At 39.1% G+C, this 235,933-nt stretch overlaps 1 protein-coding gene, 1 long non-coding RNA gene and 1 pseudogene across 4 annotated transcripts; 1 reads left to right on the top strand and 2 right to left on the bottom strand.

Moving 5' to 3' along the window:
* Positions 1-658: 658 nt before the first annotated feature.
* Positions 659-1,637, top strand: LOC117031507 (annexin A1-like; annotated as a pseudogene).
* A 23,146-nt stretch (positions 1,638-24,783) lies between these two features.
* LOC117032240 (uncharacterized) lies at positions 24,784-41,374 on the bottom strand. Its single transcript, XR_004424706.1, has 4 exons — positions 41,302-41,374; positions 32,931-32,983; positions 31,750-31,859; positions 24,784-24,926 (listed from the first exon to the last, which is right to left on the bottom strand). It is a non-coding gene; the product is annotated as an uncharacterized LOC117032240 (long non-coding RNA).
* A 60,990-nt stretch (positions 41,375-102,364) lies between these two features.
* Positions 102,365-235,310, bottom strand: TTC39B (tetratricopeptide repeat domain 39B). 3 transcript variants are annotated; one of them, XM_033123043.1, is made up of 20 exons: positions 235,162-235,310; positions 206,364-206,398; positions 178,454-178,549; positions 162,122-162,232; positions 159,736-159,867; positions 158,668-158,744; positions 153,398-153,465; positions 150,397-150,461; positions 142,349-142,454; positions 140,912-140,977; positions 138,408-138,516; positions 137,758-137,825; positions 137,608-137,667; positions 136,015-136,176; positions 135,295-135,386; positions 131,345-131,471; positions 128,259-128,367; positions 117,281-117,398; positions 114,880-114,996; positions 102,365-102,418 (listed from the first exon to the last, which is right to left on the bottom strand). In XM_033123043.1, the coding sequence occupies exons 1-20, from the start codon at positions 235,201-235,203 to the stop codon at positions 102,415-102,417; spliced, it is 1,764 nt and encodes a 587-aa protein (XP_032978934.1). In that variant the 5' UTR covers positions 235,204-235,310; the 3' UTR covers positions 102,365-102,414. The 3 variants fall into 3 exon arrangements, with proteins under 3 accessions (XP_032978934.1, XP_032978936.1, XP_032978935.1); XM_033123045.1 differs by lacking the exons at positions 102,365-102,418; positions 206,364-206,398; positions 235,162-235,310 and adding exons at positions 105,055-111,943; positions 190,649-190,763; XM_033123044.1 differs by lacking the exons at positions 102,365-102,418; positions 206,364-206,398; positions 235,162-235,310 and adding exons at positions 105,055-111,943; positions 190,468-190,641.
* Between the last annotated feature and the right edge of the window lie 623 nt (positions 235,311-235,933).

The following is a 235,933-nucleotide window of genomic DNA, read 5'->3' as shown; positions in this document are numbered from 1 at the left end:
TTTCAGCACAGAGAAGAAGGTAGAAGTAATGCAACTGGTCTGCTACCTTGGAGAACTGAACAATGGCAAAGTCTCAGGAGGTGAGCTATGAATTAGTTTTTCTGTTAAGCAGTGGTTCTAAACCCTGACAGCAGATTAACATCACTGGAGAAACATTTAAGGCAAGTGGATGTCTGTGCCCCATTTTTGGAAAATAAAATCAGAATCTCACGGATAGGATGCTGGTATCTTATTTAGAATCACAAGTGTAGCCAACGAACAAGAGGGACCTTCTTGGATGCTTTCAGACTTTCTTTCAAGGATAAGAGAAAGAGGTCAGCTCTGTATTTTAATTTATTTTAATAAATTAATTTAGTTTAATTAATCCATCCGTACATACAAAGAAATTATATTACCATCATCTTCATCATCATCACCACTACCATCATCATCACCTTCATCATAGAGCCTATTCAGTGAATACCCTACTGTGCCCCAAATTCTAATGCCAGGTACTTTATACTCTCTCCATATCCTAAGCTTCACAGCAACTATTCAGGGTAGGTATTATTATTTTTATTTAAAATATATATCCCAGAGTGTGAAATGATCAGAGAAGAATCTCTCTCTGTTTAGCTCTTTGGAAGAAGGTAGAAAAAAAAAAGAAAATTGTTTAAAAATGGCAATAGTAACAGAATTCCTTAGGCAGGCCTGGTTTATTGAAAATGAAGAATAGGAATACTTAAAACTGTTAAAGGAGTCAAAGGTGGTCCTGGGTCAACAGGGAGCCCCTATCCTAGTTCCAACCCTCCTCGGATGTTGCTGCCTTGCATAAAGCAATACTAGTTAAAAGTGTGGATGAAGCAACCAAAGTGTGGGAGAAACAACGCATAGCGTCAACAGATCAAAACAGCATGTCTCCAGGAAAAAGGCAAGCTCCTGGATGAAGCTCTGAAGAAATCCCTTACAGGACACCTCAAGGAAGTAGCTTTGGCTCTATTAAAAACTCCTGCCCAACTGGATGCTGACGAACTTCATGCTGCCACGAAGGGCCTTGGAACTGAAGAAAACACTCTGAATGAAATTTTGGCATCAAGAACTAACAAAGAAATTAGAGTCTATAGAGAAGAACTGAAGTGATATCTGGCTAAAGACATCACCTCAGACACATCTGGAGATTACCAGAAGGCTTTGCTCTCTCATGTTAAGGGTGATCTATCTGAGGATCTTGGCATAGATAAAGACTTGGCTGACCCAGATGACAGGGAAAAAGAGAAAAGGGACAGACGTGAATGTGTTCGATACCATTCTTACCACCAGAAGCTATCTCCATCTTCACAAAGTGTTTCAGAAGTACGCCAAGTAGAGTCAGCATGACATGAACAAAGTTTGGAGCTGGATATGAAAGGTGATGTCAATTTTCACAATGTTCGTGAAGTGTGCCACAAATAAACCAATGTTCTTTGCTGAGAAGCTTCATCGGGTCATGAAGGTGATGGAATGTGTCATAAGACATTGATCAGAATTATGGTTTCCTGTTCTGAAATCAACGGAATGATAACAAAGCAGGCTTTCAGAAGTTGTATGGTATCTCCATCTGCCAAGCCATCCTTCATGGAACAAAGGAGATTATGAAAAATCCTTGTGGTTCTCTGTAGAGGATGGTAAACATTCCTTTGATGATCTCAAGCTCTTTGATCAGAAGATTTTTTTAATCATATCTTTTCAGTCCATATTATACACTTAAATAGGAAAGTTTCTTCAGCAGAATTAGTCTAGCTAACTGCTTTCTGAAAACTATAGCCTATGAACCATTTTTATATCACAACTCTGTATTATAGAGATAAGTTTTTAAAAAATATATTTACCCCAACTATAAAAACCCATAAACAGGTTGGTCTGGTAACATTACGTGAGAAAGATGTTTATGTAACAGAAAATAAAATGATTTTACAGGGAAAAAAGATATACTCAAGTCTGGTCTTGGCATATTTTCCATCCCACTCAATTTTGTGATTGTACTACATTTTTCACATTTATCAACATCACCAATTACACTTACTCTATAATACAGCATTTCCACTCCTAGATATACACCCAAGAGAATTGAATGCCTGTGCCTAAAAAAAGATTTGTACAAGAATATTCACAGTAACCATGGCAACTCTATTCATAACAGCCCAAAGTAGAAACAACACAAATGTCCATTAGCAGAAGAAAGGATAAACAAATTTGGCATAACCACACAGAGCAATACTACAGAGCAATTAAAAAGAACAAACTTCCAAACTGATACACACAACAATATGGATGAATTTCAAAACATTTCATTGAACAAAAGAAAGACATAAAAGAGCAATGCTGTATGATTCCATTTATATGAATTTTGAAAGACAAAATTAATCAATACTGCTAAATCAGAATAGTGGTTATACTTAGCAGGGAGGGGCATAAATATGGTCATGTATGTGTATACATATGTAATAATTTATTGATTTATACATTTGAAATGTGTGCAATTTACTGTATGTAAAAGAGACCTCCATCAAGCACAGTAATGTTAAAACAAATAAAAAGAAGCTTACCCAAGGCCACAAAGCTAGTGGTTGAGCCAAAAACAGAACTTCGGCTGGTTTGAGACAAAGCCTATAAATAGGGCATATTTTCCTCTTAAATATGTATTACTTGTCCCCATTCAAGTATCAGTTACTCAACATAACTGAAAACAGCCCAAATGCTTAACCTTAGGAGCATGATTAAGTAAAGTACGATAGCCCACATACTTAAATATAATTCAGCCACTAAATGATGATTATGAGGATATTAAGGCAATAAAAACAAATGCTTATAATATAGTGTACGTGAAATAAACCAGAATATTGAAATGTACCTATATAAATAATTATGTAAGAATCAGAAATGCAAATATGTAAGGATTAGATGGGAGCATTAAAAACTCCAAACTTGTTACAACTGAGAGACTGTGGGTGATTTTTTTTAATTAAATTTCCATATTGTTACAATACTGTCTTGACAATGAATTATAGGACACAATAAATATGAAATCTTTAAAATCACTATATGTTATATGCCCAATGAAATGAACCTAACAGTGTCCACCTAGAATAGATACCACCCTATTATACCATCCAGAACTATGCTTGAGGATGAACACAACTGTTAAATGTCTCTTGATACTTCAGTGACTGAAGTTTCTTGGATGGGACCAATTTTAGAGTCAACTACCTCTAATATGAGAGCTAACGATGACATAATATGTAATTATATGAAATTAAAAAGTAAAAACTAGGAAATAAGAAACAAATATTTTAAAGGGGCCATTCAAAAAACCATTAAATATATGAATAACTTTTTTAATAAACAATACCAATACGCATCATTATTTATTGCTTGTAATTGTGGACTGTTAGAAAACAAGGTCAATTCTAATTTGTTTTGTATACACTCAATTGTTTTGTTTTAGTCAAAAGAAGTACGATATATCTGTATTATTGATTTAAAACAATGATGTACACTTTTGGTTAAATTATGGCAGATTGAACACATATACAGAGGGTAACAGAAAATGTATACAATTTTAAGAAAGGAAAAAAACTATTAAAATTGTAATACTCAATATATACTGATAAAAAAAGATGAATGCAAGTTATGTGTATACATATTTTTGGTACCCCCAGTATTTTTCTCTGCTTCTTTCCCAAATCATACAAAAATGTCAATAAAAGAATAAAATGATACAGTTCCACTCAGTCAAACAAAATACCTATAGCAAGATAACAGCAAATACCTAGGAATAAACTTAACAAAGGATGTGAAGGACCTATACACTGAAAACTATAAGACATTTTTAAAAGAAATTGAAAACATACGGAAATGAAAAGATATTCCGTGTTCATGGACTGGAAGAATCAACATTGTTAAAATGGCCGTATTACCCAAAGCAATATACAGACTTAATGCAATCCCCATCAAAATCCCAATGGCATTTTTTTTAAAGAAATAGAAAAAAAAAATCATCAGATTTGTATGGAATCACAAAAGACCCTGAATAGCCAAAGCAATCCTAAGAAAAAAGAACAAAGCTGGAGGTATCACACTCGCTGATTTCAATCTGTATTACAAAGCAACAATAATCAAAACAGCACGGTATCGGCAGAAAAACAGACACACAGACTAATGGAACAGAATTGAAAACCCAGAAATAAATCCACATAAATATGCACAGATAATTTTCAACAAAGGAGCCAAAAACATGCAGTGGAGAAAATAAAGCCTCTTCAATAAATAGTGCTGGGAAAATTGGAAAGCCACATGCAAAAAAATGAAACTAGACTGCTACCTGTCACCATATACCAAAATTAACTCACAACAGATCAAAGACTTAAACATAAGACCTAAAACAATGAGCTGCATAGAAGAAAGCATAGGTACTAAACTTATGGACCTTGGGTTCAAAGAGGATTTTATGAATTTGACCTCAAAGGCAAGGGAAGCAAAAGCTAAAATAAATGAATGGGACTATATGAAACTAAAAGTCTTCCGCACAGCAAAAGAAATGATCAACAAAATGAAGAGGCAACCAACCAAATGGGAGAAAATATTTGCAAACAATGCCTCCGATAAGGGGCTAATATCCAAAATATATAAGGAACTGATACAACTCAACAACAAAAAGACAAACAATCCAATTAAAAAATGGGCAGAAGACAAACAGAAATTTCTCCCAACAATATATACAAATGGCCAACAGATGTATGAAAAAATGCTCAGCCTTGCTAGCTATTAGGGAAATGCAAATCAAAACCACAATGAGATATCACCTCACACATGTTAGAATGGCTATCATCAAGACAAATAATAACAAGTGTTGGAGAGGCTGTGGAGAAAAAGGAACCCTCATACACAGTTGGTGGGAATGCAGATTGGGGCAGCCACTATGGAAGGCAGTGTGGGGGATTCCTCAAAAAATTAAGAGAATTACCATATGACCCAGCAATCCCTCTCCTGGGTATCTACCCAAAAAATCTGAAAACGTTTATCCGTAAAGATATATGTGCTCTGATGTTCATTGCAGCTTTATTTACGGTGATCAAAACATGGAAACAACCAAAGTGTCCTTCGATAGATGATCATATAAAGAAGATGTGTTATATACACAATGGAATACCACTCTTCCAGTAATTAAGAAAAAATGAAATACTGCCATTTGCAACAACATAGATGGATATTGAAATTATTATGCTAAGTGAAAAAAGTCACTTAGAATGGTAGAAGAAAGTAAAAGGGGTCAAATATATGGTGATGGAAGGAAAACTGACTGGGTGATGACCATACAATGTAATATATAGATGATGTATTACAGAATTGTACACTTGAAACCTATGTAATTTTACCAACCATTGTCATCCCAATAAATTTAATTTTTAAAAAATGTATAAAGGCAGATGAGTCTATCAACTGACGAGTGGATAAACAAAATGTGGCATACCTATATTAATATAATAATAGATTAATATAATTAATGTAATAATATATATTAATATATTGTTATATTAATATATAATGATATATAATAATATAATTAATATAATAATAGAATATTATTCAGCCATTAAAATAAATGAATAGAGGTATTATAGACGGGATAGTAGCGCAGCCTCCAAAACTGCTCAATAAACGAAGAGATCACTAGCTTACTGATCATCGTAACAATTATTTTTCACTTACAGAGTTAGCCCTAGCAAGCTTTATCTATATGTTTAATGATTTTTACTAGAACACATGCTAAAATAAAAGTAGGACCGAGTACAGATCTTTCCTGCTTTACAAGTTAAATTATCTTTCTTGTAGTTAAGTTAGTAACAATTGCCTATTTCAACAAAGAAAAAGGAGCAAAAATAATCCGCTCAATTAAAGCCAGTTCTATACACAAGCAAATTGAAAGAATCACTAGTGGAATTTATGAAATACATAGTCCTTGAGTCACAGACTTTAAAATTTCTTTCTAATGGAGACAGCAACAAAAACTCTATTACGCATGTAGCCAAGGATTGTAACTTGACCTCTATATACCATAAGTTCGAGTCAGTATGTATTTACACAGAAGGGAACTACAGACAGTGTCAAAGACCTTTTAGCCATGATGATGGATATGATCTTGGCTCACACTCTTTTTCATGACATACAGGGTTTCATAGCTTCTAAGAGCTTGTACTCTTCTAATTGTTTTGTCATTCAGTGACAAAAAGTATCATCTATTAAAAAAAACAACAACAACTAAGGTTCAACAACTAAACACCTGAATGAGATATCCAAACTCTTTCCCATCCCACACAGTTTCATATCCTAATCGGAATTTGGGGGTACTCAGAACTTTGATGGACTCTGGATGGATACGTTTCATTCCAAACCAAAGCCTGTGAACAAACTGAGTTAGAAACCATATGGAAAATAAAATGTAGACTTGCCAGAAACCCCCACTTCTTCACTCACTATATATTTATGTATGTATATATGCATGTCCACGTTCTTCCAGAAAGAACTTAATGTACCCTGACATTTCTCCATCAGTACAAAGCAAGGAGTTCTAAGTTCTTTTCACAACATGCAAATATTTACTTGTATCCCCAACCAAGGGAAACGTGATAATAATATCTCAATCTTGTAGACGTTTACTACCTTGGAAAAAACATGTTTTGTCTTTCTGAATACTAAAGGAAAGCAAAGAATGGAAAATTTGGAGAAGTGGGGAGTGTTGGAGATGCTGGTTATTATAGTGAGAAGAGACATCTGGGAAGAAACTGGGAAATTAATAAGAACCATTGTTAGATGGATACAAGACCCCTACAAGTTTAATGTGTAGTATCCATCTCCAAATAAAATATACTGTAGATTCTATACATGTAGATTCTATACATGATTCTATTCTATACATAACTGTATTATGCAGGAGGAGGAGGAGGAGTAAGAGGAGGAGGAGGAGAAAGAGAAGGAGAAGGTTTAAAGAAAACAGTCCCTGGGAATTAGTAAAAATTCCTCGGAGATCTTCAGACCTCCAAAGGCTGTGGAAGCGGTGCTGTCCAAGTTTGTATCTTTAAGGAGTAAAGGAGAGCCAGCAAATTCTGGTTATAGGTAGAATATAGAAAAAACGACACTAAGGTGTGTACATATTTATGATATACTGAGGAAAACAGGAAGAATCGGGGGGGGGGGGGGGGGCGTGGAGAGATCTAGAGGCCGTGAGCTGGTGGTGAGACATGCTACGCTGGATGGTGAGAGAGGGGGCGTGTGTTCACAGTCCTATTTTTGTCCCCTCATCTGCATGCTGGAGGACCTTGGTGACTGTTGCACAACCCTGTGATGGGGACCTGGAACCTTACATTGGAGCATGCATTCCCTGTGCCCCGTTTCCTGAGATAGCAGTGCGCGTCTGATGATGGCGACTGTTGGCTGGTTTCTTCTGCCTTTTAGTGAGTCCTGGCAATTTGGAATGGAAAGGATAACTATAATTATCTGGGCTCCTCCAATTCTTTGTCCCATGGTTTCTTCTAGTCCCAGGAGGGAAATAAGAACCAACAGGTTTGATAAAGTTCGCCTGAGCTCCCTGCCTATTAAAACCTCATGAACTTCGCCAGAATTTAAAACATCTTCTTCAGATAGATTACAAAGCAAACCATGTGTCCTATTTCATATTCAATCACAACTCATATGGGCCTTTCACAGTTGCTAAATCATAGTATTTTGGAAACTTCCTACTGGAAACAGTTATTTGGACAAGTTGCCTGGGGTCAGGATAGTGTGCTCACCCCCTGTATCATCTAGCTACTTGCTCCAGTTTCTTTTAAATGTCTCAGGGTATGTGATATTTCTTTTTAATCCTCCACTTTAAGATGTATCGTGCCATCTATTAGAACACATTGCCAGGGGATTCTCTGTAATGCTGCCGACTCCTCTTAATATTCTAATATTTCTCATTATGAGGATCTCTACCACTCTCAGAAATGATGGTTCCCTACCAGAAAAGAAGAAGAAAATTGTAAATAATGCAGTGGGAGATTTTGCAAAGAACAGAAACTGGGAGCCAAAATATGCTTGCGAATAAATGTGTTGGGTTTCATCTTTGTTCTCCAGACACCTGACATTGATCCCCTCCTGATTCAGCACTTCTCACCTTCCCGTTCTATATTAAATTGTTCTGTTTATTCCTATGTCTCCCATGCAAATAGGAGTACTCAGGATATATGGTATATATTACATGTGTATTGATGTGCCTGGTGAAGAGAAACTTAAATTTCTGTACTATGGCAAGGAAATGACAGTTTGGGTTTTACTGGGTGATGTTTGGCTTCTAGAGATGGAAAGGATAACTCCTGTTGGAATAAAAATCTTTTTATCGGGACCAGGCACCAGGATGGTCCATTAGTTACCCAAACATTAAACAAAGAGCTGCGCATTGTTCTGGCTGGGAAGATGTAAGCAGCTATTTGGACTGTCCCAGACCTTGAGCTCTGACTCTTCAGACAGATGGACCAGGATCCTCTCCTCAAATTACTGATACTCCAGCCTTGACCTTGTGCTTCAGTGGGACAACAGAAGCCAACACACAAGGCTTCCAACATCCTTTCACCACCAAATCCCCAGCCTGTCTGTGGCTGTGACTACCCTTTGTCAGTTCCTTCCTGTTAGTTATCAAAGATCACTTTGCACTGTGGGACGGGATCCCATCCCTTCTCTCCCTCTCAGGAACTTCATTGTACTGCTCCCCATCCGTAGAATCCTGCTCTTTCCTTTCTACAGGATCGTTCCCACCAATATCCTACAGGCTCCAGTATCACCCAATTCAAGACACGTACAAAACAAAGCCCCCTTGACTTCACAGTCCCCTAAGCATGTGATCTCATCAGCTCATCTCCTCAGCCGAGACTCTCAGCAAGGTTGCCTGCAAACCTTTACTGCACTTCACCTCCAGTGCATTCCTCAGCCCTCTCCAAATCACCAAAAAGTCACCAAAATCATCCATTCTATCAAATCCAATGAACAATTTTCTTCTTTAAAAGAAAAATAACCACTCTCTTCTTCCTGAAATACTCCTTCACTCTGTTGCCATCTTCTGTTTTTCTTCCTACCTCTCTGATTCATCCTCACTTTCTGCTGGCCCTGCCTCCTCCACCCGAACTCTAATTATTAGAGTGGCTCAGGCTCATTCCTATGCACCCTGCTCTTCTTATACTATACCCTGTGCATAGGTGATTCCATCCAGTCTTGTGGCTTTAAAGAAATATGTTGATGACTCTTAAATTTCTATCTTCAATCTGGATCCTCTGGGTTTCAGAATCCTTTGTACCTGTCCATTTAACATTTCCACCAGTATCTCTGAGACATCTGCAACTTCAGATCTACAAAGCAGAACTCTTAATTCTCCAATTCTTCTCAACACTCACCCAACCAAGTCATTCCCCAGGCTTTTCTGAGTGAATGCTCCCCAACCTTCCCAGTTTCTGAAGCCTGAAACCTGAGTCATCCTTGACACCTTTCTTTCCTAACTCCCCATATCTAACTCAACACTACAGTATGTTGACTTGATATCCAAAATGTATTTAAAAATCTGTCAAATTTTATATAGCCTGTAAATGGTCTCCCTGCATGCATTCTGTCTCCACCAATCCATTTTCCAAACATCAGCCAAATTAATCTCCTTTTAAAAATATGACTATGCTAATCCCTGCTTCCCATTGTATTCTATATGGAATATGAATTCTTTAACACAGCCAAAAGACCTTCATGGTGTGGTCCTATCTAGCTCTCCACCTTCCCCATCACTCCCTGCACTCCAGCCCCACTGAGTAAGTTGGAATCCTGTGGACTGACTGCCCTTGCCATCTGGTATGCCTCCATGCCCTGCATTGCAGGAAAGCTAAGAACTACATTTCCCAGGTACCCCTTGCAGCTACCAGCACGTGATTTAATTGTGCCAATCACAAGTGCTTGTGGGAGACCTCACTTTGGGCCTCAGTTAAGTAGGAGAGAGGCAGAGGATGAGGCATCCATTTTGCTGGTGCAGACTGGGCCAGACTCAGTGTGGTTCTGCAGTCATTGGCTCCCAGATTTTGTGGTTTCCTGCAGCAGCAGCAGCAGTTGCCCTCATCAAGAAGAAACAATGTGGTTCGGAGGGTTGTCTCTGGAAGCTCTGCCTACACCTCTAAGCCTGAGAAGTTCCTTTCCAGCTCCTTCAGTGATTTTGTAAACCACTAAGTACCTGATAAATCTCTTCTTCCTTAAACTAGCTCAGATGGTATCTGTCGTCTGCAACTGAACCCTAACAGCGGACTCACCAAGTTTGGGTTATTTAGCTGAATTAAGACTATAATTTGGAATGTTTTTTTTATCAGCCTGCCTGAATTTGAACCCCTATTCCAGCACTTACGTATTATGTGACCTTGGATAAGTTACTTAATCTCTCTCGTCTCAGTGTTCTCTCATTTGTAGAATAAGAATAAAAATAGCATCTACCCAAGAGGGTGTTTGAGGATAAAATGACATAATAGTGGTAAAGCAATTGGTATAGTAGTCTGCACACAAGAGTCCACTAAATCTTCACTTTTATAATTACTATAATGAAGTATTATTATTATTCCCTTACTCTGGGCCTTACAATTTGCTCTTTCCTATGCCTAGAATGTTCTTCTGCCTGCTCTGCACCCAATTAACTCCTACTCAGCCTTCAAGTTTTCAGCATATAAATCACTTACTCAAAAGTTACTTCCTGGCCCAATTTAATTATGCCCACCCTCTTGGTTTTCTCTCATAATGGCATTTTTCCCTCGTAGAGCACTCATCAAAAGTTTCAATTTAAAATGTATGTGTGTGTGTGTGTGTGTGCATATATATATAATTTATATATTTAATCCTAATTTCCCCCATAGAGCTATGAGTTCAATAAAGGCAGAAGTGGTGACTGTATATACCCATCCTATAACGAGCACCCAGCATTTTGCTGGACACACAAATGAGCTCAGTAGATGTTTCTCAAATAAATGACCCAGTGATCTGGTGGCAAATGTAACAAAAATTGCTGAACATGTGAAGAGCTATGTCACCAACAAGTTCTACTATAAATAACCCATGTCTGCTTTGCCATAAAACAGTCCAAACTGAGTTTGGAAAATTATCTGTAAGTTTTCTTTATAATATTAAGTTACATACTGACAGCACTCTACCATGTTCCAAGCAAGCCCTTTTAGATATATTAATTCTTTCATTCCTTACAATAATTCAACAATCTTTTTATCCCATCTTCAGAACAAATCTGCCACATGCCCATCACACAGACAGGAAGCTGCACATTTCATGAGTCACTGACTGGTAAACATGAGTTCCAACCCTGGCTTTGCCATTTTTTGGTGGTGTGGGTAAGTTACTCAGTCTCTCTGAGATGGTTTCCTCACCTCTGACAAGGTAATTGTACATGTGTTGTAGGGAAGATGACATGTGTATCTGAAATGTGCCCTGGGTAAATAGCAGATCATTCAGATATTATCACCATCACCATCATCATCATCTCACTCAGGTTCACTTAGCAAGATGGTGAATCTGGCTACCCTATAAGCCTTCTGGATTCTCGACCACAGATGCCTTAGAAGTGCATATGTTAATCAAAGCCGCACCATGAATTCCATCCTCCATTTTATTAAGAGTGAAATGTAACATCCCACATATCAGGCACGGATACACGAATTTAGCTTCCGTGTCAGCTTGCTCCATCATCTCCGCAACCAGATTGTAACTCTGTCGCCATCCAGCAGCCTGTTTGTTCCCTTGTACTTGCCTCCAAAGAAAGGAGAGTCTGTAAGACGAAACCTTTCAGGGACTTTGCTAAACCTTTGTGTTTGCACCTTATGCCTCCCTGTTTGGTCCCAGAAAGATGACTGGACAGTCAATGACGAGTAAGATTCCTCACGGAAGGAACAACTCAAGCCAGGCGCAGTCGCGTGGGGACAAACAGGGGAACCCTGGGGTTCATAGAGGTGGGCACAGTCCCCCACCTTCCTCAGTCTAAGGAAAGCCTCTGCCTCTGTGGCTGCATTCCTTCCCAAAACCTATAATGGAAGTGATTCACTGATGTGCTCTCCATCTATTCATATGAATATAGGTTTTGTCCCTGGGGGAAGTTGAGACTTATGGTCCAGCTGCCTGCAAGGCAAAGGTGACTGGCTTGAATCAGTTTCCTATTATGGTGTATGGGATTCACAGATCTTGAGATTGACAAGCTTTATCTCCTTTGCTTCCCCATCTAACTAATAAAAGCTATGCTAGGCCTGATTAGGCACCACAGCCACAGCCCAGACTTTGAGGCTACTGGTCCCTTGGCCCCACTTGCACTCTATTCATGGCTACTGTCTTTTCCTAACTCTGCACCACCAGCCTTGCTCCCCACAACCCTCGTGGTGCTGGATGCGACATAACTCCTGATTGCAGAGACGAGAGCCTCCTTTTTCTAGAGTGCTTTGGGCATAGGTTTTATTTATCAATGGCTTAGTAACAAGTGAAAAGAAAAAGCTAGGGGCGGGAAGTACAAAGGGCTTCAAGAAACCGGCCAATTTCAGAAAAAAATTCTGTAAGACAGATAATTCAAATCAGAGCCAAAGACTCCTGGCTCCATACTTAGAACTTTTTTAAACCGTAGGCCAGAAAAACCAAACAGTTCTGCGTCCTGTTTCTGGAAGGAAATCAATTCTCTATCGAGTAGACTGTTCGGCAGAATGCCACAAACAACAGTCATGGGTTTCTGCTGTTGTTCAGGCTGACCTAGTTAGGCCATCGTGGAGCAGGTACGAACCCTGTCACAAGGAACTCAGTGAGGTGAGGAGGACAGATGGCAATAATTAAGAGGCCGGGTGACAGGGGTGAGTCCTGAGGTTTATGTTTTCAGCATCCCCTAGATGCTATCTGGTATAACCACAAGTAAATTGCATATCACCAAATGCTTTTCAAAAGGGATTATAAGGGTTCCCAGTTCCTTCCTCAGGGTTATGACTTCAACATCTTGAATATCCATATTAATAAGGATCCCTGGTTTTAATCCTATGAGACTGACCAATCATTTCCTGTTTGCAGCTCATCTGTGCACAATGGCTGGGATTCAGAACTCTGGCTCTCCCACAATTGCAAGTTCCATGTCATGACAGACCCTCTCATTGAGGTCCCCGGCTATTGTGTTTCCACACTGACAAGTGAAAATTTCTTCCTCATAGTAGAAGGGCTGCTCAGATATGGTGGAAGCACTAAAAAGCGAATCTGTGGCCAAACTGTAAGTGACAAGAAATGAAGCTTATTACTAAATCAATCTCTGCAGTATTGCTTCAGAACTTCATGTCTTAGTCATAAAAATAACAGCTGCTATGCTGGGAAAACAGCTAATATGCCTTGAAATAAGACAGCCAATATTTAACACTTCCCTTTTGCCAAGCACAGTGCTATATTTTGGAGAAATTAACTCCTTAATCTTTATCACAGCCCGGTGAAGTAGGTATTATAATTATCCCCATTTCACAGGTGGAAAAGAGAGGCCTTTTCTGAGGTCACACAGCTAGCAACAGAAGCGATACTAAAACTCAGATCAACCCCATCTGAAATCTATCCTTAATGTAGCTCTATACACAATCCTTTCACTCCCAGAGGCCAACTATCACAAAAGACAGCTCTAAAGGGATTACAGTCCTCTCGCCCTTTCATCCTTCAGGTACCAACTCAGAAGTCCCCTCCCCCAGAAGCCTCCTGGATCCCGCACTTGCTTTAGCCTCCCTCGTGTATGCCTACAGCACTCAGTATTTCATCACAGCACTCCTTGCATCATCTGATCTCTCCCATTAGACCAGGAGCTCGCAGAGGGTAGGGGCCCGGTCTGCTTTGTGCAGTTAGAATACCAGTGGGTAACAGTGTCTTGAGTCACAAACAGGCACCCAAGAGATATTTGTGGGATGCATGGATTCATGAGCAAAGGTGGCACTCCGTGATGGCTCTTTTTATAATGTGAAAATAGAGGATCTCCCTGCTTGTCCCCAGAACTTCCTTTGTCCCGGGAATCAGAGAAGCAGGCGAAACCAAAGGCATGCTTTTTGAAAAGGCTATAAATCCCCTAATAATGCCGATCCTTTGGTTTTAAAGGAGCTCATATTTCTCTGTGGTATGTGAAAGCCAGCTATGTCTTAAACATACCATGGTGTTTTCGCTCTCTTGTCGTGGCAACAGAGGGAAAGGAAGTTTGGTGTCCTGACGTATATTCACAAAGGTAAGTTTTTCGGATATTAAATGTCATGTTATTGTCAGCAACGATAACTAGGGAAAAGCACAGTCTCGCCTCTGTACAGTGAGGCAGGACCCAGTGAAAAATGAAAGTGTGGGTTCCCCCTTTTCAAAAATTCTTAAGAATTTCAAGACAGTGACAGCAGAGCATTATAGCATGTGTGGGGCCCTTCTAAGTAAAGGTCCCCGTGCAGATGCTCAAGTCGTGCACCCATGACGTCGGCCCCGCAACTGACACTGCAGAGTTCTTAGTAGGTTCTTCACTTATGATTTACATTATTTCATTGAATCCTCATGACAGCTGCACGAGGTAAATACACGTACTCATACAGACTAGACATTTTGGCATCAAGGCTTTTGTTCTGAATGCTGAAAGGGGCAGATAGAAGGTCTGAAGAGGAAAAGAGAAAAGGTGAGGACAAGGAGCCAGAAGTACCTGTGTGGCCACGCTGACTAATCCCAAATTAAAACTCGGCTCAACTTTTTTTCCCCGTTTTCCTTTCCTTTCCTTTTTTTTTTTTTTTTTTTTTTTTTTTAACCTTTGCTAGGGGAAAAGGGATTGAGCAGAGTTAAAGGTTTCAGATAGTTTAACCCAAAGAAATATTACTGGCGCAGCACAGAGGATAATAAGTATTATTCATCCATCCCCTCTGTTTCTCAAGAAGCAGGACCACCAAAAGGCACACGCTCCCCAGTGGTTGCACCAGCCTCTTCTGACCAGCCTTTCGTGATTGTGGAGTGAACATTAATACCTAACAGTGCTCTGCAGCCACCATGGCATTAGGTGTGGGTGCTGAGGGTTGGATGGATAGAAAATGAAGGAAACACAAACCATGTGTCCCTGACTACCACTGCACTCTTCTTACAGCTGCATAACACCTCTCTTCTCCAACCAGAGGGTAAACAGTGGGTCTGAGCATGGCGGGGAGACCATTCATGCTTTCCAGGGCACTGAATTTTTAATTAAAAGCCCTAGGTTTTGCAGGAAAAGCCTTTAAGCACTGGAAAAAACAAGAGACATTTCAAAACAAGTCTCAGTCTCATTTATGATGAGGTTCATAGAGACCCATAAGGTTTAACTGAAGAGCAGTCAATAAAACGCGCCCAGTATCACTGAATGTCTCTAAATGGGGCATTGGCCTGAACTAGAATATCCTGTATTAATAAGCCCAAGCAGGATCAACCATCAACTAAAGTGTTGCTCTCTCACCTACAGGATATTTCTAGTAAAAGACTATTAGGCTACTTTTTAATTGCAAAGTGTCACTGCTAAGTTTTAGGTTGAAAAGTGATTAGAAATGAAAGAGTCCCACTAAGATTAAAATCCTGGCTTCACTGCTTTCTTGCTTTATGATTTGGGGCAAGTTCCTTCACCTCTCAGTTTCCTCAACTGTAAAAATGAAATAATAATTAAAATAGTATAATAATGCCCAAAAGTGTCATGAGGATCCAATAAGCTAATTACGTGAAACACACAGAATGGTAGCTGCTACATAAAAAGCACTGATCAATAGTTATCTATTGTTCTGATTACCATGACACTAAGGTTTCAACTTACACTTTCAAAGTTGGTTAATGGTCCCAAAGGCAACATATCACTCTGTGTTACCTAAATCTTGTAGCCTTGGACCCAGAAGTGTCTGTCAACAATAGACATTTAATAAATATTTGTAGCATAATAGATTCACTGAAAATCAATGTCTGTTTATAAAACTAGATTTCAAGCTTTATTGCGATTAGGACCAAGAATTACATATCCATCCACTTTTTCAAAACATATTTGTTGGATTTCTGTTGTATTCTTGGTACTATGCTTTTGTAGTGTCTATTACAGATAAAGTAGGGGCTCGACAAAATTTTGTTTAAAAGAAGAGCTATTGATCCTGGCCCAAAAACTCAACTGCAACACAGTGTTAGTCCAGTGGAACTTTCAAAAGCCCGATTGGGCTCTTTTATATGCAGCCCATGGTTTCCTGAAATCCTTTACTCTAAAGAAGTCAAAAGTCTATAAAGAAGCCTATGAAACAATTAGTTTTCCCAAGGAGGATGGCCCGAGTTAGGCACTTCCATGTCAAAAGTAAATGGAGGCACCTTGAGGGCAGGAACGTTTTGTTATGGTTTTTAGTTTTGTGTGTCTCATAGAAAAAGAAATGAAAATGTGCACACACACACAAGCATACTCACACGCACGCACACACAATCAAAAGCTTTGAGTAACTACCCTGTTTCCCCGAAAATAAGACCTAGCCGGACAATCAGTTCTAATGCGTCTTTTGGAGCAAAAATTAATATAAGACTGGGTCTTATTTTACTATAATATAAGACCAGGTATAATATAATAATGTAATATAATGTAATATAATGTAATATAATGTAATATAATATAATATAATATGATATGATATGATATGATATGATATGATATGATATGATATGATATGATATAATATAATATAACATAACACTGGGTCTTATATTAATTTTTGCTCCAAAAGACACATTAGAGCTGATTGTCTGGCTCGATCTTTTCAGGGAAACATGGTAGGATCCCTTTAGTTTATAACCACAATCTCAAAACCTCTCTGAACTCTAGAAAGTCTAAGAAAAGAACTCGTCCTCTACAGAGCAAAGAGAATTTTCAATAGTCACTGCTCTCAGCCACATGCGTAGACGGAATCAGGTATGTATCTTCATACCCCAAGCACTAGTGACCCATTGAACAAAACCCAACGGCTCAATTCTACTTCTGCCCTCCCTCCACCCCCCCACTCTGCCTCCAGTGACCTTCCACAAAATGCCACTGCATCAAGTATCAGGACCAGAAACTTGGCTCAGAGGAAGCTCCCAATCCCTCAAAATACTTTCTGGAACAGAGGAGATATAAATTAATTTTGCAGTGAGTAAACTTCTTGAGGATAGGGTAAACAGCCTGCCATAGAATCTAGCACACAGTAAATACCTGATACATATTTATTAATTGAATGACTGAACTCTCTTAATGGAGATTTTTTTTCTGGTCTTCTGGGCAATAGTACAATCCTTAGTAGCTATTGAAAAAGCCTGCCCTCTCCTTCTTCACTTCTTTTTCTTTCTTTCTCTTTTTAAACAAACTACAGTATTTTGCAGTAATCACTTATACATCCTGGCAATCTGAATTAGAAAGTTTAGAATTAGAATGTCCAATATATGCCTGACTTACCCAGGCTTAGCTCTGTACTGGACATAACTGCGCTGTCTGAGCAATTGCTGTCTGTGAGGCACTGGCAGGCTTTGGCTTGTCAGACTCTTGGAGCTGCCTCATGAAAAATCTCACAGATAAGGTAAGTCCCTCCAACTAACTCCAAGTGGGGACAAGGCCACATTAACAGTTTTTCCAGATTCTTTCAACAAAAGATTTTTAAAAATAAACACACTAGCTCTTTTGTATATTGGATTTACAAAACTATTATTTTCAAGAATTCCAGAAAGTAACGTGCCACTGGAAAAATGTAATAGACTATAAAATGTGGATATATTGCATCCTCTGGTTTTCTTTAAGGTCTAAGTAAAACACCATCAAAATGAATCCAGGGTGCGGCATTGCCCTGTTTACTTTGCTGACTTGATTTTGTTCATTCTCTAGGCCACATGGGTGCAAAATGGAAAGGCAAAACACCAAGTGGATAGTTTCCTTCTCACTTTCAACCAGCAACTTATGCCTCTCTTTGGAAAAATAAAAAATATTTTTAAAGACCTGCATAAAGAGACCAGCTTTTCTGCACATAGAGAACACATAGTGAGAACCATACAAAGAAGAAGAGTTCTAGATGCTGCATCTTTCATGTCTAAGTGGAATTCTTTTAATTGCTTCCAGGAGTGGCCTAACAAATGGTTTCATGACCTCTGAACAGCTAATAGTGTTCAGGAGATGGAGACAGACAGACAGACGGACACACACACACACACACACACACACACACCAAAGGAAAAAAAGAAGAGAGGAAAGTTCCACAAAAGGCAGTATAGTATGGTGTAGGCAAACAGAGACCTCAGAAACAAAACTCTGGATTCAAATCCATACTCTGACCCTTTCTGGCTATGTGGCCTTCAGCACAACTCACATGCTCTTGGAATGCCCATTTCTGCTATAAAAAACAAAATGCCCTACTTAGAATGTAGGGCAGTGTTTTTCAAAATGAAAGTTGCTACACATTAACATCAGGTCATGACATCAGTTTGGGCTACAACCACCATTTTAACAAAATGAAGTGGTATAGCATATAAAATATCAAGGGTGCATTATACATCATAAGGGCATTGTTTCGTGAAATTTTTGCTTTAATGTTACATGCATGTAATTATATAGTATATGTATATTCTGCATATATACATAATGAAAGTGTATTTCCTGCTAAAAGTCACAGGCAAAAGTTTAAAAATAACTCACATGGATTAGAAAGGTATTTCATATGGATTAGAAAGAGGGTGTACATATGAAAATATCTAGCATGTAGTAGGTATTGTTACTAGTGGTTTCCCATCCAAAGAGAAACTACCGTATTGGGACACATTTGTTATGAAATCATGATTTGTTATGGACCAAATGTTTCTGTACCCCCAGAATTCATATGTTGAGAACCCCCAATGTGATTGTGTTAGGAGGTGGGGTTTTGGGGAGGTAGCCAGGCTATGAGGACTCTGTCCTCATGAATGGGATTAGTACCCTCGTAAGAGGGACCCCAGGGAGCTCTCTGCCTCTGTCTCTCTCTCTCTCTCTGTCATGTGAAGATACAAGATGAGAGTCTGTAACCCAGAAGAGTGCTTTCACCTGAACTCAACCATTGTGGCACCCTGATCTATGACTTTCAGCCTCCAGAGCTGTGAGAAATAAAATACTGTGGTTTATAAGCCACCCATGCTGTGGCACTTCGTTGTAGTAGCTCGAAATAAGACAGGATTTATATGTACATGCCCAGAGTTTCTCATTTTCTTCCCTTCTAGCACAAGCTGAAACTTAGTATGTTGCTAAAACTCTCTTCTATGAGATGTGCTATATGAAAGTTTTAGAGAGACCACTTTAAGATTAATTAGGAGGTGAGTTTATAGAATGAAGCTCCCTGCTTTAAGAAAATGGGTGCCTGCTTTTTGCTGTGGAGGATTGTTCAGAGAAAATCAGCTCTTGTGAGTTTGTCTTGCCTAATTTTCTGGATGTTAGTTTTTCTTCTTTGAAAGAAAAGCAACAGCCACGTATAAAGAGGGTTCATTGAACCCCTAGTATGGACTAGGCTCTATAAAGAGCCCCTTTCTACAACCCTGTGAGGTAGGTACTATTTTTGCCTTTGTACTCATGAAGAAACTGAAGCTCAGAGGTGAGTGACTTGCTCAAAGTCATTTAGCAAGTGTGTAATGGCCAGAGACCATGGCTTTCTTACCCACCAAGTAATTGCCATGCCCCCACATTTCACAAAGCGAGTCATTATGCCTGTTCACACCAAATGGAAGATGGCTTTTATTCACGGGAGTGAAGCAGGAATTCCACTGGAGGCAGACTTCTATCTGCAGTTTCACTTGCACCAGTCGTGGAATCATGTGCTCTCTGTCAGGAAAAACAAGCCATCACTAACTCCATGAAGAGCTGTTGGGACTTCATGTACTCTTAAACACATGAAGATTCTTTACTTGCCCAGCCCTCTTATCCTTCTTGTGGATGAACCAGGAAATTCCCATCTTTACTTCCCAATGAAAATATTCAACTGAGATTTAAAGAACAGAGAAATAAAAGACCACACACACACACACACACACACACACACCCGCATGCCTCTCGTATGAGATCTTCTCAAAGTGCTACCCCCAGGGGCATAAAGAAAATTCTCCATCATTATCACACATTTGGCAAGGGCTTGAGTGGACTATCTTTTCTAGACAAAACCCAGACCAGGCAGTGTACAGACTGGAAACGTCTGTCAAAACCAGTGTCAGGAAAATCAAGTGTTCTTATCACTGAAATGTTAGAGGAGGAAAAAAAATCCTGACTTAGTTCAAAATACCAGAAAGAAAATACATTAGAATTATGAAACAGCTTAGCACAGAGTGCGGTCATAAATAAATAAATAAATAGATAGATAGATAAACAAATAAATAAATAAATAAAGTTGGTTCCATGCTATGTCTAGATCTAAGGGGTGAAAGAAGAATTTACCAGTAGGCCAGGTTCATTCGATATCTTCAACAAGAAGGAAGTGAAGTTTATCTCTCCCTCACCTCTCATTTTCACTTTTCTTGGTCATAGATACTTTTAACCTCAAGATTACTTTTCTCCTCTTTCTATCAAAACCAACTCTCAAAGAAAAGATATTTGTTCATTTGTTTCCATTAAGTAAAAATTCATAACATGGCTCGATATGCTATCTAGTGGGGGCTTCTGCCCCATAACCAGAGACAAATACAGTAGTTATATTGTCTCCTGATTTTGTTCCTTTATGGAGAAGCTGGTTTTTCTTCCTGTTCCCCTTTCACCATAAAGCTAAATAAGCCATCACTAAATAAGCCACAAGGCTGGGAAGGAGGAAATGACAGAGGCGACGTTCCAGATAGTCAGAGAGGAGAGGCACAAAAACATTTGCCCTTTCTAGATCAAAAGTTAGTTATAATATGGAGGAATACTGAGATAAAATTGAGAAATTTAGGTTCCAGCTGCCTTTTCCTCTTCTGCAAGCTGCCTCAAAGATGAGGAGACTTCAGAAACATCCAGAACACTGGGGTTGGTGGCCCATCTTACTCAAGCATTATATTGGGGAGACCATGGGTCCAGAAATGAACCTTGAACTATGCATGGCATTCAACATAATGTAGGAAAAAGGAGAGGTTTGTTTGAGGTGTCAGTGGGAGCTTATAGACCCAAACATAAAAAGATTATTCAAATTATTAAACCAGGCTGAATTTACTATTGGGTTGACTATAAGAAAGTACCGATATTCACACTTTTTGACCTGCAAAATAGCAAGCAACTGTTTTGCATGTTGTTTGCATGTTGCAACTGTTTATATGGTTCTACCTGAAAGTATGAAGTGGGGGTTCATAATAAAGATGAGATCACTTAAACTGCATTTTATTTCTTTGTACATTTCTTTGTACATTAACCTTACTACATAAAGGAAACTTACAGAGGATGCCTTTGGTCCACTTCTCCCAATCCACTTTCCCTTTTTCTCTCCCTGCTCTATGGCCTGAAAAGCTGAGTGTATAGGCTATATCAAGAGGCTCCTGCCCTCCAACTTCCTGTTGGAAATACGGGCAGGAAATGGGAAGAGAATGGAGTGATAGTATTTATTTCTTTTTCTACAAAGTCATTTGGCTATGTCCCCCCACTATAGGGCACTGGTCCTCTCAAGGTCACATTTTCTATAAGACTGTCTCCTGTTTAACCTCTGGGATAACCTGTTCTTATCCCTTCAGGCTTGGTATAAGCTCTTCCTCCACGGTTATCAGTCCCGGAGTACTGCACTGCCTGTAGGTGTATTATATTCTGCCCAACTTTGTAAGTTATCCTAATTTCACTGGGTCATCAGTTTCTTGCTGGGACCTAAAGTGATACAAAAGGGAACTAAAATATTTTAAGACATGACTCTGTATTAAGCATTGAGCTAGACATTTTACAGACATCATCTCATTTCATCTTCATAACAGACCAGTGAGGCAGGTATTATTATCCCCGTTTTATATATGAGAAAACTGATGCTCAAAGAGCTTAACTTGCCCAAGGATACTAGTGAATGAATCCAACTGGTTGTATAGCCCATGCATGCCCTTGCCTCTATGTCTAAATAAACTTCCAAGGCAGAGGATGGAAAAAGTGATGTTTGAGCTGAATTTTAAAGGATGGAACTTTGCTGGGTAGACAAGTGTAGAAAAGGAAGAACATGCTAATATGAAGGAACCCCATGTGTAAAGACATGAGAAAGTACCCTGAGTTGTACCCCAGAAAATTACCTATGACTCGGAGTCCTTTGTATCCTTGCAAAATAGTCAAATCTGCAAACAATCAGCAAATGCCAAGGTTCTGCTGCAATTTGATGTAAGTGGGCTGTAGGATATGCCTGGCAGTGTGATGAGATGAGCATGGGCTGGATCAGATCAGGAAGGGCCTTATGTGCCAAGGAGGTAAGGAGGGTGAACATCATCAACTAGGGTTGTGGTTGCAAGCAACAGAAACCAGCTTGGCTAATACAAGCAGAAAAGAAACTTATTAGAAGTCTATGGGGTAGCTCCAAGAGTGAGACAGGGACTTATCTGTCTTGTTTAACACAAAATCCCCGAGACCTCAAATAATATATAACAAACATTGAATGAATGGGAGGCAGAATAAATCAAGCTTCAGGAAGATAAATTTTCAATTTCCCATGAGAGACCAATATATTGGCCTTTCTTATATCACATGCTCCCTCTTTGGCTAATAGAGAATCAGTGCTTTAACTGACAGTCCCACAAGAGGTATATGCTAAGAAAGAGATAATTCTCCAAGGCAAAGTCAGGAACCTGTTACCAGAAGAACAGGAAATGGATACTGAATTACAATTGCAGAGACAGTGCTTATACCCATCCCAACTGCAACCAGTTTACTGAGGAACGTCCACCCTCTAGCAGTATACATAGGAAAGATTAATTTCAGTAGATATTCCCCGATTGTGTTGAGCCCCCTTTCCCACTGAGTGGTAGATCCCTTAGTGACTTCTAGGACAGATTCTATACCTTCCGAGTCACTTTCACTTATTAGAATACCCTTTTCAGTGTTTAAGGCTTACTCCTATTCACTGTACTGCAATTCCTAATATCAAACTTACACCGGTTTGGATTTCATTTAAAAAATTTTTATATGTGGCTACCATTGTGATGAATGCTGAGGACTCAGTCATAATTATCATCCTCATGGTAATTCGGGGTAGCACTGAAGAAGACAAGGAAACAGAAGGGAAAATTCAGGCACAGAAGCTATGTTCAAGACGCAGAGCTTGGGTAGGGAAGGTGGAATGACTAGCTCCTTAGAAAAGGGGTGGGGGGAACAGAGGGGACTGCTCTACAAGTAGTAACATCTGAGCTGAATGAGTAGCGGTTAACCAGGCACTCACATAGAGAAAGACATTCCAGGCGGAGTTGGTCAGGAGAACACAACCACTCTGAGCGTTAAGTTCAAATAACTCTTGACATGGATCCTCAGAACAGCTCAGAAAAACAAAAGGAGCAATGTCTCAAAAGCCATTTTGAGAGAATACAGGAATAGTCCTCGTGGGATTATTTCTTTCATCGACTCCCTCAAAAGCCCAGAGAAGTGAAGCTCAAAGAAAGTACTTCAGGAAACTAGGTGAAGAAAAATTAAGTGCACTGTTTTCAGGGAACGGCACCCAATTTAAGCAATGACGTTGGGGAGTCTCCCAGCCCTCGCCTCTGTCTCTCTTTCTCACTGGTCACTCATCTTAATTTTGCTTTCAGAAGAAGAACCACAATCAAATTACAATAAATAAAACTCCAGGGAGTGCCAGAAAGGCATTTGTTCAAGCTTGTTTCAAAATATAAAGAACATTAGGGCCATGTGGCTTCATGACCTAAGCCAAGGGCAAAGATAGTTTCTTCTGTTCTTTTTCAAACCCATTTCCATTTATCTGGGGGCTGAGATGCTCAGAGTGATAGGTGAATAATGTCTGCCTAATGTGTCACGTGGCTAAATGCTTAAACAGATTTTAAAAAATGCTTTCCAATCTGACTAGTTGATCACAACGAGGATTATTTATGAGATAGAAGTAATTTTCCAGTTATATATTTCCTTGGTCATATACAATCTTCATTAGTTAATATTCTTGGACAATTCTCACATCACCTGCTAGATATAATAACTAAGGTCTTTATTGGCCCCTAAGACTAATAATGTCTTATTGAGTTTTATGTGACAATAAGAATATCATTTTTTCAGACATAGAATCTTTCCTTTATTGTGGCACTCACGTGCATTTCAGCTGTTTAATGTCTGCCTTCTCCTATTAGACTGTGGTCTAGGGGATCAGGGGTCCTGTCTCCTGTCACTCTATCTCCAATACTTAGAACAATGCCTGGCCCATAGAAGAAGCTTAAGAAACACCTATAGTTCAGCTCAAGAACAGCTGTGGTAGAAATATAAGAGGTTGGGCTATGGAGTCAGAAACCTGATTGAAATCCTAGTTTCACCACTAACTAGTATAAACTTGGGTGAGCAAGTAATATCTGGAAGCCTCAGTTTGTTCATCTTTACTGTGGGATAAAATACTTACTACACTGGATAATTTATTGTTGTGTGAAATAATGTGCAGGAAAAGCCTGTAGAAGATCAATAAATACTAGTGGAACTGAAATATGAAACAGTGCTAAAATTATTATTATCTAAATATAGCCTCAGGTTGTCATAACCTAACAATTTAATATGGATAAAATGTTAGTACTAAGTTATTAGAACAGTACCTCTCAAACTTTGGTGTGCTCAGCCATCTTATTAAAATGCAGAACTCTGGGCTCTCCCCATGAAGATGTGGATTCATTAGGACAGTCGTGGAACCTGGGACTCTGCATTTCTAACAAGCGCTGCGGTCATTCTGATGCAGGTGCTCTATGGACCACACCTGGACAAAAACGGAACTAAGGTCAGCAACATAATTTAAGATGCAAAAAATTAGATTAAGAGGTGGGTAGCTCTATAGTCAACTTCCACCCTGAAATATGGAGAGTCAGAGGGTGAGAGACAGATGGAAAGCAAGCAGGAAAGTTTCCACCAGCCTTCTAACTCACAGAGTCGTAGGATTTTGGTTGGATGGGAAGGTTGTTCCAGGAATGAGGTCATCTGTGCTGGGGTTATGACTGACCCAAAAATATTTCTAAGTGTTTTGATGTTAGAAAAGCCCCAAATGTGTTTTTGTCTCCCTCTCCCTAAGCTACCACTACCACAGACCAGTCTTAAAGCCATGTTTACTTCAAAATAAATCTAATCCATATGTTTGTCTTCTTTAGACTTGAGTCAAAAATGTTTTTAGTGTTAAATTGTAAGCAAGAGAAACCCTTTACCATGAGAGCAAAGAGCACTTAATCTGCCTTTGGTAAGTATATTGTAACAATAAATACTCAGAATTGAAGAATGGGAGCTAAAAATGGGGGGAAATAGAAAGAAGAAGGTAGCAATTCAAAACAAGTAAGAAGGATTTTTCTATTGCTGCTTAATATTCAAAGCAAACATTCTCCACTGCTTTGAACTCTTAATTTACTAATCTCTTGAATCCATCCTTTCATATGGATATATAAAAAAGGGCATATTCTGACCAAGAGTAAATTAGTTTTGATACCTCATCATACTAGTTGTTATTGCATTAAGCTGGTTTTTTTTTTTAAATAAACGTTTTCATGAGAGTGACTTGCCTTTAATCACAAACAAGCCACAATGCTATTTACGTTTATTTTTTGAGGATAAGCCAAATACATTAGGGAAGGAGGACAGCTGTAGGTCTAAATTTAGTCACTGCTGTTATAGAGTTCTTTTCACAATCAAAGATGACATCATATAAGAGCTTTATAGACCAAAGACAACCAAAGTAATTTTTGCCACCATGGAGAGAATGCATACTTGCCTCAAGTAGTACTCTAACCTCCATGAGATTTTGGAAGCTGAAGAGAGAGCAGCACTAATCTGCCAAATCCTAGAATAGAAGAAAACTCTGCATCTTGATATATCCAGGCTGCCTTGGGGAGGCAGTGAAGTGAGGACCGCACAGGTTTGCACACCTGAGGTGCTGGGGTGTAATGTTTACTCCTATGTAAAAACGTCCTTGACATTATCCAGAGTAAGATGTTTACTGATATATATCCTCGGGCAAGGGAAGTAAGAGAAAAAATAAACATGTGGGATTACATCAAACTAAAAATTTTTTCACAGCAAAGGAAACCATCAATAAAACAACAGGGGATCCCACTGAATGAGAGAAGATATTTGCCAATGATATATCCGATAAGGAGTTAATATCCCAAATTTACAAAAAAACTCACTCAACTCCAAAAAAAACAAACAACCCAATTAAAAAATGGGCAGAGGACATGAAGAGACATTTTTCTAAAAAGAACATACAGGTGGCAAACAGACATATGAAAAAATGCTCAACCTCACCAATCATTAGAGAAATGCAAATAAAAACCACAATGAGATACCACCTAACCCCAGTCAAAATGGCTATCATCAATAAATCAACAAACAACAAGTGCTGGCGAGGATGTGGAGAAAAGGGAACACTTGTGCACTGGTGGTGGGACTGCAGATTGTTGCAGCTACTATGGAAAACAGTATGGAGGTACCTCAAAAATCTGAAAATGGAACTACCTTATGATCCAGCAATTCCACTCCTAGGTATCTATCCAGAGAAATCCAAAACTCTAATCCAAAAAAATTTATGCACCCCTATGTTTATTGCAGCACTATACACAATAGCCAAGACATGGAAACCACCAAAATGCCCATCGGTAGACGACTGGATTAAGAAACTGTGGTACATTTATACAATGGAGTATTACGCAGCCATAAAGAACAAAGAAATCTTACCGTTTGCAACAACATGGATGGACCTAGAGAACATTATGCTACGTGAAATAAGTCAGACGGAGAAAGACAAATACCATATGATCTCACTTATATGTGAAATCTAAAGAAAAGAATAAATGAATGAACTAATCAGAAACAGTCTCAGAGACATAGAGAAAAAACTGAGGGTTGCTAGATGGGAGGGGGGATGGGGATAAGGGGGAAGGTGAGGGGATTAGAAAGATTGCCACAAGATTGCCACAGGGTTACAAAAGGCAATTTGGGGAATGTAATCAATAATGTTGTAAAGATTTTGTAGGGTATCCAATGAACACTTGTCCCATTTGGGAGACCACCTCAGGGATGATGTAGATGCCTGATCACTGCACTGTACACCTGACGCTGAAGCTGAACAATAATGTCAACTACAATTTTATATATATATACACATATACATATATATATATATGTATATATATATATATGTATGTGTGTATATATACATATATATATATTTACAAGAAGTGGAGTACAGCATTAGTAATAGAGACAGTGGAAATGTAATGGCTGTGTGCAATGTCAGAGTGATAGTGGATTAGGGGAGGGGGCTGTCACTGTGTGAGGGATATAAATGATAAATGTCTAACTATTACATTGTTTTGTGCACCTGAAACTAATAAAAAAATATATTTAAAAAAAAGAAAAAAGAAAAAAACATTTTTCACATTAGCAGCCAAAAATATGTCAAATAACTGGCTTTTATTATAGCCTGAAACACAAGACATGTTTTCAAAGAAAATAATAAACCCTTAGAGAACAAGTCATATGCAAAAAAATGAAAATAAATAAATAAATAAAGACGTCCTTCAGTGAAATTCTAATCTCTTCAACGTTCATCTATAATATGGGGGTGGTAACGTCTTGTAGGATTATTCTAAGTCATACAACAGTGATAGACCAAGGGGAGTGCTGACAGGGGGTGTGCACCCAAGAGGAGATGAAAAGGGGGCACATTATCTATAGGGAATTTTAAAACAATAAAACTGGTTAAAACTTAACCTGTTGTTTCTTACTATAATTCACAAACAATTCTAAAGAAAATCAGTGATTAAATCCTTCTTAAGCCTGAGCATGATTTTTCAGGATGTTCATAATATAAGCCCTGCCCCCAAAATAAGCCCCAGTTAAGATCGTCAGCCAGATGGATGCATTTAGTATGTCCGTTGCAACACATGATAGACGTACTGAATTATAAAATAATAATATTAATGTATAATTAAATATAAATAAATAATGTTATTGACATTAATACTTAAATGATAATATAAATTATAATTAAGTATTTGTAAATAACCCTAGCGAGCACCTTTGGAGAAGAGGTAAATGCCTATGTAAACAGATGAACTCGAGACTTACTGCTGAATGACCAATTGGAGTACAGACACAATGCACGAATAACATGGGCACTTGATAACGAATAGATACGGTTGTGTCTAATATGAATCTTCATAATGCAATACGTTGTGTGTTGTAACGGACGTACTTAATGCACTCGTGTGAAATAAAGAAACGTTTTCTGAATTTTGGTGCCTGCAATTTTTCGTCACTTTTGTGTGGACCATCATTCTTATTTGTCATCATTTTTGTTGCCACTCCTGTCTTGTAAGTCTTAAATGAACAATTGATTTAATGGTAGATTTAAAGGGAATAATATTTTGACCCCTAGACAAGATGAGTGCAAAAAGAAAGAGCTATTCCGTCGAGTACAAGAAAGGAATCGTGGAGGACTCCTGGGGCAAGAATCTCATGACTTTCCACAAAGAGAAGAAGTTGGATCTCTGAATGGTCTGAAAATGGCGAGCAGATTATGATAATCTCAGTCAACAGGTGGATGAGGGAAATGTTAAGAAGCGCAAGTGTGGGTCAGGTCGGCAACCATTATTTCCTGAGCTGGAAGACATCATCTGTGAATGGATTGCTGACAGGAGAGCAAAGGCTTTGGTTGTGCTCAGGGCTGATATTCAAGCATTTGCCCTTACAATGGCACCACAGTTAGAAATATCCCCAGAAGAATTCAAAACAATACAACACTAGTTGGATGATTTTCTTCAGCAATATGAACTGTCTCTAAGATCGACAACACTGTTCAAGCTGGAGGATATTGAGGTTATTAAATGTGCACTTGCATTCAAATCCAATGTTGACGGCATCAACTTTTCTAAATACCAGTTCTCCAACATCATTGCTATGGATGACACTGCAGTGTTTATGGGCCAAGAATCTCAAATGAAAATTGATCAGAGGGGTGCCTCGTCAATCTATATTCCCTCCACTGGTTACGAAAGTGCATGTTACCTGCACTTTGGTAATTTGTCTGGATGGAAAAAAAGCCCCACCTCTAATCATCACTAAGGGCAAGAAAGATAAGGTTGAACGTGTTTCAGGCATTTATGTTCTTGAAACCGAAAAAGCCTGATGCACACAAGCAGTTATAAGGAAGTGGGTCGATTTAATGCTGCCACTTGTTTTGTGAGGTGGCCAAAGAGGTCTGCTAGTCTGGGATTCAGCCAGCACTCACTGCGCTAAAGACATGAAGAACTTCCTTGCAGAGAGAAGAGTAGATCAAATAATGATTCCCACAGGAATGACTGCCTATCTCCAGATTCTTGATGTTGCAATAAACAAGCCATTCAAGGACCATTTGCGCATGGAAATCAATGACTACATTGAAAACAGAATGGAGAGAAATCAGCATTGAAACTTTGTGAAGCCTAGCCTGCAAGAGGTTGTGACTTGGGTGAAGAATTCATAGGATAAAATCATGGACAGCTGTGTTGCCCATGCACTACCAGCAGGATACATGGACAAAAAGTGCTCATTTGGAGAGCTCTATTGCTGGACATGAGAGATTGGGGCCAATGGTTCTACAGAAATGGAGTCGCAAGAAATTCAAGCCAGAATTCGGGGTTTGGAGAGTTATAATGATGTTCCAGAAGAAGAAGACATGACTGTATTTGAATAAATGTAGATTGTTGTACATGAAAAAATAAGACATCCCTTGAAAATAAGCCCTAATGCATCTTTGGGACAAAAATTAATATAAGACCCGGACTTATTTGGGGGGAAATACAGTAGGTGAAAATGGGGCAATTCTGTGTGAAAAATAGATCAAACATAAGAAAAGAGCCTTGATACATGAATCCTACTACAGCTTGACTAAGACCCAGTTAAGGACAGTGACAAATGTCATTTAAATAATATTACAAAAGTGATTTCTGTAAGCCAAGTGTTGACTGCCTTTACGTGTTGTCTCTATTTTCACCCTACATTTATCTCCTCCAGCCAAAGGCATCAGTAAGAAATACCCATATTTTTATTTCTTGGGGAAAATGGAGATAGTTTATATCACACACAAAGTATTTATCTCCAAAAATCCCTATTATCCTCGCACATCTCCATTTCTCCAAAATCTCTCCTCAGCCACCTTCCAAAGTGTCACCTCTCTTTATACCCTTCCCCATGCAGCCTTCAGATCTCCTCAAGCTGCAACACTGGCTCACTGATCTTTCCTCTGGGCCTCTCTGTGTCTCTCTCTTTTAACCGAAGCAATTCAGGTCCATACAGATCCTTCATACTATCTTTATGTATGTATGAAAAAGACCGGCAAATATAGACCCTTCCGTCACCATGTGTTAAACTAATTGAATAGTATATAACAGTAACAACAAAAATAACAACAAAACCTTATTTTTTTTCTGTTCACATGTGAAATTTTTTGCATTCTGCCTTTGTGATCATTGACACCCAGAACTAACCTACCCGACAGAAAGAAAGTCACACCATTAACTTTATAATAAATCATCCAGTTGGGTTTAATTAATAAAAGTAATTCAAAACATCAAGTTAAAATAGCCTCGTGGCTATTAAGTATCTATCATACTGGTATTGATTCAATTCCCTGCTCTTCGCACTCATCTTCTCAAAAGACAACCTGTAGAAAAACTAAAAACGTAAGCCTAATAAATCATTGCTTTTATTTTTTAACGAAAAAAAAAACCCAACCTCATGAAACACACACATTGACGACACAGAAGCAACATAGTAATTGAGTGGGGGAAAGATGAGGTAAGCGTGGAGAGGTCATTTAGTAGAACGCTCTCATTTTACAAAGTCAGGGTTCATGGTTGCAAACAGTAGAAACTATTTCCGCAGAAAAATTATTTGTAAGAAAACCATTGGATAGCCCATAGAATCACCGTAATATTGAAAAACAAAGGTGAACAATAAGCAGGAACCAAGAGAAGTCGCCAGAGGAGACGCAGCCAAAATCATTCCACAGGAACCGTTTTGGATTTCGCGACTGAGGGCGCGGACGCTGTGCGCTCCTGGCCAACCTCACCGACTCTTACTCCCAGGACCACGGAAATCATCACTGGCAGTGCCTGCATTTCTGTGCCGTGCCTTCAAGAGTCGAAGTCTTAGGCAGGAGTGCCCAACTGGACCAATCCTAGGTTACATTTCCGTAAGGCAAGAACTCCCTCACCCTCACAATTTCCGCACGCGGATGCATGAATGCCAAGGGGGTTCCTGCAGGGGTCTCAGACTGTAGTGTCAGAGAATTTCCAGGGTGGGGAGCAAGAGGCACGTGACACAGGCCCAGGGTGAGTTGCTAGCAGGTTGTAGCTGCATGAAGCTGGTCCAAGCCCGCATAACTATAGTCATTTTATTCTAACAGTGGTCCGAGAAGATTAATGTATAAACAAGAAGGCCCTGTATTTTTTAGGACTTTGTTTCCCACCCTTTGACACACAAGTGTCTCCTTCCTGGCACACAGTGTCTTACCAAAGCATCAAGGATACCCACTACTTCCTCTCCTCGGGTCTTACCAGTGTGATGTCTTCCGTGTAGTGGACCAGTCTAATGTCCTGCTGAAAACGGCCAACGTCCCAATGACACTCACTATAAAGTGGCATAAAGTCACGATGTTGGGTATCACCTGAGGAATTTAGAAAAGTTTATTGCTATGCCTTCCAGGTTAATGCAAATGTTTCCTGATGTTTTCTACTAATGGAATGTTGGGGAGAAGTGCCAGTTCAATTGTTAAATCCAGGGGCCAAGACAGAACCAATTTGTTCCAGGTAAGGAAACTATATTTAGCACAACAGCTGCAGTTGAAGTCACCTCCCAATTAAGTTATACAAATGTCCTTGTGAGTTATATCAATGTCTAACCACTATACTGCACACCTGGAACTAATATAATGTTGAATGTCAACTGTAATTGAAATTTTTTTTAAAATTTTAACATTAAGAAAATACTCGGTTAGTCTCTAAAATCCTTCTGTCTATAACATTGTCCAAACAGGAGATTTAAAAGGGGGATGTGGTAAGACAGGCCCATTTTCACATCCTGTGGTGCTTCTAATACCTGTGGTTTCCCAAGGGATGTAGTATTTCTTTTGATTTATTTTTTTAGGGAAGTGAAACACCACATGCTTTCTCTTTTTGGTCTTTTAGACCATAATAGCCTCTACTGAAACTGTCTGGGAGTCAAAATGAGGATTCTGCTATTTGCTAAGGAGAGCTGTTTAAACTACTACAGAGAAACTAGAAAATTAACCATAAGATATAATCAGGAGTCCAGTGAGAGATAGGCTGGTTAAAAATCCATTTATCTCCTATGTTTGGGTCCCACAGACTCCCACTACACTGGCATTGTGTGTCCCAGGTACCAGTACTGTTTCAAAGTGAGTGTTCAATAATTCCTAGAAGTTTGAGGTAGTATTTGCCTCTTCTCAGTGTGCAGCGACCATGGAAAATCCCTGCAAGTCCCTTTTGGGAAGGTTAAGAGAAGTAATCCCCACATGTATTTGTAATGTTATTCAAAGTTTCGTCCTTGAATGTACCTACCTCCTTTTCAAAGAGCTCTTGTTCTATGAAATGACTCATTCTAAAGATGAAAGGAACGGTCACAAATTTTTACATCATTGGCTCAATTCAGGCAATGTCCTAAAGTAAATCAGACCCCAATTTTTTTAATTATACCAAGCAGACCTTGGTGAACTAACCTTCAATTTAAATCTTTAGGACTCCATGATGAAATAGCCACATTAAAAGACCCCTGTGAAAACACAACAAAATAAGAAAGATCATGATATTTCATCCCTAAATACTTCCCCAAGCCATCCTAAAAACAAAGGACATTATCTTACAATACCATCCATTACCACATCTAACAAAACTAACAATAATTCCTTAATATCACCTAATACCTAGTTCATCTTAAAGTTTCCTTACAACGAAAATATCTTTTTAGAGTTGGTTTATTATATTATTTTGTATTTGCATTAAAATATAATACATGTTATATTAAAATATATAGACTTCTGGTTTTAGCTTAGAGATGTAGAGAGCTGGAAAAATCCTCACTCACACCCTTATCACAAGAAAAAAGCTGAACTGCAAATTATCAACTTTTCTTGAACCCATCGGACAACTGAGATTACAAGGCAAACAAGTAATGTGAAATCTGGGAGTGACAGGCACCAGGAGGGAGAAATAGGCTTCTAGCACTTGCTTATATGAAGCAGCTGTCACTGGAAGTCATGTAAGTCAGTAAGAAGATTCAGCTAGAAACCCAAAGAATAAAAGAAATATCTGTGAGCCCCATAGTGATACAAATGATTGATTAACTAAATAAATAAATGTGAAGGGACAGCTCTTCCTTACAGACGAATTCCAAGTATTAAATGGAGGAGTGATGGATAGAGTAAATCATCTTAGAACACCACAGTAGTAATTGTTACAGGCGAGACTCACTAATGAAACATTATAAGGCAAGCCCTATCGGTAAACAGAATATTTACGTAGCCTCACAGTATCTTGCCCAAAATACAGTGGGTGCCAAAACAATGTCTACACATTTTAAGAAAGGAAGAAACTGTGTTAAAATTGTAATACTCAATATATACCGATAACAAAAAATGAATACAAGTCGCATTTGACTTCTGCAATTACAAGAGGTGCTCAAAGTGGTTACCATCAGCATCCAGACACTTCTGATTATGGTGAACTACTTATTGGTTGAGGAACATTGACCAAAGTGTCCACTTGTATACGTTTTTTTGGCACCCCCAGTATTTGTTAATTACTGCAGTGGTTTTAACATACATCCACAAATTCTTTGAGAAACTGCCCTCCAGGGCAGATTGCTAAGTGCCTCTTGAGAACAGGCTGCACTCCATGACTTACTTCTAAAGAACAGAGAATGGACAGGATAATATAATAATTTTACAGTGGAGAAACCTAGAAGACACCACCTTAACCAAATGATCAAAGTTAACATCAACTGTAAAAAAATCATGTTGATATCGGACCCTCTGACATAACGCAATGAGAAAAGTATTTAATTCTGCAATATATTTTCAAAAATTCTTAACTCCGGTCTAATCTTGAGAAAACATCAAACAAACCCAAACTGAGGAACATTCTACAAAATACCTGATCAGTACTATTCAAAATGTCAATGTCACAAAGAAAAGAAACTCTCCTAGATTGGAGGAGATTAAGACATGATAACTAAACGCGATGTAGTATTCTGGAAGAGAAAAGGGGTATTAGTTGTGGAATGACTGGTGACATCCAAATAAAGTCTGTAATTTAGCTAGTAGCATTGTATACCAAAGTTAATTTCCTAGTTTTTGTAACTATACCATGATTATGTTAGGTGTTCAAATTAGGGGTTGCGTCTAAGATTATGATGGTCAAACAGTTTCCATTGCCTTTAAGTGCTTCAGGACCTCAAAAGAGCTATGCCAATGAGTAGAAGCACCAGGAACTGTTTCAGAGGCCATATAATATACGAGGTTGGACAATTAAGTTCGTGACTTTCCACTACGTAACCACGTATCTTCAAAGTTTGTATCTTCAAAGCACAAATATGTCCATACAATAAAAAAAAGATCAGGACTTTATTACCTCTCCAATTCTAAATGTTGGTTTTCTTCATATATCCCAATGTTAACTTCAATGATACTGAGTTTTTCAGAACATGGCAAATCAAAGTAGGCCCTACTGGGTTTTGTTGGTCCTTTCAACAGTTAAAAACCATCTCTCTAAGCAATTGATGCCTCCGTTTTACAGGTATTAACAATGGAAAGATTAGAAAATGGATATGAACAAAAGGAAGAAAATTAAAATTACCACTGGTAAAAATCTTTTCACATCAATAAAAGTCATTCTACAACATCATTTTTCTGACTTCATTTAAGCTACTGAAGTTTGGCTAAATATGATTCACAGGCAGGCAGAACATAATGTTTAATGGTCCGTGGATCGATAGCTACATTTTAAGCCATTGATTATAGTAACAGCCAAAGTAATACTTGTAAGAGCAAAAATAAAATTCTGCTCGTCTAACAAATAAAATTCATAGAAAAAAAATGTACTGCTAACTACCTAATTAAACAGAGTTAAGTGATCTCTCAGGGCCTTCTCAAAGGCCACCCTTGCATAATTTCCCTTCTTCACGTTAACGTCACCCTAACCCAGAAAATCCTATACCAGAAAAATGTCACTAAGGAATTATTATTTTTTTTTAATTTATGGTAAATAGCTACATGCTCAGTTACCATACCCAATCAGATAATTAAATCTCAGCTGCTTGCACAACCTAAATCCCAAACAAACATTTGTTGACTGATAAGTAAATGGCCAAGGAAGTTAAGAAAGAACACCATGACCTGCTTTTGGCTGTACAGCTTGAAAATTTTAAGGGAAAGGAGAAAGAAGAATAACCTTTCAGTATTTCTCTATCAGACTATGGTGGAAAGTAAATACATGGGAGACTATGTGTATGGACTCTGCTTTGACCTTCAAAATAAAGATTGACCTTTCTTAATTGCAAGATAAAATAACAATATCAATAATAGTGAATCTAATAAAAATTGAAGCACAAGACAAGGCATATCTATAAGGGAAGCTTATGGAAATGGGGGTGTCTCTTATTGAGGTCCATCCTTGGAAGCACTTGCTCTACTGGGCAAATTGTGACAAATTGTTCATGCTATCAAGAACAATTTAGGGTAGAGTACATGGAGGGTGATGATACTCTACCCAGGTGTACATAAACTGGGATATATAATCCCCAGATAACATAAACTCATAAACCTTATGTTCGATGTAGTCTTAGAACTCAATCATTCCAGTGACCTAATTGAGGAATCCACTTAATATGACTCCTAGAAGATGATACTCACAGAAGTCTCTGGAAGAAAGAAAATGTATATAAGGTTTAGCAGGGTCGAAAGATCTGAAGAGAGAAAGTAGAGCTCTTTTCCTATTTTCCCTGAGGAAACCAGCAGAGAATGGTTATAGGAATGAGATTCACAGTGAAAGATTTTTAAAGAAAATTGGAACACCACTCATTCTTCGGAGAAAACAATGACAGTGAACTTCAATATACCCTCCAGGATATGATCAGTTTCCCAAATACCTATGCAGAAGGCCACAAAAGGAAAAAATTTAGCTTATAAGCCATTTCATTCTCTTTTTCATTCTACTTAAATTATAAAGCAGAGAAATGTCCTAAAAGGGAAAAGGCGAAATAGGCTACTGAGGGAATGTGGCTCAATTCACGCACTCTGGAGATGTTTGAAAACTGAACTGATTTAAGTGTAGCCTGAAGGCAAGAATGGCTGGATGACCTCTGCAAAACCCCAGTAGTCTGGTATCAAGTACACGGCATCCGTGCTCTCACAGTGTCTTTCATGTGCCTAGGGAAAGATTCAGGAAGTTAAGTGACTTTAGAGGTCAAAGTTAAGGAGTCCAAGAATTCTACAGCATCGCCAAGAATCTCCGAGTTTATTAATAGTTTTTAAGGATGGATGAGCAACTTCATGAAAGACAGAGAAGAAAATGATTTAGTGCATACTCAAGTTCTCTCAAAACATTTGTGTAAACTTTTACATTCCTGTCTTGTTAGGTCTGAGATTTGATTTCAACTTATTTACCAACTAATTGATTAGCCTGTTATTGTTTCATGGATGCTGGCAGAAGACACGAGATCTCTGGGAGAGAGACAAAGGACTTCACACATAGCACAACGAGCAGTATGAGCAATAGCATATTTGCATCTCTTCCACTTGCCCTCCAAATCCCACAAAAGTAATATGGAGGGCGCAGATGGATGCTTGCACACAGTGGGTGGCACTACAGGATAGCAACACTGAGCCTGGGGAACTCACCACTTTAAGGAAGCAAGAAGCAAGCCTGTTCTTTGTCCCAGAGGGATACATACTTCATCCCTCAGGATTGTTCACCGCAAACACAACCCTGAGAAATGGCCTCAGCATAAAGTGATGCTGGCCATGTATTCTTGGCATACGCAGCAGGACGTATAGGATGACAGAATATCTATGGAAAACTGCCTCTCCCATTATTTCCTCTCACTCTCCTGTTCTCTTATCTCACCCTCCTTTCTCTCCTGAAAGTGTGGGGGAAATCTCCAGCGAACGAATTCAGAACCTTTGCACAGCCTAGCTCACATCACTTCTTTGAGGTCTGTGGCCTAAGAAGAAACCCCCAAACCCAGAGAGTCTTTTCCCACTTCAGATTCTGAGAAAGACGTGTCATCAGCTCACAGGATATCTTCTATGACCACCACGGCAGAAAGGTAGCTGCTCTTCCTTCTCTTGGCATCCTTAAAGACTAGCTGCCCACAGCAGCTCCTAACTTTCCTCTCTCTCCTTGTCACACAGCACTAGAACCATTTGTACTACACCCTATATAGATCCCCACAAAGATCCATTTTCTTGGTTCTGTAACTCATCGAGGCACGCTATCCACAGGCATTCCTGAGAAAGATGAATTTCAGCAAAAAAACCACTGACTTGTTAAAGCATTATGGTCCCACCTCAGGATCAGCAGTGACCCAACGCATCCTATATTCTGCCTGTCATACCTTTATAACGCTGTTTCCAACAGCCATGACCCATGATGTCCACATCAGGGGGCAGGGAAAATTCCCACTGACCAGCAATCCTGCCACCCTCTTTTTCTTCACCCAGGACAGCATAATGAAAGTAAGTAGAAGTGATGTCATTGTAGAGAAAAAATTAGAACTCATTCTCATCCATTTGGTTAGAAAGTAAATCACCTGCAAGGTTGACCACCTTCACTACTAATGATGTTATTATTACATTGTTGGCAACCCCGCTCACAGCTGATGGCAGGCAGCACAACAGTGAACGCTGACCTGCAATTAAGAGCTATTGAAAGTGCAGCCAATATAAATTTCATTTAAAAACATTACCTGCTTGGATCAGTTTTGGTCTCAGCATTTTTAGGTTAATTTGGAGAAAGTACTAGGAAACTGTAATTGAGATTTTTTTTAAGTTTTGGGTTCCTTTCAAGCATTAGTAAGAGAAGGGTTTGATTCTATTAGCTTTAAACACACACACACACACACACACACACACACACACTGTCTTGTGTAACCCTTACAGTTGAAAGAGAGATAGTTTATCACATTTGCTTGACTTCTTCACCAACCAGATACTTGTGCAACGTCTGTGCAAGGCCGAGGAGGAACCCCAGGGAAAGGCCCCTGTATACAATGTTTTTGGAAAAAAGTTAATTCAGCAAATAATAGGAACACTCTTTCTCCTTGCTGTATATCGGGAAGCTTCCAAGTTTAGTCACTTAGCCACCAAAGAGGGTCTCTGTGCCCAGAGGCACAATGTACATAGACCAATTGGTTATCTGTACTTCTCTCGCTTTCTCAATATCTAATGCTCTTTGATCTCTCTGATTGTAATAGTCCCAGATCACACTCCTTTCTTATGGGTCATGTAAAGGAAGGAGGGAGAATAGGTAGCATTCCCATGAAAAGAATGTCCTAAAGCGGAAGATCCAGGGATTTATGCTGCCATTTATCAGGATCTCACCACATGTGGGCACTACGCCAAGTGTTCTATTAGCTTGGATTCCTTTAACTATTCTTTAACTATTCCTTTAACATCAGTCCTCCGAATGTTTCCTGAGAGATGAAGAATCAGATGCTGAGAGGGGGTTAAATGCTTTGCCCACGGACCTGAGTGTCAACCTCCAGAGCCCATGCTCTGTGCCTGGACTATGCAGTAAAATGTCCACAGGGGGCCTGAGAGCCATCTTCTAGAACTTGAACCTCAAGGAGATCATTGTCCATCTGTTCCTTCTGCTAAGGCTAAAACAAAAAATATGAGCTTAAATTATGTGGAATGAAAGTTTGGTAAACAAGTTGATAATGATCCATTGAAACAGGGAGTTGGGAAAAGGGTAGATGCTCCAGCCTTCAGAGCACGATACGGGCAACAGCAACTGCCCATCTTGGATTATTTAGGGAAAACATAGGAATTTTGTTTTCTTTCAACTGATGTAGAAGGAAAAATTGAATCAAGGAAATACTAATCAGAGTGTCAAACATATATATATGGTCACGGGATGCAAAGCACAGCATAGGGAATATAGTCAACGGTATTGTAACAGCTTTAGATGATGTCAGAGGGGTAGTAGACTTGGGGGGGCAGACTGTCACTTTGTGAGGGGTGTAAATGTCTAATCATCATGGTGTTTTGTACATCTGAAACTAATATAATCTTTTTAAAAAGGGAATACTAATTGCTAGGATTTAATGTAGTGGGTTTTGTGTGCCAGACTTTACTCAAGTGCTTTATATTAGGTAAGAAAACTAAAATCAGAAAAAGTGGAGCACAATTTTTTCCTTAGAAAAATAAACATTCTCCTCAAACTATTTTTAAAATTACAAACAATAAAACTCTATTTCACAACTACCATCAAAATACTACTTCAGTTCCATGGACATTTTTAAAAAATGGTGGAGTTGGAGGGGAAAAGACAGAAAATAATGAGAGAGAGGCAAAAGGGGCTGTAAAGACAATATGGGGAAAAAAGAGAAACATTTAATGAGGGGGGAGGAAAACAAGAGAATGAATCAGGAGAGAACAAGAGAAAAAACTGAGAAGCAAACAAATAAAAAGAAGGTAAAGGAAAGAAAACCCTACTACGATTATTTTTATGTCACACTCTGCTATTAAGTTAGGCTGTAAATGAATTTATGCCACAATATCAATGAATTATTTCCTTTAACAGTGCCTAGTTAACTGTTTAACCACTGTTCACAGGTCTCCAATGTCTCTTACTAAGTTTTCAGAGTCTTGGCTCCAAATGAGGTAACTATAGTACCTATTTGGCAAAATTATTCTTTGGGCCACCCTGCAGGTAGCCAGGGGCTATCACTTTCACACTGAACAAAATCTAAATGAAAAACAAATTGACCCTCAACTCAGAAACAACTTTAATACTACCTAAGGAAGCAGACTGGACTACATGGTTTACTTCCATGGTTCAGTTCCATGTCAAAAATAAAATTAAATAAAATCTATCTAGAAGCATCCTCAATTGAAAAAATATATCCTTGGCTGGACTCTAGATTTCTTCCCTCTCTGGAGCATTCCTTTGCTATATCTGTTTCTCCAGCTAGTCATAGTCTATTTATCTTCCTTCTAATCGGTATGTTCTGTTGGCCAGTCTCATCACCTCCTTAAAGAAATTCTCTGAGGTGTCCACTACATCATAACAATACGTGAAGGAGCTCTCCTAGCCTCATTCATCTTGGCTTTCCATCATTACCATTTTCCACCCTAGCTCCTCCACCTATCCTAGGGATTGAGGAATAGTAGCACATTTTTCAAGTGAAACTGAAAATTTTCCAGTTCCCTAGGTCTCTGCAGGCAAATTACAGATTTGTAGAGCACAAAATGGAATTTTGAAAGCAGAGTGAAGCTGTTTTAGAATAGTCAGAAAGTCACCAGATGTTGCTGTTACAGAGAATATAAAATGCTTTCTTCTAAATGTGCATGTGATTATATCTTGGGGAACTACTCTATCATTATAGTAATGGAGACTTTTTTCTTACAAAGTTGCATTTTTCCTACTCAAAGTCTCTTTGACTAAATGAATTTCATATGTGTAATCAAAGCATTATAAATGTCATTGTACTTGGAGTTAATTTGAGCAATTTTTGTTAAAATTTACCCACATGGTAAAACACTCTTTGAAAAAAATTTCATGAAAGGGACGTTTAAAGTTATTATTTTAAACATAACCATGCATCTTTACTTTAGCTGCATTATTTTTTTTCTCTTAGACTAAATGGGTATCCTTAGATGTAACATGTTTTCACATCAGTGTAGGAATTACATTTTGGTCCTTAAGCAATCACTAGAAGGTTATATATTACTGCACAGGAAAATTCTAAAACTTTAAACCTCCTAGAACTAAAGGAATTTTTCAAAAATAAGACTAATAGTGAAAAATTGAAAATAACTTCCATAATATTCATTCATTTATTCATTCAACAAATATTTATTGAGCACCTACCCTGTGCTAGCCTTGTTCTAGCACAAGAAAACCATGGTAGTTGGAACAGTCCCCATCTCGTGAAGCTCACATCCTAGAGAAACAGAAAATTAGTTATATGAATGATGATGTATTCAAAGAGGGGAATACTATATGGTCCTATAAATGATGTGATACAAGTATATTTATCAACTGAAAATGATGTTCACGGTATAATAAGTGAAAAAGACAAGTTACACAGAGGATTACAGTGTGATAATTTTTATTTAATACATATATAGTAATATAAAAGCTATCACTTACCAGATTTTACTATTGGTAGGCACTGTCCTAAGTACTTCACATACGTGCAGAGTTGAGGTTAATATTATTCTTAACCCCATTTTAAAGATGAGGAATGGGGATTGAGGCACAGAGAAATTAATTAGTTTGCCTGAAGTCATACAGCCTGTTACTGACACACCTGGGATTTAAACCCAGGTAGTTTGGCTCTGGGAATGTGCACTTTGATCAACGTGCTGTTTGACTCATGTGTGCTTAGGTTCACACTGTGTGGGTTCAAATCCAGGCTAAGCTACTTGTCAGTCATGTGATCTCCAGCAAGTTATTTAACCTCCCTAAGCTTCAGTGTCTTTCATTCAGAAATGGAGGAAACAATTGTTGACCTATCACATAGGGTTTACATTTGGATTAAGTGAGAAAACCCATGTAAAGTGTTTAGCACAATGCCTGGTATACAGTGAGTATTCAATAAATGTTCATCATCATTATTATTATTACCATCTTCAAATTCTGGAAAAAATATAAGCCCAAAACAGTAGTAATCTCTAAGAAGTATAATTACAAAAGACTTTTCTTTTCTTCTTTTTATTTAACGGTATTTTCCAATTTCTTCTGTAATACTCATATATATGCATTGTGTGATATTAGATATAAAGATTAGATATAAAATAAAATTCACATTTCTCAATTGTTGCATGCTACAAATATAATAATTTCTATAGAGAGAGGACTACTAATGCTGAACTTTTATCAAGCACATTCTATGTGTCAGGCACCATTTTGGGTGAAGAAAACATGAAAATGAATAAGACATGGAGCAAGCTCTTGACAGAAATTGCAGTATAGTGAACAAAAAAAAAAAAGAAGAAGAAAAGTGAGCTGCAGAAACAGGGAAGATTTTAAAAGAGACATGTACACAATATTACATAAGGCCAGTAAAGACTGGAAACCTGCCCAGGAAGCAGGAGAATGCTTCACACTGAAGGACATGGAAGTCTGAATCCCCAGGGATCAGGAAACATGTCCTCGAACTTCCCAGAGGAGGAATTAAATTATAACTAGACAGCAGGTTGTCAAGTAATGTTGTTTCAGTATAACATTGATGAAATGCTGTAGGAACGTAACTCTTGTTTATACCCGTTAGCCTATGGTAAAAATTGTCTCATTTTGCTTAAAGTCACAGAACATATCGAAGACATTAATTAAGGACTTACTATACTATGATAGAAATGTCAGAAGTAATGAAATCAGCTGGATAAATTGTGAGCTATAAGTCACGCTTCTTTTTATATGGGACTTAAAACTTACAAGCATCATGTCTAAAGACTCTGTGTGCTGCCTTGGCAATGAAATCACTTGTCACTGTGCTTACAGGTGACCCTTTAGCTTAAGTCATAAGAATGAATAGGAACTTCCTTCTGATCTGAGTTGGAGTGCTTGAGCTAAATCTAAGGAGGAAGTTGGATAAACAGTGAGAAAGTCAATTTTGAATGCTTGGAAGATGCTGCTCATGTATTGTTATTCTTCCAATTCTTGGAGAGAGGATGTCAATTTTTAAGAAAAAAAAGAAAACCGTTCCTATTCTCTTAATAAATTAAACCAAAAAGTCTCCAAAGCTGTCAACTGAGAGAGTAGCTCTCAAAAAGTTAGGAGCTGGAACTACATTAAAGACCTGATACAAATTACTAAGATAAATGGGAACACCTCCAAAAGTAAAATGTGTGGAGGTCTTGAACAGGTCTTGTCCACACAAAAAAAGTACAAATGGATAATAAACATAAACAGATTGCAATTCTCCTCAGTAATAGAAGAAATGCAAATTAAAACAATGAAATACCATTGTTTTCTATCAAATTGAAAAATACTTTTAATAAATGTACTTATTTATTAAAAGTAATAAATAAATTGATTGCTATTCAAAATTTGGAAAAATTTAGTAATGAAAATAGCATCACTATGAGACAATATAGGCTCACAAAAATGAATCAGGACAGATTAACATCTTTGACTTTCGTCAAGGTCCCCAAGATTCATAGAACAAGAAAATATCAGAGACACACTAAGTCTAGATCTCATCAAAGTATTTTATGTCTCTTTTTTTTTTAATTTATTGGGGTGACAATTGTTAGTAAAATTACATAGATTTCAGGTGTGCAATTCTGTATCACATCATCTATAAATTACATTGTGTGTTCACCACCCAGAGTCAGTTCTCCTTCCATCACCATATATTTGATCCCCCTTACCCTCATCTCCCTCTTATGTCTTTTCTGATATCTGTGACCGGTAGCAATTTTTTCCCTTGATTTACTAAAGCATTTATCATAGTGTATTAAACGTGTTTGTATAGATGGAGCACCCACACTCATCTTTTTATTACTTCCACAATGCCAGAATATTGTTGGTACTAATTAAGTGTTTGCTAAAGTGATGAATAAATAATGCTACGTTTTTATTCTCTTTGAAGATTCTAGTAAACTTTTCAATGGAAGGTTAGTTTTTAGAAAGAAAAAAAAGAAAGGTCCTAAAGATAAATGTGAACAAAGGGCTCTAATTTCCTTTGGCAGTAGAAGGGCAAACAGATTTTTCTTCTCAAGTTCCTAGATGAGAACAAATCATATTTCACTAGGTCAGGCAAGGGGAATCCATCTGTTGTTGCTTATAAAACAAACACTTGGGGTTCCATTACAATCAATCAGTCCACAATTACCACTCCCTATACCCCCTAGTCCCAATCTAAAATCTGATTGGTGTTGACCCAGCTCACTTTCCCTAATGTATCTAGAAGTCAATTTTTCAGGATAATAAAATTTAGCATGATCTGAACTATAACGAAGTACTAAGGAAGCTGACTATTGAGAAGGGAGGCATGTGATAAGCTGGGATCTCACAAACCTAAGAAATGTCTTGCCCTTGTTTGGATAACCTCATTTGTTTTATGCTTTTTCTGGGGTGAAATTAAGTATATGTTCACATTCTGAAATGCTGCCATTTCAACAATTCCAACTCTGTACCAGAAAACAGAAGTCTTGACTTTCCAACCACCTTCATACGGCTTAAAAAATTTGGAGGAGTTGAAGTGGAAGGACAGGAAAGGAAGAAAAAAAGAAAGAATGAATGAATGACTTCAGGTCTTTAAATGAAAGGAAACAGCTAATCTTCTTAAATATTTAAGTGAAAACATAAATTACAGGTAACTCCCACCATAAACACAGCTGCGCTATCTCATCTGATGACATTAAAGACAAACATTCTTCTGTCAGGGTCTCAGGAAAAGCAGAAGTCTGCCTTTGAATGGAGCAAATTAAAACAGTCCTGTGGCATCCCCAAAATGTACTGCATTTGAAGATGAGGGCAAACAAACTCCTTCCCCCAATCTACTTTGTCTGGCTGTGAGATAAGTAGGAACAGTTCCTTTAAACAGCTTCTACATGAAAGGCAAGGCTTTCCAGCTGGAATGGAAGCCTGTGTGTCAATGACAAACACATGCACTGAATGTCAACAACACAACAGTTTGAAACATTGCAGGAAGTGCCTCAAATGACTCTGTTCATTGTAGGCCTGACTGGCCGTGCTGTTGAAACAAAATTATAAAGGGCCCACAGGCACAGCTCCGGAGTTGGGCCCCGTATCAGGAGAGACTAGACTGAACTAGTATAAGGAGGCAACAAAGGAATTCATTTTTGAATGACTCAGATAATCTCAGTGTCACTGAGATAGTTTCAAATCACCTAAGGGCAAATAAAATAAAAATGAAGAGAAAATATTTTCTATTTATTTTTAATAAGACTATGGTTTTGACATCTATAAATGCAACAGCTGAAAATAGAAGGAGGGAGGGGGAACAGAGGAAAAAGAGAAGAGAGGAGAAAGGTAAAGAAGAGGAGGTAATTCTCCTACCAAATCTTGGGTTAGAATCACAGAATTTCAGATCTGGATGAAACATTAATGATGTAACCCAGTGGTTCCCAAGCCTAGTTGCACCTTAAAATGACCTGGGGAGCTTAAGAAAAGTGAGCTAGATAGATAGATAGATAGATAGATAGATAGATAGATAGATAGATAGATAGATAGATAGATAGATGAACAGACTCCACTCCCCAATTCCCTACCCCAAGATTCTGATGAACTTGAGCTAGGGTAGGACTAGGCATGGGAATATTTTAAGCTCTTGAGCAGAAGATTCTCTAATAATTCCAGGGTTGATAAACACCATTATACACACACTCAAAGCATGTTCACAGCTAGGGGACCAGAGGGTTAGGGTGTTATGACATAACAGACAAGGAATCTCTAACCCAGTTTGACAGACTAGAGGGGAGTTGTGACACACTGCTTAAATTGAACCTTACACAAGTTGTCGAAGAAAAGAGAGGCAGAAATAAATCTGTACAGGTAGGCAAGGCATATACAGCATGTAAAGAGTTTGGCAATTATCCAAAGACCTTTGGAAACCATTGTAGGACTTTAAATGGAATGTCATGTACATATGTTGTGTTTGCCTGCCCAAGCTCCCTTCTCCTCTTCAACTGATAACGAAACTCATTCATAAGGTATGGATAGGGTTGATTTTGTCCCCCAAGCCATAGGGAATGGAGGTATAACCAGGTGTGCCAAATAGAGGCTCTAGGACTCAAGCATCAGCGATTGATTCACAGGTAGACCTGTGACCCTCCTTGGGACCACTCTGCCAAAAATCATGTGGGAAGATGCTCTGTGTTTGCTGGTTTGTGCAGCTGGTAGAGTCTGAGTCCTGCTGCCAGTGACCAACACACCCAGCAATGGGTATATTTGAAACCTTTTATCAAGCTGGTCCATTAGTCAGACCCATCTCTTGGATTTCCCAGTGAGATAGGCCAATAAATTTCCAGATTTGTTTACTATAGTTTGAGGTAGTTTTCCTTCACTTGCAAACAAAAAAACCTAATACAGGAGCACTATTGTATTTTAGAAAAACCATGCCAACTGCAAGGTGGAGAATGGCATATACATCAGAGACTACTACAGCAATCCGGGTGAGAAATAATGAAGACCTGACCTAAGCAGTGGGAATGGTAAAGAGCTGAGAGAGGGATCAAACTGCCTCACCATGATCTTTAGGGGGTGACTAATGGTGAAAGAAAAAAAGAAGTGATGAGTGTATGCAAATGTTCATTTAGTGTTTATTGCATATGAAACATGTGTAATCTCTCATGAGGAAGTTGTGAAGATTCAATGAGTCAATACATATAAAGAACATGTTTCCACAGTCACTGGTACCCAGGCTTAATATAAAAGGTAACTTGAATTATAGTAGATATGTTTTGGCATCTTGGTTCTACAGGAAGTTTTTCCGTCATTTTCTACACCAGTATTGCTTGATGCGTTTTGAAGTATCCTGCAAAAATGCTAGTGAAATGGAAATTAAGCTAATGAATTTTTCAGCAAGAAACATTTTTTCCAAATGTCATCAAGATCATCTTATTATATACTGTCAGTAAGATATTAACAGTGACTTCAAAATTAATTTTAAAAGATTTATATTGATGATGACTTTTAAAAAAAAAAAGTAACTTAAGCTACTGTAAAGTAATACCCAAAGATAAAGAATCAAATTCAGTAAAAATAAACTCTGTGTTTCTAGCGATGCTGGTAGATCTCATTTCAAAAACACGAAGGGAAAGAACATTCATGCCTGTCCTAAGATGAATTTACTAACAGAAAATTAATGGAAAGCAGTGTTGGAAATGTATAAAAATAAAAAGACCAAATGAATATGGGAATAGGCTATTTAAATAATTGAGGTGCTCAGATAAGTCTATTTCAGTGAAATACAAGCCGTTATGCATGATTGACACAATCAGAAAGCCTAATTCAAGGACTCAGGAGAGACCCAAAGAGATCTAAGATCCTGCACCAGGGAGACAATATTAGTATTGGGGCCCAGAAAACCGAATCTCCAGTTTTAAACAAGTTCCTACATACAAGCTTAATGGTCTCGCTGTTGTTCCAGGTAAGTGAAGTCACCCTGAGGCTGACAGAAATAATGAAACACTGCAACATGGTACAGACTGGCAGGGAATGTTTCTTCAACGTAAGCCAAATCATCTCCATCGTGGGGCTTGATCAGCACTGTAGAGCGTTCAATGTGATTCATGTAGGAAGACCCAAGAGAAGTTCCTTTTCTCATCTATTTCGCCCCCACGCATTCTCTGTTATTCAGTAAGATATTGTCAGCCACCTTCTGGATGTGAATAGCAATCCCTCATAAACTGGGAATTTGTTCACAATATATTGATATATTACAAAACACAAAGAAACAAAACTTTTTCGTTTCACCTGGATACATCAGGTTTGTGTCATGCAGGTAGATATTTCCAGCTGGGGAAATTAGGTATTTCTTGATTAGTTTTATTTTATTTATTGGCCGTTTTTTCATTATTGAATGGCATTCTAAATGCTGTAGTCCTTCTATTGATTTCAGTTTCCACATGCAGTGATCATGAATCAGAATCCTTCACCAGGTTCATAGAAACCCTGACCCAGACAATTGTGAGACGCTACATTCAACCTTCCTCCTAGGTGAGGAATCCCACTCCCATCTCTATCACGTGATTTCTCTGCCTCGGTTTAAACACTGTCAAAGATAGGAAACTCTCCCACCTGTGGTATATTCTGATGCTTACTATGACATTTTCCCTTTTGTGGAGCAAGCTAAAGAGGTGCTCTTCAAATCTCCCCTAGCACGAGGTCAGTGTGCTCTTGTCACAGTCCTAATTTACAATGTGTAGTCCAATTGCTGAAGCAGATCCCTCCGAGTCCCCACTTCCCAAATGAACCAGAGTTCTTTACAGTTTTCTCTAGAAATTCCCCCGGAAGTGCTAGAAAAACTGCCTATTTCTGTAGCTTCTCCCACTTCCCCTAGATTGAAATTTCTTTCCTACCCATTTGGCCCCACATTCTAGAAGCCAGAGTCAGTAAAAATGCCTCTTCACTACAGATTCTACACAGAAATATTGACGCTCAATATTCTTCATCTTATTCTCGTAATATTAATGGAGGCATCAGTTTTTATTATAGCTAGAGGCAGGGGTGACTTGATAGTCCCCTAAAGCTTTGGTTCTTAAACTTCTGTGGAGCCCTTTGAGAACCTGTTGAGTCACGGACCCTCTTGCCAGAAAAATGCATACACCTTATATGTAATTTTAGAGACAAAGAAGAGTCCCTTGTGGGGGATCCATGGGTAAGAATTGCTGATCCAGGCCAAGCATTACACTTGAAAAGATAAGAACAATAAGGAACAGAAAAGACAAATTACTTGTCCAAGATCTTAGAGCTTAATAGTGGCAAAGCTTGCATTAGACCCTGGGTTTCACGATTCCTGGTCTGGTGTTCATTCTACCATATCATGTTACTGCTTTGTGTGTTGGGGGCTAAATTATTATTAAAAATTCAGTCGCAACAAAGGTCTCAGCCAACCCAAATGAAGGCTGGGACCACCATTCATAGTTGTCCTGAGTTGAGGACGGGCTGATGGGTGAGACGGGAAGCCTGGAACCATATACTGTCATATTAGCCAGGCAATTGATGTGGAATGCTCAGAACACATGTGACCCAGAACCATGAAGATCTTTTCAGGACCTCAGCTGAGAGTTAACAGCCATCAAGACTCCCATCATGATAGCAGAATGAATACCTCTGTCCTAGAGAGAGGGGATTCTGGGCAGAGCTCCACAGCATCCACTACAGTTCTAGTTACTGTAGTTTATCTTCCTATTCCTTCTCAAATAGCCCTCAAAAATTTAAGGTAACATTTTTTTTTACTCCCCTGCCCTCTTTTCGAAGAATGAAAATCAGCCCATACATCATCAAGAGTAGAAAAAATGCAGCTACGATGATCCAAACATCTGAGTTAGACTGAGAACTCCTCTAAAATTGTAATGACAATTGACCTTGACAAAATCAGGCAAGTCCACTCTTGATAATAATCTCTGGGGCATCCCAAAAGTAATGGGATAAAATTGATTGAGCAATGCATTGTTTCGCTTTATAGCCTTTCCATTTGTCATACAAATTATAATGAATACATATTTCTTGATTTACATTTCAGGCTTCACACAATTTGCAGCTCCTGCCATGTTTACATGCACCATCTGGAAGAACTAATGAGCCAAGGAACACCAGAAATTATAACTTGCTTTGACTAAACCTAGAAGATTTTTACTGGCAATAAAATGACTTTTTTTTCTTTCTGGTTTTGCAAGGAGGTTAAAACATGAGTCGCACTGAGTATAGGCAGAAATATGCAAAGCTGGTTTTAATAGAATGAACCTGAAGGCATCTGGCATTCCTAATCAATTCAGAATAATTTAGCAATAGTCTCATGATAGAAAGTCTCTTCTGACATTGGAATTCTTAAAAATGATTACCTAGCCTGTACACAAATGTTGCAGTGGGTCTCCATGGGCGTAAGAGGGAACACACAGGAATGCTGAATAGCACAAAGTCTAAGAACTTGGGCTCTGACTTCCCATGGGCCTATGCCCAGATCTGGGATTATTACTGACATAACTCTGGACAAGTTATTTAGCTTCTTTAGATATCAGGTGCTTGCATATAAAACATGGATAATAACAGTAACTACATGATAGGGTTATTGTGATAATTAAATGAGATACTGCAAGTAACTTATATTGAACTATTAGGGCATGAAACTAAAGAAGCACTCAGCAGTTATTATTTCTTGCCATTAGAGTGTTTACCAAAAAAAATACAAATTCTTCTTTCAAAGACAATTTAGTCTCTCTTAGGTCAAAGCTGCACTGGTGGAGGGTAACTAAGGATAACATGGATAAATGAAATAGATAATTCAGTCCAGGCGCTCGTTGTCCCAACGCAGAATGTGAAGATCTGGTTAGCCCTGATCTAGCAAGCTAAGTCGAATAGGCTCCAGGAAATGTAAATGGGTATACAGATGGGGCCAACTACTTGGAAGAAATTTACACTCTAGCCTTCTTAGACGTTAAATTCAGAAAAGGAAATAAGAGACTGTTCTAATCCTTTCTGTTGCCATAGCAAACATCTCCCCCACTGACAGAGTGAAGGAAGGAGACAAATATTTAGGAATACCCACGAAACCCAAAAAGGTGTTGTTAGAGTCCTTGAAAGGCTCTTTTAAAAATAATATACTCAACTTAGCATGTTAGCATTAATGGAATTTCTATAGTTTTTATAAAATAGTATTTGTTACTTCTGACTATAACACAAAAAATGCATATTGTAGAAAATACATTAAACTTTTAGGAAGATAACAAAATCACCCAAATCCTACAATTTAAGAGATTAAATACCGTGTTTCCCCCCAAAATAAGACCTAGCTGGACCATCTGCTCTAATGCGTCTTTTGGAGTAAAAATCAATATAAGACCCAGCATTATATTATATTGTATTACATTATATTATATTATATTATACCCGGTCTTATATAAGACCCAGTCTTATATTATATTAAATAAAACCAAGCCTTATATTAACTTTTGCTCCAAAAGACGCATTAGAGCTGATGGTCTGGCTAGGTCTTATTTGGGGGGAAACATGGTACTAGGTTAGGAACATCTGGAAGGCAGCAAAGGGTTTTATGTACCTCCCACACCACCTAGCACAGTGTCTGTATGCACCTCATGCTCAACAATTATTTGTGGAATGGAACTGAATGTACTGTGTAGACTTTATGATGATTTCAGTCCATATTGTGAAAGAGGGAGATACAGATTACAAAACCCAGAAATGCCTACTGTCCCATCACCAGAGTCTTATCTGGATCAGAGGAAAATAAACACAAACCACAGAAAAATAGCTCTACAGTGACAACCAGCTCATCTGATGCTGGAACAATAGCTTTCAAACTTGTTTTGACCATGACCCACAATAAGAAAAACATTTACGTCACAACTCAGCACACACATATGTATCTAGAGGTATATAATTAAAATAAATATTACATTTTTACTACCTGTGATGCACTCTGCTGTTGCCTATTTGATTTCAATGTTTAAAGAATGTTCATCACAATTTATCAAATGATTTCGCCATACGTGGTTTGGAAAGCAATTCAGTAGAGCAAGACCAGAACTGGCCACCAGTTGCATGGCAGCCTCAGAGGCCATCAGCTTCCCCTGATGCTTTTCAGGGGTTAGGGAGACCTTCCTTGATCTTCCACTTTCCTTTCCCACAAGATCAAGTCTGAATGCTGTCTCCACCCTATGTGGTCTCCCTGGTGTGCCGTTGTTTCCTTAGACCACAGATCCAGGCAACAGTTAGTATCCTGTACTAGTGCTACAGTCTGGCAGTTGATTCAAGGCAGTCCATGAGAATAAATCTTTGTTAAATGCAAAACTTGTAATGAGAACGGATGGCAACTGAAACGTTGAAAACTCTTAGGAAAGAGGTATAGATTTCACGTCCAGGCCTCAGATTCAACTAATGAGTTTGCTCTAGAAATCAGAACAACTCAGAAGTATGAGACCGGCTTTATCAGTTTCCATTGCAAGCTGATGAAGGTCACAAAACCCTTCATAGGTTCAGAAACTACCCCTTCCTTCTTAAAAGCTCTAGCAACCACTTTCCGATTCTGAGATTCATAAGCAGTCAACCCCTCTTCTCATTTTCAGAAACTGGAATTCCAAGTTATGGCATTCCTGATGAAGGCTACAAATTGGGCAATTCTTTTTTTTTTTTTTTAAGATTTTATTGGAGAAGGGGAACAGGACTTTATTAGGGAACAGTATATACTTTTTTCCAAGTCAAGTTGTTGTCCTTTCAATCTTAGTTGTGGAGGGTGCCATTCAGCTTCAAGTTGTTGTCCTTTCAGTCTTAGTTGTGGAGGGCGCTGCTCAGCTCCAGGTCCAGTTGCCGTTGCTGGTTGCAGGGGGTGCAGCCCACCATCCCTTGTGGGAGTCGAACCAGCAACCTTGTGGTTGAGAGAACACGCTCCAACCAACTGAGCCATCTGGGAACTCAGCGGCAGTTCAGCTCAAGGTGCCGTGTTCAATCTTAGTTGCAGGGGGCGCTGCCAACCAACCCTTGCGGGACTCGAGGAATTGAACTGGCAACCTTGTGGTTGAGAGTCCACTGGGCCATGTGGGAATTGAAATGGCAGCCTTCGGAGTTAGGAGCATGGAACTCTAACCGCCTGAGCCACCAGGCCGGCCCACAAATGGGGCAATTCTTGATGGGATAAAATGGGACATGGCGAAGTCACATAAGGATGCAAGCTTTCCAACATCCTTCACAAACACCTCAAGTCTAACTCTTCATGTCACCAAGTGAGGCTCTAAGTTGATGCAAAAGATGAAGACATCACTTTGTCATTGTGATACAGTAAGTCTCTCCTGGGGATAAAGCTTTAAAATAAATATACAAGCCAAAAGAAAAAAGTGAAAACTGCCCAACAAAAGGCAAGAATCCAAGTAAACCTACATGTTTTCTTTTATTCACAGTTAGTTGAAGAGTTGTGTCTCAGACACCATATTAAAAGCTTTATAAGCATTATCAAAATCTCATAATTTTATGACATCAATCTCATTTTCCAGATAAAGGAAATGAGACACAGACTATGTAAATAATTCCTCTGTGAGAGAGGACAGTTGTGTCCTAACATCTATTATCTTTTTGTTTCAGGAATAAGCATTTGAGTTTAGCTGGGCACATAGCCACATGACTAAAGACAACATTTCCCAACTTCTTCGTATGGCCATTGTTTTAGTCAGCTCAGGTTGCTGTAACAAAATACCATAGACCGGGTAGCTTAAACAACAGAAATTTACTTCTCATGGTTTTGGACACTGAGAAGTTCAACAACAAGGTGCTTACAAATATAGTTCCTGGTGAGAAGCCTCTTCCTGGCTTACAGATGGCTGTCTTCTTATTGTATCCTCACACAGTGGACACGGAGAGCAAGCTGTCTGGTTTCTTCTTATAAGGGCACTAATTCCATCATGAGGGTACCATATTTGTGACCTCATCGAAACCTAATTAACTCCCAAAGGTCACACCTCCTAATACTATCACATTGGGAGTTAGGGCACAACATATGAATTTTGGGGGGATACAAGCATTTAGTCTGTAACAACCATCCAATTAAGTCCTGGGCAATGGACTGTGAGTTAAAGTGACATATGTGACTTCTAGGTTGTTCCCTTAAAGGGACACACCCATACCCACATACACACACTTCTCTTCTATTACCATTTGTGATAGAGATTTGGCAGTGGGAGTTAGAATAACCATGTTGGACCATGAAAGAAAAGCTGTATGTTGCAGATGGTAGAACAATAAGAAATTAGATACCATGAAGGTGACATATCAACCCTAAAGCATGTACTCTGCTATATGAGAGAGATATGAGCTTCTATTCTATGGAAGCCACTTCACTTTGTCCTTTGCTACAACAGCTGAATTTGTATCGTGACTAATTCATTATCTAGGTCACATCACCAATACGTAACAGTGTATTTGAACACAAATCTTGTGAATCTAAGCCCAGTTTCTTACTGACGATACAGCACTGCCTACAAAAACCAAAAGGAGAAAGTATACCAGAAGGAGGTCAAGCTGGCATCCAGAGAAGGTGCTAAATGCAAACTAATTTGAGCTCTTCAATGCCTGAAACAAACCTGCGCCACCTCTCATTGGAAGCTCAGGGCCCCCCATCTGGAATGAGAATGCCAATAAACAGCTAGAAGGACAAAAGGGCGTTCCACAAACCTCAACTATGCAAGCACAATACCGATAGTTGCCGATAAGGACTGGATTCAGCTCTGCTGTGAGAAGCAACCATTGTACACAACCTATGGAGACCATACCGTGTCAGTGACACTTCCCAGCTGAAGTCCCATGTAGCAGCGCCAAGGTTCTTTGGTCGTGGTCACCTCTCACCCCACTCACCAAAGACATTTCTAAACCTCAGGTCCCGGTAGCACCCTGGGGACTGATACTGAAAAGTAGTCAGTCTAAAATCTACACTTTGAAAAATGTCAGGTGTGGCCCACTTTCAGGACCTAAGCAAGCAACACTCCTCCTTAAGCAGGAAACCCTCACTTTCCAGCACAAGCTGATTGGGGAACATTCATTTGAAATAGAGGAAATGAACAAACAAACAGAAACTGAATAATCTGCTTTAGACCCCAAAGACTTTCAAATCCAGCAGCCAGGCACTCTTCCCATGTTTGTATGTCTATGCCTCTCCCCACACCTTCACCCTGCACCCCACCACCACCTTGCGACACTCAAACACTAACACTACGAGGAAGCGCTTTAATACGATGATTCTGAAGAAACTGTATGGATTGCTTTTGTTTCTGGGGACCCGAAGGAATCACTAGAATCAGTTCTGACCCAAATGTCAGAATGCGGGGCCACATGTCACAGCCAAGAAACAAGGCTTCCAAACTAAATCAGCTCAGCTGTTTGCCCCTGTGGAAGAATGTAGGCTGAGAATGGTTTCCAGTCTGCCTGCAGGCAGAAACAGAAATCAAACACCCCAGAAAAAGTCCCAATTCCCTGTAAACAAAGAAAGGAAGAACTGTTTATTACAGCCGCTAAAGTCTTTTAATATCAGGCTCCAAGTATGTCAAGAACACCAAACAAATTTAGCTTTACCACCTGTTCCAGAAAAGAAATGCCCATGCCAAAATCTTTCCAAAAGCACATAGATATTCTCAGTGTGGATTAACTGGGAGTTTTTTCAAATATGTTCTATATTAAAGTTTGTAAACTGGGCACTTGATGTACACCACATGCCTGCCATGGAAAACATATGAAGTGTTTCTCCTGTGCCTTAAAAAATCACATGCTTTTGCTCCACAGTTTTTTAGACAAAATGGTAAGAAGTCAAAAAAAAAAAAAAAGAACCTTATCTTCCCTGGGTATAACTAGTTAGTATCGTGGGGAACAAAAAAATGAGCCTGTAGTCCTACTGGAGGGAAAAAGACACATTATCCAAGAGATGTGCAGAGAGAGTGTGGTTAATTTCCAAAGGAGTGAGCTAGATGGTAATTGACAAATCACAGCTGTGTGTGACCTCAGGCTGAGGACTGGAGAGCCAGCTGCCATTGTCCCTATGGGGAGCCTGCCTCATGTGGAGCCATTTTTTTCTATGCTGAACCTTCCCCCAAAGGGCCAAATCTGAGACTGCACTGGTCTGGTAAAATCTGTGCCTGCACACCACCTTGGTGGTGCCCTGGGTTCCCACCCTGCCTAACTAGTGCTGCATCGCCGAGGGCACTCTGGGCTCCTGGGTGGTCAGACCCACCCCACAGCTGTGGAAGCCTTTTACAGCAACAGAAGGCCGCTCTGGTCTGGGGAACTGCTGGTGGCAGGCAGCCAGCCATAACTTGTGCTGCAGCCTCTCTTGGGGGGCGCTCAGGGATCTGCGGGCCCTAGGTAAGAAGTGGCTGACCGTAGTGTTCTCAGGGCATTTTGCAAAATGGTCACAGACCTGGCAATGATGCAAGAACTGAATCTGCATTAACTTTGTGAAAACTAATAGCCACACCTCATGGCTCCCTGGGACCCTGCCCCACCCAGCTAGTGCTGCGTCGCACTGACGCATTCTCAACACCAGCTCAACCAGCTTGACCACACACCAAAGGAGGCGCCTTCAATGGCTTTGCCTTATAGGCAGCTGGTAGGTAGCAACAGTCTCAGGTGAGCCCTGAGCCATTTATTAAGCTTCCCCATGCCCAGTACTGGTGGCAGCAGGCCTCAGTTCACAGCAAGGCCACCCTCACATGCCTCCAGGTCCAGCACAGGCAGCAACCAACCACACAGAGCTTTGTAGCTCCTTCCAGATAGCTCTAGGCCGGTCACAGGCAAGGCTGAAATTGACCTGCATGGGAGCTCCTCCCAAGAGACACCAGAAACAACACATCCAGAATCCAGCTTCAGACCACATCAGAGCATTACTGTTAGCCCCACAAGTGGCACACCCAAAGGGTGGTCTCAACAGGCATAAGAGCCCGCTAGAGTCAATCCCCCTCTGAGGGGTCAGCCCCCACACAGCAGCTCAACATTGTGGATGTAGCCAGTCCTCACAGCCAGTCAGCCTGGGAGTCAATCCCACTGACTGATAGACCAAAAGCAATCAAGACTCAACTACAACTGAAGAATACACACAACATACATGAGACACTACTAGAATACATGCACAGGTAATCAGAGAGAATGTGCCACTGGACCATAGAGGAAACCTATTACCTAAGGCCACCTAAGGCCAAGATTGAGAGATACAGGAGATCTACCTAATACATAGAAGCAAGTACAGAGAGGCAGCCAGAATGAGGAAACAAAAAAACATGTCCCAAGTGAAAGAAAAGGAGTAAACTCCAGAAAAAGAACTACACAAAATGCAGGCAACCAACCTATCAGAGACAGAGTGCAAACTGGTTATAAGGATGCTCCAGTAACTTGGTGAGAACTTCAACAAAAAGATAGTAAGCATAAAGAAGGACATAGAAACCATTAAAAAGAACCAGTCAGAAGAAAAGAATACAATAACTGAAATGCATAATGCACTAGAAGGAATGGACAGCAGATTAGATGAAGCAGAGGACTGAATCAAAGATTTATAAGACAGGGTAGTAGAAAACACCCAATTGGAACAACAGAAAGAAAAAGGAATTTAAAAAAAAAAGTAGTTTAAGGGACCTCTAGGACAACATCAAGCATAATGACATTCGCTTCATAGGAGTATCAGAAGGAAAAGGCAGGGGATCAAGAACCTATTTGAAGAAATAATGACTGAAAGCTTCCCTAACCTGGTGAAAGAAATAGAGATACAAGCTCAAGAAGGGCAGAGTCTCAAACAAGATGAACCCAAACAGGCCCACACCAAGACACACTATAATTAAAATGGCAAAGTTTAAAGATAAAGAGAGAATCCTAAAAGCAGCAAGTGAAAGGCATTAGTTACTTACAAGGGAGCTCCCATAAGACTATCAGCTGATTTCTCAACACAAACTTTGCAGGCCAGAAGAGAGTGGCAGGAAATATTCAGTGATTAAAAACAAGGGCCTACAACCAAAAACTACTCCACTTTGCAAGGCTATCATTTAAAATTGAAGGAGAAATAAACAGCTTCCCAGACAAAAAAAAAAAAAAAAACCTAAAGAAATTCATTTTGACCAAGCCAGTATTACAAGAAATGTTAAAAGGACTTTAAGAAAAAGAGGGGGGAAGCAAACAAACAAAACAAGATGAAAATTATGAATAATAAAATGGCAATAACTATGTATCTATCAATAATCAGCTTAAATGTAAATGAATTAAATGCCCCAATCAAAAGACACAGGATAGCTGAATAGATAAGAAAACAAGACCCATGCATATGCTACCTACAAGAGACCCATCTCAGATCAAAAGACACACATAGACTGAAAATGAAGGGATCGAAAGAAATATTTCACACAAATGGAAATGAAAAAAAGCTGGGTAGCAATACTTATATGAGGCAAAATAGACATTGAAATGAAAACTATAATAAGAAACAAAAAGGATATGCAATGATAAAGGGATCAATCCAACAGAAAGACATAAACCTAATAAACATCTACGCACCCAACATAGGAGCACCTAAATATATAAAACATATATTGACTAACATAAAGGCAGAGATCAACAGTAATACAATCACAGTAGAGGACTTTAACACCCCACTGACACCAATGGACAGATATTTCACCAGAAAATTAACAAGAAAACAGCAGCCATAAATGACACACTAGACCAGATAGATCTAAGTGAACTTTTTAGAGCATTTCATCCCCATAACAGCAGATTGTACATTCTTTTCAAGTGCACTTGGATCATTTTCCAAGATAGACCACATGTTAGGTCACAAAACAAGTCTCAATAAATTTAAGATTGAAATCATATTGAGTATCTTATCTGACAACAATGGTGAACAATGAAAATGGACAACAATGAAACTGGAAATCGACTACAAGAAAAAAACTGAAAAAAACACAAACACATAGAGACTAAATAACATGCTACTAAATAATGAATGGGTCAACAATGAAATCAAGGAAAAAAATCAAAAGATACCTTGAAACAGACAAAAATGAATACACAATAACACCAAATCTATGGGACACAATGAATGCAGTCCTAAAAGGGAAATTCAGACCAAAGAAATAAAATTTCTACCTAAGGAAATAAATTTTTTTTTAAAAGTCTCAAATAAACAGTCTAACTTGACACCAAAGGGAACTGAAAATAAAACAGCAAACAAAACCCAAAGTGAGTACAAAAAAAGGAAATAATAAAGATCACAGCAGAAATAAATGAAATAGAGGCAAAATAAATAAATAAATAAAAATATCAATGAAACCAACAGCCGGTGTTTTGAAAAGATAAACAAAATTGATAATACTTTAATCAGACTCATCAATAAAAAAAGAAAGGACCCTAACAAAAACAGAAATGAAAGTGGAGAAGTGACAACAGACACCACAGAAATACAAAAAAAATCTAAGAATACACTGTGAACAACTATTCATCAACAAATGGGACAATCTGGAAGAAATGGATAAATTCCTAGAAGCATATAGTCTTCCAAGGCTGAATAAAGATGAAACAGAAAATCTGAACTGACCAATTACTACTAATGAAATTGAATCAGTAATCAACAAGATCCCAGCAAACAAAAGTCTTGAACCAGATGGCTTCACAAGTAAATTTTACCAAACATTCAAAAAAACAGAACTAACACCTATTCTTCTTAAACTATTCCGAAAACTTCAAGAGGAGGGAAGGCTCCCAAGCTCATTTTATGAGGCCACCATTACCCTGATTCGAAAAACAGACAAAGACATCACAAAAAGAGAAAAGTATCAGCTGATATCCCTAATGAACATAGAAGCAAAAATCCTTAACAAAATATTAGCAAACAAAATTCAGCAATACATTAAAAAGATATACCACAATTAAGTAGGATTCATTCCTGGTATGCAAGATTGGTTCAATATTCGCATATCAATTAATGTGATACACCACATAAACAAAAAGAAAAATGAAAATCATATGGTCATATAAATAGATGCAGAAATAGCATTTCACGAAATCCAGCATCCATTTATGATAAAACTCTCAGCAAAGTGGGAAAAGAGAGAACATATCTCAACATAAAAAAGGCATCCAAACAGGAAATGAAGAAGTAAAACTGTCATTATTTGCAGATGGCATGATACTATATATAGAGAACCCCAAAGATTCCACCAAAAAACTATTAGAGAAATTAAGAAAACAATCCCATTTGCAATTGCATCAAAAAATAAAATACCTAGGAATAAATTTAACCTAGGAAGTAAAAGACTTGTACTCAGAAAATTATAAGATATTGAAGAAGATACAAATAAATGAAAACATATACCATGATCATAGAAGAATTAATAGTTAAATAAGATAGAAGAATTAATATAATTAAAATGTCCATACTATCCTAGGCAATATATAGATTAAATGCAATCCCTATCAAAATACCAATGACATTTTTCCCTGAACTAGAACAAGTCATCCTAAAATTTATATGGAACCATAAAAGACCCTGAATAGCCACAACAATCCTGAGAAATAAGAACAAAGCTAGAGGTATCAAGCTACCTGACATCAAATCATACTACAAAGCTGTAGTAATCAAAACAGCATGGTACTGGCATAAACAAAAATATATAGATCAATGGAACAGAATAGAGAGCCCAGAAATTAATCCATTCCTATATGGTCATTTAATTTATGACAAAAAAAGCAACAGTACACATTGGGGTAAAGAGAGTCTATTTAATAAATGGTGCTGAGAAAACTGGACAGATAATGCAAAAAAAAAAAAATGAAACTGGACCACCTTCTCATGCTATATACAAGAATAAACTCAAAATGAATTAAAAATTTCAATGTAAGACCCGAAACGATAAAACTCCTAGAAAAAAATATAGGAAGTAAACTCGCAGACATTACCCTTAGTAATATTTTTACTGATATGTCTCCTAGAGCAAGGGAAACAAAAGAAAAAATAAACAAATGGGACTACATGTAACTAAAACGTTTTTGCACAGCAAAGGAAACCATCAACAAAATAAAAAGACATCCTACTGAATGGGAGAAGATTTATCAATGATACATGTGATAAGGGGTTAATATCCAAAATTTACATTAAAAAAAACTCATACAACTAAACACACACACAAAATCCAATTAAAAAATGGGCAGAGGACATGAATAGACATTTCTCCAAAGAGGACATACAGATGACCAATAGACATATGAAAAGATGTTCAACGTCACTATCATCAGAGAAATGCAAATAAAAACTACAACGAAATACCACCTCACTCCTGTCAGAATGGCCATCATCAATAAATCAACAAACAACAAGTGCTGGTGAGAATGTGGAGAAAAGGGAACCTTCATGCACTGTTGGTGGAATTGCAGATTGGTGCAGCCACTATGAAAAAGAATATGACAGTTCTTCAAAAAATAAAAATAGAACTACCTGTAGACCCAGCAATTCTACTCCTGGGTATTTAGACAAAGAAATCCAAAACACTAATTCAAAAAAATATATGCACCCCTATGTTTACTGCAGCACTAATGCACAATAGTAAAGATATGGAAACAACTGAAATGCTCATTGATAAACGATTTGATAAAGAAACTGTGGTACATTTATACAATGGAGTATTACTCTGTCATAAAAAAGAATGCAAGCTTACCATTTACAACAATATGGATGTCCCTAGAGGATATTATGCTAAGTGAAATAAGTCAGGCTGAGAAAAATAAATATCATATGATCTCACTTATATGTGGAACCTAAGGAACAGAATAAACAAACAAACAAAACAGAAATAGACTGATAGATATAGAGAACTGATGGTTGCTAGAAGGGAGGGGGGTTGGGGGATGAAAAAGAATGGTGAAGGTATTAGAAGTACAGATTGGTAGTTACAAAATAGTCACAGGGAGGTGAAATACAATATGGGGACTACAGTCAATAATATTGTAAAAACTATGTATAGTGTCAGATGGGCACTGACTTATCGGGGGAATCACTTCATAAATTATACAAATGTCTAACCACAGTACTATATAGTTGAAAGTAATATAAATGAATGTTGAATGTCAACTATAATCCACAGAGAGAGTCACAGGATGTAAAGCAGAGCATAGGGAATAGTCAGTGGTGTTGTAATAGCTATGTACGGTGTCAGATGGGCAGTAGACTTGTTGGGGTTATCACTTTGTGAGGTGTGTAAATGTCTAATCACCATGTTGTTTTTGTACACCTCAAACTAAAAATAAAAAAAAAAATTTTTTTAAAGGGATACATGTCTTATTAAAAAAAAAAAAAACACACAGATGTGGAAGTATGTCAGCACCAAGAGGTATAAAATGCCATATGATAGGTAGGTTCACAGACAAAGTCATGCTTCAGTTAAGCCATTAAAAAAACAGTCCAAAAAATAAAGTTAGGGCAAACACCGAAATATAGCTCCACCCAGCATTTACTTGCAGAGCCCTTCTAATCTATGGATTCTGACAGTTTAAAGTGAACAATGTCTGTAAAGGGCTTAGGAGAATGCCAGGCACCTATGAAACCTCCAACACATGCTTGTTACTGTGGCTGGTGTTGAGATGAAACTGTGCTCTGGAGTATGTTATACCACCCACAAACCTGCTCCATTTCTATCCTACCTTTAAGACCCAACTCAAAACACCTCTTAGAAGCCTTCCTTGGCCACCATTTCCCTCCCCAGGCAGTGTTAGGAGATACTCTGCCAATGCTCCCAATGCATGGTCTTATACACACAAATCTCATGAATTCAGGAGTAATTTCTAATTACAGCCCATAGACTATTCATCTACTGTGTTTCCCCGAAAATAAGACCAGGTCTTATACCATAGTTCCCCGAAAGTAAGACCAGTACTCATATAATTTTTGCTCCAGAAGACGCATTAGGGCATATTTTCAGGAGATGTCCTATTTTTTCATGTACAACAATCAACATTTATTCAAATACAGTCATGTCATCTTCTTCTGGAACATCGTCATAAGGCACTAAATGCGTCCGTCTGGCTGACAATCTTAACTGGAGCTTATTTTCAGGGTAGGTTTTATTTTCGGGGAAACATGGTATGCATCTAACATCTAATTTGAAGCATGCTTCATGAATGAATGAGCCCCAAGTGCTAGAAGAAGGCAGGGAAGCAAGCCAGTGGAAAAATCTGAATGTGCCGCAACCTCACGAGCTTATGGATACATAGGAGGTCTCACCAACATTCAGACCTCAGGCAACAGCCTATCCATACTGCTGAGGCAGGAATCCAGTCCCTTGCAACGTTCCTCCATTTGCTTCTGTAGTTCTCCAGAGAGCGTCTTATGTGTGCCCACAAGTCAGTTCTGACTACCACTTCTCTTCCTCCGTGCTAAATCTAAGCCGACTCCTTCCCTTGTGACAGCTCTGCCTCAGCAGCTATACCACTGAATTGGGGCAGCCCTTTGCCCAAGCACAGATCTGGCACCGAAATACCTGGGCATCCCTTGAGAAGAGAGAAGAGAAAGGCATGTTCCCTCTCCACCACAAGCAACTCTAGGGAGTGGATGTGGCTGATGGTGGGAGCAAGCTAAAGGGTCGGATAAGTGAAATGGATTTTTCAGGTAACACACACAGCAGCCATTTCTCCCCCGTTCTCCAAGGGGTGCCCATAGGAAATCAGAGGAGCAGAGTTGGAATGGGGACAAGTTTCTTCCCCTCAAGCCCTCGTGCAGAGTCTGAATTGGGAAGGCAATCCCCTCCTTCCTCCACAGGAAACTCTCTCAGGGGCCCTCCCTCCAGGGTACATTTTGTTCGTAAGGCACTTGAGACACAGTGCCCATGGCTTTCCAGGTGTTCAGTCAATAGCCTGTGAAAATGTTGAGACTTAACATAGACCAAAAAAAAAATAAAAAAAAAAAAATATATATATATATATATATATATATATGTTCCAAAGTACCTGCAAAATTAAAGTGAATAAATATTCAAGTAAGATGTTTACCAAATGTATTACATCGACTTAAATGATGTTTCCATTTATTAGAATGATATGGGATAGATTCTCCCAAAGTCAGAGCTCTGAGAGCCCCTGAAGGTCAATCCAGTCCACCTGAAGGTGAAATAGGCTATTCCTCCCTGCAATCTGGTTCCTCTGACTACCTCTAGCCTCCTCAGTCTGCCAGACTTGTTTGAAAAGACTGAAACTCAATGGCAGGTACACTTCAATCCTTCAAACAATAACTTTTTTATAGAAATATTTGAATATACACAAAAGAATACAGCAAGCAGAAAAAGCTTCCTCACTAGGATGGAATAATTGATGGTCTTTTTTTTTTTTTTTTTAAGTGTGTTTTTCCAGGACCCATCAGCTCCAAGTTCAAGTAGTTGTTTCAATCTAGTTGTGGAGGGCGCAGCTCACAGTGGCCCATGTGGGGATCAAACCGGCAAGCTTGCTGTTAAGAGCACCGTGCTCTAACCAACTGAGCTAACCAGCCGCCCTTGATGGTGGCCTATGATGACACCAGCACCGTTACTGGGACTTCATCACCCTAAGATAATAAGCTTTATAAACCTCCTCTTGAAGACAAAGTAAATTTTTTAAACGGATTTCATTTCAAGGTGGACCAGCAATTCAGCAGACACAGACAGGCGAAAATGTTACAGAGTCAACAGCAATTTTTTATTTTAATCCATGTTATACAACACAAATTAATCTGAAGTTTTTAAAAAATTTTGTTTCCTGCACATCTTTGTCATTGAGAAAGTAAAACATTGTTCTCCTATTTTCTGCTGCGAAAGAACAGTAAGCATTGTGGAATCAAAAGAACTCTGCAACACTGTGAAATGTATCCATAGTTAAACAATTTCATCATGCCTTGTTCTTTGTTTATGGTCATAGCTGGAAGATTTTTCCTCTCTTTTAGACAAAGTTCAGTCTCTTCAGCCTTAAACCCAATTAATACCCACCTTACCTAGCTGACCTCAATCCTTAATACTCCCCAAGAAATATTCTACCATGGATCACATCTATTACTATTCCTCATCCTCATTCAACCCATTCCCACAACTCTAGTTTTGTCCCACCCTTCTCCTCACCTAATATGCCCCTCCCTCTCGCTTGGGCATAGTTGAACTTCCAGTTCCCTCTCACAGGTTCAGTTGGACTAAACTATAACAACCTTCCCTTCTCCAAAATCCCTTAACTAGAGCTTTACCCCACAAATTCATCCTTAAATTTAGGCTCTTTCCCATTATCTAAAAATTTTTTGTATTTATGTCTTGTTTCACTAATCAGATTCTCCGCTTCCCTGAAGGAAAGATTTGTGACTCATGCATCTTTTCCATACAGCAAAGTGCTAAGCACTTGGCAATCATTCAATGCCTGTTATCTTAATTTGCTTTGAAATTTGAGATCTAATATGGAAACTGTCATTTCAGCTACTTGTATGCTCAACAAATGGGATTTTGTAACTTCATAAATCTCTCTGTAGAGATTTAGGTGGGTGATGTTGTAACAGTACAGTATAGCAGCATCTTTCCAGCATGGTCAATGTGGCATACGTCCATGGAAATAAACTACCATTGCCATTTTGACCAATTCATTGACTGGAACCACAGAAGGCTATACCAATGAATGGGCTCACATACAAGTGTATTGCAGTGTTTTCTAATGAGCAAACACTGAGTTTTCCTTTTTGTTCTCCATGTCAGTATCAACTAACATACTCTTAGCATTTTATTCAACATGTTCCAAAAAGCAAAAAGAGAGAAGAGGCATTTTGTAATTTATAATTAGTGAAATTAAAGACAACAAAGTAGAAAAATCTATATTATTTTACCAGTTTCATCATACCTTCCTAGGAATGGGATATTCTCTAGGAAATACTTTGATGAGCAGTTGGAGTATTAATTGAAACCTTGAGGAGCTCTCAGAGAAGAGCTTGAAACTGCTCATAGGGAAACAACAAACGGAATTTCTTTGTTGTTTTAGAATGAATGGGGGAAGGGAGGACAGAAAGATGAGCAAAGCAAAGAGAATACCTTGTGAATCAGCCTTTTCTTCCCTTTCCATGTAGAAAAGCCCTTTCCAAAACCCAAAAGATGACCCTAAAAGGATCCTGGAAAATTTAATATGGACTTTCTTAGTTTGTTTACTATGTGAAATGTGACTCGTATTCCATATGTCACCCAAATCATCTATCAAACTATTCAATTCATTCTCTGCAAAACTTGATCCTTATAAAACTCAATCTCTGTACAACTCAATCTCTTCTCAAGTTGACCTGCACTCAGCTCAATCTCTACTGAAATCAAATTCTTCTCAACTCAACCTCTACTAAGTTAAAACAGTTCTCAATTCAAAATGTGATTCAGCTCAAACTCAATCTAATTCAAATTCAACTCAAGTAATTCTATTCAACTGAGTTCCCTAAACTAAATTTAAGTCTGCTTACAAATGCTTTGTGAGAGTGTAATTTTTTTTGTGTGGGGGTTGGGGGAAATCTAAAGAAGTCTGTCTTTCACATCTAGTCTGTAGCAGGGTAAGCCGGGAAAAAAAACAAAAAGAAAACCAAACATGAATGCAGTTGTCAAAGAAGACAATTAAAATGTGAGTTCCCTGTGAAATTGCAGAAATTCCACAGAGTATGGAGTTCTACAGGTTGTGATTTCAAGGCATACAAGTAAACATACAGACATTAGAGGAATGAGGGCTCCCAGTTGGTGTAAGAGTTACACACAATGTTTACAACTTAGAATAGCCATACGTAGACTACATGAAAATCAGAAAAATCCTTTAGAACTGCTCAAGTTCAACATGATGTGTAATGTATTTCTGGGGAAATCATTCCTCTCTCAGAAGTACAGTAAGTCCCCCCCTTATCCGTGGGGGATTCCAAGACCCCCAGTGGATGCGTGAAACCGTGGATAGTACTGAACCCTACATACAGCGTTTTTCCTATACCTACATACCTCTGACAAAGTGTAATTTATAAATTGGGTACAGTAAGAGATTAACAACAATCACTAATAATAAAACAGAACACTTATAACAATATACTGTAATAAATTATGTGAATATGGTCTCTCTCAAAATATCTTATTATACTATATTTGCCCTTCTGATGATGATGACGTGAAATGATACAATGCCTTCATGATGAGATGAAGTGAGGCACTCAGAATGGCATGCAATTTAAAACTTATGAATTGTTCATTTCTGGAATTTTCCACTTAATAATTTTGGACTCTGGTTGACCTCAAATAACTGAAACCACAGAAAGTTAAACTGTGGATAATGGGGGCTACTGTAACTCTTTACACCAAAAGAAATAAAATCACCCATGCAATATGTATTATTATCACACAATACCATTGGTGTAACATCTGGAAAACAAAAAATGCAAAACCCAGAGGCAGGGAGGGCCCTGAAGGTACCCAGTCAGAATGCACAGGATGGAGAGCAGGACTGTGCTCTCAAGTAGAAAAAAAATCATTCTCAGATAACTGAGAGGTAGTTATCAGGTAGTCAGTGACAGGCCTTTCACAAAGCATACTATGCATAGCAAACCTCCTTAGGAATCTCAATCATGAAATATTTTTTTATTTAAAAGTCTTTAAAAGGGTACATCTGGCATATCGGGATGGAATGAGAAACTGCAATTTTCTACCACCGTTGAAGTGCCATTAAAAGAAATTAAAGGAATTAAAAGTGCAAAAACACACAAAGATTAAAAAAAGGGCGGGTGGTGGGGAGGAGACAACTGCCAATGAGTGAAGTTAACAAATTTTCAAAGATGGAAAGCAGACAGGGGAGTATTAACAACTCTAACAAAGAGAAGGAAGCCAGTATCTAAGAGAGAGGAAAATTATTTTTAAAAAACACAGAGCCAAATCACCTGCAGCACCATGGAAACCCTCAGGAGTAGATGCACCAAGACCCAGAAAATGGGATGAGACCTAGGAAAGAAAATGTGTATACAAAGTAGGGAGTGATCAAATGCTAAGGACCTTTTCCTTTTCCTCAATTCCTTGTAGCCAGGCCACTGGCCTTCTCCATATTGCTTAGAGGCCGGAAATATAGTATCTGGAAAAAAATGGACCAGAGAGACGCAAAAGTACCCAGTAGTGGAGGGTTGGGCTGAAGCGTGGCGCTCAAAATAGGGGATTAAGGAATACCTTCATAGTAAATCCTGGGTCTACATTCCCTTATGCTGCTGCTGGGAAACATATGCCCTCAAGGAAAGATGTTAACATATTCTTGTCTAAGGAAATCAAACAACATGGGAGGGGAAAATACTCCACAGGTATTGATATTAAGGGATCTGTCAATGAAAAAGTCAGATCACAGCCCAAAGCCTACATACACTGCCACTAGCTTCCAATTTTCTTTTAAGTGATTATTCTTTTAATGAGAAAATAGACCAGGATCCCCAAACACTTGAGTCAAGTTGGTAGCCGTACAGTACCTGATTTCACCTTTAATAAGCTATAGGAGTGTTTGCATAGGATAACATATAGAACAATGAAACAGATTCATATACATATGGTCAGTTGACAAGCAGACAAGGTTATTCATTGAGGAAAGAACAGTCTTATCAACAAACAGTGCTGGAACAACAGGATATCCATATGGACAAAAGTTAACCTCATAATATTGCCAAAATTAACTCACAAAAGCTAAAAAGCATAAAACTTCTAGAAGAAAACAGAAAAAATTTCCACCACTTTGGAGTAGGCAAAGATATTTTCTTACACAAAACATAAAAAAAAAAAAACCTTAAAAGAAACTGATGACATGTTTTAAGTTGAAAATTTTTTAATTTATTTATTTTTGAAAGACATATTAAAAATATAAAAAGGTCAGCACAATTGGGGAGAAAATATACAAAGGACTTATATCCAGAAAAGAACTCTTACTCCTCAATAAGACAAACAATCAATTTTTTAAAGTAGCAAAATATTTTAATAGGGAATTCACAAAGGAAGATATACAAATGACAAATAAATCCACGAAAATATTTTGAATATCATTAGTTACCAGGGAATTGTAAATTAAAATCTCAATGAGATACTACTACCTACTCCCAAGAGTGGTTAAAATTTTAAAAAGTCACAATAGCAAGTATTGACAAAGATGGAGAGCAACTAGAACTCTCCAACATTGCTGGTGGGGTTGTATTAATAATATGACAACCACGTGCCAGTTAACTATACATTTTTTCTGTTGTTATTTCCTAACCATCTTCTCTGCTATCACTTTTAAGCAACTACATGTGCAGAAACTATTATCATACCTCCTCGCAATCAAATGGCAAAGCAGATATCAGAATACTATTCCCCAGATGAGAAAATATATTCAGAGGGATTAAGTCACTTGTCCAGATTCACATTGTTAGTTGGTAGAAGGCAGCCTGACTCCCCCAAATGCAGGCTTTTGGCCTCAGTAGGCCACTTCTTGCCTGCATAATTGAGAACCACACACTTTTTAAAGTTAACCACACACCTACCATAGAACCCGGCAACTGCTCTAAGTATTTCCTCAAGATAAATAAAAATATATATCTAGCAAAAACTTAAATAAAACTTAAATAAAAAACTTAAATAAAAATATATATCACAAGCAAAAACTTGTTTGTGAATTACAGCTTTGTTTTTAATAGCCAGTCTGATATGTCCCAATTATCCAAATTTCCATGGATAAATGGGCAAGCATCAGTTGTATATCCAGGTACTGCTACTTAGCAAAGAAAAGGAAGAGGGATAAATATAGTAACATGGATGAATCACGAAAACTTGATGCTGAACAAAAGAAGCTAAACACAGACTATACATCGTATGATTCCATTTATATGAAATTCTAGAATAGGCAAAACTAATCCATAGTGACAAAGAAAATCAGTAGTTTACTGGCATAAGGGACAGAATGACTGCAAAGGAACATCAAGGAATTTGGGGAGAGAGGGAACTGTTATAAACTGGATGTGTGTGTGTGTGTGTGTGTGTGTGTGTGTGTGTGGTGGTGGTTACACAGGTATATACATTTGTCAAAACTCATCAAACTGCGTTTTACAATAAGTACATTTGATTGTATAGAAATTATACCTTAATAAAGTTGATTTGTTTGTTTGTTTGTTTTTGATCTCGACACTACCTCTTCCTCCAACTATGGCTCCATTCTCTTCTCCTTCACAGCTCCACTCTCAGGAAGGGTTACCTATCATTGTTAACTGTTTCTTATCCTTCCATTCTTAGCAACCCATTTCAAGCCAGGCTTAGGACTACGTCATGCCACCGAAACTGTTATTGTTAGATCACCAATGACCTCAAATTCCTAACGTGAGTATCAATTTCATACAGTTTCTCACTTCTTCCTTCTTGATATACTTAGAGACACCTTTCCTTCTTGGTTCTCCTCTTTTCTTATGACTAGAGGGAGGCTCGGTGACAAAAGTAGGCAGGGATTTATTGGCTAACGATGACGAAAGTGAGATGTGAGGCTGCTGGCTCTGAGGAAAGGGCCACAAGCCAAAGGCGGCAAGGAATGCAGTTCTAGAAGCTGGAAAAGTCATGGAAATTGATTCTCCCTGAGAGCCTCTGGAGGGAGTATATGCCATTCTGCCCACACCTTGATTTCATCCCAATAAATGTGGTTTCAGACTTCCGACCTCCAGAACTGTCAGAGAATACATTGCTGTTGTTTTAAGCCATGCAGCATGTGGTAATGTGTTCCAGCAGCAACAGGAAACTAATAGAATGTCCTACAGCGAACGCCCAGACTCTCTCCTCTGAACCCCACATCATTCTCATTCTTAGGAAATGGCTCAGGCCAAATAGATCTTGGATAATACATTCCATGAGAGCAGGGACAATGTATTCTGCATTACTGTATCTCTAAGCATAAAATAATGTCAGGCACATAGTAGGTATTCAAAAACCATTTGTTGAATAAATAATTGAAAAAATGCAGAAACAAATTGCAAAAGCAATATAAAACTATCCTTAATATTCTAAGGTTAAAGGTAGATACTGCATCCATGAAACACAAATGAAAATTACAGCATTAAAAATCAAAAATCACAAACAGACATATGAAGAAACGCTCAACCTCACTAACCATCAGAGAAATGCAAATAAAAACCACAATGAGATACCACCTCACCCCAGTCAAAATGGCCATCACCAATAAATCAACAAACAACAAGTGCTGGCGCGGATGTGGAGACAAGGAAACGCTTGTTCACTGTTGGTGGGATTGCAGATTGGTGCAGCCACTATGGAAAACAGTATGGAGGTATCTCAAAAATCTGAAAATGGAACTACCCTATGATCCAGTAATTCCATTCCTAGGTAACTATCCGGATAAATCCAAAACTCCAATTCAAAAATCTTTATGCACTCCTATGTTTATTGCAGCACTATACACAATAGCCAAGACATGGAAACAACCAAAATGCCCATCGTAAGATGACTGGATTAAGAAAATGTGGTACATTTATACAATGGAGTATTATGCAGCCATAAAGAAGAAAGAAATCTTACCATTTGCAACAGCATGGATGGACCTAGAGAACATTAAGTGAAATAAGTCAGACAGAGAAAGATAAGTACCATGTGATCTCACTTATATGCGGAATCTAAAGAAAAGAATAAGTGAATGAACTAATCAGAAACAGTTTTGGAGACAAAGAGGAAAAACTGAGGGTTGCTAGATGGGAGGGGGGGTGGGGGTAAGGGGGAAGGTGAGGGGATTAGAAAACAATCAGTAACCACAAGATGGCCACCGGGTTTTGAAAATTAATCTGGAGAACGTAATCAATAATGTTGTAAAGATTTTGTAGGGTACCCGATAGACATGTGTCCCATTTTGGAGACCATCTCAGGGAAGATGTAGATGCCTGATCACTGCACTGTACACCTGAAGCTGAACAATAATGAATGCCAACTATAATATTATATATATATGTGTACATATATATATGTGTATATATAGGTATGTATACACTTACAAGAGGCGGAGTACAGCATTGGGAGTGGAGATAGTGGAAATGGGATGGCTCGGTGCGATGTCAGAGAGATAGTGGATGGGGGCGGGGGGTCCACAGTGTGAGGGATATAAATGATAAACGTCTAAGAAAAACAAAAACCTTATAAACAAGACAGACAATAGTTTAATGGTTACCAGAGGGTAAGTGGGGTGGGGGGTGGGAGATGTGGGTAAGGGGGATCAAATATATGGTGATGGAAGAAGAACTGACTCTGGGTGGTGAACACACAATGTAATTTATAGATGATGTGATACAGAATTGTACACCTGAAATCTATGTAATTTTACTAACAATTGTCACCCCAATAAATTTAAAAAAAAAATCAAAAATCAAAATTGAGAATTGTACATCTAAAATCTATGTAACTTTACCAACAATGTCACCTCAATAAACTTTAATTTAAAAGGAATCAAAACTGAAATTTTGTAATCACAAAAGAGAGGCTTTGAAATTAAAAATACCTTGGCTGAAATTTTTTAAAATTCAATATAAAAGTTGGAAGAATAGAATGAAAAAGCTGAGAGGATGGTAGAATAGAAGAGAATTAGGATTGACTTCTGATTCTAATCCAAAATTAAAATTGAGAACCATGATCTAATTAACAGACGTTCCAGACAGAGAGAGCAGAGAAAATGGAAGGAAGGAAATTGCTAAAGAAATAAAGAATTTTCCAAGATTGAAGGACATGGGTCTTCATGTTGAAAAAACACTCATGTGAAAATAAAAAGGAATTATGAAAGACACACTTAAAGACACATTAGCATGAAATTATAGAGTACTAGACATGAAATTCTAAGGGATTGCAACGATTCAGCGGCAACAATAATAACCTATTTACAAATAAAATGGGAATTGGAATGTTATCTGATTTCTTAACAACAAAACTAGATTAGCTTGCTGAAAGAGTAGAACTTTTCTCATCAAAATAAAAAAAAAGGTAAATAGGTGAGATGATGGATGTATTAATTAACTCTATGGGGAGAATCCATGCACAATGTATACAAATATCAAATTATTACATTGTACATTTTAACTATCTTACAATGTTGTCAGTTATACCTCAATAAAGCTGGGAGGACTGGGAACCTCCATTATCAATGACAGTGAACAAGGCCTTCAAAACATGGTGGACGGGGGCAGAATCCTGTATCAAGACACACTATTAATTAATCAAGGTCTGGTGTGGAATAAAGGCGTTTTCAGACTGCCCAAGAACTCAAAAAACATGGATCTCAGATAAGGCTGTGCTTCAGAAAATCAAGGGATGAGAAAGACAGGAATCCAGGAAGCAGGGGATGCAAAATCAGACATGTCCCACAATGATTCCTGTGCTGCAGACCCACAGAGCAAAGTCTCCAGGGGATGGGGGAGGGAGGGAGGAAGAGGGGATGGAACCCATAGGGTTTTTTTTGTAAACTTGGTCTGAGAGTTTTAAAAACATTGTTGACAAATGTTTGACAAATCTGTTGAAAACTTAGAAAACTTAGCAAATAAAAAACATAGAAAACTTAGCAAATAAAAAAATAAGGCAATTATTAACATCAAAATTAAAAAGTTATATAAGAAAGTAAATGTAATTGTCAAACATTACTTGATTCTGCAGTGAGCCACTTACATGCGTATAATAATGCAAATGCTGAACACCAATTTAATCAAAACTTTGGACCTGACTAGATCATGAGGAAGGGGCCAGGAACAGAGCAAGCAGTGGGGACAAGAGGGGAAAGGGAGAGAGCCAATTTTAGACATTATTCTTTTATTGCAGAGCCTCATCTGCAATAAAAGAATAATGTCTAAAATTGGGGGGGAAATATATTAGAAATATAATAAATACTCAAAGAAACAGCTAAAAAAGAGTTTAATGTGATCTCTTTCAGAGAGAGCTGGGACAGGGGACTGCTATTTTTCTTTATAAGTTTTTAGTCCTATTTCATTCTGTTTATATATACACAAGTATCACTTTGATACAGTAATTAATGCTAAAGTAAAAACTAATAAAACTGAAGAAAGGGCTCAAGCAAGTATAGATATAAAGAAAGAGAATTTCCCTCCAATAGTAATAAGAGCTGTGACACAAGAGAGTGACATCTCTTGATCACGTAGAGCCATGTGGAACCAGCAGAAAAGAACAGCCAGAGAAAAAGGAACATAGGCTTGAGAGGAGAGGGGCCATTTTCTAGACACACCTGGCTCAGAGTTTTTATCAGTCCCTTGGTAAATATAATAAAATGGATGAAAAAGAAAATGAGAATGTAACTGAACTTAGAAAGTAATAAAACTTAGTAATAAAATAAGTAATAGACATATATATGGTTTTTAGTTTTTTGCACATCAAGTTTTTACCACGTGGAAACGTGTCTGTGGTTCTCTTCCACAGAGGAGGTGCAATCATTCTTAGCAGGTCCTGAAGTTAAGCCGCCTTCAGGTATGTCCTGGATAGACATCTATACTTGCCAGAACCAAGAGGCAAGTTCAAGAAAGAGTTCCTCTGACAGAATGCGAATATGAATTGACTCTGTTTTAACTATTCAAACCGCCCCCCCCCACTGTGTGTTCTGGTGGTGGCCGTGGTGGCGGTGTGGGGGGAGGGGAGTGCATTTTTTTTTTTTTACCATTGTCTTCTGGCTTCATTTCCTCAGCATTTACTGTTTGTTCCTCTCTCCTTCCTTTCTTTATCTGGTTGTTACACAACTTTTTAATTGAACATCCACTTTCATCTTCACTAGAACAATAAAATGTAAATTGTTCTGTGTGAGCTGAGCAAAAGGCACACAATACTCTCGTCCATAACCTGACTTGGAACAATAAATTATGATAATGCCACAACTGACAACAAAGGCGAGGAACCATATTGGAAAACTGCTCTAATTTAAAAAGATCTTGCTGCCTTGGAGACTTCTTGCTGCTAAGGCTGCATATGTTCTTGCTATTAAGCGACATCTTCATAGATGTATTTTCATTGTTGAAACAGCCCCACCAGGTTTGAGGGTCTGCCATCGAATAGTCCATAAAATAAACTTTGACTTTAAAAAAGAAACACTTTGTTTCAAAATAATTCAGTTACTTTTTAAAAAATCAAATTAGGTTCCAAAAGTTGCTTGTGTGATCCAGAAGCAGTGGGGAATTAAAGAATTAAGTATGAATTTACACTAAGTCTCCAGTGATAAAATAAGTGATAAGCTTGTAGACACAGATGGAGATAAATAAAAGTGGGAACTTCTGAACTTTTTTTTAACCTAACACCAAGGAGGCTTCTAAAACCCTTCCTTCCATAGCTACAAAGAAAGACCTTTTGCAATAGGCATTGCCAAGACCTGTTCACCATGAAAAAGAGTCCAGAAACTTTGTTAGTGCTGTGGCCATGAGAAGTCATTCCAGTCTTTTCCAGCCTGTAGCCTGGGCAGATGTATTGGTGGAAAACCCCAGGGCGACCCTAAGGAAGCCTGTAGCTCATATGCGGCTGCTCCGTGGATACACACATGCATATGGACGCATGGATGTGAACTGCTTACCCTGTATCTGGTTAAGTGTTGTGGAGTGAGGTCGCTATTATGTGTTGCTTACACCATAGAAGTTCAACTATTTAGGGTCAGTATGGCATTGTATTTCACGTCCTGGCACTCAGTCAACCTGCAGCCAAATCCCAGCTTAGCCATGTACTTGACCACTCTGTGCTTCTGTTTTCTCACGTATGAGAGTGAGGATGATACCATGTTTCCCAGAAAATAAGACCTAGCCGGACAATCAGCTCTAATGCGTCTTTCAGAGCAAAAATTAATATAAGACCCAGTCTTATTTTACATAAGACTGGGTATAATGTAGTGATATAATATAATATAATATAATAAATATACTATAATACCAGGTCTTATATTAATTTTTGCTCAAAAGATACATCCCATCTTTCATGGGATTTTGTGAAGATCAAATGAGTACATAAATATATGGCACTAAGAATAGTGCCTGGCATAGCAGAAGTGCTACGTAAAAAATGGCTATAGCTACTGTTCTCGGTTTACATTTTTGTTATCATAAAGACTAAGCTAAAGAAGGGCAGGATTATTAATGAAAGGAAAATGAATGTGGTGGGGGTAACCAAACATTGAGGTCAAAACAGTATATTCCCATTGGCATGGCCAGAGAGTCTGCATCTCTGGGTTCAAATTCCAACTCCCCCATCTTTGAAATTGGAATAGAAATTACTCTAGTTATGCCAACCTAAAAAATTATTGTGAGAATTAAATAAACGCCCATCAGTGAAATTAGCTGACACATAGCAGGTGTTTCTAGACAGTACTTAACTTTTGATTCCTTTACAAAGTGGAAACTTACTAGACAATAAGGTCTCCTGGGATGAAGTCAGACTGTCTTGTTTCCTGTTGTTTGCACCAGTGCAGTAACTAAATGGGTGCCCTAAGTTTGTCCCCTATCAATGGTGGTTGTATGAATGACTATATGAATGAATGAATCTGCTGACCAGTTACTAATTAATAAGTGAGTGAATATATTTGCAAAGGATATACCTCCTTGAGGTTATGCCTTTTCTTACTCATCGATGTTCCAACAACTGATTTGATTTAATTGAATTGATCTGCCTTAGGCAAAAGGCATAGATGAAGTTTAATATAAGAGGTGTTCGGAGTGACTAAAATAACCAAAACAGTTTTGGGATATGAGAAATTATTTAAAAATTGGTCTTAGCCTAAAAAATATGACAAATGACATTTGAGTCAAAACACTAATAAAATGTGACAGGCCATTGTAAATGCTACAGTTAAGAATTGGGAAGAGATTACAGGGATGACAAGATATATTCTTATGTAAATTAGAAAATATGTTGCCAGTCCTGACAATGTCTGACCTCAGAGATGGGTGAGTCTAACCGAAATTGAGAAACCATCCACTCACCCACAAGTGGTGTAGAGATTACTGGAATTACTCATTTTTCAGGTCACACCAACACTTCAAGAAATAAAGTCTTCTATACAGAAGGTGCAAATGAGAGAATAATAGAGACCTCCTGAAGATTAGAGAAGGGGCTATCAGTGCATTTGTTACTCCTAGGGCAATACAAAACTCATGAGATAAATAGCATCTGAACAGCATGAGAATGCAAAAGGCCTGTGCAGAACTAAGGCCCGAGGAGCCATGGCATGACCTCAGAACAGTCCTTGTTCCATTACAACAGCCTCTGAAAGAAGACCAAAAGAGGAGTTTTAATCACTAATCATCAGAGAAATGCAAATAAAAACCACAATGAGATATCACCTCACCCCAGTCAGAATGGCTGTCATCAACAAGACAAATAGTAACAAGTGCTGGAGAGGCTGTGGAGAAAAAAGGAACCCTCATACACTGTTGGTGGGAATGCAAACTGGTGCAGCCACTATGGAAGGCAGTGTGGAGGTTCCTCAAAAAATTACAAATAGAATTACCATATGACCCAGCAATCCCTCTCCTGGGTATCTACCAAAAAATCTGAAAACATTTACCCATTAAGACACGTGTGCTCCAATGTTCATTGCAGCTTTGTTTACGGTGACCAAGACATGGAAACAACCAAAATGTCCTTCAATAGATGAATGGAGAAAGAAGTTGTGGTATATATACACAATGGAATACTATTCTGCGGTAAGTAAAGATCATATAGGAACATTTGTGACAACATGGCTGGATCTTGAGAGTATAATGGTAAGCGAAATAAGTCAGACAGAAAGAGCAGAGAACCACATGATTTCACTGATATGTGGTATATAAACCAAAACAACAAAAGAACAAGACAAACAAATGAGAAACAAAAACTCATAGACACAGACAATAGTTTAGTGGTTACCAGAGGGTAAGGGGGGTGGGGGGTGGGAGATGAGGGTAAGGGGGATCAAATATATGGTGATGAAAGGAGAACTGACTCTGGGTGGTGAACACACAATGGGATTTATAGATGATGTGATACAGAATTGTACCCCTGAAATCTATGTAATTTTACTAACAATTGTCACCCCAATAAATTTTTTAAAAAAAGAGGAGTTTTAAAATATTTTACATCACCAAATCATCATGAAAGACATGGCTCTCCTTCATAGTTCCTATGAAGAACACAATGTATGTTTAGAAGTTCACATTTAGATTTGTTTACTCAAATTCCATCTAATTTCCTTATACTACATTTGTTTTGCACACATAAGACAGTTTAAAGGAGAAGTGACATTAGAGGTTATTAGATGATCCAAAGAAAACTTCCCACAGGAAGTAAAATTTACGCTGGTGAGCCAAAGTTCTGGAGGGACACTGCATGAAAAGGGAATGCATTTGTTTTCCATGTAAGATGCCTTAGTAAGTGATAACAGATAGTCAAGGCATGCACTCAGAGAAAGAGTGGTCTTAAGTACAATGCCTGTATCATTATTCCAGAAAAGTCCAGGTACCAAATGTACCAGTGTTATGTACCAACTTCTCCATTTTGTAAAGGAACCAACTCTCACATACCATGTTTCCCCGAAAATAAGACCTCGCTGGACAATCAGCTCTAATGCGTCTTTTGGAGCAAAAATTAATATAAGACCTGATCTTATTTTACTATAATACCGGGTCTTATATTAATTTTTGCTCCAAAAGATGCATTAGAGCTGACTGTCCGGCTAGGTGTTATTTTAGGGCAAACATGGTATTCTTGTGAAAGAGAGACTGAATTCTGAACAATATGCCCAGTTTTGTAATCTTTATTTTCAGTTAGCAATCTACCATGTGTTTTTAAAAACATTCTCTCACTCTTGTTGTTTTTAATGATAAAGGTTCCTATTCAAAATTGTAACATTACCATCATCATCTTGCAAAAAGAAAAATTCCATACCAACATTGAAAACAGAATCACGATTTCTCCCTCATTCTTTGGGAAAAAAAATAATAAAGAAGAGCTTTGTTTTGATATCTTCTGATCTTGTAAGCATGTGAGGGCTGAAAAATGGAATCACTTAAATAACAACTCAGATTGTTTCCCCTCACAAAACAGAATAATAGTGGGAACATTTTTTGACTCCAATGAAGCAAATGTTTCTAATTAGTGACAAGATCAGCTGAGGTAGCTGCTCCCACATCTGTGCCTCTCTTTAGGGATACCGTCCTGTTGAGCAAAGCAACAAAATGGCCTGAATTCTGTTTGTCACGGTTGCCACCTACTGAAGAACATGCAGAACTACAGTCTGCTTCAAGTGGAAGGGGAAGTGATGAAGGAAGAAGGAAAAAAGCAGGTGATAATCCTGTTACGGGATGGGACTGCTGTGCCCAAAGAAAGAAGAAGCGGTCATGGCACTGACTTGGCAGGATACAGCTATGGGTACGGAACGGGCCAGGCTGGAAGGCTCTGTGTTGAGCAGGTACTTACTGGGCCAAGGAGTCATTAGGGTTTAGCAAAGGAATGAGGGGAGAAGGTGAAGTGAAGTAGTTTGGAAACAGACACAAAAGTGAGGAAAAAACGTGATAAGAACAGGATTCAGGCAGTAGGCGAGTGTCCTGGAAACTTCTAGGAAATGAGATTAGATACTGAGGGCCTTTGAGCCCCGACCCTGCCCCCCAAGGCACTAAAGCCCCGATTCTGCCCACACAGGTACTCCTGCCTTGATAAAAGCAATCCACCCACATTTCTACTTCATTTGTTCTAAATATATTAACTGAGCCCCAACTAGACATTAATGCTAATGTCTCCCTGGCATTAGCATTAGGAGAACAAAGGTAAAAAGACAGATAAGGTCCCTACCTGTGGTACTTAAGGTCTAGTGGAGCTGGGAGACATTAATTAAATAACTACACAAATGCGAGCATACAAGTGACAAGTATTTTAAATTTAAGGCTATGAGAGCCTAAATAGGGACAACTGAGCTAGTCTGAGGGTGGAGGGAGGTATGTAAGGAGATTCTTACTGAGGAAACGTTTGGCCAATATACACTGATAAATGGCCGCAGTAGAATGTCCTTTTGTAGCACCACAAGGGGGCAGTCAGGAGCAACAGGGTTTAGAAACCTCAGGCCGGATTCCACCTCTATTTCTCTGGACAAGTCATTTTAATTCTTAGTCTCAGTTTGCTCATGTATAAAGGAGGGAAAGCAGTAGTGGGAATTAAATGATAAAATACACAGAATTACATGATAAAATAGCACAATGACTAGAACATAATATACCTACAATAAATGTTAGCTGATATAATTTTTGATATTCTGAATCCTCTGCTTTTATGTTGGGGTGTGGACAGTGAAGAAGGAGAAGAAACGAGAAGATGTGCATTTAAAGACTGGAATTGTTGTCTGCAGTTTATATGTGATATGTTATTGAACTTTTAGATTCCAGATAGATCATAGGATCCATTACGACATAGAAGCAAATAAAAACAAATAACACTATTAGAACCCTCACTTAGCTATCTTGCTGTCAATTGAACCATTATGTTTCACATCATTTATGTGGGAAAATGTGTTTCAAACCAAACTCAACCAAAAAATCCTTTTAGACACGATGCCTTTGTAAACGGGTGCCTGTCAATTCTTTCCCACAGAAAAATCCCATAGGAAAGGGCAATGTTTTACATACAGTGGAAAGCAGCTGAAACATGGGGTAACACCTTTCGAGGGTTGTTAGCTATTCTACCTGGAAAGGACCACAGTGATACTGTGATCTACTCCCTCATCACACGTGGAAATTACACGACTTACCCAGTGATGGGTTAATGCACCTGGGAGTTAAAGCTTCCTAATCAGTTTCCTTTCCTACATCCCATTTAACTGCTGCCTCTAAGTGGGACTTTTTTTCTCCTCTATGCCTTTTGTTCTGTTCACAGGACCTGTCTATGCTGTGAAAAAAACAAAATCAAGCAATTTGGAGCATTTCTGATAACTCTGCCTGTTTGAATATTTGGGCAATTTAAGCAGATATCTAGTTTGACTTTTTAAAATAAGCTTAAGTGAATATGCTACTTAAAATGAAGTCTGGGATATTAAAATATTTTAACTTTTCAGAATGATTTACACACATGTGAGAAAAACCTATGCACTTAAAGATTGGAGAAAAATATATTAAAAATGTATAAAAACTAATTGGTTTCCCATTTTTAATATTTTCACTATTGTTCAAATATTCTTCAATGGGTATATAAGTTTAACATAAAAAGAAAACATGGGACAAAAGAAAAGGCATATAACATACCAAAAACATGACACTTCTCATAGTGGGGGAATAAGGTATGCACTTCCCACAACTCTCAATAATTCCTCTTTACATTTAGGCATCATGGAAATACCAGAGGAACTGGGGTAAACATTTTTATTTTATAATTGTATTGCTGGTAGCAGTCCAGTTCACTAAAAATCAATTCCCAGAAAACTACTTCAGTGAATTGCCAAACTGACTTAGGGCAAATCGGTTTTCAGGAAAGAAAAAAAAGAATCTAAAGCTGCATTGTCCAACTGTTTACGAAATCTATGTTACAAATAGCAGTGCTGGTGGTGAGTACACACAACTTCCATCTCTCTGCATCTCCTGAATTTAGGTGTTATTTACCTGAAAAGAGTTCAGTAATTTCTAATACTGTTGCAGTAAAGTGTTTAAACTCACAAGGGCTCCTAAGAAAGGAACTCTTTTTCTTTCTTTGATACTGAAACGATACAAAGGATTGGGTTCTCAAATCAGACTCACTAGAATTAGGCTTGCCCCGTATTAGGTTTTATGGAACAGGCAGGGTGAGCTCCAGACCTCCAATCCACCTTCCCAGGTGCTTTCTTGTGTCATATGGCAATATTTGACATATGCAATAACCATTTTCACAAAAGAAAGCTATTTCTGTCATAAAACATCTTATTTATTTCCTATAGCTACATAGCTGTGGGTTCACACATGGGCCCCCAGACACAGAGAACAGGGAGAAGAAAGAAGCAGACCACCCCAGATTGGTTAGGTGGCAGGTTTAGTAAGCAAGGAAACATATGGGGCTTGTCTCCAGCAGTTGCAAGATAAGTAAATCTCCACACCTGCTCGCTAGAATCTTAAAAGTTTATATACAGGCCTTACCTGGGTTCAGTCACGTATACAGTCCAGATGGTTTCAAAAACACTTCCTCAAGGCCGAGTCTTTGAAACAGCTCCAGCTAAGGGAGTAGGGGTGCCAAAGGTACATTCCAAGGACAGGCAAAGGGGTCAGGAGCCTCTGATTACCTGGATCCAACTCCCGGGTCAACTGGTGGTCATGTCCTCTCCGTGTACCCCCTAACAACAGCTTATGTGACTTTATTCAGGGAGCTACGCCCTGTAAATCATAGATTCCTGGTCTGTATACCATGATCAATTCTAGACAGACTACCGTGTTTCCCCGAAAATAAGATCTAACTGAACCATCAGCTCTAAGAAACACGGTAGGGACATTCTGCCTGTGGGATGCTCAAAACATCCCACAATTAAGGCCATCAGTGTGTTTGCTAAGAGGTTTGTCATTAATATGTTTATACGGATATTTCACTGAGTCATCTTTCTTTCCAGGGAGTCTCTCAGTAAAAGAGAGAGAATGGAATGTAGGCCTCGTGTTATCTCTTTCCTTCCCAGCCAACAAGAGAAAAATTACTTGTTTTTATTTGCTTCTTTCATGAATTTTTTTTTTTATCATTTTGTCGTGCGGGGCGTCCGGCGGGGTCTCTGGTCCCACTCCCCACATAAGAACGCAGGACATGGTGAGGCCAAAAAGGAACACCCACGGAGCCATAAGTAGGGGAGTCATACCACTATACTCACACTGGCGGCTGGGTTGGAGACACAGGAAACAGGAGCAACACAATTCTCAACCCTCACTGCGCCGCTTGCAGGCTCAGCCACCATCTTCTTGCTAGCTCCCCCTTTTCTGCTAGCCTAGCCACGGCAGTTATATTAGTGCCCAATGGCTCACTGGTTACAGCTGACGGCCAACTAGCCACAGCTGATGGCCATTTGATCATAGTCAATGGCCATTTACTACCTGAGCCAGCACCTTTCTATGTGAGGCTGAGAGCCTGGAAACTGCTTTTTGGGGCTCTGTCCCCACACTCCACCCATACAGGGTCTCGCCTCACAATCTACGCGACAAGCGTCTTCTGCGAGGGGCCCTGTGCGAGGAGCCTGGAGGTGAATGCTATTTCCTGGACACAGCCAAGCTCTCTGGTCACAGCGAGGGTTTCTCAGGGCACCACAGTACTTCTGGGCACAGCCAGACTTCCTGGGCTTCTTAGGGTACCACTAGTCTCCCCAGGCACAGCGAGGGCCTCTCAGGGCACTGCCACTCTCTCTGGACACAGCCAGACTTCCTGGACTTCTTAGGGTACCACGAGTCTCCCCGGGCACAGCCAGGGTTTCTCAGGGCACCACCAGTACTTCTGGGCACAGCCAGACTTCCTGGGCTTCTTAGGGTACCACTAGTCTCCCCAGGCACAGCGAGGGCCTCTCAGGGCACTGCCACTCTCTCTGGACACAGCCAGACTTCCTGGACTCAGCCAGGGCTCTCAGGGCACTGCCACTCTCTCTGGGCACAGCCAGACTTCCTGGGCTCAGCCAGGGCTCTCAGGGCACTGCCACTCTCTCTGGGCCTATCAGGGTACCGTGCTGGAACAATAGCGACTCACAGTCAAGGTGCTTATATATTCTCGATGGCGGCCGGTCAAGACACAAAAGCAAACATCTGCCAGTTCCACTACATGGTGGTATGTTCCCAAACAGTCAAGCAGTCCATTAAATTAGTGATGGAAGGCAATTCCCCATAGTCCAGTCATTCGCGAGGGCTGTCCTGGGCATGAGGGATGACCTTGACCTCACCCTCAGCTCCCACGGAGGACTCAGCAAGTGTTTCCTCCTGGGACTACAAGTCCTGCATCCGGGCTGCCTCAGCAAGCACTTCCCAGCCCACAGAGCCGCAACAAGCTTTGCTTTCTCTGGCCTCTGCTGGTTGGGGAACCGTCCACGTCTTTCCACCCCTCCACGGGGTCCAGCTCTCTGGCAGCCGCCCCTCCTGGTCTTCCTGAGACTGAGTGTTCGAACGCACAAACTGCTCTACCGCCCTTCGGAGAGCTTTGGCCGGCACCGTACCCTGCTCGCTGCGCCATGTGTAGTGCAGGGGATCCTGCCGACTGCGCCATGTGTCACGCAGGGCGGCCTGCAGGGTCTCAGCTCCCCACATAAGAACGCAGGATATGGTGAGGCCAAAAAGGAACACCCACGGAGCCATAGGTAGGGGAGTCACACCACTATACTCTCGCTGGCGGCTGGGTTGGAGACACAAGAACCAGGAGCCACACAATTCCCAACCCTCACTGTGCCGCTTGCAGACTCAGCCACCATCTTCTTGCTAGCCCCCATTTTCTGCTGGCGTAGCCACAGCAGTTGTATTAGTGGCCAATGGCTCACTGGTTACAGCTGACGGCCAACTAGCCACAGCTGATGGCCATTTGATCACAGTCGATGGCCATTTACTACCTGAGCCAGCACCTTTCTATGTGAGGCCGAGAGCCTGGAAACTGCTTTTTGGGGCTCTGTCCCCACACATTTCAAAAAATATGTTTGAGGCAAAATATGCAAAGTAAGAATATTTAAATCAATGCAATTCCTCAGAGATTACCATTAATAGGTTACTGTATATCTTTCCATTTTTTAAATAAATGCATAGTATTAATGAAATGACTAATGGTTCTTGAGACATTAATTATAAACAAGAAAATGGAATAGATTTCTAGTATGAACACCTGTGAGAAACTCCTCAAACCTTCCTAGCAAACCAATCATAACAAAAAAAAATTTTTTTAATGATTTTTACTGAGTCTCCAGAAATTCTCCTAAGGGCATACAGCGCTTAGAGAGCCCTGAGAGAAATATTATTTATATGAAGTCTACTAAATTTCAGAAAGAACAACAAAAATTGATGGCATTTCTCCTCACCCTCAGCTCAGCATAATGAGCCAAGAATACAGGCTCCCACTTCCCTTACTTCTCAGTCTGGGGCTACAGTATCTCCCCAGGAAGAGCAGGCCACCAGCCTTTCTCATCCCCTAGCTTCAGGTTGCAGAACTCTATTCTACGCAAGCACAGTTGAGAGGTCCAGGGCTACCTTCCATCACCCTCAACTCAGGACAGAAGCTCTATCCCAGGCACAACAGGTTGACAATACGGGGGCCCAAATCCCCTTCATCCTAACTTACTTGTGAGCAGATTCCGTGTCAGGAGAGACAAGCTGAGAAGACCACAGGCTACACCCACACTCAGCACATTGCTTCTCAAACAAAGGTGTCATTTGAGAGAAGTGGACCGATGTCCCTGCCTCAAGCTCTAGAGCAGTGGCACAGAGGTTCTGCCCAGCAGGAGAGACGCTGTAGAACAGAGAGAGCTTTGAATCCTCCCCAGAGGAATGATTTTATTTGGAACAGGTGTGGGGAAGTTTAAGCCTGAAAGCACTGTTGAAAACAGTGGCGATTCTGATGGTAAGCAATTAAGGAGGCTGGTTGCTTTAAAAGAGTAGTTAAGTTAAATTGTAGATGAGTAGAAGTTTAACAGGGAGAACTAAAGGGAAAGATGGCTAAGAACAAACTTCCCAGGGTCAAAACATGCCTCAAAGACTGGCCGTAAAGACTTTTCCTCCGGCAAAGGAGCCCAAATTTAATTAGAAAAGACAGTAGGGCAATTTATGTGCCAGGACACTGTTAAAAACAAGAGAGCACCAGTTAGAAAGGCTATCATCAACAAATAGTAACAAGTGTGGGAGAGGCTGTGGAGAAAAAGGAACCCTCATACACTGTTGGTGGGAATGCAGACTGGTGCAGCCGCTATGGAAGGCAGTGTGGAGGTTCCTCAAAAAATTAAGAATAGAATTACCATATGACCCAGCAATTCCTCTCCTGGGTATCTACCCAAAAAAATCTGAAAACGTTTATCCATAAAGACATATGTGTTCCAATGTTCATTGCAGCTTTATTTACGGTGGCTAAGACATGGAAACAACCAGTGTCCTTCGATAGATGAATGGATAAAGAAGTTGTGGGTATATATATACACAATGGAATACTGTTCTAGTATAAGAAAAGATGAAATAGTACCATTGCAACAACATGGATGGATCTTGAGATTATAATGCTAAGCAAAATAAGTCAGATAGAAAAAGTCGAGAACCATATGATTTCACTGATATGTGGTATATAAAACTGAAAACAACAAAACAAGACAAACAAATGAAGGAACAGAAACTCATAGACACATACAATAGTTTAGTGGTTACCAGAGGGTAAGAGGGTAAAGGGGGAGGGGGTGGTAGGTGAGGGTAAAGGGGATCCAATATATGGTGATGGAAGGAGAACTGACTCTGGGTGGTGAGCACACAGTGTGATATACAGATGATGTATCACAGAATTGTACACCTGAAATCTATGTAACTTTACTAAGAATTGTCACCCCAATAAACTTTAAAACAAACAAACAAACAAACAAACAAGAGAGGAACCAGCTGCGAATCAGTGGATCCTAAGAGCTGGGTGTGATGCCAACAGATGTGGGCAGCTAACAGAGGGAACAGAGAAAGAGAATATTAAATAAGCCCTGCTAAAGCCGCCGTCATCCCGGGTGACTGTGGACACGTCCAACCGCACACCCTTTGAGGCTTACCCTGGAGGGTGACGGGGTGGGAAGGACTTCCAGCCAAGTCACTGAAAAATAAAAAGGAAATGACACAAGAAAGTAACTTCAATCCACAGGGACAGAAGGAAAGAACCAGAAAGAGTCAATAAAGGTTAATATAGTAAACACTACAAGTAAAGCGTTAAAAGCCCTACTCTATAAAAATTGGCCCTTCAATTCACAATCTCCATTATCTTCTGGAGATCTGAGAAAGGTGGCAAGGAGTCTGACTCCACGGGGAAGTACAGGACTGGGGAGAGAGAACTCTCCTCTGGCCTCCCGCTGGCCTGTCACAGTCAGTGAGTAACAACGGGATTGTTATTCTCAGTTTGGCTCGTTGTCTTACACTGACACCTAAATACCTGATTGCTTAACAGGTGGAATGTTAACTATGACACTAGGTGTCTGCGTCTATTCGGGCTGCTATAACATAGATACCATAGAATGGGTGGCTTATAAATAGAAATGTATTTCTCACAGTTCTGGAGGCGGGGAGGCCCAATTTCAGGCACTAGCAGATTTGGTGTCTGGTGAGAGCTTGCTTCCTAAATTACCATTTTTTTTGCCTAATTCCCATGGGAGAAGGGACAAGGGAACTTCTCGGCCTTCTTTTAGAAGGGCACTGACTCCATGAATGAGGGTTCCGCCTTCATGACCTAATCACCATCCACAAGCCCCAGCTCCGAATACACCTTGGGGGTTAGGATTTCAACATACAAGTTTGGAGGTGGGCGGGGCGTGGGGGGGACACAAATATTCAGTCTACAGCACTAAGCAGCGTTGACAAATGATCAAGATGACTCTTGGTTGGTAAACCACGTCTGAATTGGGACAGACTCTAAATGAACTCTGAAGACCTGATCGGACAATGTAGCTGTGGGTTTTCCTGATTGTGGTGACTCCGGTAGCTGCAATGGCCCTTGGAGACCCCAGGAGCTTATCACGTTGTTACAAGACATTTTAACAACTACCAGGCTGCTGTGAGATATGAGGCTTCCAGGCCATGACAGCTCTTTCCCTGCCTGGTGTGCGTCTCCTGTCCTTGCACCAGAGCTGTGCTGCTTGCTGTATGGATTCCCACCGAGAAGGAACGCCTGATGCTACGCTGCAGACCAGCTGGGGTTCCTGCCTGCCACCTGCCACAGCAGCCTGGGCCAAATGTTTCCTCTGATAGCCTTCACGTTTTGTTTTTTTAGGTGTTTTTTTTTTTCTATTAGAGTTGACATTCAGTATTGTTCTATGTTAGTTTTAGGTGTACAGCATAGTGGTTAGACATTTATATAATTTACGAAGTGATTCCCCACCTTGGTAAGTATATTACCCACCTGGCATCACAGAGTTATTGCAATATTATTGACTGCATTCTCTATACTTTACGTCCCTGTGACTATTTGGTAACTACCAATGTGTACTTCTTAATCCCTTCACCTTTTCCACCCAGCCCCCTAAATACCCCTCCCATCTGGCAACCATCACTAATTTGAGAAGATATAGGCACCCCTATGCTCACTGCAGCATTATTTACAATAGCCAAGATGTGAAAGCAAATTAAGTGCCCAGCAATAGACAACTGGCTAAAGGAGAGGTGGTACATACATACAATGGAATATTACTCGGCCATAAAGAATGAACCCTTACCATTTGCAACAACTCATGGATGGGTCTAGAGGGTACTATGCTAAGTGAAATAAGTCCTCTGATAGTCTTGAGTGTCAGTGTTTAATTGAATCTAACAAGAAACTCTGGTGGACATTGCAGATACACAAACTCACATTTCCCTATTACTTCACAAAAAGCAAATCATAAAATAAAGACTGCTTTGGAACCCATTTTTATCATTTAAAATATGATGGCCATCTTTCTGGTATTACTCATTATTTAAATACTCAATAACTGCATAATATCTATTGACTGAACATACTATAATTTACTAAACCTAGTGTTGGACATGAAGATATTTTCCAGTTCACTAGGTAAAAGCCTTATCCATACCTGTTTTTCAATTACCTAGTATTATACTTATAATATTAACTGGGTAGCAAATAAGTATTTTCCAGAAAATTTCCATACAATAAATCCACTCGATCAAGGCAAATATACTGCTTAATAAATTTATAAACCTAACAGCCATGGTTTTCGGGTTAGAGTTAAGGAATGAAATAAGTTTCTAGCCTATATATTTCTTTTTTCTTGCCAGTGAAATTGGAACAAGGAGAAGTCTCTCTGGTTCCTGAAGCATGTTTATAAACCACTTCTAAAATTGGTAGTAATTTATGACTGAATGTTCTGTATAATACAGCTGTGTATCCATATGGCCCTGCTGCTTTATTACCTGATATGTCTTGTAGGGCACTTTTTAAAAATTTCTTTTCATCCACAGAGCTTATTTAATTTCCCTTTGCGTCTGGCCTCAATAATTCCAAAACCCTATTTCATCCACATGGCAAACACACAAAATAAATCCCATAATCCTACATGCTATCTTTTATGGGTCATATTTATAAGGTCCATAAATCAAGAAGCTTTGAAAAGGATTTTTCTTAAATTCTATGTAGAATTTGTTCATCCTGTGCATGAGCTCAATTTTTACTGATATTGAAGTTGGCTTTTGTCCCAAGTGGGGATATGTCTTTTAAGAATCACAGATCTATCTACTAAGGATTTGCCAACATCTTACAAAAACTTCTTCTCAAAAAATACACCATTTCTAAAAAGTTACTCACAGTATTTCAAGGGCAACATGAGTAGGACAATTCAACAGGCATTCATCGGGCTTTCTCTGACTGTAGACCTAATAGTATAAGGAAATGATTCTTGCCTTGGGTTCCCACAAGGCTAATATGGAGGGCCATCTCCTGGAAAGACCAGGAATCCTGAGCCATAGCTGCCAGGTCCTGCTGCGGTTAATGATCAGAGTGGACCAGCGTGGGCGCCTTGGTACAGGCCCCTAGAGGTGGTCTCGGAGGGTCCTCACTCCTACACTCCACTGCATCTGAGACTTAAGGGCACTTGGAACAGGCAAGGGGGTAACATTATTTATAATGTCTGGTGTAAGTCCAAATGGGGGGAACCCCATACCCATTGTGAACTGGTATAACCCGGTATTGAACTCAGGCAGAACCTGAGAAAACAGCACTGATTACCTTGGCGGGGTGGCAGGCCCAAGGGAGAGTGAGGGAGCGGCTGCGGTCTGCTTGGGTCACTCCACTGTCCGCACCCCCAACAATAAAACCAGTCCACCACTTAGTCTCGACGCCTGGCAAACGAAGTGATCCTCCCCAAAAGCAGGTGTGTTGCCTGAGTTTGGGGAAGATGGGAGTGGGGGTGCTTCCTACAGTTCCAGGGCCATATTGCATGCACACCTTAAAGTAAAGCTTAACCACAAGATTGGAAGCCACCTATGTGAGGTGTATTTTCAGTTTTCTTAAATCACGAAGAAAAGAAGTTTGAAGGGTCTAAATTTTGTATAATAGTCTCTTCAACTCAAAGCATTTAACTAAAGAGCTAATAATGCCTACCGTTATTTATCTGGGGCTTACCCTTTTCTAGGCCCAGTGGTAAGCATATCACAAGTAACATCTCACTTACTGAATATCAGAACTAACAGAATATAAGAGTTAAGTCGTACAAGACTATAAGATTGGCCTTCAGATTTCCTTTTGAATAAGAACTATTTTTTATACTTGTACATCTTTGCATCCTTGAGACGTACTGGGCATAGAATGGCCACTCAATAAATATTAAACTAAATGATCTAAAGCTATAACTATTTCAAGCAGTGAAAAGTCTTCCAAAGAGAAGAAAGTCTTACAATGTTGTAATTTAGTACTTATTTTTTAGTCATGCGAATGACATCATAAAAAGGTTATTTCCCCTACAGGTAACTCTATGTACTTAAAATAGGACATCTCACAATTCAAAAATCAAGGCCTGAACCTGTTCTAGAAGAGGCATTCATGATTTTCCTGCAGTGAGAACAATACCCAAACTATATTCCACAGGACACCAGTTCTACAGGTCACTAGTAGGTGGTGTTTACAATCAGCTACGGCATACAATGGGTTCTATAATCAAATTAGAGTGGGTAATGCCAGGCTAAGAAAAGGTAAACTAGTTTCTTTGCTGGAATACGTATTAGAATCTTTACTGCCCTATAAACCTTGCAAACTTCCCCAAAGAGCAAATGGACTGCGACATTTCTCAGATTTACTTGTGCATGGAACTGCTCTTTCATGACACACCTTGAGAAGTATTATTTTACTGAACCCACTTTGGAAAGCAATGGCGCAGGCCCACTATGCCTCTCCACCTTTGGCTCCACTGGTATCCTTTAGGACCCACTTCCCTAACCGGCCATCTATTGTTAGGAGCTAGGGCTCTTCGGTTTGTGGTGTAGAACATTAGAAGAAAAAAAGACAAAAAACCAGGTTGCAAAATCATAACTTCTTGAGCACCGGTTGCTATTGATGGAACTAAAAAATGTCTTTGGAGCCGCTGGCCACAATGGGCAACGATGAAAGGATAATTAAGGCAAGGGGAAAAAAAGAAGAGGACATAGGAGAAGAGTAAAAAAAGAGAAAAGTGAAAAGACAAGAGGGAACACCTGGTGAGAAAGGAGGCGAAACCACAAACGGTTACCACCTATCTTGCACAGTAACACAATAAGCTGAGTTGAGTGCAGTTTAAGCCAGCAGAGAGGTGGCATTCCTGCAGAAGCAGCTGACCAGTGGCCGGCAATGTCGCCTTTTCCCCGGGCCCTCAGCCTCAGCCATGGCCTCCTGAGCCAGGGGCAGTCATCTAAATACAAAGCAAATCTTTGTCTTTATGTTTCTCACTACTAGGGAGTCTGCTATTTTGAATGTATGATACGCCACTTACTAAAATGATTTGATTTGACAAAAACACAAGCACACAAAGGTTGAGTGGTGGGCACAGACCAAGTCTATTTAGTTTTAGAATCCCATACTCATAGATGTTCAGAATTTAAGGACCTTGGAGAAAAGCTTGTTTTGGTGACTGTACTGCAAGTGGCCCCCAGAGATGGGTGCTTTTATAAACATTGCTCTTTATCTGAAGATCATTAAGGGTAAACCACCAACTCACCTGTTCGCTGTGGCTTCCTGTCAGGAGGTAGAGCCTAGATGACTTCTTGGGAGCCTGTCCACTGTTACTAGTATAATAAAGTATTTGCAAGCTGGGGAATTGGGGATGCTATCTGCAATAGTGACATCTAGTGGCTTCTAGGACCTCCTGCACCTGTGTACGGCCGAAACTAAGGCCTAGATTGTAAACTATAAATATTTGGTGCCAACATAAAGGTATTACATGAGTTCTGGGGGAGGGAGGGGATGGGAAGGAGAAATGTTAAGATTTAATCACCTCCACTCAAAGCGTATATTGCTCACTACATTAAAAATTATGACAAAAGAACTACTGTGATATAAATCCTTGTTTCTACAGGGGAAGTAGCTAGGGAAATTTCCATTATTTTGATTGCAAGGGGTGTAGCATGTCTCCAAATGACGTTTTAGGTGAGATTTGTTTTCCATGGTCTGCCCAGCAGTGCCTCTCACTCACACACCTGATCAATGCGTGGCAGCAAAGTAACCCTGCCCGTATCCCCTGAACCACAACTTTAAAAATGAGACGGACAATAAGCACTCTCTCCTGAGAATCCCAGAACTGGGAGGATAAAAAATAATGCCATTTATCTGGAGCGTTAAGATGGAAGTATCCTATGAAGTGGGCCCTGTACACAGTAAAGTTCTGGGGAATCAGGACATGTGAAGACAAAGGCAAAGCTGGCCAGGAGAGAGAAGAATGGAATCAGTGTGCAAGGAGAGGCCCTGATGCATAAAGACAAAAAGGGAAATCCACGCAGAGGGAGGAGGACAGAGTTAATTGCCTTTGGTGTCTGCCCTTCTTTAATTTAAAAAGAAATGTCACAGAATTTATTTGAGTGATTTCCTAAGCACAGAGTCTTGATTTTTCTTAAAATATTGAGTCTTACTAATCTGAAATGCTTCATACTGCTCTAATTTCTAAGTATTCTTGCTGCCTATTTTCCTAGTTCTCGCCAATGCTCAATAGCCCCCATAGAGAGAGGGCTTCTTGCTTGGAACTATGAGCTACTGGACACTTTGCTTCCATATAGTTGCATTCAAGACTCAATCATCTGAGTTGCATTCAAGACTCCACCTATGGATTCCTTTGTCTTCTATTCAGAAAGACCCAATTCATTCTGTCCTGGTGCCTGTTTAGAGTCAGGCTGTTTGGACTGCACACATCCAAGCCCACTCACCCATCTTCCCTGTCCCACCCTGCCAAACCTGCCCTCCCTCGTATTGCCAGCTTCCTCCCACAGGAACCTAAGTCAGATACCTAGGAGTCATTCTAGGTCCTCTCTCATATCCCATATCCAAACGAATGTCACTAAATCTGTTTAACTTGAAATTGCAGAAGCAAAAATCTTAGCCACTACTATGGATAAAATGTTTGTCTCCCCCCCGGCACAAAATTCATATATTGAAACCTAATCCCCCCGACCTCAACATGATGTTATTTGTAGGTGGGACATTTGGAAGGAGCTTAGGTCATGAGAGTGGAGCTCTCACTAATGGGATAAAAGAGACCCAGAAAGCTCCCTTGTGCCTTCCATCACGTGAGGACACAGCAAAAAGACTCCATCTATAAACTAGGAAGTGGGTGCTCACTCTCCATAGAATGTGCCAGCACCTTGATCTTTGACTTCCCAGCCTCCAGAACAGTGAGAAATGAATTTCCGTTGCTTATAAGACACCCAGCCTATGATATTTTGTTGCAGCAGTCTGAAAGAACTAAGACAGCCACCAACTGGCTTTGTGTAGTTTTCTTACACATTGCCTTTGGTCTAAAATAGAAATACTTCTTACAGAGATAACACATTAAATCTAATCAGCTCTGCCACCGTTGTTGACAATCAAGACCAATGAACATTTTTCTTATTGTAAACTGATATAGCTATAATCAAAATTGCTTTGGTCTTAAGTCAACATTTATTTATCCAACAAATAATTTAACTAAATAATATGAGTCAGACACTGCTGGGCATAAAGATAAGAAATGTGATTCAAATAACTCATGTTTCGAAGAGACATACCGTGTTTCCCCGAAAATAAGACCTAGCTGGACCATCAGCTCTAATGCGTCCGTTGGAGCAAAAATTAATATAAGATGCAGTCTTATTTCAATATAAGACTGGGTCTTTATAATAATATAATATAATATAATATAATATAATATAATATAATATAATATAATATAATATAATATAATATAATATTACAATACCGGGTCTTATATTAATTTTTGCTCCAAATTAGAGCTGATGGTCTGGCTAGGTCTTATTTTTGGGGAAACACGGTACTTTCAAATTAATTACAATTAAATGGTATGCACACTATAATAAATGTCTTGATGGAAAAATACCAGGTCATAGAGGAAAAAAACAATGCATGCTGCCTAAGGAATAGAGATGAGAAAAGGATGTGAACCTTTGGAATCAAATAGGTATCAAAAAATGTGTTAGGAATATAATTTGTGTCTGCTGTTATGAAATAAGAAGGAAAAAAACCGATCCTAATACATGATTTATGTTTAAGTGATGTGACTGCATGTTTATTTACAGTGTAAATAAACATTATTTACCAGTTTTCCAGCACCGCCCCATAAAAGCAGTAGCAAAGTAGGGAAAAGAAGAGATTTGGTTTTCCCAAGAGTAAAGCCACCAACAATTTTTGAAATTCTCCCATTGAGAGGACCAGGAAGCAGAGTAGATAAGTCACATGCTAAATTGCCAAGTGCTGCACCCCACTGACCTGTTCTACACCCTCAGTCGAAACACCCTCCCTGCTCCCACACCCATTGTAGTAACGGTAGGGCATCTGAAAACCTTCTGTGGAGATGGGGGGCGTGCAGGAAAAAATCGTGCCCACTGACCAAGGCAGAAGAGAACAAATCAGTTGAGAATTTTTCCATGGACCAAAGCTGAAAGGGACAAATAACCACTGGCACACTGGATGTGCCTTGTTGGTCAGGTTTGTGTCAAAATGGACATCAGGGTGAAAGGATACAAAAGACGCAGCCTTTTGCACCAAGTGCATTTGCTGAAAAGAACAGACAATATACTGGGCTGCACACTCCCTGACCAGGTTCATGGCCAGCTCAGTAGGATGGTGATCATACAGTTACCCAAATCATCCGTCTTCCGCCCTGCCTATCCATGGGTCAGGTCCTTCATTATTCTGTCAAAGGTCATGGTTCCCAGAACAACATCGAAAGCAGTTATTTAGTATCCTAGAAGGAAAACATACGTAGGAGATGAGAAAGAAGTAGAGGCAAGGCATTGAAAACCTCCTTTATTTGGGATGCAAAACTGCACCTGAGGTGTATTAAATTAAGTGACTTTCACCAACCTCACCTTTGGAGATATTATGCCCCCATATGGGGGAGCCCTCTTCCTCCTTTGGGGTGGGATTATGACAATTAACAGTGATATGGAATCTGAATAGAAAATAAATTGTGCAAAATCTCACATATGGTGTCCTAAAAATGTCCAAAATGATGTCATCCAAAGGGGGGGCGAGGGGGAACTGCAATTAGATGGATGAGGAAGAGGCAGTTGAGAAAACAGATTAATGATGCCTTTGACACAATCAGCCTGAGAGGAATACTGGTTTCCATGACAACCAAACCACTTAACCTAAATTAACAAAGCTGTTAAAAAAGAAAAACTTGAAAGATGGGAGGGGAAAACCCAGTGCATCCTCTTTGGGGAAATTAAGTAGCCTATCCCATCAGTGCCTGTGAGAGGTGTGTGTGTTAACTACTTATCCGCAGGGTATGTATTCTCTCACACTCTGGTTCTTAGTAATTAGTTTTCAGAAGTGGTCCAGAGATGCTGAGAAATTGCAACTAATTAGTGCAGTTTTCGGATAGAACAGCCTTATTATCCTGATGCAGTCTTCGCGAGACAGCAAGGACTAGAAATAGACAAAGGGCTGCTTCTTGCTTTTCCCAAACTTTGTGTAGATATCCACACCCGCCATGCTCACGACACCTTCTTGGAGCCCCTTTCTCAGAATTAGGCAAGTCCGGCCCCATTCTGGAACTTCGTTTCTGGCAAAGAAGAGTTGCTTTTACAATGAAACATAACAGGCCATTCACGATGAGACAGTGTTCAAATCAAATCATAAAATGTTTATGCGTGATTTAATGTCCCCTACCTAATGAAAAGAATTTCCTGAGTCACTTTTAACACAGGGTAGACCTACCCCCCAATTTTCCTGGATCTGAGGTGAGCTTGTGTGAGTCACAGTGGACATGAGGAGGTGACTCTACAGGGAAAGGAGCGTGGGGAGGGAGCAGCACAGTTCATCGTTATTAGTTTCTAATTCTCCATCACTGACTCCAGTGTCACTCCACTTCTGCGGAGCGTGAAGATGGCTGGGGAAATGGGACTTTTGTAGGACTGCGTCTTTGTTGTCTCTGTTAAAAATAGGTCTAGTATGGTTGGTCTACTGCCAACATAAAAGAGAAAGAAAAAAATAGGAATCCTAATAATATTGAGAGCACTGTCAAATGTTAGCATTTCTTATAAGTGATAGTTTCTGCCGATTTTATGAAAAAATATATATGTATTATAATCAATTATGTTAAACCTTTGTTAATATATATAAAAGTTTATGAAAAATACATTAGGACTTTAAAAGATAAAACACAAGCTTCCATCAAGTTAAATTTTAATAATTAAATCTAAACGGTAGGAAACATGCACATTGGAATTTTTTTTAAATAAATAGCATGGCACATACCCACCTAGCATCTATATAGGTGTACCTCCTGTTTCACAACTTGTTTGTAAATTTGACTCATATTTTGCTTCCAATGAGAAAAACATCATGTTATCTGTGAAATGGAGGCACTGTTAATCTGGTATAAGAAAAGAGTACCTCATAGTTTAAATTTTGTATTTCACTTTTGACATGTTGTTGGTGATTTTTACTTTTTCCTTTATGAATTGCCTGTGTCCATTCTTTTTTCTGCCAGGGTCTTAGAATTTTTCTTGTAATTATTATTGAGATTTTTAAATATTAAGACTATTAATCTTATTCCTGCCATATTTATGAAAAAAATCATTCCAAATTATTACTTTTTGATTTTATGAGGTGTTTTGGCATAAAGAGGTTGTTTAGGAGTCACTCCTCATTCTACCCTTCCTCCAGTTTCTGGTGACCAATAAGCTACTTTCTGTCTATTCTGGACATTTCATAGTAATGCAATCATACAAGATGTGGCTTTTGTGTCTGGCTTCTTTCACTTAGCATATTTTCAAGATTCATCCATTGTGTGGTATGTATCAGTACTTCATTTCTTTTTGTCTGAGTAATATTCCACTGTATTAGCATACCACATTTTATCCACTCAACAGTTGATGGACATTTGGGTTAGTTCCACTTTTTGACTATTATTAATACTGCCATAAACATTCACGCACAGGTTTCTGTGTGGACATATATTTTTAATTACCTTGGAGTGAAACCCCAATATTTTGGTTTCATGATCACTTTCCCACTGGTTTGTGATTCTTGCTTTATCTACACTTAAATTCCTATTTATACAAGGATTGGTTTAGGGCTGTCTAATCTTTACCACTGTCCTGTCACTACTTTTGCAAATACAAACATTTTCAATTTTAGTAGCGTTGTGTTTGATTAGCTCATTAGTTTTATTAGCTCGTTAGCAAAGGAAAGTCACCTTTCATTTTTCCTCTCTTAATTTCTCAACTATCATTGCCTCATTTTTCACTATCAACTTTAGAATCATTTTGTCATGCCACTGGTATTTTGATTGCGAGTGAGAAATTAATTTGCAGTACTTCCTATTTCAATACACAAACATAGTGTGTCTCTCCTTTCATTTAAATCGTCTATACCTCCCACTAAACTGACATTAACTTTCCTCACTAGTACTCAGCCATTTCTTAAGGGAGTAACTGGAATATCTCACTCCTGAGGAGGTGAAATCTGTAAAAATCTGTAGATGAGAGGAAGTTAACCAAGCACAGACCTAAGGGAAGACTACTCCGGGTACAGCAAATGAGAACAAAAGCTCTGAGGTAAACAGGAGTTGACATATGGAAGCGACAGGGAGAAGGTGAGTGCGGCTGGCACACAGTGAGCAAGGAAGAATAGAAGGAGATAAAGTCAGACTTAGTCAGGGCCCAGAGTACATAGCTGTCTAAGGAGCTTGGACTTTTGCTTCACACAAATAGGAAACCCCCGGAGATTTTAAAGCAGCCATTGACATGATCTTGCATGAAGGTCCAACTAGGAAGTGACTCTCCCGATGTGATCACACAGTTTTCTGCCCCATGGCCAGGGCCAAGACTTAACAGCCAGAGGGAAATGTCAGGGTGCTAGGAGAAGCCAGTCCATAACGACTCACCTTCTTCAAGAAGGCTCATCAGGACCGCTAACTCCCACGAACCCCCCGCAGGTCACCCACCACCACTCACACCTCATTGTGCTGGAGGCTGGTCCTGAGCCATCTGCACCGCCAGGGGAACGGTAGGTTCCAGAGGTACCCATTCCCCATCTGTCCACTCAAGCATTTACAAAAACGCCCACACAATGACTGTAGTAACCAACACTTCGGGAGAGAAGCTAGTCTCCTCCCAACTGCCTGTCCATGCTTCTTCTTCAAAGCTGCTACCAGAAAGAGCATTGCAAGATGGGGACTTCCAGTACCAAGAAAGGTGCCAGAAGTCACAGAAACCACCCACTTAAGGGCTTTGTTGCTGTTTCTTACTCACCCACCTGGAAGCTGCCATCCTCACAGCAGTTACTGCCTCAAATTTCATCCTCACTGTTGTCCCAGCCATCGAGTTGCCTGAAGCGATCTGCCCTGGTACTTCAGGCACATGTGCCCAGTGAGCTCACACCTCACCTGGCTAGGGAAGCTGAAGCTGCTGCCAGGCTGAGGGGGCAGGGCTCACAGTTGGATGGGTTTTGAATTCCAAACAATTGTTACTCGGATCCATCTTAACCTCCTTCTAATAGGCTTTCCTGAACTGAAGCTTGAAAGCTAAAATCTGCATTTCCCAGATACCCTTGCTGCTATAGAGCTGGGTACAAATTCAGGTAGAAACCCTCACAGAAGATTTAAAAGTAGCAATGAGGCAGACCACTATCTTCCTACAACTTTGGGCTGTTCCTACTGGCAAGCAAAGTTGTGGGTAACGGGATGTTTCTGCAGCAGAGCTCTGTGTACCATATTTAGAGAGCAAATGACATTCTGATACCAGGATTATACTGACACAGCATGCGTTTTTTAACTCAAGATTAAATGTGGTAGCCTCTTGATTTTCCACCTTCTTGATTATGTCCCCTGGTAGGTCCCTTCTTCCATATTCTGTAGTCACTTCCAGAGTCACAACCTACTTGTCCCATCCTTCTAATGATTTTGTAAGCACCTAATTTCCTGTATTAAATCCTTTTCTTCTTGGAATACTTAGAATGATTTCTGTTCAATCTCAACTGATATTCAAATAGCAACAACAAACAAAAAATGACCTCCTCCGCAATCCCCAGAAGAGCCTGTTCAGCTTGCCTCGGGAAACTATTTTGCCTGGCTGCTGTCCTAGAGTGGAAACTACCTCTGCTTGCCATCTTCCCCTCCCTACACTCAGGCTTAGCCATCTGTCAGGTCTGAAGGAGGTTTCTAGGCTTCTCTTTTCCAGCTAGGCTCTGTAGTCCTCCCAGAAGGCAACCCAACTTGAAGTCACCACGCAGAGGTACGTCAGAAAAGGACTGCTGACACCAGTAATCAGTCAACACAGATTGAATGCCCCTGCTTTGCCAGGGTTGCTTGCAAGAGACTACAAAAGTTCTACCAATTTTCAGAATAAAGGTAATCATGCAGAAGACCAAGAAGTAGCCATCAAATTGTCCCTGCAGATCAAATTTCCGATGACTCTGAAAGAGGAAGAAGGCACTACAGTGTTTTGTTCCAGCTGGAGGACAGCAGAAGGTTTGACAAAGTAAACTTAGGTACCTGCCTGAGCCTGCTGCTCCTACAGCCTCTAAAACCAAAGGGAGACTTTCAGTAGGACAGCCTCCTCTGGACATGAACTTCATGCAGCCTTAAGACAGGTGGGAAAGTGGGAAAGCCATGGGGCAACCCATTCAGTCTTGGAATGATCAGATCGTGTCTGCACAAGTCAAAGAGACTCTCCGTGTGTGTGTGTGTTTACACTCTTGTGCACACAAGAACACATGCATGTACAGGTATACACACTTTATATTAGTAGTGATCTTAGGAAGGAAAAAACAAATCTCTGTAGAGCTTTGGAACTCCAAGGAAATGCTACCTGGCAACGTGCCCTTTTCCCTTTGGCAATCTTCTGAATTTATTTAAGTCTATAGGCATTAGTATACAAAAATAGCAGAGATACCTTAAGTTTGTTAAAATGCAGTGAGTTGAACTTGGTTGTATTAGGTGTGAAACTGGGTTTTGGGAGGATTGCTTGGGTATTTGTGCTCCTGTGGTCTGGCCTACGAAAACCTAGCCACTCTAGATAAGTGCTGTGACAATCCGCAGTCGGTCTCATTTACAGGAGCCCTCCAGTCCTCCTCCCCGGGGGCATCCTGAAATAAGACTCACGCTCTGACCCATGCTGCAATGTTACCTGCCCAAAGTTGCACTGGCAGAACTGTCGCCCTGAGAAGAAGGAGCTAATAATGCAGACTTCTCAGTTTTGTGGGTGAGAGCCCCTTCCCCCACAGAACTCCACAGTGCAATGCTTAACCTTGAAGGTTAAGCATTATGACTGTTAACCTTGAAGGGTCAGTGCTATGACTGTTATTCCTTACATTCCACCTTTCTCCATTGGTGAAGGTAGATGGTGATAAAATTTATTTTATTTAACTTGTATCTGATACACTTCATTTTCGGAGAAAGACTAGCTCAAAACAGAAACCTTGGGACTAAGAAATAAAACTATATATCCATTGGCAACTGACATGAAATGTTACACGAGGACCTTTCTCTAAACCAAAAGATGGAATGTCCTAGTTGTAGACTTTCTACTCTTTTCTTAGCATTCCATTTTTGGTATTTGTGTGTTCTTCTATAAATAGCCGTTTTTATTCGATTGATTTTGCAGAACTGCCTACAATTTAAAGCCCTTCTTGTCTCTGTAGGTGTCTGATCATTCACACTCAGTATTATTTGAACGATTTGGTACACAAAACACATCACAGAGAAGAACAGTATACATTTGCTTAACAACAAAAATAACAGCCACTGCAATCATTAATTATCTACATTAGACACGAGTTGCCGTCCCAAACCTGGGGAGTTCAGGATGGGATGGAAGGCCCTAGAAAGTTCCCAGCTTTCCTTTTACTCATCATTCACAGCCTGTAAAGACCAGAAGCACGACTTACCTTTGTAAATGTGTGTGCCAGGGCACGGTCTAACAGAGTTAGTTCTGTGAAATCCTATGTTCAGGGTTCTTATTAAATAAATGTCTGAACTACAACCCAGAACAAGGAAGCACCATCTCAGTCACTGTTCCAGAGGACAGCTTGGAAGCACAGCCTGAGTGCAATCACCAATTCCAACTGTGAACTATGTATGTCATTTTGTAGCTATACATCTAACAAAGATAGGAAAGGAAGTAGCCTTAGCGTCATCTTCAGGTCCTCCCCAAGGAACAGCTACTGCCAGAAGAGATAAAAGCAGCTGGAGAGTCAGCGATTGCTCACCACACTCATGGGAAGACCAATAAAAGGCAATAATGAAAGGATAGTTGGTAGCTGCTCAACTATCCTTGTTGAGCAAGGATATCCTTGTTGAGTTGGTTGGCTGCTCAAGTCCATCTGGAGAAAGAAATTGCTGGTCTTGGTATAAGAGACTTTTTCCTTTGGATTAAGCTTTATAGACCCTTCCTTCAGAGGGCAGAAGATAGCTCCAATAAATCAAGACACTAACTTTATACTGAAACAGGTGAGAAAGGAAAAGATGAAATCAAACCTACATGCTTCCTAAAATTTTGGAAGACTTCCAATAATCACTTTTAGGGGAAATGAAAATTGAGCATCAAATATCAATCGAAAAATAACTATGGAGGATATGAGGAAAGAAATTTCATCCAGAAGGAAAGACGAAACAGTTGTTGAGTTTATGTTTCCCTGGGGCTTGGACGTTGAATAAGTAGGAGGCAACAAAATGGACTCTAAGTCTAGGCGATTCTATTGATCTGGCATTCACTTACTGCTTGATAACAAATGGCAGACACAGGGTTTTAACATCAATTATTGGGGATTTGTGCTCCCTTGCTCCCCATATTCTACACAACATCACCCAACAATGAATATCCAGTGATGGATTTTGCTAATCAAAATCTTAGACACTATTTTTTGATGTGTTTGAGTAAACTACATTTAGGGACATAGAACTCATCTAGAAAGATGGGGAGGGCATCCTGGAAGCACAGAGGGGTATACCAATCTGAAAAACCATCCTTCCCCCTGGCCCTCACCATCTCCTTTTCTGCTTAGACAACAATAATATAGCCTTATATAGTAATATAGTAATAAGAGAGCCTTGGTGCCTCCTCACCACTGCACTCCACCCCACAAAAAAAAAAAAAAAGAAAAAAGAAAAAAAGAAAAAAGAAAGAAAGGAAGAAAAGATTTGTAGAATTTAAGATGTGGAAGGCGAGAACCACTACACTAAACCATGCTCTGGCCGGTACTCCATTTACAGATTGCTAAATGTCTGAGGGATAGATTCTGGTCCTGAAAATGAATGAAACTAGATGCCAAAAAGAGCATCACATCAGTAACCATCTTTATTTTATAGTTGAGCTGAAACTTCCCAGAAGTTTCCAAATGTAAGGCTCCTTTCCAAGAGCCAGTTTCGTTGACAGAGAACATCATGCAGCGATTTTTAAAAGAAGCATTTATCCTTCTGCCAGCTTGTCGGTAAGTCACATTTTGGTGTCAAACTTTGCCTGATTTGGCTGTAGGAGAATTACCTGGTTGAGAAAGGGTGGAGAAGGAATGAGGGTTTAGTAAGAATAGGTTCTTACTAAAGTTTTGCATAAATTTCTGACAAAGATGAGAATAAAAGAATCCCCCAAGGCATTGAAATGTCAGAATATACATATTTCCTACTAGATTAACAAGCACCATAAATATTTACATGGTCTACTGATAGATGTAACTTGTAAGAGGATTATAAGAAAAGTGGAAGATGGGGCTGGACAAATACTAAATAAAGGGAGATTTCCTAAATAATTATGTTGTCGTCATTTTTAAAAAATCTACTTTCCTTGAATAAAGGAATCCATGTCTTTTCAGAGAAGCCATTTTATGGACAAAAGGAAGAGTGTTTAGCTCTGTCCCTACATTGGTTCCATTATCGTCATTCTTATCTCCTTGTTCACACAGAGTTTGCCAAATAGATATTTTGCCAAAATAAGATAACTTTTCCTGTAATGGAAGGGAACTCAGGAAATAGTTGGTGTCTCAGGACGTTACAAGATCATAGACTTCTAATCTGGGTTTTAGAAGCTGTAGTGTAATAAACAACTCAGACACAGGGAAAAAAAAATAAAAAGGGAAAACATTTCCTCTTTTAATAAAGAAAGACATAAAGTCTCCAAAATATTATTAAAATGATTTTGCTCTGTTCAAAACTATTAGTAGTTACTAACATAAACCATTAAGTGAAGAAAAAAGAAAAAGAAAATGGGAACTTGCATGGCTAGAATGAGCTCTTCTTATTTTCTACTTCATATTCGGGTAGGAACAATTCTTGGAAATGATCACAAATACAATAATTAGTGGCTTAATTATAAATAGATTTGCAGTAGTCCTTTTCCTGTTATTTTGGGCATGTGGGCTGTAGCAGTGGCATGCGGTAATGTTGATATAACTGGTTTTCTCAGAAAAAAAAGATTTGTGACAATTTGCTGTATTCTGCTCCAGAGAAAATCTGAGCCTTTCAAAGTGGGGCTAAAAATGCACACAAATCTTCCCCCTCACAGCTGCTTCTTGTTTAACATCGTCAAATTTTCTTAATTAAAATTTCAGATTTTATGTTTGGCTTTTTCTTTCCCCTATAAAGCTCAAATGACACTTTGCCTCTTTCAGGTATAGGAAAGTCTGCAAAACGCCAGGTAAAGGCCCTAATTATTTTACCGGAAGAGCTCCTTTTTAAGTTTCTGCTTAATATTATTCACCCACAGCCCCGCCCATGGGTTCTACAAGACACACTATATCCTTTATCTGTTTAATATAGTTCTCCTCAGGTTTTTATTTTTACACTTGCTCAAGTTCATTTCTTTACTTTCAACCCAAAGAGTTGTAAGCAATGTGTTCACAAATCCACCAAGCTGCTCGTGCCAAAAGCCAAGACAAACATGAAAGCATAGGACTCACTGGGGAAACCGTGGTGGCTCCAGCCCCAGTAGGGATGTGGTAGAGACAAACTGTTGACCAGACCCATTTTCTCTTCTCCCTGAGCCGACAGCTAGACTACCGTGTTTCCCCGAAAATAAGACCAGCCAGACAATCAGCTCTAATGCGTCTTTTGGAGCAAAAATTAATATAAGACCTGGTCTTCTTTTACCGTAAGATCGGGTCATAATATAATATAATATAATATAATATAATATAATATAATATAATATAATATAATATAATATAATATAATATAATAATAATATAATGTAATATAATGTAATATAAAATATAATACCAGATGTTATATTAATTTTTGCTCCAAAAGGCGCATTAGAGCTGATTGTCCGGCTACGTCTTATTTTCGGGGAAACACATACATTTCTCTGCCTTTGGTCATTAGGCCAAACAAGTTGACTTGAGCACTAGCCAACAGAATGTGAACAAATGATAGGCCCCAGCTCCCTCACACAACCCTCCAGTTTTTTTTCCTCTTCAGCAACTCAATGCAGAAGAGCAGAGTGACTTTAGTAGCCATGCATTGAAGATGGCAGACTGCGAGAACGTGGGTTACTGAAACACAACGTGAAAAGCCACCCACAGGCAGGAACCTGGTTTGTAACAGATGTCGGTGTACCCTAACTCATATAAGGGAGGAGTAGGGAAGTCTTTTACACTTTGTGTGTTTTGCATACCTCCTCCTTAAAGCTGAATAAGGTCACGGAATTGTCCTCAATTTACTGAGGCAAAGTTCAGAGAAATTGCTGGAGGTGGGGATTGCATGCCACTACCTAGCCCAGCTCAGTCTAAAATACAGACCTTATGATTTCCAGCAAAACAATTTTTTTTCCCACTGTGTTACACTGAATGCTAAAGATTCCTCCTTAAACTAAACCTAGTAGTAGCTAATCCAAATCTATTTGGATTATAAAAAGCTATTAGATCATAAAAAAAAAATGAAAAGGCGGCACTCCTGCCTCAAGAAAACTGTACCATCCCATTTATCTCTTCATGCCCGGTGTTCAGCCAAGAGCATGGCACAAAGAAGGGCCTTCACATGTGCCTGTAAAGGTTTGTAAAAAAGAAAAAGTCTTACCAGGACAAAAATTCAGGTGTACATTACACTGCAATTAAAGATTAGCAAAATAGATGTTGTGTACGTCTTTCACATGCAGATCAAAGAGAATAAGACTGTAATTCCATCAAGTGTAATTTATTTAAATTACAATTCAAGTGCACATTGTAGGTAAACCAGTCGTAGCAATATGAAAATATAGAATTCTGAGAACATCTGGCAACTTAAACATGCATCTAATAATGCCGAGTATTCTATAAAACTAAAGAATAAAAAATGAAACATTGACTTTCAAGTTGGGATGATTTGTTTGCACTTGAAAATACAATTTCTAAGATGACATCTGTTTTCAAAATGTCTTAACGTTAAAAATAGGCTACAGGAACTGTTCTCTTCGGATGAAAATTTAGATCTCTTATCAGCATTAGCTTACAAATCATAGATGATAAGAATCTTAACACAAAATCAGCAAGCAAATACTCATTGGGAACACAGTTTTTATATTAAAAATATGAGTTCACAGTTTTCTTCTTCCTTCCTGACTTATACTGATAAAATGCTTTTATAGCTATAATCTATTTCACTTTCTGGTACCAGATCCAATACCATCAGCAGATGGATGCTACTGACACATTTATCTTACATAGAACTCACACATCTTCAATTTCTAAAAATGTTTTGCTCTGTAAAACTGTGTCCCCTGGGAATGGGAAATACAGAAGACTAAGTTCAAATGTAATGAGTGAGATAAAATGCTGACAATTTTTACTAATAAAACATTGAATTACAAAGTATATACAGGTAGTTTTGATAATTCAACAGGAAACCATACATTGATTTACTATGGCCTTTAACTATTTTTAATTCAAAGAAAAGTGAAAAATACACATTATCAAAGAATTTCAAAATTCCCCTACACGACAAGGTAACATAAGGATTTTTAGGTGATCGGATCACAAGACAGGTTTATTTTGTTTGTGTATTTTAAGGCAAAGCAAAACGTCCCAAGTGAAGTACCTACAAAATAAATTTGATTTGGAAATAAATTTCAGTAATAAAATAACACTCTCACTTATTAAATATATATATTTGCCTTTACATATGATTTAGCAACTTGCATCAAAAAATTCAAGAGTTCGGTGAACATTTGCAAATAAAATATTCTAAACACTAGTATACAAATGAGTCATCTGGTATTCATTCAGGTGTTTGGATGTCAATAGTTAGCAAAGGGGAAAAAATAAATAATTAACTACTCAGAAAATTTTCCTCTTAACATTTCATTAAAATGCAAAATATTGTTGAGAGTCAAGTAATTTTTCTGGACGGCATATATCAGTGAAACACATGTGTCCTCCTTCTGGAAATCTTAGTTAAACAGAACCCAATAGTACTGCTTCCCCTTAAGCCATTAACTCGATATCCTACGATTTATAATGTTTACTATAATCTCTCTTTTAATGTAAATTATTTTCTTAAAAAAACAAATCATTGTACAGAAAGCCAATTGTCTACTATGAAGAATAAAATCACTTCAGGAAAAAGTGAATTAACGAAAAGTGTTTAAACTCATTTACTATACCCCAAATTGCCACCTGAACACTTGGCTTCAATGAAGATAAGAATTAATTAAAATGTTTGCATGATTTCCAAAGTAGGGAGGGTCATCACTTCTAATTGAGGAAGACTTTCCAGCATTTCAAAATAATATAATTCCTTTAAAACTGAAATGATGTATCAGTTCTGTTACACTGAGACCAACTTTTTTTCCTAAGTGGTACCAAACAGACTACCAATAATTAAAACCAATTTACCAGAAAATACTAAGTAGCTATAAAACAAAAGCTCCCACGGGGTATGCCAGCATCCCTTATATTCATCATTTAAGTTATAGGTTTCTAAGAACTACTGGATTAACATACAGGGTATATTGTATATTAATATGCAAGTTTTACCTAATGAAGCTTGCTATTAAAGTATCTCGCGTTTTCCTATTAAATATCCAATCTGTAGGCAGACTGAATTATAAGTAAGGTGGCTGCTTTGATTGTTCCATGCAAACTCACATCACAGTATTACTGTGCTGACACATTTGTAAACTCGACAGAATGGGGGTTGGACTTCCTCCAAAGCTAGATCCACAAATCCCTTTGGGTGGATTAGGCCAAGAACTGCTCGGTCTTTTCAATCCACTAAATAGTCCTTGCACCATTTCTTTCTGTAGTTATGATGTTATAAACAGACTGGAATGGACTTTAGCACCATCCAGGTCAGACAGCTACTGCTCAACACCGAACATAATCTCCTTCATGGTAACTTCTGATGTGTCCTTTTCATTACATTTCAAGTTCAACATTCTGAAGTAACTAAATCTAAGAAGATGTATAACAGACAAAAAGTACCACAATGAGAAGCAATCTGATATATAAAGAAAAAAAATATGTAAATAATTGGTCTGGGGAAGGGGAAACAATCTGGAAAAAGTCCTGTACTCCTGAAAGAATAATATAAAGCATTGTCTATTTAATATTTTGGAAGCTGTTTCCTAGCTATGTATCTGATCAACAAATGTCTAAAGAGATTAAAATGTCAGTTATATGTATGCATTTCTCTTATTAAATATGTATGCATTTCACACATTAAAAATATTAATAATAGGTAGCAAAGGCATAAAATACATAAGCTTAAATAAACTATCTGCCAAATTATTCTGTAAATGGGTAATTAAAATCTTTAAATAGTAATACTGGCCTAGCTGGGTCAATGTTGAAATATTAATAATATAACGGGATTGAAAGGTCAGGGAATTGATTGTTTCAGAATAATGTTAATCTTAGAAAATATTATTTTAATCATAAAACTACTAACATCTCAAAGGTGAGAGTTACTTCCTCTACAACTCTAACAGTTAGTTTGTGCTGTTGCATCTGGAAAAAAAAAAAGCAAGCAATATCTTTAAAGCCTGATTAAAATTGTAATCTTAAAAATGAAATTCTCTTAGTTTAGTACAGAAGGAGCTCTGGGGAGTGGGTAAGGAATAGTGTTCAAATGTGCCAATGACCTTGCTCATCTGCAAAACAAACCTGATGAAATGCAAGTTTATGGACACTTAAATGGAAAAAGCAAACCCCACCAATATATACTTGAACCACAACTGACAATGCAACCGCGGTGATTGGGTGATCACAGTAGTCAGTAGGTAAAAGCCAGAACTCCAGCACAATATTAGTCCTTTAAATAGAACGGCGGCATATGTAAATGGGTGCTTCCTGACACTCAGCATCATTCCAACACGTGCCCCTAGCTATGTGCAAGTGCGCAATAGACATAGGTGGCCAGTGGCTACCATACTAGATAGAGAAGGACTGAAGGAGAAACAATACTGTTTAGAGATTAGGAAGGATGAGGTAATTTCTCAAGATCCGTTCCAGGTGCTATGAATCCCAAAATCTTAGGGCACCAACACAATCACTGGAGTCTTCATTAATTCATTTTAAGCCAAATATATTTGAATTTACGATGTACAAATATGGAGAGAATAACTAGGAACAAATGAAAATATGGAAAAAAGCCAATGAAGAATTAATGAGTAATTCCAGAAATTTTTTCCAGTTAGTCAGAGACTGTTTCTTAATTATTATTTTTAATGTCCAAAGGAAGAAAAACATCTATTTGAAAATATCAACAGATTCCCTTTAAGTGAATGAGAACCGGAATCAGAGTATTAATGGAAGGGCTATCAGTGCCTACCACAAAGTAACTACCTCCAAAAGTAGCTTCAAAAGAGAAAACACTTTTCTTTGAAAGGGGACAGTTTTCACTTTTACATACATCTCATACATCTCATACACCTTTACATACATCTCTGAGTTGAAGCCCTGATCAAAGACTCAAAGTTAAACCTCAAAGTTAAACCATTAGCTTCCAGGCCAGGTAAGAATGACAATCACGTAGCTCTGTTAAACTACAACTTTGCAAAAGAGATGGTTACGCTGTCAAGATTGTTTCAATGATTTAAAATCTTTGACGTAGATTATCTGGAATTCAGCGCCAATAGCTTGGACCCACTTGCAGAAGAAAGAGAGAATCAATAGACTCCCTATCCCCATGTAACTTGGGACCTTCTTGTATCCAGGAGAAGCACAGAAGCATTAAAATACATGTCCATATAAGAACCGATGTAGTTAATCTTCCATTAATTGTCAAACAGAAATCATGCCTTCCCTGTCACCCGTCCTACAAAAGCATAACCTCTACTTGAGTCTTAAATTTACACAGCACCAGTCAGAACTCTGGTTCTCTATTTTCCTTTCTTTTTTTTTAAAGCAATTATACCAAAAACTATACAAATTGCACAAACTGTCAGACACATTGGCAGCCCAACCCTCCACATATGCCCCTCAAAACATTAGATACAACATTGTCACTTCAGTATCATTCTTCACAGAACACCCTGAATCACAAAATAACTCCCAAAACGCAATATGAACTGATGTCACAAGAAACTGGTGCCACCAACAGTGTCTTGAACATGGCAGGAAACAGATTAATATGTAACATGAGTGTTTTACAGCACTTAAAAGTCCGTGGGATAGATTACCCACATTACCAGGTAACTACAAAAAGAATAGAAAGTAATAATAAAAACAAAACAAGAAAAATAAAAGGAAATTTTAACTAAACAGGAATAACTTTTATATTTGTTTGCAATATAGTTAAAATAAAATAAAAAATAACCACTATTAGTTTAATTGTTTTCATTTTATACCAGATAGAATTTTTTTACCGACTTTTGCTCTGACTTACAGCTTCTCACAAAAACATTGTGGGTGCTTATACTTTAAAAAAAATAATGTCATCAAAGCTCCTCTAAGGAATTTATAAACGTTTTTCCAAATTATATAAAAAATAATGATTAAATGTATTTTCCACTACTACTTGTAATGACCGTTTATTTTCTCTTTTGTCCAGACCTACAGTCAAGTTATATAACTCGTATTAATAGCACAGATTAGGGTGGTGTTCTGTCTCGAATTGTATTAATCACCTTTCATTGGAAATACATCCTCAGTATTAATCAAGAATTAATACCTTAAAGGAAATAAGACCCGAGACCTGCCGGGTACAGGCTCATGGAGCAGGGAAGAACTAGCAAGGAGCAAATTCATAACCTAAGCGACTATCAGTGCCAAACACATGAATAAATTTAAAGGTGTTTGAACTTCCAAGCTTTTCTCATTTTACATCAGAGACCACAGATTCAGCCGATCTTTTTGTGTTGATACTGTAATCAGTGCATAAAAACCATGAATGTTACCACTGATATTCACATAGCCTTCCAGCTTACAAAAAGCTCTGCATATGATATGCCCTAATCGAGCCCTCACCAGCACCAAGGTCTATGGTGCTATCCCCATTGGGGAAACTGAGTCCCAGAAAGGGTGAATGACTTGCTCCATATCGAGGAACTATTAACTAACAGGGATGGGCTCCTGACCCCCAGTCTGGGGCTCTTTCTGTTAAACGGCAGAGGCTTCCATGACAAGCTTTTCTTCAATAGAAACAGATATAGGACGAAACCCTGACTCATGGATTCACAAATTGTTTTTCCTCTCTCTGGATGTAAACTGGTCCTCAGCTACAAAACATACATTTTGGGGGGAGAGGGGGCGGGGAGACAGTGATGATTGCAAAATGAAAACACACTCTAAGTGGGAGTCGTTCGGATTACACATTTTAACAGTTGTTTGGTGAAAATAAATACGCAAAACACAGACTAACGGTTATAAAACAGAAAGAGACCTTGACAGTCATCTGTTGTTTTTCCATTTCACAGATAAGAAAAATACGAGGATGCAGCAAGCACGGGGTCTCCCTTGAGGTCACTCTGGTAACTGCTCACCAGTAGCAGGGCCAGGACCAACCACACAGAGTCGGGCTCTCTTCCCCTCAGTGCCCTGATTGTGTTTCCAGATTAAAGGACTAAACACAGTCCAGACATTTACAAGGAACCATCACAGTGCTAGAGAGGTTATAAAATTAGACCTTACCAACATCAAGAGTGTAAAAATTATTGATATTTTACATATCATTTAAAGCAGCAGGATATGTTGCTTCCTATAAGAAAAATAATCAACATAAGATATTTTAAGCTTTCATCGCTAAGGTTGCGGATAATTTCTAAAATATAACTTTTTATTCCCATTAGATACAGAGTTGTTGTGTTTTTTTAATTTTGTTATTATAATAGACTTAAGTACATTCAAAAACAGGGTCGTCTCTCAAAAATGTCACAACCTTTAACGTACATGAAGAATTTAAAAAAACAAACAAACAGTATTTCACCATCTTTGATAGATGCAGGTCATCACAACCTATTAACTACATTGCTCCATCCCCGTTTGCACCCACTGCCTGTCTTCAGGAGACTTCAGAAGGTTAGAAAGCTATTTTGAAAGTAGGCAATTTTATTTTCCCCTCTGAAATGTAAATACGAGGCAACAAAATATCTGAGGTTTAACTGACCAACAAATCTAAGAATGGCTCAACTTGTAAACCATTTGCTACTTAAACAATATTAACTTCCATATTAAAAAACATAAATAATCTAATTAGACTTTATCGTACCTGTGAGTCCTCTAAAAGGCTTCTTCACTCTCCAATTCAAATCTAGTATGAAATTTTTTTTGGAGAGGCGAAATATAAGAATTTTCTAGATAGTATTGAACATTATTCCATAGCAGTGGGGTTAGGGGGGAGAAATTTACATGAACAACACAGAACAAAACCACACCGATGATAGAAAATATTGACAACAAAATTGACTTTTTGTCTCTCATTCACAAGATCACTTTTCCACTTTAATACAAGGTCTAATCTATAGCAGATCCCGGTGTTAATGGAGAGAAAATTCCACTCCTCACGTTCTGATCAATCTGAGGAAGGTTTTCTCCAGAGGTGAAGAGCTGCCTGAATTCTGAAGTGCAGTCTAGACTCCATGGAGTAATCTTTGTAGTTGTTTCTAAAGACAATAACAAGGCAATTGTAATGTCAAAAGTCCTTTGTATACCAGAGCACCACCACCAGCCCCCATCCTCTCCTCCTCATTCCTCATTTGCTTTCAAACCTGAACATGCATAACAGTGGGTCTTGTTAAAATGTAGATTCTGGTCCTGTGAGGAGAGGATGGCAATATTCTTTATTTCTAGAAGCTTCCTGATGGTGACCTAAAAGTCATACTTTGAGTAGCAAGGTTCTACTTAATTACCCAGCCACTCACAAACACAGCAAGATTATAAGGAGGGCTTAACAAATTTTGTGAACTACTCTTAAATAGTTGGCCTCCTTTTTCTGAACTGGATATTTTAAGGCAGCCTTGTATAAACAGGGCGGATGTGATCAATCACCCCCCACCAAAATTATCTTGAAATTCCCATGAAACAACCACAACAAAACAGCAGGATTACTTGGTGACACCAAAATTACCTACTCCAATTCTCATAGGCAAATATCAATGGTTTGGCCAATAATTATTGTGTGACAATGTCAGTGGGGGTCATAGAAATCCACAGATTATTTAAAAACTTTACTTAGATCATTCATGTTGACTTCTCTTTGCTAGAATTGTTAAGAATCAGTAAAATGAAATGGCTTCGACTTTGGGCTCCAGCTTTCACACATTGCCTTGGCCCATGGGTGGGCTGTAACGTCTTTCTTTGCAATGGAACTCATTTCTTTCTATAGCCCTTCATTTTATAATAGTCTAAGTGCTATTCACTAGTAACCTTGAAAAAAGGTTATAATTCATAATAAGGGCTCTTATTCATAAGCTAAATCAACATCTAGAGTTTACCAAAGGACATCCTAGAGTACTTTCCTAAATGTCTGGCCGCTAATTCTGGCAACTTTACAAAGCTCCTAATAGATAAAGAAAATTGCAGACAATTGGCAGTCTTGAAATTATCAGGAAGTCTGTTTATGTTATCATCATCGGTACTGGCTTGAGTTAGTGGTGACTTTTGATCACTGCTGGTCTTGTTTTTTACTAGTAAATTACTAGTCTCTTATTTTCATCATTACAAAGTTGTGTTATTATGCTTAGGTAACACTAACTATGTCCAAATAACAAATACTTGGAACAATAGTATTTATAGTCCCTAATTTTCCATTAGCTACATTTGATGATACATCCATGTCAGTTGAAATATGAGTCATTACCACTCTCAACAAGTTAACTTTAAAGTGTCTTGCTCTTATATCTCCCATGAGGAGGAGGAAGAGGCAGGGAGGGAGAAGGAGAAGAAGGAAGAGAAGAAGGAGAAGAAGGCTCTCTTGGCTCCATGTCTCTGAAGCTTCTGCCCCTTTACTATGTTTCGTTCACAGCAAAACATCCAGAAAGAGTTGCTTAAAGTCGCTGACTCTACTTTCTCACCTCACCTGTCAAAGTCCCCGATGATCTTCACGCTGCCAAGTTCACTTCCTAGCCTCACCTTGCTCGACCTGTCAGCAGCTATCTTTACAACTGACGACTCTCTTCTTTTTGAAACACTCTGTTCACTTGGCTTTCCTGGATATCTTCCTCACTCACTGTCCACTTCTTCTTAATCTTATTGCTTCATCTCTACAAGGATGGCATACCCCAGGGCTCTCTGCTGGATCTCTTTCTTGAGCTATGTAAGTCTCCCAAAATGACCTACTCAAGTGTCATGGCTTTAAATATCCCTGTCTCTGTGCTGGTGACTTTGCCATCTCTACATTTGGCCCTTACTTTTCCACTGAACTCCATGCTTCTACAGTAGACTGCCACCTCACTGTCTCCACGTGGAAACCTAAGATGCATCTCAAGATATCATAGTATAAACAGAAGTTTGTTTTTTTTCTCTCCCCATCATTAGCAACCTAGTAACCCAACCCCTAATACAGAGGTTACGTAGCTGTGGCTTCAGCCAGGAATGTTCCCACATAGTCTTCTGCTGACTGATCTCAGGACTGGCTTTAATTATACAAATCTCAACTACGACATCACCTCCTCAAGGAAGCCTTCCAGAATCAACCCAATCGAAAGTAACATCCTGGTACCCTGTATCATACTGTAAATCTCAACAAAGCACATGCCACTGCTGTTTTTCTTACTTGTTTGTTTATTTAACATCCCCCTCCAAGTAAAAGAGCAGAAACACTGCCTGTTTACGTACAGTTGTCTGTCTGGAGCTTTCACCAGTGCCAGGCACATAAGGGTGCTCAGCGAACACTTGCTAAATTTGAGTAAATGAACAAACCAATGGACCACTAAGCTACGTATGGCCTGGCGCTAAAATGGCATTCTTTGTCCACTGCAAAAGGTCTTTGAGGCAAACAGACCACAGGGCTTTTGCCTCCACTGACTGAGCCATGATCACAAGTCTGAGAGCCACTGTCTGGCAGAAATGACAAAGCGCTTTGAACTTGCCACAGCAGACAGAAAGTAGAGAGTCAGGGGAGGATTCAAAGGGCTTCTTCAAACAGTGGGTCTTCGAGGAAATGAGAAATTCGGCTGACTACACCAAGAGTCAGCAAATTATGATCACTATCTGGACACATCCATTTATTTACCTGTTGTCTTCTATGGCTGCTTTTGACGCAACTGAGTAGTTGCAATGGAGACCTTATAAAACCAAAAATACTTACTATCTGGCCCTGCACAGAAAAAGTCTGCCGACTTGATAGAGAACAGGTTAGGTTAGATGTCTGTCACACAAAAGCCCCCAATCACAATATCCGTAAATAGTCACAGGGCCAGGCGTTCAGAAGCAAAAGCCATGAGCACAAACTAAGCCTAAGTTAGCAAGGGTAACATGATTACTAACTTGCACGACTGTTTCAACTTGTAGGTGTATGTACAGTGTTACTGCTGCTGTTATCACGGGATTGACATTCCTCACTTCATAGCAACCGGGAAAAGCTGCCATTGTCACTTACCTGGCAGTTTCAAGGGTCTTTAGGGCCTTGTCAATCTCCCCTTGGCTTTTGTACAAAAATGCCAACTCAAACAGAGTAAATGGCACTAGGTAGTGGTCAAACTTCAGTAGCTTTTCACTAAAAGAGGGAATGAAAAGCAATTAAGTTTCTTCATAGAACAAGAAATGTATCATTCTGTTTCAACATACATGTTCTGCCCGTTCCTCAGAAAACAGGCGCAGCACTAAAGCCCATTATCAGAGAAAAGCTGTCCTTATCCAGTCAAAGCACCGAACGATGGCAATAAATAGCATGCTTTTAATATGCTTACCTCCTATCTTACTCTTTAATCTCAGTCCAGCACTGAGGATTGTTTATTGCCCCATAGTTAGACGAGTACATGCAGATCTTCAAAGATTAACTCTGGAAAGGACAAGATCATCCTTCCGAGTATGAATGTGTTCAGGAAAGGACTCCATTTAGAAATAAGGATGCTGTGTTGTTTTTGCTAAGGTTCACTTTGCTTTGTATTGTTAAGTCTTATAACACTAAAACATGTCAATAAAGAAGTCAACACTTTTGTTTTCAGCAATATTATGAAAACTCTCTGATGAAAAAACATTTCAAAGCACTGAAAAAAATAGGAATAACACATTTTCAAAGGCATAGCTCAGCTCAAAGGAACATTAAGAAAAATTCTCCAACTGAAAACAAAACAAAACCAGAACTCTGAGTATGTGGATGATGCCAAAGCACTCCTGGGGTCGGCTTCGGTCTGCACCGACCAGGGCTTGTGTCTCAATGTCCAAGCAGGAGGTGAGGCTTTGGGCCCATACGGGACAGGGAGCCAGGCCTGGGACCTCTATGTAAGCTGGGCCCTTGAACAGCTCCTCCCTCAGAGAAAGGGCAGATTATAAAAAGCTCAATCACTGGTAGCCTGTGCTCTAGGTGGGAAGTAAAAGCACCTTTCTTGGGACCTTAATAACTAATAGTCTGCCCTCACATTCGTCTGCAATTCAAATTTACATTGCCCCAAGGATCCAAGAACCTCTAAGCAATGAAATGAACAAAACTGTGGGCCTGGGCTGCAAAAGTTTTGGCGGCATGTGGGAGAAAGAAAAGCAAAGTGACTTGAGAGAGACTCTTCCTCAATCCTAGTCTCACAGGAGTCTCAAGATAAAGTGCCAATGAAGAAAAACTCGCAATCCAAAATTATAAAACACATGCGCAAACAATTCACTATTGTTAAACCACAACAAACAGCACAAACGGGTAATACTTTTAGTCATCCTTTTGATCCTTATAAAAACAACAGTAAAATAGAACTCCATGGCTACTTCTTTAACATGCTCACTAAGAACAGTATACTACTTATTTGAAAGATAGACATGGTCTCCTTCTGATAAAAACACCAGTCCTCCTAAATACTCGTAAAATATTGTCACAAAGAAGAGGATGAATGGCCATGGATGGGAAGACACGTGATATGGAACAGAGGACATCAACTGGCAGTCAGTGGCTGTGATCTATTCGGCTTACAGTGTTTTCAAAAAATGTCAGCCAATATTTAAAAATCAGGAGGTTTTCCATAAAATCCATATTCCAGGCTTTTCATGAAAAGTTGCATGGATGATTGTAACTGGGCCTACACTGTACAGAACAATCATCAATTAGCACTAAGGAGTGGCTGCATTGTCTAGAGAGAACACACAAGCTCCTCGGTCTGCAGTGCCTACCAAGCCCTATTCCTGCCATCACTCAGGAAGGCTGCTTGTCTGGCAGCTGTAGGTATTTGCATTTATGACTCCAGAAATAGAGAACAAAACCAGGCATCAGAACCTTGACTCAACTCTCTGTTTAGTAAAGGAGCAGAACATCACCATCATTAGTGTTATTAATATTGAGGAAAAAAACCCCAAAAACTCATGTATATACAGAAGAAATGCCCTTTCCAAAGGAGAAGCAGTTATAGCATTCATCACATGTCTTTCTTCCCCGCCAAATTACTATCTCAATGATGGCAAGTCTCTTTACTCAACTCTGAATCCCTAGGCTCCAGAACAGTCTCTGGCACACAGGGTGTGCTTAAATATCTATGGAATAAATAAACGGGAAAGCAAAGGCAGGAATCAAAAAAGTATCAGAGGTTCAATACATCGCTGCCAGAGTTTAGACAGACACCTGTTAGCTTGGCTGTCAGTTTAGTTTTTGTGGGTCACCTTTAAACACCAAGTGGAAATGCACAAAGCCACGTTCCACTTACATTATAATTTTCTTCTCGAAGAATGGAGAAAACACTACTGGATTCTCTCTCTGGTAACACCAAGGAAAAGGTTAGCAGCAAGAGATAAAAGCACTACTTTTTCAGTTATTCCCCAAAAGCCACAATTTCGCTCAGGTTGGTTTCCTTGTTTTTTTTTACCTTTGGATAACATGACTGAAACACAATTCCGCTTGCAAGGGCCGCTGTAAGTTTTTCAGGCAGCATCCTTTGAGCAGCTTCACTAAGCACTCGTCATCCACCGAGTAGTCACTGAAGTCTTAAAGCAAAACAAACAAAAATCACGCACAAAAAGAAAAACACTTTAAAGCTAAGAAAAATATTTTTTAGCACTTGCTATGCCTCACTGAACAAAACACAATGAAAAAGCAATTTTAATTAAAAGAATACTGAATGTACTACATTAGGTTAGTACACCATTTTATTAAGGAGTTCACTCCGCCCACTTAACATTTTTTTCCCGGTGCTCATATTCTGAATTATGCGTCCTTACATATAACAGCAGAAAATCTGAACTCTAAATAAAGAGCTTTATTAATGCTGTACAAGGTAAAGCCATGAGGAGAAAGAAGGCTGCCTCCTCCTGTGGTTCTGGCTTCTAAATGTGTTGGCTTCGTGCAGATGAGGATAACACTTCCATATGGAGAAGCAGATGGCTTCTACCCATTAAAAATTCAGGATGCAGAATACCCTCTCCAGATCATTATGTTCATAACTTATCAATCCTCCCAGGCTACCTTTTTTTGAGGGGATATTATGTCATACAATTAGATAAAATGGTTCTGAAGTACACACCAGTTACCTAAAATCCTCACCCACTACTAACTACTTGAGGCTAATGTAAAGGTTTTTCTTTCACCGCTTTGCCTTCTACAGCCCAAGGCTGTAGAATATTAAACAGAAGGAACCATATTATGTGTGACATCGACCTGACAAAGGTAGCCATTTCACATCTACCACTTTTGAAATTGGGGGTTTTTGCAAGTTAGGTGCAACTAAGAAGTCATTCCAGGCAGACTGATAATTTATACATTTCAGGCTGTGACAACACGGTGGTGGGGGCGAGGGGGAGGCAGTAAACCAAACTAATGAGGCCCTGGGAGCCCCTCATACTGGAATCCTCCTGCTTTCAGAACAAACCTCAGAAATTACCATTAACACATGCTGGTTTTCAGTTAGTGTCTATGGGAGGTTAACGATGCCACTTAACCAACTAGAAGGAAGTCACTTTACTTCTAGGTGCTGAAAACAGCTGATACTCACCTCTCGCTTCCAGATCTCATAGGTCATTCACCAAGAAAATCACAGATATCAATACCACTTTACCTTTCCTATTACTTAAGGACCACTTTGTAACACACACACACACACACACACACACACACACACACACACATTCATGCTTCTAATCACGGATGCTGGCTGAAATATACATTTAAGAAGCATTATCTTTCCAGGCCTACAACCAAACCCTTAGAGTCCATGTTAGATGCTAATTTTAGTATCATTTTTGTGCATTTTACTGAGTTCTGTGTAGATTTTCTAACAGTTCGTGTTACCACAAAATTCTGGTGCTCATTGAACGATGATTTTGCTTAGGAAAAGACATAACAGAATGGGAAGCTAAAGTACCAGTAACGCCACAACACACTTAACTTTCATTTAGATCAGGGGTGTCCAAAATGCGGCCCACGGGCCAACTGCGGCCCGCAATCCATTTTTAATTGGCCCACAGCAAATTCCAAAAATATATTTAGTTTACTTAAATAAACCAGGTGAGGCAATACGTACTTCACCTCGAGTGAGTGGCCCGGCTGTTTGTGTATTTTACCGCATATGGCCCTTGGTGAAAAACGTTGAAAAAAGTTTGGACACCCCTGATTTAGATCATGGGTTAGAGATATGGAAAATGGGTTCGAAAACACAAAAGTCCTCCAAAAACCTAAGAAAGCAAACCATCATTTTCTCAGACCACAGAGCACTATTTGTCAGATGACTATTTTCTCTTAAAATATGACTGTTTATGATTCTCCAGCTTATGGGTGAGTTCATGGATGAACATTTCAACAGTTTCCATTGTACATTCCAAGAAAATTACATGATAATGCTGCCAAAGCACATTTTCATCACAAAAGATCTGCACTTAATAATAAAACAAAGTGTAGGCTGAGGGGAAAAAAAAGTCTGAGGCCCAAACGTCAAAAATATCTATATTAAACTTTTTAGAAGCGAGTTGAAATATACCAAAGGAAAAAATTGAAAATAGATTTAGGAAGTGAAAAGCCATAAAGCAAATGACTTTCTTCTCTTTTAAGGAACTCTGTGTTTGCTATCCAATTTCACCAAGCAAATTAACCACAATGAATAGTCAAAGAAAAGCTATTGTACTAACTTCTGGCTACATGTTGAATGTGGTTAGATTTCAAATGAAACACTAATGGAATAAACAGCAAACGCTGACTCCAGGCATTTTATTCTAAATATTTTTCTCTCTTTAAACAGTATTCCTCCCTTTGTACCCATGACCAGCCTTTCAGAATTCTGGCATTGTCAGATTAGAAAACCAATTGTCCCCTCTGCCATCTTTGACTTTTGAGATACTTGCCAAAGGTAGAAGCAAAAACACATTCAATTCCTAATAATGAAGTGGAGGAGGGATAGGGTGAAGATGAAGTCACCTCGAGTTTACAATTTTACTCTATTCTCCAAATTTGGATTTTTTTCCTCTGACTCTGAAGAAGAATAGGAACTCAATTACTCAAAGATCATAACAGTCGTTGGGAAAGGGAGGCGGTTCAGAGGGAGCTCATGTCAGGCAATCTTCCTGCATAAAACAATGGACCTGGAAGAGATCATCATAAATTTCATGCGTAACACCTGGCAAAATCGATCTTCAGAAAACAAACCATATATACATTTTTTAACCTCGGGTAAGACATATAAAAACAGAATTTTATGAAATATGATGTGTCTGTCTGAGCTTCCCCCAGCCCTGCTTAAATATCTCTTAAGCCTATCATCTCAATATGTCTTTAAAAGAGGAAGGAATGGATAGACACATTGTCTTGGTTTTCTAAATCCCTAATGCATTTACATGCGTAGTTTGATACATATATTATTCCTTTAATTTTTTTCCCCCACCAATGGAGGGGCAATATAAACTTAAGGGTAGGGATGAAGAGCCTCCTTAAGTAGAGAAAACCCAGTGGTCCCTTAGGACTTCTTAATATGCAAATGCCCTGCTCCCTAGTGGTACATATTAGTCTACACTAAAAAGACGGACATTCAAACATCAGAATTTACTCTACTGAACCCAAACTCATCTTTGTAGCAAAACAGAGGAAGCAAGCTGGCCTATTTTCTGGGAGAAAAAAGTACCCTACAAATGTTTTCACTTAATAAAAAGTTTTCCTTTACCTCCCAGTTTTCAAAAATCCACTTATTTAAAAATATTCATTTTTCCATTTAGTTAAACTTTCATTTAGTTTGTGGATAGTGGGATTTAATCATACGTAAGTCCCTTAATAGCAGGAACAAATGTTTTCTCTGACTGTCATAATTCTATATCTAGCAAGGAAAGAGTGTTCAAATGAACAAACTGATGAAAAGTGGCCAAATTAGTCGGAAAAAAATGAATAGTAATAAAATTGTTCAAATACATTTTACAGAATTACATTTTGTGATATCTCATTTTTAAGGTGAACTTTCATACAGTTTCATTTCATATAATTTGAAATGATGTGACTTATGTTGATTTTTCACTCAAAAACAAATTGAAGTATTTTTCCTTTTTGAAATTATTTCACATTAAAAATAGTAAAGATCACCTCACCCATTAGGATCACTAACACAAAAACAAAAACCAAAAAAAATAAAAAGAAATAAAATAATAAGTGTTGACAAGAATGTAGAGAAATTGGAATCCTTGTACACTGTTGGTCGGAATGTAAAATGGCGCAGGGTCTATAGAAAACAGTATGGTCATTCCTCAACAAATTAAAAATAGAAATGGCATATGACCCAGTACACTTCTGGGAATATATCTAAAAGAAATGAAAGCAGGGTCTCAAAAAATTATTTGCATACCCATGTTCATAGAAGTATTATTCACAATAGCCAAAAGGTGGAAGCAATCCAAATGTGCATCGAAGGATAAATACATAAACAAAATGTGTTATATAATGTAATGGAAAATTATGCAGCTTTAAAAAGGAAAAGAGATTCTGACATGCTACAGTATGGATGTAGGGGATTATGCTAAGTGAAATAATCCAGTCACAAAGAGACAAATATTATATGGCTCCACTTACATGAAGTTTCTATAGTCAAATTCATAGAAACGAAGTAGAATGGTGGTGGCCATGGCCGGGGGTAGGGAGAAATGGGGAGTTATTGTTTAATGGGTATGAAAAAGTTCTGGAGACAGGTTGCACAACCATGTGAATATACTTAACATTACTGAACTGTATAGTTAAAAATAATTAACATGGTAAACTTTATGTACATTTTACTACCAAAACAGTGAAAACTTAAAAAGATACAATTATAAAAAAATAGTAAGGAAGCTCATCACAACTCTATGCTAATAGAAACTATACAGAAAATACGTTGGAACTTCTAGAACAACACACAAAGTCTGAAATGTCCATAAAGTGAGTCTGTCGTCTGTACTTATATATACGCTCCTTTGGTTGTGTGTAAAATAGACAAAACTTTGAAGTCTTCTTTTTGATCCCAGTTTCATGAGGCTTCTCATCCACTTGTTTCCCGGGTGCCCAGAAATCAAAGAGAATTATCAGTCTGTGAAGATGAATATCTCAATATTTGGCTTCTCTACCTAAGCTCCAGCTCATTAGGAGTTGAAGTGTTATAACTTTTCTCTAAAAGGGGAAGAGAAAAAGAAGACAAAGGGAACTATGGTCCTTTTATAAAAATGCTGCCTTTAATAGAAATTTATGGTAAAAATAGAACCACCGTACAATTGCATCAAAAAAAAAAATACTTAGGAATAAATTTAACCAAGGAAGTAAAAGACCTGTGCTCAGAAAATTATAAGACATTGAAGAGTGATAGTAAAGAAGATACGAATAAATGGAAACCTATACCATGTTCATGGATAGAAAGAATATAGTTAAAATGTCCATACTACCCAAAGCAATATATAGATTCAACACAATCCCTATCAAAATACCGATGACATTTTTCACAGAACGAGAACAAATAATCCTAAATAATCCTAAAATGTATATGGAACCATAAAAGACCCCGAATAGCCACGGCAATCTTGAAAAATACGAACAAAGGAGAGGTATCACGATACCTGATATCAAATTACACTACAAGGCCATAGTAACCAAAACAGCATGGTACTGGCATAAAAACAGACACATAGTTCAATGGAACAGAATAGAGAGCCTGAAAAAATTCCATGTCTGTATGGTCATTTAATCTACGACAATGCAAGCAAGAATTAACATTGGAGTAAAGACAGTCTATTCAATAAATGGTGCTGGGAAAATTGGACGGATACATGCAAAAAAATAAATGAAATTGGACTACCTTCTTAAACACAATCTACAAAAATAGTTTCAAAATGGATTAAAGACTTAAATGTAAGACCCAAAACCATAAAACTCCTAGAAGAAAATATAGGAAGTAAACTCGCAGATATTACCCTTAGTAATATTTTTACTGATATGTCTCCTAGAGCAAGGGAAAAAAAAGAAAAAAGAAATGGGACTATATCAAACTAAAAAGGTTTTCACAATAAAGGAAACCATCAACAAAATGAAAAGACATCCTACTGAATGGGATTGCCAATGATACATCTGATAAGGGGTTCATATCCAAAATTTATAAAAAAAAAACTCATATAACTCAACACCAAAAAACCAAACAGCCCAATTAAAAAATGGGCAGAGGACATGAAGAGACATTTTTCTAAAGAAGTCATACAGATGGCAAACAGACATATGTAAAGATGCTCAATGTCACTAATCATCAGAGATATCCAAATAAAAACCACAAGATACCACCTCACTCCTGTCAGAATGGCTATCATCAATAAATCAACAAATAACAAGTGTTGGTGAGGATGCAGAGAAAAGGGAACCTTTGTACACTGCTGGTGGGATTACAAATTGGTGCAGCCACTATGGGAAACAGTATAAAGGTTCCTCAAAAAATTAAAAATAGAACTACTTTATGACTCAGCAATTCCACTCCTGGGTAGTTAGACAAAGAAATCCAAACACTAATTCGAAAAAATTTATGCACCCCTATGTGGCTATTGTGGCGTTATGCACACTAGCCAGAACATGGAAACAACCGAAATGCCCATCGGTAGACGACTGGATTAAGAAACTGTTGTTCGTTTATACAATGGAGTATTACTCGGCCATAAAGAAGAATGAAATCTTACCATTTGCAATGATATGGATGGACCTAGAGAACATTATGCTACGTGAAATAAGTCAGACGGAGAAAGACAAATACCATATGATCTCACTTATATGTGGAATCTAAAGAATAGAACAAATGAACAAACTAATCAGAAACAGTCTCAGAGACATAGAGGAAAAACTGAGGGTTGCTACATAGGAGGGAGTTGGGGATAAGGGTGGAGATGAGGGAGAAGGTGAGGGGATTAGAAAGCACAACGGGTAACCACAAGATTGCCATGGGGATATGAAAGACAGTTTGGGAAACATAATCAATAGTGTTGTAAAGATTTTATAGGGTATCCGATGGACACTTGTCTTATTAGGGAGACCACTTCAGGGATGGTGTAGGTGTCTGACCACTGCAGTATACACCTGAAGCTGAAGCTGAAAAATAATGTCAACTATAATTTTATATACATATACACATAGTCACAGGATGTGGAGTACAGCATAAGGAATAGAGTCAGTGGAACTGTAACACCTATATACGATGTCAGAGGGGTAGTAGATTGGGGGTGGGGGGTTATCACCTTGTGAGGGGTATAAATGCCTAACTATTATATTGTTTTGTACATCTGAAACTAATAATAATAATTTAAAAAAAGCAATTGTGATACATTCATACAACGGAGTATTACGCAGCCATGAAAAGAATGCAATCTTACCATTTGCAACAACATGGATGGACCTAGAGGATATCATGCTAAGTGAAATAAGTCAGACTGAGAAAAACAAATACTATATGATCTCACTTATATGTGGAATCTAAAGAATGGAATAAATGAGCAAACAAAACAGAAATAGCCTCAGAGATACAAAGAAAAAAACGATGGTTGCTAGAAGGGAGGGGCATTGGGATATGGGGGAGAACATAAAGGGATTAGAAAATACAAATTGGTAGTCACAAAATAGTCATGGGGATGTGAAATACAGTATGGGGAATATAATCAATAATGTTGTAAAGATCATGCAGGGTGTCAGATGGGTACTGGACTTATCGGGGGATCACTTCATAGGTTATATATTAATAAATGCATAACCACTGCGCTGTAAACCTGAAACTAATATAAAATAATACTGAATGGCAACTATAATTAAGTATATATTTATATAGTCACAAGATGTAAAAGTACAGCATAGATAATATAGTCAACGGTATTGTAATAGCTACATATGATGTCAGAAGGGTAGTAGATTTGGGGGTGTTATTCACTTTGGGAGGGGTGTAAATGTCTAATCATTATGTTGTTTTGTACACCTGAAAATAATTTTAAAAAACAGAAATACCATATGATCTAGCAATTCCATTCTGGGTATCTATCCAAAGGAAAGGAAAACACTAAATCCACAAGATATAAGCACCTCATATTTATCGCAGCGTTATTTACAATAGCCAAGATATGGAAATAACCTAAGTGTCAATCACTGGATAAATAAAGATAATCAGGGCCGGCCTGGTGGCTCAGTCAGTTAGAGCTCCATGCTCCTAACTCCGAAGGCTTCCGGTTCGATTCCCACATGGGCCAGTGGGCTCTCAACCACAAGGTTGCCAGTTCAATTCCTCGAGTCCTGCAAAGGATGGTGGGCAGCGCCCCCTGCAACTAAGATTGAACAGGCACCTTGAGCTGAGCTGCCGCTGAGCTCCTGGATGGCTCGGTTGGTTGGAGTGCGTCCTCTCAACCACAAGGTTGCCAGTTCGATTCCTCGACTCTCGCAAGGGATGGTGGGCTGCGCCCCCTGCAACTAGCAACGGCAACTGGACCTGGAGCTGAGCTGCGCCCTCCACAACTAAGACTGAAAGGACAACAACTTGACTTGGGAAAAAAGTCCTGGAAATACAGACCGATCCCCAATATAGTCCTGTTCCCCTTCCCCAATAAATCTTCAAAAAAAAAAAAAAGATAATCACACACGCGAGCGTGTGCACACACATACGAATATTACTCAGCCATAAAAAAGAATTAAATCTCGCCATTTACAAAAACATGGATGGACCTTGATGGTATTATGCTAAGTGAAATAAATCAGATAAAGACAAATATGGTATGATCTCACTTATATAGAGAATCTTAAAAAAAAAAAACCCACGTTCATTAGATACAGAGAACAGATTGGTGGTTGCTGGGGACAGGGGGTCATGGGTGGGCAAATGGTGAAAGGGGTCAAAAAGTACAAACTTCCAGTTATAAAATAAATAAGTCACGGAGACGTAATATATAGCATAGTGACTATAGTTAATAATACTGTATTGTGTATTTGAAAGCTGCTACCATATTTCCACGAAAATAAGACCTAGCCGGACAATGAGCTCTAATGCGTCTTTTGGAGCAAAAATTAATAGAAGACCCAATCTTATATTATATGGTATTATATAAGACCCGGTCTTATATTACAGCAAAATAAGACCGGGTCTTCTATTAATTTTTGCTCCAAAAGACGCATTAGAGCTCATTGTCCGGCTAGGTCTTATTTTCAGAGAAACATGGTAAGCGAGTACCGTATTTTGCCATGTATAATGTGCTCCTGTGTATAATGCGCACCAACATTTTTGGCCCAAACTTTCAGGGAAAAATTCTTTTGTTTTAATTTTGTAATTCAAATTTTTATTTATTTACATTTAGGTACTTGTTTTTTGTATTATAAAGGAATTTTAGCATTTATTTTTTAACCCATTATGGTAGAAGAAATTTTACGTAACGAATAATTACAAAATACAAGAACAGATACAAGGCACAAGAAATGTTATGTACCGGTAACAAATTTACGATATGTATGCATCACAGAAGGCTAAGAACTCTTCATTATTGAAAGTTCGTTATAAGTTCAGCAAAATCTGTTATCGTATTCCAGGGTATTATTTTGCATACAGATATCGTCATTGATGTCTAGAGTTACAGTTTTAACTCATAAGCATAAACAAAAGAATTATAAACATTTATATAGATATGGAATTAGTACTACCCATGTATAATGCTCATCCTTATTTTTCCCTCACAAATCTGGGCAATAAAGTGAGCATTATGCACAGCAAAACGCGGCAGATCTTAAAAGCACTCATCAGAAGAAAAAAATTGTGTAACTATGTATGGTGACAGATGTTAACTAGATTTATTGTGGTAATCATTTTGCAATGTATACAAATACTGCACCATTATGTTGTACACCTGAAACTAATACAATGTTTTTTTATGTCAATTACACCTCGATTTTTAAAAAAAGTGTATGATATATTCAGCAAAGAAAAACTAGGCTAGTGTATGTCGGTACACTGACAGTTAACTATAAAAATAAGTCGGAATAGGATGAAATACACAAAAATTATAAATTAATTGTGTTGCAGGAAAAATATGGGTGACTTTTTTCACCTACATCTATCAACTGTAATGATGTGTTTAATTTTTTTAAATTGTAAAGAGTAATGTCATTAAGCATTTCAGTTCCATACCGTAGCTCCAAATACAAAACTGATCCAAATGAGGTCCTGGTCCCTGGAGCCATATTCACTAACGTACTCCCCATGGCGGGTGGAGGGGAGTAGGCAAGTATATTGAGTAGGGAGGCAGTGCTCCTTCAGTGCCCATCTTTTTCCAGCTAAGAAAAATGAGTTAACTGTTATAATTTTCCCTGACTGTGAATTTCTATGCCCTTTACCCTGTTTATCACCATAGAAGTTTTCATTTAACTTCTGTGGTTAGAACGTTCCAGATAATAAGACCATTATCTTGGGATGTTACCCAAATGATTTGGGGGTTGATAAGAAACGGCAAAGGGTACCATTCATGGCATGGCTTATCAAAGGAGAAAGCCTCTATTAAAGATAATTAGAAAATGTCAGAACAAGGAAACGTTGGATATCACCTGGTGCCACACCACTCTCGTTTTAAAAGAAACCGAGACTCGGAGCGATGAGGTCTGTTTCCTAGACTCTTGCAGCTGGGGAGTTGGGACTATAAGCCTTGTACTAACAGGCCAGCTGCTTCCAGGGAATGGAGCGTCCAGTAAACTGGAGAGGGGCCTCTAGTACAACTAAAAATAATGAGTGAAAAATTAAACTGTGATAAGATTAAACTTGAAAACAATTCTGTGTGTCTACAAAAACATATTCATTAGAGAGCAAAAGGAGGCATGGAAAGCGTCACAAACTAAAACCAGAAGTGCATGCTTTCCTTGTGCTGCTCTAACTCGACTGCCTTCTTCCTTTCATCCTTTTTGGTAACAGATTTATTAAGGTCTAATTCACACAGCATACCATTCACCTATCTAAAGTAGGCAATTCGCTGGCTTGAGTATATTACAGAGTTGTACAACCATCACCACAATCGATCTTAGAACATTTTCATCACCCCAAAAAAGAAATGCCATACCCTTGAGCTATCACCCTCACCTCAGTTTTCCCATCCCTTGGCAACCACTAATCTATTTTCTGTCTTTACAGATCATAACATGTAGTCTTTTGCAACTGGCTTCTTTCACTTAGGCTAATGTCCCCAAGGCCCATCCATGTTTGGCGCATGCATCATTCCTCCCTTCAGCTTGAATGCAATCACCCAGACACCTGCAGCCCAAGCTCTTTTGTCCTTGTGACACACACAGATTAACATGGGCAGATGTGCACAGGGATAGGATAAGAGAAGGGTAATGGTAAAAATTTCAAGGCTATTACTTTTCATACTTACTTTCATTTTGTAAAGTTGCCTCAGCCTTTTCAACAGTTAACAACAGATTTTCAGAAAGGTCCTTTCTTTTGCACAGTACTGGAAAACCATTCCAGATGTACATCATTTCCTAACAAGGAAGAATGAAAAACCATTTACAATTATGTGTGGTTATTTGATATCCTTTATGAAAACAAGGCAACAAAACTACGTATGTACGTTTTGCCTTGGTTGCTGGGGATCGCGGGACAACATTTAGGGATCATTTTCCTTAGCGTTCCTCACTTGAAGTTTCGTGATTTTATTATATGCTTTTTGCCTTTTATACTATGAAGTAATTTAATACATACAGTATAGCATGTTTTTACTGAAAAATTAATTTACTCATTCATTTAACAAATATTTATTAAGTACCTACCGGTATTTAATCCTTTTAGAATATAATAAATTACAGACACAGAAATAAATATAATATTTTAAACTGATAGTATAAACAATTCTATCTAATACAAATTTTCGTTGTTACTCTTAAGGGAAACATTTTAAAATATCTGTCAATCATTTACATAGATTGCCTCCAAGAACATCACGGGAAATGAACACAGGAAATATTTTACTGGGCTTAGATTCTTTTATACCATTAAAACATGTGACAGTCCAGTAATGCAATCCAATACGCAGAAAATGCATTCATTTAAAGGTCATATGGTTGAATGAAAGCACCTGAAAAGGGAAACTAATGCTTTCTCATTGCAAATTACATTTAATAGGCTAAGAGATGAGTGGGATTTTTTGCACCAAAAGCAAATGTGCTTTTGCTTAAAAATATTCTTCTAATCTTCCTGGTAGTGCAGTTCATATTTTTAATGGAATGAAATAAGCAGGGTGATTAGTACCTTCTTGGAAATATATTTGAAAATATTATAAAGATACTGTTTGAACAGCTTCTTACAGGGAAGCAGTGGAAATGAAGAAAATGCATTTGAGTAGAGTGGCAACAAAGTCATCTTTACTTTATGGCACTGAAAAAACTAAGGTCAACACATGCTAAGTTTTATTTTACATCTAACAGTTTCTTGTTGCTGATAGGTCAATTCATTACTAACAGCTCGATTCATTACATTAATGGAATATTTATGTTAATTGACGATGATCGCTTTTAAAATTTTGCATTTATTAACGAAATATTTCATCAGAAGAAGACAAGCTCCTATCTGAGATTTTCTGAAATACAGGATTTTAGGCAAATTCCTAGTTACCACAAATTCAAGCCAATTTTACACCCTAAGATCTGGAGAAATAAGTACAGTGAGTTAACGTTCTGTAAGACCCTTCATAATCAAAGCAGGATATAGCTAACATCTAAGTTCCATAGCAGAAAAAGAACTATGGTGCTCTGGAAGATTTTCAGGAAAGTTCTGCAACACAGAAAGAACACATTTCCAAGCACAAATCACTGACAGAAATGAATCAGGAATGGAGCTAAAACCTGTAACTGGTAAAACAGCAGGAGGCTCCCAGGTTACCTGGGAAAGAGGGATATTTGGTCATTTTTGTGATTTGCATGCTGCTCGTTTTTATCGGTGCTCATATTACAGTATGTTAATATTTTGTCTCTCACAGGCACAGAGTAACCTGTTCTGAGGGTAGTGTTCCCTGAGACTGTTTATCTGAAGTGGGGAACACCTGGATCTCAGTACTAGCTGCAGGCCCACCTCCCATCTGCCACCTGTATTCTGTGGGCTGCAGTTTTCTTTCTCACAGTATATTTTTATAAAGAGTTCCTATAATTCGATGATCAAACAATAAACATCCTAATGAAAAATTAGAGAAGTCTATGAAGAATTCATACAAAAAGGAAATAAAAAGGAATAAGCACATAAAAAGATGCTCAACTGCACCAACAGGAAAATGCAAATTAAAATAGTAAAACACTGCTGGTAGAAATTTAAATTGGTACAGCCTTTTTGGAGGGCAGCTTGGCAATGTCAAAATATTAAATGTATATACCCTACAACCAACCAGGACTTACATTGCTTTCCTAGAGAATTATATGCCCATGTACAAAAAGAGAAATATAAAAGAATATGTATGCACTGTAGCATGTTTAAAATAGGAAAAATTAGAAACAACTGAGTGACTTTCAAAGGGGAATAACTGAATATGAATAAACTGAATAACTGAATAAATGTTTTGTTAAAAATTTTCCACAAAACCCCAGAGGAAAACTGAAGATGTTAGCTTGCACTAAATGGCTTTTCTGTGCTACGTGACTACTTACGCAGAGCTAACGCCTCAAAGGGCCACAGTAATTTGATATATTCAGTACTTTTAAAAAGAGTCTTCATTACAAAAATTTAAGTTGAAATTACACTTTTTAGGAAGTCTAGCCTACGTGGCATAATGATTAATAATGTGACACCAGCACTGCGCTGTCAAATGTAGCAGCCAGCAGCCACTTAGGGCTTTTGAGCACAGGAAATGTGGCTAGTCCAAATAGAGATGTACTCTAAGCAAAATACACACCAGACTTCAAAGAATTAGTACCATATAAAAGAATGTGATATACCTCATGTAATTTTTATTGATTACAAGTTCAAACAACAACATTCTGCATAAAATGGATTAAACAAAATATATTCTTAAAATTATTTGCAGGTTTCCTTTTCCTTTTTAATTTTTACCTTTTCATTTTGAATGTGGCTACTAGAATAGGTAAACTTACATATGAGGTTTACATTATAATTCAACTCAAATTCAACTGAGTCAACTCACCTCTCTTTGCCTAAATTTCCTTTTCTGTAAAATGGGGCTACAAAGAGAAACTACCCTCATAGAGTTACCGTAGGAATTAAATGACATATATTTTTAAAACAGCCTTTATCATAGTGCCTAGAACATACCAACCAGCCAAAAAAGCATTAGCTAAAATATTTATTATTATGTAATTAGTAACAATTTATTTACGAATGTTCACCTTACACAAACACTTACAATGGTTTTCAATTGAGCTAAACTTCACAACAAAAGTTAGGCACGCTCCCTGCAGCTATGAATAGACAATTTATTTCTAGAACGCAAACAGTAAGAAAAATAAAGGCAGGTACCAGGGCAGGCAAGACGAGCTTCACAGGGGCAGGCAATGAGGCGGAGTAACGTCGAGACTTCCTCACAGCAAACTTCTCAGTAGGAATAGATTTCCCGGCAATTCTCTGCTTCAAACCCTCCACCTGTCTGTGAAGAGCCCCACCCCAGCGAAAGGTCATTAGAACACAGGCAGTATTTGTACCTACGCCAGCAGCATCAGTACCACCAAGAAACCTGTTCGAATGCAAATGTCCAGGATCCACCCCAAACCTAAGGAATCAGCAATTCTAGGGCTCGACCCAGCTCTCTGGATTTTAATGAGTGCGTGAGGTGATTCTGAAGCATGCTCAAGTTTCAGAACTCTGGTTGACACATACGTCCTTCTAGTTAGCATATATCTTGATCTAACACAGGAAATCTAGATATAAAATTGGCAATTTCGGTAAGCAAAAAGGAAAGAGTCCAAAGTAGTTACTTACCTTGTAGATACTCAGAGGTAAGAGAATATGCTGGCATATTCCCTATCCCTATTGCCAAGGGTGACACAGATCTATAAAATAATGTGGCTCAAAAGACAGCTGTCAAGTAATATGAAACTGGGGAAAATGTTTCCACAAGCATACTACGAGATTTTGAAAATAATCAGCTAAGGACAGGCGCCACGTTTACAAGCTTTCTCTCAAAATTCTAAGAAATTCCAATTATGAAATTCACAAGCACAGAAAATGAGAGTAGGATGAGGAGACCACACGTTCCTAGAGCACTTCCTTATACATAAATTTGTAAATGGATCAAATGCGTTGCAGAGAAAGAATTCAGGAAAAGATCCAATTTCATCACGGAAAGAAAGATGAAATGAGAAAAAATATTGCAATATGAGGACAAGATTGCATTGGGTTATTTCTGGCCACAATTTGGGGATACGGGTTTTAAACCAGAATGCCCAGGCCTTGATGTCCATTAACATCAGTGGAAGAAGCAGTGGAAACGCGAGGTGGAGGCTGGGGGAAGGGTCCGAACACGCACACCGGACATGAAGTCTCACGGTTTAACGGTCACAGAGTACGTACGAAGAAAATATTCCTTTTAGGGACTCGCCTGTCATCCCTACAAATTAGATGCTATCGATCATACAGCAGACCTCAAACTTTCTCCTGAAAATCAGATTGGTCATGTTTCGAAGAAATTGTTTTGATATGGAAAAAAGTTATTCTCAAGTGGAGGAAATAGGAAGGAGATTTAAAAGATTTCAATGTATTTTAATATTCCATGATATTCCATAAGTTGTTGTTTATGTGAAGTGGAAAAATGCATTTTACCAGTAAGAAGTAGCATTTATGATACCATGGCTTCTACTAATGTTGACTCTACAATTAGTAACCATGGTCCTGTTTTAAAAAACCTTTTTAAAAAGAGATGAAAAGATCGTCCTGGTCATGCCTTCACATTTGTTCTGATAAGTCTGAAGGTTCAGCTAAGATACTATCTCTCATAATGTGGCCATACGATTTAATATTCCATTTAAGTGGTTCTGTCATCAATTATGTTTGAAGAACGCCGAGTTGCTTCTCCATGCCTTAACTCTCTCATCTCCAGTAGTCGTCTCTTCCTTTCTACCACAACCACCTGCCCCTTTATCACCTGTAATTGTTCTACCTCAAAGCACAAATTCAAGCACACCACCCTTTGAACACCATTCTCCTCATTCTAACATGGCCATCTCATAAGACTTCCCGGGCACGTGCCCTTCAACTTTCTCCCAATCTAGCAGTCTCTTTCGTTCTCCCTGTTCTTCCATACCCCTCCCTGCTTAGTTGCCCTGTCCTATACTCCTGCACGTTCCGGCCTATGTCCTAAACTCCTGTGTCCACTGGCAAGTCGCTGCAGTCATGTGGCAAAAACCCAAGCCGGGGTGAAGCTCAGTACCCACCTGCCCTGTACTCACACTGAGAGCAGATTGGTATTCCTATAAATTCATCAGCTCCAACCTCCAGTGGTCCCTTGACTGCCGGCTGTTCCCCCTACCAGAGGGCTCATCACTTCACTGTCCCACTCCCTGCAGCAACAATTTCAATCATTTCCCATCCTCCTCAGGCCTCCAGACCGACCACTTCTCTTTCACTTTCAACAAAAGACCCTATCTCCCACACTTCATAAAGAAAAACAGAAACAATGAGGTAGGAAGTCTTCCATCTCATACCACCACAGATAAGCTCTGCACCTATTCTGTACTCCTTCCGTCCTGACACAAAAGAGGACCTGGTCCTCCTTCTAGAGAAATCCAATCCTGCAATCAGTGTTTCGGATTCTATCCTCTTGCCTTTTCAGGAAACTTACAAACATTAATTAACTCATTTTCCACAATAAAAGTGTGCAACTTTTATTTCTCAACTGGATCCTTCTCAGTGGTTTTTGAGACTGCTCAGATCTCTCCCGTTAAAACACCCTTTGATATTACATCTCCCTACAAGCTCTCTGTCTCTCCCCCCCCCCATAGTCAAAGTTACCCAGGAATGTATTTATGTTCAACTCTCATTCACTCTTTAGCCAACTCCAATCTGGTTTCCACCTCCATTCTATTACCTTATCAGCTCCTGCTAGGGCTACCAGTGATCTGTGTCACGAAATACACACTTCATCTTATTTTGAAATGGAATTCTGTGTTCTGTGGGACATAGTTTGAATAATCCTTGACATTTCTTTTTCCTTTGACCTGTATATTAAAAAATGTAGCATCGTGTCCATCAAATATGGGCTTTGTTTTAGTTTGTTAAATGTGTAATACTCCCTCTTGCAACAGGGTCCTCTCACATGCTGTTCCCTTGGTCTGAAATGGCATGATGACAACTCCCACTGCCTCAGCAGCTCCTACTGGAGCTCCTTCAGACCTCATCTCAAGCATCCTTCACTCTACGCACTTATACACACCTCTTTTCCCATTAGGGGATGAGGGGACAGCAGGGAGTGTTGGTGATGCAAGTATCATCGGTGTCTGACTTGCTAACTGGTGGTCTCCATCCCTGAGAGGAGGAAGAACACGGTGTTTGCTAGGGAAGCCTGGAAATGGTGAGTTTAAAATACTTTGTCATATCCAAGTGAAGGTGGATACAGGTGTCTGGAGTTCAGTCACGAGGTCTAAACTAGAGATTTAAATTTGATTTGGATGAGATTCCCTAAGGTGGAGGCGCTAAGACTGACCTTTGAAATAAAAAAGCATGGATATTTAATAACTGGATAAAGTAGGGTGAGCCTACAAAGATACTAAGACGGACTGATGACAGAAGTATGAGGGAAAAAAATCAGTCATGTATTGTAATTTTGCATTTATTTCTGTGATTATTTCACTGATACCTAGTTCCATTATAAACTGCACAAGGACAGGAGCCATGCCTATTTATGCAGCACCTAACACAGTACCCTTCACACAGTAGGTGCTCAACAAAAAGGTTACGGATGGATGGATGGATGGATGGATGGAAAGAAGGACAGATGAATGGATGGATGGATGGATGGATAGTGGTCTAAGCAAGGTTAAACAGATTACTTCACAGCAGAGCTTCTCAGAATCTTTGACACAATAATGAAAACGAAGGATACATTATCTATGTTTTTCTAAGTTTACCTGATTACAAAATACCTTTGATTCAAAGCGACAGTTAACATCTTTTGCTAACAATACCATTTTAGGAAACGTGTTTCAAAATGCAGTAGCAAAGCCCCAATAACAAAACAAAAATAATGTGTTGTCAAGATTCCCAGTCACACCAGTATATCTGCAAAATCCTGCTAAGAGGATGACATTTTGGCTCTTAGCTAACTGTATTTTTCTAAGAGTTTCTGTATCAAATGAGTAACTAAATTAAAGACATAAGAAGGTGAAGCATGGAAGAGCACTAAGGGAAAAAGAAATATATTTGTGCACTCCTCTATACATGCAGGGTCTTGGTTATCAAAACAGTGTTTTGCTTACCTGAATAAAGCTACCACATTCTCTTTAGTTGCCGCTACATCCTCCTCTGGAAGCATACTCAAAATTGCAGCTTTTAGGAACACATATGTTGCCTGAGGAAATGAAGAAAAGCATCTAGTTATAGAACATCCCTAGGTGCATGACATTTCTACCTTGCAATCAGAAATGACCTACAAACCTTCCAAATATGGTATTTAAGAAGCGTCAAAGAAATAAATGGAAATGAAGTCTTATATTGCCTGTTGCAAATGAGATGAACACTTTTCACCTAATTTTGACCATTTTCCTATTGTACATCTATAGCTTTTATGAGTGAGAACATGGACAAAATGGACAAGAGATCATTATCTCATTCCTCCCAACTTCTCACAAATAACCAGAATTAATGTTGATTATCATAAAAAACTGTCATAAGGGCATTGGAAGGTCTACAAAAAATTATCAAAACTATTGCTATTTAATAACTTTTAATATATAAGTGCAGTTCCTCTTCAGAGGTAAAGCCTCTATTGAAAAGGACTCTGGATGGTTTTTAAAGCATGTTGTGCTCAGGACAGTGGTTATAAACAACAGGTACTACATGCACATTTCCTCTTTGATGGATCTCTAAGTTGAGAAAACGGAGTCCATACCATACTACTAAATGAACAGTACTTAATGCAAATCATCCTGTACACTTATTAGCAAACAAATGACATTAATAAAAGCACCGTACTTTACCTTGGACCATTTACTCTCTTTGCAAAGCAGATCTGAGTAGTAATATGCCTTCATCCAGTTTTGTTGGAATACATGAATCCACATCAGCTCCCAATAACAGAGATGGTGAAACTGTTTCCATTCTTCTTGAACTGAAATGCATTTTCGAAATATCTCTTGTGCCTATAAGTCAATTGCATAAAGCTGATCATCCAGATATTACACAAGGAGATAATAACCTAATGGAAAAATACATAAAACACTTTGTACAAAAAGAACAAATCACCATTAAACCATTCAGTACGACAATATGTTCCTTATATGCAATGATGCAGCTAAGTTCTGCCTCTTGACTGTGAGGAGGTCATGAAACTTTATAATGTAGGAATAGGGAAGTTCCTTCCTAAATAACATATAAAATGTAGAAGTCCTTTATGAAAACACCAAAAATAAAAGTCAGAACTTCCACAGGGAAAAATACACCTTAAACAAAATCAAAGGCAATGGACAGACTGGGAGAAGATATCACCACATACATAACTACCAAAGGGTTAACCCTCATCATACAATAATTTTATAAAATCCTTAAGAATAAGACAAACAACTCAATAGGAAAACTATCAAAGATATGAATAGGCAAATCAGAGAAAAAGATACACAAGTAACAAATACACATATGAAGAAATTTGTAAACTGAAAAATATAAATTTTAAAATTAGGTTATCGTTTTTTGGCCATGAAATTCACAAAAACAAAACAGATGGGTAATGTCCAAAGTTGGCAAAGAACATTGGAAACAAGTATTCTCTATCTTTACAGAGTTTAAATGGAAAAGTCTTAAGTTAGGAGGTCAGTTTGGCTGAATGTATCAAAATACATTCAAAATACATCTTTGACCTAGAAATCCTAATGATCAGAATTTGTCTTATATAACTACCTCTATTCACAGAAATATACATGTAATGATGTTTACAACAGCACTGTGTACAGTAGCCAAATATCTATCAACAGTGGACTGCTTTAATAAGTATAGTACATCCATCCCATGGAATGAAATCTAGCCATCAAAAAAAAATGAGGGAGGTTTAAATACACTGACCTGGAAAGAAATCCAAGAAGTATTGTTTAAGTAGAAAAAAAGAAAATTAAAGAAAAATACATTTATCTTTCACTCCACTTATATAGAAGAAAATTGTGAGTATATTTACATAAAAGGTTCTTTATCTTGTTCTTTAAGGGAATTAGTGAATAATTTCCTTTGATGAGGAGCACACATGTAGTACAATGGAGTTGTATCTTATACAAGGGCTAGATTCCAAAGTCAATATGTGATACAGAAATTGATAATAGTTGAGCTTTTTGGAAAATCCCTTAAATTGTCCACCTGTACTTTGTATATTCTACCCTGAACTGCCTCTTTATGTACACTATAATCGGTAATCTACTACATATAATAAAATGCACACACAAAATTAAATTTTGACTTTTTAATTACGTAGCTTTTTCTTTGTTTATGTCTAGTGCATATAGCCAAATTTACGTATGTTGAATGAGTGTGTGATGCAACTCCACCATACAGACAACTCCCAAAATGACTCCCTCCAAATAAGTTACCTTTTCCACATTTCCTTTCAGGAGCTCTATTCGAGCATGGTAAAACAACATGAGTGAGCCCTGTGGAGAAAGGGAGAAAACAGACTGTTCAGTGCTCATCCCTGGTTGACTAATTATGGTTGAACCATACACTTGAAATTTTCGGCATACATTTGGAAACTGCTGGAGGAAGGGTGCAAGGAGACCCTCTGCTTCCACAAGATTCACCTCTCCCGTACCTAGAAATTGAACAGGAAAAGTCTCAGTCTTCATAAAACATGGTAGATACTGATAATTAATTCTCTAAATTTCATTAAAATATAGCAAAGCTCTCTTCATGGGAAAGAAGAAAACTGTTATTTTGTCATTTTTACAGCTGAAAAATAAAAATAGGACAAGTCTCATCTATGACTTTAGTTTAAGAAAACTCTAGGACAGACTAATTCTTAAGAATGGAGGTGGTTGTCTTAGATTCTTAAATGGAATTTCTGGCTTTAATAGCAATATTAACTTATTTTAGCCCAAAATTTAATTTAAAAAGAAATCTAATATGAAGATGCTAAAATAGATCACTATCAACCAGTTTTATAGAATTCCTTTAGCTGAGAACAGATTTAAAAATTCAATGAAAGAAACCCTCCACCCCCACTGCCAAATGTCACTATGACAAATGTCACTATTTTCCATCTTTACTCAAAAACAAATAAATTAATAAATAAATAAACAAATATAGACTACTTTTACTAGTTTTTCTAAATTTGTACTTACTCAAATAAAAGATAATCAACTGTCAATGACATAAAATGTAATACAGTCCTTACCAAGTATTAGGGAGATATAAGTATGAAAAGCTAGTATAGTTAAGCAGCATAGTGGAGACCTCATACTTCTTCCAGATGCACCTTCCCGTAACTGAAGGAGGCCCAATTCCTGTGGCAAATAAATGCATTTTAAAATGAGAAGAGCATGATTAAAAAATTATATTTAACATTATAATTAAAATGGCAAAGGTTGAAGACAGAGAGAATCCTAAAAGCAGCAAGAGAAAGGCAACTAAAACTGCTAAGGGAGCTCCCATAAGACTGTCCGCTGATTTCTCAACAGAAGCTTTGCAGGCCAGAAGGTATTGGCATGAAATACTCAACATGTTGAAAAGTAAGGGCCTACTACCAAGGGTACTCTACCCAGCAAGGCTATTACTTGAAATTGAGGCACAGATAGAGTTTCCCAGACAAGAAAAAGCTAACAGAGTTCGTCACCACCAAACCACTATTACAAGGAATGTTAGAGGGACATCTTTAAGATGGAAAAAAAAAGTTCAAAAATATGAATAATAAAATGGCAGTAGCTACATATCTATCAACAACTACTTTCAATATAAATGAATTAAACGCTCCAATCAAAAGACATAGAAAGGCTGAATGGCTAAGAAAACAAAACCCTTACATATGCTGCCTACATGAGACTCACTTCAGATTGAAAGACACACACAGATGGAAAGTAAAGGGATAGAAAAAAATATTTCATGAAAATGGAAATGGAAGAAAAGGAAAAAAGCTGGAGTAGCAATACTTATAGCAGACAAAATAGACTTTAAAACAAAGGCTATGACAAGGGACAAAGAAGGACCCAGTAATCCCACTTTTGGGTATTTATCCGAAGAAACCCAAAATGGAACTTCGAGGGGACATGTGCATCCATATGTTCATTACATCATTGTTTACAATGGCCAAGATGTGGAGGCAATCTGGGAGAATGAATAAAGAGTAGGTGGTATATATATACTGTGGACTATTGCTCAGCCATGGAAGGGAATGGGTTCTTGCCATCTGCGGTGGCATGGATGGACCTAAAGGGTATTGTGTTGAGTGGAGTATACCAGACAGAGAAAGACAGATGCAACGTGATTTCGCTTATATGGGGAATCTGAAGAACAAAATAAACAAAACAGAAACAAACTCATAGATACAGAGAACATATTGATGGTTGCCAGATGGGATGGGGGTTGGGGGTGAGTTAAAAAGGGGAAGGGATTAAGAAGTACAAATTGGTTGTTACAAAGCAGTTATGGGAATGTAGGGTATCACATAAGGAATATAGTCAATAATATTGTAATAACTATGGATGGTGTCAGATGGGTACTAGATTTGTTGGGGTGATAGATGGGAGGGGGTTGGGGAATAGGGTGAAAAGGTGAAGGGATTAAGAAGTACAAATTGGTAGTTACAAAACAGTCATGGGGGTGTAAAGTAAAGCATAGGGAGTATAGTCAATAATATGATAATAACTATGTATAGTGCCAGGTGAGTACTAGACTAGTCAGGGGAATCACTTCTTAAATCATATAAACGTCTAACCACTAGGCTGCACACTTGAAATGAATGTCAAATAACACTGAATGTCAAGTGTAATTGAAAAATCAAAAAGGGGGGAAGGGAAGGGGAATAAGAGGTCCAAATTTCCAGGTATAAAACAAATAAGGCATGGGGATGTAATGTACAGCATAGGGAATATAGTCAATAATATTGTGACAGCATTGTACGATACCATATGGTTGCTGGACTTGTCATGGTAATCACTTCTTTAGGTATATAAACATTGAACAACTATGGTGTATACCAGAAACTAACATAATATTATATGTTAGCTACCTTTTTAATAAAAATCTTTAAAATATAAGTCATATTCAGACACTTTAAAATGCTAGTTCAGGGGCAGCAAGATGGCTCAGTTGGTTAGAGCGCGAGCTCTCAACAACAAAATTGCCGGTTCGATTTCCGCTTGGGATGGTGGGCTGCGCCCCCTGCAACTAGAGATTGAAACAGCGACTGGACTTGTTGCTGAGCTGCGCCCTCCACAACTAAATGGAAGGACAACAACTTGGAGGTGATGGGCCTTGGAGAAGCACACTGTTCCCCAATAAAAAAATTTAAAAAAAATACTGCAACTATGCTTGATCCAAGCGAATCATAAAATGAGGCTTGGAAATCCAGTCTAATTTCCTGGTTTTACAGAAGACTCTGGGATTCCAAAAAAGTAAAGGAAGCAAATTTGAACCACACAGGAGTACAAAAGGTCCAGTAAGCAGCAATATTTGTAAAATAAAAATTTTAATCCCAGATTAGGTAACAGAGACAAAAAATTGAAACTTTCAAAAGAAACACTATCTCAACTCCTGAAAAATATGATCAAGGACCTATGGCTCATTATTGTGCTGCAAACAAATTGCCAATAACTGTCATAAGAACATGTTGCATTGCTCTTATATTAAAAAAAGTAATGTTTTATTTTCACTGTCAAAATTAAGATAAAATAAAATGTGTACCCTATTTCCAGAGAATCCTATGAATTCTAGCAGTCTGATAATCCGTGCTGGTAAAAGGGACAGCATCTGTAAGAAAAAAAGTACAAGTGTACTTATGTATTAGTGTATCTAACTGTAGATAAATATTAAACTCCAAACCACTTAAAGTTTTAATGATTCAGTAACATGAAAAATTAGAACCAAGTTTTAGTCACTAGACATGTCTCAATCATCACATACTATAATCATTATTTGTAAATGAATTTAATTAACTAAGACAGTGAACCTTAAAAAAGTAAAAAACAAAAACAAACAAACAAAAAAACCCCACAGCAAAACAAAAAACTGGCCTTTTCAGGATACTCTAAAGACTACTTGCTCCTTTCATGTGGAGTGATGAAGTGATGTGAAGGCAATCCCTCAGTGCCCACCTTTCCAAACAAGGTTTCTTTTAGCATCCTTTTCCAGAAAGCAGAAGTCTATTGTATTCTGTAGGATATGCAGCCATCACCGAGAAGTGGACAGGTGCAGCACTACAGCCCTTTTCTGGGACAACCCTGAAGAGTTGTGGTGAAGGGAAATCCTCCCAGTGCAGAACTTCAAGCAGTGAACAGGGTTGTTCACTTGGCTTGGAAGGAGAAATGGCCATATGTGTGATTATACACTGATCCGTGGGCTGCAGCCAATGGTTAGGTCGGATGGTCAGGGACATAGAAAAAAACATGATGGAAAATTCATGACAAAGAGGTCTGTGGAAGAAGTATGTGTATAAACCTCTCAGAATGGGCAAAAACCATGAAGATATGTGTGTCCCATGTGAATGTTCACTAAATGGTGACCTCAGTAGAGGATAATTTTCATAATCAAATGGATAGGGTGACCCATCCTGCGGTCTCTTTCCTCTGTCACCTCTGTCATCAACCAATGGGCTCATGAACAAAATGGCCATGGTGGCATATACACTCATAAACAGCATTCCCTTTACCATTTTATTTTCTCACCAATTCCAGTCAAACCTTAATAAAATTCCAAAATCTCTAATATATCACAATTTGACAGATATCTACTCAAACTCTTTATCTCCCCCAAAACATCAATATTATTCCTCCAAGTTATAGCACTCCCTCACCTCTTTTCAATTCCAAAGCCACCAATGCTGTAGCAACAACATTTCTGAGGTGGAAATGGAACTGGACTCCAAGCTCCTTATCACTGAGAAACATTACTAGACTGCTCCATGCTTTCCTCAGGGCACAATCCAACACTACTCTAAACACGTGCAGGACTTTACAACACATACTGACCAAAGCCCCACACAAGAAAACTGATCCCATTATGTCACTTATCAACTAAACCCAGGTAGAGATTCGGGGTGAGGTTCAAATGCAGTTCAGAAGGCACCGAAAACCTATGGTTCTTTTACAAAAGATTCTGGCTGCTTTATACTTATGTACTTACCAAATTAAAGGCCCCTATTCCAAGTTTGACACCCCCTTCAAACTCATAGAAGAACGGTTGCTCGATTTTGTTCTTCTGAATTACATGCAGGATAGAAAGACATTCTCTAGATTGAAGAAAAAAGTTATAGCGTAAGTTTACTAGGACTCTGAAAATCATCAAGTCAAATTTCACACTCACACATTATAAAATAATTATGTCATTATTCCCAAAATACTAGGGAATATTTAAGTGGATGACATTGTGCCAAGTTTTACTCTTAAGGCTCTTGGATAATAAACGCTGAAGAGAATGACACACCCATTTCTACACTGTTTATCAGGAAGAATCTTTCTGGGTTTAAAGAAAGAGAGGATGTAAACACCAGCAACCACAACTCAGGAGCCATAGGACCACAGGACTGTGATCTCAGCTTCCCTGCAACATGTTAGAGGGGACCTCCAAGCAGTGTTCTTCTCCTCAGCTGTACACACACGCCAGTCACCCTACTTTCCACCAAGCAACTGAAATACTACTGACAAAAAGATTTAAATTTCAGTGTGATCACCATGGGCTCAAATAGACCAAATAAATTAAAGCTTGTCATTAGGAAAGATTGAAAGATGACAGCAGATTTCATCACAGTGGCCCCCTTTGTCCTCTTATGTTTTCCTGTTCCACACAAGCAAAACTTTCTGATTTCTCACTTCCATTTCTTTTCTATGAATGTCTCCCTTTCCCGTCACATCTCCAATGCAAATTAAATCAGAAAAATGCAAACTAACAAAATGACAGATATAAAAATTGGTAATAACGAGGAATTGCTTATTAAATTGACAAATATATTTTAAAGGTATTAAGAAATAACCAGATGTTATGTATCACTTGCTGTGATTTAATTATAAAGCATACACCTTCATTTATGACATATTCTAGCCAAATGAATCTAGAAATTCTGCAGATCTAACTTACAGTTTACAGGAAATATAAGGGGCTAGAGAAATGCTATGGACTGCATTATGTCCCCCCCACCCAAATTCATAGGTTGAAGCTCTAACCACCCAGGGTGACTGTATTTGGAGATTGGGATTTTAGGAGGTAATTCAGAGTAAATGAGGTCATAGGGTGGCGTCTTAATCAGTAAAATTCAGTGGTCTTATAAGAAGAGGAAGAGAACGAGATAACTCTCTCTGTGTCATGTGAGGACAAGTGAGAAGGTGGCTGTCAGCAAGCCAAGAAGAGAGTCCTCACCAGAAACTGATCATGCTGGAACCCTGAAATTGGACTTCCAACCACTAGAATTAGGAGACAATACATTTCTGTTGTTTAAGCTACACGTCTATAGAATTTTGTAATGGCAGCCTGAACTCACTAAGAAAAGAACCAAGCTAAATGAAACTAAAGAAAGCCACCAAAGAAATCTGTGGATATTCTGTAGGACAACTGGACTGGGCTTTTCAACAACTGTCATGAATATAGAGACTCTTCTAAAATAAAATACATTTAATGGACATAAACATCAAATGCATTAGATAGTCTTGGGTTGGATCCTGGTGCAGACATACCAGGAATAAAGAAATTTTGGGCCAAGTGGGAAAATTTGAAGATGGATTGGGTATTACATGAAATAAACATTTACTGGCATGGAAACATAAAGCTCATTAACTGGAAAAAGCAAGTTACAAAAGAATATGTATAGTGTTATCTCATTTTCATTAGAAAATACAAAAATATTTAGATTTGTATAGAAAATATTCTAGAAGAACACATACTGAGGTATGAACAGCTGTAATCACTGACTGGTAAGAGTATACGGTGTGTGTGTGTGTGTATGTTTGTTTTAATATTTGTTCATTGACATTTTCCTATTTTGTAAAATATATATGCATTGGTGATAATAAAGCATTATTTTAAGTTTTAAATGGAACACCAGGGCTGGCAATGGTAAGAACAAATGGATACATTCACCTACTTCTGGTGGTTATAGTGCAGGGGTTGGCACACTATTGGAACAGTCATACCCATTCATTTATTTATTGTCTATGGCTGCTTACACACTACAGTTATAGGGTTCAGTAGTTGAGACAGAGCACTTATGACCCACAAGTCTAGAATCCTTACTGCCTGGTCCTTTACGAAAAGTTTGCCAACCCAGTTACTCTTCAAAATAATTCTGCATTATATATCAAAAATCTTAAACATATATATATATACCTTTGAACCAACAAATCCAATTTTATTCTAAGGAAATAGTATGGATACACATAAAACTTTACCTATAAGGAGAGATATTACTTAAGTACAATGAAAATTTATAAACAAAATACGCAACAACAGGAAATTAGTTAAGAAGACAGCTGCATGAATGCATACTTTTATACATATACATGTGGTTCATACACTAATGGAATACTAAGCAGCCATTAAAAACCATGATGAATTAAAAATATTTAATGACCCAAAATTTTCTGATATGAAGTGAAAAAGGAAATTTCAAAATGGCAGAAAGCATATAATTTCATGATATAAAAAGATAATTATTTATGCTTATACACATGCATACAAAACTCAAATGTCAAAATATCAACAGGATGGCAGGAGGTGGATATGACGTTCAGAGTTCTTATTTTAATCAAAATGAAATTCCTATTTGCTGATAATAGATAATTGTTACAATATTTTCAAATAATATGGAAAGAGTATAAGTATCCCTACAAAACCACACCACAGAGAGCTAGTCACTGTTAACAGTCTGGTAAATAATCTTCTAGGTGTTTTAATGCTTTACTAAGAATGCAATCTTTGAAAAACACAAATAGGATCATAGAGTATATAATGTTCTATAGGTAATATTGATAATTTCCCAAGAAAATGTATGAAAGCTACCTATTCTTTAACAAGTGCATATTATTGCATTCTATGGAATAATTTATTTAACCAAATTTCTATTGTTAAATATTTGTTTCCAAATTTTCTATATTATAAACCATGCTTCTAGAGTATTCTTGTACATTCATCAATTACTTTTCCTACATTAAATTATACTATAGTTATACTATCCTAACCAACCTTAGGATAAATTCTTAGAAAAGGGACTTCTAAGATCAAAGGTGATATACATTCTTAATTTTGATATATACTGCCAGAACATCTTCCAGAATAACTCCCACCAAGCTATGAGCATCACACACTGTCATTTGCCCTCAGTCATTTACATCACTTTTCCATATGTATTTTTTATTATGGTGTATTTTTATATGATGAAAATGTAAACGTTTATTTGGTAAAGTCAATCTTTTATGATTTCTTCTATGTTATACTTAACAAGGCTTCTGAAATTGAAATCATGAATCTACTGATATAATGCACTGAGAAGGACACAACATCACTTCTATGGTATCCCACCATAAATAAAAAAATCTAAATTTAATCATAAAGAAACATTAGATAAGTCCACATTGAGAGATGTTCTACAAAATAACTGCCCAGTATTCTTCAAAAACATCGAGGTCATGAAAGCCAAAGAAAGACTGAGGGACCCTTCTAGATTAAAAGAGACTAAGGAGACATAACAACTAAATGCAACATCTAGGATCCTGGATTGAATCCTGGCCCAGAAAAAGGACATTAGTGTGACAATTACAGAAATTTGAGTAAAGTCAAGAGAGTAGTTAGTAATATTGTATCAATGTTAGTTTCTTGATTTTAATAATTGTACTGTGCTTCCATAGGATGTTAACATTTGGAATCTCAGTGAAGAATATATAAAAATTCTTTGTAAAAATTCTGAAATTATTTCAAAGGGAAAAATTTAAAAATAAAACAACAGTTTAATGGCCTTTGTACTTTAGAAATATAAAAAATATTTTATGTTTCATTAGTACTCTTTTAACAATATTTTAATGTTAAATCTATATGGAATTTATTTTTATAGTCTTTGTTTTATTGTCTTTTGACTTTTTTTTAGTTTTTAAAAATTTATTTTTCAACTACCATTGACATAGAATATTATATTAGTTTCAGGTGTACAAAACATGATTAGACATTTACATACAAAAGTAATCACGCCAGTAGTGTCTATTAGCCATTTGACACTGTACATAGTTATTACAATATTGTTGACTATATTCCCTATACTGTACCGCATAGTATTCTTTTCCAAAAAAAGAGGCAATTTTCCACAAACCATTTATTAAAGTAAACATTTTTCCCCATTGTTCAGAAAGAGACCTATGTATGTATGTATGTATGTGTGTGTATACACATATACATACATGTGTATATGTGTGTATACACACACATATACATATTTATTATATAGGAATTATGGGTATATATATTATATAGGAATCATATATATATAAGAATTCTATATATATATATATGTATATACACACACACATACATATATATATGAATTTAGTACATTTTGAATTTCCAGGTAAATGTCTGTGTGTGTGTATGCACACATGTACTCGCATGCACTTGAGGGTGAGCACACACACACACAGTCTGTTTCAAAACCCTCTGTTCCATTCCACTGATATACATGTCTGTGCCATTACAAGACTTTGTTTTAATTCTTTCGGTGTCTTAAGTTTTGATGACTGGAAAAACAATCTACTTTAATATTCTTTTGTATCTCCTAAAAAACATTTTGAGAGGAAAACTAAAAACAACATGTCAAGTTCCAAAAATCCATCCCCCCACCCACCAGTATTTTGACTGGAATATAATTTTATGAAATCATTTTGGGTATAAGTATCTTAAAATACTAAATCTTGGCTCTGCTTTCACTAATGGTGATCTTCCCACAGATCACAATTATAAATTCTTGAAAAAATGGAAAATATATATTTAAAATATATCTGCAGGCACTAGAAAGTGGGCGTGGGGGGGGCGGGGGTTAGCCAGAAACTGGAGAAAAGTTGAATTTTGAAAGAGGAGAACAAGTCTTTTTTGTTTTAATTTTAAAAACTAGTGTTTATTTGTCCACTTATAAAACATTAAATACACTCTATACAAAACAAATAAACAAACAAAGAACTTAGAAACATAAAAGTACCTGTAATCATATCACTCAAAGATAAACACTATTAACCTCTGATGGATGTCTCTATTGCCTCTTTGGTGGGCTCCCCGCAAAAATGCTTTCATGAGAACTGGAGGTTAAAAAATTTAAGAGTCTCTATTTAAGTACACTTTACATTTTACAGACTGGGATTATGTTTCACTCTTCATGCTATCTACCCCAAGGATTGATATGCATTGTGTGCTAATAAAAATGTTACAGGGCAGTTCCTGAGTCTCATTAAAAAAACAAAACAAGGGGCAGCCAGATGGCTCAGTTGGTTAGAGCACAAGCTCTGAACAACAGGGTTGCCTGTTCGATTCCCACATGGGCCAGAGAGCTGTGCCCTCCCCAACTAGATTGAAGACAGCGAGCTGCCGCTGAGCTTCCGGAAGAACGGCAGGATGGCTCAGTTGGTTAAAGTGAGAGCTCTCAACAACAAGGTTGCCAGTTCAATTCCCGCATGGCATGGTGGGTTGTGCCCCCTGCAACTAAGATTGAAAACGGCGACTGGACTTGGAGCTGAGCTGCACTCTTCACAACTAGATTGTTCCCCAATATTCCCCAATAAAAAATAAAAAAAAACAATTATTTAAAAAATAAATATATATATGTGTGTATATATATATACACACATATATATACACATATATATTATATACATATTAATAAGCTCAATTCCCCATGATGCCTGCTATTAAATGAGACATTTAGAATGCCTAGTCAACTAATTCTTTCTGATCATAAAAGGATGTTCACCAAGCTTGAACAGAGTTTCTCTATGTTCATCATAAGAGGATAAGTTTTGTACAGGAGGATAAGCTTTGTTCTTTAATTAGGAATGGAATTTGGTGGCACAGTCAAGAAAAGTCTATACTTATGTGTTTACTGTAAATCAGGAATGTGGTATCATTTGGAGTACATATAATACTGGTGTCAAATCTCAACACTCAGAAGGGAACAACTCTTGAATGGACTTTATATTTGTATAACTAGTCACCTGAAAGTACTCCCCGGTGCCTAGAACTTATACAGAAAACCAGTCTTATTGCTTAAAAAGTCAGAGTACAGAGTTCAAGACTGTCAGAGTGACTGTAGATAATGGGCAAATTTTCAGATAGAGGAGAACCGCATAGGAGAGAAACACCAAAATCAGTATTAAAACTCCACTCAAACTCGTAGCTGAGCCATGAATTATGTGAGCACTGGGGAGAGTCCAAAGAAAAGCAGAACCAATACAGGAGAAATAACGCAAGCACGATTTCAGATGCTGCCTACTACTAGAGAGTAAGAGTTTGAAGCCTATGTCTAGTCAAGTTAAATGCTTTCCAGAATAAAAATCGGCACTCTTCTGAGAAAGGTAACAAAACCTACAGTCCCTACAATGTATCAATATCTAGTGCACAATTTAAAAATCATTGACATAAGAACAGAAAAATATGACATGTAGTCAAGAGAAAAAGCAGGCAATAGAAACTGACCCCATGATGCTCCAGATGTTGAGATAATACCCAATGTAGCACCTAAATTGTTTTAAAATGAACAGCACCATTTTGACCTATTGAACAAAATGAGGCTGACTAACATGTAATTAGTCTCAGAAGGAGAAGAGTGAGTAAGAATACAGCAGAAGATAATATTTGAAGAAATAATGGCCACAAATTTCTCAAAGCCACACCTAAGCATATCTCAGTCAAATTGCTGAGAACCAAGGATACAAAAGAGTCTTCAAAGCAGCCAGAAGAAATGACACATTACATATAGGAACAATGATACAAATAAATCTGACTTCTGATCAGAAATAACAGAGGACAAAATAAAAGGGGTAAAAGAAGGAAAAAAAGAAAACCTTGTAACTCATTATGCTATATTGAGCACAAATAGCCTTCAAATACGAAGGAAAAAATAAAGACGTTTTCAGATAAATGAACTGAAGAGATTTGTTGAAAGCACACATGCACTACAAGAAATATTAAAAGGAATTCTTCAGTCTGAAAGAATACAGGAATAAATGAAGAACACCAAAAATGGCAGCTATCTGGGTAAATAGAGAAAACTATAATGACTGTTTAAAGCAAAAGCTTCACACTGCACATGGGGTTTATAATACATAAGTGTACTATCATCAGAATAGTATAAAGGACAACAGATGGTAAATGAAACTATACTTTTGCAAGGTTCTTATATTTTATATGCAATGGTATAATATTAACTCTAAGTTGACAGTGATAAGAAGTATATTGTAATCACACAGAGTAGCCATTTAAAAAACTAAGAATAGCAAGAATAGCTATATCAGACAACAGATTTCAAGACAATACTACACGGAGTTAAGTAGGGACATTTCATAATGATAAGATTAATTTATTATAAAGATTAAACAATTAAAATATATATGAGCCAAACAACAGAGGTTCTAAATATTCAAAGCAAACACTGATGGAACCAAAGGGAGAAATAGCTGACTCCAGAATCAAAATTGGAGATTTATAGCATTGTGAGTATATGATAGAATAACTAGAGAAAAATCAGAAAGGATATGGAAGATATGAACAACACCATCGTCCACCTTAATTGAATATGTGAATCACTGCAGAAAATTCTACTGGGCAATGAAGCTCTAGAGTCTGAATCAAAGACATACCTGTTATTTTAAATTTCTAAATTGTTTTTAGAAGAGAGATACTAAGATTATCTAATCAGAAATTATGTCAGTGCCCCCCTTATTTCCAGCTATTTTTCCCTTAAAATTGTATTTGAACTTAAATTCTGTTGCCTTATCGCATTGAATACATACGCAGTAGGCCAAAATCATGTGCATTTTTACCAATACCAAATAAAAGAAACCCAGTCATACTTAATGAGAATTTTGAAGTACAAAGTGGTAGTACATAGTACATGAATCATTTAAAAACCACATGAAGGTGGTCAAAAAGGTACAAACTTCCAGTTATAAGATTTAAAAAAAACCACACACACATCTTAATTTTTAACTTACTTATATATTTGGTAACTTGTTCTAATTTTCATTCCACCTTTGATGAAGTTGATCATATTTTCATCCTGAAAACAATTCGATTAAATAATTAGATCATTTAGCAAAAGATTCTTAGACACTCCCCAAAGCTATGTAGTTGTGTGCTTAGAACAAAATACTGTCTTCTTGAGGACATAATTTTTAATTAAAACATTTTTCTTGCTTTACATTTGAAATACTTTTTTGTTATTTTTCTTCCAAGTTAGAGAACAACAAAAAGGAAACATTTTAAAAATCCTTGAATTACTTTAAGGAAGCAATTAAAGAAGTATCCTCACCAATTAGGGGCCTATAGGTTAGTCCAAACCTACTTTAATAAACGTCATCTTCTACTGAGCAATTTTCTTCTGGGTTCAATAGAATCCAAAATGGTTGACTTGGGGTATATGCTCTAAGGCCTAACTTTCCCGTCCCTGTCTGTCATACTCCAGTAAATGGGATTATGGTTCTTCTTTTGCCTGATACGTTAGCAGGCAGTCTATTTAACATTGTGAATTTCATTCATATACATTTCTGGACTAAAAACAACTATTCTGCATTTTAAATTTGTTGTCACTAACATGAAAATTTGTTTTGGGGGTAAAAAAATCACTTCTCTTTGCCTACTGGTCATCAACCATAAAATTGACGCAGTTAACCTAAATGAATGCCATTTTAAGGGTCAGCATTCTAGTCTAAGATTCCAAAAGAGTCTCTTAATAAAGTATATCTAGTAACTGCTTGAAGGAAGTTACTGTAATAGATGGTGCAAATGTTTCACATTTCCCATGTTTCACATTTCCAAGAATGTTTTTCTACTCTATTAATATCAGAAAGATACTCTGGTATTTATTTCCTGTACACTTGAGCATCCTTCTGCAGCAAAAGAAAAACTGATTTTAGCTTGCTAATTTTGTTAATTACTTAAATATTTAACACAAATTATTATATGAATCAATAAACACAAATTTCACTATGTAATTTAAATATTTATCTGTATTGTTTTATGGAATCTTATGATTATACAAGTTGTAATAATGGCCAGGAAAGGATTTCTTAAATTAGATTAAAATCTGCCCCAAATAAGAATATTTCATTTCATGATTCACCAAACATTTACTGAATGGCTATTTCACACTGGGCACCCGAATGCAAAATCAGATAAAAGCAATACAATGTGCTCAGGGATGGAGGAATACATGCGGATGGAGACATGCACAGAATGTCATGAGAGCACAAAGGTGAGCAAGGTGGGGGGCATGAAGAAATCCACAAAAGCCTCCTGGAAATATCAGTGTTTAAAGCACAAAAAAATGACTGAAAAGTGGCCTGGTGAAGGAAGGCAAAGCAGATGTGAACTCTGCAAGCAAAGGAAAATGGGTGGGAAGGCAAAGAAGCATTACAGACCATGGTGTGCTTGGTCATCTGTGCTAGGTAACTCAGCGCTGCTGCAGAAATCTACAGCAAAGAAGGAAAGAACTAAGGAGCAAGAAAGCCACCTCTACCCACTCCACACAAGTATGCCACATACCTGCCAGCAGCATCTGAGGACATCAGTAAGAGGACAGTAGGGAATGTGGGGAGAGATACCAGTTTAGTGTGAAAAAGCCTCCCCCATCTCTGATATTCTGACACAGAACCACTGCCATAGTCCATGAGAGCTACTAAGTGCTGAAGCAGAGAAATGACAAGGTGCGATTCTCGTCTTTGAAAGGATGCTCAATTGCACAATGGAGAAGGAGCTGGAGGTAAGAGAAATTACAGAGGGTCACTAGGTTACCGTGCAGTCTAGGGAAGAGCTGAGGAGCACCTGCGCTAGAATAATTACAGTCAGAATAAAAGGGAAGAGAAGGAGCTGCTAAATCTTCTCAAGGTAAAAGAAGCATGACCATGAAATTGATTGGCTATGAGGGCATGAGGAAGAGAGAAGCCATGGATAGCTCCCAGATATTTAATGGCAAGTCACCATGTAAAACATAAGCTTTCAAACCTCAGATTTGATTGTAAAATCCCCATCTGGGAGACACACTAGAAAAAAATGAAGGCCTCCGTGGCTAGCATTATGCTTACTGAGGAAATAAGACTCTCGTTTTCAACCAGCCTTCATAATATGTTGGGTTTTAGGAAATAGGGTCATAGACCAGACTGATGCAATTTTACTAAAGCAGAATCCAGTCTAAGACGTCAACCTCCAGAAAAAGAGAAAAGCGACTCTCACTCAATACAATGTAAACATTGAGATTGAGGAAGATTTTCCGTTTTGCAGTTGAATATCTGCCCCCTTACAATTTCCACCTCATCGTTGACCTACTGTATCCACCACTGCCTTCCATGAGGCCGGGAGGTTAAAAATCCATGTTTTTTAGAAGCATTGGAAGATACAATGATAGGCAAGGTATTGGTTGTAACAGTTCCTAGAGGTGAAATTAAAATGCCCCACAAGAAGAGGATTCATGGTTATTTTCAGTGAGTTTTTAAAGCTGCTCTTCCAGAAGAAGAACTAAAAGCAAGAAAGGGGAATGAGAATAGAAGAGAGGGGAAAATAAAATCTGAAGTGTACATGAAAAGTTCAGCTCTCCATGCATGCATAACAGAAGGGAATGGCCAAGGATTACGGAAGCCTCTTCTGCCAGAGCCTCTGCTGCGTGCAGCCCCCGACCATGAGCAAAAACAGAGCAGGATAAGCTCAGTTTTCATACAGCAAAGCCTCCTGAAATTAGGTGTGGCAGTTGCAAGGCAGTTTCTTTAAAAGGCAGTGGTTCTCGGTCGACTGAAGTTCAAAACAGACTCTAAGTGCATTTGAGTAGGACCAAAGCTCCCTGGAGTCCTTTCTTCAGCCAAAGTTTGTCAGAATAACCAGTATCTTTCATGACAACTATAAAAAGTCGAAAGAAATGAAGCACTGACAGAATGAGCCACATTTTTGCTGTGGCATACCGGCAGGCTTCCCCAGCAATACAACTCTCAGCCAAAGGTTCATTACCTGCACAAACGTGAGTGCTGCTTTCTGCAGGAGACACTCGGCATAACAGATTTCGGCATGCATTTCCTCTATTAAAAACAAATAAAAGCATATTAAGGAAAATCCCACATCCACAGTAATTGCTCTGAAATGTTCAGAAAAGACTGGTAGATACATGAGCCCAAGAGAGACACAAACACCTAGATTGCTCTGGTGCTTCCGTAAAAGTGGAATGATGACCTCAGTTCTGTCCCTTAGCAAGATTTTTTCCCAGAACGCGTGAAATGCTTCGAGGAAGTCATCTTATGGTTCCAGTCAAAAACAACCGTGAGGACTCAGGTAGTGGGTGTCAGACACCCAAACTCAGCTCACAAGAGGAAATCAAAATGTAAAAGCACTTTAAAAAAAAAAAGGAAACCACTTATTTTTTAAGTTAACAGTAACAAGCAAATTTCACACGGTTATAAAGACTGAAAAAACTAACTTAAATTTATAAATTCTAGCTGCTAAAATATGAAGGTATGATAAGCATGGCAATGATGAGATACGTTATTAACCTGAGGAGACAATAGCAATTCTCTACAGTTCTGTGAACAAAGAACTGTCCTGCATGCCCAGGTCCTGGTATACGTCACACAGAAGCCTTGATGTAGAGTTCTCACCAGCAGTTTTAGGCTATTTAGATCACTGAGACATCTACGCAGCACAGCAACAGGGCACTGACCAAAGGAGCCCTGTAAAGCCATGTATGACCCAGGGACAGGTGGAATGCCTCAAAAATATGTCCTACCTGCGTACACAATCCATTACACTGGCAGAGATTGGGGAGAAGGGGGGAGTCTTTGCATGTTTGCACTAAAAAAAAAAAAAAAAATCAGCAGATTCCTGTTTTACCCATGAGAGACAAATTGGTATTTTATTTAAGTGAATGAGCTTGGGGAGTTTAACACCCTGGGTTGGGGGAAGGTACTTAGCTGTGGAGACTCAAGAAAGCTACCCGACTTCTCTCTGCTCGTTTCCTCTTACACACCAGACTCCCCATCACACACACACACACACACACACACACACACACACAGCACATTGGTTCTCACAAAATGGTTCACCTTCCTGCCACGCTCATATTACACAGATTGAATTTACAAAGCAACTATGCAGCTCAGGTCCCCCAAGAGCACGCATACAGATGGCACCGAACTTGAATCATGACCTGTGCAGCATCAATAGGGTCTCACTCCTCTGAAACACCTCACTTCAAAGTGTGCCTTTGGATTTTACTCGGTGTGTTCAGTGGGATAAAAAGGGATAAAAACTGGTAACTTCAGTTTTACCAGTCGCCGGAAAAGCCTTTTCCTAGGTACATCTGTAAGAAAGGGGGATTGTTAGGAATTATTCCCTTTGAAAGTCTGCGCAGTAACACAGATTGTTGGGGCAGGTACCAAGAGGTGAAGCTGCTGTTTGCAGAGAACCAGCACAGGCAGACGCCCAGAGCAGCTGGCTGAAGCACAAGGTGTAAAGGGAGGAGTGGCCAATGGGTCTGGTAGTGTAAGTCGAGGCTAAATTATGGACAACTTTGAATGTCAACGTCGGGGCTTGATTCAGTAGGCTTTGCAGGGATCTGAGCAGAAGAGGGATTGTATTGGGGTTAATGGAAAGATGACAAATCTAAGAACAGCTAAAAGATGTAACCAGAAGGCAGAGATAAAACGCAAGAAAGTCTGAACTCTATAAACCATATGTAAGTATTCTTCATGTTAAATCTCTCTCAGGACTTAGCTTTAAGCACCGCATGTAAGTATCCGTTCTTAAAGGAAATGGGAAAGCCATTCAGGGCAATATGCCAGCCACGAGAGAAGAATGGGAGCCATCCATGTGAAACCCAGGAAAAGTGTAATTAAATATACTCACTCCTGCAGACAACCAGCCACTCTAGTATGTAAATGAAAACTACCAAGAGGAAAAACAAATCATATACTAAGGCTACAATGTTTTGACACGCTCCCTTGAAGACACAAAGTCTGTTTGGGCTACAGTGGCAGCCAAACTCATTAGGAATAAAATACAACTTAAAAGTCTTATTTCTTCACTCTGTTTGATTTATTTTGGGGCAGTTTCTTGGCTCTCATAAGTAGCCACTTGTCATGTATAAGTAGGTACCCACCAGAACACCTTTTAATGATGAATTCGTTAGTTCCCTGAAGGACATATATCCATTATGCACTGGACTATTAACTAAACATGCCTTTAGATATAAAAGTCTAAATAAACCTGTATTTCAGAATAGGTTATAGTCACAAGTTAATTTATTTTTATTATTTTTTAATTAGGACTTTATTTTTTACAGCGCTTTCAGCTTCACAGCAAAATTGAGACTTCCTGCACACCCCCTGCCCCCACATATGCACAACCTCTCCCACTGTCTTACCCCCTCCACCCTGCACAGAGATACGTTTGTTACAACTGATGAAACTCCACTGACACATCACCCAAAGTCCATAGTTTACATTAGGTTTCACTCTTGGTGTTGCACATTCTCTGTGTTTGGACAAATGGATAATGACATGTATCCATCATGGCATCATCCAGAGTATTTTTACTGCTCTAAAAATCCCCATGTTCCACGTATTCAGCTCTCCACCCCCGGACCCTGGAAACCACTGAACTTTTTACTGTCTCCATAGTTTTGCCTTTTTTAGAATGTCACATACTTGGAATCATACGGTGTGTGTAACCTTTTCAGATTGGTGTCTTTCACTTAATAATATGCATTGAAGGTTCCTCCATGTCTTTACATGGGTTGACAGATCATTTCTTTTTAGTGTTAAATAGTACTCCATTGTCTAGATGCCCCGCAGTTTATTTATCCAACCACTTACTGAAGGACATCTTGGTTGCTTCCAAGTTTTCGTAATTATAAAGAAAGCTGCTATAAACATTCATTTGCAGGGTTTTCTATGGATGTAAGTTTTAGCTCCTCTGGGTAGATATTAAGGAGAGCGACTGTTGGATTTTATAGCAACAGCATGTTTAGTTTTGTAAGAAACTGCCAGGCTGCCTTCCAAAGTGGCTGCACCACTTTGCATTGCCACCAGCATGAATGAGCTTCCTGCTGCTTCCTGCTCGCCAGCACTGGGTGTTGTCAGATTCTGGACAATCTAATAGGTGTGCAGTGGTATCTCATTGTTGTTTATTTTTTAATATTTAGTAAAAAGTAATTTTCTATCTATTCTAGATTTTCTAAAGTGTTATGTCCAAAGGCATCATAAAAAGATAAGAACACAGTATCTTTTATTTTCAAGATGTCTAACAGAGGAACATTCCAACATTTCCCTCCTCCACAGATGACACATTCTGTGCCCTTTTCTACATGCCTACAGGAGACTGTTTGGGGTGCAGTGGAAAGAGCAGGTCTGAACCCTGCTCTGCTGGGTGGATAATCTTAATTCCTCTTAATTTTAGTTCCTAGTCTATAAACAGGTTCCACAGATTAGATTGAGTAATGTTAAGGAAAGCACCAAGGACAGTGCCTGACACAGAGAGAGTGCTTTTTAAAATAGGGCATTATCAGTATTACTTTTTGAATTCTGATTGTTATTAATATTATTATTACTACTATTATGATTTATACTTACCCCAAAAATACCATGTTATTCTACCTAAAACTAAGGTAAAAAAAAAATCTCAAATGTCAACCTTCTTATTGCAAAGAAAAAGGAGGGGGAGGGCAATGGGCCACCACAGAGAAACCAGATAGAGGAAAACAGAAGGGGGAATATAATTGAAAGAGCCAGATTTCTTTGGGGCCCATTTAATTTCCCATTGACCTACTTTCGTGGACTTTCGGACTACTGGGGCCAGTTTACATAAGTGGCCCAAAGATGGAAAATATGAAGAAACTGTACCCAAAAATCAAGGGGATAAATAAATTCTGATGGGTTTTTACAGGTCAGTTTCTGGAGAAAAACAAGATGGGCTTCCACTGCGTGGAGTGACCAATGTATTGCCATTCTGTCACAGGGTCTCAGGATGGACCCCATGCCCGTTTGGAGCAAGTCCCATAGTCCTCTCCAAGCGGTACCTTAGCCTCATATCATGCAAATGTCCCCAAATTCTCCAAAGTCTACAACAAGTTGATGATAATGTTCCTTCTACCAAAATAAATAAAACTTCACACTAAAACACATTCAAAAGTGGTCTGAACACTAGGAACGACTCTGACAGTGCATCCAGAATTGCTCTTGCCACAGCTGCTGCTACTATTTCGTGTGACCTCTTTAAGAGAGTAAGTTTGACGATGACAATACAGGCACACATTCTCCTTGGATGGCAGAAGCTTTATTCTGCCATAGCCACATCTGAAGGACATTATTTTCTCCTCTGCAGGATATCTGGGTGCTCTTTTCTTAAAATAATTCTGACTAGAGTGTAACATTTATAAAACAGAGCCGATTATGGAACCTCTGCCCTAATCTCAGTGGGAACATGAAATAGTTGAGAACAAAGGAGTCATTTCCTCCTATCCCTCTAATCAGATGCTATAGCTAGCTGTCCCTGGATTCTTGAATATTCTCAAATGTCCACAAACCAAACATCTTCTCTACTGTGAAACAACATCATTGTTTTTTAAGGGGTCAAAATTACTTTCACTTTGAAAAAATTGTAATAGCTTATAGAAAAACACAAACTTGTATACGTGGATGGTAAAAATATAAACTGACCTAACTCTTGGAAGAAACAATAGGCAGTACCAACAAATATTATCAATTTGCAAATCCTCATTCCGTTATTCTACTTTTATGAATGTACAAGAATTTTAGGCCAACACTATTTGTAATAGTGAAAAAATAAAAACAACGCAACTGTCCTTCAATAGAGAAAAAGCAAGTAATTTATGGAACCCCCTCTCTATGGAATACGACTACATAGCTATTCAATAGAATGAAGTACAAGTTACGTGTATTGACATGGGAAAACATTAACATGAAAAATCTTGTTGTAGAACAGTATATATCAGGTAATTCCATGCTTGCAAAAAGTGAACAACAATACATGAACAACTACAAAAACCCTATGTGTACCTTATGTATATGTTTATACATGTACACAGAATAATCTGTAAGGCTTCAAAACCAACTATTAAAAATGGTTACTTCTGGAGGGTATGATGGGGAAGAGAAAAAATACATTCCATTTATTTTGTGTGATACAGTTAAGTACTGAATTTTATGAGCATGGTCACATTTTGATTTTTCAAAGAAAGGAAAAAAACTAATCTTGTGAATATCTCTTACCTTCAGTCATCTGTTCCAACGATCCTCTAGAAAGAAAACTTGAGACAGATTCTACAACTGTGCACTTTTTCCTATATCTGCAAAGAATAAGGAAAAAAAATAACAATAAAATTAGGCCGAGCTCCTTTTCATTTGACATTCATCTGATATTCATTCACGGTCACACCAAAGAGTCACCGGGGCAGAACTCTCCACCCTAAAGTCTACAGGGGAAAGACCATCCTTTCCCACACTGCACTCACATCTCCAAGCGCTGGGCCGGTATGCTGTGGCACTCAACCGGCTTACTGAACATGTGAGCAGACAATCCCTCACAAACAGGCACTAACCCTACCAAGCACCTTCCCTCATCTCTGTGGTTGAAATCTGTATTTCTGTGGTAAGCGTCACCACAGGTAAAGAATGGACTTTGACTGTAATATTTGGCAGCTCTCTCTTCATTTGTGGGGCTTGCAACATAATTATAGGAGGATATTATGTCACCAATGTTAAAATTCACCAATGCTAGGTCAAAGCTTTTGCTAGGGTCTTCGTATACACCCAGAGCAAAGATTAAAATAAAACAGATAATCCACTTCATTTTCACCAACAAGAGTGGTCAACTACGTCATTTTTTTTAACAAATAAAACGTTCCTTCCTGAAGTTGCAGCATCTCCCACATAAAAAAAAAGAAATGTGCCTTGCGTGGCCTGGCCTCGTATGCAGTACATACACTCAGCCACCACAGGGAAGACCCTTGAGAGAAATTCTCGCTGCTAATCTCACTGAAATCTCCCTCCGCCCTTCTCTGTTAGCTCAAGTTACCAAAAAGAAAAGTAGAAAGTACAGATGCCTATGTGTTTGGCTAAACAAGAATCACACTATAATTCCTAATAGGAATTTTTTTTTTTTTTTGGTTTCTATTACATAAAACTACATGAGGCCAAGAAAACCTTTGAAGTTCAAGTCCTTTTCTACAGCGGAGGCCAACTTCAAAACAGAGCTCTCAGGTGATCAAACTGATGATCAAACACATAGACATAAAGGTTTGTAATCATGTCACAAGCATTTAATTACTCGGTTCGTACTTTTGGCAGGTTTGTAAGGCGTCCTTCATGGCAGAAATGCCATTTTGGATGTCCTGTTGCTCGAAGGTCATGATGGCCTGCAACACCACGATGGTACTGTAGCCCAAGGCATGGTACATGCTGTCCTTAGCCCTGGAGGCAACACAGAAAAGGAGTACAGTTCAATTCAACTGAAAAGCATCCGTGTCTTGCCTGATAGTAATCCTGAGAAACCCTAATACATGCATGTCTTGACTTTCACAGGGATAATCTTTACCCCTTTCCCATAATCACTGAAATAATACACATCGTGAAAAACTGAAAAACTCAAGCAGCAAGGACTTTCCAGTGTAAGCCCACACAGGCAGCACCGATTGTTCCAAGGTGAAGCAGAAACGAGACAAGATGCTTTTCTCTGTTTCAGCACAAGGGGGCAGCCTGCAGATTCATTTCCTAGGAAATGTTTCAAAGCAAAGCAATTTTTCCCAGTCCTTAGTTCTGAAGTAAGTGCTAAAGTAAAAACCACTGGAAATATATTTTGTAACGGAGAAATTCTGATATGTTTTTTGAAAGGTAAAGTCTCCTTTAAAATAGACCCCCCTCTTTTCCCAGCCAAAGACGGAGATAAAGGAAGATTTTTGCAATATAACTTAGCCACAAATGGCCTTGACAAAAGTACATTTTAGACTCCATATCTAGTCTGAAACCATTATCTGATATTCCTGATTAAAGTTCTTGATAATTCAAAAAATCAAATCATCAGTGAGAATTCCTTAGATTCTTAAGGTCAATTAGTCCTAATGTATGGCAGACATCTCAGAGTCTCAGGCTGTGAAAAAGTCACCATCATTTTTCTCAAAACTTCTTAAATTACGTGAATAATTTATAAGATTTAAAATAGCAATGCACAGTTTTGTTTTTAATTCAAATATAATACACAACAACTTGCTGCTGCCTATAACAAATGAAAGCCACTTTATTCTTTTCCCCCATGGAAATAATCTAAACATTCTTTGGTACTTTGCGGTTTGTCCTGAACAGTGATGGCACTGGTTGTTCAAAAGAACTGCAAGGAATCAGAGCAGCCTAAAGTTAATCAGTACTTGCAGTGTTAAACCTCATATTTAAACCAAAAGTTCCTCCAAGAGGAAAAAAGTATCCAAGTAGGAAAAACATACATTTAAGTGTGAAACATGCATCATGATCAGAGAATATAAAACTCCACTAAATACAAAGCGAAATCATTTATTTTCATTCCATTATTGTCAGCTGGGTGTCACTGCTAGAGAAAAAAAAAGGACTTATTTGAATAAAAAACGAAGAAGACAGCATACAGGCTGAAAGAGGTGAGACGAAGGAAGAAAGGTAAACAGAGGTAAATGCATGTCTTGACTTTCTTCCCTCTGTTTACCTTTCTTCCTTCGTCTCACTGCAGAGATAGAGATGGAGAGATGGAGAAGTCACTGGAAAAAAAGGCAGGAGACAAGCAAGGTAGAGGTTGTGAGACACGTGAAGTAGACAACACTAAAATTTCCTTCGGCTTTGGGCTTCACCATCTATTTTACCATCTGTTCCTAACCTCTGCAGTGCTAACTGATGAAGTTCTTCTACATCTTAATAGAATTAACACAGCAGCTTCTCAGCAGGTAAATTAGTTTCCAAGATTCAAAGTCAAGGACCAGAGTCACATCACAGTATTGATTGCTCAAGGGAATGAGATTTCCATTTTGCTAGGGTCTTTCGTGCCCAGCTCACCTTCTAGGAAATTATTATATGAGGTCTAATGCACAGCTGAGGGTTGAAAGCATAATGTAAGAATAAATTCCTGTCAAGCTACAGTCACACTGCAGGCTGGGGACTGTGATCAAAAGGAGGCGTCGTAAGAAGGCTGAGCACAGGTTTTGCTGCTACATTTATGAATTAACAGGTACTATTCATTGAAATTAAGTTGTTCAACTTGTTAATCACATAAAGAGGGAATCCCAACAAACAATATTTGTCTTATCTTGCATTCTTTAGCTTTTCAGATTACCTTACCCTAGTTCTTCCCATCCCCATTTCAAAGGAAACGGTTCTCAATTACATGTAAGGAAAGAGGAACCATCCATAAAAGCATTTCACTGAAGAAAATAAAAAATGAAGCTCCACAAAACTACATAAATGCCATTATTTGAACAAGTACAGAAATTAAAATATGAGAAAGAATCAGAAATTTTATACTGATGCAAGTTGAAAAGGCAGATTTCTTCACTGGATATTAAAACTAACCAACAGTAAGGTTGTCTCAACCAAATATTCAGGTGAAAATACAGATAAATGAACTGACAAGCATGACATCAAAGGCAGAATCATCAAAAACATCTTTAAAAGATACATTTTTTTACCTAAAAGAAATAAAGCTAATTACCATGGTTGAAGCAACTCTAAGGCATCTGCAAACTTGTTACTTAGAAATAAGTTCAATGCTACCGCACACTCTTCCAGGCCACTCTTGAGATCCACCTTGGTTGATGCTGACCTAAAAATCAAGAAAAAATATACAGAACTTTTACAGCTTTTACTATCATCAAGTTATCACAGTGTGTGTGTGTGTGTGTGTGTGTGTGTGTGTGTGTGTTGTGTGTACACACATACTTTGGAGATAGAAAGACAGCCTGGAATTCTAACTCTGCCACTTGCTAGCAGTGTCTTGAGCCTCCAGGAGCTGACTTTCTTACCTATGAAATGGGGAAGACCACCACCTACTTCACGGAGCTATTGTAAGGATGGAATAAATGACAAATAATGCTCATAGCAGGCACTGAATAAATGAGTCATCCCCCATCTCACTCCAAAGACCACAAGTATTAGGAACTACTTTTATTCATGGGGGGAGCAGAGGCTATTTTGTTTTAGTTTGATTAGATGGAGGGAAAAAATGTGGTTTAGTGGAAAACTGCAGTCTGGAGGAAACCCTTCCAGGTTATTTGCTTTGGATTAGATGGAAGCTATCTTACAATTCTGTGAATTGTAAATAACTGATAGCAATGCAAAATAATCGTTGTCAATAGACATGTCAATTCTGTCCAGGCCAACAGAAGTTCAACGAACTTCCCTCCAGTGTGGAAGGTGCTAGAGTCTGAATTTGCATATTCATTTCAACATTCGTTGACTCCATATAAATTTGTGCTGTTTTCATTTCTCCTTTGAATCTGTTATAACAGCTGTCTAGTTCCCTCATTGATTAATGAATTAAGTAAAGTCTTTAACGTGTTCATTTCTACATCTCTCTGAGAGTCACAATTTTACCTTCTTTAGAAAATTACCTGTTATTTATATTTGATAGAAATTTTGCTCTTTAAAACTAGAGCTATCTCTGAAATGTTTTGTATAACAATTTCCAATAGGAAAATATTTCAGGAAGTAAATGAGCAGTACAATTATTTACTTAAAAGCACTTAAACGTTTAATTTCCATGCCTCCAATGTCTCTAAATTCATTCTTTCAGGCAAACAAAATCTCACCAGTCACTCGTCTACAAGAAATGGGTTCTGAAGGTTCTACAGGGAAAGACCCTCTACCCCCAAGACTTCTCGTGGCTGGTTCCTTCCAGTTATTCAAATCTCAGCTCAAGAAACACCAACTCAGAGCTGCCTCACTGACTGCACCCCCTTCTGTCTCACTGTTTTGTTTGCTCCATACTACCTATTACCATCCAAAGCATCCTGTGCAGTATTTGTAGACACGTTTGTCTTTGTCTATCTTCCCTCTTTAGGACATAAATCCAAGGATATTGTTTTAGTCACTGCTGTACCACCAGTGCCTTTGATGGTATCTAGAACATAGTACATACTCAATAAATATTGTTGAGCAGGTGGGTAGGTGGGTGGCTAGAGCTGATCTGGGTAGAAGCAGACAATTCCTCATGCCTAGAGCTTGACGGCACCTCTCCTCCAGAGCGGTGCAGAAATGAGACAAGCTCTTGGTGGACGGGGAGCTGAAGAGCTAAGGATTTATGATGGCTACTTGTGTGTCAAGTTGACTGTGCTAAGGGATGTCCAGAGAGCTGGTAACCCATTATTTCCAGGTGTGTCTGTGAGGGTAAAGAGATGAGCCTTTGAAGTGGTAAAAAGAGTAAAGCAGACGGCCCTCCCCAATGTGGGTGGGCATCATGAAACCCATGGAGGGCCAGGCTGGAACAAAAAGCAGAGGAAGGGTAAGTTCATGTGGTCTCTCTGTTTGAGCTAGGACATCTGTCTTCTGTTCTCTTTTGCTCCTGGTTTTCGAGCCTTTAGACTCAGACTGAATTGTACCACTAGCTTTCCTGATTCTGTAGCTTGCAGGTTGCGGGACTTCTCAGCCTCCATAATTACATGAGACGATGCCCAGGATAAATCTCATCATCTATATATCCCATTGGTCCTGTACCTCTGGAGAACCCTGACTAATACAAAACTGCTCTGCCCTTAAGTTTCCAGTAAATGAAGAGGTCAAATAAAAATGCTAGGAGTTTACAAACATCCCTCGGAAAGACATTTCACTAGAAAGTTCCTTGATAACTCACATCACTCCATCATCAAATCCAGTCAGTGTTACTTCCTAAACATCTCTGGGATTTATCCTGTTTCTACAGACACATTTTACCCCATTTCCTAACCCTCCCCCCTAACCCCAATCAAATCTCTATATAGATCTTATTCAACTAATATTTATGGAGCTCTACCTACACACCAGGCACCCTTCTAGGGCCTGGGAATACAACAATAAATAAGACACACCGGATCTCGGGCACTCAAGGAGCTTTCTTTCTCCTGGGTAGGGAGTGCAGACTTAAACAAGAAGACCAGACTAAAATCACCTCAGACTGGGAAAAACAGCCTGGGAGAGAATCTGTTTTGGGAAGGTGGGTGGGGTGGGGCCCAACATTAATGAGGGTGGTCATGGAAACTTATCCAAAAGGGTGACCTCTGAGTGCCGTAATAGGGAGCTAGCCATGGGAATATCTAGGTTGAGGGAAGAGGGGGAGATTTGCAGCTGGGAAGGTGACGAGCAAGGCAGAGAGTGGGAGAAAATGACAGAAAGCCGGCAGAAACCAGAAACAGAGGACAGGCAGAGAGGATAGGTTTTATTCTAAGAACACAAGGAAATTTTAGCTCAGAAATCTCTACTCCCTTTCTAATCACCCCTTCCCTTCGGCTATTACGTTTTCCAGTCTTAGCTCTCATCTGTTCTCTTAATCTTCACTCCCAGCAGCTCTCTCAAGTTACTATGAGGAAATGGGCTGTGAACATATACTGGTCCCCTCGTCAAACAAACAACCACCTCTGCATCTCAGCCGGCCACTGTCACGTAGGAGGAGGCACTTAAATGCCCCAGCTTCCAGGGGTAAATCAAAGTGGGAGCTCAGCACCTGCAAACACAGTCAACTCAACCCTGCTAGGCAGTTAATATGTTCACATGAAATTTAGACCACTCCTCCGCCAGAATACCAGTACTACCACGTGTTCTGCAAGGAATGACCAAGAGAGCAAGTTAAATCTTGACTAGAACTTCTCACACATCTCTTTCCACTGCCATCACATTAATGAAGACTCATCCCCTCAAGTCTGAATTCTGAAAACAGTCGCCAAGAATGCCTTCTTGACTGTTACGGCTTTGATTCAGGGGTTCTCGCACTTCAGCGTGCATTAGACCGACCTGGAGGGCTTGCTAAAACATACTGCTGGGCCCCACCACCAGAGTTCCTGACTCAGTAGGTCTGGGATGGGGCCCAACAAGTTCCCAAATAAGACCAATTCTGCCTTAATTCATCCTGGATACCGTTCTCACACTACTCTTCCTAAAAAGATTTTCAGTCACACTGCTTCCTTAGGTTAAGAACCTGGAATGGCCACCCACAGCAACCACATGCTGTTCCAACTCTTCTGCTCAGCCCCACCGCATCTGTCTAACCAGATCAGAGTGATGAGCATGGCCGCTGAAAAACAGTCAAGTCTCTTGCAAGAGGCTCATCCATACGGCAGCCTCCTCGAGCCTGACATGATGTAATGAAAATTCCTGGACTGGAAATCAGAAGTCAGCACTTCTGTTCTCTAGTCACGTGACCTTCAAACAATCATTTAACTTCCCTGAGTCCCTGTCTCATCTTTGAAATGCCCTCCCCTTTGACAATGTGTGCAGGACAAATGAAGGCATAAAGGTTATATTCCCTGTAAGACAGTCAACATGTCAGAATTTTATTATTTATGACAATGGGAGGATACGTGTGTGGTGAGGGGAGAGGAGGGCTATTATGGATTGAGGGATGGAAAACAGTAACTGTGTATTCTTTGCTAAGTGCATCCAGAGAAAGTTTCTACTTTATTCAAGAGCCCAGGATCCCTTTTGCCCCAAGAGCCACAATCGAAGATTTCCCACACGTACTGATTCCACTGAAACTGTGGTCCTACATAACCAGATCTCAACTCCCAATGCCATTTCAATTATTTGCCTGGAGATCTGGTTTTTACCCTCTGAGAACTCACAACATACACTGACTTGCGTTGGGTAGAGATCACTGATGACATTTTTCTTCTCTTCCCAAATTATTTAAACTTCATTCGTATTATTTTTATGATGAAAACTGCTTTATATAAATATTACAACATAAAAGTAATTTTTTAAAGAAAACAAAGAGAAAAGTCTTGTCTCTACCACTTTCCAGCTCTGTAAACTTGAACAATCACATTACCTAAGCTTCAGTTTCCTTATCTGTAAGATGGGGATAGTCAAGCCTGCTCGTATTACCTTACAAGGTAGGTCTAAAAACCAGGTAAAAATAAGCAGTACATATGTTGAGGCATTAGTATAATTCTCCAAGAGTGCCCAGCCTTACCTGACAAGAACCACGTACACACTCATAGTTTCTGACCTAAGTTTCTCTGCATTTTGCTTGAAATCTGATGACCTACTATTACTACCATATCTGATTCATGTGACCTGTTGATTAAAAGGTAAAAAGGGGATTTTGATGATTTGTGTTAAAATGAATAGAAGTCTACAAAACCAATATATGATAATACTGCACTTCTGAGTTTCACTAAATTACTTCTTACATTCTCCAGTGGCTTCCTTTACTTGATAAAATCAATTATTTAAAATAATTACACACCCAATTGAACAGCTACCGTGTTTCCCCGAAAATAAGACGTAGCTGGACCATCAGCTGTAATGCATCTTTTCGAGCAAAAATTAATATAAGACCTGGTCTTATTTTAATATAAGACTGGGTATAATATGATAATATAATATAATATAATATAACATAACATAATATAATATAATATATCAGACCAGGTCTTATATTAACTTTTGCTCCAAAAGATACAATAGAGCTGATGGTCCAGCTACGTCTTATTTTCGGGAAACACGGTATTAACATTTTAGAATTGTCCAAAAGTGTCTCTAATACAAACTTATTTTAAATCCACTTCTATGCAATAAAGGCTCAACAGTAATCAGTTTTTCAACTAAAGATAGGTAAGCATTGTAAATGTTGACGAAAGTCAAAAATGTTACGATAGCTACCTAGGAAACTCCCAGATGAGTTAGAAGGTAACGACTGTGAGGGGTGAACTTTTCCTCCCACTCCTCAGATTTACCTGAGAGGGCTTTAGTGGAGGAACATGCCTGGACTCTCTCCTCTCTTTTATTCCTCTCCTGGAAGAGGAGTTATTAATATCTGATTGTTAAATTGGAAAGAAAACCTGGGCATGAGTGGTCCAGCCCCTTTCCGCTATGGAAAGAGGGCCCATAACAGTCTGTGCTGGCCACAGTGCAGTGAACTAAGTAGGACAGGCTCCACCTACCACCACCACCATCCTCACAAGCGCCACTTGCAATTTAGGGCCCAAACTTCATTCAGAAGCAGCAGGAGCAGCAATCAGCAGTCAGAGCACAGATCCCCAATAGTTGGGGAACAGAGTCCTTTTTGCCCACTGTAGTTCCACAAGTTGTGTATAAGCTGCTCCAGGAACATGTACACATCTGCCTGCCATGTGACTAAGTGTTGGGGGTAGGTAGCTGCTACTGTGCTAAGAGCTGAAATTGACCACAATTGACCCTCCAAGCCTTCCCCTGGAAGTTGTCTTCAACCCAGAATTCCAAAGTAGTTACATCAGCCATATTCTACCAGTGTAATTGTTATCTAGGTGGAAAGACAGATTCCTGATGCTTCCTACTCTACTATCTTCCCCAAAATCCTCTATTCTTTTATTTTTGTATTGGTTTCTATTGTCTGTCAATAAAAAAGTGAATTGTCTTTTCAAATTGAATTGTCTAGCTAGAGTGCTGTGTAGAATTTTGTCGACTTCTATTCATTTTAACACAAATCATTTCTCCATGCATCTAAGATGCATCCACCAAGATAGTGTTTAAGAATAAGGCTCAGAGTTTGATCCCTATACATCTGACCCCTTCACCAGTATCTCAACAGGCTCTAGACCTACGCCAAAAATACACAGTGCTTTCAAAGCGAGAACTACACACAGGATTTATAGGCACAGAGTAGTAACAGGATTCGAGTTTACTCTTCAGAGAACTTTACTGACGTGTGGGAGTATCCAAGGTTCTTTTCCAAGTAAATCCAAGATCCTGTCTGCACTGAGGACTCCAGATCTCCCTATCCTCAAGAGCGCCAAGCCACCTTGCTAAGATCTATCAGTTCAGCTGTGTGGAGTCCAGAGGCTCAGAAGTACCTACAGTTAAACAACCAGATTACAGAGACTCCTCCTGGTACAACTTCTCGTTAATGACCCACGGGAGAGGAACGACCCAGTAAGTTCACGATCTATGGTGGGCTGTGTTGGAAGGTGAAACTTTTAGGCACGTCGCTTTCCTCATCTATAAAAAGGATATGAGGACATGACAATGCCCACTCAACAAGTAGTAACATTGCTATTATAAGGAACACAAAAGATAACACGAGGTAAAAATGCTACTAATAATGCACTAAAGGAATTAGGTAAATACTATTATTTTTTTAAAGAATGAAAGTGGCTAGTCTCTCCTGAGGTGAATTATGTGCATATCCTTCAGCCCCAAATAGGAAAGCTGAGTTAAGAACCAGAGCCACCCCTATGGTGCCACAGTACTTCGCATCGTGTCTATTTGAGTAGATCCGTTAATTAACAGGAAGAGTGAGGTTTTCATCCATTTTTCTTAAAAAGCACTTAGTCTACAAAGCCCAAACATGATACATCAAATTGCTTTAAATTACGTGTGCTTTACTGCCTTTTCCACCTATCCTAATAGTTAATAAGTACAATTAAAATGAGCTGCTCTTAGTATCTCATTGGTCTGGTAATAATTTAGCATTGCCCCAAAGGTCTCTAATAAAATTAACTTATTTTGAAATGGCTTCTATTTGGCAAAGATTAGAAATTATCCCTGGTTTATCCTACTTGTGAAGATGCTGGACAACCATAAGCAATATAGCAGAAGCTCCTTAGGCTCACGCCAAATGAGTTAGGAAGAGGCAAGAAATAATAAAATGTTAAGTACAGCAAGAAGTTGAGATGCATACAAAAACCATGCCTCAACTTTTCTGAGCAGTCCATTTCTTTTCCTTCTTAAACTAGGAGGGATCTTTCCAAGAGGGAATGGTACCAACATCTTAACCAATGAAGAACATATCTAGCACCCTTCTGAGACAAAGAAGGAGGTCAAAGAAACCTAGGTTGAACCCTATATGTCTGGGCATTCTTTTTTCTGCTTTTCTTTAACTGCGGTGGAACACTATAATATAAAATTTACTATTTAACCATTTTTAAGTGCACAGTTCAGTAGTGTTAAGTATATTTACATTGCTGCACAACCAATCTCCAGAATTTTTTCGTCTGGCCAAATTGAAACCCAATACCCTTTAAACAATAACTCCCTCTATCCTTCATTCTTTATTAACCAATCCAAGAGACAGGGTTCCCTCTTCTCTCACAAGCCCCTTGTCAAAATTTGGCCATAACCTTGATGATTTAACCATTGGAAACCCTCATCTCACTACACAGTCTCTGGAACTCAGCCTCCTGGGTGACCAGAACTCCCTGTGCAGCTGGGGAATTCTCCAATGCAACCTTCATTAAGTAACTAAAACTGTGCATGACCTGGGCCATGCTGAGCTGACAATCTAGGCTTGGTAAGCGAAAAATTAAAAAGCCTATAAAAGGTTCGCTCTCCATTCCTTTAAGCCGAGTCCCTAGAACCCTATTCTGCTTCCTGCTTTTAACGAATTCCTCAAATAGATTAAGAGGACTGTATCTCAGAGATTTTGAAGTGGGCAACCTTGTCATTATAACATTTCCCATGGAAAAATACATTTTTGAAGACCAAAAGTGTCTCTCAAATAATAAAATCCTGTGGTATGAGGAGGAGGTGATGGGAAAGCTCTGGGCCAGGCTAGAGAAAGTCTTTCCTCATTTTTCCAGAGCTGACCTTAACATAGCTGCTTTTTAGTGTCAACAGATGTGACGTGCTGAACACAAAACTTACAAGTGGCTGAAACTCTGTGTCACTGGTACCCTGTGAGGACACCAGCAATAAACCCAAACTCAAAGAATTTCAGAGTTGCAAGGCATTTTAGTTAGCCATGTACTCCTCTGGAGAGCGGGAACCTTATATGGGAAGACTCTCTCCTGGCTCTTTCAAGTTGAAGAACAATCAAAAGAAACCACGGTTGTCAAAACACTGCAAGACTAAACAAAGGAGAGGGATTATAACCAGGAAGGCAAATGAGTTTGTGAAAGGTGTAGCTGCCTGAAAATGAGAAGACAGAACATCAAGTTACAATCCAACCACTGCCTGGCTGTGGCACCTTGGGTGTGTCATTTGATATCCTGGGTTTCAGGTTTGTTCAATAGGGACAAAAACTCCCTCCTTGACTGCCTCACACTGTTGAGTTGCAGAGCAAATACAATGGGTATCCCTGGAATGAAGTCAAGAGGAGTGAAACATTAGGCAGGGTGCTGTTTGCCTGTTTGGTTCTGGCGGTCTAACTTTTTTTTACTCACATTTACTCACATACTCACTAACTTTTTTTTTTACTAACTTTTACTCACATACCATATTTCCCCAAAAATAAGACAGGGTCTTATATGAACTTTTGTTCCAAAAGACACACTAGAGCTTATTTTCAGGGGATGTCTTATTTTTTCATGTACAACCTTCATTTATTCATGTACAACAATCTACATTTATTCATTTATTCATGTACAAAAATCTACATTTATTCAAATACAGTCATGTCATCTTCTTCTGGGACATCGTCATAACTCTCCAAACCCTGAATTCTGGCTTGAATTTCTTTTGACTTCACCTCCTGTAGAACCATTGGCCCCAATCTCTCATGTCCAGGAATAGAGCTCTCCTTAAATAAACACTTCCTGTCCATGTAGCCTACTCGTAGTGCATTGGCAACACAGCTGGCAGTGATTTTATCCCATGAATTCTTCACCCAAGTCACGACCTCTTGCAGGCTAGGCTTTACAAAGTTTCTACGCTGATTTCTCTCCATTCTATTTTCAATGTAGTCATTGATTTCTATGTGCAAATGGTCCTTGAATGGCTTGTTTATTGCAATATCAAGAGTCTGGAGATAGGCAGTCATTCCTGAGGGGAATCATTATTTGATCTACTCTTCTCTCTGCAAGGAAGTTCTTCATGTCTTTAGCGCAGTGAGTGCTGGCTGAATCCCAGACTAGCAGACCTCTTTGGCCACCTCACAAAACAAGTGGCAGCATTAAATCGACCCACTTCCTTATAACTGCTTGTGTGCACCAGGCTTTTTCGGTTTCAAGAACATAAATGCCTGAAACACGTTCAACCTTATCTTTCTTGCCCTTAGTGATGATTAGAATTGGGGCTTTCTTTCCATCCAGACGAATTGCCAAAATATAGGTAACACGTGCACTTTCGTAACCGGTGGAGGGAATGTAGATTGACGAGGCACCCCTCTGATCAATTTTTGTTTGAGATTCTTGGCCCATAAACACTGCAGTGTCATCCATAGCAATAATGTTGGAGAACTGCTATTTAGAAAAGTCGATGCCATCAACAAAAGTTGAATGCAAGTGCGCATTTAATAACTTCAGTATCTTCCAGCTTGAACAGTGTTGTCGATCTTAGAGACAGTTCATATCGCTGAAGGAAGCCATCCAGCCAGTGTTGTGATGCTTTGAATTCTTCTGGGGATATTTCTAACTGTGGTGCCATTGCAAGGGCAAATGCTTGAATATCAGCCCTGTGCACAACCAAAGCCTTTGCTCTTCTGTCAGCAATTCATTCACAGATGATGTCTTCCAGCTCAGGAAATAATGGTTGCCGACCTGATCCACACTTGTGCTTCTTAACATTTCCCTCATCCACCTGTTGACTGAGGTTATCGTACTCGGCTCGCCATTTTCGGACCATTCGGAGATCCAATTTCTTCTCTTTGCAGAAAGACGTAAGATTCTTGCCCGGGGAGTCCTCTACGATTCCTTTCTTGTACTCGACGGAATAGCTCTTTCTTTCTACACTCTTCTTGTCTGGGTGTCAAAATATTATTCCCTTTAAATCTACCATTAAATCAAGTGTTAATTGAAGACTTATGAGACAGGAGTGACAACAAAAATAACAGTTAAGAATGATGGTCCACACAAAAGCGACGAAAAATTTCAGGTACCAAAACTCAGAAAATGTTTCTTTATTTCACACGAGTGCATTAAGTACGTCCATTACAACACATGACGTATTAAATTATGAAGATTCATAGTAGACACAACCACGTCCATTCGTTATCAAGTGCGCACATTATTCGTATGTTATGTCTGTACTCTGATTGGTCATTCAGCAATAAGTCTCAAGTTCATCTGTTTACATAGGCATTTACCTCATCCAAAAGCGCCCGCATGGGTATTTACAAATACTTAATTATAATTTATATTATCATTTATTTTAAGTATTAATGTCAATAATATTATTTATTTGTATTTAATTATTTATAAGTATTTTTATTTTATAATTCAATACGTCCATCGAGTGTTGCGACAGATGTACTAAATGCATCTGTCTGGCTGACGATCTTAACTGGGGCTTATTTTTGGGGTAGGGCTTATATTACGAGCATCCCGAAAAATCATGTTAAGGCTTATTTTCCGGTTAGGTCTTATTTTCAGGAAAATACAGTACTTGTCGGAAGCTTTGTTCCACTTTATAGATGTCCTTTTAGGCTACTTCACAATACATTTATAAGGGCTTGTTTTTATAAATGTATTAAAAGGCACAGTAGTAATTTTTGCTCAATTTTTTAAGAGAAAAAGGCTATAATATCTGTAAATATTTATATACTTGACTATATCTCTCAATAATTTCTAATGTCACCCCTCTTTTCTTCCTTTATGTATCTTTTCGGGGGGTGCGGGATTGTTGGGGTTTTTTGTTTCTTTTGTTTTTTGTTTTTCAATTACATTTGACATTCAATATTATATTAGTTCTAGGTATACAGCATAGTGGTTTGACATTTATATATCTTACAAAGTGATCACCCCAATAAGTCTAGTACCCATCTCACACCATACTTAGTTATTACAGTATTTTTTACTATATTCCCTATGTTGTACTTTACATCCGTGTGACTATTTTTATAACCAGAAATTTGTACTTCTGAATCCCTTCACCTTTTTCACCCATCTCCCAGCCCCCCTCCCACCTGGCAACCATCAGTTTGTTCTCTGTATTTTTGAATTGTGTATTTAGATTCTACATATAAGCAAAACCACATTGCATCTGTCGTTCTCTGTCTGACATACTCCACTTGGAACAATTCTCTCCAGGTCCATCCATGCCACCACAGATGGCAAGAACCCAGTCCCTTCCATGGCCAAGCAATATTCCATTGTACATATGTACCACCTACTCTTTATCCATTCTTCTAACGACCAACACCCAGGCTGCCTCCACATCTTGGCCATTTGTAAATAATGCTGCAATGAACATATGGGTGCACACATCCCCTCAAAGTAGTGTTTTGGGTTTCTTCAGATAAATACCCCTGAAGTAGGATTATTGGGTCCTTCTTTGTCTCTTGTTATAGCCTTTGTTTTAAAGTCTATTTTGTCTCGTATAAGTACTGTTACACCAGCTTTGTTTTTCATTAAATATCTTTTTCCCATCCCTTTACTTTCAGTCTGTGTGTGTCTTTCAATCTGAAGTGAGTCTCTCATAGACTGCATATGTAAGGGTCTTGTTTTCTTATTCATTCCACTATGCTTTCTTTTTATGAGAGCATGTAATCCATTTGTACTGAAAGTAAATGTTGATGGATAGGTAGTTATTGCCATTTTATTATTCATATTATTGACTTTTATTTTTCACCTTAAAGGAGTCCCTCTAAGATTCCTTGTAATACTGGTTTGGTGATAATGAACTCCTTTAGCTTTTTCTTATATGGGAAGCTCTTTATCTGTCCTTCTATTCTAAATGATAGCTTGATGGGTAGAGTAATCTTGATTGTAGGTCCTCGTTTTTCATCAGTTTGAATAATTCCTGACAATCCCTTCTGGCCGGCAAAGTTTCTCTTGGAAATCAGCTGACAGTCTTACAGGAGCCCCCTTACAGGTAACTAACTGCTTTTCTTTTGCTGCTTTTAAGATTCTCTTTGTTTTTAACTTTTGGAGTTTGAATTATGATGTGTCTTGGTATTGGCCTCTTTAGGTTCATCTTGTTTGGGACTCTCTGCAATTCTTTGGCTTCTATATCTATTTTCTTCACCACGTTAGGGAAGTTTTCAGTTATTATTTTTTCAAATAGGTTTTCAATCCCTTGTTCTCTCTCTTCTCCTTCTGGTACTCTTATGACACAAATGTTGTTATGCTTCATGTTGTCCCCAGAGCCCCTTTAAACACTCCTATTGTTTTTATTTTGTCTTTTTCCTGTTCTGATTGGGTGTTTTCTGATACCTTGTCTTCCATATCACTGATTTGATCCTCTGCTCCATCTAATCTGCTGTTGATTCCATCTAATATATTCTTTATTTCAGTTACTACACTCTTCATTTCTAACTGGTTCTTTTTGATGGCTTCTATCTCTGTATAAGTTCTCACTGAATTCATCTACTCTTCTCCTAAGTTCATTGAGCATCCTTATAACCAGTGTTTTGAAGTGTGTATCTGATAGCTTGCTTGCCTCCATTTCATTTAGTTCCTTTTCTGGAGTTTTGTCCTGTTCCTGAATTTGGGACATGTTTGTCTCCTCATTCTGGCTGCCTCTCTGTGTGTGTTTCTATGTATTACGTAGAGCTGCTGTATCTCCCAGTCTTGCCTCATGGCCTTATGTAGTAGGTATCCTGTGGAGTCCAGCGGCATGGTCTCCCTAGTCACCTGAGCCGGGTGCTCCAGGGGTGTCACCTGTGTGTGCCCTCCAGTTGTAGTTGAGCCTTGACTCTTGTTGGCACATCAGTAGGAGGGACTAACCCTCAGGCTGAGTGGTTATGAAGACTGCTTGTGACTATAGCAGATGAGCTGTTGTCCGGGGGCTGACCCTACAGTGGGATTCGCTGTAGCAGAGTCTGGTGCCTGCTGAGTCTGCCATTTGGGTGTGTCATTTGTGGAGCTAATTGGCTGATGCTCTAGTGTAGTCTGAAGCCAGCAACCAGGTATGTTGGTCCTCGGGCCGCTGTGAAGGAGCTCTGGTGCAAGCCAAGGTCAGCTGCTGCCTGTGCTTGGCCTGGCGGCCACCTGGTAGGGACTACAAAGTGATCTGCAGTTGGTAGCTGTCTGTGCTGGGCTTGGAGGTGCCTGTAGAGGGTATGCTGTAAACTGAAGCTGACTGCCACTAGTGCTGGGCTGGGAGCAGCCTAGCAAGAGGTACAAGGCACGCCGAGGCTAACTGCTGCTCTTTTGGGGTTTGTAGACCTTTGCGAGATTTTAAGGAGGTTGCAGGACAGGCTGAGGCATGCCGCTTCTGAAGAACAGCCACTGGAAGAGGTTCTATCCTTAGCGCGAGTTGACTGGGGTAGGTTCTCAGGGAATCACGAGGGTAGGGAGAGCAGTGTTAACCAGTTTGATGGAGACTCAGATTTAGCATCTTCCTGCATCTGCTGGCTGTGTTTGGGGGAGGGCTCAGCAAAGGAACAGTGGCACCTGCCAGCACTTCTGTCCCAGACAGAGCTATCCCATCTACATTTGCCCTGAAGTCAGACAATTCAATTCCTCCCTGTATATCCCTGGAGCTTTTTGAGATGCTGCCCCAGAACTGGAGCTCAGAGTGAATGTGTCCATCAGCAAATCAAGTCCATGCACAGACCCTTTAAGACAAACACCTGGGACTCCAGCAGCCCTCTACCTCACCTGGACAGAATCTTCACTAATTTTCACAGCCAGATATGGGACTTCTCTTCCCGGCATGGGAACCCCACACTGGGGAGCCTGATGTGGGGTTGGGACCTCTCACTCCCCATGGGGGACTTCCACAACTCAGATATCCATTGCAATTCTTAACCACTACATGTGGGTGTGGGACCAGCCCGTTCTGCATTTCCACCTCTCCTACTAGTCTCAGTGTGGCTCCTTTATATCCTTAGTTATAGGAGTTCCATTCAGCTAGTCTCCTGGTGTTTCTCAAGGGTGGTTGTTCTATAATTTAGTTGTAATTATTTTGATGTGGTCATGGGAGAAGGCAATCATAGCATTTATCTACTCTGCCGTCTTGACCAGAACGTCTTTTATATATCTTTAACCTCTTCTTCTCTGACCCCTTTCCAACTCAGAAACATCCATAAATTTTACTCATTTCTATTTCAAGTTAAACCAGAGGGGGGGGAAAAAAAAGATAACTTCTCTCAATCTTGTTATCTTGTTTTCTCTCTTAACTCATAACTTCTTCCACTCCTTTTCTTCACAGGCAAAAGCTTCAAAAAGGAGTTCACACTGACTTTCCTTACTTCCCCCACCTCCCATTCATCTTCAGCGACTGCAGCCTGGCTACTGCCCCAACTTGCTCAAAACCCTCCAAAGAAAAGGTCTCTGGTACCTAACTACAAAAGTAAAGGATACTTTTCAACCTATATGCATGTAGACCTCTACAACACCTGGTTCTGTTTACCAGATTCCAGAACTCAAATTCCCCTTCACACCTCTTGCCCATCTGGCAGCCACCATCTCATGGAGTCTTCTTCTCTCACACACATCTCCGTAGGTCTTGCTGGAACTCTCATTCCCTCAGCCATCCATCCCTTCAGTGTCTGTGTTCCCGAAATTTCCTTCCTCCATCCTCTTCTCATTTGTTTTGCACTCTTGGAAATAGCATTTAAGGTTTATGACTTCAACAACCATATATAGGCTGAAGATTCCCTGTCTACAGAGTCAGTCCAGAGCTATCTCTGAATATCACACCCTTTATTTATTACCACTTTCAGTAATATATTTTTTAGCTATTTTATTACAGCTTTCAAACTCAGCATTATAAATGTTGATGAACTAGTTACCTAGGAAACTATCAGATGGATTAGAAGATAACTCTGAGGAAGGGAAACATATTTCTGAAGAAAGCTCAGATTTCCACGAGCAGAGACATATGGAATAAAATAGAAATGTGGAAAATAAATGCCTTAAGATCCTTAGAGTATTTTCAACTTCATCTCCATTCCTCAATCTTCCTATTATTTGTCCCCTTCCTTACATTGTGAGGAATAAGTCCTAAAACAAATTTCCACATTCGTGAGTGTCATGAACACACTCACAAATAGCTGAAATTTCAAATGCAAAATCCAAAATGCTACAGATCTGCTGTATAATTTAATGTTTAATAAACATTAAAGATAGAATAAACATTAAAGACAGATGGAAAGTACTTTCTCATGGTACTAAAAAAACAGTTTTAACAGAGTTGCCTTAACAACTGATAAAAGAATAGCCTATATGTTTAAAAAGAAACAACTGGTTAAATTAATTCTAGAATGGGCAAGAAAAGCAACAGCACTTAGCAATTAAATGTGATATGATAAAAAAATATTTAATGGAAAGGAAATATGTCATGATATGTTAAGTTTTAAATAGTCTATTTTTTATTATCCCAACTAAGCAAAAAAAATAACATCTCTATATATATGAAGAGAAAATGTTCTGATAATGGTTATACAATTTTATTCTCTCCTTTGTGCTGTCCTATATTTCCTGAATTTTCTACACACGTTTCTTAAAATGCAATGAATGTTTCTTAACCTTTTAAGCCAAAGTTATGAGAAGAATATAAGTAGAAAAATAATCATAACATAATATTCATTGAAAACCCTATGGTTACATCCATATCAAAAAAACACAAGCCTAGGAAAAAGACTAGAATGAAATATACCAAAATTCTAGCAATCTGTGTTAAAGCAGTCATAATTATGGTTTATACTTCTCCTTTCCTCTATTTTCTCCAATGCTTGATAATGTGGTTATATTATTTTATAATACAATAGATGCTTAAAACTTTTTAAGCTAAAAAGGACTCAAAAGGGAGCTGTGTCCATAAGTCGAATTTAATTCTTTCTGCTTTTATCTAACGGTGCCACCTATTCACTGAACTCTTTGGCAGCTCCACGTCTCCTTCCCTAATTTGTATAATGGGCACTACACCTGTCCAGGTCTCTCCCAACTTCACAGGTTAGCAAAATACAGAGCCCTGTTCTAACATCAGTATTAGAATTAACCAAACGGTTGGCCTGCTCTCCCCGGTCCCCCAGGAACACCCACACCCACTTCCTGACCTGCTCACATTGGATGATCTGTGCTGTCCAGAGTCCTGTTTGGCATGAAATGATGACAACTGATGGCTGCCTGTTGCCATATCTGTGCGAGAAGGCCTGTCAATAAAAAAGGCAGAGTGAGGTTTTTATTTCTTTATCTTATAGGAAAAGTTCACATAAATTCAAGTACACAAGACAAGACCTTCAATTATTTGGTACATTGCACCTCCATTTCTTAGCAATTTTGAAAACCAGGTAACAAAATCTACTCAGTTACACAGTGAACATTCCTGAAATACAGCCCCAATAAAATAAACCTATTTTTCTTTTTATTATAGTACACAAAAAAGAAATTAACTGAAATCACATCCAAAGCTCTCCACCCAAAGATAGCATTGTATTTTGTGTATAGCCTTCCAGATCCTTTACCAAGTAAATCTATACATATATTTTTATATTTGATTAAAATGGAATGTTATTGTAGAGGAGGAAAATGTTTTCCCTGATCTCTCTCAGGATCCCTGGCTAGTTCTAAAAAGTAAAGTGACAAAGACAGATTAACAGGAGAAAAACATATAAATTTCCACTGAATTTTTACATGTCCATGGGAACCTTCACAAGAGAATAAAGATCCAAAGAAGTGAACCAAGCAGGAAGCTTTTATACCCTTTAGAACAAGAAACAAGAAATTTGTGCAGAATTGGCAAGGAGTCGGGGCTACATGAAGAAGTAACTAGGAAGATAAGGGTTACTTTAATAAGGTTAGTTTGCAGATTCTGTGGGCTGATAAGTATCTGTCTCCAGTAAAATAATTTATTTCCTGCCTATAGGCAGAAAAAAGGGAGAGGTTTTCTGCCTTTTACTGTTTCTTAATTGCCTTCAGCTAAAAATAATTTTTATGTCCAAGAGGTGTATTCTGGGGCGGCATATTCTGGTTTCCTTCATTATAACATTAATTTATCCTTAATCCTTTCTTCTCAATAAACACAGTTACTGTCTGCACAGCATTCTACTGAATGGAAATGACACAATTTATTGCCCGGTCCTCATTTGGGGGCATGGAAGTTGCTCCCAATGTTTTCCAATTGTAAATAATACTATAGTAAGCCCCTTTTGCACTTGCCTGATTATTTCCTGAGGATAAATTCTTGAATTAAAGGGCATGTATTTTGTAAGGGTCTTATTTTGAACAAACTGCTTCATTGTATATATACCACAGAGTGCTGAAGTCACATAGAAAAGGTGGACATCAATCTGGTTTACAGAATCGTAGGCCATTTCATTGACCCACAGCCACCTCCAGACACACTTCCACAGAGTTTAAGAATAAGCCCGCCCTGTGTGGTAACGGAACCACCAATCTCCTTCCTTTTCCACTCACCTTAAGAGTACACATCCCATAAAGAAGAGAGGAAAGGGTTATTGACTATCCCTGTAGGGAAGTTAGTGTTTGTTAGTTTTCTAATTCTACAACGCCCTCAGTTAAGTGGAGTTTGATTAAAATCCACTTTTCAGACTTCCCAATACCCTCTAGTATTTTATATTCAACATTCATCTTATCTCGAACACATCAAGGTCCCTAAAATTTCACCCATCAGGTTAGGGGAAAATCAAAGTTCTTACAAGCGTGATTGGGTGTGGGTAGCAGGATGGAAGACAGCTCCACAGATAAGGAGGAATGTGGCTTGAAGGCAGATTATGTTCTATCACAAGACCTTTTACCAGGAGAATGGAGAAAGCACTAAGCACTTACTTACTTCAATAAGATTCTGGGGCTGTGATTGGTATCTCTGTTTACAAATAGGGAAAGAGGATAAGACAGACTCAAAAGGCTGTCTACCCTTTTGGACCATTTGTAAGAGCTACAAAAGCATGCTCTCTGAAATGTACCGTAAAAATGTCCCCATATTTCATTTGCCTTTAGCTTTAATTATAAAATAATCTCTAGCATTGAAAATTTTCATTTTTGTTTAATCAAAACTAATCCCTCTTTCCTTTAACATTTCTGATTTTGAAAATGTTCCCTCCAGAAAGATTATATAACTTATCATTTTACCAGTGCTGTTACTTTTTAATATTTAATTTGTTCATCCATTTATAATTTGAGTACATGGTACAAGATAGTGCAGTGCATTTTTTTCTTAATCTTTGCCCATTTTTTCCCAAGATAATTTTTAAAGGACCGTATCTACTCCCCGATGATTTGACATACCATATAATCATTAATTCTTATTAAGTTTTGCTAACATCAAGTATTTTGTGCCAGGTAAATGTTGCATATTTCAAAGCTATGATTATAATGTCTTTACCTGGCACAATAGACTTGACTTTAACAGAGCTTAGTAATTATTAATAAAATAACATTAGATCTTATTCATCTTCTTTGAGATACGAAAGTTTAGATTAGATCCCTCTAATGCTTTATGCTTTCATATATATGTACATGAAGTCCCAGAAGGACATTAGTATGTTTTCAAACTCTGGTGGTACCTGTATCCTTGCAAAAACATACTAAACATTCCTTACCTTGCTTCAGTTTTAAAATCTGTACCACCAAAGTAAGGACAATTATTAAAAATTTAACTGGACAGAATAACTTGCCTATTCCACGTCTGAGCATAATCTAGGTGTTACACCCAGATGTTAGAAGAAATGTATTTTTCAGCTGGTGAAATTTATTGTTACTTGGTTGATAAAGGCTAAAGAAAACAACATGTCATATTTTAATCACAGGTATTAGTATGTTGGAAAACATACTAATGTCCTTCTTTTGCCCTGTTTTTACTGCTCTAATTATTTTTAAGTTTTTAAAAAAGATTGAAATATAATTCACAGACCACAAAATTCACCCATTTAAAGTATACAATCAATGGTTTTTTGTATATTCATACCGTTTTTCCCCCAAAATAAGACCTAGCCGGACCATCAGCTCTAAATAGTCTTTTGAAGCAAAAATTAATATAAGACCTGGTCTTATTTTAATATAATATAAGACCCGGTCTTATATAATATAATAATATAGTATCAGGGTCTTATATTAATTTTTGCTCCAAAAGATGCATTAGAGCTGATTGTCTGGCTAGGTCTATGATGCTAACCTGATTTTTAATTTATCCACCTTTGCTTAAAACAAACTATGATTTATTTTATTGGAAGGAACTGGCCCTCACAGGAAGGTTGCTGGTGGCGTACTATGAATTCTCTCTGCCACCCCCATCTCCCTCCTTGGCAGATCAGAAATAACGCAGGACAGAGGCTGGGAGCATGTCAGCCGCTAAGTGTCCACCTAGGCCCATATGCAACATGGAGAGGGACGAACGGGTCCATTAAGACAGATGGATTCATAACTATTTTAACAGCTTCTACGCCAAAGGTACTTCCCCCTCTACCCTGTCCCATTTCATATTTTTAGCAGAAACAGGGATTAAGGTAGAAAAACAAGATAATCAACTCTGCAGGAAAAAAATTAAGCTGGGAAAAATACTAGGGAAATGGACCATAATCTAAAAAAATAATGTACTAAACGGATGGATTAAATTTAGTAAACTAAAGTTTAATTTCCATGCATAAACATCTTGGAGCACCATACTGCAGGCATTATATCACATGTTAGATACATAAAATCATACAGTTCATACTCTCAAACATGGTATCTGAGTGAAAATAAATTACACATTTTAAATAATTGACAACTTTTTACTACTATGTTGCTACATCACATCTTTTTGACCCTGCTTATAAGTTCCTGAAATTGGGTCAAAAGCTCAACTAAAGGTAGGATAAAAAAAGATGTGACTTAGCAACACGGCAGTAAAAAATTGTGAATTATTTAAAAGGAACTTAGGAACACGACAGGATATTAACCCTGATGCAATTTAACCTGTATTGATAGAAGTATAATGTCTAGAGAGGAGAAAGTGATAATCTGTCCTAAGTTTCTTCTAATTGACTCTTTTTTTTAAATATTTAATCAACTCCCCATCAAAGTGTAAATGCCTTGAAGACAGGATTGAATCACAGCTCCCGGCAGAGTCGGGTGATGTCAGCAGGCTACCTGCCAAGCGTCCCCCAGGCAGATCTGTCTTGCAAGTGGAACCCTTCCACAGTGAGATGGTGCTGATGGCCTGACCAAATAAATGGACAAACAGACAAATGGGGGACAAATGGAGGATAAAACCAAATGGAGGATAAAAATGGACAAATGGGGGATAAAACCACACCTGGCCTATCTGATGTTCTAGACATACTGTTCTAAGACAACTAATGGCTGGTAATGCAACTGGAAGCCAACAGCCAAGAAGAGAAAGGACTCAAAACCAGCTCAATAGAAGAAAGAGTTCAAGGAAGGCGAGAAGCTTAACTTAGAAGAAGGAAGAGCTGGAGGAAGCAGAGGAAAGGAAAGAACATGAAAGCTATTTCTCTCCATTGTTCATTTTGAAGGTTCCATTCATCCTTCTAGACCACCTTCTCTGGAGCTGCTACACCCAACAGACTCAAAAAAAAAAAAAAAAGAACCACAATAATGGGTATACAGAGAGAGAATAATGAAACAAATATGGCAAACTGTTAAAAATGGATTAAGGGTAGACATAACTTCTCTGTATTATTCTCATACTTTTTCACTAAGTTTGGAATTATTGCAAAGAAAGAAAATGTTTTTAGATGACCCTGTCGCAAAGGGGATCAAATGAGAGAGCCAGCCCACGCCAGTGGAGAATGCTAAGCCGTCACCAGTGCTCGGGTGGCAGAGGCAGCGAGGACGGAGGTCAATGCCAAAACCACTTGGTGAAGCCGTCCACCAGACAGCAATACCCAGAGCAGTGCTTCACGGCTATACCACTTCCTCTTGAGCCAGATGCCATCTGGGAAGGAGAGGGAAGGAAATCCTTTGAGAAAGCAGATGTAGGCCTGACACAGAGTTTCAAGTTTTACTTGACTAGGCATTAACCTCTCCCACACCCCCAAGAAAACCTGAGTCACTCTGAAAGAGACTGTTTGAAATTTGAACAGAGAGTGCCATCTTTAATTGGCAATGCTTCCATCCTCAATGGGGATGAGTCCCAGATCAAACTGAGAACAGTTGAAAAGAACAGAAGTCCATTTTCATATAAGATATGTGTCTCAGACCCTGCTCACTAAGAAAATGGAGGGTAGGACTTACTGTCTCTGGGATAGAAAAAAGCAACTATCCCAACAGACGCTGTTTTTCTTGCCCACAAGCCCAGCAAATCACTGACAGTAGAGAGCAGTACCAAAGGCTGTGTTCCTTCAGATTCTTTCCTTAGGCAAAGCAAATTGTATTCCTTCACATTACTGAAAACAAATAGCAATGGAATGTTAGATTATCAAGAGACGTGTACAGATCCTATTTCAATCTGCTGCTTTTATTTGCTGACTTTTTTAATTAAAAAAAAATCTCTTCCCTATTAGGGGGCTGTCTTATTTCCAACAAAAATCTTCTGCCTGATTTATTTTTTTTCACCAGCCTACGGTAATGTGGTTTAGGAAAAAATGTGCTGGGAAACAAGGCAGAACGCTGGCTTTCTATCCTAGGTGAGCCCATCACTGGAAAGCAGTGTGACTTTGGACCATTTATATACTTCTTTGGGCCTCAGTGTCCTCATCTGCAAAAACAGAGAAGGGATACAAATCACAAAAATGAAATACCATGGTGGTTTCCAGGGGTTGGGGACAGAGAAGGGGCGGGGGGTTACTTTTTAATGGGTAAAGAGTTTCAGTTTTATAAAGTGAACAGAGTTCTGGAGAAGGATGGTGATGATGGTTGCACAACATTATGAATGTACTTAATACCATTGAATGGTACACTTAAAAATGGGTAAGATGGTTAAGTTTATGTTACATGTATTTTGCCACACACACACAAAAAGACTGGGGTTAAAAAAGCACAAACACACACAAAAAAAAAAAAAAAAAAAACCCAAAAAAGGTATAACAATACCTGTCCTATCTACCTTACAGGGATATTATGAGGAGGAAACGCGTTCTGTTTTATAAAATCACTTTTTAAACTGAAACATCACATCGACCTGGTGCTGATATTGCTAAAGATTTAAGCGACGGGCCTAGAACTTCCATTAGTTAGACGGTCATATTCCTGCCACTCAGCAGCTCGGCGTTTCTTGCAGTCATGGGGCAGAGGCCACCGAAGCAGCACTTTGCCATTTCATTACATCCCTCAGAGGAGAGACGCAGAGCAAACGCAGGTTTGCTCTGAATGGGGAGAAGCTGATTTATCATTTCTTTTTAAACATCAGAACTTAAAACAAAGAGCAGCAAAAAAGAATTTTTAAAAGCAATGCTGAGAATAAGTCTTCCTTTCATTTGGCTCTCGAAATAAAGGCTTCCCGAGTCATTTTTTTTTTTCAGGCTAGAGAATGTGTCTCCCCTCTGGGTTCCTTGATCACATTTTAAAACTCATCATAGTATAATTATTGGATTAACTTGTAAGTTGTGGTGCATCGAGTCTGAGTCTTAAAGACAGGAACTATCTGGCTTAGCTGAGAGATGCTCAATGATTTTCTGATGAATGAATGATATTTCTACTGATTCTGTATTAGCATTCTTGTGCCAAATACAGTCATAATACTTGGCGTTTCATGTCACATATGTAGATCATGGAAAGCACCCATGAATATATTATCACAGAGTCCCTCATTCACAAATAAGCAGCTTTCAGTAAATACAAGGGCTTTCCCCACAAACATCGATTAGGTACAACAAACAAAAAGGAAGGAAAAGCATATGAATATTCAAGTAATTAAGTGCCAAAGTGTAATTTTCTTTAGATCTACAGTGCGTGGCTGTTTTCATAATTAGTGTGCTGTATATTCAGCCTATAATATCATGCAGACGCACAAAACGATTTTGCTATACATGGATGTTATTGCTTAGAAAATAAAAAAACAGAAACACCTAAGCTAATATTAAAGGGATAATAGCACATAAACGCTACACAATAGGGCCTGGTTGGCTGGATCCTGGGAAGGCTCAAATTCCGCCTCACCCACTAACTAAAAAGATAATGGCTACAGCCCCAAACCACAAGAGAAATTCAAGCTTTGGTCCCATACTTCCCTGTTTTCTAAAACACAATCACTTGTCATGACTTGAAATAAGATAATTCCATAACCCATTAATCTAAAACGATCACCAACGAAATCCATTCGTACCACTTGCATGGTCACTAAAGACTTTCCACACTGACAGACGGATGAAATAGCAAAAGAAAAGTAACCCATGCATCAAATTCCTATCAAACTCATGTTCACGTGCTCTGCCCATATATGCAGTCCTGCCCTTTCTAAACTGAGCCAAAGACATAAGTGTAAATGTGATGTTAAAAAGTGGAAAGCAAGTGCAAAGCAAAATGTTACAAAGATCTCCTGGCAGGAGGCTAACACAAAACCAAGCATATTTCATGACACATGTATCCAGTGCACTGTGGATCAAAAAAAAAAAAAAAAAAAGGAGGGGATGGGGCTGCCTACATTCCCCCAATCAACCTATAGCTAACGATACAATACGACCGTTGCGAGGAGGACAGATCTGCCAACTTTTAGCACAATGGAGTCGCGGTCAGCACTTTGAATGACCTTGGACCACTGATTTAACCTTGCGCCCCTCATCTCCCTCATCTGTAAAAGGAGAGTGACGAGACCAAGGAACACAGTAGTTGAAGATACAAAGAGACAGACTTACCATAGGAACTGGGCCTGGCACAGAAGACATTTTTAAAAGATTCTAGTCCATTTCTTCTCAACTAAGATAGGAAAAGGATGACACAGCAAAAAAGATGCTAAACCTCCCTCGCTGCTTTCTTTAGGAAACCACACGGAGCCTCAACATGCCCTATCTCACGACAGGCCTCAGAGCCTTCTGCTCACCAAATGAGAGATTTGATGCAAAAAATGAGAAATTAAAAACTACACAAGTTGTTAAGGGGGTTATTTCCTATAAGTTTGTTTCTAAGTTACTGGGTTGGAAATCAAAACATTTTCTATAAAGACAATAACTGAAATATATCTATATCTATATATCTATGTCCATATGTGTTGTGTATGTATATATACAGAGGGTGCCACAAAAATGTATACACATTTTAAGAAAGAAAAACATTGTATTAATATTGTACTAGTCAATATATACAGATAACGAAAGATGACTACAAGTCACGTGTATCCCTTTTTTGGCACACCCGGTATACACATGCATATAGATACGCACACACGTGTTAAATTCTTAACCTAAGCCACAATAGCCTATTTAAGCCCTAAATTATTAATAACTCTGGCCAGAGTCTTAGAGCAGCAAGGTATCATGTATTGTGTTGAGGCACCGTCCCCTCTCCCAATCCCCACACTATAGCCAGGGAGTCCTGTCTAAATACAAGTCCATGCAATCTTCATGAGGAAAACACTTCCGTGGCTTGTCACTGCCCTTGCCACAGCTCCTTGGCGAGGCCCCCTCGGCATCTGTCTTCCTCTGACCAGCCTACCCTCACTAAAACTGCAGGCCTCCCAAGCTTCTTGGCAAACCCTGAAGAGATCATGGTGAAGGGTTTGTCACCCCAAAATAGGCCATTGTGACAGAAAGGTGTGTTGACCTGAGGTAATTAGCTCTCTGCCCTCTTCCTTTCTTTCGAAAAGCAGGGCATCAATTTCCCTTTGTAACGGTGTACCGGTCTCCCATACTAGGAAGCAAATTACTCCAGAGAGTAATTCTCACCGGAAAAGGATTCATATTTGCATGACAAACCTTACTAATCAATCCTTATTTAACATACATTTCTCCTGTCACCTTCTCATAACTTATCCCCATCCAGAAGCCCAAACCCCTTTTCTTTCCTCTAGCCTCTTCTCCAGGCTTTATCATCCTTTGTTAAGGCGGTATATTAGCCCCAAATTCTAACCGCCTCCTTGAGGCACATTTCTTTGTGACGTCTGTGAACTTTGTATATATATGTAATGAAACTTGTTTTTCTTTTCTCTTGCTAACCTGTCTGGCCCATTTAACTTGCAGGGCTCCAAGAAATGAACAGAAGTGGGTAGAGGAGAAATTTTTTCCTCTCTACAATGGCCTCTCATACCTCAGGGTCTTTGCACTTACTAATAAACCCTCCTGCTAGACCCGACTGCCCTGGTAACTAGCAAAACCTGCCTCAATTCAGACATCTCCTTCTCCAGACAGCCCTACGAGGTCAGTATGTCCCCAGACTCCTGGCCATCACCCAAGGTTAGGTTGGTCGCCCACCATCTTTGCTTCCACACACCCGGACCTGTCCCATATCACAGCATTTATCCCCCTACATTTACTCCAAAGACAGAGTTTCTTGTCTGTGTCACCCAATATACTGTAAGTGCCTGAATATTAATTAATAAGTCAAGATATTTGCTCTGTAAAACAACAACAAAAACCCTAACTGGTTGACTCTCAAGTACTAACTATCAGGGAGACCTCTGAATCCCCAGGGTTGTCAGGGCAGGTGGGTGAGGTCTGCCAGGGTTTCTTCTTCAGAGCCAAGGCCAGCCAAACAGACTCCGTGTGCTCATGCTATTATTTTGATTCTGTTTGGTTTGGTTTGGTTAATTTGTTTTGTTGATTTTGGTCTTTTGTTTGCTATTATTCTGTTTTTGTTGTCTTAGTATCTTCTAAGATACTGGAATGGATTGAATCGTGGCTAGAAAATCAGGAAACCTAGTTACTGGCTCCATTTTAACTACTGCATCACCTCTGTCCTTACTCTCCTCCCACCTACAAATTGAGGGACTAGCATAAGAATGATTCCCACACCCAGCTGCCCACAGGCACCCGGGAGGCCTTTGATAACCACAATCACCCTCCAGAGCTCAGGGACTCTGAGGAGCACCTGGCTTGGGGACGAGTGGAAGGGGCGGAGATTTGGAATCAAGTCACACCTGGAGTCGAGTTCTAACTCCTCTACTCACTTCCTTTGTGATCCTAAGCAAATTACCTCTCTGTACCTCGGTTTACTTGCTTGTTAGAGCAGAAATAGTAACTAGCTTATAGGGTTGAAGGGAGAATTAACGTACAGAGCACCAACTGGTGGCTGACCCACAACAGACGCCCAGTAAATGATAGTGAAACCCCTTTCCCCTTTCTGTGTATCTTCGCAGCACGCTGTCAGGTCTCTGCCACAGCCCCTAAGAGCTTCCAGACGGCAGGGCACCTCTGCCTAATTCCCCACCCCATCCCTGGTGCCAGCCCAGGGCCCACGACGATACTCAGCACTAGAGCAGAACCTCAATAGCAATTACTGAATTAATAAATCAGTGACTTCCTAGAATATACCAACATAACCAATTTCCTTCCTTCTGCCGCTAGAGTGTGAACTCCTCCAAAGCAGGGACCATTTCTTATTCACTGATTGAAAACCTGCACTTTATATAGGGCTTATCACATGCTTGTTGAACTAATTAAACGACTCCCAGAATCTCTTTCCAACACAAGGATTCTAAGGATCTGTGGCTTCAGAAGATTTGGGGCAGAATTAGTTGCAAATATTTGTATGTCCTGTATCTGGCCACAAAGTACCTATATTTCTACAGTTGAAAAATTATATCAATTGTGACAAAATAATTAGGTAGTTTTTGAATGCCCCCCTCACCTGCTAAAAATATCTGCTCCATGAGGGAAGATAAAAATATCTTGTTCAGCATCATATCCCAGAAACTGGTAAGAGCTTTGCAACAAATGTAAACATTTGCAGAATGAATTAATTAAATGGATGAATTAATGAATGAATATTCTTTTTGCAAGTCTAGCTAAAGCAGAATTTCCAATTTTTAGTACTCCTTCCTAATTAAATTCAAAGTTGCTGCATTTAGATATGATAAAATGTTTAAAAATACAATCAGCAGATGTTTGATCTCTGGGTGGTGGAGACTTTCTTTTCTAAAATCCTTGATTCATTTTATGCTGCAGGAAATCCACCAAAATACTGGCATCCACAAAGCTAATATAATATGTCACCCTAACTCAAACATACTCTGCATCTACAAAGATGATTGTTACCAGTTGATGTTTAAAAGTATTTTGACTAGTCATCTCTGAACATCTCAACATTTAGAAATCACTTTAACTAATGTGATTTTAAGATAAAGGAATGAGATCAGTAACCAAGTGATGCAAATCAGTTCACCAAAATAATAAGACTTTCATCTAACAAAGACAAATCAAGAGCATATGGAGGTTACGGTGGGAGACAAAATTTAACTTTTATCTTTACAAAATTTTCAAAATTGATTCAATACTAATTCAGCAAGGTTACAGTTCTAGCCTCCAGTGAATTCCAACCGGGGAAAGTGGGACACAATGACTAAGGACAGATGTTTAAACTAAAGGGGCTGCGTCACCAGAAAAAAATGGCACCGATTCAAATGCACAATTAGAAGCGGGTGATCACGCAAAGGTCCCTCTTTGGTTATTCCCATGGACTGGAATATGCTACAAAGAGACAGGATGAAGCCCACACAGTAAGGCAAGGGGTGAAGTCGATCACCCCACGCTATTGAAAGCATGCCATCGTACTTCATCTTTCTTAAAGGTTGTAATCACCTTAACAAAACAAAACAGAACAAAACCCTATAATGAAGCCAGCCGACGACATAAGACAAACACAGTGCACACAAAGTGAGCCATTATCATCCTTCCATTGTTCTGCAGCCCCATGCACACCTGGCAGCACCACTAAACCAGCCATGGCATCCAGGAAGACCGCAGCCTCTGCAGCAGCAGATTTGCTATTTCCTCTGATTCAGCATTCACCCTGAGGGGGCTGAAAGGCGAGGTGGGGGGAGGGAAGCCCTGGCAAGCCTGATACGAAGCCTTTAATGAAGGAAATGTCAACTAACAAAAACTGCAGGTCTCCAATGAAATTTAACTCCAATTTTTTTTTTAAATTGGCATCGCTTTCCTTGAATTAAATCCTCACAGATCTAGAGAGGAACACTGTAATCCTACCCCCAGGAGCAGCTAAATAAATACAACATACTCACAGATTTTGACCAGCTGTAACTTTGGAGGAATGAAGCTAGCCCCACTGTGAAGAAGCCTTTCCCTCTCTTCTACCAGATATTTTTAAAAGCCAACAAAAAGAAGACAGTCCTCAATTTAAAAGACAACAAAAATCCTCAATTTCTGTTTTATGTCTTAGTCTCCAGTAAGACTCTCAATTACCAGGCATGAGAAAAGAGGTTGCCGAGGCATCTGACAGCATCCCAGAGCTTCCCAGGGCAGAATTTAAGACATGTCAGTTAAAGTGGCAGCGACGCTCACTGCCGTAGCTGATGCTTCTGCAGGAAGGAATGCCGGGAGATTCCCCCCCCCCCAATCTCTCCTGCAACCGAATGTTAATCCATCACTGTTTAATTATCCCAGAGACACAGGCAAGAAAAATACAAGTGGCCTGGATTTATAAAATCTACAGGGCCTTTTGATGATTTTTCACATAATCCAGGGATACACCTACATCAAAAAAGGGCCAAATGCAGAATATAATAAATCACCTCTTTTGTTTGAATGAAACTGTAAGAGCAGGCTGATACTCCCGGGTTAGACTTGGATTTTACATCCCAGGGACTTTTTAAAAACACTAAATAAGGGCAAATCGTGTTCTCTGAAGTTTTGGTCTAGCAGGTTACATGCACAAGTTAAATTAGGGAAGTGAATTAAAAAACAATGTCATTGGAAATAGCACTTTTAAATTAATACTAGATAAACAATAACTGAGCTAGTTTTGATGAAAATTTTTTTAAAGTAGGCTTAGAGGTGGTCAGTGACTTGGCTACTCTGTAGTCTTGCCTTAAGAACTCTTGTGCATACCAGAACTGAACCATTTTTTTTTTTTATGATGGGGGTCACCCTTTTATCTGATTATAAGTTTTAAGTAATGTGTTCTGATATTTCCTAATTATAAAATAATAAACTCCTTGGAGAGAACTGGAAAACAAAGAAGAAAATTAAAACCAGCCATAATCTCATAACCCAGAGATAAACACTGCTAATATTTTGCAATATTTACTCAGTCTTCTTCCTCCATGTATATATATATACACACATATATATACATATATATACATATATATATGTATATATATACACACACACACACACATTTTTCTTTAATTCTATTGTATACTACCTTTTTCACACAGTATTGCGTAATGATAAATGTGACCCATTGTTAACCACCTATATATTTCTAAAATGTACTCAAAAGAGCATATGCAATGACAGTTACTATATATTTGTGTGCCTACTATGTGCTGGGCCTGGGGGACACACATGGTCCCTGCTCCCATGGAGCTCTAGGTCCAGCAGGGAAGCCAGCTATTCAACAATGATAGCAGATGTGACACGTACTGCACTTCAGAGGAGAACGATGGGACGCTTTAGAAATATGTAAGAGACCTGGTCTTGCAAAGGTCAGGGTTTCTCAAGGAAGGAAAAGAGAATGGCAGGTCAACTGCAAAATTATTAGTATAGTATATTTCCCATCAACATAAATATCTTTTAGCTAATATTCTTTTTCTTATATCAAAAGAAACTTTAAGTCCAGCTATAACTTTTTGTGAATAATGTGCAATATGTAAGAGAATAATTGATCTAACTTGTATTTGAACAAAACCTTTGAGAAATTACAATAGGTAGACTACCCAGGTAATTTCTGACATCCCTAAAATGGTGAATTACCACATATTTCTAAGAAAGCGCCAAACTAAAATGAACTTAGCCATGCTCAGAATTTCATAAAGGCTAAAAGACTCCTTTGAGAATGCTGGAAGAAATATGACAATTTGACATGGATTTTTGACATGACCATCTTGATGCAATCTAAGAGGGAAAAAACACAACAAATATTTAAATAATTTATGTAGATTCTCAGCCCTCATGTAGGAGGAACATAACTACCCCACCTCTCCCCCCCAAAAAAGTAACTTTACTGTGGAGAAACCTGACATACACAGTCCCTGCCCGGTGATAAAGGCCAAAATCAACAGTGATAAATAACATTGATAGTATGTACCGTTGATATGAGGTAATCAAAATGACACTTTTTCTCTGTGCTCTTTCTCCCGGAAACCTGTAACCCTAGTCTTACCATGAGAAAAACACCCAACAAATTCCACTAAAGGAGCAACCTACAAAATATCTAACTAGTACTTCTCAAAACTTACAAAAACAAGGAAAAGCCTGAGAAACTAAACTGTCACAGCCAATTAGATAAAAACTAAGTAAATCTTAATAAAACATAAACTTTAGTTAGTAATAATGTATTAATATGGGTTCATTAATTGTAATAAATTATGATTCTAATGTAAGATATTAATAATAGGGAACTCTCTACTAGCCTCTCAACTTTTCAGTAAATCTAAAGCTGTTCGAAAAATATAAACTCTATTTTTCAATCGTTTTTCCCAAATTGAAAAGTAATTTTATTTTTTCTGTTCATTAGTAAAATATAGCCCATAAAAATTTTGACAATGCAAAAAGATATAAAGGGGACTTTCTGAAATTGTAAATAAATACCCTGTAACCGCACATGTTGAGATAACCAATGCCAAACAAAATTATTGTCTCTGTGTATGTATGTATATGTGTGCGTGTGTGTGTGTGTTGCTCTACCATACATGCTATTTTCAGCTGTGTGAGGCTGAATAATGGCAGCCCCAAATACTCAGGTCCTAATCCCTGGAACCTATCAATGTTACCTTATATGAGTATGTGTTAATATCTGAACAATACAGTTGTACTGAGACAATGAAAATGATCTATCAAAATACAAATACTTTTAATAGTTGATCATGAAATTAATTATCTTGTAGCAACTACACAGAATTATTTGAATCAAAGCAAATAATATATTTTTGGTACAATTTCTTTTAAATTAGAGCCAAATTTTTTGAATGGCAAAGATCTCTTAAATTAATAGAGGATTTGACACACAGAACTTTATACACACACACACACACACACACACACACACAATTTTTTAACTGCATAAAAGTAAAGTCAACCTACTCTTACACACCAAAATAAAGAGAAACCACAGCTTAAAGCTGTACTGCCAGCAGGGGAGACCAAAACTATGCCTATACCTCTAAAACTGCTAATTCATCAGAGCTTTATGGCGCTTTAACACTTTGACTTCTAGTTGTAACATTCCGCTTACAGGCAATAAAAAAATTACTTCTTGCTGGCTTGAATATTTTCGTTTTGGACTATAAAAATAAATAAGAGAAATTACTTTACACAATAATAAAAGTCATGCATAAATCCCCAAAATACCTCTTCAGTTTTTAAGCAATTTCAGAGTCTTTTAGATTTGTTGGTGGCTATTAAGTCTTCGGATTCTTTATTAAACGTGAATGACATGATACTGAACTACACATTATTCATAAATGTCCCCAACCCCAGATATCACTCCACCTCTGAGGAGTTCTGCCCGGATGTTCTACAAACATGCTAACACCCACGGAGGAAAGTGGTAAGCAGGGGAGAGAGGAAGAACCAGAGAGATGGATTTACTTACAAAACATGAGCAATGGAGACGTTGGACACATTTCAAAAGGCAAAGATCCCAAGTGGAATCTGCTTTTGGGGAGTTTTATTCTTCATTTCAGGTGGCAATTTTTATCAAGGGGTGGATGAAGTCATCACAAAACAAAAGACCCTTTAACCCTTTGAACAATCCCAGAAACTACTGTTGTGCTCACACTTGCTAAGTTCTCGATAAAGGATGGCTGGATTTGTTTATCGCACTGCAAGTCCTTGCAGTCTACTTTGAGTACCCACCTGTTTTCTGGTGAATACATTACTTCAACAAATTCATTAATTCAACAAATATTTACTAAGGACCTACTACGTGCCGCACACGTGCCCGGGTGCAGCGTACCCTGTGATAAGCAGCACAAAACAGTCCCAGCCTCATGGAACTCAGAGCCCAATGGTCAAAACACAAGTAACAATTAACTACAAAACGAAAAATGGAATGAGAAACAAACAGGAAGGCAAGATAGAAAAATGGGGAGGAGTAACCTGTGTAGGTGGAGACATTAAGAAAGGGGGGAGGACATCCCAGCTGAGAGCTGAGGATGACAGGAAAAAGCCCTGCGAGGAGTGGGAGGAAGTCACGCTGGTCAGAGACATGCTCGTGCACCAATCTTGGCAGCAAAGGGCTTGCTCAGTCGAAAAACTGCACGAGGCTTGTGGCTGGAGGGCAGCGAGTGAGGGTGAGAGTTGCCCTAACAGGTGGAAGGAGTGTGGGAGAGCACGACTGAGGACTGAGGTAGACTGGGGTCTTCATCCTAGAGACAGGCAAACTCATGGGCAGATTTTAAGCAAGGGAGTGACATCATCCAGTTTAATTTCAAAAAGGATCGTTCTGTCCTGATTCAAACATGCTGTTAATAAATTACATGAGACAACTGAGGACATTTGAACACTGACAGGATAGTAAACGAATATGGTTTGTTTTTCAGGTGTGGTTACAGTCTTGTGATGTTTGTATAAAGAGACCTATCTTCTCTATTTGCATAGTAAAATATATTTAAAACAGTACCATGTAAGGGATATAGATTAGATCATCATTCTATGTCAATGTTATTTTCCTGGTGTTGATTGCTAAGTGGTAATTATGTAAGAGAAGGTCTTTGTTTTTAGGAAGTACATACTGAAATATTTAGAGGTAAAAATAAATTATAATGTCTAGGATATGGTTCCAAATAGCCTAGGGGTGGATTATAGATGAAATGAGATTGGCCTTCAGTTGACAACTATGGAAGGTGCGAGATGAGTACACAGGACTCCAGTTTACTACCCTCACTACTTTTTATATATATTTAAAACGGTTCATACTACAATTCTTTTAAAAATAAGACAACTGAAAAAAAAAGATAACTGGCTGCTGTATGGAGAATGAGTAGGTGCAACTGGAAAGGTGGAAGGAGAGTGAACAAAGGAAGCAAGAAAACACATTAGGAGCTGATGTAATAGAGAGGGGAGAGAGAAAAGTGAACAGATGGGAAATAAATTTCGGAGGTAGAAATCATCAAACTTGGTAGTCTGGACGTTAAAGAAAAGGGATGAAATCAAACATGCCTCCCAAGCATCTGGTTTGATCAAGTAGGTGGAGACACTTACAGAGATGAAGACTGGGAGAGGAAAATGTTTCAGATGGAAGACAAAGCTAGATATCAAGAGTTCAGTTTGGAACATATTAATCCAGGTGTTTGTGAAACACCCAAGGGGGTGATCAAATGAGCACTGACTGGACCGATTTCCCATTACAGCTATCACAAGAGTCCCAGACCGAGGAGCGCAGAGCCGTTGCCACGTCCAGAAGGTCACTGATGGTGGTGGTGAGAAATTCAGCCCTGGAAGGTGGGTCCCTCTGGAAACACCTTGAATGTCCATGAACTTATTAATGGATAAACAAAATGTGGTATGTCCATACATCTGATTATTATTCAGCCATAAAAAAGGAACGAAGTACTGATATATGGTATAACACGGATGAACCTCGAAAGCCAGACACAGAAGAACACATATGATTCTATTTTTACAAAATGTCTATAGAGACAGAAATTAGATTAGTGGTTGCCTAGGGGTAGGGGTGGGAAAGGAAAGGAACTGTAAAGGGGCACAAGGTTTTCTTTTTCGGGTGATAAAATGTTTCAAAATTAGATTGTAGTGATGGCTGTATAATTCTGTAACTATATTAGGTTGGTGCAAAAGTAATTGCGGTTTAAAAGGTTAAAAATAATTGCAAAAGCCGCAATTACTTTTGCACCAACCTTCAGTGAATTGTAAACTTAAAACAGAGATATTATGGGATAAAATTAATAACGCAATAGAGCTATTCAAAAAACTTCTCAGGGCAGAAATTCAGAGGTTCCCCCTCTCCACCTATACTATCAAGATTAAAATATCCAAGTTTCTTTATTGTGTCTTCCTGTGTCATAGTTCTGTTTCCTTTCCCTTATGAAAAGTCTCCTATAAAATTCTCCATTGTGTTTTACTTCCTTAGTAGTTTATAAAATACCAATGTCAATGGCATCTTAGATCCAATTAAAAAATTAAGTGCCAACCTGATTAAGAAAAATCAGATTGGGGGGTCGGGGGGAGATGGGGGTCCCTCTCCAGACCTGAGCACCCTCTATACTACCTAGACAGGGAAGTTCGGCCAAAAAAAAGATCAGAGAAAAATGAAAATAAATCCAACTCCACCTGTAGTTACTATTTATAATTTAACCACCAGGAAGAAAAATATTAACTAGATGCTTTTTAACTATCATTCAGTGATTTATTTTTTTTTTTACCCTAAATAACCTCGAAACAGACCAAACTTGCATCATAATTAATCGGTCTAACCTAATGGCGGGGTGGGGGGAGGTCTTAAATGATTTATGTTATTTTAATCCACAACTTATGGTTCACAAGAGAAGGTGTGAAGCAGGAAAAAGTTCATAAGAAATACTGTGCTACAAAATATTTTTATTGTAAGCTTCTTATCTAGCTAAAAATGTCACCTTCTCACCTTTTCCAACTTCTAAAGGTAAGGACAAATTCGCCGTAGTTCTTGCACAAAAGCACATTCATTCCCCCACTGCATTCACAGTGCCTCGTGGCTTGATTAAAGACATACGAATTTCTATGTAAGGAGAAATTCAAAATTTTAATAAGGTGCTATGGAATATAAGAGACCACTGCTGAGAACATATTAAACCTGCATCTGTTCTAACAGCCTTTGAACATACATTTATTCTGTCTCCTCTGACTCTCTAAACTACCATAAAGAAAAAAATCGTGATTAACTAGTACCCAAACAGGCTTCCCAGTTCATTAAATATTTGTGCCATAATTGCCCACTGTGGCTTTTACGAGAAAGAAGTTAATTGAAAACACTACCAAGTGACAATAATTCCAAATGGTTAGTCCACTCTCCTCTCTACAGAAGCCAGGAATCTTCGGTGACCCAACTTCGATTTGTCCATGTATCCCAGATAACTCTGGTGTCCCTGAAAACCCAAAACCAATGTCAGCTGCTCCTATCTCCCAATCACAAACATTCTATTTATTCTTCACATGTCCTATCACACTTAATTTATGAACACACTTTATTTACACTCACCACTACACTATCACACATGGTAATTGTGCACAAACACTGAGAAAGGATATCCAGTCATCAGAACACCAAGAAGCACGTGCCAGCGTGGAATTGTTAAATCAGGAAGCAAGAGACAGACTACGGCACAGCTCAACATCGGGCAAATTTCTATAGATGATGCAATGGGTCTAATTTGCAGTCCCTCCCTAAAAGGTCACTTCCTCCGCCAGGCAACTCAGTAAGTTCATCAACAACTGTAATTTTTAAAAAGAACATCTCAATGGTGGAGAGGTTTGTATGATCTACCAGTTTACAAACCTAGCAACTTTCCAAACTACTTGGTTAAAATAAAACAGTTGTTACCACAAAGATCCAGAAGTAGGAAAATCAATGTCTGCAGTGATAAATCCATTAAGCAGAAAGGGAGAGGAGGAAATTGTTTTCTTCAGTGGAAACCATTTAAGGCCTCCCTCATTTGTTACCTCGCATCATTTCATTAGAAATTCAGGAGAAAAATTTCCCAGGAAGAAATTAATCATCAGATTGGCAAGAGGACTGGATCTTGCTCCGGAGAGGTTGAAGCATTTCTCTGTGTGCTGGAAACATGAAACTGAAATGTGCGGTTTGGACGGTGGAAAGAAAAAGAGCTCCACTGACTTGAGCAGCTAATGGATCACAAAGGCATGGTTGTGGCATCACAAATTTAGGACAAAATGAGAGAAAAATACTGACAGACCCTGAAATTAGGACAAACTGAAAGTTCACACAAAAAACAATTGAAGATTTTTTACAATTAACGTGTTTCTAATCGGAGAAAGCATACATAATTTTTTTTTAATAAAAATGTGGAAAAACAGGTTACTGCTGCAAGACTTTTCATTTCAAAATGGGTCAGTAATGCAGGAGACATACATACATCACACTCTGTGTTGGGGAAATAAAAGAAACCATCCAAGTGAGCTTTCCCTGTGAATGAAGGGTATCCTACTGACTTTCAAAAGGTTATTTTAAAACATTCTTCGTCATTCTGAAATTTTCTTAAATGGAATATACTAGATAGAATTTAACCTTTTCCCAATGTCTCAGAGACAGCTTGATGAACACGATTTTCTCAGTGGAGACTGATACCAACTGGGGTGGGGGCAGCAATAAAGTAGCAATATTTACTGAGCACCTACTATGTGCTTTACTCCCATAATCACATTTAAATTTCATTTTATCTCCCCAATAAATCCATGAGAGGATGAAGACAATGAGACTCAGAGAAACTGGTCCCAGGCCTCCCAGCCAGTAAATGACGGCAGCGACTGTAGTTCAAGTCCACCTGTCAAGTCCAAGGACTTGCCCCTCTGGGAAGGTACATCTAGTTGTGTGTAACTAAGCAATGTAAAACCTGCTGCTGTGCTTTTGAGTTCCATGACTCTATGTCTTATTTTCTTTCTTTTTCCACTTCCATTTTTCGCCACTATCAACAAACTGGCTTCTAAAACCAATCCCTCACCATACCTGCCAGAACTCTGGCAAAATTATGCCACAAAGCAAATTTTTTAGAATCAGGTGAGAATTAATTATAAACAGACTCTGGATAGACGCTACTACAAGTAAAGGGCAAGATTTTTAGAGCATGGATTCTCGTATGTGCTTTGGCTACCTTTCTCGCTTTGGGCTCTATTTGTAAAAGATGAGGTTCTCTATTAGGTAAAGTGGAACTATTAATGGACCCAAGGTAGGGGGAGCATGTACCAGGGACATTTTGGCAACACTGAAAAACACAAAACTGTTGTGTTGATGAGACCGTCTTAAGGAACACAAGAAATAAGGCATATCAGAAACCCAAAAGAGCAAAATAAATTCTAAAATGGGTAAACCTTTGGATTTGCTAAACTGAGCAGGACAGGAAATGAGAATTTGACGACAAAAGAAAATGCTGGTCCCAGCAAATAAATACAGCCCAAGAGAGGCTGAAAGAGGCAATGAATGGAAAAGAAAATGTTAGATAATTAGAAAGTGAGGTAACGTTAAAACTATTGTTTTCAAGATGAGAAAAATTGTAACTTGGTTGACAGTAGAATAAAAGAAGCCAAGACACAAGGCCTCCAAAATTCTGCATTTTAAAAGTTCATGAAGGGTTTCTGACAGTCACAAATCAAAATCACCTACATCACCTCCAGGGGTTATTCTGAATGCTGTTCTTCTGAGAACCAGACATACTAATATTAAAGCATCTAAACTACGAGTGGTTGAACAAAGTAGTTTGCAAGTACAGACCCGTAGATCAAAGCAAAAAAACAGAAAGCCCCAAAACAGAGCGTTATTACTTTAATGAAATTATTTGATAAAGACAATCATACATAAATTTTCTTTCCTTCACAGACTTAGCAAATGCTGTTGGAATAGTGGGCTAGCAATTTTAGGGTTTCCATGAGAGAAGGATCAAAATTAACTCCCGTTGGGTTAAGTTGAAAGCTTTTTTCAGTTTAACTATGCCCTTGCTGCTTTTCTACTTGCTGAATCTGTCCATTTCTGAGAAGTGTGCTGAAGTCACCAGCTATCATGACAGATTCATCGATTTCTCCTTGCAGGTCTCTCATTTTTTTGCCTCACATACTTGAACACTGCTGTTAGATGCATACACATTAAAAACTGTTATGTCTTCTAAGAGAATTGATCCTGCTATCATTATGTAAGGCCCTTCTTTATCCTTGATAACTATCCTTACTTCAAATATTTCTTCTGTTCCTTTCTCTTTCGTCTCCTTATGGTGTTCCCATTACACGTGTATTACACCTTTCGCTATCTGAAATTAATATAGTTACTCCTGATTTCTTTTGATTAGTATTAGCATTAGTATTAGTAAATGGATATTTTTCTCCATCCATTTACTTTTAAACTGTATGTATATTTATATTTAAAGTGGGTTCCTTGGTGACAACATACAGTTGGGTCATGTTTTGCTCCACTCTGACACTCTGTTTTTTAATTGGTGCATTTGGACCTTTGACATTCAAAGTAATTACTGATATAGCTTGATAAATATCTACCATACTTATTACTGTTTCCTATTTGTTGCCCCTGTCCTTTATTTCTATTTTTGTTTTGCACTCTTTTATTGCCTTTTGTGATTTTAACAGAGCATTTTATATGATTCCATTTTCTCTTTCTTAGTATATCAGTTATACTTGTTTCTTTACTTTTGTTAGTGATTGCCCTAGTGTTTGGAATACACATTTACAATTAATCCAAGGCCACTTTCAAATACACTATTCCCACATCACAGGTAATGTGATTACATTATAAAAAATCTAATTCCGGAGACGTCATCAAAATGGCGGCGTGAGTTATTTAAAAAAAAAAAAAAGAGTTGTCCTAGGGGAAAAAAATTAAAAATAAATAAATAAATATATCACCAAAAAAAATCCTGATCAGTAATAAACCTAAAAAAAAAAATCTAATTTCTCCCTCCCGTACCTTGTATCATTGCTGTCATTCATTTCACTTATATTCATTTCACGTATATATAAGCATATGTAAACATGTATGTATATGAGATGCATACATAATCAAATACATTGTTGGCATTATTATTTTTAACAAACTATTATTTGTTAGATCAATTAATAACAAAAGTTTTTACTTTCACATATTCCTTATTTGATGCTCTTCCTTTCTTTATGTAGATTTGAGTTTCTGACCTATATGATTTTCCTTCACTCCAAAGAACTTCTTTTAATATTTCTTGCAAGGCAGGTCTACTGGCAACAAAGTCCCTCAATTTTTGTCTATCTGAGAAAGTTTTTCCTTTTTCACCTTGCAGAACAATTCCACAGATTACAGAATTATAGGTTGGTGAGGTTCTTTTCTCTCTTTAAATATTTCACTCTACTCCTTTTTGCTTGCACGGTTTCTGAGTTGGATGTAATTTTTATCTTTCCTCCTCTATAGACAAAGTGTTTTTTTCCTCCAGCTTCTTTCAGGACTTTTTATCTTTGATTTTCTGTAGTTTAAAGATGATATGCCTAGGTGTCGTTATTTTAGCATTTATGCTTCTTGGTGTTCTCTGAAATTCCTGGACCTGTGATTTGTTATCTGACATTAATTGGGAAAATTCTCAGTCACTATTGTTTCAAATATTTCTTCTGTTCCTTTCTTGCTTTCATCTCCTTATGGTGTTCCCATTACACATGTATTACACCTTTCGCAGTCGTCCCACTGTCCTTGATTAGTTGCTTCTGGTTTTTTTGTTTGTTTGTTACTGTTTTATTTTCAGTGATTGTTCTCTTTGTTTTTTGGTTTTTGAGGATTCCATCGATATAGCCTCTAACTTAAGAGATTCTGTCCTCAGCCACGTCCAGTCTATTAGTAAGACCATCAAGGCATTCTTCATGTCTGTTACAGTATTTTTTATGTCTAGCATTTCTTTTTGTTTCTTTCTTATGATTTCCACCTCTCTGTTCCCACTATCCATCTGTTCTTACATACGGTCTATTTTATCAATTGGAGCCCTGGCCATATTACTCATAGTTGTTTTAAATTCCTCCATCGACAATTCTGTCATCCCTGCTACAGCTGGTTCTGATGCTTGCTCTCTGTCTCTTCAAATTGTGTTTTTTGCCTTTTGGTATACCTTGTAATTTTTACTTGATAGCTGGACATGGTGTACAGAATAAAAGGAAGTGCTGTAAACAGGTCTGTAGTAATGTGTTGGTGAGGTGTGGGGGGAGAGGAAGTGTTCTCTAGTCCTACGGTTAGGTCTCTTAGTGAGCCTATGCCTCTGGACAGTGAACTTCACAAATACTTCTCACTTTTTGGTTTCTCCCCCCGTAGGTGGGACACAATAACTACAGTGGGCTGGAATTGGGTATTTCCCTTACCCACGTCGATTAGGCTCTGATAATACCGCAGCAGGTTAGGTTCTGGTTAGTAAGAACAACATGATGCGGTACTCTGACAGATTTCAAAATGGTTCCTTTTCCCCTCCCCCCCCCCCCCCCCGGAAGCCTATGGAGACTTTCTTCCTCTATTTAATACGAGAATCTGGTCAAGCTTCTGCAGGTAAATTTCACCATATTTTTGGTGCCCTCCCCACAATGACAAGGTCCCCCTGGAGTTTTTAACTCTCGGAGTTGTCCACACTGAGCCTTTAACAATTCATCAGTCACAGGTTAGGTTTCCTACCCTGGTACTAGTTCTCACAGTGATTTCTGCCTGAGTCTCTGATCTGACAAGCAGTGAGTCCCTGTATTCACTGGCCTGTCTCTCCAATCCTGGGGGCAGCAATTTGCCCTGTGTCTTCTCTCTTCCTATGGATTCAAAATGAGTTGTGGATTTGTCAGTCTGCTCAACTTTTTACTTGTTGTTAGGACAGAGTGGCAACTTCCAAGCTCCTTAACTTACATGTGAAACCGGAAACTGAATGTCAAGTTCGGAGTTTTGTTTATTTCTCTAGGATTGAATGTTTTTTAAAAGCTAACAGATGTTAAAAAAATATATAGCCAACAGTGCCTTACAGACCCAAAGGTAATGTCACTGCCAGTCTAATGCAGAGAAACACAAGTGATAATGTGAGCTGCCCACTGGTTACATCCATGACATCAGGCTGACCTGTTTTCTTCCCTTCGACCTGAACTCCTTTCTGGTGTGCACCTGGTATCCTAGCTTCCTGCTGGAAACAGCAGTGCCTCCACTGCTTAACTCCAATTACCAGCCCTACAGCCTGATTCCCTGCCACCTCCTAGACTGCAGGCTCCCATTACAGCCCAAGCTCAGGTCCTGCCACTCAAAGTGTAGCAGCAGCAGCAGAGTTGAAAAATTGTAAGATTTCTGGATGGCAGATAACACACACACCTTAAAAGTGACTTGGGAAAAAAAAAAAAAAAAAAAAAAAAAAATATATATATATATATATATATATATATATTTACATGATGTATGTGTGTGTGTATATATATATATATATATATATATATATATATATATATATACACACATCACATAAACAGATTATCTTCCAAAGAGTACAGGACAAGCATGGAAGGGGAAAAAAACAGTAACTTTACAATGGAGAAACCTAACAAACACCATCTCAAGCCATGTGATCAAATTTCACATCATAGTAAACCATGTTGATAACATGTACCTTTGATGAAAATAGCACTTCCCATCTGTGGTCTTCCTCCCCAAAACACATGACCTGAGTCTATAATCATGAGAAAAACACCAGACAAATCCCAGCTGAGAGACATTCCACAAAATAACTGACCGGTATTTCTCGTAACTATCAAAGTCATAAAAAACAAGGGAAGTCTAACAAATGGTCACAACCAAGAGAAGCCTAAGGAAACATAATGAGTAAATGCAATGTGGTATCCTGAAGGAGGTCCTGGGACAGAAAAAGGACACTAGGTAAAAACAAAAGAAATCTGAATAAAGTATGTAGTTAAGTTAATATTAATAATGCATCCACATTGGATTACTGTGACAAATGTACCATGCTAATGTAAGAAGTTCACAACAAGGAAAACCAGTGTGGGGTATACAGATTCTCTCTGTACCATTTTCACAATAAATCTAAAACTGCTCCAAAATAAAAAGGATTTTTTAACATTAATCACAATTAAGTTTGTTTAATCACAGAAATAAACATTCAACAACATAAACATTAAAACCTTTGGACAATATAAAAATTTGTAACTCTAACATATAGAAAAATAACAATTAGGATAAAATATCTTTAGCAAATATAAAAAAGTGCATATATATTTTAAAGTTCATAAGTATGTAAAAAAACATTGAGACAAAAGTTAAACAGAGAAGACCAGAATTCATACAAAAGGAAATGCAATGTACGAAACAAACAATGATAATGAAGAAAATTTTTAAAAACTAGGGGGGTGGGGGTGGGAGATGAGGGTAAGGGGGATCAAATATATGGTGATGGAAGGAGAACTGACTCTGGGTGGTGAACACACAATGTAATTTATAGATGATGTAATACAGAATTGTACACCTGAAATCTATGTAATTTTACTAACAATTGTCACCCCAATAAATTAAAAAAAAAAAAAAAAAACTAGAGCAATTAGGCATTGTTTAAGCAGCAAAACTGTTTCCAAAAATACCCAGTGATGACGCTACATTTTAAACCATTTTACTTACACTGTATTGGTGTTCATGTAAAACTGATTTAAAAAACTCTTTTGAAAGTGCTATGGACTGAAATGTGTTCCCCCAAAATTCACATGTTGAAGCTCTAACCCCCAAGCCCCCACTGTGACGGTATCTGGAGATGAGGCCTTGGGGAATAACGGGTTTAGATTCGGTCCTGAGAATGGGCCCCTTGATGGGATCAGTGCCTTCAGGAGATGCCAGGGAGCGAGGGTGTTCTCTCTCTCCTATTCTCTCCCTCTCATTTCCTCGCTCTCTCTCTCTCTGTCTCTCTCTCTCTTTCCTCTTCTCTCTCCCTCTCTCTCAAAGGCAGCCGTCTGCAAGCCAGGAAGAGTGGTCTCACCAGAACCTCACCACCCTGGCACCCTGATCTCACACTTCCAGCCTCCAGATCTGTGAGAAAATAAATTTCTGTTGTTTAAGCCACACAGTCTGTCAGTTTGTGATACTTTTTGATGGTAACCCAAGGTGATTAATACAGAAAGGTCATTTGAAAAAACAAAATATTCATCCCTTTTAATCCAGTAGTCCTACATCTGTGAAGTTAATCTTTGGAGATAATTGAAAAATATGACAAAGCTATACAAGTGAAAATATACATGACTTAAGTTTAAAGTTTTTAAACCAGTTAAAAACATAAAGATTGAACAATGGAGAAATGAGTAAATAATTGTGGTGCTCCATCTGATCTTATATATGTCATTTAAAATCATTACAAGAACTATGTAGGCTTCTATAACATGCTTATAATAAAACTAAGTGCAAACCAAAAGCAGAATTCTACAATATGAGGTTAGCCATGTAAATAAACAAGATGGACAGGCATCCCCACTTTTCGAAAGTTCACCTTACGCCACTCCACTTGTACAAAAGACCTATATCAGTACCTGTTGTCACCAATGGAAAGAAATCAGAAGCTGTTTTTCCCTTTTTAAAAAAAGCGAAAATAGTGTTCAGCATTTGTTTTGCAGCAAGTCCTTACAGAGGCAGCGGGTGCTCTGAGCAGCGAGAGGGACCCCCTCCCCGAGCTCCTTCCCTGGAACCACACTCAGCATCGAGCCGCCGTACTGTGAACTGTATGTGTGAGCACTGGTGCTTTATCTCAATTCGCTTTGTGCATTCCTGCTTTTACTACATGTTAGTGTTATGTTAGTCTTTAGTATATTTATGTGTCATTTGGTATGATTTGGTAGGTTATTCTTGGGGTCTGGGAAGGCTCAAAAATTTTTCCATGGAAATTAATGGTAACTGCTTCTTCGCTTTATGCCACTTTGGCTCACGAAAGGTTTAGTAGGAACGCTCTATTTTCAAACAGCGGGGGGAACCTGTAAAAGAGTTAGCTATAAACAAATAAAATTTAATCTGTTGGAAAACAGATGTTTTGTTTTACTTTAGTTTAATTAATGTTTTAAGAAATAATACTCAAAAATACATCTGACAGTAACTTTAATATTTTCTGAAACATACCATACACCATCCTAACTCTTGAATTACAGAAAAGTGATTTCGTTCTGACAGTAGTCACCACTCTCAAAAAAACAAAAATGAAATATGTACATTTTATGTAAGAGAATTATCAATTTTTCTTTATACATACTTTTTATTGTTACTACTTACATAGAGATGGTTTCCAAGGCATCTTCAAAGATGTCCTGGAGGGGACAAAAAATACAATGAGTTTCTCAAGAATCAAGAACTCTAACGAGAAAATGAGTATGAGGGTGTACGCAGGGGCAGGGGACAGTTTTGATGGGATGCAGGGGAATCAATCAACTCTCACTAATGAAATGTCTTTCAGAGAAATCAAGTATACGAACTTAAGTGAGGTTCAATTTTTTTTAAATAATTAAAACTTGGCTAGCAATCAAACTGGGGTAATTTGAAAGAGTGTGACTTCTTTAATGGAGTTATCTTTCAGTCCTCAGTCTCATTCATCTCAGACATAGAATAAAACAAATAACAGGATTTACCCAATTTAGTCTCCTCTTTCTTCATGGCTAGCCAAATTAGCATTCTCCGGGCCTTTCTTTCATATCTAACTTCACTACCCTCCTAGCTAGTCTTCCTGCCACCAGCTTTTCCCCTGGTTTCATCTGTAAATCTGCACCACATAGGATAGCCCTTCCCTTCATGCCAATGGCCTGCTCAAACACTACAACAGGAGAAAAACCCATACACATACACAACACACACGCAATCATATCCACTCACAAATCCACACGTGTGCACACACTCATACACCCTGACACAATCTCACACATAAACTCACAGTCAAACACACACATACTCACTCACAAACTCATACACACACAAAGCTCCCTCATAGATGCAAAAACCAAATCCAAGCAACATCCAGGTATTTGGGACCCACCACCACCCAGTCAAATCGCCAAAGCCTCCTTCTCTCACATCCCGACCCTCATCAGTGTGGCCCAAACACACGGACCACACTGGTTTCCCTATTCCCATGCCCCACACAACAGCCACAGTTATTCTTTTCTCTCTCTTCTTTTAATAAGCTCATACCATTCCGCTGCTCTAGACCTCTCTAAGAGCTTTCCATTGCACTGAGAATAAACCCAAACTCCTTCTCAGGATCTACAAAGCTCTAAATGGCCCTGCCCACCTCTCCGCCCCCTACCCCCCCCACACACTCATCCCACATCTCTGCATTGTTCTCTTCCGTAGAATGCTCTTCACTCATGTGGCTGACTCATTCTCAGCTTTCTGTTTTCAGTTCAGAAAGCCACCTCCTCAAGGAGACGGTCTCTGATAACCCTAATTAAAATTACTAAGAATAGCAGTTTACTTAGATTTTCATCATCTGATTTATTTAATTCATCATCTTATCATAATCTCTAATCATCTTGTTTGTTTGCTTGGCTACAATCTGTCTCCATCGGGGCTGGTTCTTATTCATCATGTTTACAGAAAAGTCACCAGGGCTTGGCACAGAGTTGTTGCTCGATAAATACATGTTGCAGAATGAATGAATGAATGAATGAATGAAGCATGGACTGTCAAGACACTAATCATATCACCTTACTGAAAGCTGTGATACAGAAAGGAAGAAATAGGGGTACAGAACGTTTCCCTTGGGTGACCGTTAATATTGAACAATGTTTCAACTATACTGGACTCTGCATTTAGGCAGGAAAGGAAAAAATATACATTAAATACTAAAAAGAAGAAACAACATTATGAGTCGTGGCACAACTGAGTTTAGAATCGGGATTTCCTGACCAATAGGAATTAATCTACATCAATACCATACTCTGCAAGGGAGGGAGGTAGAGTCGAGGGCAATTCGTTCTCATCCTCACTCTCCCAGAGCAACATCAGAAGTTTACCAACTAGTCCCTGGACGAGCAATGAGCGGGTCCTGGAGCACAAGACCCAAGCCAAAAGTAAAAAGATGTTCTCCAGCCTCTATACAAATTTCTATCTAGAAAAAGACTCCTTTCTCCAAATCAAAAGTCTGAAGAGGTTTCTGGTATCACAGCTTTTGTCATGTTGCATCACAGCTCAGTGTCCCACATGCCAGCACGCAGGTTATTGTGCAAGGGGTTGTGGAGAAGAGGAGAGACTCTGCTCTCCCGGAACCCAAGTCCGGCAGTGATGACCCGCTGCCTGTACCAGACACCAGCTCACAGTCCCTCTGGCATCACTGTTAACACTGCCTGGGCTGCCCTTTACAGAGCAAGGGGAAAGGTGAACAGCAGAGTCCCGGAAGGCTTCTGTGTGTCCGTCCTCCCTCTCGCAAACCTCAACCCAGAGCAGGACACACAGCAGACCCTGAAATACATACTCAGCGCACTTCAAACAGGACAACTTGGGAAGACAGCTCTCCATTTAAAAGGAGACCAGGGGCGGCCGGTTGGCACAGTGGTTAGAGTAAGGTGCTCATAACACCAAGGTCACCGGTTCGATTCCCACATGGGCCAGTGAGCTATGCCCTCCACAACTAGATTGAAAACAACGACTTGACGTGGAGCTCAACTGCGCCTCCCCCACAACTAGATTAAAAAATAAAATAAATTAAAAGGAGACTAGGCTAATATTTACACTAAAACAAGACACACCTCCCCAAAAAGGACAACTTGGGAAGACAGCTCTCCATTTAAAAGGAGACCAGGCTAATATTTACACTTAAACAAGAAATACTTCCCCCACATCGCCACCGCAGAAAAAGAAAAACAAAGGCTATCAAGTAAGATATCATCTTCACTTAAATAACAGCTCTCTGTTTTTTCATATGCAAAAGGCTCTCTAAATAAAGCCCACTACACAACACGGTGACCAGTTAACAACACTGCACTGTATATTTGAAAGTTGTTAAGAGGACAGATCTTAGAAGTTCTCACCACACGAGAAAAAGAAAGAAAGAAACTGTAAATACGTGAAGCTGTAGAGGCGCTAACTGATCCTGTCATGGTCATCACTCTGCAGTAACACATATCCCAAATCACTATGTTGTACACCTTAAACTTACACAATGTCGTATCTTAATTGTATCTCAATAAAGCTGGGAAAAGATTTTTTAACTAAAAAAAACATTAGGATCTATTTTTTCCATTTAGATGAAAATTAAATAGAATACCTCCATTACTAATTCAGAAAATCCATCAGAGCTCTAGGACATTATTCTAATAAACTAGAGATGAGGAAGGAAGAAAGGGAGATACAGAGGGAGAAAGGAAAAGACGGAGGGAGGCGGGGAGGGAACTGTTGAAGAAGGCCAGACAAAAGGGGAATTTTTTTTTTTCATTTTAAAAAGAGGAAAGGTAAACAGCAGAACTAAAAGGAGGAAAGGTAAACAGCAGAACTAATGTGCCACGCACTTTACAAAAGCTCTCTCATTTGCTCCTCCCAATTTATAGCAAGTAAATCCAGTTGCAGGTAATTACCTGCCCAATATTACACAACTGGTAAGCGAAGAAACTAGGATTCAATCTCAGATTTCCTTAACTCCCAAGCATTTCTTTAATGTTAATGAAACTATCCAAAACTTGGAACAGAGGCACTTGGGCAGGAGCTGAAAGGGGACGGGCAGAGGCGGCAGCATACCCTCTCACGCCATACTTCAGTACTGTTGAACATGCCCTCTCAAGGATTATTTCTTCTCAAGAACGTACGTGTGTTTGAACTTTGCTATTTACTATCTGGTTAGAACCCAGACACTGTGAAGTTACATGTTAAAAAGATTTCTGAGTGGTGGAGAAACCCCAAATGTCATCGTTGTATCGCCCGACAGGACATCACCCAATGATGTACAGCCCAGCAATCCTACTCTAACGTTCTTTTTGTTTTTAAGCTTATAAATATCCAAGTTCCGTAAATACCCTTTGAATCAGTTTACCATCTCAATAGTTTCTGCCTTGATGGGCTAAATAAAAATTTTGACGTGTGCATTTTATGTCTTTATGACAGTCATATTTCTAATTTTTGAAAATTATACTTTGACATTAATCGTGACAACACACTCTCTCCCTGGGTACCTGCAAATAGTTTCCCGGCTCCCTGGGAAAACTGATAAGGGTACACCTGGGGGATTAAATGCCAGAAGTCAAAGAGACTGTCTGTTCATACCCCCCATACCATATACCCAGGGACCAACGGCTTCCTTTGCCTGTCTCTCAAATTCCATCCTTTCCTACTGCTGCCTCAGGAAGCTCCTTCCTCTGTGGGTTCCCATCAGGACCCCTGGTTTGGCACTAGATCTGCGGCAGACTGCCAGTCTACAGCACCCCACTAAGCACCAAGTATGCCCACGTATATGTATCACATAGCGTAACTAGAATTGTCTGACTCTGGTCTCCTTGCTTTTCCATACTCACCATCAACTTCCCAGTGCTTCTCCAGTGTTGGTTTTCATGTCCCCAGAGACTACCAGAAACTGGTTCCCCCTAAATCTCCCAGTACTGGGTACGGCATACCATGGAGACTCATATACAGTTGAAACATATACAGTCAGAGAAGCATCCAGAGTCCTTCCGTTTAAGGAAAACAAGACAGGAAAGCTCATGCTGCTGACAAATAGGATGTGCTCATAGGAAAATCTCAGTGTTTAGTTCCTTCCTTGAAGGCAGCTGCCTTTGCCGCCCCCATTCCCATGCTGGGGCCAAGCAGCCTTGAGGAGCTGCTCCCCTTGGGCACAGTACAACAAGTGTTTATATTAGTATAACCTAGTTTAACTGGGCCACACCTGGCTCATGACCACAGTGCCTCACAGTGACACCCGACTTCTTCAAGAGCCTATCTTGACTCCCTGGCTCGAGTCAAGGGCTATCGTCCTCCTTTTGAATCCACTTTATAACCCAGCACGGTACTTTGCACTTCGTAGTCTCTCAGCAAATCACTGGTGGCTGCCCGGCTGGCTGAGTACCCTTGTCTTGAGATGGAGGTACCTTACCTTGAGCAATTTCACTTTGCAATTTAGCAAATGGGTCTAACCCTGTCAGGTGAAAGATTCCCTGGAGACCTTCCTGATGCAAGGCTAACACTCCGGCGCCTGCTCCCTGCTGGCTGGGGAGCCTGCCCCACCCCCAATGGAGCAAGGACCCTGGTCACAGAAATGGACACAGAAGTGAGGAAAGGGGGTGCTGTTTCAACTATTGTGACTTTTCTACACAATTTTCATGTTAATTTGTTACCTTGGTCATATTCTGAGTATAAAAATGCATGTAAGTGCATTTAAATAACAGCAGGTTCCTAATAAATGTTTAATTAATTTAAGAATCTTAAATAATGAAGATACTAAGGATAAAAAGTTTACACTATTTCTACCCCTAAAGGGGAGATGACAAATATGCTATTAACAGTAATAATTTAGACAGTATAAATTTTTATACTTTAATTTCCAAAAAGACCGACTAGATTTATTTATAAACTTTTCAGGTCTCCCATACAAATTTTAATTCACTTTGTCGTATGAAGAGGAATATGTGGTAAATATTACTCCAAGAGGAAGAGAAAGTAGGAAGGAACGTACAAATTAAAACTAGGTCCCGCAAATCCAAAAGTCGAATGACTTCTCTGTGGCCTCTTCCTCTCTCCCCTTACCTCCTCCTCCTTCTCCTCCGCTTCTTCGTCTATTTCTCCCTCTCTCATATGGACGACTTCATGGGTCTGTGAGCTGATGCGACCATGTTCTCATTTCACTGTTATCCTTTCGGAAGGGACGACAAAGTCCGCGGGGGCTGTGGACACCTTCCTTCCTCCTCAGTGAGAGCCACGCCTCACCCCATAGCACCAGACCACCCTCACTGGAGTTTTCACCCAACATTCCGCTCTATTGACCAGCGAAGCTGCGTGTTTGGTTCCGTGGGCTCAAAGAACTCTACAGCTTCTGAGAACTCATGACAGGTCACAGGTTCTACACCTGGCTCTGGGGCACATCTGGACCATTCCCAGGGAAGAGAATGCCCCAGCCGCCCACAGGGCTAGGGCAGGGATGAAGAGCCACGGATATTGAGGGCCGAGGGACTGCAAACACTTCTCTGCATGGCCTTCACCCCTGGTGAATCAAAATGGGAAAACACTGACATCAGCTGTTATACATCATCACTACCATACTGACACACTAGGAGCGTTCTTCAAATATCGGATGTAAATCTTTTCATACATAGAAGAGAGGGCACACTGCTAGTTAAAGGAATCATGAAAAACGTGAACTTAAGTGACAGCATTCTCCACTATAACTTCAATAAAGTGTTGATTTTTCTAAATCAGGATTAATTAATTTAAAATACACCTTTATTATGTGTCCATGAAGTGACTTTTTGAAGAAAGATTGGGCAAAGAACTGTTTTGTGTTGTTTTTTTGTTGGGGGTTGTTTTTCTTTTTAATTAAAGTTTATTGGGGTGACAACTGTTAGTACAAAGAACTGTTTTTAAAAAAAAAATACATTCACCCTGAGCTCCTCTGTCCAGAAAAATGTTTCATTCTGCTCACATCTGCCATCCATTTCTCTACAATGTATTTGTCAAGCTCAAACACTAGCCCATGGCCTCCCAGAGCATTTCAACTCCCCAACTGGGGACTCCACCTGTTACTAATGCTACATTTCTTTTTAATTTCATATTGTATAAGGGAGTGCAAATGCCTTCAGTCTCTCTGAAGCCAAATGTAAAACTCAGCTTCAGCATCACCATTACTGGGTCTGCAGGGTGCAAACACCCCTCAGACCTCCCCTCAATGGACTAACATTGTTCTCTGTGAAACCTTAACTGACTCACGGAGCTCTTAATCAAAGGGAAGGGAAGCAATTGAGATCATACACTGGAAACGACTCCCACTCCACGTCCCCATGTGGCCCTTGCAGGGAACAAAATGTGACCTTCCGAGGTTTAAAAAAATCAGGCTATGAACATAATTCTCAAATATATCAGAGAGAAAAACAAGAACATGACAGAGTTCATCTTCTGAACCTGCCCAGGTTGTAAAATCTGATTTTTTTTTTTTTTTTTTGGATACACTTAGTAAAAAAAACCGGAGGTTTTCAAACAGTATTCAAAAATAGAGTTTTTAAATTTTAATAATACAAACCATAAAATCAGATGTCAGAAGAAAAAAATTGTGCCTTAGAAATTTTTATTTTAAACATTCATCACTTGAGATTGAAAATAATTTGACATAGTCTCCAAGTGTAGTTTTAATATAGTTCTCTGGTTGCTCTTATCCAGAGTAGTGCTCTCAGATTACCCCATAAATTCTGTATTTTTTTCCAAAGCTTCATATTTACCAAAAATCACAGAACTGATACCATGCTTCCCCAAAAATGAGACCTACCTGAAAATAAGCCCCAGTTAAGACCGTCAGCCAGACGGACGCATTTAGTACGTTATGACGATGTTCCAGAAGAAGATGACATGACTGTATTTGAATAAACGTAGATTGTAGTACATGCAAAAATAAGACATCCTCTGAAAATACGCCCTAATGCGTCTTTCGGAGCAAAAATTAATATAAGACCCGGTCTTATTTTCAGGGAAATACTGTATAAGACCCGGTCTTACTTTTGGGGAAACAGGGTAGTGAAAACTGGGGATACAGAGGAACAGTCATTTCACTGAGAAGGATTTCTTTGAGCACATAAATAAATTGAGCACATGTTTACTAAGCAACTATTACATGTCGGTGAGCTGTGTTTTATTCAATGAGTCACTCAAACATTACAGTAGTAATGCAGAACATTTCCAACATAGTACAATGGAAAACACATATTTGGCCAGAAGTTATATTTAGACCTGTCAGGTCTACCTCTGACCCTGGGCAGGTGTCACCCTTTCAATCCTCCACTTCCTGATGTGTAGGGTGGAGATTCCAAACTAGTCTCCCTCCCCAGATTATCGTAAGGATACTAGTGAGATAATGCAAATAACAATTCCGACTCAAAACAGACTCAATAAATACAATCCCAGAGGACACCGAATTCTCCGATGTGGGATAAATCAGTTGTGTCATGAAGTTGGGATCCCTCACTGTATCTCCTTGACAACTTTTTCACACCAAAAATTCTGCACCTCTTTTTGCAAGAGAGAAGAAAGGCCAAATTTGGGGATATTATAGCAAATAGGCACTTGAAAATGTTAACTACCTTTACTTCTCCTATCTTAAGATGCCTTTGCCTCCTATTTTTTAATGCCCGACCCTTCTTATTCAGGGGATCACCCAGCATGAAAACATAATTTAGGAGCACAGAGCCCCGGACCTCAGCGCAATGGAGGGGCAGTGACCCTGGCCAACACAGTGTCACTGGCTCCAGGCTCCAGCCTCCTCATGAGTAAAGCAGAGGAGCGGGCATAGAGACCATCCCTTACTCAAAATCCTAAATTCTCTGAATTAAACAGAAATCTTCCTCAATGAGGCAGCTATCTGTCCATCACACATGTTAAAATAAAATCCCTCAGAAAGACTGGCATTCAGAGGGAATGCAGGTAAACGGAGTGCCGAGCCTGTTGGAGTTTGAGCCGTATCGGTGGTCCTCCCTTGATCCTCGATAGTTCAACTAGCGTGTTGAACAAAGCAGTTCACACAATGATTCTTTGGGATTTCCAACAACTTCGAGCCAAGCACATGAGAACTAAAAAAGAACCACCAGATGTCACTCTCAGGAAAAACAGCAACTACATTAGACAGCTTTGCTTTAGTTTCTACTAACACATAGTAGTATATTATTAGCACATTGAGAAAAATGTAATGGTTAACTTTATGAAGGGGAACAAAATTTCCCTCCTGCATTTCATTATAAATTTGCAGGTGAGTTGTGAGCTTAAAGCAGGGGTTAAGTTCTAAGGTCAGAACTTAAAAGGAAAATCACGTATAGTCAAAATTACTGTTGAACAAATACTTTAAATTGTCATTATAACAGAGTACACATGGCGTAGAGTATAACCTGATAGAGGAATGGGTATGCACAGACATAAAATGTGCACAGTGATGGATGGCGTGCAATAAAGAGTACACAGGCAAAACATAAGATTTTTACAATTGTGTACTGTTGAATTTGTTTAACATAAATGAGCGAATTATTTTACTGCCCTGTACATCGTCCTCAGCTACTTTTATGCCTGTAAAATGAACTGTGGCAGTCACTTAGTATGTCAAGAACTTCTGTCCTTTAGTGCAAACGCTACAGAGGGAAACAGAGGAATATCGAGGGCATACCGTTTTTTGCAGGAAAATAATTTTATACAAAACAAGCAGAACCAGGAGACTGTTTTAAACTGTAACTTTGAAACCGTCACTAGTAGAAGTCCTTTAAAATTAAAATGAACAGTTTTAGTAAATTCCATTTGTCAACACCGAGGCATTGTGTCAGCCACTTGGATGCTTATTTCTAATTACCAATCATAAAAAGGGAGCGTTTCACCTCTACTATTTCTACTACTATTTGTGGTCTGTTAATAATAACAATAATAATCACAGGTAATACCACTGAGTGCCAAAAACTGCTCTGACTCCTTACATTCATTAACTCATTTAATCTCCATAATGATTCTATGAGATGAGATGATTGTTACCTCCAAATAAGGAAACTAAGACTCAACAGAGATTTCATTAACTTATCCAACATCCCATAAATGAACCTGTGTTTCCATCTGTGCAATGGGAATAGTACCACTTAATTACAGCATTGTTGTGAGGTTTAAATGAGATAATGTATTTAATGTCCCAGCATAGTGCTGACACAACTAATAAGTAATCTCTTTTGTTATCATTAAAGAGGTTCCACAGCTGAAAGTCTCCAGTGCAGCCTAAGGATGAGCAAAAAGAAACTTCTTGCATCATCTTGTTTGATCCTCAAGTTTCCAGCTATAACAGAAAATTGGCAGAGTTAGCATTCCCTCACTTACTTGTAGCTCTGCTCCAAAGTAAATATCTTAAAAAGAGAATACAGAATCTTGTCTCTTAATATGAGTGCTCGGAAGAGGCAGTTCCCAGACAGTAAGGCTACAAAAGCGACCTCAAACTGAGAATGCCCACAGTGCAAGAGAGATAAGGTAAGAGGACTTGAGCTCACACTCAGAATCAGTCTGCCTGGGTTCAAATTCCCAGTTTCACCATTCACTAGCTCCGTGAACTTGGTCTGGGCATGCTATTTTCCTTCTCTGTGCTTCCGTTTCCCATCTCACTGGAATGTCCACGGATTACATGACACATGTGAAAAGCACACAGAACTACGCGTCAGTACAAAACATTACTAATGATCGGTACTGATGGGACTTGAACTTCCTAAAAGCACAGGTGAGCACTAGGTGCTGCCGCCCGGAGAAGGCTGGGTAGGAGACGGGGCGCAGCACTGGGCACTGGGAATCCTGGTTCTGCCTCCTCCGGCGGACACGGCCTGGTGTCCCTCAACAGATCACATGACAGACATCGGCAAACTGCAACCATGGGCCAAATCCAGCCTGCTGCCTGTTTTTGTAAATAAAGTTTTCCTGGAACACTGTCCCACTCAACACTGACATATTGTCTATGGCTGCTTTCCTGTTACAGCTGCAGAGCTGAGGAGTTACACCTGTGCCCATATGGTCTACAAAGCCAAAAATATTTACTTTCTGGCTCTTTACAGAAAATGTTTGCCTGCCTTTGCACAGATACGCAGGTAAAACACTGAATTTCCTTCCCTAACCCAATTGGATATTTTGAAGGTGGAGTGAGAAACAGATGTAAATAATCTATAAAATAATAGGAATTAATTATTTTTTTAAAATGATCTTTAAGCTTTAAATTCAAGGGGGAAATAACAAGGGCGTAGAGTCCCGCCACCAGCTGCCTCACTTACTAACTGCGTGTGGCCTTGGGCTTCTGTAAGATTCATATTCATCACTGTAAAATGGAGATAATAATAATATCAAACTTGTGGGGTTGAAAGAATTAAATGAGATTTATGTAGTAGGGTTTATCATGGTTTCTGGTCCATAGTAAATACTTAATAATGTCAGCTCTCATTAAATTATTACTTTCATTGTTATTACTGCAGGGTGAAGTTATATGTCCAAACGTTGGACCACTCAGACAGTATTTCCCCTCCTATGGTATCTCTCTTCATGAGAATTATAGATACTAGCAAAGCAGAGATGCTGAGAGCTGTTATCTGTTCTCTTGGGGCAGTCTTAGAGAGAAAAGGCTGCAACTTTGATATATTCATTTCTGTCAAGATTAAATTCTCCTCCACTCCCACCAACATTTCCCCCTCAACAGCAAGAAATTTTCGGTAAGAAGCTAAATGCCTACCTACACATTCATATTATGAAGAGGAATAAACCTTATACTGTAAAACAAAGTAACTGAATCAATCCCAGCATAAATGAAATGCTGGTATTCTGTTTCCAACAAGAAGCAAATTAAATATGGAAACTTATTTAAAACTAGCAGAAAAATGAGGGTGCCAGAAGGGATTAGTAGAATAGATCATATAATGAGTATCTCAAACTTAACAGACATTATACATTAAAAAAAAAATTTTTTTTAATGAATTAAAAACTCTAAGCATGCTAAAAGATGAATACTAAAATTATGGTAAAACAAATGCATTAAAAAGGATCTGAAATGACAGCAGAGGGATATCAGGGAACTTTGAGGGCTGATAAAAATGTTCAGTATTTTGATTATAGTGGTAGTTAAATGGGGGTATACATTTATGAAACAATCTGTACACTTAACATGGGTGTGTTTTATTGCATGTAAATTAAACCTCAATAAAGATGGTTTTTAATAGAATTTGGGAGAAAAATAACTAAAAAATTCCACATGAAATATTAAAAATTTGAATGCTGCTGATACCATAATAATGGCTAACACTTCTATAGCACTCTTCTGTGCCAGGTACTGTTTTACATACTTTTACATATATTAACTCATTTGCTCTTGGTAACAACCCTCTGAAGTGGTTAGTATTATTCCAGTTTACAAAAGATAAAACTGGGACACAGACAGGTTAAGTAACTTGCCCAAGGTCATAAAACATCTAAGTGCAGAATGAGTATTTGAACCAATAGAGTCCAACTTCAGAATCTGTGATTTATATTCATTCTCATTAAACCCTGTAAAACTGATTTGGAGAAACAAATTGTATAAATCCAACATACTGAGCTATCTGACAAAATGAACTTCATGAAACTGAGCCCGAGCTCTAGAGCTACTCTAACTTCTCTTCACACTGTATATCTCATTGTAATTACAGATTTAGGTGTGTAGTCATGTATTTCGTGTCTGTCTTCCCTCCAGGCCACAGGTTCCATGAAGCATGTCCAGGAACACAAAGCACAGTGACGACACATGCATGGCAGCTGCACCAAAAAGACAACTTGAAAGAATGACTAAACAAATGAGTAGATCCAGGAATGCACTAATGCACCTTTAACCAGCAAAAAATTATTATCGTAATATATAAAGAACTCTTAACAACTCAGTAAGAAAGAGACAAACAACAGGTAAAGGGTATAAAGAGACAGTACACTGAAGAACAAATCCTACAGCCAATAAACTTGGAAATGTGCACTTTAAAAGTGGCATTATTTTGTCCATGACATTGGCAAAAATTTACAGAATTGATAATATCCATAGTTGGCAGAGATGCTGAAAAATGAACGCACATTGTTGCTATAGTCTTTTTAAAAGTCAATCTGGCAGTATCTATTTTAAAAAATTATGTGCATATATATATATATATATATATATAGACACAGCAATACTACTTCTAGGACCTTATACTATTAAAATATTCACACACATGCACAAGGGTCTATCTATTATAGTACTTGGTGCATTGTGGGGAAAATTAGATACTATACAAACGATCTTCAATAGAGAAGTGGTTAAAAAAAATTACTGTACAACTGTATTACCCAATTATCTTCAGTCATTATATAAAGAATAAAGCAACAGTGAAAATATCCCTAAGATAAGTTAAATGAAAAACCTAGTCTTGGGAAAGTTGTATGGTATAAAATCCATTTATATTAATAAAAACTCTTAATGCTGATTTCTTCTGAGGAAGAAAAGGGAGAGCATGGTAAAGGGAAAGATCATGTTTTGGCTTCTGAGTGATTTAGATCTTTTACCACAGTAATGCTTTTTATGCATTATTTGTTTAATGTCCAAAAAATCAACAATGTGAACAATATAAAAAAGTTTCAACTATGACTTCGAGATAAGCAGATCCATCATACCCAGAAAAAAACCTCAAGCTCAGTAAGTAAGGTGACATTTCCACTAAATTTGTTTTATAACACAGATCCTTTCATGCCCAGTGTTAAGTAAATAGCATTTTCAGTCTATAGTAGTAAAGTAAAAAAAAAATAATAATTTCAAACTTACAGAGAAGTTGCCAGAATAAGAACAGTACAAAGAACACCTATGTGCCATTTATGCAGATTCACCTATTGCTAACATTTTGGTCCATTTGCTTTATAATCTGCTCTTTCCTCTACCTCCCCACCTCCCTTTCCCTTCTCTATCTATCTAGCTAGATAGATCATATTTTCTTTCCGAGCCACTGGAGAGTAAATTACATGTATTGTGGCCCTTTATCTCTAAATATTTCAATGTGTCTTTCCTAAAAATAAGGCTATCATCTTACATAACCACAGCACAGTTACCCACTTCAGTAAATTTAACTACTTGAAACTACTGTCCTTATTCCAATTTTGTCAATTAACCCAACAATTTTCCCTCCAGTATTTTTTCCCCTACCGTACAGAAGCTACGTACGTCTCAGGTCAACTATTGCATTTAGCTGTCACATCTTCTTTGCCTCCCTTCATCTGGAACATTCTCCCAGTCTTTCTTTGTCTTTTATGACACTGACATGTTTAGGGAATACAGCCCTCTTCTTCTCTTTTTAAAAATAGAATTTTTCCTTATTTAAAGTTTCTCCGCTGTTTCCTCGTGATTAGATTCCAGTGAGACTAGCAGACAAAGGACACTGCGTCCCTGGCAGGTCACGTATATCTGGAGGCACAGGTGTTCCTCTGCTCCCACCGCTGACAGGAACTTTGATCACCTGGCCAAGGTGTTGTACGATTTTCCAATGAATAGATAACTAGTTTTGTCTGGCGAGTGATAAGGAATCTGTGGTAAGATAGGATAAGACCAGGTACATATCATGCCCCGCACCCAAATGTGCCCCTGGTTTCAGCACCTCTGATAATGGCTGCCTGACTGAATCTTGACTATGATGGCTGAAAACTGATGTGCCAGCTCCAGCACTCGCTCCACTTTTACCAGTCAGCCTTTGCATTCCACCGAAAGTAAAAGCCTCCTGTCTCCCGCATTTATCTAACTAGTTATTTATCAGCGATAAGGATTTCAAGGATTCTTATTATTTGAAATGGTCTATAATACATTACTGTCCTTAATTCTTTCTATACTCAAGTTGTCACAAATTTGGCCTAGGCAACTTTTCAGTTTCTCAGTATTTATCCTTCTGAGCAAATTCTAATACCTAGAACTTGCTTATTATGCGAATTCTGTTTGCTAAGGAATCTCGTAAGGTTAAGGCATACCTAGACTTTAGCAATGACTCAATTATTTTTCTGATTCCCCTAATGAAAATGTGGTATGTAGCCACGGACTTACATACATGACACACCAATGTGCATTACAAAACGGACTTTATTAAAATGAGAATAAAGAACGTCCAAAATTAGGAACAGAAAAAGCTAGAGGCAATAAAACAAATCAACTCGAATACAGTTTTAGTCATAGTCATAATAGAAATTTGAGGAACTTCAGCACAGTTCACAAAGACAGAAGCTCCAGTGAGCCTGACAGATTTGTGGCTGTACAGGAAGTGAGCTGACTCTGGGTGAGAATTAGGTTACACCCATTAAGATAGACCTGTGCAAGACCCAAAAGACTGAGGACATTTTTTTGCCCCTTTCGGACTTTTTCTGCTGTCAAGCAGGCTGAGGAAACTGGGGTCATTTCAACAGCAGTATTCCGGCATCCATTTTCCGGCTTCCGGCATACGTAAGAGAGTGGCAGCAGAAGCTTCTGGATTCCAGCTTCCGGATCCCTGAATCACAGCTAATGCAAAGTATCGTGAACACTTAGCTCTAGAATCATCAGCCACAGAATTTGAGCACCTCCCCTAGAGGGTCAGTTCTGGATGGGAGTGAAGGTCACACCTGGTGGCCCAGCCTGGAACCGCTCCTTCAGCCCCTCCGTGCATTCTGTAAACACCTAATTCCCTTCTGAAACACTTCTGACTTAAACTATCTCCAGCTCTTTCAGCTTCCTGCTCTAAAACCTGATACGGTAAGACAGATGACAGAGAAGAAAACAAACAAGCAAGATAATATAGATTGTGATCACACCTAAGAGGAAATAAACAGGATGCCTAATGGAGAAAAAAGAGAGGCTGCTTTGAAGATGGAACCCGAGGAAAGCAGCACCTGGAACCTGATCTTTAAAGTGAGGATGGAAAGTTGAGAAGGAGCTGGTCATGTGAAGGGCGGGTGAAGTCAGCCAGCCTGGGGAAATACTATGGTAGGAAAGAACTGAGCCTGTTCAAGCTACCGGCAGATAAGTAGCTACAGCAGAGGGAACGAGGGGGAGAAGGGAAGGAGGTGAGCTGGAGGAGGAAGAAAAAGCCAGACCACATAGACCACAAGAAGGAGTGTGGGTTTTACTCTAAATGTTACCGAAAGCCACTCAACAGTTTCAAGCAGGGAAGTAACATGTACGAATGTCTGTGCACGAGCCCACGGGCTATGGAGTGGGGAGTGGACTGCAGAAGGCAGAGAGGTGCTGGGAGACCAGTTAGGATGCTCTCCCAGAGGTGCAGGCGTGAAAAGGCAATGGTGTAGACTGGGGAGCAGGTGGTAGAGACGGACAGGAAGGGCCTGTGCGGAAAGAAGCCAGGCAGAACTAGCTGATGACAGAGATGGGGAGCAAAAGAAGAGTAAATTGAGAGAAACAGAAAGGGAAAATCAAAGATGAGGCACAAGGAGGGCTTTTTTGGTTGAGTAAAGCGGTTTTAAATTGTCCTCCAAAACCTTGTGTTTGCTCCTGAAATAATTACGGAAAGAACAATTGTCTCTAAATTGCCATAACTGAAATTGAATGCGCCGCAGTCTTGAACAACGAGATGAGTTCATTTAAGCATGTCACATGTCCCTCAGATGAGCCTAATCTATTGCCAAGTGAAACCTGCTTCCACAGGCACATGGACCCCAAGTTCTGATGTGGACAGGGTTAGTGTACATCAAAAGGGGGGACTTTTATTTATTCAAATATAACCTCCTCCATAAACTACAAAGGCAGGTAAGTATTGAAGTAGAAGAAAAGTTGATTATTTCTAAGCTAGTAGCTTTTTAAATTTCAAATATAATTAACGACACGATTAGATTTGCAGAGCCTCACGCCTTAGGAAAGTCATTTCTACTATTTATGAAATCAGAGTAGGTTTGCTTCATGTCTGATGAAAAAGAATTCCATGAATCTCAATGTTTCTATTTTGAAAAGGTGGGAGGAATACCGCATAGGCACATGTCATTATTACTAAATAAGCCAATTGTCAGAAATGTAAACACTTCAGGTTTCTAAAGGCATTAAGTGTATAAATAAATTATAATCCTCCTCATTTCGTGAATGCCCCCCGCCTATCCCAGCTAGCCTGCATGTGTCATTTCTCTTAGCCCCATGGCAGGACTGAGGAAACTATGGCTCCAAGTATGCTGCCCGTGGTTACTGGCTCCAGCCAGTTCTTCAAAAGGACATCTACCACTGTTTGTGTTTTAAAATAAAAACAACAACAAACCTTCCCTCCCAAAACTAGTTCTTAAAATTAATACCAACAAATGCATATTTAACATCAAGATGTTCAATATCACTACCATGTTTCCCTGAAAATAAGACCTAGCCAGACCATCAGCTCTAATGCAACTTTTGGAGCAAAAAATTAATACAAGACTCAGCTTATTTTACTATAAGACCAGGTCTTTATAATATAATATAATATAATATAATATAATATAATATAATATAATATAATATAATATGATATAATAAATATAATATAATATAATACCGGGTCTTATATTAATTTTTGCTCCAAAAGATGCACTAGAGCTGATGGTCCGGCTAGGTCTTATTTTGGAGGAAACAGGGTAGTTGCAGTATTTGATACAATCTATGATTCTTTCCTGCTCCACAATTCTAACCATCCGATTGTACTAATAAAAAGCGAAATCTATATATAGTTGCTATTCAAATGAATGGCTGTAACTAAGCATTTATAGCCTGACAGGCACAGGGTGAGGGGCAGGGGTTGCACACAGTGATTTTAGGAAGTGGCCACTAGAATCCCCATTTGACTGATGAGAGACTGAAGCTCACAGATTAACTTGCCCAAGGTCACAATGCCAATACGTGGCAGAACCCAACCCACATGTGCTAACCTGCAAGCCTATCTGTGTTCTTTCCTCTCTCCTACATGCCTCCTAGGAACAGACACAACACATCTGAAATTCAGGGGTGCCTAAAAAGCAGCTGATTTCATTGGACTCTTTGTCCTACCTAAGACTTTAGCTATGGTTACAGTCCCTTTTATTCAGCTGTTAATGGCTTAGAAATGCAATTGCTTGTTCATCTTTCTAGCAGGAAGCTAAACATGTCAGATAAATAGCATCTGCCTTGGGGAATAAACTAGAAAACCAGAGAAAAGCATCATCTATACACACTACACATCTTCTGCTGTACTGCAAATGAGACAAATGATTCATTTGGACAGACGTAATTCACAGAGCCCTCGAGCCTCTCTTCTAATGATATCACAGAGGAAGAGCCACGTCAAGCAGTGACCCAAATGTGCCCTGCTCTCCAGTCTTGCGTTTTGATACCTAACACTTTTGCTTTATCCCCATCATGTACAGTGGCAGCTCATTTTTATTTCTGCCTGGGAAATTCTATTTTATCCTGGTGATTTATTGTTAATTTTTCAATTAATTTAAGTGTGAAAAATATATTGAGGTGAGAACAAACAGGCACAAGGAATCTTTATGGGGTGATGGAAATGTTCTTAAAATGATTGTGGTGATAGCTGCACCACTCTAAATTCACTAAAAGGAGTGAATTTATAGCGTGTACATTATACCTCAATAAAGCCTTAAGTATACTGAGATAATGCTGACAGATAGTGGAGGTCAATTCTCCATTATCAGTTCTGGTTGAGAAGATGAAAATGCCACACTGTTAGAAAGCACTAAAGTGTATTCCTTTGCTGCTCTCCATGGGGAAAAGGGCCACCCTTTCCTTCTGGAACACATGGATGCCTACATTCCAGGCCTGCTGGGAGTCACACACATATGCACATATGCTAAACATGGAATACTTCTCATTCCAGGCAGCCAGCAATGTTCAATAGTTACTGAGCACCTGGAAGGGAGGGAAGGGAGGAAGGAATACCTGGAAAGGCTGGAGGAGTGGCACCTGCGGGAGGTCTTCAATGCTGGAAAGAATTGGCCCGACTGAGGTATGCAAACGATGGGAAGTGAGAAAGGACTGACCTTTTGGGAGATGAGGTAAGGAAGAGAAAGTGCAAGCACTTCAGCAAGGTTGAAATTAAAGGTCATGTTAGGAACGCAAACTCCTGGGAGCCACCCCAGACCTGCTGAAGAGGAATAGTTCGAGGTGAGACCTAGCAAGATGCATCTTAACAAGCCATCCATCCCCTTCACCAGGTGGTCTCTGCACACTGGTGTGAGAACCACCGAGCTAGAACCTAAGCAAGGCCTTATATGCAATGAGAAGGTGTCTGCATACTTCAAAGGCAATGAGAAGCTGTGAACAGATTTTAAGCACGAGGTGAGAATGGATTTGAACGTTAGAAAAAGCAGTCTGGCATGGCACATTGCTTTGGGGCAGAGCAAGAAACCTAGAGCCCCCTCCAGGGGCCAGGAAGGCACACTGTCACCTCCTGTACCTTTTAACCTCTTATACTAACTGAACACAAACGTACCTTTTACAGGTCAAAGTCTCCAACTAACACCTAGGTGCTAGGTGAAAAACCTGTAAGAACCAATATGATATCCACTAATGTTAACTTGGGGGACGCACCCCTCTCCTTAACCCGCACAGCAAAACGTTTGATGAAACCAGAGGTTACCATACATACTATTTATGTGTTGGTGGGTAAAAGCCATTTTAAAAATATTACTGACATTGCCGCTTCCCTTGCTGACAAACACTAACACTGTTCTGCTTAAACAGATGGCCCTTTGAACCATATTCACCGCTCTCTTTTGTGCTAAGTGGTTTCCCCATTCCCCTCAGGGAGGGAAATGTGTAAGAACCATAATTTTTTTTTCAGAATTGAGACAGCTGGAGGCCTGGGATTAGCCTGAGAGGTATCTCCATCTATCCTACACAAATCCAGTTTTTCAGGACCCTAGATAAGCCGACCTCCATGCAATGCCAGTTCCTTCCTTATAGGGCTGGGAAAACAGTGTCAACCATCCACATCCTGCAGCCTTAATACTATTAGTGCTGAGACCCACACACTGAACACCTTATAGGGCTTTAATCCTCACAATAACCCTCTGAAGTAGGTTCTATTATCTCCAATTTACAGATGAAGAAACGGAAGCTTAGAGAGATTATAATTCAGCCAAGGCTGCACAGGGAAGAGCAGGGATTCAAATCCACGTCCATCTGACTCCAGAAGTTATACAATACCACTTCATGGGATGTGTCAAATAGATTTATATTTCTTCCTAATTTTTGATGCCTACACGCATATTAAAGAAATAAGCAAATTTAATGCATAAAGCTTACAACACATTATAAACAACTTACATGCAGTCCTAGAAATCACCTAGTTCAGGGGTCAGCAAACTTTTTCCATAAAGGACCTATAAATATTTAAGCCCTGTGGGCCATATGTTCTGTGTTCCAATACTCAACTCTGCATTGTTGTGCAGAAGCAGCCACAGGCAACACCTAAATGAATGGGCATGGCTGTGTTCCAATAACACTTTATTTACGAAAACAGGCAGGAGGTGGGCAGGCTACATTTGGCATTCCAGTGAAGTTTGCTGTCCCCTGACCTAATGGTAAGGGCACTGAATGTAGCGTTACAGCACCTGGCTTCTAAACCTGATTCCGTGTGAGTGACCTTAGGCCAGTCACTTTCTGTTTCTAGGATGCGTTCTTCTACAGAATTTTCTTCTCAATTGACTGCAAAACAAAGCAAAACTATATCTGAACACACTAAAACATCTGTAGCAGATTCTTTAGCAAACCCATAAATAATGAACTATGGTAGCAATACCTTAAAATTAAGCATAAGGAAAAAGAAAACTGGCGTTTCAAGAGTACTTTTATGTGCCAGGTGTTTTGTAAAATAGAATTTTATCTCATCCTCATTGCCAAACTGTGAGGTAGGTATATTCCCGTAAATGAAGAGCATCAGACAAGTTAAATAACAAGACAAAGGTCACACAGCAAACAAGAAGCCAGGATCTGAACCCAAGTTGTGCTGGGGGTAGTTGTTCTTGGCCAACAAATATTCGGTCAATGATTTTGCATAGATGATGACCCATGAGTGCTTCTGGGAGAGGGTTCTAGAGTCAGGCCCCATTCCCTCATTCTCTCTTCAGGACTCTCCCACTCTGTCATCTGCCTGGCCCGCCTCCTCTCAAAAAGATCAAACCCCATTTGGCCTGAAAAACAAGGTAAGAATCTGAGGTTTGTTTCCTTCAGTTCTGAGTGCAAGGATTGTGACTCAAGAGTACAAAAAAAGACCAGGAACCCCAGAACTCTAGGACAAAGTGGTCTCAGGAAGCAGCCAGAGGGAAAAGAAGGACTGAGGAGCCCCTCAGAGAAACCCTGCCTGGCCCTGCTGACCACACCAGGCCCGTGAGTCAGGATGGTTCCGTCTCAGAACTTAGATGAGGGTAAGAAGCCATGTGATAAAACATCAGCCTGTGGAATTATGCAAACGTGTCTGACTTGTCTATCTCCTTAACCACTGCTTTGCAGTTTACAGCCGTCAGTTTAAAACTGTTTTGGAAATGGGGTTGGGAAAGGAGAAAGTGAAACCAAGAACTAGCATCATCATTGCTTCCTTTATTAAAAGAGAGAGAGAGAGAGAGAGAGAGAGAGAGAGAGAGAGAGAGAGAGAGAGAGAAGGAAAAACATTCCACAAATATGGGAGGATACAAAAAGAAAACAAAACAAAAAAATTGTTTTAAAACCAAACTCCTTAGGTGAGGGTTCAAGGCCTATAGAAACCTACGGGACCACGCGCGCAGCCCTCCCCACAGGACGCTCGCACCCGCTCTGCTTCAGCACAGCCGCCTCCATCAGGCTTTCTCCAAGCCTGAGCTTGTTTCCTGGGCTGCTCCCCCCGCTGAAGGAATGAGGCTGTGATCTGCTCCATCACCGCCTGCCACAATCGCACCCCTCAAGTCCAGATCAAATGCCTCCTTCTAGATCACAGATGTCAGAGGTGAGAAGACCTTACAGAAGCAGGTCATTAATGCCAATTCCTCAGTTACCTCTGAGGAAACCAAGGCCAACCGGGGTTCAGTCACACGGCGGGGCAGTCAAGACTCTGGAAACCAAGTCCGCTGACCTGGGCAGGGGCATGCCCTCACCAGGACGTCTCGGTGACTGCCCTGTGAAAGCTCTCTTCTTCTTCTAGAAGCACCAGGCCGAGGAGCACCCTTTATACGCGCCCCTACACTCCAGCTTAGAGTTGTTTGTTGGTGTCCACATTCCCACTGTCTGCTCCAGAGGGGTCAAAGCCATCCCTCACCCGTGTGGTATCCCAGTACTTAGCCACCCTTACATATAGGCCTTCAGTGCGCTGTTGACAGTCCCCGGACAAACAGAACAAAACCAAACACTAGAAAACCACCTGCCTCCCCACTTCTGATCTCGTCTCCCTCCAATCAGCCTCCTTGCACTGCCAGAGAGAGCCACCTACTTACAGTGCTGGTCTCTCCACACTTCTTCTCAACCTCAACCTTAAACACACACCATGATAGCCACGATTCGGCATGAAAGACTTGGAGTGGCCCTTCCTATCCTTCTAGTACTGTTCCCTACCACCAAAGCACCGCAGCGCTCCCTCAGCTCCGTGCCTTAGGCCTGCTAGCCCCTCACCCTGAGACACAGAGAGCACCCTGGTGACCAACTCTCTCATACACGGCTAAGCCCTGCTCATCCTGCAAGACCCTGAATTTCTAAGAAACAACCTTTTATAGGAAACCATGCCTGACTACACATCCCCCAGGTAAGGTGCCCTCCTCTGTACTCCAAAGCACCCTGGCATCCTTCCTCCATGGTTTGAGCACAGAGTAGTACATCTATTTGTCTACCCACCTGTCGACTACACCAAAATTTAGGATGGGAACTGTGTTTGCCTCTCCAGCACTGAGCGCAAAATCCAACACATTGAATTAGACTCAACAATTCTTCTCACGTACTAGTTACAATCAGTCCCAACAAATATGTATATATAGATAGATAGATAGATAGATAGATAGATAGATAGATAGATATAGATATAGATAGATAGAAAGATAGAGAGAGAGAGACCTATATATATATATATCTATATAGGCCCTATATATATATATGTCAGCATAATATCAGCAATACAAAGGGACATATCCACAGATCTCAGCACAAAAGCATCTATCACATACCCACAGCCTTTAAATAAAGAGCTTAAGATACATAATGGCATGATGAACTGCCAGGCATTCAAACACTTGAGGAGCCGTTCTGAGGAGGTGTAGTGACCTAACCCATTCGGCCAACTAGCTAGAGTGACTCTGAGTCCATGACCAATTTCCACTAGCACAGGGGTGGAAGCGGAGAGCTGACAGTCGGGGAGCAACAAAAGCCTCGACAAAGAAAACTCTTCCCAGGAAATCTCACAAGCACCTGGGAGAGCCCCCAGGTACTTAGTCTATGCGAAGTGAGCACACAGTGACTTCAGGAGACCCACCCAAGATGGCCACGGGGGGCACGGGGGCTGAGGGCTGTCAACAGAGAGCTAGATGGAAACCATAAGCTTCACAGAATTCACAGTATCAGATTCACACTGCGGATAATTAGTGACAGCACCCCAGGGCAGGGAACTAAGATAAGAAGGCAAACCAGCTAACTCGAGGAAGAAGTGATACCGGCCTAGAGAAGCATACCTGCACTACTGGACTTAAAAGGAAGGAAGGAGGTATCCAGGTGTGGGGAGAAGGAAGGAGAAAATGAGGGCAAGTTGCACTGAGAAAGTAGCATTCCAAGAATAGTTGGGATTTCAAGAGATTCAACATTGAACTTTCAGGAAAATTGTCTGTTAACCTGCGCAGAGTTGAGGTTGATGGTAAGCTGATACTATTTTTTCCTCCTACTCACCTGCACAACCAATTACCAACACCCTTTGCAATCTCATCCCCTCATAAACAAGTCGCCAAGCTCCCTCATAAGCCACAATGAGCCACAGGGATGAGTTTATTCTGCATGAGGTCCTTCCTCATCCTCTACACCCACCAAAAGGGCGTGGGGTTGAACCCTAGGCCTCTTCTGAGGTAACAGCACCACCACCCAGCCACACAAGAGACCCAGATTATCACTGAAGAGCTCCTCTCTTCTACCCCCTCTCCATACCACTGATCCTCAAACAGGCTCCCAGGCCAATTTCTCCTCCATGTTCTCACGGAAAAGTCCCTCCACTCTGGCCTCCTCTCCAATCCCACAGTCTCTGGTCCACTTCCGTCCTCATCTCCTCCCACATGAACTGTTGCAACAGTCTCTTGCCCTTCCTGCTGCCACCTCCACAATCTGGCTGCATCAACTTCACCAGATGTATCTTCCTAAAATAAATAACCTATGATACTTGCCTAGTCAAACAAAAACGTTCTAGACTCCTATTTTTTAGGAGATGTAGTCAAAACTCCTTAGCATGACACTCCAGACACTCCAGCATGGGATGCAGGCGGTGCAGCCTCCGCCCTCACCCACCCTCCTTCCCAGCGCTGAATACCCAGCTGAGCCCAGGTTATGCTCCTTCCCGCCCATCTCCACTTCCACCCAGGCCTGAGCCTTAGCCCACTTGCTCCACCCAGCATAATCCTGATCACCCCTCTAGACCCAGTTCAAATACCATCTCTGCTTTCAAGTCTTTGCCAACCCCTAACCATCACTGTTTGCACCTGCTGTCCTGCGTAATTACTCAAAGCATTTACTCTCATAGTGCCCTACTACGGACAATAAAGTACATAGCCCTCCCACCTAAGACCTACCCTGACCCAAAGACAGAACAGGGCGCTCCTATCTAAAACCTAAGAAGGTGCTCAATGAACACTGATGGAGGGAAAGAATAAATCTGATTCTAAGAAAATAGTAGCAATCAATTTTATCTAAACTTCATCTAAAATTCCAATGGATAAAGTTTCTAAATCAGAATTAGATCTAAAAATGCTTGGGCCAAAAAAACAAGGCATGGAAACATCTGTCACATAAGCCATTTCTATCCCTAACCCAGTGTTTCTCAACTTTTTTTCCATTATTGTCCCCCTAAGAAACCTTTTTAGACATTTTTCCTAACCACACTCCCCCATGAGATTTTAATAGCACATATATAAAATAGCACATAGTAATAGCATATTTAATAGCACATATATAAAATATATATAAAATAGCATTTTATATATATATATCTGTGCTTTACACATAAAATGAGTTAAGTATAAATTTACTCTTTTTATTCAATAATGGGTTCAGAATAACTAAATAAAAAAATTTAAGTTAGATTAAAATTTTTAAATCTCTTAACATTTAATTTCTAACTGTATTTGATGAGTAACTTTTCATGGAATTTTAATATAAAAATGTAATGTATCAAATTACATATGCAAATTACCAATTTCCACATAAAGGAATGTAACCAAATATTTAAAACACATTCAAAATTCATTTTTCCAGTTAAGGTAAAACAATCGAAAAATTATCTTCTTAAGTTATTTTTAGTGAAATTAAGTCATTTCATATGAGAACACAATTTTTAGCTTAACTAGCTGCTATATATTCACTCAGATATTGTTGATATTTTCTCTTTGTAGTACTTCTTGACATAATTATTGGTGGATTGAATGATTTTAATAGGATTAAATAATAAAATATAAACTATTTTTATTAAATTCCCCAACCCAAATCACACAAAAACAGAGGGCCAAATATAAGCAACATCTAAGACAGTTGACAGCAGCGCGTAAGTATGAGGAGGTCACCAAGAGACAAATGACCTTAAGATCAAGCAACGGATGGTCCTCCAGTCATAGCCATCTATTCGCCATAGGCTGGTGGTATAGACCTTGCATAATTTCTGTATACCTTGCATGAACTTGATGTCAATGTTGCTTATGTAATATCCAATAAAACCCAATGAGACAAATTTAAGAAATATTGAGAAATAAGAGTTATCAGCCAAACTCTGAAGGTCCACACACCACAGTAATATCTGTGATGTTTTGGTAATCCCCCAGAACAAATGTTTGCCACCCTTGAGGTTGCAAGCCCTAACTTCTGTGTTTAAGTATTTATCCTCCTAGCACCTGAACAGAAAAGAGAGAGAGAGAGAGAGGGAGAGAGAGAGAAAAAGGAAGAGGAGGAGGAGGAGGAGGAGGAAGAGGAGGAAGAGGAAAGGGAGGGAGTGAAGGAGGGAGGCAGGGAGGAAGGAAGGAAACACCCCATCCCACAGCTTCCATGAGAGCTCTTCTACTACCATCATCTCCTTGGTTACTTTGAAAGAAAAGTGATTCCCATATTATTAGCCCTTCTCCCAAAAAGGAGCCTACCTCCATCCAAAAGCACAGACTTCTAGAGCTGAAAGAACACTGAGGGTTCATCCAGCCCTCATTTTCATATGAGGAAACTCAAAAGAACCCTAAGGCGGTTGAGAGACCTGCTTAGTCAAGGTCATTATTTTGGACAATGTCCTTGTCTGTCTAGTTCACTGTTCTCTCCAGGCCAGCGCCAGTCTCTGCACATAAGATAGTCAGATGTTTGCACAAACAATGAATGAACTGCTATGGGGCAAATTAGTGACAGAGCTGAGAGCTCTAGTTCACTCTTCCAACTACATCACTTTGTACTACTTTCCAACTACACACTTTTACTTCCCTAGAATATTAAATAGTGGCCACAAAGGCTATGAAATGTATATTAAGCGTTTGAAAAACTTCCCAGCTGAAATAATCTATTTTAGTTCACACATGCAGTAAAGTTGAAGAGCAGGGTGCTATTCACTTGTGTGTACGGCGCTTCAGCCCAATGAAAGTTAGGGGCTTTGTACAAATTAGCGAAGGGTACCCAGACTTCCACGCACTACTTCTCACTGGCTTACCCTGCCTTGAGTTCTTTTCTAGACTTCTTGTACACAAGATCTAACTCACTCCCCAGGCTGAGAATTCTAGAGAGCCAAAACTGTGTCCTCTCTTTCAAAGGCACCTACAAAGCTTGAGCAAAGAGCAAATGTTCAATAAAGCTTTGCAAAGTTTATACCAATGGAAATGGTACACCATGAGGGACAAGTGGATTTGGCATGAACAAAAAATTTTGTTTGTCCTGTTCATCTCCTAGGACCAGTACAGTACCTAATACGTAATGAGGATCTAATAGTTATTGAATTTAAAAAAATGAATGAAAAGGTATGGCAAAAACTGAGAAACTAAGCAAAATCTTTTTGTAGTCATTCATTCATTCAAAAAAATATGTATTTACCAAGTATGTGTGTGCATGCCAAGCTCTCCGCTGCTCTGAAACCTAACGTCCCCGACCCAGCTAGAGCCCTTCTCCCAAGATAATGCATCTCAATACGTCAGTTCATCTGGTAGACAGTGGGCACAGCAAGGGTGGCCATGTGTCTCAATATGCCCAGGGCAATCCCAGTTTACACCTATTGTTCAAGTGTTAATTATTAATAATCCCCTTTCTCTCTCAACAATACCCTTGGTCTAGACCAGGGATGTCCAAACTGCGGCCTGTGGGCCATTTTTTATTGGCCCGCAGCAAATTTCAAATATATATTTAGTTTACTTAAACCAGGTGAGGCCATAGGTACTTCACCTCGAGTGAGTGGCCCGGCTGTTTGTGTATTTTACCGCATATGGCCCTTGGTGAAGAACGTTGAAAAAAGTTTGGACACCCCTGGTCTAGACAATTATATAGCCCTAAGCGTTGCAAAACTTTTTCAACAAGCAGACTAGGGATTCAAAATTTTCCCTTTCCATTTACTAGCTACTCCCAGACTTGTTTCCTCATTTACAATACAGGCATAACACTGATTAAGCTAAATGGCTATACAAAGAGAAGTAGCTGGGACTACTTCTCCTATACAAGGCTGGGACGTCAGATTGAGAGACCACACTGTAGAGGCCCACACGCCACGTACATGGAGAGTTAATTTAATATACAGCAGGAGCCATAAAAACTTTTGAGGAATGGAGTGAATGTATGGTCAAATCAACATAAAAGTGTTACTACCTTGATTACAGAAAAGAATTAACTAAGACAGGAGGAATGAAAAACAGCTGGCTCTCTGAAATACCAAAAAGACAGCCCAAAGCTATAATGAAAGGTTGTCACAGATGAAAATAGCAACAAATGTGCTAGTTCATCATTTGCCTTTATGGGTAGTTTCAAAGTTTCAACAATTAATAGATAGATGCAACTGAGCAAGGTCTCCTTCATTGGTCTGTGGTCCTGGGGCCCTCATTGCCAGGAACAGGCTGTAAGGAAGGTTCTGGACAGCCCCACTTGCCCTCTGGTTTGCCAGTCCTGTAAAGGAGCTGCAGTTCTGTTTTGGTGTGTTTTTATTTTAAGGGCTACATTTAGAACATAGTGTTCGTAGTCGGGAGTTTCCCGACACTGGAGAGATGGGCAGAAACCATCTCCAGATCTTCCACTGTTGCATCATTTGAAACTAAGCTTCCTCAGGCAGCGACTTGTAAAATTCAAAACAGGTAAAATGGCAGCGGCAGCAGCTGCTGCTGCTACTGCTGCTGCTGCCGGTGCTCCTGCGCTGCCGCCGGCCTCAACTTTAAGCTCAAAATACGGCGTCTCTCTGGAGCTCTAAGTGCTGAAAGGAAGTCAATAAATCAACAGGTCCGGTGCGCCTGCCCGAGGGTGCTCAAACCCGGGCGCGCCGGCCACAGGAGGAAGTGCCCAATTATTTAAATACAGTTGAGACGGCAGCTTGTCGGAGTCGGTTCTCATAGAGCCTTCTATCCGTCTACACCGGGGACCTGCTCGGGAGAGGCCCGGACCCCGTGGACCAAGGGGAAGGCACCAATTCCTGAGCTGCTGCTCTGGTCCCCTCGCCCTCCGGCCCTCGGCAGCCTCTGCCCTGTCTGCCTGTGCTGACACCCTGGGGCTCCTTCTTCCACCGGCTGTCCCCCGTCCTCTCATCGCTTCTAAGCCTTTCAGTTCAGTCCCCAGGAAACTTCCATAGAAGGTGAGACTCTCGGCTCCAGAGAGAGTTTCACAAACCCCAGAGGGCCAGGGTCCGGACTTCGGGATCAGACCTCACGAAGCCCAGACGTCCCTGCAGAGGCTCAGATCAGCTCAGTGCTGAGGGTCCTGAGCTCCGGCGCGCTGGCACCCATCCACCCGCGGACCGGACACGGTATCCTGCATCCCCCGACCCCACGGTGCCGGGGCTCCCAACCTCAGCACCACCTCCGCTCCGAGCGCCACAGCGACCCTCCTCGCTCCCGCGGGGATAGGCCTCCCAAGGTCAGGTGCCCCCACCCGCAACCCCAGCCCTTACCTCCAGGCGGGAGGCTGCTGGTCCCAAATTGGGGCCAAGGGGGCGGGACCTTGGCCGTCCCGGCCAGGCTCGCTCACCCATCCCTGGCTCCAGAGGCAGTGCCCTCACTCCCCACCCGCCAATACCTCGTCCGCTTCCAGCTCTGCTCCGTTGCCTACGAGCGCCATGTTCCTCCTTCGCCTGCCGCCGCCCAAAAACCAAGCAGGGAGCTTACAGCCGACTCCGTTTCTCTGCTCCGGGCTCAGCCCAGCGCCAGCGAGGGAGGACCGGGGAGGCCCCGCCTTCCTGCCGGGTCCTGGGCGGGGCCAGAGCGCAGCTAAACGAGCGCTTTCCCCGCCCCCTGGCGCCCGCAGAGCTGCGAAGCATCCATTTCCCGAGAGGGCGCGGGGCTGCCCTCCTCGCCACAAGCTCCGCCCCTCGCAGGCCTCGCCCCGCCCTTCCACGCGGCTCAGACCTGAGCAGCCAACCAGGGGGCCGGCATCCTCCTTGGACCCAGTGGGCGGGGCCATCCAGCGGCGGAGTCACCTCATGGGCGGAGTCACTTCGCGAGTCTGGTCCACGGTCTGGGAAGGTGCTTGGGGGTCTCCGCTTCCGGAGCTCTACGGAGTGCTGGGTTGAGGCCAAGGTTAAAGCCGCGCAGCCCCTCAGGCCCATGAGGCGTCCACCTGGTCCTTGTGCCGGTGCCAGTCCACTTCCCTCGCAGGTGAACACCGTGTCTCACAGGTGGTGTGGCCAGAGTGCCTGGGTCACTGTCACCAGTCACTCACAGGTCTTAGGTCAGGGGCATCGTCTTCTGTGTTTGTTTGAAAGTTAAAAGAAAAACTGAGGGACAGGTATTTGCACTACTTAGAGCCCCTCTACCCCTCCTCCCACTATCTTGTCACCTTTATTTCTCCG

Source organism: Rhinolophus ferrumequinum, chromosome 12, assembly GCF_004115265.2.
Source record: "Rhinolophus ferrumequinum isolate MPI-CBG mRhiFer1 chromosome 12, mRhiFer1_v1.p, whole genome shotgun sequence".
NCBI classification, from domain to species: domain Eukaryota; kingdom Metazoa; phylum Chordata; class Mammalia; order Chiroptera; family Rhinolophidae; genus Rhinolophus; species Rhinolophus ferrumequinum.
This window is presented reverse-complemented; position numbering and strand designations above follow the sequence as displayed.

Coding starts and splice junctions, on each gene's coding strand:
- TTC39B (XM_033123043.1), bottom strand. CDS start 235,203: ATGGCGCTCGTAGGCAACGGAGCAGAGCTGGAAGCGGACGAG. Junction 140,978..142,348: donor GAATAGGGGCCTTTAATTTG/GTAAGTACATAA, acceptor TTTTTCTTACAG/ATGCTGTCCCTTTTACCAGC. Junction 114,997..117,280: donor TTCAGTCATGTTATCCAAAG/GTAAAAAAAAAC, acceptor TCCCTCTTTTAG/TGAAAAGCTACTGAAGTTTG.